A 288,358-nucleotide genomic window follows, 5' to 3' on the forward strand; every position below is an offset into this window, starting at 1 on the left:
GGCCTCTGTAGTTGCCCTGTAAAACTTACTACATTAGTTTCAAGATTGATTATAATCAAGACTCATTTGCAACTTTAAACAGTTGAAGTCTGCAAGTGAACTGTTCCTAAGTGGGTGGGGTAGCTTAGTTGTGGTATGCAATATGGAAAAGTGTAAGCTGTGAGACAGTGATTAACCAGCTTTAAGAACCTAGGATGTACTTCTTAGCAAAGTATGGATCAAAGGACTCAGACAGGACTTCAGCAGCCTATTGAGTATGGACAAGTCAGCATAATTAAAGAATGACAAGGCAGCGGCAGCAACAGCAGCTTCAACTTCCAGAGAAGTGAAGGCATAAGATACTGTGCTGATAGTGAGCAGCTTTCCAAAGGCTAGTTAAATCTGCTGAAATATCGAAGAAAGTCTAGCAAGAGTTCTTCACCTTTTGGAGCCTCCTTGAGTGATAGCCACTTGAGTTGACACAAAATCAATAGGTCTAGCATTTAGACCTGAAAGGAAGGGCAATGAGATAGGTAAGGTTTGCCTTTAAAAATTTTTCATGAATTAGAATAGTAGTGGTTTTTTTAAACAAGGTAAGAGTAATTTCTTTACATTGCAGGTTGAATGAGAAGCTGCTGCTTGACAAAATGAGGAATGTCTTGCATATCCTCTTCAGTTCAAAGGTTTCTGACTAGGTAAGACTTGTCATGTACAACAAGCATCTGATCATGACCCTTTAACTCGCTCCCTTCTAGATTTTTTTTTTCCCCCTCCCCTCTCTCCTTTTTATTAACTTGAGTGAGCTTTTTTCCTAGATCGGAGAAAGAAGTATATTAGCAAATCACAGCATTTGCTGCCTTTTTAAGTTTTTTGTTTGTGGACATGAGCCTCCAAATTTCAGAATACTGTTTTGTTATAATCTACCATCTGCCTTAAGCAAGAAAGTAGAAACAGATGGTATGAGCTGGATCAGAAGGAACAAACCACTTCTCAGAATTAAAGATATTTTTGGGGGGGCGGGTTGAAAGCAGTTCTGTATAATTCATTTCTCAACTCTGTCTTGCAATAATATGTGGATCAGTAATTGAGCAGCGGATAAAAGTCTTCCCGCTGTTAAGGGAGCTTCTAAACAACCTTTTGACCACCATTCAAAATAATCTTTAACATGGTGACTGTAGAGTAATGCAGATGAAAGCGTTCCTCCTATTAACGAGAACAATGATCTAACCCTTTGCAAAAGTCTAGGCTCATTAACGACATTAGTAATTAGCAAAGGAAATGACACATCAGGATATGTAGGTTCAGTCTCATTTTTCTAGCTCTTGCAGTTTTTTCCTTAGAATGTCCTATAACAAGTAGGGATCACTTAAAGTGGATTTTAGCTCAAAACAATGCTTTTATTTATTTGGGGACAGAACAATAAAATAACTTGTTCTCTCTAAGTTGCACACCAGTCCTTGACTCTTGGACGCTTGCTGGGTTGGTGTTTTGTTTTTTTTTCTTTTCCCTGTGTTCATCTCTCTAGATCTGAAGCTGTCATGGTGGGGAATGTTTCTGTTGTAGCCCTTTTTTACACTGGAGTCTAGGACCTGTTTTTATTTAAACTTTTCAGTCAGATAAAGTAAAAGTAAAAACTAGTTGATATTTTAAGACTTTGAGTGAACAGTCGAGTTCAAGTACAACGCAGCCGGTATTGTCTGCTTAAATTGCACTAAAATGAAAAATTCAAATGAACACATTTCACATAAACAGTTTTAGTTGTGAAGTGTTCATATGTGGATTTTCATTAGTGCTAGAATCCCACCAGTTGAGTCCTGTCAGCACCTGCCTCTGAGCACCTAAAAATCCAACCTTTGAAAACACAGTGAATCATTGTTAAATTTTTTAGTTTTCATTGACTCATTTGATCTCTAGTAAAGATTTTTTTCTACAGTCAAACTTATTTTAGATGGCATGTTTGTAAACACCATGAAAATTTCACTTAATTATCATTCATTTAATTTGTAATCATGCACTATTTTCCCTCACCCTAGGTTGAGCCAAGGTTGAAAAGGTAGCTTTGTGTACTGAGGCAGAAGGCTGCATCCTTGGTGCATGCTTTCTTAGCCGGAGGTTGAAAACTGCTAGTGCCTGCCTGCTGTAACCTTCCCTACCCTGGCTAAGAGGAATCTCTTCTGAATGCACATGATAAACAAAGGGTCACTTTCTAGATTAGTTTCAGAATAGCAGCCGTGTTAGTCTGTATCCGCAAAAAGAAAAGGAGTACTTGTGGCACTTAGAGACTAACAAATTTATTCGAGCATAAGCTTTCAGTGCATGCATCCGATGAAGTGAGCTGTAGCTCACGAAAGCTTATGCTCAAATAAATTTTAGTCTCTAAGGTGCCACAAGTACTCCTTTTCTTTTTTCTAGATTAGATCATCCATTGATTTGCTGCAGCCTGCCTATAACATCTTCAGGTGCTAAGAACGTATGGGGTATCTAGGTATACAGTTCCAGGAAAGTATTTAGTTCAGTTGTAAGATTGATATATTGGTGGTTCTTCCGATGACTCCAGAAAATAGCTACAAAACATCAGTCTTTTCTGTAGATTTACGTGCTTTGGAGGTCTTCTTAATATTTTAAGTGTAAAGCTTGGATATCAGAGTTTCTGAAATTAGTGTCTCAATATGGATATATAAAATATTGAACGAATTTACTTCTGCTTACTGTCTTCCAATTCTTTGTTTTTAGTTTCATCAGACAAGGAGATGAACAAATTACCTTAAAGAAAAGTTGGACAGATGATATACCTGAATATCTGAACTTCCAGGTAATATTTACATAGGCACTTTAAAGAGTGAGGATTGTCCTGTTTTCATGACCAGCACTTTCCTTTCTCCAAACTGGGATCCGCTTCAGATATTGGAACCAATTTACTTGGTGCAGTTGCTGAATTAGCAATAGCTGCCATGCTTGTGAACAAAGTAACTGCCATACCAGTTTCTAATTGGTTGCTTTGTAAAGTACTTTAGGATACCAAGAGTGTGAAATTTGCTAGATAAAATCAGCTTATAATAGAGAGAATAAATCTTAATTTTCTGTCCTTCCTATCCAGGATAAAGAGTTACAAGGCATTTTTTCCTTCATTGCAACTGTAATGGGAAATTTCATTAAATACTTAAAAGTATGAAAACTTTTCAATAAGTGTATATATTTTTAAATGTCCCCTCCATTCTGTGTGTGTGGACTGTCCTGTTTCCCAACAGGGACCCAGTTTGATGTAGAGTGAGACTGAAATTTGGTTTGCTGCTAGAAACTTTGGAAATCAGTCTGAACGTTTTTAATTAAACTGGTTATCTTATAGTGCAACTTTGAAACAGTCTGGTTTCCAGTACTTTAATGGTTGGAGGGAAAGATTGTAGTCCTGCATCAGAATGTCACAATGCCTTGGCTTACTGTCTCTTGGCTATATGTTTAAGACACTTTAAATGTTGTTTTATTCATTGTACAGTCTGGAGTATTCCTTTAAATATCAATCTGATCCCATTTATCACCACTTGTATTTTTAAAATATGCTTAAAAATATGGTAGTGATACCAAGACAGTCTGGGGTGTGCTAACTTTCTAATGTATCTGATTCTTTTTCTACTGTGGATGCTGCAGGTTGACTCCTGTACCTCTAAGATAACTTTTTCCTGAACTCAGTGGTGCAAGTCTATCCATCGTAGAAGAACAATGACCCTTCCATAGAGGATAATGTCACAAGATTTGAAAACAGAAATTAAATCTATAATTAAAATGTCAGATAAAGGCTTAAAGGGTGGTAATGTAGTGAAACTTTACAGCTTGCATTCAAACAAGGTTTAGAAAAGAACATCCATAAATGTTAACTGTGTATATCAAAGTATTGTCAATGCATATATATGAATTACAATATTTCTCATTTTCTGTACAAGAATGAGCTGTAAATTGTCATGACTTTTAATTTTTTTAATAAAGTTCTTTTTCGAGCATCTAGTGTGTCAGTAAGATCTTTTGTTGAGTCTTCCTATAGTACTGTAGAAGACTGAGTAATTGGATTTAGAGCCATTAAAAGGATGCCTGTGGCCAGAAGCAACCCTTCTAATGCTAGTTGACTTGAATGAAATGTGTGGTCTTAAGTCAATAAAGTTCCTAGTCCAGCGTTCGCAGCACTTGGAACTGGAGGAGTTGACCAGGAAATGAATTGAATCTGCATGGAGATTTGAGACTATAGTAGGTCAGTGTTGTGTAACACTGGCAGGGTTGCGTAGGAAAACTTGCACTGCCACTGCCCTTGTAACTTGTATTCCCCAGACTCGCACCTTGGGAAGAAAGGGCTTTGTGTTCTTAGGCTATCTAGTATTTTCATGTGTGCTGAAATCACCCTTTAAACTGGAAAGCTGTGCATGTGGCGGTTTTGTGGCTCTCTGAGCTCAGCTCTTAATGTTTTTTAGGAGAGATGAGGTAGGACTTGTTAAGGTCCTGTGTTAAACCTAACTTGCTAGAAACCCTCCCCCCAGATTTCTTCCGGGGATTGAGCATGTGATTCTCCCCACTCCTCTACCACGTCTTGGCATAACCATCTGTTAGCCCTGGGGTTCTCAAACTGGGTCGAGACCCCTTAGAGGGTCATGAGGTTATGTGGGAGGTTGCGAGCTGTCAGCCTCTCCCCGAAACCCCACTTTGCCTCCAGTATTTGTAATAGTGTTAAATATATATTTAAAAAAATTATAAGGAGGGGGGTCACACTTGCTATGTGAAAAGGGTCACCAGTACACAAGTTTGAGAACCACTGTGCTAGCCAATTGATAATAGGACAAATGATGACCATACTTGGGGAGGGGAGAATAATTACCACCATTTAAATGCTGGTCCAGTGCCAAGCAGCTGTGGATACAATTGTAACTTTGTGGGAAGTAAGGAAGGACCATCTTTTCTGCACAAGTTCAGAGAGCTTTGATAGATGTGAGGGCTTAAGTGCTGAGAGAATGAACATATATGTTATGGTCCCTCAAAGCAGCCTACACAGGAATAGTACGCTCTCTTGGTGTAGTTACAGTTGTAACTAGCACAATTTATGTAGTAGTAAATATTACGTCAAATATCCTTAAACTCTTAAAGTACAGATTCCATATCTGAAGCTGTTTTGTTTCTTCACAAAAATGCTAATTTAGTAGTGTTTATAATGAATTTTGGGTGAATGTAGCACTGGAAGCAAACTAGAGTTACAAGATAATCAACTTTACCATTTATAAAATGGTCCTTAATTGTTTTAGTTGCCTAACACTTTCTATTCTAAGTCTTTTGTGACTTCTCATATCTCTGTTTGCATTGGGCTTCTAAAATGCACCCAGGAGAATGTCTTCCAGGTAAGGTGCCTTTTCCTTTTGTATGCAGAGGTGTTGTAGCCATGTTAGTCCCAGGATATTAGAAAGAGAGGTGGGTGAGTAATATCTTACTGGACAAAACTGTTGGTGAGAACAAGCTTTTGAGCTACCCAGAGCTCTTCAGGTCTGTGAAAAGGTACTGTCACAGCTAAAAGACTAGATTGAATAGACTGTTTAGCATAAGTAGGTGGTGCACATTCTAACAGGGACTACTATGGGTGAAATGAGACAAGCACTATGTTCTTGAATAAACTCTCAGAAACATGACAACCACAACATATCACCTGTGAGTGAATGCTTTTGCACAAACCAGTCATTCTATATTTGATTTGTCAGTCCTCATCCTCAAAGGAAACCTGCACAACACCTTCCACCTATGAGCCTGAGAGCTTAAATTCATTACTCTGCTAGACACTAAACAGCATGGACAGAACAGACACTTGATTTATCTTACTACCATCTGTAACCCTTAACTCCCACCACCAATAACTGGAGAGGGGCTAACTGGCTGCTTCACCTTGAGTGGTCCCTTGAATTGTTACCTACTTACGCTTAATCTGCTTCACCTTGCATTTAGCTGACACAGTGCAAGTATATTTCCCAGACCTGAACAAGAGCTCTGTGTAAGCTCAGAAGCTCTCTCCAGTAGCAATTGGTCCAATACAAGATAGGTGAGGTAATATGTTTTTGCCTCTAACATGCTGGGAACAACAGTGCTAGAACAATATTTCATAAAGACACTACTAGTCAACTATTTCAGAAGGCAGTGCTGTTCTGCTTCTACCATGCTAAATCATCTGATAATAGCTTACTGCATTCACCATAGTATGATCACTATTCCAACCTCTGTCATAGTATATGCATTCCCTGTTTAGGCTGAAGAAATGTAGGCAGTGGCAGTACAAAGGGACAAACTTGGTGTGTTACTTGTGTGCCCCCACCCCATACTGTTAGGGGTAAGAGAAGGATCAAATAAAATTCAAGGTAAAAGTTAAAACAAGTTATTTGTTATGGAGGTGTCAATCATATGCAAAAGAACTCTAGCACTAAAGCATTAGTTTAACATCTTATGTCTGGGAAGTCACAGCATATTTCCCCTATCCTTATAGAACTTTCTGATAGTTTAAATAATTCAAGATGAGTTCTGACAACACTAAATTTCTTTAAGAACCTATTTTTAATTCAGTTATCTATGCTGTAAACTCTTAAACTTTCTTCCTATAGTTTAATTAACTACACTCAGAAATACCAACCCTCAATTTTCCACAATTTTTTTTAAACATAAAATTACTAATTCAGGCTTACATCTACTAACTTTACAAGGCCTATAAAATTGGGACTGGTATGGAGAAAGTGAATGAGGAAATGTTCTTTACTCCTTCACATAACAAAAACCAGGGGTCACCCAATGAACTTGGACAGTAGGTATAAAACAAAGGGAAGTACTTCACACCATGCACAGTCAACCTGTAGAATTCGTTGCCAGCAATGTTGTGAAGGCCAAAACTATGAGGTTCAAAAAAAAAAAAAAAAGGTGATCTTGGTGTCCCTAACTGCTGATTGCCAGAAGCTGGGAGTGGATGATAGAGTGGATCACTCAATAATTGCATGTTCTTTTCTTTGCCTCTGAAGCACCTGTCATAGGCCACACTCAGAAGACCGGATACAGGGCTAGATGGACCATTGATCTGACCGCTCTGTCTGGTTTTGTGTACATACATTTATATGTCTCACTATCACTCAGGTCTAGTTAATATAGTAATCAGCACTGCAGCTGCAGGGGATGACAGTTTTAGACTGTAGTGAGGGCCTGAGGAGGCAAGCTGCAGCAACTTTGAGTGGGTTGAGGTGCTGCTGGATTCACCACCCAAGCCACAGACTGTATGTTGTGCTCTACCACCCTCTCTCCCCCGGACCCTGCTGTGCTATGTTAATGCACTCTTTAGTATCTAGAGTAGGAGTGGCCAACCTGAGCTGGAGAAGGAGCTAGAATTTACCAATGTATTGTTGCCAAAGAGCCAGAAGTAATACTGTCAGCTTCCTTTCTCTGCCCCCCCCCCCCCCCGCCCTGCTCCCAAGGCCTCCCACCCACCAGCAGCCCTGCCCATCAGCACCTTCCCCTCCCTCCCCACACCTCTTGGGGGGAAGGGAGAGGAGCGAGGGCACAGCACACTACGGGGAGGGGGCGGGAAGGGGTGGAGTGGGGGCAGAGCCAGGGGTTGAGCAGTGAGCACATTGGAAAGTTGGCATCTGTAGCTCCAGCCCTGGGGTTGGTGCCTATACATGGAGCCGCATGTGGCTTTGGAGCCACAGGTTGGCCACCCCGATCTAGACCGTGCTAGGAAGATCCACAGGAGGCAGAACACAATGTGCAGCCTGTGTCTTGAGCGATGAATCCAGCATTTCAAACCCCCTGACAATCTGGCTTTCCACTTATCAGACCCTCACTGCTCTCTGCAGTGGAGGAGGATCTGGAGAGGGAATATGACAGCAGAAAGGAGATCCAGGTTTGAGCCTAGCTAGGGTAATTAAGGGCCCTAGGCAGCATAGGAGGGTAGCTTTCCTAGGGTCAATTCATCCCTTCTCCCTGTTTGGGGGGAGGGGGAACTCTGGGGGGAAGGGAAGGGCAGGCCCCCTTCTCCACAGACAGAGGAGAGATGTCCTATTTTCTGAGGGTGGGGGTCTAGCAACCTCTTTTGTTTTTCTCCTAAGCAACCCTAGAAGTGTCAGAACAAGGCTGGCATCTTTGCTAAATCTTGGGACCAAGCTACCGCTGAAGAAATTTTAGGATTAAGTTTACGCCTCAGCAAGGCTAGCACATAACTTCTTCAAAGAGTTGTCCTTTCAAAGTAGCCCTCCCTCCTCCCCCCACCGTTCTGAAGGGGAGTGAGGCCACAAGCAAGGACTATAAATGTTGCACCCATGCTTGGCCTGGCATTTGATATAGCATGAGAAACGGCACTAAACTATGGGCTTCTATGGTAATGACAATTTTGACCTGGGTTTTGACCTGTAGGTGGGAGTATTCACATAGTTTTGATTGATCAGAAAAACAAAATGCCTTTTCTAGGATCTGAAACTTTATTTTCATAATTACTTTTTGCGGACTCCCTTAGACATGGTCTGTGGATCCCCAGAGGTTCACAGACCAGAGGTTGAAAACTACTGTGCTATGTCCTCAGTTGCTGCACCACTACCCCACTTGGAAGTGCAGCAGAAATGTTTCCTGCAGATCAATGAGGCCATAGTCCCGACAGATAACTTTGTGGGAATAACATTTAAGCCACCCTTTAGCAGCAGAAACACCTCATTCGCAAGCTGGAAAGAGGCTGTCCCAAACTGTGAGTGGAACTGATGACACCCCTAAAAACACATAGACCAGAAATAAGCTTCCTTGTGCTATCCCCACCATGCTTCCAAAAATGACTCATTACTTGCTAGGATATAAAAAAGACTCCACACAGCACAGGCAGGGTTTGTATTATTCTCTCTGCACCAGACATACTGGAGACATGATGGAAATGCAGGCAAATTGATCGGCTGCAGCAGGTAATCAAATCAAGGAAATCTGCATACCTCCACCTATAATCAACACATTTCTCTGGTCACTGACTTCTCAACCCAGGACTTCCTGAATTCTTTGATTCCCCTCATGCTGCTTTGTATCTGAGGATAACCCTTGGAAGTGGTGTAGGGAGCAATCCAGGGCATGTGGCCCAGTAAAACTCCTTCCCTGCTCCCCTCTTACTTCAGGACAGGGAGTACTTTAGTATAGCCCTTTTCAGGGCACACTCTACCCCCCAGCCAGCTCTGTGGTGTACCCACTCTGCTCCATTTGCTCACAGTGGACAACGGGGGGGGGGGGGGATATGATGCATACAGACCTTGTTCTTCCACACCTGGAGCCACAATAGGTTTGTCTTAAGGTAAAAAAAATCATGTGAACATACCCACTGGCCTTACTCCCCCAAACAGCTGTGTAGTTTGAGGGGAAAATATATCCCTTTATTTTACTTTCTCCACAACACATGTCCAAAGGCACCTGGGCCCCTTATCACAAGTAAAACCCATACATTAAACAAGGCAGCATCATGCCACAGAGAGACTGGGCAAGACTGCAAAACTATGTAATACAAATACAAGAGCTATTGGGCTTGACAGTATTCACTTACATGGGAGAGAAGAATAATTCCCTCCACTGCTGGAGTTATGGAGTGATGTTCTTTGGCCTGTGTTATGCAGGAGGTCAGACTTCATGATTATAGTGGTCCCTTCTGGCCTTTAAATCAGAAATTTAATAGTGAATCATCCAGTGGTGCTTTAAAGAATGTACCATATCCTGCAGCAGAGAGGGGTTATTCTGGGGGTGAAAACCCCAGTTCTTGCCCTAAGGGTTCTCTTAGGGCCACAGTTCTGATTGCATCAATCTCAGTTGTCATAAGGGAATCAGCATTCCCATAAGAAAACTGCTCCTAATATGGTTTACATACCAAAAGCTGAAGCTTGAGGTGCACTTATTGTTTTCTCAACAACCATAACAATGTATGGTTCTCACAGTCCTGACCCATGGACCAAGTTATGCTAAGCTTATGAACAGTGTTGTCAAGTCTCACGATATTTGGTGGTTCTTTTCAGCACAGTTCTGATGAAGTGAGCTGTAGCTCACAAAAGCTTATGCTCAAATAAATTGGTTAGTCTCTAATGTGCCACAAGTACTCCTCTTCTTTTTGCGAATACAGACTAACAGGGCTGTTACTCTGAAACATGAATAAAGTAAGTTTCTAGCCCTCATGGTTGCAGAGAAAAGTTTGAAAATGTAACTTGAATGTATTCCAACAGCTTAGAAACCAGAAGGCAAGTAAAATTAACCCAAAATGTATTATTAAAAGTCCTGTAATTTGGGGGTGGAGGGGGAAGGGAAGAGCTGATTTATGATTTTTGCATGCTTGACTTTGGTCCTGTTCAATGAATAACTTGTCTGAAAGACGTGAACACTGAGATCCTCACTCCTGCTCTGGCTCTTTTAAGCTAAGTAAAAGCTGACGTAGCTAGGGTGACCAGACAGCAAATATGAAAAATCGGGACAGTGGGTGGGGGATAATAGGAGGCTATATAAGAAAAAGACCCAAAAATCAGGACTGTCCCTATAAAATCAGAACATCTGATCACCCTAGACATAGCACAAAGGGCCATAAAATCTCCAGTTCCAGACAGGGGAAGATTCTCCCAGAACGGGCACTGAAGAGCGAGCCATAAGGCTGCCTTTCATGGACACCTTGCAAGCTGTTGTGTAGAACAGTGGTTCACAACCAGTGGTCTGGGGACCCCTAAGGGGCCATGAGCATATTTCAGGGGGTCCACCAAGATAAACCAGAGAGCAAGGCCGGCATTAGACTCGGGGCCCAGGGCAAAAAGCTGAAGCCCAAACCCCACCACCCAGGACTGAAAGGCGAAGCGCAAGAAACTTAACTTCACGGGGCCCCCTGTGGTATAGGGCCTTGGGCAATTCATAGAATCATAGAATATCAGGGTTGGAAGGGACCCCAGAAGGTCATCTAGTCCACCCCCTGCTCAAAGCAGGACCAATTCCCAGTTAAATCATCCCAGCCAGGGCTTTGTCAAGCCTGACCTTAAAAACCTCTAAGGAAGGAGATTCTACCACCTCCCTAGGTAACGCATTCCAGTGTTTCACCACCCCCTTAGTGAAAAAGTTTTTCCTAATATCCAATCTAAACCTCCCCCACTGCAACTTGAGACCATTACTCCTCGTTCTGTCATCTGCTACCATTGAGAACAGTCTAGAGCCATCCTCTTTGGAACCCCCTTTCAGGTAGTTGAAAGCAGCTATCAAATCCCCCCTCATTCTTCTCTTCTGCAGGCTAAACAATCCCAGCTCCCTCAGCCTCTCCTCATAACTCATGTGTTCCACCCCCCTAATCATTTTTGTTGCCCTTCGCTGGACTCTCTCCAATTTATCCACATCCTTCTTGAAGTGTGGGGCCCAAAACTGGACACAGTACTCCAGATGAGGCCTCACCAATGTCGAATAAAGGGGAACAATCACGTCCCTCGATCTGCTAGCTATGCCCCTACTTATACATCCCAAAATGCCATTGGCCTTCTTGGCAACAAGGGCACACTGCTGACTCATATCCAGCTTCTCGTCCACTGTCACCCCTAGGTCCTTTTCCGCAGAAGTGCTGCCTAGCCATTTGGTCCCTAGTCTGTAGCTGTGCATTGGGTTCTTCCGTCCTAAGTGCAGGACCCTGCACTTATCCTTATTGAACCTCATCAGATTTCTTTTGGCCCAATCCTCCAATTTGTCTAGGTCTTTCTGTATCCTACCCCTCCCCTCCAGCGTATCTACCACTCCTCCCAGTTTAGTATCATCCGCAAATTTGCTGAGAGTGCAATCCACACCATCCTCCAGATCATTTATGAAGATATTGAACAAAACTGGCCCCAGGACCGACCCTTGGGGTACTCCACTTGATACCGGCTGCCAACTAGATATGGAGCCATTGATCACTACCCGTTGAGCCCGACAATCTAGCCAGCTTTCTACCCACCTTGTAGTGCATTCATCCAGCCCATACTTCCTTAACTTGCTGACAAGAATACTGTGGGAGACCGTGTCAAAAGCTTTGCTAAAGTCAAGAAACAATACATCCACTGCTTTCCCTTCATCCACAGAACCAGTAATCTCATCATAAAAGGCTATGAATTGCCTAAATTGCCCATCTTGTTACCCTCAGCACTGACCCTGGCTTTGAATCTACTTGATATGCAGAAAAACAGTTGTTATGGCACTGGTGGGTTATGGAATTTTTATAGCATGTTGGGGGGCCTCAGAAAGAAAGAGGTTGAGAACCCCTAGTGTAGAAGGCGTGCTGGGATAGAGGCATGGCCAACAGCACCATGGAGATTACAGACAGCTCTCTGGCCTATTGGGGCAGCCTGGGATGGCTACCATTACTTAGGACCCTGTGGCTGTTTAAGTTACACCTGCGCCTCTCCAGCCCTGGGAGCAGCCTAGAATCAAGAGGGCACAAAGGTGTCCTAAAATCACCGTCACAACCTAGGATTCTTTGTTTTTGTTTTTTTGTGGGGAGGGAAATTACACTATTTCTGTGCTGTATCTCCTAAAAAGTGAGAGTCTTTGTTATTTATGATACGTAAAAAGTGTGCTCAATGCTTTACAAACATACAGAAAATGCCTAGGTCCAAGGAGCGTATACTTTAAATAGATACAGGCTGCCTGAGTGCTTGATATTATATCCTGAACGTGTCAGTCCTTTGCATTCTATCTTGAGATTTTCTATAGTGCCCAATCATAGTATTCACCAAGAATAAAGTTTTGCAATGTTGCCAACTATCCCAAGTTTACGTTGTCTGAGGCCGTATTGCCAACTTCAAGCAATCAAAAATCATCAGATTATTAAAAAAAAAATCAAACCATGTTATTTACTCTTTTCTGTTGACTTTTTAATTCCCGTCTATTAGGGTTACCATATGTCCGTATTTTCCCGAACATGTCTGGCTTTTTGGTTCTTAAATCGCCATCTGGGAGGAGTTTTTAAATATCTAAAAACATCCAGGATTTTGCCATTATTATTCTTCCCCAAAGAAGAGTTGATCATTCACGAAAGAGAGTGAATGCTGATCATTTGAGAAAGAAAGTGAATGCTGATCACTCAAGAGAGTGCCCGCTTTTCCCCCCTAGCTCCCAGCGCTTGCACCACGAAACAGCTGTTTTGCATGGCTGGAAGGGGGGGAAGGAGGGGAAACAAGGCGCGCTCAGGGGAGGAGGCGGGGCTGGGGCGGGGATTTGGGGAAGGGGTCCAATGGGGCAGGGAGGGGGCAGAATTGGGGCGGGGACTTTGGGGAAGGGGTTGGAATGGGGGTGGAGAAGGGGAGGAGTTGGGGCAAGGCCAGGGGCACATGAGCAAATACTCCCCCTGTGGAGTGTCCTCTTTTTTGAATGTTCAAATATGGTGACTCTACCGTCTATTCTTCTGCCAATGTGTGCGATATTTTTAGATTGGAAAGTCAACCTTTAATGCACACAGAAATCCACACCTCTGCCTGGTTTAGGGTGACCAGATGTCCTGATTTTTTAGGGACAGTCCCGATATTTGGGGCTTTGTCTTATATAGGCGCCTATTACCCCCCCTCCCTGTCTCGATTTTTCATACTTGCTGTCTCGTCACTGTAGCCTGGTTGCTCAGTTATAAACTCCATTTATCTTCTCCTGAACCCTAAGATAGGGGAATTCCATTTCCTATTACTGTCTTAACTCTCCCCCCTCTGAGTTTTTTTCCTTTAATAAAAGAAGAACTGGATGGGAGATAGTTTGAGAACCACTGACCTAATTAATGCATCATGATTCACACTCTCACACAGAACTTTCATTACTTTTTAGGGTTGATGAGTTACAGATACACATATAAAATAACTTTAAACATATCAATCATTCATATAAACAATGATGTCACCGTAAAAACAACATGGGATTGGTTTAGTATTTTGCAAGAAGCAACACTTCCCTGCCCTTTCCCCAAACTGCACACACACTTCTCCTAAACCCCTGCAACCCCTAAAACTACCTCCTGCTCCCCCTTCACCTTTCACAGTGCCTCTGCTGCTCCTCACAGCCCCTATTGTCCTCTCTAGCCCCCCCTGCCTGTGGGACGGGTTCAATCTTTCTGAAAATGGGTGGGAGGTGGAAGCCAACTTTATGAAAGGCAGCCATTTACCTTTTTAAAGAAGAGAACTGGATTTCTGTCTCTTAAGAGCTTTGTGCACAGGTTGTTTAATTAGCTGGTGGCAACAGCTGATTTCCTTTTATTAATGAAGGGCAGCCATTTTGGTGGCTTCACCCCATTGACAATAATAGGAGATGGTGGCCATTTTGAATAAGGGAAAATTAATGAGTTGTCACCTGTCATCATGTGTTCGTGGGACGGAAAAGAAAAACCCAGAACAGCGAAAATTGCGAGAGCTGGTAACACAGCCGGAGCCCAGTCTGCCAGGGAGCTGAGCCCTGCTGGGGGTTGGCGGAAGCCCCACCGCCCCCAATTGACTGGCTGCCCCGCTTGCCCTACTCCTGGCACCAAGCAGCCAATCAGAACTGCTGCAAGAAGAGTGCACGGGCTTACTCTCCCCCTCCCCCCTGAGCAACCTGAAGCCTTCTCTGGCGGGGCTAAGGCGTCCTCCGCTCCCGCTCCTTTCCTGTGAGCAACAGGAGAGTTCCTCTGCTCCTCTCCCCACAGAACCTGGCCTGCACAGGGGCAGCCCTAGAGGCTGGCCCCCTTGCCTGGTTGTGGGAGAGGAGGCCCCACTGCCGACCCCCAGGCCTGGGGTGTGTGTAAAAAACTTAGAAGCAGAGGTGAGGCTGGGGGGCTGAACGGATGGCAGAGTGGTCAAGGTAGTTGTAGGAGGTGGGCTGATGGGTTGACTAGGAGACAGATGTGGTTTGGAGATGGGGCTACAGGATTAATTGCTGGTCAAGAGATGGGCAGATGTGGAGGTGGGAGCTCCTGCATTGGGGGCCAAAATCACCTTACCCAATGAATCTGGGAGAGCGAACGCACACACACACACACAAACCCACAGTAGTCTTTGCTTAAAGAGCACTCAGGATTTTTTGGCCAGTCTCATTATTTTTGATTGCTTGAGTTTAGCAAGAATGGTTTGCGTTCTGGGTTACCATGCTAGCTCAGTCTGTGTGTGTGTATGGGGGGATGGGGGGTTTACACCCCTAGACAACCTCTGAGGGGACATAGGATTGGAAGTAACACTGCAAGGTGGAGTGAGCAACACCAGCAGCAAGAGGAGAGCTGCCTCTACACACTCTTCCAGTAATATACATGTGTTATGTTATTATTGAGCTTGTGCCACTATCATTATTCCAAGGACTCTGCCAACTTGTGCTAAACCACAAGAAAGAGACCATGAGGTCATGCAACAGCATCCCCCTGGCCTTTCACTTTTTTGGTATCTATATATAAAAGGAGTCTGGAACATTAAAAACAATCACAAAATCCATAAAGAAGTTGACTTTATGAGGATTTAGATTATGGTGCCAACAACAAGTTGGTATTTTGCATTTTATGAAAAGTGCTGAATGACAAATGTTTAGTATGACACGTGACTCAAGTATAGTTAAAAACCTGAATCTGTGCAAAGATTACCTTCAAAAGGTTAATGCACCAGCACCACTTTACAATCAGACTAAATAAAAAATGGATTTTCCCTCCCAAAGATGCAGAATAACTGATAACAGATAAGTATAGGTCTGAACAGTTGTCACTGTAAAGGAATAGTATAGATGTGTTTCAAAATTCAGATGATGTATTTTGTATATTTACCACTGTGATCTGAGTCCCATCCGTAAGCGTTGGTGTATAATTGAACAATATTCCTTATTTGCCCCAATTCTTTATAAGTCATACTTTCAAATTCTACAGTGCTCTCTATTTAATAGAGCAATAAGTCCCAAGTAGTGAATGCATTTGGCAGCTGTAATGTAAGTGATCAGCGTGCTACAGTTTTCTATGAAGTATGAATTAACAGCAGTGACAAATGATGTTTATTGACTGAAGAGTCAGGAAATGTACAACATAGTAATTGAACAAGCATTGTAAATCTTACAGAATTTCTGGACTGAAAACTTTGTAATGTAGACAAAGTTTTAATTAAATGGATTAAAAATACCTATAATTACAATAATTTGTTTAATAAGTAATTCTCAAAGACAAAATAATGGTGTAAACATGGAATGTTGATTTTTAAAGAAAAAGTTTAAGCTAAATTTTAAAGGACAGTTGCCATCAGTGTTCCCTCTAATTTTTGACAGGCCGTGTGCGCAAAAAAATTCTTCTGTGCACATTGTTGTGCTTCTGTGCAAATTTTTGTGTGCATGGTGTTTCGCCGTGTGCGCAGGGTTTAGGATCTGTGTGTACACGCACACATGCACAGCTTAGAGGGAACAGTGCTTGTGATAAACAAAGGGGGGAGAGGGATAGATCCCTTTAATGGACACCCAGCCATCCAGAAGCTATAAAATCCGTCTTAGTAGCTGATCTCTAATTGCTCTACCTGTAAAGGGTTGAGAAGTCTCACTGCTGTACATAGGTAAAAGGAAATGAGTGGGCACCTGGCCAAAAAAGCTAGAACTTTTAAAATTTGAAACAAGACTCCCTTTTTGTCTATCTGTGTTGTTCTCCCAGGGAGAGGCTAGGGTGACCAGACAGCAAATGTGAAAAATCGGGACGGGGGTGGGGGTAATAGGAGCCTATATAAGAAAAAGTCCCAAAAATCAGGACTGTCCCTATAAAACTGGGACATCTGGTCACCCTAGGAGAGGCAATTATGCTATAAGAAGCTTGGGCCAGCTATGAAAAATCATCAGCATCATACCTAGAAACTACTCATTTAAAATCCCAGACGTGTAAGTAGATCAGGAAATATATAGGAAGGCGCAATTAGGTTTATCCCTTTTATTAGTTATGGCTTGTAGATTCCTCTAGGCTAACCCTAGAGGTTTTTCTTTTGCTTGCAACCTTTAAAGCTGGACCTCAAGAAAGCTATTCTTAGTGCTTAATTCTTATGGTTGCTCTTTTAAAATCTAGCAGTAGCCTGAGTTCCCAGATGTATTTTCTTTATTTTTTTTAAAATTAATAAAATTTACCTTTTTTAAGAAGAGAATTGGATTTGTGTGTCTTAAGAGGTTTGTGCACGTTGTTTAATTAGCTGGTGGCAACAGCTGATTCTCCCCCCCCCTCCCCCCCGCAGCTCTTCCTGGGAATGGGGATGTTGGTGAAAGGGCTTGAGGATACCCCACGGAAAGAATTCCCAAGTGCACCGTCCTGGGCTCTCAAAGGGGTTCTGCACTTGGGTGCTAACAGTATCTACCAATCCCAGGTCAGAGAAAAGCTGTAACCTTGGGAGTTTAATACAAGCCTGGAGTGGCCAGTATTAATTTTTAGAATCCTTGCAGGCCCTCACCTTCTGTATGTGAAGTGCCAGAGTGGGGAATTAGCCTTGACAGCACTTCTGCAGTTTAAATGCACTAAGCTTAGTTTTTAAAAATGATATCCGTGTGATACAGGGAGAGAATAAGGGGAGTCCATAATGGTGGGGAGGATGGGCAGGAAAGAATAAACAATATCTAATATGAATGAGTGTTTGTAGGGGGTGGAATTTAACAAGCACATTGGCCTCTTGACATTTCTCTACAGTAGTGAAACAAAACACTGCAGCTTTGTGCTACAGCATCAGAACTAGAAAGTGAAACTAACCAGACTAGTTTCATTAAGCCTAGCATAGTGCAAAAAAATAAACAAAAAGCATTAGTGTTAGACTTGAGATTTTTACATTAAAGGTGACAGTACCTCTTTAAAAAGGTAGTTAAAATTTATATGAAGTGTAAGTCAAGTTAACACATAAAACGTTACACTGGTACAGACTGCACTGCCGACTTCTCTTGTCAGTGTAGTTAATCCACTACCCCAAGAGGTGGTAGGTATGTCGGCAGGAGCACCTCTTCTGCCAACATAGCGCTCTCTACATGGGGGTGTGTGTGTGTGTTTGTGTGATGGTGGGGGGGGGAGGATGTGCGTTTTGATCGGTATAATTACGTTGCTCGGGGAGGGGGGTGGATTTTTCATGCCCCTGAGCAACGCAGTTATACAAATATAGGTCTGTAGTGTAGACCTGGCCTTAGTAATGCTGACAATGTTGTATACTGCATTTCAAGTTAATAATTATATAGCTTGTTTATATGATGGCTCATCTTTGTAAAAAAAAGTGAAAGTTTGTAAGTTAGTGAATAACCTATTTAGGGGAAGTAAACATGAATGGTGTGCAGTTAAAAAAAAGATTTCACAAATTATTAAGACAAATCAAAATAATATACTTTATCAACTTGTATACTAAAGTAAAGCTTTTATTTTAAATGTAAAGCAAATAAAAATATATAAGAAAAGTGGCAAACATTATTCAATTTATATTTATAAAAATGTCTGAAGTCATAATCTGTTGCAAGACCAATTGTATTTAGCCAGCTAAAATCATATATATATATATATTTATTTCATATAAATCTATGAATATAACAGATGAGATAGAACAGTATATAAATAAGATGTCTTTAAATATTTACACTCATACAGAAACTAGCCAAAGTGGTGCTATAAAGAAGGAAATATTGACTGTTAGAAAAAGGAGATTACACATTTTGCATACATATGCATTAGAGTTTTTTAACTTGTGTATTTAATCTACTAGTTATTAACTTTAGATATATATTTGCATAGAATCACTTTAAAATATAACAATTCTGCATTTCACATCACAGTAAAAGCTATTAGAATAAAAATACCAGCTCTGTCAAAGCCAGTTAGCTTCCTTGCCTGTCAAAATTTAGTCTCTGGCTTCTTGCTTTTAGGAACAAGGAAGATGCTGCCATCTTTTGTTTGCTGCAGTGAGTATTCACTGGGAGAGTAAGGCTTTCCATTTTCATCATGTAGCATGCTGAAGACCTCAAGATACAAGTTGGTAAGCTGCTTTTTCATTAGACGGATGCTTTTGTCATTCTCTCCTTTTTCTTTAAGCAATTTCTCTTTTTCATCCTTTAAACGACCCAAGTCTTGCTCCAGTTCCACTATGTTTTCCAGTTTCCTTTTACGGCAGTTTTGAGCAGCCACTTTATTCTTGCCTCTCCTGCGTATATCTCGAATAAGTGCAAGCTGGGCCTCATTGAACTGCTCCTTAGACATCATTTCATTGAAGTCATCCACAGGAAGGTTGATGATTTTTTCTACAGAGAAAGGGATATGCAGAGCTTTTGCTCTTTGCTCATCTCTTGTGAAATGAGCTTCAAGGTAGCGTGAAGGTTTATCTCTTGTAAATGGAGCTTTGGGGTGGCCTGGACTAGCAGGTAGTTCTCTCTTTGGTGTATTTACACATTGCAGATCGGACTTTTGAGTGCTTGGCCCCAGGGAAGGAGAGACTGGATCATGGAACTGCAATGAATACATTTGAGCATTGCTCTGTTGCAGACTTCCAGGAGCACTCTCCATTTCTTCCATTTCAGAATCACTGTATCCAAAAGCTGTATCTCCAAAGACAGATGATTCAACAGAATGTTCAGGTGATGCAGTACTGGAATGTGCGTTCAATGAAATACCAGAGTCAGAATCATTACATTCTGGTGCATTTCCTTGATGGTCACCATTAAAAGCTTTACACAGTGAGAAATCAGAAATATCAATAGGTTCATATGGAATTTCAGCAAATGACTCACTGACAACATGTGGTGCTGCTGTGTCACCATTCACCTTTGGATCAACGAAGGTGGAGTAGAAATCTTCAGAAAAGTTGGAGCTTAAACATGAAGTGGTATCTAAAGAGTCCAGTCCCAGCTGACTGAGGTCTTCTGGTGGTAGGATGCTAGAAAAGGAATCCTCAAAAGTGTTGAGGAAATCTGAATTGCAATTAACAGTAATGGATGATGAGCTGTAGAAGTTGCTGTGAATCTCTGATGGCTTGGTTTCTGGGTTTGCAATAGTGGTTACTTCAGCCAGGTTATCATTTTCAATGTTAAGACACTATATGAAGAAATGTTACAAAGAGAAGTTTATCAATAATAAATTCACAACATATTTTGATATCTATATCCACAAATTTAATATTGCCCTTCTGAGATCAATACACAGTACACATAAAATGGCCATTAAAGCATTGCTATATAACTTGGGTGGTCATAGCACTGCCCACTGCTGTGCTTATTTTATTACAAAGGGTCAGTCTCTGGGGACTGCAAGTCCTAGCAGAGGATGAATCTTTTTGTTCTCAGCAGAGTCACCAGGTAGATAATATAGCATTCTGGCACCTGTAGTGTCCCAAAATCATACCAATAAACCAAAATAAAGACTTGCTGCAATATGCTCCCATTATATGGAAGCTAGATGCATCCCTCCTGCTCTGGTAAATTGCCAATATGGATCCTGGTGCTGCCGAATCTGAATACGCCTTAAGCAACACTATAATACAAATAGATTTAACATTAATACAGCAACTTAAAGTCACAGCATACGATTTACTGAATGATATTAGCAAACAACTATCCCTTAAATGTCAAACTATGGAAAAGATTTTTACGAGATCTTTGGTCTTTTAGGTGGTACTCAATGAAGCAGCTGTTTGGTGCAGAGAAATTTAATTTACTATGTAATAAACAGTACTAACATGGGGCTTTACAAACATTAATTCAACCCACATACTTTTAGTTAAGCTGGTTAACATTAGTGTAAGTGTTGAAGACTATTATTTTGATGGGCTTTATTGGCTACAAAAACAACATTCTTTCCAACAGGGTAGCAATCTTAACATTTATGGAAGGAAGCTGGTATCAAAGTATGCCTTCTGTCCTTTCAGAATTAGGCAATTACAAAAATAATTCTGGTCCTCTTAAAGAGGGCCACACACGGATTGTTTAAACACAAATAAAAATCATACCTAAACTAGGATTTACCAGATACGAGATCTTTTGGGTTTTTCTTTACTCATTAAACTAATCCTTTAAAGGGGATACCCTCAATTTAAATCTCTGTCTTCTCCCAGAAAATTTGTTCAACTTCAGAATTATAATAGTGACATTTAAGGGTTTTTTCTTTTTTGGTTTACTTTTTGTATTGTCAGTTTCATTGTTGCCCCTGTATAGTCACTCAATTCCCTGTTTTGGTTGTGTGGGTCTTTCACACAAACAAAAGGGAAGATTGGGGGAAAAAAAAAAAACCCACACCAAAAAAAAACAAACAACCAACCACCACAGAAAAATTAATTGTGAAAAACACAAAAATTAGCGATAGGGTCAGAGCAGATGTAGTACCTGATGTTACTTTCTAACTAAGTTTTGTTAAATGGACTTGCTTTCACATTGACAGTGTCCTTTTAAGCATTCCTTTGATCAGTTTGCAATCCAAAAAAACAGCAGCTTTGTGCTTGTGAAAAACATTAAAATAAATAATGAAAAATAAACTAGTCTAATTTTACAGTCCAATTTGGGTGAAGTTCAAGTAAAAACACAGCAGAGGTGATTAAATAAATAAGCTAGTCTCTGAAATGCTCAGATTAGTAAAAGAGCAAATTGATTTTTAGCTTGACATATTCACCGCATGTACAGCACCTAACAGAGTTTGACTGCAACTGAAATACAAATAATGTTTTCATAGAACAAGCAGCCATAATTAGTCTCGAATATACCAATACTATTCTTTTAAAAGCTTTTTTCTCCCACGGTGGAAGGTAAATGCAAAATCTAAATAAAAACAACTTCAAAGTTTCTAATTGCAAAGACAATCAAGAAATGCCAAGTTATAACCCCCACCGCATATGCAATATTCTGTTTTGTATTTTATATATACTGTAATATAATAATGTAAATAATATAAAGTTAAACATTATACCACAAATACTTTTAGAGTAGTATCTGGGGATAGACTAATGGTTGCTGTAGGAACCATAATTTAGAGGTTCCTCACATTTCTGCAGGTAAAATTTCAAACATGACAGTGCAGTAACAGGTTTCTGTATTTAACACAGAGCCAGCTCAAGTATCAGTAAAAATAGAAACATTATGGCCAGGAAGACAGAATATAATTTTCACACAGTATTAGGTAAATAACCCTCTTCTCTTGAAGTCTCCCCTCTTACACTGCTTTTGATTAATTATAGTTTAGATGCTCAATGTATTTCTTATTAAAGCAAACACTAATTTACAAAAACTCTGCAGCTACTAGCCTGATGGGCTTGTTACCATTCCTTAAGAATGACTGCACTGTTATTGTTCTGAATTCTTTGGAGACGTTGTCCCAGAATACTCTGCCATTCTTTCAGCTGCTGCTTACATTAACCCTTACCTGTAGTTCTGGAATGGACAGTAATTCTTCCCAGACTTGCTCTATGTTTTGCATATTATCTACTTCAGCAACAGAAGATTGAAGGACTGATGATTCAGGTGGCTGAGTCTGATTAGTAGTAATGAAGATTGCATCGCTATCTACATGAGCAGGTACCAACACTTGAAATGCAGCCGAAGAAACCTGGAATTTTATAAATATACATAACTTGGTAAGGCATCAAGCAAAAGTAATTCTTGGTGCTCTCTGTATTATTCCCATATAACAGATCCACACGTGTCCCCTTGAAAGAGTATTAGATACATATAAATCACTGTATTTTGCCTAATATAGTACAATAATGTGAAAATATTCCATTAAAAGACTCATCATAATAACAGAAGTAAAAAAAAAAACTTGAGAATAAAGTTGTGCAAGAGCAGATGTGTTATCATTGCCTCCCCCCCGCAAAACCCCTCCAACTATACTAAGCATTAGGTTGATATTTTACCTCATCATCATCTACATACGAGAATGTTTCTGCCAAAAGCTGCATGCAGTCATCAAAGGACAAGGCATCTGCTTCTGGTTTTGAAATATGCGTAGTCTACATAGGAAAGATATGGAAAAAATGTATTAAGTTTATTTTTGGATGACTGTGAAGATTCCTCCCTCTACAAATACAAACTAAGTTTAGGTAACCAGCAGTTTTATCATCTTATTCACAAGGAGGAATAATGAAGACACATATACATGATATATATCAGCATAAGAGAAAAAAATACTGTTTTTTACCTTTGAAAAATTGGTTGGCATGCCTGTGTTGTCTGACTCAATGTGCTGGGCAGGCTGAATGGGAATAAATTCACCTGTTTCTTCATCCAGCTGCAGCTGAGCCAGTAAAGCTTTTTCTTGCTCTTTTTGGAGCTGTTCTTGTCTCTCCTTTTCAAGTTTCTTCTGCTTTTCGAGTTCATATTCCTTCTGTCTTTGACTAAAATCAAAAACTTCACGTCTTGCCCCAAGGTCTATATCTTGCCTCCAAAGAATGTCAATCAAGTTCATGTCCTGTGGATAGGAAAGATGATAATTTTTTAAAAGGACAGACGCCTCTACAGCAAAATTTGTTTAAAAAGTTAAAGCATAGTAATTCTGTACTAAACAGTTAAACTTGTGTAACTATCTGAGGTTTTCAGGCCTACCAAATCACCTAAGCAAAATGTATGTTTATTTCTAATTCCAAGCATGGATTTTGTTCTCTTTCTAAAACAGCTCCCAGTTTTATATAAAAAACGTGAATAGGCTGTTTTCTCATTGTGCTTGTATGCACACACACACAAAAAATGTTTCCTCATAAAGCGCATCAATAATCAACACATTACAGTTGGTTACTGTAATGCATACAATTTGTGAGATGTGGTCATTTGTCAGCCAGCCAGAAGGGCATAAAGAAATCCTTCCTACTTAATTAGCTATTAGAAAGCATGAAGATAGAGGAAGAATTAAGAGACATGTGACTTAATATCAGCTGGGTGAATTGTTTCTGTATGTATTGCATAAAATTTCAAAGTTGACTAAAAATATATTGTAAGATGTTGAGTAATGACAATTAATCACTATCTATATATTGTAAAATATAAGTTAAAAAAAAGTTCTGTTCCTTCATACTATTAAAAATGAATATTCATTAGAGGCTACAGAATTTCAAAGTCACCAATCTTACTACCATTGTACCTGGAGGAATTTTCACTAAACACACAATTATTAATAATAATAATTACAGATTTGTAGTTTAAAGGTTAAACCAGGTCAACCATACCAAAAGTGTTCCAGAGATGGATTAGCACAGTTTGTATAAATCAGTAGGTGCCAAATCTGACAATTGTGGTTCGGGCTCATCACTTAATAAAGAGGCAACAACCTTTGAAGTCAGAATCCCCATATATATTTAATTTGGAAAGTGCAACTCTGTGATGTCTCAGGATATAACTAAAGTAAGTTCCACCATTTAGAAAATGCCATTTGATCAATGAATTTTGTTTGGTTATATACTTTCCCTTTTTAGTTAATGAAAATTATATCAATATGCATTTTCTAGTGTTCAAATATTCAGAATTTTTAGAGGCTGAAATTTTGGGTATATTTTAGTGTGAACAAAATCAAACATCCCAAGAGATCATCAACCAAGAAATTAATTAAGATGATGGAACATAGTTTATGGACATATAGTGCTAATGTCTGTGATATAATAAAAAAAAAGACTAATTTATGAATGGAAAAGATAATGCAACTGTATGCTTCAGGAAAAAAAAAAAGGAGTAAACTACACTTCAATCGTAGACACATGCAAACTCACTGCTTAGTCCTGAGCATTTGCATCACGTTAATACAACAGTAATATTACACCAACATTCACTTAATTAAATCAAAATTGTTCCAGTTCAGATAGCAATCCCAGAACTTGGGATAATTTACCTTGCCAAAATAGTAAACCAATAACTTTTCTTAACTTTATAAACTAGCTTCAACTAGGGCACAAGTTTAAGGCCAACATTTTAATGAAAGTCCATTTTGAACCACAGATAAGTTCAATAATCTTTGATTTCTTCACTGAAATCTTCTCTGTACCATTAGTAGCAATACTTAGGGTTAGAAGGAATTATGATTTCTAACGATTATTAAGGAACTGATTGTTTTTAATTAATTGGTATATTTAGGATACCTGCTTGTAATACAGAATATATGCATTACTACATATTTACATACGTATTTGATATACCTAACTGTGAGAGACTAAATTCTGCTTTATGGCCAGCAGTGAAGAAGCTGAAATTAGAGTGGCTGTCCAAGGCAGTGGTTTGGTCTCTCCAGATTGGCAGGGTAAACCTAACTAAATTGTGCAGTAAATGAAGATATTGTAATATGGTATGGCTTCATTAAGGGCCAGTAGTTTACCAGCTGCTCATCCTCTTTTCTTGTAGCAGATTTGAAACTCCTTTTTAGTGTCAGAGCATTTGCAATATGTTCTGGACAAACCTGCAGGATCTGGATTTTAGGGCACGTTTCTGAATTATTGATTTACAAGGCACCATGACAATTTGTGACTCAAAACATTTTTCATGATGTGTGGGCATGAGATAAATCAACAGAGCTCTATTTCTCCCTGGTCTCCAACAGACTAGGCCATTGGAACTACAGAACTGTTAATCAGTTTCAGTTTAAATTTCAACAAAACTGATCAGAAAGAGAGAATGTGGGAGGTACACTTTGTTCTCTTTAGAGGAGAAACCCATAGCTTAAATATGAAAATGCATCTCCTAAAGTAGTGGTTTTCAACTTTTCTTCATTTGAGGACCCCCAAAACATTTCAAATAGAGGTGTGGACCCCTTTGGAAATTCAACCTGTGGTCCGCGGTCCCCTACCATAGAAGTCTTAGACTGAAAAGCAACTGAACAGAATTCAGCTATAAATGTTGCACATGCTTGGCAGCAGGAGAAAGGGTGCTAAACTGTGGGCTTCTATGGTAACATCACTTCCAGGTTCTGACCTGTAGGAGGGGGTATTCACATAGTTTTGATTGATCAGAAAAACAGAATGCCTTTTCTGGGATCTGAAACTTTATTTTCATATTTATTTTCACCTTTCATGGACTTCTTAGACATAGTCTGCAGACCCCCAGGGGTCCATGGACCACAAGTTGAAAACCACTGTCCTAAAGCCATCAGCCAAGCCACTTCAGGCTGTGGGCTTCTAATCTCAAAATGAGCAGTGCTGATCTGGATCAGTACTTGGGTGGGAGACCTCCAAATAAACTCCAGCTGCTCAAAGAAGCAGTTTAGGCATCTCAGTAAGCAATCTTCTGAATCATTTAGAAGGAATGCAGGATCATAATAATAGAGGTTCAGTTGTGCTGTCTTTTGGACAAGTAAGTTAGAGTACTGACCATCTGAGGTCACTAAGCATCTCCCACTTTTCATAAGAGGATGGTTAGTCCCAGTGTCCTGACTGCATTCCAAAACTGTTAGTTACACTCTGCACATCTGAATTCTCTCTATCTAAAACTGTTGTGCAGCATTGCTATATTTTGTTACACAGTTGCTGTGTTCCCCTCAGGAGGTGACTGCTTTTTTTCAGAAAATACTTTACTTACACAAGCTGCACCTATCCTAAAAAGTGCTTGAGGTGTTTCAATAGACAAAATTAATTCTATGTAGTCTATAAAAGAAAAGGGCTTTGGAGTTCACTGGAACGATGAAGTGAGCTGTTAGCTCACGAAAGCTTATGCTCAAATAAATTGGTTAGTCTCTAAGGTGCCACAAGTACTCCTTTTCTTTTTGCGAATACAGACTAACACGGCTGTTACTCTGAAACCTGTCATAAAACTTTAACACTAGTAAAAATTCAAGCAAATTTGGTTCCTGGGGGAGGGTCATGTTCTACTCAAGATATTATTTTAGATGTCAAATTTCCACTAGCAAGATATTTAAATACGCTATATGTATTTTAACATTGTAAGCCAATAATTTGATAATGGCAATAATACTCAACAAAATGTACAGAATTTTGTGCATTATTCCAAAGCATCAGGTCAAAATATAGGAAACCCTTAACAGTCTATTCTGAAGTGGTTTGATTAAAACTATTTTAATATACGTATCTGACTCTTAACAGTTATTTTCTAATGAACATATATTTTCTACAAATGTGTGTGTGTGATATGTTAAGCCAGAAAGGTTCAAGTGGAAGTGCTGATGGGAACAGCAGGTGCACATTCATGTCCAAACTAAATTAAATGCATTAAGATTTCCATATCAGATTTATAAATGATACGTGTACACACACGTCACTGCTCCTTTTTAGAGCCCTGCTTACCACATCCTTAATACAGAAGGCATTTACTGTAAGGGCTCTAATGGTTCACCATGTGACTTACTTCACAAGTGGCCGTTTGTTCTCTCCTCAGTTGTGTAAGCTCTTGCATCATATCAGAGGAAATAATTGTTTGGGCAAAAGCTAAAAAGAGGAATGCCGAAGGAAGAAGCTGGGCCATCTCAGTATTCGGAAAATAATCTGTTATCTGAACTAGTTTTTCCATCAGGGATATTTTTCCCTAGTTTAGGCTAATAGTTCAATCCTGCTCTCATTGAAGTCAAGGGCAAAACTCCCACTGATTTTAAGGGTGCAGGATTAGGTCTTTTAAAAAAAAATATAAAAAGTAAATTCCCACACCTCAAAAAATATGTTTTAATGGAAAATACAAAGCATTAGGTTATTGAATGTGTATGTCACATCCCTCAGTATCATAGTCCAAGTATTTCATGCTTCAAATGGAGCGGTGTGTGCACAGTACCTTTGAAAATAAGGCTAACAATGATTTTGGGGGATTTTTCTTTACCTATGTATAAATGGAGGAAGAACCACCTCTCCAATCAGACATGGATCTGCTTTTCTCTCCCGTGGTCCATGCAGCAAATGTTGCCTTCTGCTCAGTGTTTGCTTTTTTGTTCATTTAGTGATAGGCTGTTCCAGAGTCTTTTCCAAACCACGCTGCTAACTACTACAGCTTTAGTCTTGTAAAGGCAGTTTTAATAAGATAAGCATAAAATGTTAAACAGTTCACATTAAGCCACCATCTGGCCCCCAGTGGAAATTTTCATGTTTTAGATTTACATATCAGCATTTGCCATCTGGGTACTCTGTTATACATTTTATGTGAAACTCTGGATTGCAAAGTTTGACTATAAACTCTTATTGCTTTTAAGCAAACATATTTGCAATAGGGTAAACAAAGGAGAGGGATTCTAAATATATATCCATGTTGTATTTGTTATTTTCATGGACTAGCAAGTTTTTGTGGTCAAAACAGTAATTTTAAAAACTGCTCATTGTGTTGGATTTGAGGTTTTTAATTCAATTTTTGGAGCACAAGACATTTACAGGTAGAGATGATAAAATTCAAACATCTGATGGCATAAGTGTCACCCTGGAAAACAATCCACCATCCCAAATGGAATTTTCACAAACCATTATTATCTAATCCCTTCTGAAAGGGCACATTAATGCTGTTATTTTAAGTAGAGTCACATCCTTTGACAAAGAACCCTACACAAATTGGAACAGCTTTAGCAACAGAGATCCCAAATGGAATGTTAATAGAAGCGATATAGCAAAGAATGATGGGATGTCACATGTGGGGAAAAAAAAAGAAAAAGAAGTCAAGATAAAATTTCACATACACACAAATAAGTAAAGGTTGGAGCAACGGATGAAGGGATGGTTTACAGAGGTTATGAATTCAGCAGAGGGAAGGCAGCCCCAGCTTTGGCAGCATTCAAATAAGGGGAGAGAAGTGATGCTCCCTTCAACAGGAGAGGAGTGGGAAAAGCAGCTTAGGCATTGCTAGTTGTTTTTCAGGAAGTGAGAGGAGTGGACAGGGAGCATCTAGAGCTGCAGCTGTGTTCACAAGAGAGGAAGGGAAGTGAGAACAGAGTAGGTTCTGAGCTACTACTCCACATACTAGGCGGGAGGAAGAGCACAGGGCCAAGTGCAAGAGAAGGAGCTGGAAGCCTTTTGCTTATTCAGAAAAGGGGAACAGGAGGGGTAACAACAGCAGTGGCTGAGCCCCAGCCCACCACACTTTGCAGGGCAGGACTGATTTGTTTGGGCACTGTGGGAACCACACTGTCAAGTCTCATGATTTTATCACAAGACTCAATATTTGGTTGTTTGGTTTTATTTTTAAAATACTTAGACCCTGGAATCTTATGATTAGGATAAATTCTCATCTTTTGTTAAAAACACATTTCTAGCCCTCATGGTTACAGAGAAAAGCTTGAAAAAATGACCCCAGACAACCCCAAAGGCCCAGAAAGCAGATAAAGAAAATGTTAAGTTCATTTAAAAAAAAATCTTGATTTTTAAGACCATCTCATAATTTTTGGGAGCCTGACTCATGATTTTTAAACATTTGAGGTTGGCAATAGTGGAGGTGGAGGGAAAGAGGATTGTTTGATGGTGGTGAAAAATGACAAAAATGTAATTGGGCACAAGAATTGACTGGGAGAGCAGAAGTAATTTATTTTTGGAAGAATGAAGAGGTGGCAGAGTCAATGAAACAGGCATGGATTTGGGGGCATAGCAGTTCAAGTAATCTGATTCCAGACCACATGAAGAATAAGTAGAGCAAGCTGTGCCTCATGAACAGTAGGGAGGCCAAACCCCGACCCAGCCCAGCCATTATGGACCTGGCTGCTGGCCCACATTGTGAGCCAAGACATAACACCGGGTAAGTGGGGATATTGGTGTCGGTTGGGAGGTCAGAGGCCTCTCCTCTCTGTCAGTCATACTTGTCTTAATGACCCAATTATTGAAGATGATTTGACTGAGGATGAATCAACACCCTTTGACCATTGCCTGCATAGACTTCTGGATCACCTTTTATTCCTTCTGGACTCCACTGTATCTGTCACTGCCAGTACATCCTCTCAAAAAATAATTTTAAGCATGGGGGGTGGGGAGGGTGAAATATTACATGAGAGGGGTCCCCCAGTGTGCCTGAACCACCCCTGGTTTTACAGAAAGGATGTTCCTCTTTATCTCTATTAGGTAAATTCCATTCTCTGTCCAGGTGGCTATTCCTGCTGCAATATTGGCCACAGGTCCCAACACATACTTCATCCCCAGTCCAGAGGGTGGAGATAGGCTCATCCCTTCACATTTCAATGTTTGTTTAGAAACAAACTTAAGTTTGACATTGGGAGAGAAAAATCTTTTATTCCACAGTTTGTCAAGTTACCACTGTTATCTAGACACTTATTTAAGCTTGTGCCAGCTAAAACAGTTATAATCTGATGCACTGAATCTAGAACCTCCCAGATACCATCATGCACCTGTGAATGTAGGCTCATACTATTTGTATAAGTATAATCACTATATTCAACACACTGTAGCTCTTGTTGTACACCAGTATGTTCTAATATAAACACAAAGTTACCAGTATGCTCTGTTATAAACACAAAGTTATCTTGTCTGGATTGCCCAGTGTTAAATAAAATTTGCTAGGAATGTTATCTTGGGCTATTCTAAATATGCATGGGAGGAGAAAGACATATTGATTAGTTGATTTTATCCTTTGGGTGAAATACTCCACTAAAATCCTCCCTATCAACATCACTACTCCAGGAATTTCAATTTTAAAAAGTGAATGATTAATATATTTTGTCTGAAATTAATCTTCCTGGAACAGTTTCAACTCATTCAAGGTGTGTGTGGGAGAACTGTACTCACTTGCTCCTCACAATTTTATACTCTTCCCCAACAACAACATACAATAGTCTCTATCATGCCCAACAATAGAGAGGGATCCTCATAGGTTTCCATATTTACAAAACAAAAGCACTAGAAACAAGCAACATTTCACACAGACCCCAAAAGGCGGTAGGGCAGTGTGATGGACAGGGTTAAGGAGAGCTGGAGAACTGAGTTAGTGCTTCTGGATGATGAGCTAAAATCAATTTAGGATGAGACACAGCTGGGGAGAAGCTGGAGAGCTACTATAAAGGAGGGGCTTCAGGAAGCCTGGGGGAGAACAGACCATGGGATCCTCTCTTCAAAAGAAGCTCTGGCAAAAGATCAGGAAAGACATGGAGCATGCTCCAGTCGGATTAAAAGATCTGGACTTCCTGAGAGACCCCAGGAGGTGTTCAAGAGAGGAATGGAAGGTCAAGCACAGGAATGCAGAATTTGGTGTAACTTTATAACTTCACCTGGGATTTTTTTAAGAGGACTCCAGAGGGATCCCTCCAACCTCCTGAACTGAAACGGGTGACCCTAGAGAAGCTGTGGATTCCGGTACACAGTGGCTTGAGGAAGATGTGGAGAAAGGCCTGCTGACAGGCTGAGGTGGAAGGAAGCCCAGGGAAAAAGCAAGAGGTGGGTCTAAATAGACAGACCTTGCCTGCTCACTATTAGGTTCTTGGGTTGGAACCCAGAGAAGAGGGAGAGCCTGGGTTTCCCTAGCTGCCACCGGGGAAGGTGGCATGAAAACCCCTGATATAAGGGGATAAAGTCTTTTGAAAGTCCTGACATTAAGTACCATAGGGTCCACAGTTCAAAGCCTAAAACATGTAAGGTCGTGGGGCTGGTTTTGGTGGGACTTCATTGCTCCAGAGGCGGAAGAGACTTTAAAGTGATCTGGCTGGAGGGCCGAGGTCTCGTCTACACCTAAAACTTAGTTGACCTAGCTACATCGCTCAGGGTTGTGAAAAACTTCATACCTTGTGCAACATAGGTCACTAACCAGCACTGTAGATTATTCCTGAGGGCATCCTGTGCCAAAAATTTAAACATTCTGCACCAAAAAATTAAAAATTAAGAATATTTTAATTCTGCAAAATTCTACAAATTTTATTTGTCAAATAAATGTGGAGGCTCCAGCATGGCACTGGGGAGCACAGACCGCTAGCTGCCCACAGGTGGGAGATCACTGTGCAGCTCCTCCTCCGCCCCACAGAACACGGACTCAGCAGTGAGGCTGCACACAACCCTGACACAGCACAAGGACTGGGCCTGCCCCAGAAACACCCCAGTGCCTCTCCCCTCCGTGGCAGGTGCACCAGGTGTGGGCAGGCAGTATCCTAGTGTGGGGATCCAGGTGTCAGTTGAGAGGGTTCTGGGTGCAGGTGGATCAGTGGGGGGATCCAGGTGCGGATCTGGATGCATAGGGGCTTGGTGGGGGATTCTGAGTGCAACGGTAATGGGACTCTGCTGGGGGGTGAAGGTGGTTGAGGCTAAGCAGGGGATCTGGGTGTGGGGAGGATAGAGCTTGGAAGGAGGGTCTGGGTGTGGGGTCCAGATGCTGGGAGAGTGGGGCTCAAGTGCGGTGGGGATCCAGGTGCAGCTGGTTGGGGTCGGAATCTGGGCGTGGGGGGTGGCTTGTTGGGGTGGTGCAGGTGGAGTGGGGCTCATTGGGGGGGATTCAGAGTGCAGTGGATGAGGCTTGATGGGAGGATCTGGGAATGAGGGGGTCTGGACACATGGGGAATGGGCAGGCAGATGGGGGAGCAGCTCTCTGTACAGGGATCCCTTCCCCTGCAGCTGAAGAGAGATGGGTGCAGGAAGTGTGGGGGTGGGTGGGGGGAGGGAGGAAGGGAGGAGTGTGCAGAGCTTCCTGCAGCTCGGGGAGAAATCTGGGGGTGGGTCTGACATGGCCCTGGATGCCATGCAGGGAAAGAGGAAGTCCCGCCCTCCCCAGCCCAGCCAGGACTAGCAGCTGAGCCCAGTGCAGGGTAGGAGCCACCAACAGGGTCTTCCCCAGTCCTGTTCCCTACCCCGCAGTGATTTACCTCCCTGCCAGCTGCCCTGGGCACCTAAAACATATTGCTGGGGAAGGTCGCATGACTGCTCTCGTGGCTTTTCTTTGCTTCCCCGTCAGAAAGTCATTTTTCTCTGGGGAAGCAAAGAAATCTGTGGGGGATATACATTCTGCACATGTGCAGTAGCGCAGAACTCCCCCAGGAGTAGTAGATGCAGCTAAGTCAATGGAGGCATTCTTCCATCAGCCTAGCTACTGCCTCTTGAGGAGATGGATTTACCACAGTGATGGAAAAACCCCTTCTGTCACTGTGAGGAAGTTGTGGCTGGAGCAGCATTTGGCAAGAGGAGAGCCTGCTGTGCCATGCCCAGCCACTAGCTGGCTGTCATTTTACTGACATGTCTCCCAAAACTTAAAGAATGTAAAATGCGTAAGACTGACCACAAAGAATAGCCATTCTAGGATGATAAAGCAATCTGATGTGCAGGTCCAGTTTCATTCTTGTACTAATAGCTGCAGACACCTAATGCCAACCACAAGACAGGACCACAGTCAGTAAGCAAGAAAGGGACAAAACGGGTGCTTCCTTTCTCCTCTTTCTCACAGATATATTTTAAACACAGTACTACATTGTAGTCGCCATCTTTCTTGTGTGCAAAATAGATACAAATTCCCATTTCATTGTTGCTCCTTAAAAATTGCTTGCATGCCTGGAGCGGAGTATATTGCCTCATTAGCACTCTTTGCTAGAAAGTAGTGTAATTATCTGATTGCCATTATTGTCTGCTAAGGCTGTTCAGAACACCAAGAGTTAGATCCATAGAGGATTTAGGCACCTAACTGCCATTTTAAGTGCCCATGTCCAAAATTCAGATCCCCAACACACCCCACCAGCTGCTGCCTATGCTGTAGACATTTGCATTTCCACTCAGCATTACATACTAGTTTAAAAGGTTTATTTCTCATACCAGTTGTTGCACTTCCTGAGAACCATACAAGAATTAAATACAGTTGGTGAAGCTAATGCATACATGTAGGAAAATTTGAGTTTCTCCAGATTTTTCGAGCAGATTCCTTGGCATTTTGCTATAATGATTCTTATCAAGCACATTCTGAATATTTGTCTTCATAAGTTTAGTGAATTTGTATCTAGTAATAGTTTTTAAATGGACTTCTGTTCTACCAAGTCCTACCATATAGCATGGAATTTCAAAGAGCCAAGCAAAATGACAATTCCTAGAATTATCTTCCCACAACACCTTCTAATCAATCCAGAGGGGAAAAAATATCAGCCCCTCTCATTTCTGTGCCTTGAAGGATGCGGACATGCCCCTACTTTACTAGTAGAATAAACAGTGATTGCAATTATCTGATTTTTCAAAGGTCAGTCCTAGCATTCATTGCCATAATTGTCTCATGCTGTCAACTTCCCCCTTTCTACCCCTTAACTTCTAGGCCAAAGGAAGCCATTGGGAGTCTTGATTTAATCTGTGAGTAAAAGCGGACTTCCCCCTTGAACAAATCCAGGTTAAGTGTCCTACTCCTGGCTGGTCACCACTGCCTCCCAAATTCTTGAAACTACTGTCCTAAATCACAAAGTCCCAAGTTGATTTCCAGGCGATCAGTAACCAAATTATATACAGTCCTACACATTTTCACTTCCTTAGAGTTTCAATGTAAGGCAGGAGATGGTGATCATACTTAATCTTTAAATCTTAATTATATTGCTTATTCAGGTTAATCTGAGATCCACCCACTATGCACAAAAATTATTCATATCCCCGTAACTAGTCCAAAAAAACCTTCTCTGGTCTCTATTTTCATAAAAGAATTGGGCCTTGTCCACAATCCTCCTAATGTAGCTGTATCTTATATTGGCATACAAGTGCTTCTGCCTTAAGCTATACCAGCAAAAGTGCTTTTATGCCAGTATAAGTATATATGCACAAGGGCTTATACCAGCATAGCTATGTTGGTATAATTTTTAAATCTAGAGCAGGCCTTAGTGAATTAACATTATTTCCAAACAATATCAACACTGAGTCCAGCCTCCTTTTGGTCAAATATAGATCTTTGGTCAAATTATACATATATACACGCACATTTATATGTGTACACATATACACAAACAAATCTAACGTTCAAATACATTTTTAAAAACTTAAGCCAAATTCAGAATCCCTCTTTCAGCTAAACAAAACAGTGTCTTGTTTTTTCTATACTGTGTTTTATTGGCAGTATTACAACATGATTCTGTCAACTAGCTGACAGAACTAGTGTATATAGAGTTACACTAGATTACACAAGCTGCCTAAGGAAATTGGGTGGGTCAGGCAAAAGGATCTGTTAAGGAGTGGGTTGGGCTTCATTAGTTTTTACATGTTTGGTACAGCAACAAAAATCTGCACTGCTGCAACAGCAAGTGGACTGAGCGGTTCTGTTGTAGCTCCCTTTTGTAACTGCTGTCTAATCACTATATACAGTACACAGCTCCATTTTGAAAGGTGTTTGACTAGCAGCCATCTCAGTGGGAGACCTACTGTACTTCAGGAAAGCAAGTATTAATACAGTTTTCTTTCCAAGTTAAACTCAGTACAAGCCTACATTATACTAAATTCAATAAATGCCAACTTTATTTAGGTACATAAAAACTTAGGTACATAAAAAGCAGACAACCACCATTAAAACACACATTTTAATTCACCAGCATCTAAAGAATTGCTGCTATCTCAACCATAGCTACACAGAAGCACTTGTTTGTATGTCAATCCATTTTAGACACTGAATCTACATTACTTGGAAAATAATTACCTGTTAAATGATGTCTTCTATCTATCCTGCTATACCTAGCCATGCACGTACTACGTGTGGACAGTGCCACAAACTACAGACTGATTTATGTAGGAGGTTTTTATGATAATGGTGCAGTCATCTGGGAAGCATGGTTCAGCCAGTTTACATAACAATTTTTGTCCTTCTAGATTTGTTTTACTGGATGTAAAATGGATGAACATATAACCAGATAAAGAATCTAATGAACTGCAAAGAACTGGCTATTTGTCACTATTGTGGTTTCACCAGGATTATCCAAATTTTCCTGTTTTGACCCAAACATAAGAACACATCTGTCCTTACAGAGATTCTAAATAAATGTATGAAAAAATTATGTCTAAACAAACACCCATCTAGTATAAAATTACTACTTATATTATTTGAGCCTCAATTTAATCCCTCTCCAGTGATAGTTGTCCATGTCAGAGACAGACAGTAGATGGTTGCTACAGTTATATCTTGCTGTAGGGGATGAAAGTGGGGCGTTCTAGTAGTAAAAGCAGCATCTATCACTAGACTCTCTCTCATCCCTTGTTTTTTGTACCATAGGGGAATTTTAACTAGAAAAGCGCTGAAATGACGGTCCTCTGAACAAGTTAAATGTCTTCTACGCAAGTCAGATAAGCCGTGCGGTTTCCTAGATGTTGCACTAGCACACAGAAGTTTACCCCATCAGCCCCCGTTCTTAGGCATGGGAATCCATTCCGCAAAGTTGAATCCAGTTCCAATGTGAACCAGTTCTACTGTGTTTCCTAACTGGGTGGACCATTACTGCAGGTTCATGGTCACTAGAGCCCATCACATATACACACAGCCAATCTAGGAGCAAAAGAGAGCTTAAGATAAAGTTATGTTTATGGCAGCCTTAACTCTATCCACTCATGCATTACAATATTCAGTTTACATCCAGGGAAGGATTAAAACAGTTCTCAACATCCTAGCAAGTTGACACTTTTTCCTAGTGGCTGTCAACCTGTACGCCAGAAACTTAGGTTCCATTTAAAAAAATGGACACATTAAAAAAATCCCTATCCCTAATTGTTAAAAAGACAACCTTCAAAATGTTAAATGTAACATGATGCACTGTTATCCTGAGGCTTCAAACAGCCTGAAGTAATAGAATTAATAGAAGAGAATTGTTGCCAATCGCTTAAATGGGAAGTTACCTCTGGAGGGCGAACCACCACTTATTTTCACCCCAATCTGAAACCCAGAGGTGCTGGAAGTAGGGGTGCTGCCACATACCCTGGCTTGAAGTGGTTTCCATTGTCTACAGGGTTTATAGTTTGGGTCAATGTCTCTCAGCATCCCCATAATAAAAATAATTCCAGCACCCCTGCTTTAAAAAGACATGATCGTGCATTATTTCTCAGTTAGTACATCATAACATTTATCATCTTAAATTCACATGGAACATCTCCCCAGGATACTTAATTTTGTTGACACTCATGTTGACGCTGCACATTTTCTTCTCAACAGCACAGCTTTCCTTAGGTGCAATCCACATGAGTCAATGAGCTACAAAGTGAATTTTCTAGGATAAGCACCTATATAGAAGCCTTCCTTAGGTGCAGATGACACAGTTACCTACAGAGATAGCTGTAACAGATGGGAAAACTTTCATTATTAGTCAGTTATACTTATCCTGTACCATACTTAGAGTTTACTGTGTACTTTTCATAATCCATGAGTCTTCGTTATGAATGCCCAGAATACACAGTAGTACGCAATACTTGAAAGTATGCATTTGTAGTACCCAAGGTTATAGAAAAAATGTATGATATTGTATTTGAGAAATAGTGTGCATTTGTGTATTTGAGCCAGCCCATAATGCAGACGCACAAGAGCAGAGTTCAGGATTGTGTACCAACCTTTACTGTCATTCATAGCAGTCCTTAACAATGCAGCCTTAATATGCTCTTATCACAGTTTTGTTTTCTATGAAAAAAGAAAAATCCACAGCATGGAGCTATTTGGATAGGCACCTCTGGAATGCCTTAGTCAAGAGACCTTAGCAGGCCTGCAGCAGGGAGCCCCAATCCTGAACGTATTTGGCATTGTACCAGTTTTACCTCACAAAACACACCCCTCCATGGAGCAACTTAGCCATTCAATCACACATAGCCCAACCTTCTTTAGCGTCACTTCACCAGCCCCATGTTGGCATTATCAATCATGGTTCAATCCTGCACCCAGTGAAGTCATTGATTTAAATGGGAGCAGGATCAAATCCTTACTACACTTGCTTGACGTGCAGTTTTTTCCTCCAGTCAGTCATGTTTTGATCTGGCAAAGTTGTTTTAATTGAAATGGCACTTCTCACTGATGGCTCTTTTCCATTCCAAAATTCAACCTCATACCTACAGACATTGATATAACCATACTAAAGGGAGGGGCAGGAGGAGTGGAAATCACAAGAGCGTTTTTCACTGTAACAGGGAAAGAGTATATTTTGTTTATTCTTTTCATGGTCAGAAACTGATCATTAAACTTTCCAAAGTTAATCAGGTCTTTCATGACACCAATTGTTTTACATCTTCTGCCTCTAAATTGAAAGTTTCAGAAAGCTATGAGTGATGAAAAGAAGGATTTGGAAAGGAAACAGTTATGTAACCATAACCTTTGCCATCTTTGCTGTTCCCACTCCCACTTAGAGGTATTATACGGTTAAAACCACTAAGACAAAAGAACCAAATATTAATGATACATAGTTGACAACAAGTCGAAAGTCATAGTGCAAATGCAGATACTTCACCAGTGCACACAATCATGGCAGCTGTGCAGGAAAATATAGGCCCATTATTGCACATAACTGCACTTTATAAAATGATAGGTCTTTATGTCCTCACTTCTTAAAGGTTCTTAAAGGCATAGTACTCAGTTTATTACTTTGGAATGAGGAAGGAATGAGTCCATCCTACTAAGATTTTACCCTATTGTTCCAGTACAACTTATTCTTACACCATTCACCAAATGAAATCAAACAATTCTTTACCCTTACCAAAAAAAAGGCTGCCCCTCAACAGATTTTGTCCCCTACCTCTTTGCAAGGCTCCTCTCCTGCGGCCACCCTTACTACTCCCTAGTGTGCCTGGGAGATTTTCTGCCTCCTAGCTCCTCCTATAGCTAAGCTATCTGCTCACACTGCTACCCCTTCCTACAAAACAACTCGTAACTCTGGGACTGCTCTGCTCCCTGCCTCCCCCGAAAAAGGGGCTGAAGTATTGAATGAGTCAGGCCCCATAGAGCTATGCTGGCCAAAACAAAATGGTTGGCAAATATGAATATCATTACATCTTTCTTACCCCCCAAGATGTAGATCTGTTCTATTTACAAGAAGATGTTTTACAAATACTCATTGCTGAAATAAACTGTTGAAACAGGTAAGGAAATCATGAGACTAAACCCAAGGCCACTCAATGCAGGGTCTGTTAAACATTTATTAGTTTTATGTAATAACTGTATCTATTATCTTAGCAGAAACTGATTGCGCATACATTTATAATCCACATATTTATTGTATAAATATGTTAAAGGTGACCTGCAGCTTTGTTTTAAGGTACAACCTTAAAATCAAATGCTGGCTGAATGCCCCAAACAAACAATGTAAGAGGGCATTTCTGCACACTTTAAACATTTGCTAGGGCTGCAACAAGTTATCTCCCACAACTGCTGGCTACAGTTCGATAAGATGCTCCAATGTGCATTCTATAAGGGAGGTCATACTCAATGTTGAACTATGATAGAGAATACAGGCTGCCTGTAGGATTAAGAAAGTCTAGTTCTTCCCCAAACCAGTATTGCGTAGCTTTGTAAGTTTTCAATGTTATTCTATATGCTATAGGACAGAGATGACAAGTCTTTTTTTGCTCTAAGAGTGAAAGAATGGCATTTGAAGATAAAACCGGTTTTCGTTATAGCTCAGAACCACAGTCTATTTTATACAGCCTTTCCCCTCTACCTCTTATCACAACAACTGTCTTTGGTTGAAGAAAGTTAGATGGAATTCCTTTGGGAATTCATCAATACCACCCTTAGCTCAGCTAAGAAGTCTTTATTTCCCTACAAAGGGTCAAGCTCTCTGTCATCAGAGTTCGGTGAAGAAATAGGCTAGGTTGGTAAATCCAGGAAATAAAAGAAGGTTAACCCCAGATACAGCACCCTTGGCTTGTTCTCCTTGCTCTGTCCATCTCTTTCCTACTCTGTGGTTCACCTGAATTATCTGATCTCTGCTGCCTCACCCTCTGTGTGCTATGTTATATAGGTGGGGGTGTGAGATAACCCGCGCTGGCTGCCACCTCCGGACGACTCTCGTGGTGGTGTTAAGGTTGATACCACTGTTAGAACAGAGCGAAAGAACTTTACAAAAAAGCACTTTGGGGGCAGAAGAAGGAGAAAAACATACTTCTCTTGCTTCCTTGGTAGAAAGCTTGCATTCCTTGAAAGGTGTGGCAACCTTACCAACAGCAACAGCACAGTGAATGCTGGGGCATATTATTCAAGAGCTGAAGGATGGCAATTTACTGATGTACAAAACAGAAGCAGCACAGTTATCCTGAATATCTGCTGACAAATTACGGTTTGTGTGCTGAATGTCTCAAGTCAACAAGATAACCTTTTATTTATTAGATCACTTCTATAAGTTCGTGTGTTAATTTTCCAAAGGAAGATACTATGGAAGAAGGCAGAGATTTAACTTCTTGTCTAAAATTAGAAGCAACTTGTTAGGCAAAGGAACAGAATACTAACATATAGGTCATGGCTTCAGGAAAATACAGTAGAAGGAGGATCCCATATTCTAATTCTGGCTGAATCATTTTGTCCCCTTGGGCAAGTTACTTGACCTCCTTGTCCCAAAGTGAATAGTAGGAAAATTAGATTAAAAATAGGTTGTAATTAAAAATATGAGCTAAAATATTCTGGGCAACACAGTGAATTCACATTATAAAAGATTAGTAATCTTTTAAACATATTTTAAAATAGATCTCTGCTAGAGTCTAATATTAAAGTATGGTCACATGTCATAAGGATTTTTTACTATTCTGCCACAACACACACAATTTATTAAAAGCTTATTTTTCAGAGTACCACATCTATTTGCACTTACAATAATTCTATGTTTCTGATGTAAACAATACAAAGATCTTACAGAATGATCTGGACTATATTTAGAGATTCCTACCAACAACTTAATTACTTAAATGGCTGCCATTTTTCCTTTTACCAGCAAACTAAATATAGAGGGTTATCTGTAGACATCCAGAATTGCTAAAAGGGGAGCAACGATTCCCCAGTGTGGACTGGAAAGGCCAAGTTCCTAATGCAACAGATGGAAAGGGGCCAGAACTTCATCTGGCGTACATCTGTGTAGTTCCAATGAATTCAGTTGAGCTATACCAATTTACACCAGCTGAGGAACTGACCCAAGGTTCCTACATTTAAATTATATTCCCAAATAGAATTTGAGAGGGTTATAGAAAGCAAGAGAGAAACTGCTGTGTGTTCCTTTCTGTAAAGATGTCTGTCGTTACGTGTCTTATGCTGGCATAACATAAGAACACACTATTTCTACATGCAAGGTTTGTAGCCCAAATGGTCAAATTAGAAATTCAGAATCCAACAGTCAGAAGTTTGATTCTGAACTTCCTAACTTGTAAACAACTTTTTTCAAGTTACAACACTGTAATGAGATTATTTTTAAAAGTACTTCTGCTTTCAGTCTTAACGATAATGATGATATGGGAATCTACTTCGGAATCTAAAAAAAATCACCATCGGCATCAAGATCATTTATACTTTTCAATAAAAACAAGTGCATTTGTTTCCGCTGCATACTGCATTTGACTAGTGATACAACACTTGAGGCTGTAAATTTAAACCTCTTACTAACTTCTGAGTGCATAACCATTCCTCTGCAGAATTCCTGTTGAAAATCTGCATAGCCTGATGTATAAACAGCTATTTTGCTCAAAGATGTTAAAAGTACCAGTGGAAATTCCTTGAACTGAAGATGTTTGACTAACAGAAACTCAGAAGCTGAGCAGAGCTTCTAAATTCCTGGATTCAGAGTTACTTTCCTTATGGCCTTATCTACCCTAGTCAATTTTAACATGCAATGCATGGACCCCATAATGGATTTTAAGATATGTGACAATACAGAATTTCAAACAGTGCACACACAGATGATCACACCACTGACTAAACTACATTTGCTCTAAAGAAGTCTAACCACCGTATCATCCACCACTATGTCAATCTCTACCAGTGCAACATCAGTGTAGATGACAAGCACTAGCTGCAAAGGAACAATTAGTCCACTTACCACTGTTTCAGAATATACCAGTCACTCCTTGGGTGGCCTCTCTAGTTAAGTTTGCCTGAGACCAAGCTCTCCCAGAATCCTGCCACTTGTAGAAAGTGAGCTGCACCAACCTTTAGATCATGATGCACATAACTCTCTAACCCACAACTCCTTCTTCGAGATTACTATGTTACAAAGCAGCTTTTGGAGTACAGCTCTGAAGAAGCCAGCCTGTGAAAATGTTGCAAGCTGGCCCAAAGCAGAAATTGGGGCACTTGTTAATGTGAAGTCATGAGATGATTTAGGTGCAACTGAACCTAATTTGGAATATCCTGTTTTATAACAGTGTCCCCAAGCATCTTGCCCAGCAGGGTATCTATCACTCTGGGAAACTGCCAGAAGATAAAGGGACTGAAGATCCAACATATAGAGGTGTGAAATGCCAAAAGCAGCTAGGGGCAGGTAGAAAATCCTGACCATTTGATGCCATGCTGCTTGTAAGTTTTGAGCAGGATACTTCAAACATCATCCATTCCAGTGGCACAATCACTGTTCCATTCTAATTGCAGTGGCAAGCAGGCAAGTACCACTCTTAGTCACAAGCATTTAAAAAAAAATAAAAGGAATTTCCTCTTAGCTTGTTATGACCAAGCAGCCATGAAAATATTGAATAGCTCCATTTAGTCATAACAACTTTTCTTTAGATGAGTTATGTGAAGATTTTTTCAAAGTATCATAATGGGATATTAACCTCAAATGCAGCAAATAGGCAAGCCCTCAAGAGTAAAACAAAACTGATTTTTTTTTAAAAACGTGTCTTGACAGATTAACACACAAGCACAGTCAACTTGTCAAGTATGTAAACCATGTTTTGCAAGAGGCTCTGCCTGGATTATATCATACTTACAAAATATAGCATGCAATACCAATACAATAAACAGTACTAATTTTTAAACTGCAGGTGGGTGACTTTTTTCAATGTCATACAGCAACAAAGAAGGCCCTTCCTTAAAAGGTTTGAAATAATTTAAATTTAATTTTCAGTTCCAATTTTAAATCCTGGAAATTTGACATTTTCAGTCTGACTGTATACCACCTGGGGCTGAAATACTGGGATGCCATTAAATTCAACTGATATTTCTTTACCCCGCCTCTTTAGTTTTATTGCTAATAAAAAAAAAGTTTGTCTTGGAGAGTGATGTCCTCTGTCTATAACATAGGTACAGAAATGGTTGGACAGTGCAGGCTTCCCTGAAGGGACCACGTCAAGACAAAAGAGCTTATTTCAGTACTGACCCTTTTAAGACTGCTGACAATATTCCCAAATAGCACCAGGTGTGGTTGTTTGATGCGGATGAATGTCAAGTTAAAAACTGGGCTTAGCAGAAATTAAAAAGGTATATAATCAGTGTAGAAAGACCTCATGATCTTCACAAGATTGTATATGTGGTGAGTCTCCTAAGCAAAAGTTGCAACACTGCTAAAATCCCAGAATTGTAGGTGTATGAGCACAGGACACGAATTTACCGTATCTGACAGTGTGCACCTGGCCATCGTTTCATCGCACTGTTCCACCTGCTTCCCCATGCCTGCGAGGTATCGGGGACGGACATTCAGAAAAGGCCTGCTCCCAGAGGGCCTCAGAAAGTAGATTTCATATCAGTTTTTATACCCTGCCCACTCAAAAGAATGAAGTCGGTCAATACTCTCATGGCTGTTGTATTTCTTGTTGGAGGGCCATTCAGCTACTGATCTAGGATTCACTTGTTTTGGAGGACTAGCATTTTGCCTCCTATTATCACAGGGGCATTTTTTCAAATAAAGCAACAAATACTGTACGTTTGGTCAAGGGGGGAGGGCTTTTTAAAGGGACACTACTAAGGGATATAGCCATTATTGTATTTGCACAGTAACATTTCTAAAAAAACCTTTAATATACATTCCAACTGCACAGCTAACTTTACACTGAACCAATTAGTCTAATTTGCATCTTCATCTGGCTCTGCAGCATATAAATTACCCCAACCTACGTATAACCTCTGAATTTTACTCAGGGTCACATTAATATCTGTGCTAGGTATTAAAAAAAAATAATTGATTGAGAGGGAGCAGTTATACTGTTACCAAAAATAAGCTTATTTTAAACCTTTATTATGAGGCCCACTTATTAACATTTCCATACTATGGCTCTGATGCATCAAATTGTCATTTTTGTGTTAATTGTTATAAAGTGAACGTAAGACAATATGCAGACATAAAAACATGTATTTAATCACTGTTTTGGTTTATCGGTGCTAGGGCTACAATAAAATGTCTGTTACAAAATCTGAGCAAATATTTTAGAAAGAATTCAAAATGGCTGGAGACTATAAACAGAAGAGCTTCATAAAAAAAACAAAACTGTTCATCTCCAAAAGCTGTTCATAACTACACCACCATTTTTCTCCACATTTGCCGACAGATTTCTCAGTTATCCAAATAACTTTATAAACCAAATTCACAGCCCTAGTTAGGGCTTCAGACAGTTGCGTGCTTGGAAAGGGCTTTGTTTAAAACATGTACTCTTGGGTCACAAGGATACAAGCTGAAAGTAAAACAGTGCACTCCTTTGCAGAATGCATACTTTCCTCTTGTTCTAATATTTTTTCGTTTGACTTTTCTCTTTATAAAAATTCTAAAGCTTAATTTTAAAAAAATCCAGAGTTAAGGTGTTCACTGCACATGCTTTACTAGTAGATTGTGTACAGCAGGAATCGGCAACCTTTGGCACACGGCCAGTCAGGGAAATCCGCTGGCAGGCCGGGACTGTTTGTTTACCCGCAGCATCCGCAGGTTTGGCCGATCGCAGCTCCCACTGGCTGTGGTTCACCGTCCCAGGCCGATGGGGCTGTGGGAAGTGGCGGCCAGCACATCCTTCGGCCCGTACCACTTCCCGCAGCCCCATTGGCCTGGGACGGCGAACCGCAGCCAGTGGGAGCTGCGATCGGCCGAACCTGCGGATGCTGCAGGTAAACAAACCATCCTGGCTCACCAGCGGATTTCCCTGACGGACCGTGTGCCAAAGATTGCCGATCCCTGGTGTACAGTAACCTACTATTCTCAGGACTTCAGCAATACCTAAGTTTATGGTTAGTAAACATATTACCAACAATTAAGGAGTGACTGTTGCTACCATTTCTTTTTCCTGTCCAAACTCCAACTCTAAGTATAAAAAGATTAAAACACATTGAGTACTTTAACTCCAAATTCCTTTGCTCATTTTATCTTCAGATGAGGCTTTCATGTTTTAATGTAGTTATATGTTTATATATCACCGATAGTTCTATTGGCTACATTTCTTATTGGTTGATTTAATTGCTTAGCCTTATTACACATTTGTTTCACTAAGCTAGTAGGTAGATTACTGCTGATCAGTATTAAATTTCTACTGTAAATCAGTCCGCTTTTGAAAATGCCAAGTTTACAATTTCATGTTTTCAACTACTCTTACCTGACGTTTTGCTTTCAGTAAAAAGGTTGCATAAGCAGTAGATGGACTTTTTCCAAAACCTGTTAAACTAGATTACTACAAAGAAAAAGAATCTGTACAATTCGTTGTGACTTTCCATTTACCTAAATTTGCTCTTTGTCAAACTTTAAAGATTGTGTATACAGGATGTGGCAGAGAAAGTTATCAAAAAAAAGAAATAGATTTTTAAAACAAAATGTTTCTGTTTTTTTAAGAACCTGTTGAAGTAAAGAAATACATTATTTAGGGTTGGAAAGTGAAGCTTTTTGAGTCCAAAACAAACTTTAAGTAGGTGATTAACCTGGTGACTTTGGAGGACTTTTTGCTGGTTGCAATTCAAACACAGCAGCAAGGGATTAATATTTAATTCATGCCAACAGGGTTACTGTTGAGACTTGTGCTCCACTAAGCCTCAGTCAATACAATTATTGTAAATACACCACACCTTCACAAGCTGGCACATTTATACTCAGTGGTTTAACAATACTAAACTTATCTTTGCATCATTTCAAAGAGAAAGGGAAAAAAAGCAAATGTGGCAGATACAAAAGCAAATTAAAACCCTACCTTCACCCAGCCCAAAGTCATTTTTACATAACTAAACCTTTCCTGACACCCCTAGTTTCTTTGGTTTAATATACAGATGCAGAAAGATGTGTGAATGTTTGTTAATAAATAACACTGATTAGAAACTGCATTGTATGGTACCATTCTATAGTCAAGACAGGCAACAATCTTGCTACAGAGTAGTTAAAATGAAATATCTTTATTTCCTTCCTTTCCATTAAAAAAAATTGCACAGCTCTGACGTTATAATAAGAAAATGCATATTTCCTTCTTATGTATGTCAGTTTACCATGTTTCTGTATCCACAGACTAGCGTTGTTTTATTAAGAGAGTCTCGTATCAATACTTTTTTGATGCTTTTGAGAAGCTTCTACAGCTTCTTGTTGAAGGACCAAAGTTAATATTAAGTTTGGTAATTATCAATAGAACAATGGTATAATTCAGAAGTAGATAAATGAAATGTCATGTGTTCATTAGCTGCTGCAAAATCCTACCTCAACGTGGCGCAGCAGTTACCCTGGCTTGTCTGACAGCGAGGATAGAGGAGTGTATTCTTCAGTAGGTTCAACCATGCTATTAAGGCAGAGGTGGACAAACTACGGCCCACAGGCCACATCTGGCCTGCGGGACCGTCCTGCCCGGCCCCTGAGCTCCTGGCCCAGGAGGCTGTCCCTTGTCCCCCACAGCCACGCGGCGCAATACTCTGAACGGCGGGGCTGCAGAGCCCAGCCTGACCCAGTGCTCAGCACGGCATGGCTGCCTGTCCTGGTGCAGCCGCACTGCCAGCCACCAGTGCTCCAGGCAGCGTGGTAAGGGGGCAGGGAGCAGTGCGGGGGGGTTGTGGGTGGGGTGGGATAGAGGACAGGGGAGTTTGGGGGGTGGAGGGTGTGGAGGGTCCGGGGGCGGTCAGGGGACCAAGAGCAGGAGGGGTGGATGGGGCAGGAGTCCTGGGGGGGGGGCGCGTCAGGGGGCAAGAAGCAGAGGCTTGTCCATGCCTGGCTGTTTGGGGAGGCACAGCCACCCCTACCGACTCTCTATACAATTTCAGAAACCCGATGCAGCCATCAGGCCAAAAAGTTTGCCCGCCCCTGTATTAAGGTGTCAGACTTCCAACCCAGGGAGAGGACAGCTGTCCTCTGTCTTGAGGCTGGGTGCTATGTAAGTTGAGGAGGTAAATGCACCACTAACAGCATAGCCAGCGGGTGGATGAAAAAATGGCTAAAACAGCATGAATAAATGGGCCCCAACTCCCCGTGCACGCCTCAATCTGTTCTATGACGTTGGTGGGGAGTTCAGTCGATGAGAGGCTGTTAAGAATCTCAGGGGCCAGAAAAAGGACTGCCCTCTATAACTGCAGGATACTGACGAGAGACGATTCTATCAACCATCAAATGGAGGAGAAGGCAAGGACAGCTTGGGACGGACATCTTTGGTCTCTGTGAAACACGGCGAAGAAAGGAGATGGAAGTTAAGTAGAGACACAAAACCACCATCATGTTGGGAAAAGGAGAAGCCATGAGAACCGTTGGAGGAATCTGCCTCATCATCAACAAGGAATGGTTTTCATAAGTCATCTCCTGCAAGTTCAAGTCATCGTGCATCGAGTGCTACACCTCCAACTGAACAAGAACAGCGTCTTCAAGATTATTCAGCTCTATGCTCCCACAAGCAAAGATGCCAATATGGAGGAAATCTATCAAGAGTTCGAGGAAACCCTCGCTCAAAAATCCACATATACGACCATGATGGGAAGATTTCAATGCCGGAGTTGGAAGCAGGAAAGAAAGTGAAAAGTTCATTGGAAGGTATGGCATTGGCAAACGAAATCCATGAGGAGAGTGACTGGCAACTCTGGTGGAGACAAAAGAAATGTTCACTGGTAACACTTGGTTTAAGAAGAAGGTTGAGAGGAGGTGGACATGGATTGTGCCCAATGCGAAGAACAAGAATGAGATTGACTATATTTTGATTGGTAAGTGGTGCATTGTACAAGACATCTTAGTAGTACCATCATTTAACACCGGTAGTGACCATCGCTTGCTCAGAGCACGGCTCAACTTCAACAAAAAGGTGAAGAAGCAAGTGCTACAGATGGCAAATCAGAGACAGCAGCCAAAAATATTTGACGAGGCAATCTTGAAAGCAAACATTTCCAAGGAAGACTGGAGTCTTATAGATAACTGTGATGAGGATTATAAAGTCACTAATAAATTGAGGCAATGTGTGAAATTAACCAAGGAAGAAAGACTGAAAAGAGTGACGGGAAGGATCTCGGAGGAAACTAGGAACTTGCTAGAGAAGCGGAGAAATATGAAGCAAAATGATGGTGACAAACTTGAGTACCCCATCCTCTGCAAGTTGATAAGAAGAAGACTAAAGGAGGACTTTGAGAAGTACAGAAATGAAAGGCTCTAAAAGATGGCTGAAGATCATAGAAGCCTCAAAAAATGCAAAAGGGAACTGACACTGTACAGGTCAACAATAATGACACTGAAGAACAAGGATGGAAAACCAGTAATTGACAGAACAGGGATGGAAGCGGTCTTCAAACATTTCTACATTTATCTGAGACACAAACAGTTCAATGTCCCAGTACCAACACTTCAACAGACCAATGAGCATGTAGGCCCAGTCCTTGTCAGCGAAGTTTGACATGCAGTTCACCAAATGAAGGAAGGAAAAGCCCCAGGTAAAGATGGACTGACAATCAAAATTATAAGAGCTGGAGGCTAAGACCTCTGGGAAACCTTTGCTCAGAGGTTTAGCCATTACTTGGAAATGCAGAAGATACCATCTAGCTGGAAGGAATCCAATACCATTCTGCTGTACAAGGGCGACTGTGAAGATCTAAAGAACTATCGTCCAATATGTCTACTCTCACATGTCTACAAGCTGTTCACCAAAATAATAATAAAATGACTCTCACAGAGTCTGGATGAGCAGCAGCCGAGAGAGCAGGCAGGCTTTCGAAGGAATTTCAGCACAATGGACCATATTTTCCACTATAAACCAGCTATTGGTATGCTAAAGGGAATACAAATTCCCTTTACATATTGCCTTAGTCAATTATGGAAAAGCATTCGACAGCATAGAGATCAATGCAGTGTTGAAAGCTCAAGCAGGGTATCAACCCAAACTATTTCAAATTATTAAATGAAGCACATTTTGACTGCACTACAGATATAACTTCATTTGATACTCCCCTTCACATCCCAGTTAAGAAAGGTGTGAAACAAGGAGACACAGTTTCACCAAAACTCTTCCTCGAAATGGTAATGAGGTGGATGAATTGGAAGGGTGAAATCAACATCAACGGAGAGCAGTTAAACCATCTCAAATTCACAGATGATAGTGTGTTGATCGCTGAAAATACTATCAAACTACAGAAAATGCTGCGAGAACTAAACACAAAAAGCAGCCAAGTCAGACTGAAAATTAACCACTTCAAAACGAAATTTAGGCAGTCTGATTCCTTGCCAAAAGTCAGAACAACAATCAAGGGAGAACAAATAGAAGAAGTTGAGCAATATGTCCATTTGGGCCAAGAAATTAACCTGCCACACGATCAGGAAGGTGAACTCTCGCGAAGAAAGAAAGCAGGTTGGTGCGCATTCATTTCTATCAAGGATGTCCTCCAAGGGGGAAAAAAAGAAAAAAAAGAAAAAAAAAAACAAAGCAACATGCGCAAGCCTCTTCAACTCAACAGTACTGCCAGCAATGTTGTACAGCAGCGAAACATGGGCGCTGACAAAGACAAAGGAGCAGTAACGGTCTGTCACAGAGAGGGCGATGGAAAAAAGAATTCTGGGAATTTCAGTCTGTGACTGAGTCCCCAGTGAAGTGATCAGACAGAGTGGAGTGCAGGATGTCATCATTGAGAGCAGGCATAGTAAACTACAATGGGCCGGGCATATAGCGAGGCTCATTGACAATTGATGGACTGCAGCTGTCACCGAGTGGTACCCACGGGAACTGAACGACCGCTCAGCCGATCTCCAAAGAGATGGGAAGAATTTATTGTGAAAAGACATGGCCGCATATGGAGACTGAAGGCCAGGATATGAGAAGAATGGAAGATGTGTTGTGATCGGTGCAATCTATATGAAGGCTGAAGGACCGATAGATCAAGGTGTCGATTAGAATTTTCTTCTTCCACTTCTAGTGTTTCTCAAACCAGGTAGTCCTATCTATTCCACAGAGGTTCCATGGAATTTAAGAAAATTAATACCCTTCCCCGCCCTGGCTTACTAAATTGATTTTGATCAGGACCACAATGGCAGCACTATCTTCCGAACAGTAAATACTCTGTTTTTGGTGAGTTCTAAAGGGAAATGACCCAACAGAAAAGAACAGAACAGATTTTGGGTATGGGAAATGGTACAGTTTGTAAGTATTTTATTTTGATCAGTCATTCATTTTCGGTTACATATTTTGGCATTTATGGTTGAGCAAGGAATATTCCATTGTTGATTGAGAGCCAATGTAAACTTTCCCCCTTTTTCAGAAAAGGTGGGGATAAGGAGCCAGAGTTATTTTTCCCCCTGAAACATTGGTGGGAAATGTACACAAACCTCCCACACAGTACCATAAAAATGGCTGTAGTTCTTCCATGCCTGTGAGATAATCCAGCTGCTCCCTGCCTACACTGAATGTTTTCTTTTCCTCCCGGTTTGGTCTCTTGAAAACATTTTTCAAATTTTAGGCCAAACATCTCTAACTTTAGGTGCTAAACTTGAGTTCTTTAGGACTAGATTTTAAGAGGTGCTGGCACTCACACTTCTACTTATTTCAATTGTAATTGTAGATTCTCAGCAGGACACAGGATTAAGTGCACATTTTAGATATTTACAAAAAAAAATCCTCCCTATTTGAAATGGTGGCAGTTAGAGCTTTATCAACACTACAGCAAATTCTGGTATTTTACCACCATTATACCTAGACCCATACAAACAGTTAAATACATCAGAGACTCCTGGAGCCTTGTCTACACTACAGCTTCTACTGGTTTCACTGAAGGAGTGAGTTTTTGTTTGCTTTGTAAATTTTCTTAGTGTAGACAAGAGCTACGTCTCAAGTTGAGCACACTAAAATGGGGACACCCACAACTAATGGATGCTTTCTAAAGTTTGGGTACCAATTTTTTTTTTTTTAAAGAGATTGTGTTTTCTTTCCTCCTCTACTCCTCTGTTAAATTTTGTCCTTATTCTTAGAGAGCTGGCTTTATTCAGATTTTAACACTTATCCTCACATGACATAGAGCTGCAAAATTCCACTGTCAAGGGATAACAGTGAGGCCCTTTTTCACTGACTCAAAAGTTCTCCGTTAGTGTGACAAATGGGGGTTCTGTCTGTACCACTTCTGAAACTGTATCATGAAATTACTGTCATGTATGATGAATCCCCTATGAGTTACCAGGGTTGTTTCATGTCTCTGCCAGGCCAGAGACTATGGTGAATGATCAGCACTCAATGATCATCTATTCAAAGTAAAACACTTTGAGACAATAGATTTGCTCTACCTGGGAGAAGAAGCTTCCTCCTCCTGTCTGAAAGGAGTGTGTTTTGGGCAGAATAAAAGAAGGAGAGGAGAAGTCTATAAAGGAGCTCACAGGGCAGAACACACAATCCTATAGACTCTCCCCCTCCCCACACACAAAGACAACCCCAACCAATCATACACCCCATATGGAACCCCCCCTTCAGCAATACAACCCATGCATGAGCTTACCCTCCCTCTCACACACACACACACACACACATATATAACACTTGCACACAGAGAACAGGTGTCTCCTCTAGGCCTTTCTGCACCAGGCTGAGCTGAGTTGCAACAAGACCAGTGTCTGCCCATTTGGAACCAGCATGGGACTCCCTCCCCAACCCCACCTCCCTCGAACAGACAGTCGGGAGAATCTGTGGAAAGCTGCAGTAAAAAGGGCCCACACCCCAGCACCCGGCACATTGTTTTGGAGAGTAGTCACAAATACTGAACAATGACAATAGGACCCTGGGCTGATGAGAAGCCACTCCTCAGTCTCCCAGTGGGGGGAAGGGAAGGATCAGCACATAACACCCCAAATGTCTATGTGCAGTCTCTGAAGCCCAGAGCTGCAGACACAAACATTCTGGAACAAAAAAACCCAGCACAAGAGAATGAGAGGAAATAGAACTGTCCCATTACTGTGAAGTTGGGGGAGGAGGGGAAGGCACAAAGAATGGGACAAATGGCTTCCCACACTAGGGAGCATCAGATCCAATACAGCCCCAAGATGGGGAATGGGACATGAAGCCTTTTCCCTCTAAGGGGCACCAGCTTAGGGGCACAGCATCCAGCAAGCCAGTTCTTGGAGACAACAGCACCTGCTCAAGGATTTGCGGTGTTCTGCACATGATCTGCTCTGTGCCTCCTGGGCAGGGCCTGGATCCACCTCTGTACATAGCACCAGCATGGAGCCTCTCCATCTTTTCCTCCAAAACAACTGCCCCTGGGAATCTGGGTCAGTTTTTCCCCAAATCAAAGGCTTTAATCCTTTTCTTTTCTCTATTTAAAGAAAAATAAAATTGCCAGGAACTCAACACTCCTGTGCAACCCTACAATAATAAACCATTGAGTACAAGTAACCCTACAATAACAAACCAGTGTGGATAGCCTGCACAGCCCCAGCACTGCTGAGCAACCCCATAATCACAATGCAGCCCAGGCACGCCAAGGGAGGGGAAAGCATTGGATGGGAAAACACATTTATGTGATAAGTTCCTGCTCCCCTTTTGTTCCAAACAAATATGAAGGACAGAGTACACAGTGAGATGACAGGGGAATCAGAGCTGCCTGCCAGGAGCACCCACCCCATGGTAACAGGCTGGGCATGGCACTCATCTGCCTCTTCAGATGACAGGGAAGAGGCAGTTGGGAGGATGATGGTCAAGGAGTGGGTGACTGAAAGGGAAGCAAGGGGATGGCAAGGGCAGAAAAGGGTCAGAGGGGTAGAAGTGGTCTTTCTGGGATAAGAGAAGAAAGAAGTTGAGTGGCTCAGTTTGAGACAGCAAGTCCCCAGCTCCCTAGGGCCTTGCTCTGAGGGCCAGCACAGATGCAGGCTGTGGAGCTGGGGTAGAGCCACTTTGCACCAGATTATGACGACAGAGGCTGCTGCAGGGGCAAGGAAAGCAGAGGGGTGAAGGATCCTGCCTAACGAACACAGATAATCTCCCCAGGACTTTCAAGGGAAGGGTGAGCTAGTGAGGGACATTGCATTTAGAATGTTTTATTGTTTTGGGTATGATCTATATTTTCCTGTGCTTTTCATAATTAAATATAAAGAGCATAAATACAAGACTGAACAAAATGAGTGTACAGACTGCTTCACAACTGCTGCATGCTGCTGAGTGTTAAATTATAAACCAGAAGCTTCACACCTTATGGGTGAAATTCTGGCAGAAGGGTGTGTTTAAATACTGGTGAGTCTGAAGGGCCAGTACTGTGTCCAGAGGAACACAGTAGCTGGATAGCAGGTTCTGACACTCGGAGGGGGGTGCCAGAGAAGGTCTGCACCTTGAGTATGCACCCAGGTACCCAGACATTGGGGCAGTGGCTGGACTCCATTTGGATTTCAGGAGCCTGAAACACTGTGGGGATCCAGAGCACAGAAGCTTGGACTCCCCTCATAGCGATCCTACTGGATGGCTAGGAAGGAATGCTCACTAGCATCTGTTGATGAATGTCATAAATGGCTGCAGGATATATATTTTTGTCTTCTCCTGAAGTCCCTCTCTTATATGTAAGGCCCTACCAAATTCATGGCCATGAAAAGCATGTCATGGGCCATGAAATCTGGTCTTTTGTGTGCTTTTACCCAATACTATACAGATTTCATGGGGGAGACCAGCGTTTCTCAAATTGGGGATCCTGATCCAAAAGGGAGTTGCAAGGGGGTTACAAGGTTACTTTAGGGGGTCATGGTATTGCCACCCTTACATCGACGCTGCTTTCAGAACTGGGCGGCCAGAGAGCATCAGCAGTTGGCTGGGCACCCAGCTCTGAAAGCAGCACACCATACCATACCATACCATTCCACCCTTACTTCTGCACTGCTGCCTTAAGAGCTGGGTAGCCAGAGAGTGGCAGCTGCTGACTAAAGGCCCAGCTCTGCAGACAGCAGCGCAGAAGTAAGGGTGGCAATACCATACCACGCCATCCTTACTTCTACACTGTGCTGACGGTGGCGCTGTCTTCAGAGCTGGGCTCCCAGCCAGCAACTGCCTCTCTCCAGCTGCCCAGCTCTGAAGGCAGCGCTGCTGCCAGCAGCAGTGCAGAAGTAAAGGTAGCAGTACCACAACCCCCACATAATAACCTTGCAAAACCCTCCCCCCACTCCAACTCTTTTTCAGGTCAGGACCCCTACAATTATAACACTGTGAAATTTCAAATTTAAATAGCTGAAATAATTAAATTTACTATTTTTAAAATCCTATGACTGTGAAATTGACCAAAATGGACCACAAATTTGGTAGGGCCCTACTTATAGGAAGGTGATCTAGCATGAAGATATGAGACAGAAATACATTCATTTAGTTGGCAATTTAGTTAAAATCCAACAGTTTAACAAGTAATTTGCTTAGTAAAAACTTGGTAAACACTTTCTGTACTACAGATAGCATGACAGCAGATTCATATTCTTCAGGATACTTTGCCAGGGAAAAAAACCTAACAGATTCCCCTATGCAGATACTCTAATATTTTAGGAGACGATTTACCAGTTTTTACTATTGGTCTCACTCCAGTCTAAACTCTTAACTACATAGCTCTCCCTTCTTCACAACTTTAATCATATTGGGAAGATACTCATTTTCCACTCTTCCCATCAAGATGCTCAAAACTTACAAGTCAGTAACATTTCTTAAGTTCACTTGGATACCTTACAAAGCTACAAGAGGTATACACCACTATCTCTCCATTTAATTCAATGTTATCCGTCATCCAACAAGACCTTTAAATGGAGGCCCATCACAAATCTTACAATCTTCCTTTATCTTACCTTTCAGAAGTGAAGCACTTAACACTTATTTCATTGTACTCTTAGATTCATAGATACTAAGGTCAGAAGGGACCATTATGATAATCTAGTCTAACCTCCTGCACAACGCAGGCCACAGAATCTCACCCACCCACTCCTGTGAAAAACCTCACCTGTGTCTGAGCTATTGAAGTCCTCAAATCGTGGTTTAAAGACTTCAAGGAGCAGAGAATCCTCAAGCAAGTGACCCGTGCCCCATGCTACAGAGGAAGGCGAAAAACCTCCAGGGCCTCTTCCAATCTGCCCTGGAGGAAAATTCCTTCCCGACCCCAAATATGGTGATCAGCTAAACCCTGAGCATATGGGCAAGATTCACCAGCCAGATACCCAGGAAAGAATTTTCTATAGTAACTCAGATCCCACCCCATCTAACATCCTATCACAGGCCATTGGGCCCATTTACCATGAATATTTAAAGATCAATTAATTACCAGAATCATGTTATCCCATCATACCATCCCCTCCATAAACTTATCGAGTTTAATCTTAAAGCCAGATAGGTCTTTTGCCCCCACTGCTTTCCTTGGAAGGCTATTCCAAAACTTCACTCCTCTGATGGTTAGAAACCTTCGTCTAATTTCAAGTCTAAACTTCCTGGTGGCCAGTTTATATCCATTTGTTCTTGTGTCCACATTGGTACTGAGCTTAAATAATTCCTCTCCGGTATTTATCCCTCTGACATATTTATAGAGAGCAATCATATCTCCCCTCAACCTTCTTTTAGTTAGGCTAAACAAGCCAAGCTCCTTGAGTCTCCTTTCATAAAAGACAGGTTTTCCATTCCTCAGATCATCCTAGTAGCGCATATCTACAGTAAGCATATTCAATCACCTGTTAGTGTTTAATAGAAAAAAAAAAGCCATTTTCACCTTCCTACACACAAGTAAAATTTACCCCAAGAACCATGCAGAGAGGGCTACTGTCATTCCCTCTCTTGGGGTTTGTATCAAAAGAAAGCAACTTAAAATTTTATTTGGGGCTCCATCCTGGTCCCATTCCCTCCTGGGTCTCTCACATTCACTTTTTAGACCTATGTCAGGCCCTTTATGGAGCAGGGGGATTGCTGGCTGCTTGGACATCTGCCCTGTCCCTCCCCAAACAAGTGGGCATATTGCTTTGAGGGCCCACACCTCAGGTTCTGCTGACTCACAGAAATCAAGAGGTTAAACTAACTGTGTTTTAATATACCTTCCCCATCCCTTGTTATAAATTTAAATATTTTATAGAAGATTAGAATTTTCCATGTAATAAATTTAAGCATTAGTTTTATTACACCATAAAATATGACAATGTATTAGAATAGCTAAACAAAGAGTGGGTGTTCAGGAAGAGAGGATTTGTGGCTCTGCAGACCAGCTCGGGAAAGGTATTACATGTTTAAGGGGCTGCATGGAACAAAGGATGAAGACACTTATATAAGTGGGCAAGAAGGCAATGAAAGCTAGCATTACTGACAGAGCAAAGAAGATAAAAGAGTAGATAAGTAGGGGGAGGCATAGCCCTGGTCTACACTACAAACTTACGTCGATATAACTGTTGCTCAGGGTTATGGAAAATCCACTCCTGGAGCAACATAGTTACACCAATTTAATCCTGATGTAGACAGCGTTGTGTTGACCAGAGAGCTTCTCCTGTCAACACAGCTACCTCCTCTTGGGGAGGTAGAGTCCTACGCCAATGGGACAAGCTCTCCCATTGGCATAGGTAGGTGTGCCACTGCAGTGCTGTAAGTGTAGACAAGCCCTATAGTTGCTAAAGGCCTTAAAGATGAGAACAAAAAAAAAACTTGAATTTGATGCAGTACAGAAGGTGGTACCAGGAGGCATTCAGAGGGGGCCTGACAGTCAAAATAAGCCAAGAAATTGACCTTAGTAGCAACATTTTGCAAGGAATTGATAGGTATCAACCAAGAACGAGGCCAGACACAAGGCAGTTGTAGTAGCGAAGTTAAGAGATGATGAAGGCCCAGGTGGAACTTTTAATGATATGAACAGAGAGAAAAGAAGCAGTGTTGGATAGAAGGAGACAGGTCAAGAGTGGGGAGGTAGATTTGTGTGATACTGGCATAAAGGTTTCAGAGTAGCAGCCGTGTTAGTCCATATCCGCAAAAAGAACAGGAGTACTTGTGGCACCTTAGAGGCTAACAAATTTATTAGAGCATAAGCTTTCGTGGGCTACAGCCCACTGCATCGGATGCATAGAATGGAACATATAGTAAGAAGATTATGTATATATATATATATATATATATATATATATATATATATATATATATATATATATATATATACACACACACACACACACATACATACACACACATACACACACAGAAGGCGGAAGTTGCCATACAAACTGTAAGAGTCTCTATTCTGTGGCAATTTTGCAACAGAAAAGCTTCAAAAACAGACTCCAATGAGAAACTGCTGAGCTTGAATTAATATGCAAACTAGATACTATTATCTTGGGTTTGAATAGGGACTGGGCGTGGCTGGGTCATTACACATATTGAATCTATTTCCCTATGTTAAGTATCCTCACACCTTCTTGTCAACTGTCTAAATGGGCCATCTTGATTATCACTACAAAAGTTTTTTTCTCCTGCTGATAATAGCTCATCTTCATTAATTAGCCTCTTACAGTTTGTATGGCAACTTCCACCTTCTCTGTGTATGTGTGTGTGCGTGTATATATCTCTTACTATATGTTCCATTCTATGAATCCGATGAAGTGGGCGGTAGCCCATGAAAGCTTATGCTCTAATAAATTTGTTAGTCTCTAAGGTGGCATAAAGGTGTAGCTGAAACTTTGTGAATGGATGCTATCCCCTAAAACAGTGGCTCTCAACCTTTCCAGACTACCGTACCCCTTTTAGGAGTCTTATTTGTCTTGCATACCCACAAGTTTCACCTCACTTAAAAAAGACTTGATTACAAAATCAGATATAAAAATACAGATGTGTCACAGCATACTATTACTGAAAAATTGCTTACTTTCTCATTTTTACATTATAAATCAATTGGAATATAAATCTTGTACTTACATTTCAGTGTTTTGTATATAGAGCAATATGAACAAGTAATTGTACAAAATTTTAGTTTGTACTGACTTCGTGCTTTTCATGTAGCCGGTTGTAAAACTAGGCAAATACTGTATCTAGATGAGTTGATGTACCAGCTGTAAGACCTCTGTGTACCCCCAGGAGGTACACATATCCCTGGTTGAGAACCACTGCCCTAAAGAAAGCGTGTAGGATACCTAGCCCCTGAGAAACATATATATGCTCACCACTGTGATATCTATATGTTTGTACAAGCACAGTTCACGTGACCAAGATTAGAATGAACCTAAACACAGGACATAAAATTTAGAATACACACTTTTTACTCCTGAATTTATTCCACATATTTCCCTATAAACAAGAGGGGAAAAAATGAACACAAGACATCTGTAAACTGAAACTGGAGAATAAATTGGTTTACTTTTCAACTATTCTCTCCACCCTTTAAAAACTAGTTTTCCATAAAGGAGTGAAATAACTTCGATTAATTTTTTCTGCATTTAGACAATTGATACATTTGGTAGCACAAGATCATGAAACAGAATGTCATTTTATGCCCCTGAAGAAACTTGTTATGGAGTGAAACTACTCAACTCTACATTTATTTTATGCACAAACATCAGATAAAGAAGCTAGCATAAAATAGTTGAAAGACAATTTTTAATATTTAAAACTCATATTCAGATAACACAACAGAGATTATACCCACCACCCTTTAAATTAGCTAAGGCAACACAGAACTATATATGCTGGTTTACACATTTTGAAGCTGCACTTGAAAGGCTAGTTCCAAAAACATAACAGCCCTGGGGAACTAAATGATTGTGCAACAGCTCCAACTTGTTCCTGGCTCAGCGCACTAAAGATCGCACGCTAAGGGCCCATTTAGGGAAATTGTGACAGACGACAATCAACTTTCAACTAAAGCCAAAAGCCACCCACACTAAGATAATTCACCTAAATAAGGAATAAGAGATGCAGGGCCTTCAAAATTCAAGTGCAGTGACATATGTTTTATATTTTATGCAGACTAAATATCACACAGATCCATGGAGTCTTGAGGGCCACCAGGGTGCCAGAACAATTTGTGTAATGGAGATGTTGAGAGCTATTGAACCAAACTGTAAACCCTGTATATGATGGAAACGACTTCAAGCCAGTTCCAGCATCTCAGAAGGCCACTGCCCAGAATCAGCATTGCAATCTCTCTTACCCATACTAGCTATCCTGAATGTTACCAGGTACTAAAGTGATGTAGTTAAGATTTTCAAGGCTGTAGTAAAATTTGGAAAGGAGTCAGCTGTTACAGTGCATGCTGGGGGAAGTGGGGACATAGTAAAAGAAATAATCTTTTAGATTTAGTTAAATCTGTTGCGGGTAAAGAGACTTTCTTTGAAAATAATGCTTGCTATGGCTTCTATCCCTTACAGCTAAAACTGAAAGCTTTGCAACCTATTTTCACTCACAGGGCATTTTGATCTCACCCTAGCTTCCTCAGTGAATAGATTTTTCAGATGCTCTTGATTTCCTGATCTACATCTCTGGGAGGTGAGGCTGACTAGAAGTGGGAGGGTGCGGAGGGTCCACTCTTGACCCTCCCACAGCTCCTTGCACTGAGGGACGGCCCCTGTATAAGATTTGTTGGCACCACAGGTGGCTGTTACTGGCGTTGCCTGACCCACATTTCAGGCCTCTTCCAAGGGGAAACATGGTGCAGATGGGGAAACTGAGTCACAAAAGGGTAAGTCCTAAGCTCTCACAAGATAAGAAGCAGCTGCTAGTTTTGGGCACCCACCGCTCTGACGCGCCAGTTTCCCAGGAGCACAGGGGACTCCGTGCCAGGCTGCTCCCTTGGCCCAGAAGGTACCGTGCTCTGCCCGCCCGCCTTGCCCAGGACCCAGCGGGCACCAGCCTGCCCCCTAGCCGGCCCCAGTGACTCATCACGTTCCCGGAGCCGGGGGAAACCGGACAGGCCCTGTGTGCAGGGGCGGGGACGCCGCTCTTACACCACCCCCCTTCGCCTGACATCCAGCAGCCCCCCGTGACCCGGCGTGTCACCACCCGGCCGGGACCGCCCCCCAGTTCAGGGCAGCGGGGGCTGCGTTGGGGGCGGCACGCGCCAGCGGCACCCCGGGCTCCGGCCCGGGAGCATTTCCTTCCCGGCAGAGGGGCCCGGGGTCCAGACCCCGGCTCTCACCTGCGGGGCGGGCGGCACCTCGAGCTCCATCATGCTGGCGGCAGCGGGCACAGCCACCCCCGGCGCGGCGACCCTCGCTCACCGTCCCGCTGCTCGCTCCGACGCTGCTGGGGGGAGTGAAGCGAGCGGCCCCGGACGCGGGCGGCTGGGACAGCGAGCCGCCTCCCGTTCCGCCCCGCCTTCACCCCAGCCACTCACGGGCGCGGGAGCCGGAGAGGCGGCCCTTATCCTGGCAACAGCGGCCACACGGAGCAGCGCGGGGGTGGCAGGCCATGCTGACTCGGCCCGGCCGCGCCCCGCCCCGCCCATCCTCACATCCCTGTCCTGTCACAAACCACCCTGACCCCATCCGAGTCCCTCCCTGCCCTAAACCTGCCTGTCCCCCCAGAGCCCTGCTACAAAGCAGCGCGTCCGGGCCCCTCCTCTCTCCTCCCATCACTGCCACACACACACACACACCTGGCCCCCATCCTCTCACATCTCTCCCCAGAACCACCCACCCCCATCAGATCCCATCCCTGACACAAACATCAAGTGATTCCCAGATCCCTCCCCATTCCTACATATCTCTCCTCAACCTATTCCAACTCACCAGGTCCCTCTCCATGTCTACCACATTGCTTCCCCATCCAGGTCCTTTATAAACCTATCCCCACCAGATCCTGCCACAATTTATCAAACCTTTCCCAGTTTACCTTAACTCATCCCATTTCCACCAGATCGGACAGATCCTTGCCTGCCTAATCTCAGCAGATTCCAATGTACCAAATCCATTTCCCCAATCCCAATATATCACAACCCAGCAGATTCACTGGATACCTTCCCAACTGATCCTGCCACACCCCAACTGATCAGCTCCTTAACAGATCATACTAGGTCCTTCCCCACCATTCCCACCAGATCTCTTCACCATCACACCCCACTAGATCCTTCCATGTCCCATCAGATCCGTCCCCACATCTCTGAGCTAATTTAGCAACCCTCACAGGAGTATCTAATAGAATTGGAGAGGAAAAGGAATCTGTCACTCCCACCAGATCTCACCCCACAGTTGTTAACTAATATGGCAGCTGCCATGGAAGCACCAGGCATGATAATAGGAGAACAGGGATCTATAGAAATTCCAACACATTTCTCAAAACTCTTAATATAAACTTATAACCATCGTGGGAACTCCTGAGACACTCATAGGAGAGGAGTGCTCCGAATTACTCTCCTAGATCCTTCCCCACAGCTCTAAGTAACTTTGCTTAGTTCCTTGCAACCCACCAAAGGATTATTACTTTACAACGTTATTTTATTCCTACTCCTAGAAATCCTGTGCTGTTTAGCTGTGGAACAGTGCTGTAGCTTGCAATATGAAGCTGTACATCAAGGCATATATGGATCTACATCCATGAAGAAGTGTGCATGGTGCAATTTTGCTGCCTGTTTTCACAGAAGGTATTGGAAGGTAAAGGTAAACTCAGTCTGAGTTAAATCCATAGCTTTGGGTTTGAGGACATTACCCTGGGAGATGTTCTGTTATGCTGGCCCTGCAGTTGTACGACCAGGTCTCACAATTTATGCACGTTCAGTTCTTGGAAGAGAGGCCTCTAGGAGAAACCCCAGAGTTCTGAAAGTATTTGTAGATTTAGTAGGTAGCACTGTTACTAGTCCTAAAGCAGTGCCCCAGCACCGGAAGCTGTTTTGGCACAGGTGCCATCTTTCAAATGGGGTCCTGACCACTTTTGATAATTAAAGATCCCACAGCACTTTTCAGAAGAATAGAAGCATTAATCCTGGTGCACTGGCTAATTTCCAACTAAGGTAATTACATTCTTCCTGCTTTAATTCCCCCTGAAATTTAAATCTGAGACAGTATTCTTCACTTCTTGACCTCAAATGTTGCTGTATTTTGTTAAACAGCTGATATGTATCACTAGAAGTTTGTGCATTTCAGTAGTGGGTGAAAGTAAATCTTGTTAAATTTGTGATCTTTTGGGGGTGAAAGTCACTATAAGAAAGCAAGATGTTGTTATTTGTTATAAAGTTATAACAGGTCAAGATCAGTATCCATAATGCGTACACGGTGGTGGAGCTAATGGCAGCCTTTAGGTGTATGTGTGGTTCCTTTTAAAGCCAGTAAATATAATTGAAGGTGGCACCACTAATGACCCATCACCCATCCTTGCTCTGCCACTGCTGAAAATGTGGCTTCACTACTGTGCATATACCTGTTCTAAGTGATATAGGTCACTGTGTTATTTAATACTCTCATGTCTAATAAAGGATGTTGCTCTTTTGGGACAAAATATACAAACAAATGTACATAGTGTCAGGTTTATAGATTTGAAACCATGGACAGAGAAAAGAGATTGAATTTCCTGTTTGTCATTTAAATCTGGAACAGCTGAAAATATCCTATTTTATATTTTAAAATAAGATTCTACGTGAATTATATATAGCATTTATATAGTTAATTTCGTCTGCAAAGTACTTTACAAGCATTAACTAAGGTCTTCTTCTAACTGGAGGATTTGCAGCTGTGCAAATGTCTAACACAGATGTGCTGTCCCAGTATGCTGATGCAGCTTCCCTGGTTTGAAAAACCAGGGTGAGCCACACCAGTGGAAAGTTTAAAGTTTCTCACCACAAACCTGAATATTCCCATTGTTTAATATGAGGCTTATATAAACTGCAGGAATTTGATCTTATGTCTCTTTAATATTATAGTACTTGGTATATTTACACCACTCCTGTCATTATCATCAATCATCATCACACATTTGTCACTGTAATCACTCCAGAAAATAGAATTTCATATTTCCCTTGTTTCTTTCACTAGCATGTCTCTGATATATGTTTATTACAAAAATAGAAAGCCTTCAGTGTAGTTATATACATCTTATACATCCAATTGAAGAATGCAAACTATAATCAGAATGCCTTAATTACATGACTCTCCTTTGTTAAATATACCAGGTACCTTTATCTAGAATACACCTGCTCTGCTCTTGTAATTCAGGTAGAACATGCTGCAGTGTCACTGGACATATTCGGTATGTATAAGGAGAATACATACGTTCTATCACTGAATGTACTGGGTATGTCTATGCAGTGTTATGGTAGCCGTGTCAGTGCCAGGGTATTAGAGAGACAGTGTATGTGAGGTAATACCTTTTATTGGACCAACTGTATGTGGTGAGAAAGACAAGCTTTCGAGCAGAATACACAAAGCATTCTGGTTATGCTATGTCCTTGATTTCAAGGAGAAATATTGCATGACAGCACCACAGCAATTGTGATGGAGGACCAGGAGCAAAAAAGTTATGTCACTTTTTTTTCTTTCACTGGTCAATTCCAGTTTGCTCTGATCCAAGAATGACCCCACTGGCTGCTAAAACCAGATTGAATGTTGGAAACCCTGGAGAAACAGAGCTTTAAAAAGGGAAAAGGCCTGTCAGTAGTTAAAAAACCTTTTGATTCCAAGTGCTCCCAGTTCCAGACTGTCTCCTTGAACATGATAGTTTTATTGAATACCATTTATTGAGTTTTTCAGTATCATAAAAGAACAGCACTAGGAAGACACGGAACATTAGCACAAAACAAATAATACAAAGTGTCTGTGCATGAAAAATTGCATAGATGTCCTTTCCATATGATCCATCGAATGGAAAGTTGTACAAATAGTGAAAAGAAGCAAATATGAGCCATTAGAGTGAGTATATATATTGTATCACAGTATAGAAATACCATGGCAAACAGTTTGCTTGGCGAGTGTGGGGAGGATAAAAGGGGAAGCATACTTTCTGGCCAGGCCAGATAAAGGAGCATTGAATATATATTTTAGTTTGTGTTCCTTGTTAATTTATTTTTTCTTCCTCTCCTTGTCTTCACACCCTCAGCGCAGGAACCCTTTGGCCTTCACCACTTACAAGTAATGCAACCATCCCAATCTCATTTTAATTTAACTGTCATATCACACTACACTATTCTCCCTATACCATGGGAAAGTATATTAGGATCTTTCTCAGTGAAAGAAGCTGTATGAAATGTGAGCTGTAACTTTATTAAAATTATTGCTGTTATTTTCATTTGATTAGACTAAATAGTCTGAGGCATTTTGACATGAAGTTCTACTGATTTGCTTGTTACTTAACCCTTAGCATTTTTCTGTTCTTCAAATTAAAACTTTTTAAAGAAAGTGTTTCTACCCAATACTTCTTCAATCCCAGAAAGAATCCTTGAGGAGCATTCAGCCTTTTTTGTGATAAAATAACATATCTCTATAGAAGCAGATACATACAGGGCCTGAATATAAGACTTTTGGCCTCCACTTCTAGATATTAAATTTTGTTGATGCACATGAATGTACATGCACTTTTCCACCCCTCACATTTCGATGCATAGCTATGCATGTAGCTAATACAATCTGCATGTATAAATTCCAATACCTACACATGCTGATATTCATTTTTGAGCTGTACACCTAGTTCTTATACCTCAGTGATGAGCTTCTAAAAACGCAGATCAGTAAATAGATGTTACTGCTAGAAAATTTGCAGCAGATGTGTTTGTGTACTAACAAGCATGTGCACAAGGGCCATGTAAGTTGATGCCCTACGGAAGACTCAGGCTCACTAAATGTATGATAGCTTATGCAGGGTTTTTTTTTATCAAGTATTTATAAAAAATACATAATATATTAAAAAATTACATTTTCTCCATTGTCTCCTTTTAGTCATTCTCTATATTTTTGTTCTGGCATTAAATCTTTCCCAACCATGTAGAGTTTCAATTAAAAAAAATGATATTTTTTTTTCAATTTGAGCAGCATTGTTTTAAATAAAATACTTTATTCTGTTGATTGGAATGTGTTTGCAGATAATGTCTCTGATTTTTTAAAGACAAGATTAGCAATTATAAAACATTTGTTTTGGGATATTTCTGGGTTAAAGTTTTAGCATAAGAGGGCTTTGGAGAAACTCTGTTTTCTAAAGAGCCTGTGTAACCATTCACAATTATTACAATATAGAAACAATATTATTGTGAAGGTAGAAACCACCAGTGCCACCTACTGCTTAAAACATACAACTAAAAAAGACTTGCAAGTTTGTATATTTTCAAATAAAAAAAATAGAAGAAATTAACTTTGCTTAAAATTATTTCAAGCTACTGAAAGATGCTTGAGATAGATTCTGAAATCCTTACTGGGGTAAAACTCTAATTGAAGTTAATGAGAGTCTTGCTTGAGAACTGACTGAGCACTTTTGCCCTTGGTTAATTTGAGATCTGTGATTTTGTGTTGGAAATGCTTACTGATGTTGTATTTTTAACAACTCTTAACTTTCAAATTGATCACCATAACACCACTGGGAAAATATTGGTGGGGAGAAAGGGGTTCAATGTAAAAAGATTTATATAAACTCCACTATGAGGCAAAGTTCTATCTTTAATTGAGGGATCTGGACAAGACAGGAGGTTGGGAGAGTGAGGCCAACCACATATATGATACAAAAGCCACCTTGCTGTGTCAAGGCAGGATCACACAGATGTGGCAAATGAGCTGCTGACCACAGTGTAGCTTGATGTGCTCCATAGCTGACAGACCATGCCCTCATGAGGCCAAGATGCAATAGGTACTTCCTTTTCTTAACCTCTTGAGAAAGACTGTATTCTGCTATTAATGGGAGAGCAAGCATATCCATGTGATCTCTCTTTCTCCTAGTTTGTTAGCACAGGACAGGATTTCTTACAAAGTGTGGCACCATGATGGCACTAATTTTATAACAGAAAAGAGGTAGGACTTTATTCACATCTATCAGTATGATGGTGGGCCATTCCTACTCTCCCACAGGAGCATGTAGCTGCTGCCATTCTCCATCAGGGAGAGCAGCTTTAAATTCTGCCCAGCAGAGTCAGAAACAATGCATTTTTTACAGGCCCTGGGCCCAGGCCCTTCCTAGCTGGTCCCACCCACTTTGTAGCCCTGGGACCAGAACTGGGATTTTTTGGATTTGTGACCCTAAGGATTTCTTTCTTATTTAAATGTTGTGTACTTTAAACCTTAGATTTTAAAACCCCTTCAAGACAAGAATTGTCTTTCCTGAGGCTAGCATATTTGAAATCACTAAAAGGATTTGTGAGGACAATTCAGCTGCTTTGTGATAGAATTTTAGAAGCCACAAGAGGAACACTGCACTGTCCCTTTCTTTATTCACACTGAAAAATGACTGGTGCTATGGCTATATCCATCGGCTGTGATTGTCCCTGGCACAAACAAACTCTTCTGCTCAATGGACTAGTTTTCGTTTTGAAAAGAATTTGCTTGTAATTCTTTTAAACTGCCTTTTCCATGCAGTTTTTGCCAGCAGTGGACATTATACAAGAAAAATTCTGCTCCTGCTGCCAAGGAGTTAACTTGATAACATTGTAATAAGTAAAAGGGCGTTTGTTTCTCTGTTATTGAACTGTCCCTGACTTCCACAAAGCACAAAATCATGCTGAGTTTAAAAAACAAGTCATGTCAAATTTGCTGTATTCACTTTCAACATTTTTGTATTTCTACCCAGGCACAACATTGAAACTGCTGTTTTCAGGAGAAGGTGAAGGAGGCCACTGGCAGCCTCCCCATCTCTGGAAGGAGGAGCAAGGCTCCCCTGATAAGATTGCAGTCTAGAGATGGGGAGAAAGTTCTTGTTTGCCTCTTAGCTGCCAAGGAGCTCTGCTGTCCACACAGTTATGCAGCAAGTATCTTTCGTTTTAATATAATTCAGATTAAGTAATTACAGCAATGCACAATGTACTCTAGAAAATTAGAAAGGTTGAAAATTTGTGTTTTTTTTTAATATGCACACACAAATCAAAATCAACAGGAAAATGAATAACCTATTTGGTGGTAGAATGTACCAACAAAATAGTGTAATAAAAATGAAATTATTTAAAGTAATATTCCAATCATACAGTCATCATTGATTTAGTTTCCAATTATACAGAGGTAATTGTATTAAGGAACTGCCTCATTCACTGCTTTCTGAGGAAATGCTTGAGTGTTTTAATGTCCTGGCATCTGCAGGTAATAAATGATCTAATCTGCACTCTTTACCTGACTGGAATCCTAATTCTTGTTTTACTTAAGGTGACCTAGGGCATATATTAGACAGCATCAGTATGTTTGAGGATTTATGACCTGATTGTCTAAACATGGAATAGTTCTAATCCTGAATAACTCTGTGCGTTTAGACACTTATTCCAGAATAAGCATGCCTTGTTCCTGTTTAGTTTAACCCACTCTGAAAGTGGATTAAGCTAAACAGGAACAAGGCACTCTTATTTTCAAATAAGAGTATCTAGATAGAGAGTTATTCAGAAATAGCGATTGTGCTTTATTTAAACTTACACTATACCTTAATCCACATTAATGTTAGTCTCTCTGCACTTTCTCTCTCCACTGTGCTTATTGGCTGTTTGCACCAACCCTCTCCTTCCCCCTCCCCAGTGGTGCTCAATCTGCAATTTACTGACTATATAGGAAACATCTTTAAAATATTTAGCCATGTCTCCTAGACTAGTGCACCTTATGACTCAAGGAGTTATATATCTGTAAGGAAAAATATTATACAATAGTTTGGGGGCTAGCACATGCCTAGTAGTCACAACTCCATGCTCAATATGGCATTGAGTTGCACTGCTGTCCTTTAGGAATTTAAATCCAATTATAGTATAGGTGTCCTGACCCAAACTCTGTCTGCCCTTCCCACTCCATTTGGGGGTGATGAGTGCTCCCAGGGACTCAGACAGAGACTAGTTTCTGCATTAGCCCAGAGACTGCAATTATTCCTGGACTTTGCACAGAGCATACAAATGGTGTGTGGGGAGGGCGGGGGGAGCAGCAACAGTATGGTCCTGTTGTCAAGGTAATTGTGGCCTTTCATTCGCTGATATCAGACACAAGACAAAGCATGTGCTGGAACACTTCTCCTATTCAAGTATCCGAGGGTGTCACAGGTGCTTAAATAAATGTGTGCATGTGTGTCAGATTATCTACTATATATTCATCACCCCTCCTTAGCTTCTTCCTAAACTTCCCTACCCCATATTCACCCCAAATCATGAAAAGATTGCACAACAAGCAGGAAAACCCATGCTGTTTCTTATTTGACCTATTGGGAGAAAGAAGAGGATATGGCTGCCATAGGCTCCAACTTCCTCTCTACCTGGGGGGGGGTGCTTGACAAGCTCCGCCCACAGTCCACCCCTTCCTCCAAGCCCCCTGCCCCACCTATTCCCACCACATCTCTTCTCCGCCCTCTCCCCGTCCCCGCTTCTCCTCCTCCCTTCCAGCGCGTCCTGCATGCTGCGGAACAGCTGATCTGCAGCGGGCAGGAGGGGGAGAAGTTGATCAGCAGGGCTGCTGGTGAGGGTGGAGGCGCTGGGGGGATGGCTGCTAACATGACCAGCAGCTCTTCATTTATGAGAATTTCCTTCTGGTGTCTTCATGGTGTGGGAATACAACATATGTCTATCCCTCCTCCTGTGAGGGCTCACAGGCCTTGAACCCAGATCCACAGGTCCTCAGGTAGCACTTGGGCCATGACTGCCACCCAACAGCTCACCTGAGTAACATTTAGCTTTCAGAGGGCCCCGCCTCCAAAGCTCCCGACTGGGGGAACCATTCAGACTCCCAATTGGCTAAGGAGTACTACAGGAAGTAAACCAGGAAGTAACAACAGGAAGTTGTCTGAGCAGCTAGAGGAATCTTTGGCTGACTGCTAGCATGGACCCTTCTTGCTTCCCAGACTCCTGAGACTTCCTTCCCTGCCTGCTCCTGGTTCCTGTCCTCTCATTCCATACTCCTGTCTACTCCCAGTCGTTGCTGTCCTTCCCTCCTCCAGGCCCCTGCTTCTTCACCTTACCCCTGACTTTGTCTCTGGCTCTGACCCCGGCTTAGTACTTGATGTTGTCCCTGGCTTGGCACCTGATTCTTCTCCCCCTCCTTCTGGCTCTGACCTTCGGCTTGGAACCTGATGCTGGCTTTGGTTTTGACCCTCTGTTCTGAGTGCCCAGGCCCCGGTCATTACACCTCCCTCCAATGTATTTTAACTGTTCTGCTACCCAAGCATTGATCAGCATGTTTAAAGTGTATTGCAACCCCTGATTATTGATACCTCTGTATCCTGTACAGGGGTATCAATAATCAGTCAGAGATTAAAAAAAATCCCTGTTAAGTCATCCAGGCCCAGCCATCTCCATGTCTGTGCTTTTCCCCTAATGTTTTGTCTAGTCTAGTTTTCTGTGTCTAAAGTGATGGGGTTTTATCTGCTTCCCTTGTTCCACAGCCTATAAAGGATCTCACTGTCAGGAAATTTCTCTTGATATTCAATCTGAATTTTCCTTTTAATTTAACTGTTTACTTCTAATTTACATCCCCTAGTCCCATCCTAAATAATTCCACTTGATGCCTGGTTTACACACCCATGAAATATCTGTAGACAGTTATTGGCTTGGACCCTGCAAATTCCTGTGTAGTGCTGCTCAGCAAGGAGTGCAAGGATATTTTGCTCAAACATAAGCATGAGTAAAGACTGTGTTTTGGCACAAGGAATAAGCAAAGGTGTCTTCCTTTTCAGTGAGCAGAATGTAAGTCCCTTGGGTGCCCACTCTCTTATTCTCAGAGCCTGGGCTAAGAAAGGGGAAAGGTCTATATGAAAATGGGTAGTTATATGAATTTAACTTTTTAACATTTTCCTTATAAATCAATCCATCCAGCCTGCTGATTATTTTTTTTTGGCTCTTTGAATTTCCTTCCATTTGTCAATGTCCTTCTGAAAATATGGTGACCACAGTTGAATGCTTAAATCCAGGGTCACAAAGAGAAGGAGTTTGACCTTCCTACTCCATGCTGTGATACCTTTCCATATACAGAGCTAAACTGCACTGGCCTTTTTTCCCAGCCATATCATATTGCAAACTCATGTCTGGCCTGCTGTCTCTTTCACACCTAGGTCTCTTTTGGCATTACTGCTTTCCAGGTTACTCCCTTGCATTAACTAACTGCTTTGGATTATTAGTCTTTAGATTTATCAATTTGCATAATTCCATATTAACTCTCATTTTGTTATTTTCTGTATATTTTAGTAAACTCTTTAAATCTCATTTAAAATTTCTCTGTCCTCACTATCATTTGCAGCTCTTTGCAATTTACTGTTATCTATAAAGGTCAGTGACCTGATGCAATTTACTCCCCCTTCCAGATTATTGATGAAGATGTTAACAAACAAACAAACAGACCTGCCACCAAATCCTGCAGTACCCTATTAAATACCTCTCCTAACTCAGTGCATTTGTTTACAGTCTTTCAGCCAGTTTTCAATGTATATTAGGGCGTTGTAATGAACCTGCAGTGCTAGCTCATTACTGGGTATCTCTCCCCCATGCTGGCAGAACTAGGGATCTAGCCATTAGATGGCACTATGTTACTCCATTCAATATACTGCCTGTAGAGAGTATAGGAAAAGGAAGTAACAGCCTCCTGAGCTCAGAGGGGCCAGTCAGAGAGAGAGAGGGCATGTCTACACTTATGGGGATCGATGCACTGGCGGTCGATTTAGTGGATCTAGTGAAGAGTCTAGTTGATGGAAGAGTGTCTCCCGTTGACCCAGTGCCGCGTAGATACTGCAATAAGTCGACCTAAGTTACATTGACTCCAGCTATGTTATTCACATAGCTGGAGTTTCATAATTTAGGTCGACTTACCCCCCATAGTGTAGACAAGGCCAGAGAGAGAGCGAGGCCATGTGTAAACAGAAGCAGCAGTCTGGGAGTTGACAGTGTAAGGAAGGCTGGCTTGCAGGCAGCGAAATAGTTTGCTGGCAGAGCACTATTAGTAGCAGAAGGAGGATACTTGGAAGTAGGATACATGACACAATTCCATGTGTTGTTTGCAGGACCCACTGGTTACTTCTATACCCCACTACTGGGCTGCGCCAAGGACTGGGTTAGCTACCACTGGGTTGATTAACGTGTCTACAGTAATTGGCCCATTTATTTCTGTCAACTCCAGTAAAATAATCCTGTTACTTCCCCAGACTCTGACCAATGTTAATGTTGACCCACGGCGGGCTAGAGCCTAGTGCTTAATGCACGTACAGCGTTTGCCTCTGGGACACGGAGCACACTGCCAGACATTTAGGGGACTGGTGTACCACTGCAACACCCTGCAGTGGGGGCAGTCATAGTATTCCTATAAAGCCAGTTTTCATAAGAAATAGTATGAATCCTTTCCAAAACCCTAGTATATTACATCTACAGCCTTCCCTTCATCCATCATGTTTATAAATCTGTCAAAAAAGAGCAATCAAGTTTGTGTGACAAGATTTATTCGTCATAAATTCATAGTGCTTATTGCTCATGCTTCCACTACCATCAAAGTGTTGAGTGATTATCTCTCAATGATAGCTGTATTATTTTACCAGGTGTAGAAGTTAGACTTCTTATGACCCTAATGGTCAGCATTGTTCTTTTTGCTTTCTTTTGAAAACTGATATTACATTTACTAAGTAAATATGCCCTGGTTTACTAAAGTGACTACTTATGATGTATTTTCTTGGGTTACAAACTGCCTGTCAATGATGGAAGTTGAAGATATATTGCCTGACAAAAGCAGGCTCATGGGAACGTGAAGTGGTAATTGTTTTCCTGATGTTGTACTGTACTGAATTGGACATTAGTGAACATATTGTGAATTGAACAAGCAATCCTGTAGCAGGCTGGTTGCTGAAAGCAGACACATTTGGGGGCCCTGCAACTAAACAAATAAGTATCTCAAAGTAGTTTAATGTGCACACTTAAAATCACTAATCTCTGTTGAAAATCTGAGCTGTTTCCTTCAGTTAACATAGCAGTTTTTACTCTGCAAACTTAGCCTGATCTACACTACGAGTTTAGGTTGAATTTAGCAGTGTTAGGTCGATTTAACCCTTCACCCATCCACACAACCAAGCCTGTTTTGTCGACTTAAAGGGCTCTTAAAATCGATTTCTGTACTCCTCCCCGGAGAGGGGAGTAGTGCTAAAATTGACCTCGCTGGGTCGAATTTGGGGTAGTGTGGACGCAATTCCTCCCCCGATATTGGCCTCCGGGAGCTATCCCAGAGTGCTCCATTGTGACTGCTCTGGACAGCACTGTCAACTCAGATGCACTGGCCAAGTAGACAGGAAAAGCCCCGGGAACTTTTGAATTTCATTTCCTGTTTGGCCAGTGTGGCGAGCTGATCAGCACAGGTGACCATGCAGAGCTCATCAGCACAGGTGACCATGCAGTCCCAGAATCGCAAACAAGCTCCAGCATGGAGCGAACGGGAGACATTGGATCTGATTGCTGTATGGGGAGAAGAATCCGTGCAGGCAGAACTCCGTTCCAAAAGATGAAATGCCAATATATTTACCAAAATCTCCAAGGGCATGATGGACAGAGGCTACAACAGGGACACACAGCAGTGCCACATGAAAGTTAAGGAGCTGAGGCAAGCCTACCAAAAAACAAAGGATGCAAATGGTTGCTCCAGGTCAGAGCCCCATACATGCTGCTTCTATGATGAGCTGAATGCAATTCTAGGGATCCCCCCTACCATTACTGCACCACTGTCAGTGGACACCTGCAAAGGGGGAGTCTCACGCAACAGGGAGGAGGATTTTGTGGATGAGGAAGAGGAGGAGGAGGAGGCTGAGGATAGTGCACAGCAGGCAAGCGGAGAATCCCTTATCCCTGGCAGCCAGGAACTCTTCATCACCCTGGAGCCATCATCATCATCCCAACTCTCCCAAGGCGGGCTCCTGGACCGTGAAGCCGGAGAAGGCACCTCTGGTGAGTGTACCTTTGTAAATATAATACAGGGTTTAAAAGCAAGCATGTTTAATGATTAATTTGCCCTGAAGACTTGGGATGCGTTTATGGCCAGTATAGCTACTGGAAAAGTCTATTAACGTATTTCGGATGGAGCAGAAATCCTCCAGGGACATCTCCATGAAGCTCTCCTGGAGGTACTCTAAAAGCCTTTTCAGAAGGTTTCTGGGGAGATCAGCCTTATTCCGTCCTCCATGGTAGGACACTTTTACCATGCCAAGCCAGTAGCAAGTAGTCTGGAATCATTGCAGAACAAAGTATTGCAGCGAATGGGCCTGGACTTTGGTGGCATTCAAGCAACATCCATTCTTTATCTCTTTGTGTTAGCCTCAGGAATTCATTGATATCCTTCATGGTCACCTGGTTCAAACATGGTAAATTTGTTTAAGGGGACATTCAGAGGTGCCCGTTCCTGCTGGGCTTTGCCTTTGGCTGAAAAGAAATCATCCCCGCTGTTAGCCACGCTGTGCGGGGAGGCCTGTTCATGCTGAGCTGTTTGCATTTGGCTGACAGGGATCCGTGATACTAGCCACGTGGTGTGTGTGTGAAGCAATCATCCCAGAGAATGGGGGCGGTGCGGTTGAGTTGTGCTGCACATTCACCCTAAAACCACAGCCGCTCCTTTTAAATGGCCAACCCAACGGGCTTTGCTTGGTATGGGAAAGGAGGGCACTGCTGTTTGAAACCGTTCCCACATGTTATGAAGGTTGAAGAAGCCAAAACCCTTTGCCTTACCATGGCTACCTGCAAGCTGAATTCTGTTGCCCAGCCGAGCGTGTGTGATGTCTCACACCAAACTGGCAGGCACTCAATATAAAGAGGTAAAATATGACCTTGTACCAAAAGCACATGTGCTATGTAATGTGAATCACTTGATTCAGTGTGAAATAGTCTTCCCTTTGTTCTCTAAAATGTATCTTTTTAAATACTACTCTCCCTTTTTTTCCTCCCACAGCTGCAAATGTTTCTATGCTCCCCCTATCGTCTCCGTCCCAGAGGCTAGCACAGAGTAGAAGGCGAAAAAAATGCACTCGTGATTAAATGTTCTCAGAGCTCATGCAGTCCTTCCGCACTGAAAGAGCTCCGCAGAATGCGTGGAGGCAAACAATGGCAGATACCAGGAAAGCCTTAAATGAATGTGATGAGAGGAGGGAGGAGCACGATGAAAAGAGGCAGGATGCAATGCTGAGTCTAATGGGGGAGCAAACTGACATGCTCAGGCATCTGGTGGAGCTTCAGGAAAGGCAGCAGGAGCACACACGGTTGCTGCAGCTCCTGTATAACCCGCCTGTCCTCCTCCCCAGGTTCCATAACCTCCTCATCCAGATGCCCAAGAACACCGGGGGTGGGGGTGGGGCGGAGGCTACGGGCACCCAGCCACTCCACCCCAGAGGACTGCCCAAGCAACAGAAGGCTGGCATTCAATAAGTTTTGAACTGTAGTGTCGCCTTGACCTTCCCTCCTCCCCTCATCCACCACCTCACCCGGTGCTTCCCTCCTCACCCACCCCTCCTGGGCTACCTTGTGAGTTTTCCCCCTATTTGTGTGATGAATTAATAAAGAATGCATGATTTTGAAACAATAATGACTTTATTGCCTCTGAAAGTGTTGATCGAAGGGGGGAGGTCGGTTGGCTCACAGGGAAGTAGAGTCAACCAAGGAGGCAGGTTTTCATCAAGGAGAAACAAACAGAACTGTCACACCATAGCCTGGCCAGTCATGAAACTGGTTTTCAAAGCTTCTCTGATGCGCAGGGCACCCAGCTGTGCTCTTCTAATCACCCTGGTGTCTGGCTGTGCATAATCGGGCACCAGGCTATTTGCCTCAACCTCCCACCCCGGCATAAATGTCTCCCCCTTACTCTCACAGATATTGTGGAGCACACAGCAACCAGGAATAACAATGGGAATATTGGTTTCGCTGAGGTCTAACCTAGTCAGTAAACTGTGCCAGCGAGCTTTTAAATGTCCAAATGCACTTGCTCAGCCTATAGTTGAACTGTTTCTTACTACTGTCTAGGGTGCCTGTGTATGGCTTCATGAGCCATGGCATTAAGGGATAGGCTGGGTCCCCAAGGATAACTAAAGGCATTTCAACATCCCCAACGGTAATTTTCTGGTCTGGGAAGTAAGTTCCTTCCTGCAGCTGTTCAAACAGACCAGAGTTCCTGAAGATACGAGTGTCATGCACCTTTCCTGGCCATCCCACGTTGATGTTGGTGGAACATCCCTTGTGACCCACCATTGCTTTCAGCACCACTGAAAAGTACGCCTTGTGGTTTACGTACTGGCTGCCAAGGTGGTCCGGTCCCAAGATAGGGATATGCGTTCCATCTATCGCCCCACCACAGTTAGGGAACCCCGTTGCAGCAAAGCCATCCACTATGACCTGCACATTTCCAAGAGTCGCTGCCCTTGATAGCAGCAGCTCAGTGATTGCCTTGGGTACTTGGATCACAGCAGCCCCCACAGTAGATTTACCCACTCCAAATTGATTCCCAACTGACCGGTAGCTGTCTGGTGTTGCAAACTTCCAGAGGGCTATCGCCACTCGCTTCTCAACTATGAGGGCTGCTCTCATCTTGGTATTCTTGTGCTTCAGGGCAGGGGAAAGCAAGTCACAAAGCTGCATGAAAGTGCCCTTACGCATGTGAAAGTTTTGCAGCCACTGGGAATCATCCCAGACCTGCAACACTATGCGATCCCACCAGTCTATGCTTGTTTTCTGGGCCCAGAATTGGCGTTCCATGGCATGAACCTGCCCCATTACCACCATGATGGCCCGGGCTTTGAGAGAAATCTGTGTCCATGTCCTCATCGCTATTGTGATCACGCTATTGTCACCTCCTCACCTACTTTTGCAGGTTCTGCACATACTGCAAGATAATGCGTGAGGTGTTTGCAATGCTCACAACAGTAGTAGTGAGCTGAGCGGGCTCCATACTTGCTGTGGTATGGCGTCTGCAGGAGAGCAGAGTTGCAGCGGAAGCGGAGGATGACGACAGATGCCACAAGAATAGATGTTTCTACAGAACGATGAGAGGACCTGAGAGGTGGATTCATGGCACCAGGAGAGCAGGAGAGAAGAGTCGCAGCGGAAGCGGTGGATGACGACGATGGTTAGCAGTCCTACTGCGCCGTCTGCTGACAGCAGTATGGTGTCTGCATGGAAAAAAGGTGCGAAACAATTGTCTGCCGTTGCTTTCATAGAGGGAGGGACGACTGACAACATGTACCCAAAACCACCCGTGACAATGTTTTTGCCCCATCAGGCATTGGAAGCTCAACCCAGAATTCCAATGGGCAGCGGAGACTGCGGGAACTGTGGGATAGCTACCCACAGTGCAACGCTCCGAAAGTCGACGCGAGCCACGGTACTGTGAACGAACTCCACCGACTTAATGCGCTTAGTGTGGACATACACAATCAACTGTATAAAATCGATTTCTAAAAATTGACTTCTATAAGATCGACCTAATTTCGTAGTGTAGGCATACCCTTAGTTTCCTGGAAAATGAAAAGTTGTTTAAAGTTCAGGAGGGTTTATGATAAGATAGAAAAGAGTAAACTTCACTAAGGTCATCATGATGAAAGGGGAAAGAGTTGCAATAATAGAGAATAGGGTCCAATAAATAAATATGAGTAAACTTAAATCACAAAAAAACAATTAATAAATCATATTACTAATATGAACTGCGATACCAGATCGACCAGTGATCTGACAATAGCCGTTACCAGATACTTCAGAGGAAATTGTCAAAAAACCCATAATGAACAATTATGTAATAACATGCCTGTAGAGGAAGTTACTTCCTAATTTCAGATTGGTGGTTGATTTATGCCCTGAATTGTGAAGGTTTGTATCCGTTATGAAATTTTATGTGGACTAAACTAATTGGGGATCTTCTCATTCATTATTCGTATAAATGCACAACTTTTTAAAAATCTTATTAAGCACTTGAGCTCAATGATACCTTGTGGCAGTGAGTTTCACAGATTGTGTATTGCTTTTTATTAGTTTTAAATTTGTTGCCTTTTAATTTCTCAGATGTCCCCTTTTTATTAAAAAGATCAACTTTTAGGAGTCTCGCAACATCCCACTTCACATTTTTTTGTGGGGACTATCAGCTGTAACAGCTGCCCCCAGCATCTTCTGTTCCCACCAGTCACTCTCTGACCTGAGCAACCCAGGCTGACCTTATATAGGTCTCCCTGCTCCAGAAGGTGGTAGAAGGTTGCAGATCCTTTCCAGCTGCTATAGACCAATCTCTGTCAGACTGGTAGTCCCCACAAACGAACAGAACGGATCCAGTCCTTACACTATAAGGCCTCATCCAGGAAAAAATAAAGGAAAGATTAAAAAAAAAAAACTTTAGGATGAAAAAGCTAACATCCATAAAGTTCAGTTTTTGTTCTAGTACCAGTTACTTCCTGAATTTGCCAAGTGTAGGTGGAATTTAATATATGGTGGGAGAAGAGTTTAGCTGAATGGGCGGGCAATTGCTTTTGATTGTGGAGACTGATGAAATCCATTTGTGAAGCTGATTTGTGAAAAAATTTGATTGGGGACAGGAATTGATTTTGATTGTGGAGATATCAGTTATAAATGTGCTGAGGTGGATGGGTGGGTTTGAACTGATTTTGAATTGGGCAGTAAGAAGGACTGATTTTGCCTAAGGAGGGAGCTTGATTGTACATTTGGGCTGACCATTGACTTTGAGAGGTCATCTGATTTTGAGTGGAAGGGGAAGAGGAAAGGAATGAAAGCATGGACAGACAGGAGGAGAAAAACACATAGGAGTAGTAAGAAGGGATAATTTTTTTTCCAAATGGTGAAAGTCACTCCACTCTAATATTTATTCACATTAACAGAATTCATACAAATTTCAGCGGTTAATGTACAATTCCAAATCTAAGTTTGATTGAAAGGCCATAAGAGAAGGTGGCTCATGAGAATAGCCTCACTACTAACAGACAGTCCACTTTATGAAAATGTTTAGGAAGCCTTGAATTAATGAACCTCACAACACATCTGTGATTAAAGTATGTATTTTCTAGGTGGGGAAACTGAGGCAAAGAGGTATTATTCAATATGTAAGGTCCCCAGTTTGAGATTCAAATCCTGATCTAAATTTCCCCAGAGCTTGAGAATGCTCAGATCTGGAACTTTGGTTCAACTCATTAGTGACCAGCTGTGAAGTTCTAATTCAGATCCAGATTTCAAGATGGTTTAGATCTAGGGTTTTGGCTTGGGTACATCTCTGGTTTGTATTGAATATAAATTATTGCATAGAACCACAACATGTCCAATCTATCCTCCATATTAGACAGCTGAGTAGCACATGCATAATTCTGTACATATAGCACTTTCTGTAATCTACTATGACAAATATAACAAATGACAAACTGATAAATAAGGCATTTTGTTTTAGCCCTGAATCCAGACCCACACACCCAGCTCAGCTTAAATATCAGGCACTAGCAAAAAATATTTGAGTTAATTGGTTTGAATCAATTCCAAATACAATCACTGTGCAAATTCAAAAAGAGAAAACCTGGAGCAGAACCAGTGATTTATGCACTGGAACATAAGGCTAGTAACAAGCAGCAATCAAAGTAACGGTAGAAAAGTGATGTCACAGAAAAACCCACAATTTTTCATCTGAGTGACAATGTTTCAGGGATTGGGAACAAGGACTGTATTTTGACACAAGGCTAACGACTGCAAGAAAGGAAGGTTCAGGGACCAACATGTATGCTTTCACCTACCATCTAAAAGCCCTCTCCAGGGCTCTGTGAAATGCTTACATATGATCTTAGAAATTCTAAGTTTTCCAGTGCAGTAGAAAAGGAAGCATATCATTAATCCTTCTGGAGAAAAGAACAAATAATTTTATTTCACCTCGCTGATGGGACTGTTATAAAATATAATAATATGATTTAAAACACCTATGTACAGTATGAGCTATATTCAGAAATGGTGAACCCCTTGCATTGAATTTGGAGCTTTTGAGACAGTGTTAGAATAAGCATTGTTGGCATAACACCAAATCAGTATTGATTGGTCTGCTACTAGCATGGGTTTAGATGGAAGGTACTGAGTGGATTGCCTAAGCACTACCTAGGGAAAAAGCAGAGCTGATTGGAATTGTTTCAGCATTAAAAATCCTCAATGGCTAGTCATTAGCCAGGGTGCTTCTGTACTCTGTCGTACTCTTACTTTTCTGAGGGCTTACTATAATATATAATAATATCATTCAAATAAGGCTGTGTTTGTACAACCATATTGTAAGATTTAGTTCAGTAAGACATCCAGGATAAAATTCAACCCACTGTGAGCAAGCACAATTCCCACTGCAGTCAATGACAGTTGTCTAGTTCTGCCTGCACTGAACTTGGCTCAGAAAAGGGGCATTGGGAGTAGTTTTAAAAAGGGGTTGCTCTCACAATTAAAGCCATAGGATACACGTACCTAAAAAGACTTCAACTATGTGTTCTCTGAAGAAATACATAGAAAGGTCTGATTCCCTAATCTCAGTTCAAGTGATTTGCTCCTGAGTCAGGGATCCATCCTCAGGTTTGATGGTTCTTGAAGGATTTTTTTCCCCCCTCTAAGTTGCTATGCCAAATAGTTGTCCACTTTATTTTTTCATAAAAAGGCTGTTGCGGTGGCTTCTGAGACCTTATCCACTCAGTAACCTCTGAGACTTTTTCCATTTGGTTCCCAAAAACTCAGCTCAACTCCAAACTTGTCACTGAGGTTTCTTTATTGGCATAGAGTCAAACTATACTTGAGTTGATGAGGCTCAAGTGTAGGGAGTGGGTCCAGGACATACCACACATCCAAAGTTACACAGCAAACCTCTTCATTTATATACATTTACACATTACATTGCATTTCCTATACATTGCATCACAAGTACTGGGATTGGCTTGGTCACTTTATAAGAACCCATCTGTGTAGAACATGCTCTGTCCATGCACTATCCATGCATGACTTACTCATTACCTTGTCTTACATTCCAGGCTTATTTTATCCATTGTTATCTTGTCCATTGTAAAGGACAACTCTTATCTTTGTAAAGGGAACCCTTATCTTAGCTAGTACAGGCATTCTGTTTCCAGCATGCTGCTCCATTTACCTCCCTAATTGTGGCTCCCAAGAAATGAGGCCTCATCCATGTCCAATTTCTCATATCAAGGCCGACAGGCACCTGTTCAATTTTAGATACTGCTCAGTCAGTTCCATTCCAGCAGCCTGCATTGGTCCTCTGAGGGTCCTGAGCTCTTTAAATATTTTAGGTTGCCAACTTCCTTTATGTTCTTTTCTTCAGCAGCCAATTTATTCTGAAATTCTTGTGAGTGGGCCAAGTTAAGCTGTTTTATAAAGGGATGGATGCCCTCTTATTACTGCTGTTGATGAGTCCCATAAGGGGCTGCTTGTCTCTCTAGAGTGCTGTTATGTGTCGTAAAGGTTTGAGTTAAAGCTTTACCTAATACTTGTTCATGCAGTATTAATATATTGGCAAACTACACTGATTTCCGCTGATGACAAGAATTTCTTGGTTTATTTCCAATATAATTGTTGCTTGTTCAGATAAAAATATGACTGAATAAATACTTTCTGCTGTGTATGAATAAGAGGAGTAGGTAGATATCTGACTTCACCATAATACATGTATAAAACCAAAGCAATCTCTGAACCATTAGTGATTATCTGCAAGAACTGATAGAGAATGGATAAAGTCCCATAGGACTGGAGAAGAAATAGTACCTATTTTCAACAAGGGGAAAAAAGGAGGACCTTGGGAATTATAGACCAATCAGCTGAACATCATCAGAAAGTTACTGGAACAAATTATTAAATAATCAGTTTGTTCAAATGTAGAGGATAATAAGGTGATAAGTAACAGCCAACATAGATTTGTCAAGAACTAGGGTTGTCAAGTGATTAAAAAAATTAATCACGATTAATCGTGTGATTAAAAATATTAATTGTGCGATTAATTGTGCTGTTAATAATAGAATACCTTTTATTTAAATATTTTTGGATGTTTTCTACATTTTCAAATATATTGATTTCAGTTACAACACAGAATACAAAGTGTACAGTGCTCACTTTATATTTATTTTTATTACAAATATTTGCACTGTAAAAAACAAACGAAATTGTATTTTTCAATTGCCCCATTAGAAGTACTGTAGTGCAATCTCTTAATCATGAAAGTTGAACTTACAAATGCAGAATTATGTACAAAAATACCTTCATTCGAAAACAAAACAATGTAAAACTGTAGCGCATACAAGTTCACTCAGTCCTATTTCTTGTTCAGCCAATCACTCAGAGAAACAAGTGTGTTCACATTTGTAGGAGATAATGCCTGCTTCTTGTTTACAGTATCACCTGAAAGTCAGAACAGGCATTCGCATGGCACTGTTGTATCCAGCTTCGCAAGATATTTACATGCCAGATGCAATAAAGATTCATATGTCCCTTCATGCTTCAACCCCCAGTCCAGAGGACATGTGTCCATGCTGATGACAGGTTTTGCTCAATAATGATCCAAAGCAGTACGAACTGATGCATGTTCATTTTCATCATTTGAGTCAGATGCCACCAGCAGACAGCTGATTTTCTTTTTTGGTGGTTCAGGTTCTGTAGTTTCCACATCAGAGTGTTGCTCTTTTAAGACTTCTGAAAGCATGCTCCACACCTCATCCCTCTCAAATTTTGGAAGGCGCTTCAGATTCCTAAACCTTGGGTTGAGTGCTGTATCTTTAGAAATTTCACATTGGTAACTTCTTTGCATGTTGTCAAATCTGCAGTGAAAGTGTTCTTAAAATGAACAACATGTGCTGTTTCATCATCCAAGACTGCTATAACATGAAATATATGTCAGAATGCAGGTAAAACAGAGCAGGAGACATACAACTCTCCCCCAAGGAGTTCAGTCACAAATTTAATTAATGCATTATTTTTTTAATGAGCATCATCAGCATGGAAGCATGTCCTCTGGAATGGTGGCCGAAGCATGAAGGGCATACAAATGTTTAGCATATCTGGCACATAAATACCTTGCAATGCCAGCTACAAAAGTGCCATGCGAACGCCTGTTCTCACTTTCAGGTGACATTGCAAATAATAAGTGGGCAGCATTATCTCCCATAAATGTAAACAAACTTGTTTGTATTAGCAATTGGCTGAACAAGAAGTGTAGGACTGAGTGGACTTTAAGTGGACTAAGTGGACTTTAATAAAGATTTTCATTATTTCGTTTTTGAGTGCAATTATTTAACACTTTAATGATAAAGAGAATACACTTTCATATACATTGGACACAATAATCCAGCTGATGCCTCACCAGTGCCAAGTACAGCAGAACATTTATCTCCTGTGACTTACATACAATACTCCAGTTAATACATCCCTGAATGACATTTGTCATGTATGCAACAGCATCACAATGTTGACTCATTCAGTTTGTGCTACTCTATAACCCCCAGATCCTTTTCTGTAGTAACTGGCTGGGCAGTAGTATTCTCCATTTTGTATTTTTTTTCCTTCCTAAATGCAGTACTTTGCACTTGTCTTTGCTGAGTTTCATCTTACTGATTTCAGACTAATTCTTCAATTTGTCAAGATCATTTTGAATTCTAATCCTGTCCTTCAAAGGGCTTGCAGTCCCTCCCAGTGTGATGTCATCTTGCTGGTAAGTCTTGCCCACATGCTCAGGGTTTAGCTGATTGCCATATTTGGAGTCGGGAAGGAATTTTCTTCCAGGGGAGATTGGCAGAGGCCCTGGGAGTTTTTTGCCTTCCTCTGCAGCGTGGGGCATGGGTCACTTGCTGCAGGATTCTCTGCACCTTGAAGACTTTAAACCTTGAGTTGAGGACTTCAGTAGCTCAGACATAGGTCAGGAGTGGGTAGGTGAGATTCTATGGCCTGCGTTGTGCAGGAGGTCAGACTACATGATCATAATAGTCCCTTCTGACCTTAAAGTCTATGAGACCTAATTGTAGTGCACTGCAGTCTGGTTATTCTTGGCTAGCAGATGGCTCCCTTGGGGGCAACTGTAGCTAGAACATAGTTCTAGCACAGGAATGAAAGAAGAGAGACTCTGCGCTAAAGAAAGAAGAGGGCTTCTGTGGTTTTTACAATCTAAACTGGATTGAAAACACAACAAAAACAATAGCACATCTGCGTGGCGAGAGCAGTAAGGACTGGGATGGATTGCTCTTCCTGTGGGAATGTATGAATGTATTGATCTGCATGGTGAACAGATCAATAGAAGCTGTTTTGTTTTGCATACTTCTTGTAAGTCCCACTTTATAAATACTTAACTTTTTATTAATTTCAGTTTCTTTCTTTGGGGGTGTGATGGAGTCTGCTTACATCGCACTAGCCCAGACAGGGTTAAGCCCATATTATTGACAGTGGAAGTCCCACCTTCCCGGCGGGACTGGGCATGCTCCAAATGCTCTAGCAGTATAAAGGGAAGCCAGTATAAAGGGCCAGCCACAGCACCTGACTACACCAGGAATCAGAGCCTCCCCGGGTCTGTTTGAACTCTGGCGACTGGAGGAGCCACAGGAGGTGACGGGCCCAGCTGACCACAGAGAATCCGAAATCTCATGGGAGACCCCAACACAGACACTGGTAGGAAGTGACTCAGGGAAGGTGATGGAGTGGTACCTCCCACCCAGGAAACCTCAGCGTGTTTTGGTAGGACCCCCCGCTGAGTCAGTGGCAAGTTGCTATGCCACCATTAGGGCCCAGGGTCGGGGCCTGGTGGAGTTGGGTGGGCCTGGACCCCCTTACCGGGGCTGCCACACCCCTTGGTGGGTGCCCCACCCCCATAGACTCTGGCCTCTAGGCCCCACTGCCCCGCACCTAAGGGCTACTTGATAGACTCTGGCGGTTAGGCCACGCTGCCCTGACCCTAAGGGCATAAACCGTCACAGAGGGGAATTATGGAAAAGCTGTGATATAAGTGTTGTGGGAGGGATTTGAATAGATATGATCAAGTGGTCTAAAAATAGCAGACTTCTTCCATGCTCCCCTTTGATGCCTGGAACAGGCCCAAATGTGAGAGGGAGAAGGGATCCAAAGGAGCAGGGGGTTGGACTAGATGACCTCCTGGGGTCCCTTCCAACCCTGATATTCTATGAATCTATGAAAGGAAACAGGTAGAGGAGGAAGCTTTGTAGAAGATAAGGGAGCCATAGGGAAAGGGCAGGAGGCAGTGTAAGCATGTGTTCATGTAATAAATGCTGAGGTAGGAGGAGAGGGTTGTAGAAAGCAACTAACGGAAGGCTGAGGACAGAAGCAGGCCCTCTCTCGCTTCCTCGTACATACAAATCTGGCTAGTTGCTTTATCTGTCACAACCTCAACATTCTATCCCCTTGGTATTTCCTAGCTCACATCAATTTCTGAGTGTGTAAGTTAGACCATTGTTTGTCACCCCTGAATTTCACCCTTTATGACCAAAATGCATAATATATATAGTGTATGTTATGTTCATACAGTTTATATAACTTTTTCTGAATGGTCTAACCAATAAATAGTGATATTCTAAAGTATTCTTTGTCCAGGTAATAAGAACTATTGTATAGAACTGTAATTCCAGATTCATGTGCGAATTGGATTGAAGTTGGTTTTATTTTAAGTTTGTTCCCCCAAGTGCACTAGGAGGTCTTGTATACAGAACAGCAAAATATTTGTCTTCAGAAGGTAAGGCACATATGGCATTATCTTTTGGTTTAGTAGAGAGCAAAAGTGTTGCAAGCACCCTTTGCACAACACATTGCAAATAGTGTTTATATAATGCAAAAAGCTTGTTTAAAGGGGCACTGTCAGCTTGAAATCTGGGCAGTTTCAAAGAAATGTTTAAATGCTCCTTCAGTAACTATACCTGGCTTTAAGCTCTCCTGTCAGTTTTTGTAGTTTTGCAATCACATTTCATTTTTTTAACATTCTTTCCTATGTTGTCATATGAAAGGCCCGCCCACACAGGAAAAGCTGACTGATTGTATTGTGGAAACAGTAAAATTATTACACAAAAAGTGCTGTCCGGTGCACCAAATAAAGACATTGAAAGAGCAGGAAACTTTTTCTCTGAGCTCCTTAACTATAGTAATCTCAGGGTGATACTTGTAACTAAGGTAGGAAAGAAATTTAGACAAATGCGATTTCTACTTTGACTGTATCCCTTTGTAGCTGTTTGATTGACGTGCCCTATCTCAGCATTCCCCTTAAATAAAGGGCGGTCCAGCTGATCCAGAGGGATTGGTTGTAGGGGTAAATTCCTAGTTGCAGACCAGATATTCAGACTTCCATCTGGAAGTCCCTTCCTGAGTTGAGGGAAGCAAATGCAGGAGAACCTAGCTAGGTAGGATGACTAGATGTCTCGATTTTAAAGGGACATTCCCGATATTCTGTGCTTTTTCTTATATGTAAACTATTACCCCCCCACCCCATCCTGCTTTTTCACACTTGCTATTTGGTCACCCTATAGCTAGGCCTTTTAGAGCCCTTAGAAGCCAAAAGCAGATTTCTGAGAAGAAGCTAAAACAGGGAGTGGTGGACAGTGAAATCTCTAGTTTTGTGCTTTGAGATTGTTGAGTTTCATGGAGGCAAAATGGCCAGAAACCCTACTAGTTTGTTCTAACTGCTGCAGAAAACCTAGAAATAAACCCAAAATTCCCAAGGAGGCTCTCTCTACTAGAGACTCCTGCTAAATTCCCACCCAGCTGCATGGACCTTGACCCTGACACAATGAGATGGGGACTCAGAGCTGTAACTTCAAGAAAGTTGATGATTCTTGCCCCTTTTTCATAGAATGTAATATTCTGAGACGTTTTAATGTTACGGAGTTCAAGATTTTAAGTTTGTTTGTTACAGTCCAGTATCCTCTCTCATTTCTTCGGAGGGAGGCAAGACTCATCTGTAGGACACACACTACCGTTACCAGTGGCCTTGTTTGTATTTACTACTTAAAGAGAGTTGTCCCTAAGTTGTCCCTTCCCTGAGTACAAAAAAACCCTAGGCTTTGAATTTTAAATTAGTAGAGGTTTTTGAAACAAAGCTGTCTTTCCTCTCAGCATGCCCAGGTGCAGAACTATAAGCTGTTAGCCAAGAAGTCTCTGCTTCGGTTTTATTTTCTGTTACCAGGAACAGTCAGCCATCTGCTTGGTAAAGGAAGAGCTGTGCTTTGCTGCTTTTGGAAGCCAGGCTCACAAATACAGCACTACAGTTCTTAGCAGGTGATGTGTTCATATGGTTTCATATCACAAAACTGGTCTGTGACTTCTCAGATTTTTTCCAAGTTGCTATCCAGCCTTGTTTAGCTTGTAAGATCTCACAGGATCACAGCTTGTTGAGTGGGACTTAAACTATATATCTTTAAAGATACTGTCTATGGAGGTTCTCACCATTTCCTCACTAACGTTGAGACAGATGAACAGATTAGTCCCAAACTGTGGGGTGCAGCCTCAACTCATGCTACCACATGAGACATTTGCACCAGTAGAGAGCACCAGAGCCTGCTGCCCACTCCCCTTGAGTGCTATGCTAAATGAGGGTGCTTGGCATCTCCTCAGCATTGTGGAGCTTCTGGTCTTCCTTGGTATTAGAGCATATCGGGGGTGGGGGTGGGGGCTCCTCAATGCATAGGCATCTGCAGGAAAATGTCCTATGTACTCCACTGTCTCCTGAAGAGTGCGGTGCTGGAGCTGAACTTGGTGCTAGAAAAGGCATTGATCCTTGAGAAAAATACCTGGATCATTTGCAGAGGAAGGGGTGATGTCTCATGAGCCTTACCTGGGTAGATGCCTCATTTGGAGGGGACTCTTCAAAAGTCAGCATTCCATGTACCTAGAAGACCACTGGGCTTCGCTACTGCTGACCCATATGAAAAGTGTTGCACTATCCCACAGGGCTTGGAGTCTCTTTGCACTCAGTATACAAAATAGGACTGAGTGGAAGTTGGGACTCAACAGAAAAAGCAAGTCTAGCCCCTCATGGGTCACTACAGTTGGAGCTAAAGTTGTGGTGATTAGAACGGTTGGAGAGCTTCTTCACTGCCTGCAGTCAAAAAGTAACTTCCTGCAGTGGAAGAACTCGAGTTTAGAGCATATACTACCTACAGGTTCTTAAGAGCTAATGGTATTTTCCAATGACTAATGTGAGAGGCACTAAACCAAGGAGTGTGGATATCATCAGGGAAACAGAATTGTGAGGCAAATAACTTTATTGATTTCATTCCCTAATAATGAACATGTTTAGAAGCAACCTTGTAAACAAACACCTTTGAGTTGACTATGTAAAGATGGATAAAAGGAGCTTCCTATTGAAGGAAAGTGCTGGGTCGCTGAATTCCTGCTCTTGGATCATAGAAATTTCTGCTGAAGCAGTCAAATCCAGAGTGGGACTGCAGCACTTTCAATAAGGCTTCTCTTACAGGGAAGTCTGAGTACCACATGGAGGGCTGGATGATGGATGCAGTACCTCTCTTCTAGGATTGTTCAGCATATGGGTTGTTCAGCATATGAAAAGGGCTAGAGTATGTTCACTTAAATTTTACTTTACTTTTGTGGCAAGGAGTGGGGGTTGGCCAAATCTTTGGATTTTAGCAAGCAATTGCCCCTCCTTAGTCTGATCTAGTAATCTGCATATTTGCTTATATAACCAGGAATATTGTGTACATCAGTTTTCATGCTCTCCCAAATCCATGCATTTTAGTATGTTTGTGGCCTAATACAATCTTCTGTGATAGGCAGAGGTATATCTGGCTGTAGTACTTGTTACACAGCACTGTAAATGTGCACGACCTTTTATCATACAGATGAAAATAGAGATGAAGATTTTTTTTAAATGACCAGTGTCTCCTTGAATAAAGCACACGGTGACTAGCTGGTGTGGAAATTTTTAATCAACAATTTTCTTACACCATCTAACAATGGAAGGCAAGTGCAAACAGAAAAGAAAATACACAGATGAAAATTGAGGCTTCCAACAGGAGTGGAAGAATAAGTACTTTTTCGTTGAATGTAAATAGGGCCATGTGTTTTCTTTGCCAGACGTGTATCTCTCAGTTCAAATCTTCAGACTTGCAGTGTCATTTCACTTCTAGCCATGCACCAATGGATCAAGAATTCCCACAAGGTTCTGAACTTTGCACTTTGAAACTGAAAACTTTGAAAAAAAGAACAGCTGTAGAAGCCCAGTTCTTCACCACATTTGCCAACCGATCGCAGACTGTAACGTTAGCCTCCTATTATGTGGCCTGGCACATAGCCTATGTGAAAAAGCTCTACTCTGAAGGAGAGCCTATAAAAATGTGCCTCACTGATGTGGTTTCAATCCTGTCACCATAGAACGAGAATCTAGAGAAGAAAATTTCTGGCCTGCAGCTTTCACGCCACACAATAGAATGCAGAATCTCCGACCTGAACAGTGACATCGAATTGCAACTGCACTCACAACTTCAGCTGTGTGAGTATTTGAGCATCACTTTGGATGAGTCATGCCATGCATAGAATAAACCTTATTATCGGTATTTGTCCACACTGTGTCTGACGACTGTGTTGTAAGGGAAGAACTCGATATCATGTCACTAAAGGACAGAACTCATGGATGAGATCTAAAGGAAGCGTTGATGTTGGTAGTTGTGAAAAGCCATTTGCCTTTACGAAGCTCACTGCCATTGCAATGGATGGGCTTCGTCCATGTGGGGATTTGTGAATGGATTAGTAGGGCTTTGTAAGTCTGATGAGAGCTTTCCCGAATTTTGGACATTTCACTGTATTATTCATCGGGAGCAACTGGTATCTAAAAATCTCAAATTTGATCACGTCATGAAACCTGTCTTGTACATTATGAAACTCATTCTCTCAAATGCACTCAATCAGAGACAATTTCAAAATCTAATTGAAGAACTGGATGAAGATGACTCCCCTGACGATTTGCCATTTCACTGTGAAGTTCAATGACTCTCGAGAGGTAAAGTTATTTCCCATTTTTTGAGCTACTGGAACCGGTAAAGTTGTTTATGGAGGAGAAGCACAGAATACACCCCGAGCTTACAGATCCTGGATGGGTTCTTGACTTGGCATTTCTTGCAGACATGCTGCTGCATTTGGATAAACTAAACATGGACTTACAAGGAAAATTCTGGTTGCTGTCTGATCTAGTGCAAGCTGTATTTGTGTTCATGAACAAACTGCAGTTGTTTCACAGACAAATGCTTGAGGGAGAGCTGACACACTTTCCCTCAATATCACAACTTCAAGCCAGATCAAAAGAAGAAGTGACAGAACCCCTAAAATGGAGCACAATTAGGTATGTGAGCATGATTAAAGATCTTAAGGATAGTTTTGAGGAAAGATTCCAAGATTTACAGCAGAAAAGACCTCAGATCAGATTTCTGATTGACCCTTTTAGTGCTGAAGCCAATTGTCTAAAGCCCCCTTTAGTCACTGATGAAGCAACATCCTAAATGGAAATAATAAAACTTTTGGAAGATGACAGACTTAAATCTGTTCAGAAGACAGAGGGGACCCTTACTTTCTAGAAATCTGTACCAAAGGATAAATACCCCAAAATCAGAAGTGCAGCCCTAAATTAATCTCGATGTTTGCCTCGACCTATCTTTGTTAGAGTCTGTTTTCTCAACACTCAAACATTAAATCCAAGCACTGATCCGTTTTGACAGACAGCCATTTAAAAGAACTGCTGCATGTGAGCACAACTGAACACAAACCAAACTTCAAGGGAATGGTTGAAAGCAAAGATTGCCAGAAGTCTAAGTAAAAGATTAAGTTATTATCGTTAACTATACATTATAAATGTATAATAAATATACATTATCAACTTATATAATTGTGTGTGCATGCATATATATATATATATAAAATCATTACATATTATTGTGGCTCTTTGGCAATGTACATTGGTAAATTCTGGCTCTCTCTCAGGCTCAGGTTGGCCACCCCTATATGAGAGGAACCTTGTGGCAATCATTCCCAAGGTCACTGGAGACCAACTGCATCATGGGGCAAGCATACTAAAGTCTCCAGGGAAAGAATGCTGGCTCCACTGGTATCTGAGGACACTCTGCTGGCCAAATCTATAGATTAGCATTAAAGATGGCTACTAAAGAGAACAGTACTACCTCTTGGCAGGAAGTAAAGTGAAGCAGAGATAATTTGCTAATGGACAAGGAATTAGAGAATAAAGAAATGAAGCAGAAAGACTGTTCAGGTTGACCGAATGGTAGTACCTCTACTGGACATTTTAGTACAAACAAACTGATAGCACTTTTAGAGGCAGATCTTATGTTGTACCATCTTTAACAGTGCAGGTATTCAGGGCTTTGTACAATGATCTGCCCTCATTTCAAATATGTTTTGTTTTTCAAGCAGGATAAGACCAATTAACCATTTTATTACAACGATGATTTTAAAGAGAAATCATTTATGATACTGTACTAATGAGGCAAGAGAGAGCACTGAAAAGATGAGGGATGTGTTGATCTTATTTTAGTGATTTTAAAGATCCACACAGCTACATATATAGACTAAACTCTTCTGGGCAGGGAACCAAGAGAAGATTTTGTTCAAATGACTAAGTGATATTGGGTGCCCCAATTTTTGGGTGCTTAATTTGATTTTCAGAAAGTGCTGAACACTCACTCCCTGAAAATCAGGCCCCTTTATGGTGTCTTGTGCTGGACCCCTGGCTATGTCCCAGGCCCCAACCCCCACTCAACCCCTTCCCCCAAGTCCACACCCCCACCTCCGCCCTGCCTCTTTCCTCCCCTGATTGAGCTGTGTCCTCGCTCCGCCCCTCCCCCACGGCGAGCCTCCTGCACATTGCAAAACAGCTGATCGCAGCGGGTGGGAAGCACAGGGAGGGAGGAGGCGGCACTGGGGGAGGGAGGGGTGAGGCTGTGCACCATGTCCTCTCTCCTCCCCTCTCCCCCCAGAGCCTCCTCAACACTGCAAAACAGCTAATCGCGGTGGGTGGGAGGCACTAGGGGAGGGAGGGGGGCTGCATGCCAGATACTTACTCCTCTGCCCTTCCCCCCCAGAGCCTCCTGAATGCTGCAAAACAGCTGATCACAGCAGGCAGGAGACACATGGAAGGGAGGGCAGGGTTGCCAGTGGTTCCTGAGCACCCACCATTGGCTCCTAGCGGGAGCTGCATATTGTCTTCTGAAGAGCCACATGTGGCTCCAGAGCCACAGGTTGGCCACCCCTGCTCTCAAAGCATATGAACCTAAAGAATACCAGTGCAATTCTTTTTACTCCCAGTCATTCAGGATGTCTGCAGTAGCTCTTCTTCCCTCAACCCTCTTTGGAGTCTGACACTTCCTTTCCTCATCCTCACAGTCTGTTTTCATGCCTGTACTTGCAGTGCTGAGGAACATTGCACACAAAGAGGGACAATCATTTTGGCAACATACAAAGAATGTGTTCAAGACAAATTAAATTACTTTTTTTTGGTCTCACTCATTTGAAAATGTCTGTCTTCTATAGGGATATCAGTGCATGTAATGGAGCAGTAAGCTAGCCTGCTATCAAACAAGGAAAAGTGGTATAGATTAATTATCTTGCAAATATTTTGGAAAGTCAAGTAGTTCACTCATTTGTGCCGCTACATTTCCTATGTTTTCAGCTGAAAGAGCAAGCTGCTGTCTAAACTGTTGGCAGCTTTTTCAGATGAGACCAGCATTCTTCAAAAGGGAGCTGCCATTGTTATCTCTTGTATGTTATCTCTACATTGCCCTATTGTAAACAATATGTTTCTTTTCTAATAATAGTAGTATAGTGTTGGTGAAAGCTGTCGGCTTGACAGTGCTAGAGAAAGAAATCCTCTGTTTTATTCATGACAGATATGTCATTAGTGGCTGAACAAGCATATGGTTGCTATGCCAGAGCAGACTGGTTGTCCATCTAGCCCAGTATCTTATTTCCAACAGTGCGCTAAACCAGTTGCTTTACTGGAAACTTGTAAATCTCACCCCTTATGGACAAATTTAACAGTTGCATGGGGGTAAATTCACTCACAAATGTGTCCCTGCTCACATCTAAAGAGATTTCCTGTAAAGGAGGAGAGAATAGTTCCATACTTGGCCTCTCAGCTGAGGCTGCCAATGAAGCAGCCACTTGGAATGATGATGCTTGTGATGCAGACACTTAGGCCTACAACTTCAAAGCTATTTAGGTCCCATTGGGAATTAGGCATGTATCTGTGCCACCTATTATTAATATTATACAATGTTAATATTCTCTAGGTAGTTCATATCTTTTGTGTTTTCCATTTCTATGTTTGTACATTAGGGTTTTTTTTCCTTTCACTGCTTGTATTTTAAGTTACGTTGTCTATTTGTCCAAGCTACTAATTTTGAAAAACTTTTACATTCCAAATATACACTCTCTTCATTTAGAGGTGGACTCTGCCTTCTCTACAGCACGATGCAGGAGATCAATGGCTGTTGCTATACAAGAAGATGTCTTCCCCGAAAACATACTCATTGCTATTACACTGGGTTTCCACATCTAAAGTATCAGAGAAAGACTGGATAGTTCTGTTACTCCAAGTTCTCTATTGTGGGTCTGCTGAACACTTGGTAAATTAAAACTAAAGATTTGATCCAGCATATATTTCTGCAGTTTTCTGAGAATCACAGCCCTAGAAAGACCATAGATGCTTGCTTGCCTTTGAGACCCAATTTGTCCTATTCCTCTAGAAAGCAAAGAGTTCTTGGGGTTCCTCTGTTTATTCCTTCCCATCATCATATTGTTGCTCCCTTGCTGACCTCTGAAACAGTGAGGTGAGCTAGGGAGTCTGGTAACCTTGGACTGATTTCCTTCAAAAATTCTTTCCTGATGTTCACTCAGCCAGGAAACAGCCCAGGCCTGCATTATAATGTGAGCAAGTCCCTGCTGTTGTCGACTGGACACAGCCATAAACTGCACCAAGTATTGGCCAAATTCCAGTGGAGGCTTTTCTAAATCCTTCCTGCAGTTTCATTTGAATAAAACATTCTTCACATCCAGCTCTAAATGTTTGTATCATTGCTGTGCACTCATTCCACCCCAGGGCCAGCTGCATTTCAACAGTGGGTGATGTGATTCTGCATATTTCATACTTACATCTCAAGGATCATGATGCTAAATTAGTTAATGTTCATAAATCCCTTCAAGAATTTCATATGTAAATCATTTAGAGTCACATTGTACCTGGCATTTATGAAGGTGTGAAAATTAGGGGAGGATGTAAGTAGCCTTTTCTTTGCAAACCCTGGGCATGGGGTAGGTATAGCTGTATTACTTGCACACAGTGGAATGGAGGAACTATTCCTTCTACTCTCCTGGGTGTGTACGAAGTAATAGAGCCCTCAGAGATTTTATTGTGGATGCTTCCCTAAGAAAAGTAAAGCTTTATTTGTTTTTGTTTAGAGTATGAACTCTTTTATTTTGATTGATTATGTGCTTTGAAATTTTTAACTTGCAAAACGCTAAAAATGCACATCTCTGTTGACTTTATACAAGTCAAACCAATGAGCTGGCATCACACTCTAAAAACAACATCCCACTTTTATAAATAGACCTTGAGGTGTGTTGGAGAAAGGGATCATGTGCACTGAAAGAATATTTTAGTCTTGACCTGACAACAGCTTGTGATACGTCAAACTACCAGTTTGTAGATCTGCTAGATTCTTCATTGGAAATTGTATGAGCTCTCCCTTTTGTTACAATTATTGTACATTACAAGTTCATTTGTTTGCCAGTGTTTATTTTCAGTACAGATATTAATCAGGTAGGGTCCTATTCTGCATATATGCATATAATTAACATTAACAATGTGAATGGAACCACCCTCCTGCTTAAAGTTAACCAAATGTGTGTCTGTAGGATTGGAACCTTAGGTGATAAACTTTGCTTATCAGCTGTTAATCATTGTCCCAGGGCGGCAGTAGCCCTTTAAGAGTGATGACGCCAGTGCCCCCATGACAGGGCAGGGGACCTCCAGTTTGGCTATGAGAGAAGGTACCAGAGGAAGGGAGGATGGTCTGGTCTGAGAGTCATTTAGTCAGTTAAGAAGCAGGCAGGCAGTGATGGCTGGGGTTCTCAGCGCCTGCTCCTTGGGAACAGGAACAGGCTGAAAGCCTGGAGACCTGGGTAGTGGGAGAAGAAGCAACAAAAAGTTTCCTGGGACTGGCTGATAGTCCCTTAAGATGGCAGGTATTGGGAAGCTGCAAGGAGAAAAGGGTTTCTAGGGAGAGCTGTGCTCAGTTGAGAGAGCATAGGAGAATGCTGCAGTAGGCCCCAAAGCAAGAGGAATTGAGAAAGACAAAAGAGCTATAGCCCAGATGGGCTGAGGAACTGTTTGTTGGGTTTTGCCTATTTTTGTGAAATAAAACTGTCTGGAAAAGAGTTGCTGAGTGTGGCAGTGGGTCCCTCATGGGCTGGGGATAAGCCAGCACTCTACAGTCATCTTCTACCTTATTTTAATCTAGGGACTACCATGACTAGGAATCAACTAAATTCAGTTCTGGAATTATTACTGCTTATACATGGATTGTGATACAAAGACTCCAGCAAAGAATAAAGCTTCAGAGGATCAATCGGATGAAAGACTTTTTAGAGTATGCTTTGGCATAACTTAAAAATCTTTCCTGAGAAATCACAGTAAGTCCCAGCAGTACTTCAGAAAACACAACCCGTCAGGGCTTACATCATACACACAGAGATGTGGAGAAACTGGCAACAGTTTCTTAGCTACACTTCTTAGTACTTGAAATCTTCAGCTTTTGAGAATGAAGAATCTGAGTCTCTTTTCTATTTAACTCCAAGTCCATGTTCAAAAAACATTTTGACATTTTAATCGGATTTTAGTCCAACTGTGTATGTTTATTTTTAATTCCATTTTCTCTTTTGAGACCAATCTTAACAATTGTGGAATACAGGCAGCACTTCAGGAGTAGAAGTTGTTTATGAAGTAAGGGATTAATGCTGTTTTCAGTCCTGACAGTTATCATTCGTGTGGTGAGTGTGTGATTCTCTTTAAACTGCCCAATCCTATTGGTCTAGAGCTCTAAGCATTAACTGATTAAGCAATCTGATCACATGTTAATTCAACCTCTTTTCCTCCTAATTTTATTTATTTAAGTAGTTTGGTTTATAAAATATAAAAACTGTATATCCCATGCTCAGGACACAAAAAAGTAATTAATTCTCACAATTATGGAAAGTTGACCCCATCTCCCTACTTGAGATTGCAATCAGCTTCCTTTATAAAGCCTGATAGGTTTGGATGAAAAATTGGTTTGGCCTGAAAATTGCTAATTTACTCTAACACAATGAAGAATGTTTTCAGAACCTGTAACTCCAAAACAGAAGTTTTTTTAAACATAACAAACAAACAACCCTGATTCAAAATGGTGTTTTCGTCTAACATTTCTTTGTCTCCTTCTATTTCAAAAATGGGTTGTTACAAATCATTCTAACTCTCCTTGAAAACTCATGTGCCAGCTATATTTAAAAAATATAAGTTCTATTGCTGCAAAAAATAGAAGTTTTATTGTGGATAACTGTGGTCCCAATCCTGCTCATATTTATTTCTGTAGATGTTCTGGGCCCCATCCTGCCCCCATTTTATATTAATGGGAATGTATTCAAACTCACTTCAGTTGGCTTGTGACTGGGCCTATCAATGGTTCACTGTCAAACTGGGAAGACATATCTAGTGAGGTCCCAGATCTGTCCTGGGTCTGGTACTAGTGAATATTTTAATTAATGACTTGGATATTAGAGTGGAGAATATGCTCATAAAATTGGAACCCCTCCCAGCTTGGTGTCAAGCATTCTGGAGGATAGGATTAGAATTCAAAATGACCGTGATAATTGAAGAATTGGTCTGAAATCAACAAAATGAAATTCAGTGACACAGTACAAACTACTACACTTAGGAAGGAAACATCAAACGCACAAACACAAAACGGGGGATAACTGGCTAGGTAGTAGTACTGCAGAAAAGGATCGGGGGATTATCATGGATCAGAAATTGAATATGAGTCAACAATTGGACATGGTGAAAAAAGCAAATATAATTCTGTAGTGTATTAATAGAAGTGTTGCATGTAAGAGAAGGGAGGTAATTGTTTTGCTGTACTCAGCACTAGTGAGGCCTCAGCTGGTGTGTTGTGTCAAGTTTTGGACACCATACTTTAAGAAAGATGTGGAAAAACTGGATAGTGTCCAGAGAAGAGCAACAAAAATGATAAAAGGTTTAGGTAATCTGATCTAGGAGGAAAGGTTAAAAAAACTGAGCATGTGTACTCCTGAGAAAAGAAGGCTAAGGGGAGAACTGATAACAGCCTTCAAATATGTTAAGGGCTGTTATAAAGAGGACTGTGATCATTTGTTCTTCATGTCCACTGAAAGTAGGACAAGAAGTAATGGGCTTAACCTGCAGCAAGGGAGATTTAGGTTGGATATTAGGCAAAGCTTTCTAACTATAAGGATAGTTAAGTTCTGGAGCATATTGCCCAATTTGTGGAATTCCCTTCATCGGTGGTTTTTAAGAACAGGTTGGACAAACGCCTTTCAGGGTGGTCTAGGTATACTTGGTCCTGCCTCAGTGTAGGAGGATAGACTTGAGGTTCCTTCCACCCCTACATTTTTACGATTTGACACCTCCTCACCCCCACATTAATGAATAGGGGGGCCTGTATCATTCCTGCCACTTCAGTTTGGCAGCTGCTCAGAGATGGAGTCTTAAAGCAGCTCCAACAAAAAGGAGATAGGCTGTATTGGGCCATTGTTCTGATTTGGTCTGAGGGCTGGGAGTTTGATACAGGCAATGCAGAGTACATTTTTATATGCTGCGTGTAAATAATCCAAACCAGCATACCCACTAACTCTGAGTTTAGTCATTTATTCCTTTTAATGTAAACAAACTCTTATCTACTTATCAAGAATTTGTATTAGTTTTCTTGAGAGGTGCAGTGGTGTCTTGTGGCAAATTTGGCAGTCTTGGATTCATTCTAATTAATTCTCTCTAATTTGGCATTCCGTCAAGCCGTGTAGGCAATGCCACCTGATTGCAGAGTGTTGGATGGTTTGAAGCTGGAATCCCCAATCGTCTCTGCAGGGGAGCACCCCCTAATCCCATGAGAATATTCATAAACACTCTTGCAAGTGGAAACTCATTTCTGGACTTTAATCTGGGTTCTTCCTAAGTAGGGAAGAGAGAGTTCCAAAGACAGCAAGGGCATGACCATTTCTAAGAAGAGCAGATTTGAGAAATTCTTCTTGAAAGCATATGTTTGCTAAGATGCCTGACAAGCTTGTATCTTTTCCTTTCCCCCTCAACCTTGATGCTCTGCCTTCCTCAATTCTAAGGGGAAATAATGGTACTTTTTTTGTTGTTGTTCTCAGTAAGCAGATTTAATATCCTGGGAATATTTGTGTTCCTGTCCAGGACTTTGGAACAAGACACTGTCCCCACTGGGAACTTGACCCTGAGAAAAAGCCTAGGGAGAGATTTGGGGCTGAGTGCTACTTGACGTAGGCTAGGAACTGTGAGCAAAGAAAATATCCTGTTTGTCTCCTCCTGTGCATGAGGAAACAGGACTTTGTACAGTGTTTGTAAATAAACAGGATTGCAACAAAGAAATACCTGTCTCCATCATCTATTTCTCCTCCTAACTGAAACAACCCACCAGATTGTGAATTTTTGCTAGCCACTCAGGTCGAAAAGAGTCAATACTGGTGCTAGAGGTGGGATCTAGTTTTCAAGGAGAGAAATTATGAGCTAGTACTTTTCTTCTCAATTTGTAACCTACAGAGGCCCAAAGGGGAGAGTTGGATTGTCTCAATTCATGTGATATAAAACCCCACTATCTTTCAGGGGAAAACTCCCAGGGAGGCTTTTCTGGCTCAGTTCAACATCAAAACCCACATGAAAGTCTGGGAAGAGGAAGGGGGGATGGATTAGAAGCCAACATGAATGGTCCATCTCTGATATCTACCCCCAGAAAAGAGACAAGAGTTATCCACACCTGGTAGAAGCTCTTGACATGTCTGGGGCCAGCAATCAATTTTGAGCTGGCCAAGGCTCCAGCTAAGGGCTAGAAGGACAGGGAAAGAAGAGACTTCATCTGAATTGGCAGAGGGCTTGCAGACACCTGTGTAACTGGCATATCCAGATACCAATGAGGACTGGATATATTGGCAATGGACCAATTTGTAAACACTCAGCTAGACTTGTGCTTGCAAATCAAGATCAGTGAGGGAGACCAAAGACACTAGAGGAAGCTACGGAATCAACCATAGAACTTGAATCTTTCCATGCAGCTGTATACCAGAAGAGGAAGTCACTAGTGAGGAAGATGGAAGCTGATTGGCATGAATTCTGCAAGTACAGATGTGTATCGAATATGTATGATAGAAAAGGGGATTCCAATCTGGTTTATGAAATTTTTGAACAATTAGAAAAAGTGATAAATTCAGTTTGTAAAACAAGGGAAATCAGCAATAATTCAAAAATTAAGGGAAGCAATTCAGTTAAATGGTACTGCTGGAACTGTGAAAAAATTGAGAACAGAAAGGAGGATTATTATAAATATAAGGCTGGCCAGGACAAAGTATCACAATTCCCTAGTGAAAACCCCTCTCCCAGTTTGGGAAGTGAGGGGAACCTAAACTGAAGGGACAAAGCGTGGAGGTCCAAGAATCAGCCCTACAGTTGTTTTAGATCTGGGCCATAAAACAACAGTAATGAGAATTTGGTAATTGAATATGTAATAGGATCTGTGAAATGTGTGGGAATAGTGGACACTGGCTCAAACACAAGTTGTTAAACCAAACGTGCTAAAAAGGCTAAGGAATCAATAGGTGATCCAAAATTGAACCATCTAAGGAGAAGCTAAGTGAACTTCTACTGGGTGAAATGCAAGCAGGATATAGAAAATTAGTGCAGGAAATATGATGCTTGTGTAGCAAAAAAGGGTCTCTCTAAGACTGGGAGAGCCCATATGTGGCAGCATCTCATTGAGGCACCAAAGGAGTGCATTACTGTTGATTTGCTCTGCCTGAGACAGAGACTGGCAATCAATATTTGCTGATATGGACTGTTTCACATAATGGCCTGCAGCTTACCCAATAGCAAAGATTTTAGTGAATGAATTTTTCACCAGAGTTGGGATTCCAGGTGTTATTGGCTTTATCTCAGGAGAATTTAGAAGGGATTTGAAGGAAGTTGGGTTAAGGGCTAACTTTTTTCCATTGGCTTTTCCACATTATTCAAATTGCACGTGGGTATCAACAGGAGTTGCTGAAATGGCATTGAATATGGTTTATCTTTATCTATACTTACAGCTAAACTGTATCCAGCATCAGTTCAGTGGCACTCATTACTGACGTCCATTGTCAGCAATAGGTATTTTTTTCTGCTGTAGCTAAGCTCTGAGCAATCTCTAATGCTGCAGATATTTATTGCTATTGACTATAAACCAGTAATTGTGCATTCCTAATATTTTCTGTTCCCTTTTTAATAGTTAAAGGCAAATTTCAACTATAGGATTTTCCTGTTTGAGCAATATTTTCTCGGCTTTAAATCCTTAGCATTATAACTCCTTTAAGGAGGTATCTTCACTCCCACTCCTTGATTACATTTCCTAAAAGAAGATGAAGAGTCAGGAGAGGATTCACTATAGAAAATTTAATATCAGCTGACCATGCCATTTGTATCAAAAGGGATTAATACTGTAATGTGAAGAGCAGGTTCTCTCTTGCCTTCCCACAAGAGCACAAAACCAGTCAAAATAACTCAGCCACACAAATATGCCAATGTATATTACCAATTAATAATTGTAATTTAAACTACATATTTCTGAATTATTATGTGTCCTTTAAACTTTGGTTCTTATACAGGCTGGGTGAGTTTAGAAGGATGCTCTCATCTCTTAAGAGTGGGTGCAGTGGCTGTGCTGTAAGGATGAATGAGATATAGCATAGTCACTCCATGCACTAGGAGGGATTAAGTTAGCAGAGATATCTAGTCTCCTAAACTGGGCAGGGTTCCACATTAATTTATGAGTGCGGGCAGTAAAAGTTTAAAATGTTCTGGTAACATGACTAAGAAGATTTAGGCCCTCTTTGTATATTAGATTATTTTTGATGGTGCTATTTTGTTTCTATGTACACATGTGTACATGTTTTACACATGTAACCCAGTTATGATTCCCTGTTTTATATACCTGCCCCTCTACTTGACACCACCAACCCAAAGCTGCTGTGACCTATTCTTCTGCTGTAACTGGCCCCAAAGCCCTGAAGCTAGGCTAGGTTCAGAAGCTAGCTGTTTTATATATATTGGTACTCGGTAACTTCTTATTCTCCTCTACAAGGAACTATTATTGTGTAAAAATAAGTAGCACTAATTGATGTTAAAATACTAGTAATAGTCATATTATTATGTATTCAGACTATCAGATTAGAATTAATTAGGAATAGGCAAGGCCAGGGCCAAACAAGAAAATGGAGTTATATACATGTATTGCTATGTTTAGGAACAGCTAAGAGCAATAATTTATACTGAATTTCTCTGAATCCTCTAATGTCCACTAAATTGTGGATTATGTTGCAGGTACCTGAATATATTCATCAGGAGGAACCCAGGTGTCTGCACTGAATGTAAGGAAGAATGAGACAAGGGATAAAAACACCAGGTGGTGCTCAGATGGTTTAGGAGGCTCTAATCCAGTGGTGGGCAAACTACGGCCCGCAGGCCACATCCGGCCCACCAGCTGATTTAATCTGGCCCTTGAGCTCCTGCTGGGGAGCAGGGTCTGGGGCATGTCCCACTCCTGTGCTCCAGCCAGTGAGCGGGGTCGGGGGCCGCTCTGCACGCGCATGCCGCAACTCCGCACAGCTCCTGGAAGCAGCGGCATGTCTGCCCTCCGGCTCCTATGTTTAGGGCCAGCCAGGGGGCTTCGTGCACTGCCCCCGCCCCAACCGCTGCCCTTGTAGCTCCCGTCCCATTGGCCGGGAACTGCTTCCAATGGGAGCTGCAGGGGCGGCGCCTGCGGACGGGGCAGACGCCTGGCCGTGCCTCCATGTAAGAGCCGGAGGGGGGCATGTTGCTGCTTCCGGGAGCTGCTTGAGGTAGCACCACCAGGAGCCTGCACCCCTGAGCCCCTCCCGCACCCCAACCCCTTGTCCCAGCCCTGATCCCCCTCCCACCCTCTGATCCCAGCCCAGAGCCCCCTCCTGCATCCCAACCCCCTCATCCCCAGCCCCACCCCAGAGCCCTCACCCCCCAATACCCCAACCTCCTGCCCCAGCCTGGAGCCCCCTCCTGCACCCTGAACTCTTCATTTCTGGCCCCACCCCAGAGCCCCCACCCCCAGCCAGAGCCCTCACCCCCTCTTGACCCCCAACCCCAATTTCATGAGCATTCATGGCCCGCCATACAATTTCCATACCTAGATCATACCTAGACTTTTTTGGGTGAAAAAGTTTGCCAACCCCTGCTCTAATCCCTGTTCAGAATGGTAGGATGGCAGTGTTCAAACTCTTGAGTCAGGCTCCCTAAATTCTTCCAATTGGTTTGTAAAATGTGAGGTTTGAAAACCATAATCCATTTCAGGGCCTTTGATTTACCATTTGGTTTTTGAGCCTGTAGGCAGGGATACTGCAACCATTTGTATAGTAGGGGGTGCTGAGAGCCATTGAACCAAACCATACATCCTGTATATGATGGTAACCCCTTCAAGCTGGCCCCCGCCCCCCCGTTCCAGCCTCTGTGCCTGTAGGGTAGAGTCAGCTCACGTTTTCAGGCCCGTCTTCCTAACCACAGGGCAGACCTGTACCAGGGCTTTTCCAAGGTGACAGCTCAAGTGCAGGAGTGCAGACGCTGGGGCTGCTGGACAAACACCACCCATCCCACAGTTTGTGAACAGGGTGACAGCGGGCTGGGCCGAGGGGGGTGCAGCCTCTGTTGACGGGGCGGAGGGTTCAGAACCGGGAGGCTCCACTCCCGCCGCTGAGTGCCTTGGCGCAGGGATGGAGGGAATGGATGAGCGGGTTTCCTTTGCCATGGAGCGAAGGGGGGAGGGGGCGGAGGCTCAGCTCTCCTGCTGGGCCCGGGCTCCACACGGCAAGGGGCGGGCTGGGCAGCGAGAGAACGCCGCCCTGGCTGGGGTGCCCTGGCTGGGGAGGGGGCGAGGCGCTGCCCGCCGCACAGGTGCGAGGGGCGGGGCCCTGCCTCCGCGGGCGGGAGGGCTGGGAAAGAGGTGCATGCCGGGAGTACCGACAAGCGCTCGCAGCGCTTTCCTCCCCTCTCGCGTGTGACCTCTTACCCGGCGGCGCAACGCGGAAGTGCGATGGCGGCGGCAGCCGAGGCAGGCGGCCCGGGGTCCCAGCCCGCTGCCCAGCGGAGGCTGCGCATCCTCTCTGGCCACCTGCAGGGCTCGCCGGCGAGCCGGGCGCCCGAGGCTGAGCGGCTCCTCTCCCCGAGCCAGTGCGGGGCGGGGGGCGCAGCTGAGCGGCCGGTCGCATCCACCATCCCTAAGAAACGGTGAGTGGGGCGGGGCCCCGGGGAAGGCGCCTCTTGGCAGGCCGGCGGGGGCGGGAGGTGTTGGCGGAGAACAGTGGCCCCGGGGAGCGGCGCCCGTGTCGGGGGTGTACTGGGTATCTCGGTTTGTCGCCCGTGTGGAGATAAAGGCTGCCTGGGAGGGGCAGTGGGTAGACGCGGGGTATTTGGAGGATTCATGTGTCCAGGTGGATTGATGAAGGAGTTAATTAGGGTGGTCCCCTCGGGGAGGGGGCGTAGGGTTAACCTGAGGCGGGGAAAATGCTGGGTTAGGGGCGAGAGGAGCCCTGTCGTTCTGGAGGAAGCTTGGAATGAATGAAGGAACCGTAAGGATTTTCTCTGCTTGCTGGGGCCATGGGCTGTAGGAAATCAAAGGGCCTAATTTTCTCTCTTTCTCATCTCTATTCCGCTAGTAAGTGGAATACTTATGTAGTTATTCAATGTAGAATCTGAGTGTGTTTATCAGATTGGCCAAGGGAGCAGATCCTTGATGTTGGTAAAACAGTTAAATCTGGTGGAAAGTGCAGTGTGTGTGTGTGTGTGTGTGAAAACTTAGGACTAGTCTATGTTAGAAATGTTACAGCTGCACTGATGCAGCATGTAATAACATAAGAATGGCCCTACTGGGTCAGACCAAAGGTCTATCTGGTCCAGTATCCTGTCTACCGACAGTGGCCAATGCCAGGTGCCCCAGAGGGAATGAACTGAACAGGTAATCATTAAGTGATCCATTCCCTGTCTCCTATTCCTAGCTTCAGCAAATGGAAGCTAGGGACACTATCACTATTATAGTTTTGGCCTTCACAACATCCACTGGCAAAGAGTTCCACAGGTTGTCTGCTGAAGACGCTCTGTGCTGACTGGAGAGAGCTCACCTGTCAGTGTAATAAAACCACCTCTTCTGCTGTCATAGTGCTGTCCACACCAACACTTAGGTCAGTGCAACTTGTGTAGTTCAGGGAGGTGGCTTAGTCACATCCTGTGTGATGTAAGTTATACGGACATAAGTGGTAGTACAAGCCTCAGTTTTGTTTCTTCCTATGAGTTTTTCACTGTCCAGTTCTGAGTTATTTGCAGTTTATACCTGATGTAGATACTATAGAAGAAACTTGTTTTCATATACTGGCACTAAACTATGGGCTTCTGGAGTTAATAGCTTTGCCATGAGGCTGAAGTTGGTTCTTTATATGTGGTTTTGAGTTCTTTATTTCAAGAACAACTTAAAAAATAGTGTAAGGTTACCGTTTTCCAAAAACATCACCATAATGTGACTAAATTGTTATAAAAGTCATACCAGTAGTATTGGGTGGAGGCATTTCAGTTTCCAAATGGTCAGTGAATGATATTTGAAAAGGTGCAATTCAGTACTTGGTGTAACAGTCAAAATGCATCAGGTTTTCTTTCAACTTTCTACCATGCACAGAAATTGCTGGAAATACAGAAGTTGAGAATCAAACTTTTGTGTTTTTTTGTGATCAAACCTAACTGGATATGTAATAAGTAAGAGGAGGCGTGGGTCACCATTAAAGGTATGGTTTCAGAGTAACAGCCGTGTTAGTCTGTATTTGCAAAAAGAAAAGGAGTACTTGTGGCACCTTAGAGACTAACCAATTTATTTGAGCATGAGCTTTCGTGAGCTACAGCTCACTTCATCGGATGCATACCGTGGAAACTGCAGCAGACTTTATATACACACAGAGAATATGAAACAATACCTCCTCCCACCCCACTGTCCTGCTGGTAATAGCTTATCTAAAGTGATCATCAGGTTGGGCCATTTCCAGCACAAATCCAGGTTTTCTCACCCTCCACCCCCCCACACAAATTCACTCTCCTGCTGGTGATAGCCCATCCAAAGTGACAACTCTTTACACAATCACCAGCAGGAGAGTGAATTTGTGTGTGGGGGGGTGGAGGGTGAGAAAACCTGGATTTGTGCTGGAAATGGCCCAACCTGATGATCACTTTAGGTAAGCTATTACCAGCAGGACAGTGGGGTGGGAGGAGGTATTGTTTCATATTCTCTGTGTGTATATAAAGTCTGCTGCAGTTTCCACGGTATGCATCCGATGAAGTGAGCTGTAGCTCACGAAAGCTCATGCTCAAATAAATTGGTTAGTCTCTAAGGTGCCACAAATACTCCTTTTCATTAAAGGTATGACTTTTTTCATAGAAAATTCCAGTAAATGTCATGGAAGAGATGTGGGAAAATAAGGATGTGCCATGGAAAGGGGGGGAGGGGGCTGTGTGCATGTGGAGGAGGAAGTTGTGTAGCATGGGCTCTTGTCTTTTGGGGGTGGGGGTGGCTCTGATTGTTCTGACTTGGTTCCTGTGGCTGTAACACCAGTCAGGTGTGGTGTGTCTGCTCTTCTGTAGGTGGAGGGAAAGGAGTAGACTTGATTGGTGTTATGACCTAGTCCACTGGGTCACAGTGCCAGTCAAACTTGGCCCTCTGCCCCTGTATCTACACAGAGCTGGATGCGCAAAACCTGAGTGGTGCTGCAACACCCGCAGGGGAAAGGAGCTGCCAATGTGGTGGTCACAGACGTTATTCAAATTCATGATTATTGTGAACACATTGACCTCTGCACCAAATGGTAGCCTTAGTCACCACATTTGTACAGTTGACATAATCCATTGCACTTGTTTACTTTGACTCTGAAACCGTAAGTTAAAAGAAAAGGAGTACTTGTGGCACTTTAGCGACTAACAAATTTATTTGAGCATAAGCTTTCGTGAGTTACAGCTCATTTCATCAGATGCATTCACGAAAGCTTGTGCTCAAATAAATTTGTTAGTCTCTAAGGTGCCACAAGTACTCCTTTTCTTTTTGCGAATACAGACTAACACGGCTGCTACTCTGAAACCTGTAAGTTAAGTTGCTGTTTGATATTTTAATTGAGCAATTGTTGCTGATCATTGGTGTTGCCTACATTTAAGCATTCCTAAGGACTTGTATATAAGACCCTCGTAGACTCTAAGGCCAGAAGGGACCATTGTGATCACCCTGTCTGACTTCCTGCAGGTTTCCGGCCATAAGCTTCACCCACCCCTTCCTGTAATAGACCTGTAACTTCTGGCTGAGTTATTGAAGTCCTCAAACCATGATCTAAAGTCTTCAAGTTACAGAGAATTCACCATTTACTCTAGTTTAAATGAGCAAGTGACCCATGTCCTATGCTGCAGAGGAAGGCAAACCCCCCCAGGGTCTCTGCCAATCTGACCTGGGGGAAAATTCCTTCCTGACTCCAAATATGGTGATCAGTTGAACCCTGAGTGTGTCTTGGAAATCCACCAGCCAGGCCTCTGCAAAAGAATTCTCTGTAGTAACTCAAAGCCCGCCCCATCTCTGACTATTGGCGATTTTTGCTATTAGCAGATTGTCTACAATGGTAAAAGGCCCATCTCATCATACTGTCTCCTCCATAAACATTCCAAGACTGAGCTTGATACAAGTTAGGTTTTTTGCTCCCACTGCTCCCGTAGGAAGGTTATTCCAGAAATTCACTTCTCTGATGGTTAGAAACCATCTAATTTCAAGCCTACACTTGTTGATGGCTAGTTGATATCTATTTGTGCTTGTGTCAAATTAACATTGGTAGGCCAGAAATCTTGCTGCAAATTTTATCTGGGCCTGCTAATGGGTTCTGAAATACTTTGTCGTCCTAATGTGATATGAATACTGTGATCCTGGCAGACCAGATGCCAGTCCATGCCAAGGCCCGTGGCCCTCACTGAACTTTGACAATGCTTAACTAGAAACCAGTCTGGCTCACCTCTGTTAGTATTGTTAACAAAGATATTCGTTATAAGTAAGGCTGCGAGTCTGTCAAGGAAGTCATGGATTCCGTGACCACCATGACTTCTACAGTGGCTGATGCTGGCTCAGAGGCTGCCCTTTCTGAGCAGCAGAAGTTTGGGCATGTGGGAGGGGGCTTAAGGGCAGGAGGTTGGGAAGTGGGGGTGCTTACCTTGGGATGGGGGTCTCCCACTGGCATGGCCCCCCTGCAGCTTCTAGGCGGCGGAGAGGCTGGGGTCTCTGCGCTGCTTGTTCTAGCAGGTCTCACCCCTGCAGCTCCCGTTGGCTGCGGTTCCCGGCCAATAGAAGCTGTGGCTTGTAGTGGGAGCAGTGGAGCCTCTGCCCTGGCCCCTGCATCTGTTGCCTAGGAGCTGCAGGGACATGGAGCTGGTAGAAAGCCCCTGCCAGCCCCACCAATCCTCCCTCCCCCAGCACCAGCAGGGGTCCTGTGTGCTTCGTGGGGCCACAGGCAGTTGCCCTGCTTGCTACCCACTAATGCTGACTCTGACTTTTATATGAAGAAAAACAGTTGTTGTGGCACAGGTTTTTATAGCCTATTGTGGGGGAGAGTCGGCTTGGAGAGAAAAAGACTGAGAATTCCAGTGTAAGGGACCGTCTCTCTCAAAGGCAGGCTTGCCTGGGTGGCAAGAGAGACTAGAGTGCCAAATAGTACAGTTCTTGACTCCAGTTTAAGGCTGCTTATAGTGCTTTATGAGTTCACACTTGTTACTTGGTGAAATTTTAATTATAAAACACAAGTTTGGGGTTCATGTCCTGTTTCCTAACAGTCTGCCCTGAGGTTGGCTGACACTCCAGGCAGCTTGACAAATACACCATCTTTCTTTCCAGATACAGAACAGAAATATTTAACACTCTTGCTTTCATGCATCATAAATGCTATTACCATATTAATTTACCAATGTGTTTATATTCTTGCTAGGGTTTCTTTTGTTCTTAATAGACATTAAATCTACATCTGATTGTCCTTAGCCCTGCTAGTCATGGATTTTTCCATATCTTTAGATTCCCTTACGAATTTTCTACACTTCATAACTTCTAATTTGTTGACTATCTATTTCCCATATGTTGCTTTTTTATTTTTAATTGCTGCCTTTACTTTTAGCCAAAGTTGTCTTAATTCTTGATTGTGGACTCGTGGCTTGTAGGCCACCTAATAAATTCTTCTTTTTATTAACTCTCCCAATTTTTTTCCTGTATGTTTTCTCCCCCAATCAGTTTAGCTCATAATTTTCTTTAACTTTGGGAAAATGCTTCTTTTGAAGCACCAAGTGTACATATTACTGTTGGAACTGTCTTCTCTTTCCCCATATTCAGTGTAATCACTTCATGGTCACTGTTCCCTGAACAACCATAGTTGTCCAGTCCAATGCTTTCTTCATCTTTATCCATCATAAAGAGGTACAAAGTAGTTACCTCATGGTGGGTGCAATAATACTTGTTAGAAAACTATAATCTACAACTTTCTGTGTGTGTGTATGTGCGTGCGCCTTTCTCTCTGATCCTTGTGTATGCAGTGAAAGAAATGAAGTGCACATTTACGTTGGGAGATCCAGTGTACCTAACTTCATAGCCTATACAATGTCGTAATGTTAATAGCAGGGTGGAATGTATTTAAAATGTAAAAATTAAAAATCTGATTTAGATGTATGTTAACCTATATAATTGCTTAAATAAACATGTATAGATACACTGTATCCTCTTGGTTGGAAGAAAGAAGCACCAAATATATTGTAAAAGCTATATTTAATAGAAAATCAACACATTTTAATGGTAACCAACCAATGAGAATGAACCTTTCTTTAGGAAAGTAACTAAAGTACAAATGCAAAATAAGATGTAAGTTGATTTTAAATCAAGGTTTTCTGCTTGCTCATTTAAATTATTAAAATCTGTTTTAAATTGCCTTGATTTAAATCAGTCCACTCTGGTCTCCTCTCCCCTCTGTGTGTTTCTAGGTATGTCTACACTGGACTTTAAAACCCACAGCCCCCAGGCTCAGACTCGCTACCACGTGTTTTTAAAATGCAGTACAGATATATCCTCTGTCTCCCCCAAGAGTCATCTTAAAACCTTCCAGTTTCTCTGCCTGGTGACTCCTAGATCAATTTTTTCAAGTGATCCCAGACCCCTACTACATGACTTCATTGCTAGGCAACCTCTCCCCTGATAAGCCAGTTCTCCTGAGTAGGAGACAGCCTTTTGTTTAGAGCTGACTCAGGGCTTGTCTACACTACTGACTAGATTGATGGGCAGCGATCAATCCAGCGGGGTCGATTATCATGTCTAATATAGACACGATAAATCGACTGCTGATCGCTCCAGCATTGACTCCGATATTTCACCTCAACGAGAAGCGCAAGGGGAATCTATGGGAGAATGTATCCCATCAACACCCTGCAGTTAAGACGCTGCAGTAAGTAGATCTAAGTGTGTTGACTTCAGCTATGTTGTTCATGTAGCTGAAGTTGTGTAACTTAGATCAATATCCACCCCCTCCACGCCCCATAGTGTAGACCAGCCCTCAGTGGGAGAGCACTTAAGTCAATGACCCTCCTATTGTTGGCCCTTTGCCACCAGATTTTAAAATTTCAGTCCAACATGGAGCAACTGGACAACAGAGAAGATAAAAAAAAAGTCCACATCCAAAATGGAGTTTGCAGTCTGAAAGTGTAGAACTTATGAATTCTGTAGACTGTTTTTTTTTTTTCTTCCCTCCCTGCCCCCAGGATATAGTCAGTTGCCTTTAGTTAAGAGAAATGCTGGAATTCTCAGGCAGAACAGGGCAGGGATTGAATTGGGCCAGCTTGTGATAGGCCAGTATTCAGCAAGCCAGAACTTCCCATCTTGTGTTTCAGAATCTAACATTTCATTAAAAACTATTCATTATCCCTTGTAGTTGCCAACTTAAACTGGATTCACATTTTGAAGGTTAACTGGTGCAGTGACAGATCTGCAGACTCAGTATGAGTGGAGACACTGGACGGCCAGTGTCGACCATAACAGTCCTCCAGCAGCTATTGCACAGTACCCTATTCCTGGTGACCGTGCCTGCTCTGGTCACAATTTTAAACTCCATGGCCCAGGGGTCACAGAGACCAGAAGCCACCCTCGCCTTTAAAACCCTCCCACATGTTTTTGAAATGCCTTTTCCTAATTGCCCACTTAGCAAGAACACCCACCAGTTCACCCTTGTTGTGTACAACTGCCCAGGCTCTACATACAGAGGTACTACATACTTCCTGCCTACTTCAGGCAGAGCTGCATTTGATCTCCTGAGCCTATAGGGAGAAGAGGCTGCAAGCACAGCTATGAACAAGTCATAGAAGCATGGACATCTAAGAGCAGATTGCAAGGGGGATGCAGGCAAAGTGGTATGATAGGCATCAGCAATAGTGCCGCATGAAAGCGAAGGAACTTCACCAGGGATACCACAAGGCCGGGGGTGCAACAATAGATCTGGTACTGAATCTGATTCCTGCTGCTTCTGCAAGGAACTGAATGCCATACTTGGCAGAGACTGCACCAAGACCCTGCAGACCACTTTCCATACCTCGGAGGAGCCTGAGACCAAGACCCCTGCCATGAACAGCGAGGAGGGGGGAAGGGAAGAGGCATCAAGGGACTCAGCAAGCCAAGGCCTGTTTGAGACTTCTCTACTGTCTAGCCCATCCTGCTAGGCAAACGCAGATGAGCCTGAAGAAAGGGAAGGGACCTTGGGTAAGTGTGTGCATGCATTTTTTGCTTACAGTTTTTAAATTTAAAGATGGAACCCAGCCCATCCCAAGTTAACAAGATACAAGTATCTTCATTTTTTTAGTCATATGGGGAGAGGTAGAGGTACTCCAAACAGAGGCAGAGTTGGCATCTGCTTTTGGTTCGCTGTTGAGTTAGAAGTGTTGGGGGATGGAGGGGATGCTGAGTGCTTCATGTGCATAGGTATGGCCCTATTCTCCTCCTGAGATCTTGATGAAACTTTCTTTGAGATATTCTACAATCCTCTCCCAAAGGCTTTTAGGGATGGCTGCCTTATTACTTCCTCCAAGTGGGTCACTTTCCCATGCCACTTTCCAATGAGTTTGGTTGGCACCATGCAATAAACAGGCTATCAACATATGGGGGAAAGCTTCAGGATGCCAGTAGCAGCAAATAGGGATTGAAATTTTAAAGCCTTGTGCAACAGAAAATTGTTTCCCTGCTTGCTCATGGTGGGCTGTACTCACCATGACAGCACAACACCACTCTCCAGCCTGAAGTGCTATGAAGCTGAAATGTCAATAAGCCTTTAAGTGTCTATGGGAGTAAGGGGAGGGAATTTTGAAATTTTTCCCTTTCCCCTGTGACACTAAGTCCAATGATACATCTGTCTGTTTTTAACAGCAGCTTCTGGCATTCCAACCTTGAGGACGTTGTCTCCATGCCCTCAGAATGCCTGACCCTGATGAGGAAGACGAAGACTAGGGTGGACTACTTCTGTGAGATCCTACAAGTGAGTGCTGCATTGGACCATGAACAAAGGGCTTGAAGGGCCTATATGACAGTATGGAGAAAGACAGAGGACAGGAAAAAGGCCCAAGAATCTCAGGACAAGAGAAGGAAATACACCAGGATATAATGGGTCTTCTCAAGCAGCAAACCCAAATGCTGCAGACTCCGGTTGACCTACAGGTCCAAAAATCCCAGACTCTTTAACCTTCGCAGTTCTTGGAGAATTACATGGTTGCTTCTTCCTACACCCCCAACATACCATGTGTAGCATCACAGGATGCTTCATTACCTCTACCAATCTGTGCCAGGGGATAACAAGAAAAACCACAGCTTTTCACACACTGAGCTGTGAGAACCATGGCTGGCGTATGTGTAGCCACAATGAACTACATTTGTGTTCTCAAATGGGCATAAATATTTTTTCCTTTCTAATTTTAAAGCTTTACCCCTGTTAAGTTATGTTAAAAAATTTGTATGAAATTGATTTTTCTGCACTGTTTCCTTCCTTCCAGTCAATAAAGTTCTATTTCTGGAGGAACAAATCATCCTCTTTATTAGTTCACAACAACTACTGGAGAATGCATAGCGCTAGTCAAAGCAAACAATACTTGTTAATGCAAGTGCAACATAATTTATAAGTTCAGGAAAACACCCAGTCCTATATTAAAACATTCAACACGCAGTGCTCAGTTCAACTGTGGTTGATTGTTAAAATGGTTTTTCAAAGCCTCCCTCAACCCCACAGATCAATGTTGGGCTCTTGTAATACCTCTTGTGTCTGGCTGGTCAAAATCAGCAGACAGCCGCTCCCCCTCTGCCTCACAGATATTATGTAGGACACATCAAGCAGCTATAACCACTGGGATATTTTTCTCACCGATTCAGTCTAGTGAGTGAACATCCCAGTCTGCCAAAAACACATTCAACAGTCGTCATGCACTTTCAGAGCCAATAAATGAAACTTTCCCTAGTGCTGTTGAGGTGGTCAGTGTACTGCTTAATAAGCGGGGGTAGGCTGAGTCCCCCAGGATCACTATTTACGTTTCAGTATTGCCTATTATTTGGAAGTTGGAGGGTGGTAAGTAGGGTGTGGGAGGGGAGAAGAATTGCAGAAGTGTGAAGTACGGTGACTGTTACTGGGAGTTTGCTGAAATTGAGGTCTCCAAGTCATTGTAGGGATGTGGCAAAGTCCTGCAAGATTGGTGGTGGACCAGAACTGGGTTATTGGTGTTTTGTATGGGGTGAAGGAAGGCATTTGTTGCCAGGGGAAGTTAGGTGTAAACTAGAAGAGAACGTTTTTATTAAAGACTTGAATACTTAGATTGTTAGCATTTTTTTTTCTCAATACTATAGAGCTATGAACTATAATAAATACATTCGTTGCGAGGAGAAAGTAAGGTTCAGGTATATCTCCAAAACGTGAGAACATGTTCCTGTATGGGTGCCTATACACAAGTATTTGCCAATAGGAGCCATGCAACTTGGTAACAGTTTATTCAGTTTTAAGTTTATAAAAAGTTGATAAAATGTTTGTTACGGTTGATTATTATGCTTAACTCCCTATTTGTGAAATTTTAGATTAAAAACACTTTATTTTCCACACTAACCTATTAAAATGATATTAAACAAGTGGTAATGTGGGCAGGACTAAATCATTTAACACTGCCATTTTCTCAGAGCAAGCCTTCATAGGAGGATGTTTAAAACGGTTTAATCTGGCCACACTAGCACTTAACTGTTTTCAGTACTAGTTTATGCACAGCCATTGCGGTAACCTGTGCTGAATTTACTGATGTAGATGGGCACCACACTAGTGCAGTGAGAAATGTGAGCTGCCCATTCATTTCATTATTACTCCAAAAAACCCATTAGGACAACTTTAAATGTTAGTGTAGAATTTCACTGCTGATCATATCAGAAGTATTCAGCTGAATTGTTGATCTAGAATAACTAGATGTTCTTAAATGGAAAGACTGTTCTAAAAGGAGAAGACTATGGGTTTTAAATGTGCAGATATGTTTCTATTGCATATTAAACATTTTTTCTAACACAGATTCTGTTTTTCCCTTCTCACAGGGAACTTTCAGAAAATGAATGAGTCTGATGGAAAAAACACAATATAATATGCCTCTGCCTGTTGATTATTTCTTGAGATGGAGACAGAGATGCCCATTTTTGCCTCTCAGAATATCTTGATATCATTTGGCTTACACGGCCAGTAGATGAGATGCTCCAAATCTTGGTGATGCATGCTTTGGGAATATGTTGCGAACAGTACAATTGAAAAACTGGAAGGTGCTACTTTGAAGCAGCTGAATCATAAATTCATCACAGAGTGCTAAAGTCTCTGCCAGGAAAGAGAAGTTGTAGTGGAGGAAATAGTCATCCTATTTTCCATACATTTCCCCCATAAAATAAGATTCCACATTGGCTCCAGGGTGGTGATAAGGTCCTGGCTTCCAGGGAGAATGAATTTTCTGCTTGCCTGCTGCACATTCTCCTCCTCCTCATCCACAAAATCCTCCTCCGTGTTGCCTGAGACTCCCTCCTTGCAGGTGTCCATGGACAGCAGTGGGGTTCTGGTAGGGTCCCCCCCAAAATTGCATGCAGCTGATCATAGAAGTGGCATGTCTGAGGCTCTGACCTGGAGCGACCGTTTGCCTCCTTTGTCTGTAGTAGGCTTGCCTGAGCTACTTAACTTTCACGTGGCACTGCTGCGTGTCCCTGGTGTAGCCTCTCTCCACCAAGCCCTGTGCGATTTTTGGCATATATATTAGCATTTCTTCTTTTTGATAGTTCTGCCTGCACAGATTCTTCTCCCCATACAGCAGTCAGATCCAGAGTCTCCCGTTCGCTCCATGCTGGAGCTTGTTTGCAATTCTGGGACTGCATGGTCATCTGTGCTGCTGAGCTCACCACGCTGACCAAACAGGAAATGAAATTCAAAAGTTCCCGGGGCTTTTCCTCTGTACCTGGCTAGAGTATCAGAGTTGAAAGCGCTGTCCAGAGCGGTCACGTTGGAGCACTCTGGATTAGCACCTGGAGGCCAATACCGTCGAATTGCACAACGCTGTGCCTGCACTACCCCAAATTCGACCCCAGAAGGTCGATTTTGGGGCTACTCCCCTCGTTGGGGAGGAGTACAGCAGTCAATTTTTAAGAGCCCTTTAGGTCGACGGAATGGGGTTGGTTATGTAGGCGCATTGCTTATAAAATCGACCTAACGCTGCTAAATTCGACCTAATCTCAGTGTAGACGAGGGCTTAGAGTGCAAACCTTGTGTTGCAGGTCAGCGTCCCAAGTGATAGTTCCTGTCCCTCTACTGCTGGGTGAGTGCAGGCCACACTTGCTCTGCAACCCGACTACCGTGGGGGAAGAATCTTCCCCACCCCTCTGGGGCCAGATAAAATGCAATACCCCCAAATTATTGAAAAATAAAATGAAAACTTGTGGGTTTAAAAAAAAAAATCTCATGGGTCTCTCTTTAATTGTATTTTAAAGATGTGTTTAATCAGTGTTCATTCTGGGGTTTGCTAGTTTTTGGGTATAAATGCTAATGTTTTGAGGACTAGTTAGGTGTTAGAAAATCAGTCTTAAATTCTTTAAATATGGGAAATTAAGTAAATTTTGCTGATGTGCAAAGAATCCCTTTGAAAGTATACTTGTTAATGTGTGTTTAATAACCAATACATTACACATTTATGCTTTGGAGAGAACTGTTTTTGCTTTAGTCTTGTGTGCAGTGTCTCTTCAGGATACAAGATGCTTTGAAAACCTTATTGATGTTGTAATACACTTGCTTAGATTAAGCCGTGGATAAATTTATAATGAAGAAAGTTAGCTGATTTAACACTGACATTCTTCTCCTCTTGATATGCAGCTTGGTGATAGTGGAATAAGCAGTGAAGGAATTCCAGTCATGTTTCAGCTTCTTCACTGAGCATTTTTGGAAGTTACTTACCCCATTTTACAGGTGGAAAAAGTTAGTACTTCAGGTGTTGAGGTTTAATCAATTTGTACAGTGTGGAAAATGTAAAGTGCTGTATAACCATTTATATCGGAAGTCTGTAACACCAATTACTATAAGAAAGTTGTTGTGCATGCTGGTGGGGTGGAGTAGTATTGTTTCTTTGGGAAAATAAGAACTTAATTTTTCTTGCTTAGGAATATTTTGTATCTGGTTTCATGAGCTGTACCTTTAAATCTTTAACCTAAGAGAATTGAAAATCATAATTCAGAAAGCTATAGTTCTTGCGATGAAAGCTGGTAAATCTGTTCTCCATGAAACTGTGGAAGTCAATTTCTTAAGGTTTTATACTGTTGCCCATTACCCTAATACCGGAGTGTGAGATTTTAAGACTGATGCACTGTAACTACACCTAGAAATAATCTTGTTACTCTAGCAGTAAAAGTGTACTTTGCTTTGATAACTGCTATTTAAGAATACATTTTGAGGTCCGTTTTATTTGTGGATTATTATAAGATTTTTTTTTGAAATTTACTGTACCAAGCAAATGAACCAGAAGCGTAAGTCACTTCTGTTTTACTCTAATATACATGGCACCCTCCTAAGAAAAGCTCACATTTCTTAATAAAGGGCTATGAAGTTGTTTTACTGTGGTGGTGGACTACTGCCACCTTGTGGGCATGTCTTGCAATTTTGAGACACCATTTTCTCTTGTAACATTTCTAGGGCACTCTACTGCATTTTGTGCTATAATCTGAATGGCTGCCATCATTCGATAGCAAGTAGCTCCATGGGGAGAGGAGAGAACCTATTTCTTTGGGGGGTTTTGTTTGTTTTTTCAGCAAGATATAAAAATACAGTCTTTGACTTTGAAAGAAATGGTAGTTCCAACAGAGATGCCAACCCTCCCTAATTTTCCATAATTCTGGTTTTTACACATAATTACAAAATTACTAATTCAGGCTTAAATCTACTAATTTTGCAAGTGTGTGCATGCACACACATACGGTTTGTCTCTCCACCACTCGGGTCCGATGAATACAGCAAATAATGGCACAGCCATGGGGGCGTTCTTCTCCATCACTTCTATGGGACATGCCCAGACTGCACAGAGGGGGCCTGATAGGAGGTAAGCCACAGCAATTTTGAATTGGTTGTGCAACACTGCTGGAATCAGTGCCCAAGCCACAGGCTGCATGTTGTATTTAGAGCACAACGCACAGCCTGTAACTTGGGCATTGAATCCAGCAGCACTCCAAACCCCACTAACAATTGCCATGGCTTGACTCCACTAGACTTTCACTGGGCAATCGGTGGAGGAGGAGACTGTGGTGATGGAGGAAGTGGGGGGGAAATGCAACACAGGTGGGAGAAGAGGAGGATCATCCTGGGAATGATGTCCAGGCCTCGGACTGGCCAAGGTAATTAAATGCCACCTTGGGCCTAGGAGGGCAGCTTTCCTAGGGCAAGTCTTTTCCATCTCCTAGTTTGGGAGTGGGGTTCAGGGGCATAATGGGCAGGGGAGAGCCCAAGCCCTCTCCTCTTCGCCATAGACAACAGAAGGGAGGGAAGAAAAGACTCTGGTTTCTAGGGGAAGAGACAGGAGGTCCAAGCACACTCTTTAATTCCTCAGGATTTTTTTTCATAAACATTCCTAAAAGTCTCAGAATAAGTTTGGCATCTCTGACTGCAGTATAGCTTTTAAAAACTTGAATTTTATATCATGTCAATGAAAGTAAAATATTTAAAATTACTTAAGACCCTATTTACTATGCTATTTTCAGAACTCTAGTCCCTGTTGTCAGTGTTGTCATAGTAACTTGGTTTCTTTCCAGATGTTTTCTCTTCAGGCAATATTCTTATACATATCCAAGAGCATGCTATCTCTTGAATTCAGAATTTCATCTGCACTGAAGAGCAGAATGCTTTTTAAAAAATACACAAGAGTCACACCAGAACATGGCCAGCATTACCCTTTTGTGGGAGGGAAGGGATGGGAACTGCTTCCAGCCGTGGGGGAGGAGAAATGGGGGAAGGGATGACCTGGCCTATGTCTTTGCAGAGTTCATCCCTTCCTGCCCACACCGTGCGGAAAAGCAGCTGGCCACTGACATAACCTGTCTGCCTCCTGTCTCCCGGCTACTGCGCGGGCAGGAAGGGGTTAAGCTCTAGGGACACATTGTGCACCATGGTCCAGGGAACCTGACTTCAGGGGCTTCAGCGGCCACAGAGCCTGGCCAGTGAGGTGGCTCAGCGGGAGAGGGCGCCTAGGGGCGGAGCAGCTCTGCACTCCCTGGGAGCAGGACCCAGAGCTGTGGAGGATGGGGTGGGTGAAGAGGGTGCTTAAGCCCCTGCCCGGGGCGGCTGCTGTGGAGCCTGCTTCCCCCCCCCCCACACCCGAGCCGGCACTCAGAGGGGGCTGCGCTGATAGACTGGCAAGAGGAGCAGCTGGCCCCGCATGCTGCAACTTCACCCTGCCACCAGTCTTGCACCCCCACCCTCATTGTCTGCCACTGGATCCCCCACTCACTACTGGTGGGTGGGCAGTTGGTGAGCAGGAATCCAGCCAGCAGCAGGACCTGCTGGTACTGACTGGGGGGAGGGAAAGCAGAAAATATGGGACAATTTGCCCATTTTTAAGAAAAAGTCAGGACACCTGTTGGAGGCCTTAAATACGGGACTGTCCAATTAAAAACAGGATATCTGGTCACCCTACCTGTATATAACTTGTACTACAGTACCTGGGTATTATGAAGATCGTAGTTGCAGCTCAAATTAAGGCTGCATGAGATCTATTTTTCCTCTTAAAGAGGCTTTACATATTTGTGTCCAAAAAACTTTAACCTGAAGTTAAAATGATTGGTGATAGGCATGACCTTGTGCTATTCGTACCCTTTCAGAAAATGAGTTTAATTCTCAAAAGTTAAACTTTGGTAAATCAGGAAATGCACAGAATTTTAAGGAGAAGCTTTCCACATAATCTTAATTCTGTCCCCTTTGATTCCTGCCCTAAGAATTCCTTTGGGGAGATTACAGTACCATATGTCCCTCTGTGTCTGCCAACCAGTAGTAAATAGATCAGTGGTGCTGTATAGAGGCCAGTGAGGATCTGAAGATCTGTATTAATAGAAGTCCTGAACTGGAGTTTAGGTTGGCATAGAGAAAATGAGAGATTTGGTTAGGGGAAAGATAAAATATTGTCATATTCCCAATTTCTATTGCCATCCACATATGGGAGGGGAAGGAAGGGCAGAGTTAGGTAGTGTAGATTGGATGACTGGGAAATGTCAACACTCTATTTCCCGGTTTTCCAATTTTCAGTTCCAGAAATTAAATTCTCATGTTCTGGAAGAAGCAAAGGGCAGTTCTGAAAGCCTACAATCTTAACTTCACCTTAAAGATTTTGCTTGTGAGCTTCTCTTGTTTGATTTCAGAGTAACAGCCGTGTTAGTCTGTATTCGCAAAAAGAAAAGGAGTACTTGTGGCACCTTAGAGACTAACCAATTTATTTGAGCATGAGCTTTCGTGAGCTACAGCTCATGCTCAAATAAATTGGTTAGTCTCTAAGGTGCCACAAGTACTCCTTTTCTCTTGTTTGAGAAGGTTGGGGTAGCAGAGGGACCAGGTTGAGGGCCAACTCAGGAATTCATGCTTGTGGTATGCAGAATTTTCATGTGCTCTGTTCTCAGCTCTGTCTGTGGCATGCAGAGCTCTCTGATTCTCCCATCAAGCACTAAGTACAAGCTTGGGGAGTTTCCTATTTGAGGGGGGAGGGCAGGAGGGTGGGATTGCAGGCTCCCCCTTTCCTACTGCTGAGGAGGATCACAACTGCATTATAAAAACTGGCCCCTGGGCTTTTGTAGCCTTCCAAAACATCAGTTCTGTCTCCTGATGTCCCCCGTAAGCAAGATACGGTAATACAGAATGAGGAATCCCCGGAAACTGAAGAGTAATCGATGAGATTCTTCCTGATCAATTCCTCCACTCTCTCTGTGCTTGTGACATGCAGTAAGTTTTCCTGTGCTTAGCTCACCTTGGTCTGAGTAATGTGTGTGCCATAGGAAGTCCTCAATTAGGGTGGGTGGCATGGGATTGTGAGGTTCCTTAGTGCCTGCTCCTGCCATAAGAAGTTCAGGTACAATCTATAAATATTTCACAGCAAGCATAACACTGGCTCCAGGCCTGCTACTTCCCCAAACATCCCTCTTACATCTCCTCCTTTTGGCTCCCTTTTCCCCTTCCAGGAAGGTGTGATTGGATGTTGATTTTTCCACCTGCCCCCTTTCCCTAAGTCTCAAAGCTTCTCAGCACCAAATCAGCCAGAATTTGCCCAAGTTCTTTGCAAACCAAAATAGATTCGTTAGGCCCTTGTAGAGGCCAAATACCCGACATCTGGGGAGACAGAGGCTTTTTTTAAAAACAATTAAGCAATTTGGGAGGTCGCACAGTCAGCAATAGAACCAGTGTCTGAGACACAGGCCATTCCATTAACCATAAGACCATCCATCTGCAGTCTGAACCTTGAACGGAACCCAGATCTTCTGCATCCCTAGTCCATCTCATTAGCATAGTGGTTATCTTTTGCCCTACACAGTCAGTGGGTTCCTTTCTGGCTTTGGCCAAAAAGTCCATCCTGAATCTGAGAAACCTTCTTGATGAAAGTTGTGAAACTGAGATGTTCTCATGAAAACTTTTGGTTTGGGGTAATTGGATTTTCTGCCAAAAATAATTTAACAGGAAAATTCCTGTCCTGCTCTAATCACTACACTGATGTTGTGCCTGATTTCATTTGGCACATGCCTTTCGAAAGAAGGGCTTGTTGCTCAAAAGGCAGCATGGCTCAGTGAATGCGAGAGCCTGCCTTACCAGAAACCTGGATTCTAATTCCAGATCTGCCTGATTTGACTGTGTGCAACCGCAGTTACTTAGCTACAAACTTTTAGGCCCTGTCAGGTGTACATGAATATTAACAAGAGATAGCAAAGGGAGGAGACTTGCACTCTTGGTCTTTGGGTTTGCGGATCTTTGTTCACTAGGCTACAACATATTGTACAGGGACACCATCTTAGTGAGCTGCACTGTGGCGATTTGGTCTGGTGGATGGCTGTTTAGTGCATGGTGCACACGTGAGCTAGTACCAGCTGAATGGTGCAGAGCAGCCAGAGTATATCAGTAAATTTGCCCTTTAAAATTGAAAAATAGTTAAGGTTGGTTACTTGTAATTAGTTGAAGATATGTAGTATCACTAGGTAGATTTCTGAGACATTCTTGTGTATTGTGTTTCATTTTAAATACATTAAATGTATTATTAAGGCATCAAAAGAAATTTTGCCCTGTGGGGATACCCTTCAGTTACAATTGAGGTATTATAGTTTTGTGGTTCCATTTTAGAGGAAACATGACAGGTTTTTTCTCTTCCCCCCCTGCTACCCCTCAGCTACATAGTGTCAATACTACAAGGCAGAGTTCAAGTTCTTTGGGCACCTTAACTGATTTCCATGCCTGAGCCTGTTTGATTTTCTTTACATTTAACCTTTATTCTGAATTTTCTTTGTTTGGACTGATTTGGGCTACAGCATTAGAAGAAGGTTGTCATCCTGTTTTACTCTTAAATTACTGTATGTGCTGTTAACTATATTATACTGGAGTTAAGTTTATTTTTATCTGGGACTAATGATTAAACAATCATTGGTTTTTCACTTTCTTTGGTGAAAATCTTTACTTTGGAAAATTAAGTTCACAGATTTAAATACTGATGCTAAATTGTTAAATAACAAACTATCTTAAATTTAACACAGAAAATCTTACAAATTTTACATTTTTCTTGATTGCTGGCACCATATACTGTATGCATAAAAGATCTGTCTGCTGTAGGCTGGTTTTTGTTCACATAATTATCTTTCATATACTAGCTTTGTTGTACTATTTTCTTTTATATGGAAGGTATAACATTTGTGAAGCTAAATAGAATTCTACACAACTAGAAATATATCTTTATGCTATGCATTTGACTCTTCAAATTCTGAACTAGTGGAGGGAGAGAGTAGAGTTAATCTTAAAATTGTTGCAAAAGCCAAAACAATGGAAGTCAACAATCTACTAACTTGTATTAAAAACTTTTTTCCCTTTTAGGCAAGAAATTCTGAAGTGGAATGGATGGGGATACAATGACTCCAAATTTATATTTAATAAGAAGGGACAAGCAGAATTCACAGGGAAAAGGTAAATGAAATTTCTGGCATCACTGTGTAGCTAATATTATGAAGTTTCTTGTTTTTAAGTATTTTATTTTTGAGAATCTGTATTTGATTTAAAACACTACACAGTCTATATGAAAGATGATTGCTTTTTTGGCACATCCTCTAGAATAAGCTTAAAATGTTCTGTCTGCATTTTTAACAACTTTACTGAGTTATAAAATAGTACTTTACTAGTGTGGATAGTAAAATAAACCTTCACTGAGGGTTAATTCATTGCATGCCTTATTAAAAGCTTAAAATGATATAGGACAACTTAAGCAAAATTAGTCTTCCCCATAATTCCAAGTAGTCACCCTGCTCACGATTTAACTTGATCTTGAGTCTCCATTATAACACTCATTTATCTAAGGTTTGGTCAGTATGCAGCATTCTTGAGTATTCTTCGGTTCTAAGAATCTCATGCGAGAACAAGCATGTAATTTTACTGATTAGTTAAATGCCAGTTTGTCTTTTATGAGGAAACCTGTATTCATGTATAGAACTTCCATTGGTGATCATAAAACGTTTCTTGGATCAGGGTTGTGGTGAGGATAAATACATTAGATTGTGAGATGCCCAGATACTGCTGTAATGAGAGGGAGGGGGCAATATAAGTACCCAATTAGGGTTGTCAGGCGTCTGTTTTTCGACTGGAATGCCTGCTTGAAAAAGGACTGTGGTGACTCCAGTCAGCACCACTAACCGGGCCATTAAAAGTCTGGTTAGTAGCACAGCGGGGCTAAGGCAGGCTCCCTGCTCTGGCTCTGCCCGGCTCCCAGAAGTGACTGGTATGTCCCTGCAGCCTCTAGGCACAAGGGCGTCCAAGGAGGCTCTGTGCGCTGCCCCTGTCCCGAGTGCTGGCTCTGCAGCTCCCATTGGCTGGGAACCATGGCCAGTGGGAGTTGCAAGGGCGGCGCCTGCGTCCGGCATGGCAGTGCTCAGAGTCACCTGGCTGCATCTCTGCCTAGGGGGCACAGGGACATGCTGGCCGTTTTTGGGAGCTGCCTGAGGTAAGTGCTATCTGGAGCTCTCACCCCCTCCCATGCTCCAACTCCCTGCCCCAGCCCAGTGAAAATGAGTGCTATTTCCCATAATACAAAAGATAACATTCAAGAGAAATGAAAGATAAATTTTAAATTGGTCAAAGGAAATACATTTTTGCACATTACATAGTTACCACATGGAACTCATTGGCACAAAATATCATTAAGGTCAAAAACTAGTAGGATTCAAAAATTACATGTGTGTAGGTGGAAATATTGACATTTCCATTACATACAATTGAATCCATTTTTAAGATGCACAGTCTTAACATTTCTGTATAATTGTTTTATATTTAACACTAAATATGCATAATTTTGCAGACCTGGATATGAATTTAAATCTAATAAATTTTTCCCTTGTTCTGCATAAGTACAAATAACTAAGACATTTATCTGATTTACATAATATTTCATATTAAGAAGAACCCATGTAATATAGACTTTGTTTCAGGTACAGGTTGAGTGGTATGGTGTTACCTGTTTTGAAGGAATGGATGGAAAAAACCTTAGGAGCAAGTCTGGAGCACAAAATTACCTCTAGAGTAAGTAAATAGCTGAAAAGGCAGTTCCTTCAAACATATTACGCTCATGATGACATAACCATTCATCTATTAGACATGACTCATGCTGTTACCCTCAGTATGCCCTTGCATATGGTTGAGTGCCTTAGTATTAATACAATATATTTATTTTGAAATGTCATGCCTCCTTATAGACTATATTGTATATCAAAAGCTGGGTGACTTAAAATTACTGAAAGTCCAAATTGCTGTAATGTCACACTACTTTAATCAAAAGATTAGCTACTTGTACAGGGAATATTGGGGTTACTTTTGCATGGTGATATATTGTCTCAAACAGACTGCTGAATGGAGGAGCCTACCCAGAAAGGAGAGAACTTTCACATCGGAGTAAATATTTTAATTACTATTTGCAATGAGAAGCAAAATACAGAAAATATAATAGTTAAACTGTTACATACAGTTTTAAATAATTTCTGCAGAATGACAGTGTCTATTGAACCTACTTGATAAATTGCCAATGTATATAATCTGTTTGAGATTGTATAATATTTGCATGTGTCTCTATGCACTGAAGATTTTGGCTTTCCAGGGTAACTAGGATATTAAACTGATGTTTTCTTGAAAGTTGCAGCAAAAGCTTTAATAGATCTTTAGGGTTCTAAAACATACCTAATAATTGCGTTCAGTTTATGGAACATTAATGTTTAAAATCATTTGGTGTTATAACACTTAACAAAAATTCAACTTTGAAAATTTTAAATCCATTTTTAAAATCAAATTCACCTTTCACCATTTACACTTTTTTTATTTACTTTTGAACGTGACTTGGACAATGAGCATAGACTAGTCAAAGAAGCTATTAAGTGTTTCTCTTTAGTTCACATGCACAATTATTTATTATTTGTATGATAGGAGTGCCTGGGGAGCCAGATAAAGGCCCGAATATGCTAAGCACCATACAGATAGGTAACAAAAAGATGGTCCCTTCCCTGAAGAGCTTAAAATAAAAGTGTAAGAATGTACCTGCATTTGGGTTGCAGACCTAGCAGGGAAAACTAACACCCAAACTAACTTAATTTGGAATAATCATGTGGAAACTGTTCTGTTAAGTTTTGTGAAAGTTCTTAAAGCAAAACATATATGTGGGTCTTAAACTGACAGTTTTCCCTTATTTTTTTTAAATTCAAGCAATCCTTAATTTTTTTAATATTTCTAAAAATCCTTCCAATTGGAAATCTTTTTTCCTCCTGTTTTCCTCCTTTCTCATTTGATTTTTTTTTAATGGAAGTCAATTGTGGAGTATCAGGATTAGAAATTTCAGCCAATCATAGCTCAGAAAAGTTTAAAGACTGAAATTTTGAGTATTCAATCAAATTGATCCTCTTTAGGATACACCTGTAAGTGAAGTTATAGTTTTGCTTGGAGAATTATTAAAACTTGTGTAAAATGGGAAAAGCCCAGTTTATTGGAAAGTAACTTTTTACTTGTAACATAACAAAATTGCTCAGCAATCATTGAAAAACGGAAGATGGAACCCCCACTGCCATTTTTAGTTTCTTTTCAGAGTTGAACTGCACTTAGTCTGTAAAGATCTTTCTTTGTGTCTTGTCTTTGGTGAAGGGCTAAATCCTGTAGTTCGCCCTGTTTCAGCTATCTGCTTTGTGATCTTTCCTTATTCTCACAGTGCCTGGGAGTAAGACTATGTTTAGGTGGGTGCATAACTGGTTGGAAAACTGTTCCCAGAGAGTAGTTATCAGTGGTTCACGGTCAAGCTAGAAGGGCATATCAAGTGGGGTCCCACAGGGATTGGTCCTGGTTCTGGTTTTCTTCAATATCTTCATCAGTGATTTAACTAATGCCATAGAGAGTACACAAATAAAGTTTGCGGACGATACCAAACTGGGAGGGGTTGCAGGTACTTTGAATGATAGGATTAAAATTCAAAATGATCTGGAAAAGATCTCTGGAGAGATGGTCTGAAGTAAATAGGATGAAATTCAATAAAGAGGAAAGCAAAGTACTCCACTTAGGAAGGAACAATCAGTTGCACAAATACAAAATGGGAAAGGACTTGGCATGGTTTTTGTGAAGCTCTGGACTATTGTACTGAACAGATCATTGGCTTTGACCGTGACATACTGAACAATTTATCTGAAAAATAAGGGTTAGAGGGATCAATGAGGGGTCCAGTCTACAGAAGAGAATGCAACTGAGTGGAGGAATGAAAAGAGACTCGTAGGTAGTGTAGTTAGAATTGAGGCCAGGGATGATAATGAAGACAACTTTAATTGGGTTAAATTCAAATACCCATATTTTGTTGAGTTTATCAACTGCTAACTCTAATCTGGGTAGTTGGGGTTGTCATGAGAGACCAGCACGATTTAGGGGACTCCCTAGTAGTAGTGATTTTTTTTTCTTTTATTGTAGGCTTTCTTAAATACTAGTGATGTACCCCCATCAATTGTAAATGAAGAATTTCTTCAGGATCTTAGAGCCACTACAATTTCATATTCACGGGAAGCAGAAGATAGGGTGTTCAGAGCTCATGGTAAGATCAAGTCCAATGTGTAATTACACTTTTAGAAGTATATATGATTTTAAAAAATCCTTGTAACTTGATTTTTTTTGTACTTCAGGTCACTGCCTACACGAGATATTTGTGCTAAGGGAAGGAATGTTTAAACGAATTCCTGATATAGTTGTATGGCCAGGTAAAAACTTTTAAATTTATTTTTTTCTTTGCTCTGGAGGCTGTAGCTTCCCGTGACAACTGATGAAAGGTAGTAGTTTGGGAAGCAGTCCTGTCACACTAGTTGGATATCTCTCACTTTGTCATTTGTTTGCAATAAATAAACTGAAATTGTTAGTACCAAGGAATCAAAAATGACTTCAGTCTCGCCTTTTAAGAGTAGTCATTTTTACTTTTTTACTTTGCAATCTAGATGTTCTCATCTCTATATGTTACCATGGGGTATTCAATGCAGTGTTAGATTTATCCTAAGGACTTTAATTTCAGTTAATAGTTCTAAGTAATGGTCTTTCATTGTAAGGTTAATGCTCATAGTTATAATCAACTGATTATATACAACTTCTCAATTTTTAATAAAGGATTAAACATTGTCTTGGTGCTGTGTGCCTTTTTGTACTGATGACCAGCCCATATCACGCATACTGTTTCTCCTGAATTTCCTGGGGTTTCAGCACTTGCTTGGGGATAATTACAACATTCCTGTAATTCATAAGAACGGCCATACTGGGTCAGACCAAAGGTCCATCTAGCCCAGTATCCTGTCTTCTGACACTGACCAGTGCCAGGTGGTTCAGAGGGAATGAACAGGTAATCATCAAATGATCTATCCCCCATCACCCATTCCCAAACAGAGGCTAGGGATACCATCGCTGCCTATCCTGGCTATTAGCCATTGATGGAGCTATCCTCCATGAATTTATCTAGTTCTTTTTTGAACCCTGTTATAGTCTTGGCTTGGTCAAACTTGGATAGTTTTGCAGATCTCACAGATCCAGAATTCCAGTCCAGTTTGAAGGAAACCAATTCAGTCATTTTAAAAGCTAGGAATGTTTTATGTCACACACCACTAAGTATTACTATTTAGCTATGCATGCATGTGCACATATACAGGCTTAATGGAAAAAATCTAACACACCTCTTCAGCACATCGTTTTCAAATGCTCAGAACTTCTGGTTAATCAAAGCCAATTGTTTCCCTTGGAAACCAAGCAAAGGTGCTAGTCCTTAAAGACTATATCCAGACGAAAGTTCAAGCTTCAGTCATTTTTATTTTACTGTGTCTAAAACAGTATGGTCAAAATGCTTGTAACAACTGTACTTTTCACTCACTGTACTCAAAAACAGCTGAAGGAGCTTTTGCTCAAAAATAAAATTAATCTTCATGGGGAACAAGCATGGAAAATTTCAGCCCATACACTAAATTTTCTAGAAGATGAGCATGTGAAAATTGAGGACAGGGCTTGGAAACTAATTGTAGTGAGAATTAGTAGGTTCCAATTATAATGTCATAGAGGTAATAAGAGTCCTAAGCATGCTTATGAAAGTGACAAACAGAAAAAGCTAAAAGGAAGAATTAAAGAAAATAGAAAAGAAAATAGAGCTTGTATATTTTTAATTTTTGGCAAAACTTAGAATCTAAAGATGGAAAGAAATAACTCCTGGAAAACAAATCCTGGCTAGCTTGTCTTTGCTAACATTTTTACAGGTTTTGAAGATGCACGTGCACAGTGTGTGCGTGTGCATCTTAATTCATTTAAGTACATCCCTGAATTACTGATCTGTACTCTCAACCTTAATACCATTTTAACACCATTTATCTGGGAATTTCCTAGGTGTTTTTTTAATTAAAAGTTTCATGCGTGAACCATATACACGAAACCAAAAGAGGATGATGCCATGTAATATTTCTAAATTGATGATGCCAAGTATCAATTTAAATCTTTTATTTTAACTTTTTATGGTCCTATTCACAAGTATGCTGTGGCTGCTTTATTGTTCTGGAGCAGCATGAAAGCAGCCAGAGCTTACTGACCAGTTAACTAGGTTTACAGCTGCTTTGCAATCCAGAAATCATACCCCCCGTTTCTCTGTCTTCTGCTCTCCAAATTCCTCCTGCCTTTTTGCACCTCCCTACGTTCCCCTCCATATGCATGCTCAAATCCCTCCTTGTCCTCCACACTGTGTGTACCCACCCTAGTTTCACCCTTTTTCTGGCATTCCTTCTATTCTCTTGCGCATTCACACATGGCCCCTAATTTCACCCTCCTGTCTTTTCTGTTGCAGAGGCATGGTACAAAGGGTAGCTTCTGAAAAGAAGTAGTTGGGCTTATAATAATTGAAAACTTTTTTCCAGAGTGTGAGGCATAAAAAAAGCCTTTTCTTCAGAGAAATCCACTAAGAACTGCCCTCTTTCAAAACTGCAGCTATTTTTCATCTCAGTTAAATTGGATCTAGTTTTCAGCTCGATGTAGTTGAGATACCTATTTAAAAATTAAATTGAAAAATATACCTGTAAAGTTTACACAATGAATAATTTGAATTGTCTGTCCGTCTCTTTTGCTCTGGAAGTTCCCGCTGTTGATGATCCCTGGGTAGGCCAGGAGTCTTGTGCTTTCTGTATAATTTAAACCTGACATTGTTTTCAGCCTGGAATAACTCCACAGCCTCAGTATATTTGTGGTATTGTTTCTCTTCAATTTTGTCTATTTGAGCCCATTTATTCTTCTTGGATGTCTCTGCTCTCACTTTGAAAATGGGCTACTGCACTACTAGAATGCTTGAAAGTACCAATCAAGCCCTAAAGAATTAGCAGGCGACTAGTAAGTGTGCTTAAATTGAAGCTAACTGTTCAAAAGCCTGTTCTAACTGGAATCTATTTATTCTTAATTAGGTTGCCATGATGACGTAGTTAAAATTGTGGAACTAGCCTGCAAACATAATCTTTGCATAATACCATTTGGTGGTGAGTATTGTACCTTTAAAAATTTTGGCAGGGTAAATTTAAACTATAAAGTTACATATTTCTTTAAGTTCAATTCAAGGGACTAGTGCTAGTGGCATGAGGTCATGCCAATAAATCTGCCAACTCTACACAGGTGTGTCTTGAGCGTTTAGAGATGTTGAGTATATATTTATAAAGTACTGTTTAAAGAAGTAGTCATATGTCAAGACTTTGGCAAGGTTAATAACTAATTTAATTTTGAAGACAAATAGATCCCATAGAATTTATAATCTTATTTGCTGTGCTTGGTTCACTGAAATCTAGTGGAAGCCTTTTTACATCTGTCAGCACTTGAATGTTTCACTATACAAGAGGAGCAATTTATTCTTTGAGGTGGCATCTGCATATTCCCACTAGCACTGCTGCACTTTGGGTACCTTCTAGAAGAGCAGTTTCCATTTGGGCCTGAATGAGCATGCAGCACCAAACATTGGGAGCAGAAGTTACAAGAAGACATGCAGGCAGTTCCTCCTTTTTTTGGCAGTTAGCTCAGGGCATATATTTTTCTCTTGGTAATTTCATCAATCTTGTTGAGGCTTTTTAGACAGTGAACTTTAGATAGTTCATTGCTCAGTTATATTCTTGGCTCATTTCTGAAGCATCAAGTCAGTTCAGATTCCTGACATCTGAGCCCAAGCATTTGATGTGCCTCAGAGAAAAACATTCCTTGGTATAGCGTTTTACACGTTGGGCCTTTTACACAATAGGCTCAAAAGGACAGGCACATTCAGATCCTGACATTTCTCATGAGGGAAGGTCTTGTGGCCCAACCCCCTCAGATTTGTCCTCAGTACAGAGATGGAGAGGCCTTTCAGGTCCTGTGTGGGGAAACAGAAGACTTTCCAGTTCTGGAACTGACACCTTTTGTAAGCTCCAAGTCAGAGCAGTGGCAGTATCCGGAGGGCAGTTCTGGCATTGAGGAAACCACTTCCATCATCATCTGTCTGGTGCCTAGGTTTTTCAGTGCTGGAGACTTCAAAAGTGCCTCTGTCCTCAAGGGAGTCAGTGTGTTTGTACGGACTCCCAATTTCTGAAGTCTTTCAGCTCTGTGGAAGCCTCTAGCTGAGCTTGCTTCTATTCATGCCAAACAGAACCGAGAAACAGGGTCTTGGTTGGGCTTGACGTTTTTGGAGATCTCAGTTGTGCTCTTCTTTGCCCTTAAGCATATCAGGGTAAGAAAATGGGGCTAGGAGAGAATCTCTGCCTTGGAGCATTCTGTGCCATTACAAAAGAGAAAAGTTATCCCATATCCAGGGAGTGCAGTAGGCAGATTGGAAGCCCCTTTTCTGTCTCTCTTAATTCCAATGGTGACTCTCTTTAATTATTGCAGAACTCGAGGATTCAATCAGACTTCACCCTTCTTTGGTGACCATGTAGGTGACAACTGTCAGTGAGCCTGTGTCTTTCAACATAGGACTCATTCTGTGCCAGAATGATCTAGTGGAGATCCATATATAGATCTAGAGCAGGAGTGGCCAGCCTGAGAAGGAGCCAGAATTTACCAGTGTACATTTCCAAAGGGCCAGCAGTACCTCTTCCCCCCCCCCCCCCCCGCCAGCTCCCAGAGCCTCCCACCCATTGGCAGCCCTGTGGATCAGTACCTCCCCTTCCCTCCCCGCACCTCCTGATCAGCTGTTTCGTGGTGTGCAAGAGGCTCTGGGGGTGGGGAGGAGCGAGGGCACAGCAGGCTTGGGAGGGGTGGAGTGGGGGCAGGGCCTGTGGCAGAGCCAGGGGTTGAGCAGTGAGCACCCCCTGGCATGTTGGAAAGTTGGCACCTGTAGCTCCAGCCCTGGAGCCAGTGTCTAGACAAGGAGCCGCCTATTAACTTCTGAAGAGCCGCATGTGGCTCCGGAGCCACAGGTTAGCCACCCCTGATCTAGAGCAGTGGTTCTCAAACTAGGGCCACCGCTTGTTCAGGGAAAGCCCATGGCAGGCCGGGCCGGTTTGTTTACCTGCCGCATCCGCAGGTTCGGCCGATCGCCGCTCCTACTGGCCGCGGTTCGCTGCTCCAGGCCAATGGGGGCTGCAGGAAGGGCGGCCAGCACATCCCTCGGCCTACGCCGCTTCCCACAGCCCCCATTGGCCTGGAGCGGTGAACCGTGGCCAGTGGGAGCCGTGATAGGCCGAACCTGCAGACTCAGCAGGTAAACAAACTGGCCCGGCCCACCGGGGGGGTTTCCTGAACAAATGGCGGCCCTACTTTGAGAACCCCTGATCAGAGGATATTCCAGAGTCTCTTGATTTGAAAATTTTTTTTTTGGTGCTATTTGGGTTGGCCTATGTGCTGACTGGCTTGGTCTTCCAGGTTTACCTGGACAGCTCAAGGAACAAGGCAACTTCACCTACCAAGAGTGAACATTACATGAAGAGCTTGCTCTCAATTCCCTGGAGTAACTTGATTCAGACTCGTTTTTCTTATCCTCACTTAATCTGTGAATAATGTAGCCATATTAATAGAGACCTTCCTCAACTTCGTGAGGATCAGAGAACCATTAAAAGGGTAGCTGAGATATCTGCCTCTTCCAAAAGGGTTTAATTTCAGATTCAACTTCCTTTGCTACATCCATTTGTAGAACCTGTCTTTTACCCCACCTCTGGTCGGATTCCGCAACAGGTATTTCATATACTCATCTCTAGGTTCTTATGTGCTCTCTCTAGCCTTTGAGAAGTCTGAGGTCTTGAGCTGGCTGCTATGCAGTATATGACAAAAGTGCTTTAGATTGATATCTTGGTCAAAAGAGGTGTGACCTTTGGTTTTATTCACACACTCATGCAGTTCTGCTCTCTCAACTAGGCATCTAGATTTGATGCTTGCTTTAGGATGACAGCTTTGCTATTCTTGTTTAACTAAACTCCTCAGCCCACTTTCCTGGGGCATTGTACTACTAGTAAGACTCTCATGAGGGGGAACATGTAGAGGCCACTTGAAGGAAGAAAGCTTACTTACCAGTAACTGTGGTTCTTTGAGGGTGGTGCTTCTCTATATTTGCACCACACCCACCTTTTCCCTCTTTAAACTTCTATTCTGGGGTTTAAAAGAAGGGAATGAAATGGTTGGGGAAATTGATGGCCTCCTTTAGCCTGTGCTCTGAATGTTTGGCATGACAAAGTGAAATTTATGCAATTGAACAGGTACTCCTTTTGTGAACTTTCAAGAAATTCTGAAACGCCAGGGGAACATCCCGCAAATGTGAATGTGCAAATGTAATGCACTCTCACAGAAACAGTTAGTGTTACGCAACTTTTTAAAGTGACACATACCTCATACCTAAAATGTATGTCTTAGTTAAATGTGGATAACAAAGATCAAGGGAAACTATTTCAATCTAAGTTGATATCTCCAACATTTGCAGGAGGAACAAGTGTTTCTAGTGCTCTTGAATGTCCTGCAGATGAGAGAAGAACTATTGTTTCATTGGATACGTCACAAATGGTATGTAATACAAATTTTAGGGGAAACCTCAGAGGATGCAACGTTTAAGTGTACTGAATGTTTTAAAAGTTAACAAATTGCTGTAGTATTTGGTCGTTACCTGATGCTGCAAGAGTGAAAAAGGGGGAAAAGAAGTTTGCCCACAATTTTTTTTAAATAGCTTCAATATTTTATTATATATCCAAAAGCAAGTGGAATGCAACTTTAAAAAGCTGTATCATAGACGTAGACTACTGGTCATTGGAAGCACACCCTGTTCAGAGAGAGAGGTCCAGTATTGTTCTGTTGCTGGTGTTTGTTAGTGTATACTTCATGATGACCATTGTGAAGGAACCTAACAAAATAGCAGTACATTTTCTTTTCTATTGAATGCCTCTTGTATTCTTGCTAATGACATGTGAATGTGCAGGTTACTGTTTAAAATAGCAGTATACATAAATTTGTTACAAATAGACAAATGCCAAAAAAAATAGTGTTAAGACTCTTAGCATAGTTACAGGGGTCTTAAAGGGACAACAGTTTTTGCTTGCTGCAGTAACAACACCCAAGATTATTGGGAAATGGCCCACCTTGATTATCATACACATTGTAAGGAGAGTGATCACTTTAGATAAGCTATTACCAGCAGGAGAGTGGGGTGAGGGGAGAGAAAACCTTTTGAAGTGATAAACACCCATTTTTTCATGGTCTGTGTGTATAAAAATATCCTCACTGCATTTTCCACTTTTATGCATCCAATGAAGTGAGCTGTAGCTCACGAAAGCTTATGCTCAAATAAATTGGTTAGTCTCTAAGGTGCCACAAGTACTCCTTTTCTTTTTGCGAATACAGACTAACACAGCTGTTACTCTGAAACCAAGATTATTGTAAGTGAAATATTAGAGGGAGATATTCATTGTTTACTACTTGCATTTGAGTGCACTTTGCGTAGAGTCAGTTTCACTGCAGTGTTTTTTGCACAGTAACATTTACAAAACACAGGTTGGCAGGGGAGGACTCAGGCATGGTCCGTGGTAGTACTTTGAACTAAACTATCTTTAAATTGACTAGATTTCAAGTTGACAGTGTCCCTTTAAATCAGTGAGTGTATGTATTATATGCTATGTTGCAGAATTACAAGGAGACTTCAAGTTTGTCACATGCTTAGTGCTATTGAAACTTTGTTTTCTGTATTTACTACTTTTCCATTGGTAGGAGGGATTGTACACTTGTAAAAACAGTTTTGTGGATGTTCAATAATCAAATGCTACCTTTCAGAAAAGACATCCTATTTTTAATCTAGTATTGTATTCTGTAACATTTTGCAAAGCTGTGTTGGCTTGCTTCTCCATTCTCCATCACTCCTCAGAGCACTTCATTGGCCTGGGAGCAAAGACTGGGTTTTGACTCCTTTTCTATGACACTTCGGATGGCAGGGAAGCTTGCAGCTTTCTCTTTCAACCTGGCTGAGAGAATTTCTCTTTTAAAAGAGCTGCTCCTAGTGGCAGCTGCTCCTTGCTTTCACAGGCATCCTGAATGGAGTGGAATTGAGGAGCAGAGACAGCAGTGCTCACGTACGCGGACCAGAAGTGATCTGTGGCCCACAGTTTGGGAACCTCTGGTCAAGGAAAAAAAGCAACTTTAAGTCAATAATTGTGCTATGATGCTCTTCTCAGTCATCCAGTTGCATTAACAGTAAATGAGAACTACAGGTTGTAAATGAATTTACTGTGACTTGATTAGTTAACATATCTGTTTAAAATATAGAAAATCTGATATGGACCTCGGATATCATTAGTGAAACAGGAGAGTAAGGTGAAAAATATTGTTGTCTGAACTACAAACTGGACATCCCTCTGAACTAGGGCTGTCGATTAATCGCAGTTAACTCGCGATTAACTCAAAAATTAATCACGGTTAAAAACATTAATCACTATTAATTGCACTGTTAAACAGTAGAATACCAATTGAAATTTAACTATTTGGATGGTTTTCTACATTTTTAAATATATTGATTTAAATTACAACACAGAATACAAAGTGTACAGTGCTCACTTTATTTTTATTACAAATATTTGCACTATAAAACGATAAACAAAAGGAATAATATTTTTCAATTCACCTCGTACATGTACCATAATGAAATCTCTTTATTGTGTAAGTGCAACTGACAAATGTAGATTTTTTTTTGTTACATAACTGCACTCAAAAACAAAACAATGTAAACCTTTAGAACCTACAAGTCCACTCAGTCCTACTTCTTATTCAGCCAATTGGTAAGACAAACAAGTTTATTTACATTTACAGGAGATAATGCTGCCGGCTTCTTATTTACAATGTCACCTGAAAGTGAGAACAGGTGTTTGCATGGCATTTTTGTAGCTGGCATTGCAAGGTATTTACATGCCAGATATGCTAAACATTCATATGCCCCTTTATGCTTTGGCGACCATTCTGGAGGACATGATTCCATGTTGATGACGCTTGTTAAAAAAAAATGTGTTAATTACATTTTGACTGAACTCCCTAGGGGCAAATAGTATGTTTTCTGCTCTGTTTTACCTGCATTCTGCCATATATTCATTTTATAGCAGTCTCGGATGATGATCCAGCACATGTTGTTCATTTTAAGACCACTTTCACTGCAGATTTGACAAAACACAAAGAAGGTACCAATGTGAGATTTCTAAAGATAGCAACAGCATTCAACCCAAGGTTTAAGAATCTGAAGTGCCTTTCAAAATCTGAGAGGGATGAGGTGTGGAGCATGCTTTCAGAAGTCTTAAAAGAGCAACACTCCGATGTGGAAACTACAGAACCCGAACCATCAAAAAAGAAAATCAACCTTCTGCTGGTGGCATGTGACTCAGATGATGAAAGTGAACATGCGTCAGTCTGCACTGCTTTGGATAGTTATCGAGCAGAACCAGTCATCAGCATGGATGCATGTCCTCTGGAATGGTGGCTGAAGACGAAGGGACATATGAATCTTTAATGCATCTGGCACGTAAATACCTTGTAATGCCAGCTACAACAGTGCCATGTGACCGTCCGTTCTCACTTTCAGGTGACCTTGTAAATAACAAGCGGGCAGCATTATCTCCTGTAATGTAATGTAAACAAACTTGTTTGTCTGAATGAGTGTCTGAACAAGAAGTAGAACTGAGTGGACTTGTAGGCTCTAAAGTTTTACATTGTTTTATTTTTGAATGCAGTTATTTTTTGTACATAATTCTACGTTTGTGAGATTATCTTTCATAATAAAGAGATTGCACTACAGTACTGGCATGAGGTGAATTGAAAAATACTGTTTTTTTACAGTGCAAATACTTGTAATCAAAAATATAAAGTGAGCACTGTATACTTAGTATTCTGTGTTGTAATTGAAATCCATATATTTGAAAATGTAGAAAACATCCAAAAATATTTAAATGGTATTCTATTGTTTAACAGTGCAATTAATTGTGATTAATTTTTTTAATGGCTTGACAGCCCTACTCTGAACATGTAATAGGTGCCTGTTATCCTGGTAAGGACACATTGCAATAAACACCATTTAAAGAGAACTTAAACACTGTTTGTTTCAAAGAGTACCACTGTAGAGGAACAATGATATAACATGCATAAAGATCTGTTTTCTGAGGCACTGAATGATTCAATTAACTTAAGCTCCTCGGATCAGTTAACTAAGCTGCATATGTAAAGAACCTCACCTTATCCAATCACCTATTTCAAGCAACCCTACCAAATGCAAACTAGTGCTAAACAAGATCTCACAACTTGCAAACACAGGAGCAACAGAATAGATATCCTCAGAAGAAAGGTTTTTAGGGCTGTACTCCATATTCATCATCTAGAAACATACACGGGGATGGAGGAGTCAGAGCCCTCCTAAATGTCTAATGACTGAACAAATGGATGAAAATGATCAGATTCAGCATGGAGATCCTAGCCTCAACAAGTAGCACCCCATCCAAGGTGATTCCTTGCCTCAGTGGACATAGCAGATCTACATATCCTCATACATCCATGTCACCAATGTCCGTGAAGATTTGCGTATTGGATGGCCCACTACCTGTATAAAATACTGCCATTCGGCCTTTCGTCTGGTCAGGACCAGACTCGCATCTCTGAGCACTCTCCTCAGTCTTTTCCTGGATGACATTTTGAACAGAGCTCCCACCAAAGAAGCAGCATACAGTGCCACAACATGGATAGTGGAGCTGCTTCAACTGCATTGCTTTGTGATAAACACCAAGAAAAGCTCATTGATCCCTTCCACAGAGATAGCTCAGCTGGGATGGATATAGGCATATGTGGCCAAAGTTTACCCATCACTGGACAGATGAGAGAAAATCCAGAACCTGATATCTGTTAAGGAATACACAGCTATCCACAGCTTAGTATCTCCAGCCACTGGGCTTCCTAGTTTAATATATAGAAATGACCCCCTGGCAAAATCCCATATCAAGCGTCTCCAGAAGGCTCTCCTCATGGTGAGGAACCACAACAGGAATGTATGCAAGATAGATGCTGATCCCAAACCAGGTCCTGGACTCCCTTGGATGGTGGATGATCCCAGAGAATGTCCACAAGGGTCTTCCTATAGCTCTTCCAGACCGACATACTCAGGCAGCCTGATGAGGTGGGGAGCATATCTGAAATAGCGAATAGTGCAGGTCACATAGAACTGCATAGAAAGGAATCAGCATCAACCTCTTGCAGATAAGAGTGGTGAAGCCCTTCGAAGGTTCCAAAGCCACATACAGGGCAACTACATTCTGGTGCAGTACTGTGTCCTTATCCTGTCATGCTTAATGTCTTTCTCAAAGTGGTGAGAGACCCATGTGAATCGAACCCTGTGTTCACAATCACAGATTTTGGAAGAAAACTTACTGGCCTGGGGTGCCACGTTCCTTATTGAAGACGTCAAAAAGGCTTTGAGTTATCTGGATAAAACCAAAGCACTTAGGAAATCAAGAAGTCAGCAAGATATTTGTAGCCTTTGGGTATCTGTCTAAAAAATGGCAATTTCTTGTAGTGCCAAAGTACCTCATGGTCTTAAAGCTAAAGCAATGTTGAAGACCTGCCTCAGTAATGTTTCTACCATAGAAAGCTGCAAATCAACACAGTTGGGTGGATCTGATGCTTTTTTTGAGAGAGCAGTTCCCCAGTCCTTGTTTAATGAGAACTCCTCAGCCCACCTTTCTTAAGGCCTGTCATTCTCTCTAGACTTCCACAAGTGTGAATACATAGAGCCAGCTTGGGGAGAGAAAAGTTACTATGGTAAGCAACTGGTTCTTCAAGAGTGTTCTCTGCATATTCACACTGTCTGATCACCTTTCCCTTTTCCTTAGAGTTTGACTTCAGTAGAAAGTGGGGTTTCGTGGAAGGAGCTTGAGGTGGCTGGGGCAGTTCAGCCCCCTTTACCTCTGTTACAAAGGTTTGCTGGCTCAAAAAGGGACTGGTTTTCAGAGGATTCCTGGGGCTCAGCAGTGCTGAGATCCCCACACCTCCAAGAAAGCCTATAGATTTAACCTCTGGGCCACATCTGATTTTTTGGTCATCAGAACTAATTTTTACATAAAACTAAAAAAATTAAAAAAAAATAATAAAGCTTCGGGCCATGACACATTGACACTGTGTGGTACAGAGTCTGGTAGATATTCCCTGTGTGTATGGCAAAGATGCAATGTTACTATCCTTAAAATATTCAGTTACAGAAACAATCTAATTTCATTCAGGTGATCAACAGACACACACTTAGTACAATTACTACTTAGATTTTTATTTTCATTTTTATTGAACTATTAAGTCATCTACATGTATTGTAATGTACTAGAGACCGGTATATTTGACATCTTGAAGCAAATGATTAAAAAAAATTACCGTTTTCTGTGTCTTCAAATCATCTTCATGATGTTACTCCTCATATGTTTTTCTCTGCCATCCTGGACAATGGGCTTACATTTCGTATTGTTAGGTGAAGGGTCGGGGGGGGAGGAGGGGCAAAGCTCTTGTGATACCATTCCTCCTGTAAGGGGGGCTGTCTGACTGAATTTGCTGATCCAGTTTTTTCTCCACCAACTCTTCTGGCTTGGCCTAGACTTCTGATTCTTACCTCTGGTTATTTTTTCCCAATCCTTTCTTTTGTCAGACTAGCTAGTTTAGAGTTTAATGAATTTGTACTGAGGCATTCTCTCTTCTTCTCACGTTCATTTGTGCATTCTGGAGTGAATGTAGAGCATGGTCCACCAGTTGAAGTAGTAACTATAGTGCTCAGTGATTTAAATATTTAAATTTAAGTTAAACTGAGCTAGGCTTGAACTTACCTTGTTAAATACCTCACAAATAGTTTTGTCGTCTTGATGTAAAATACAAGAGGGCAGGGGCATGAAGGAATGAAATTTGAGCTTCCAAATTGAATTAGCTTTTTAATCCTGGGCTGCACCAGAATTTTTTTTATTCTTAGGTGCTGAAATTTAGATCGTTCAAGATAATTAAATCCTTGTATGCCAGATATGAAACTCCTGGACACTCCTCTTCCTCCAGAATTTTGTGACACCTCATTCTCTCTGGTTTTTCTGCTTCACATTGCTGTGCCTACACAAGCAAACTTTTCAGCCATAATTTACCGCTGATGCATCTTCATTTACAGTAGCAACCATGAAAACAGTATTGTAGACAAGACTACATGACATGAAGGTAAAAATGCCTGAGTCTTGTCTGCTCAGCTTCTGCTGCTGCCACCATAGGTGGAGCTACACTGTTGGGAAATTACAACTTACAAGTTTGCTAATGTATAAACATCCTTTGTGAAGCACGGTCACTTATAAGTAAATTCCAGAACTGTAGTGGTCTAACATCTGATTTTTTTTATTTATTTATTTTTTTTTACCAACAGAATCGAATTCTCTGGATAGATGAGAAGAACTTAACTGCTCATATAGAGGCTGGCATTATTGGACAAGATTTGGAAAGACAGGTATTCTCAATTTCTTATTAAATTTGCAATATTTCTTGTTTCAGGTTGATTATTCCTACCTAATTAAAGTTGTTTTAGGTGTCTGATCTAAGTCATTGAATTGTATTCTAATCCTTACACAAATTTTCATGCCCACTTTTGCTTACCATTTATGCTTACCAAATTTGTAAGAATTATATCTGAAGTTATGGACTGTGTCTAACCCTGGATATTTGTTAAATTTTAATTGGAAAAATCCTTGCTAACCTTAGATGCAAATCCCATGTGAAATATCCCAAAAGTGAGCTGTCAATTTTTAGCATGCAATATGTGCTTCCATTTGAGCGAAAGTGTGGTTGCAAAGCATCACACTTAGTATCAAATACATATAAGTATGAAACTAAATATATAAATCTGCATTACACATTTCTGATATCCAGCCAGGTAGATGGGAGATTTGGTGATTCTGAGGGAGAAAATTAAGGTAGTTTGGAAATACATAGTTAAGATAAACACATTTTCAGATATTTGAGTTTCTTGTAAAGTTAACCTAAACTCTACCCTTCTTGGCTTTTTAATGGTGATCTTACTAATTAAGTGTTCTTGTAAGAATGTTTAACTTTAAGCTACTGATATGTGCTGTCAAATTTAAGGTGAGATTAAATCTAAACTAATCCTGGGTCTGGGAATTAGTTAACTAATCCCAGTAAACTAATCCTGGGTCTGGGAATTAGTTAACTAATCCCAGTAAACTAATCCTGGGTCTGGGAATTAGTTGTCTTTGCACTCTCTTGTAATGGAGAGAAGTTTTCCTCATTCTAATGTCTGGAAATGATTCTGAAGTAGTCATAGGGCAAGTGGAGAACTCTTTCCAGGGGTAGATTGTAATATTGTTCCTGGGTGGAGTTTTGGCCTCGCTTTATAAGTTAACTCATTTCTCTCAGTTCAGATGCTCCTTTGGACAAGTAGCGATAATACCTAGTTCTTACATACAGCTTTTCTTCACTATATCTCAAGTAGATCAGTAGACCCTAATAGATGGGCTGGGGCCATCTGGATCCTGGTACACACAGGAAGTGGGGTTCTGATCTCCCTAGATAAGGCCCACAGATCTCTGCTCACATGAGACGGGTATGGGGAGGGATTCAGGCACCCCCACGGGCAGGGATCCACAGCTCCCAGATCACAGTGGAAGGGTAGGAAGAGAATCTTGGACCCGCTGAAAGGCAGTCCCTGCCCTAGCCCACACCTGGTCAGGCTCCAATAGATGGGCAGGGGTCACTGAGATTCTGGTGTGTGCACACAGGGAGAAGGGCTCAGAAGGCTCCCATATTGTGGCACACACCAGAGGGGAGAATGTGGGGTTTACAGTGGCCCCTGTCCTTCCCTGTACCCCTATCACACAGACCCCCATGTCCCCCTTCCTGGTGTCCTGCCCATCACCGGATGCGCCCCCCGACCATATCACCCACCCCTCTCCCTGAGGATTTGCGGGTGTAATTTATTTTCTTTTCAAAAAATAATGTTCCAATATTGCCCTGGTGCAATAATCTCAGTCCTGGCTTCATCTCTATCTATACATGAAAAAAGTTGCCAAAATGTATCAACTTAAAACTAGGGCGGTGTGTGGTTTTTTTTGTTTTTTTTTGGGGGGGGGGGCAGCTGTATCTTGGGAACCTGGAGGTTAAATGGCTCCAAAATTTGCTCAGTCGTCAAGCCCCATTCTCCCACGAGGCACACCATATTTCAAGGCAATCCAAGTAATCATGTGGATTTTAGAGCATTTAAGAGTCTGTTTAAACAGAAGGTTGGTCTTAATCTTAATAAAGATGTAACTGTAGCAATGTTTTCTGAGAAGCCGCAGCACCCTTCAAGCTCTGTGTTCAACTATGTACAGCTGGTGGTAGATGTTTGCTTAACACCTTCTGGGGGTACTCTGACTTCCAATGATAAAGCAAGTGGGAGTCCAAAGCTAGCTGCCGAACCTTCCTAACATGGAAGAGAGCAATGAACTACAGGTATGCCATGGAATGGACTAATTGCTGACTTAAGAAACCCACCCTTTTAAGGCATAAATGCATTCTTCAGTACACCTGTAAGAAAAGATTCTGAAGCAATAAGACTTCTGATAAAGGAATTTAATAATTTAATTGAAGAGCATCTTTTTATTAAGGGGTAAAGGGTACTATAGCTTTTACCAAAGAGATGTGTGTCAGACTTTACCAACAGAACTGTTGCTGGTGAGAGAGTTGGCCTTTCATGCCTCTTATTTTATATCCTCTTTTATCACTTGATGTAATATTTTAACCTTTTCAAATCTCTGGGTTTTTTTTAAAGGGTAGAATTAAAATGCACAGAGCATATTCCCTTAATTTAAATGACATTTTTCTAGGCTAGTAACTTCTGATATTTCACCAACTATTCCATCCTTTAAATGCCATACAATTTTTCCTCCTTCTAGAATATGGCATCATAATCCCTCTCCTGCTGCAGCTGCCAAATTGAAATAGTACATTAAACTTAAAATTCTTGCAGTTTTTCCTTCAGAGCTGCTTCTTGACTAGGAAATGGAATTTTGAATTGACCTTTCAATGGAAGTTTTCCTCACAGTAATATAAGGCTCTGGCTGACAATCTGGTCAGTGCTGAATATAAATTTGTATTCGTGGTAAGGTTTTAGCACATTAAATATATTTGGGCACATTAAATATATGTTAGGGACTTCACTATGATTTCAAGGGTATGAAGGAATACAGAATTAGGCAATGTGTTAAACTTGCAATCAAGTTGTTTAATAAAAATGCTTATTAAAATATCAGTGATTAAGTTAATAACAGAAAATACTAAAGGGGGAGACCGCTAAAACCAAGATGTTCTGGTTGTGATTATTTTTAATTTAAGCACAATGTGCTCAGCATTGTACCCGATATATAAATAGTCCATGCCCACAAGAGCTTACACTCTGAAGGGCAGATGTGGGGTGGGGGAAGAAGCACTGAGCAACACAGAGGAGGGAATAACAGAGTTTTTATTCACTACTACTCAGCATTGCAGAAAGTAAGTCTTTGGCAGAAGTTTTAGGAAATGGTAGGATGGCAACCACATGAAAAGGGCAGCATGAAAAAACGATGGGAGATGGAAATGAACGTTAAAAGGCGTTAAAGCTGGTATCTCTACTGTAGCAGATCTGAGAGTTGGTGAAAAGTTCTGAAAATGTAGGCTGCAGTGAAGTCCTGGAAAGTAAAGACAAGATCAAATGTAATGCAGCGTGCAAGGTGGAACCAGTGGGTGAAATCAAGTTTAGCATGGGGTGGTGAGTGTTAGAACAGTGGGTGAAGACTATATAATTTTAGGTTTCAGAGTAGCAGTCGTGTTAGTCTGTATCCACAAAAAGAAAAGGAGTACTTGTGGCACCGTAGAGACTAACAAATTTATTTGAGCATAAGCTTTCGTGAGCTACAGTTCACTTCATCGGATGCATGCAGTGGAAAATAGAGTTGGCTGTAGTTTGGATGAATTGGAGGGTGACTGATCGGGGTTTAGGAGGATGGAGAGGAAAAAAGATGCAGTAATCAATATAGGAGATGGCCAGAGAATCAATCAACATCTTACCTATCAAGCCAGAGAGAAAGGGTTGGATTCTTGAGGAGGCAAAACAGCATATGTGGTCATGGCTGAGATATGTGGGGAGAAAGGGAGAGAGGAGTTTGACTCTCAGTTTATAGGGCTTGGTTGAGTAAACAGCAATAGAGGAATGGGGGAAAGTGGAGATAATTTCTTGTTATGCTTTAGATGCCAGTGAGCCATCCCAGGAAAAAAATTCAATTAACAGTGTGAATGATTACAAAAGTGATTTTTTTCCCCCCTCCCATGATATTCTACTGTTCATTGTATTCTGATTAGCACTGACCCCCTCCCCATTTGGTAAGGCAACTCCAATCTTTTCGTGTGTGTGTGTGTGTGTGTGTGTGTGTGAGAGAGAGACACCTTCTACTGTATTTTCCACTCCATGCATCTGATGAAGTGGGTTCTAGCCCACGAAAGCTTATGCCCAAATAAATTTGTTAGTCTCTAAGGTGCCACAAGGACTTGTTTTTGCTGATAGACTAACACAGCTACCACTCTGAAACTTGAATCCTTGTGAGCAGATGAGATAGCCTTGAGGGACTCCTAAAGAGGAACTGCAGAAGGAGATGGATGGTGAAAGAGAAAGTGGTGAGAGGAGGGTAAAAGAAATAGTGCCAAAGAACAACAGAATTAGGAGGGAGGGAGTGTTCAGTTATCAAAAACAGCAAAAAGATCAAATGTGGGGTAAAGCCTTAAGATTTAGCTCGGTAGAAATCATTGAAGACCTTGGAGAGAATTTTCAGTAGAGTGGAGAGAACAGAAGCTTGATTAGAGTGTATCCAAAACTGAGTTAGAGGAGGGGAAACTTGGAAGTTGTAAATGGCCTGTTTGATTATTTTAAAGTGAATGAAAGAAGATATGTGGGACAATACTTGAAGATGGAATCAAGGGCCTTTCTCAGGATGTATCTACTAGATCTTGCTTGTAGTTTGAAAGGAAGAAGCGAGAGCAGAGACTGAAGAAGAGTGAAAGAGGATCTTGAGAGGGAATGGGGTAAGGGGACAGATGGAGGGATTGGAGGTGCAGAGCAGGTGAGATATTGGCAAATGATGGGACTCTTGGGTCATTAGGAAACTGTTCTGTCACCTGTGTCTGTAGACTGTTCCTTGAAACAATAACTTCAGTTAGGAGAGCCAGCAAGCTCCATCCTTTCTTTGCTGACCTTTCTTATACAGTCCTCTTTAAGTGTACGTTAGTTCTGTACAACCTGACACCAAATTAATCCCTAGTGCGGTCACTGACTTTTGTCTGAATCAGATTATCTATAATAGTCTTCCTTAAAGATGCATTGGCAGCTAGGGAAGTCAGGTTATGCAAGCTAGATGCTGAAAGGGGCCGTAATAGGACAAAACATTCTATAAATCCCCTGGATTATTTATGGTTATGGTGGGCAGAGGGCCATGCTGTTTCCTCCCAATGCTTGTCCAAGTGCTTAGAATCCTGGGTAGAAACATGGCATACTTGGCTAGATCCAAGGCATGCCTTCAGAATGTCCCAGTTTATGGAAATGCTCTGCCTGCAGCTCAGTCCACACCTACATGGGAATCTCCCAAGAATGCAGATCTGTATTTGAAGGAGCAAAGTTACTCACCTGGGAACTGTAGCTCTTCAAATAGAGTTTTAGTACAGATCCACACTTTCCATCTACACTTCGTGGCTGTTGGACTTGGAGGGGGTGGAAGGGACAATGTAGTGCGGCACCATCTCTCCTTTTTTTCAACCTTGTCTGGAGTCTTCCATGGCTTGACATGAGGTACATTTTTCTAACATGCTTAAGTAACTTAAACACATTTGAAAAATTTCCACAGGGTCTGCATATTCAAAAATGATCAGGGTAGAGGAGTCTGATACACAGATGTGCACCCAAAGGGTGGCAATGGGTACACCAAACCCACAGTGTCAGAATTTTGAGTTTAATTTCCCTTTTTGATTGTATGCGTAATTGCCTGAAAGTTCTATGCAAAAGTATTAGAAATAGTGCTACCTTTTGGCTCTATAAAAAGAGAAAGTTAGGTACCTTTTTGGAGTCTAATAATGCAATTTTCATGGTTGTGATTTTAATTAATGAGGAGTTGGAATATGTCATACTTCAAAAAAAAAAAGAAAAAAGTCGCTAACTTGCATTCATAATGTTGTGTGGCTTAAATAGCTGCCATTTCAGAATAACAATTTTTGAATATTAGAATGGCTTCATTCTTAAAGGAAACTACTTTTCAAACTTAATTCCTAAATTAATTATTTTTAGCTTAGAGCTAAAATCTTTAGAACCAGAATGAACAGGCTGACAGATGTGGCAATGCTTATCTAGATAAGGGCAGAAGAAACCTGAATGGAGCTGAAAACCTGTGTGCCAAGTCAAACCTGTATTGAAACTGAAAATATTGAAACTCAAATGCTGGAATAGAAAGATGTGACTTTATAGGGTTTTTTAAAATTATTTTTATATAATCCATTAAAATGACTTTGGCTTTGTAGCAGATCTGTTAATGAGCAAGGCAGATTTCTTAAAATATTAAGTTGTCTAACACTTTCTATTACAAGACCCTGTTCTCAGTTGCTTATTACTCTGCCAAACTTTTAACTGTTTGGGCTGAAATTTAATTATTCTGGAAAATGTCAGCAAAAAGGATTCATCTGTTTCTCGGAACAAGTTAGGGAAAAAATCATTGTTGTGCCCATTTAAAAAAAAATCTTAACCATTTTGTTGAGAAGCTGTGGAGCTTCCTTGCTTTGGAGCAGGGACTTGAAATTTGGTGAGGGGTTTTTCCTTGCATCAGAGTTGGTCAAATTTGACCAAGTTACGAGTTGCTGAATGACAGTTTGCACATACTCAGTAGAGACCTGTTTGTTTTGCCACTTTTGCTGAGCACGCGCTGAGCACGGTCAATCCCAGGACTGCATAGGCGCAGCAGGACTGTGCCTTCCATTGCACCTCCAGGTACCCAGGAGCCATGTGGCACTGGAGCGGAGCGCAGGGAGACTTTCCCGTGTGCTTAAAGTACCCCCTGCTGGCACCCAGTGAGGAGGAGGAGGATTGGAACAACTTGAATGAAATAAAGAGGGGGGTGAGGAGCCAGGCATGGAGAGGTGTTACCATCCTTCCCTCCTCCTAATATCGGGAGGAAGACATGCTGAAGGGGGTCAGAGAGAAGGTTTAGCAATTAGCCTATGATCCCTTTAGAACCTGGAATAGAACCCAAGATTCTGGAGTCTCAGTGCTTCTCTGCCAATAGCTAGAGCCCTGGGTTTTATAGCAAATACAAAACAACACTCAATAAAAAGAAAAGAAGAATATAAAACAAAATTAATTAAAAAAATTCACCCCTCAGCAGTGGCTCCTGTGGCTTGGTGCTGGGCCTGGCTTCCCGTACCGGATGTTGTGACCTGGCACATGAAGTTGCAGCACTGCTCAAGTTTGGCCTGGCCACCTTCCCATCATCATGATGGGGGTGTGGGCAGGTTAAACCTGTGTGGTGCTGCAACCCTGCTATCTGGTCCTATTATCCCTGTCCTCAGGGGATAATAGGACCAGATAGCAGGGTTGCAGCACCACTCAGATTTGACCTGCCCATACCCCCATCATGTGAGGTGGATTTGGTTTGCAATCCCCTCACCCCCCCAGGGCCTGCCACGCCACTCTCCCCTGGGTGTAGGAACCATCTTCTCTCCCCTCCCACCCTCATCCCTCACTCTTTGCTGGATCAAATAAAATTCCAGAAAAATAACATGAAATTCCAGAAAAATAAAATTGTTATATTTATTAAAAAAAATTCCACAGGGATATACAAATAGCTGTGAAGCATAGTGCAAAACATGCCTTACCTTCCTCTAGTGGGTGACAACCTACTACTGCTATTACTTGCTCTGTTGGCTCAAGTGGCAGAGCTCATGGATTTAAAGGTTCCAACTTTGTTGAACAAACATAGATTGTTTTTTCACTATGGTTTTGAAAAACAACTTGGACTACATGCAATAAACTACATTAAAAAACGTTGAGATTGCAAACTCAAGTAAACAAAAATTAGGAAATACCAGAATTAAAGTTGCTTTTTGACCTTAACTTGCCCCTTCCCCCACCCACTCCACGTATATGTAATTAAAGGCCATCGTAATGAATAATCACACTTTTTCCCAAGACTTCTGCCTTATTTAGTTGTACAGTTGATGGAAGCTATTTGTCTGAAGGACCCTCATCTTATTAGTTGGAAAGTATGCAGTGAAATGAGGCAGGGGATATGAGGAAGAGAGAGGATGGTCCTGTGGTTAAGGTAGTTGAATGCCACCTTGGAAAACTGCCTTCTGCTTCCACCACAGAGTTCCTGTGTGACGGTACTCAAGTCACTTAAACCAAAATTTTCACTAATGACCACTAATAGTGTGTTCCTCATCTTCTGGGAGTTCCCAACTTGACACAGGTTCTGGCTTGCAGTGCCGAGTGCTCAGCACCACATCTAAAGTCATTGAAAGCTGTGCTCTGAACAAATGATGTGCTATAAAATGCTAATTTCTCTGAAAAATAAGGCCATTGGCGTCTCAAATAGGGCACCCAAAATTAGTGTTAAGAGTTGACCCTAATCTCTCTCTGCCTCAGTTCCTATATCATCCATTGAATAGCTGCTCATTCACTGAGCACTGTCCAAACAGCTGTGCATTGAGACAGCAGTCCTGTGGGGAAAAAATAGTTTGTTCATGCAATTAAAGACTAAAATAAAGCATACACACAAGGGGGAGGTCAAATTAAGGTTGTGCAGGCAAAATAAATTCTGGCATTGAGTGCCACTTTTGAGTGGTTAACTTTGCAACCTTAATGTTTTTAAAGTGTTTTCAAACAGAATAGTGTGTGTGCACAAGCATGTGCATGTGCACATGCACACATATGTGTGTACAAATATAGCTGCTGTCCGTTGCCTAGATAGCATACTTGAAAATGGCAAACATTTAACTGGATCATTATCAAATTGGTCAACACAAATAGATGGTCTCAAGTCTAGTAAATGCAGTTGGTGGGGTCTGTACCATTCAACACAAGATTGCTTGGCTTTTTACATTATTTCAGGGGGACAGCTTTGGTGTTGCATTTTTAAGGGGATTCAATCACACTCACGTGTTGTACAAATGGCAGAGCCAAGCTAATATAGAAAAATGAGAAACAAGTAACTGTTTAATGTACAGGAATGCATGATCTGCATTACAGATTTGTCATTGGTGTTGCATACAGGAAGCCCAACCAGATGGCTGTGCATTAACACATTCCTTCGTGAGAGAATTAAATACAAGCAATTTGCTCAGAACTTCTGCAGACCTCTACTGCACATCACATTAGGATAGAAAGAACAAAAGATTAAGTGCTTTATTTATTGGAAATGTTTAAGTGAAGTTGGAAGTTACTTAGTTATCTTTCTACACATGTATTTGAATCACATCTTTGCAAACAATAGCGGTCTTTGTTTTAAAATGTGTGGGGGTGAGGGGGGCTGATGAGAAAACCGGCCTCATAGTATGATATGCTGCTTAGCATATGCACAGTAGAAACAGAACCACTTCATTGTATCAAATTTATACTTAAATCTCAAAAGAGTTGGCTCTCTGTACCTGAATAATATTGGTTCAAGGTACTTATTTTTTTTCTTCCTATCGTTAGTAGGTTTTTAATCTAAAATGTTTTAAAAAATTAGTCTGTTTTTGTTTAGTAATCAACATATTATCTTACACCAGTGGAGTATTGCTTTCTATCTTTAGCTTGGTGAGAGTGGTTACTGTACAGGCCATGAACCAGATTCTATGGAATTTAGCTCCCTTGGAGGATGGGTGGCCACACGCGCATCAGGCATGAAAAAGAACATCTACGGAAACATTGAAGATCTGGTAATTTTTTATAAATATTTCCTTTTATCTAGTATTTCCCCTCCAATTTGGAACGTTCGGTTCTGGCTTCTGTAAATTAGTCCTAATTGGGACAGAGAAAGTGGGGTGTGTGTATAGCAGTTCTTTTAAATTACCTTTATATTAAGGCTGCTTAACATTTGTAATAAAGCACTCCCTTTTAGCAAACAGTGGAACTATAATATCATTCTGTCATCATTACTGTAAATTTTCTCATAAATAAAATGTTAGTAAACATTTACAGTAGTGACACCAGAATCGTATTATGGCTTCATTGCTTACTAAAGGGAAGTGCCTTATTTCAAATTTGAAGCAGCCTTAATATAAGGGTAATTTAAAAACTACTATGCATCTCCCACTCTCTCTCTGCTATATATACGGGTGTATGTGTGTGTGAGGGAGAGAAAAATTAGGCAGACTAAACTCTTTATAAAAAGTATTGTCACCTTCCGTTTTGAAGCTTCATTGAATTTCTTTGTCATTGCTGCTGTGTTACGTGTTGTAAAAGAAAAACAGCTTTCTTGGGGAGAGGGGGTTGTCTTTTTTTTTTTTTAAAGAAGGATATGTTCCTGTCAATCTCAGCTGGCCAGAGTCCTTGCCCTATTTTTTAAAAAAGTCACTTTTAGAACAGAATATCTTTCATACCAATGGACCAATATGTAACTAACTGGGATTTTGGTAGGCATGGGGGCAGGGAGAGTGGAGGTGGAAAAACGTTTTGTACAAGATGAGGTTAAATATTTTGATGGCTTACATAGTCTGTAGCTGCCAAAATTTTTTGTCTAGTAGTGCCTTACAGGACTGAAACATCTAGGGTATCCGAACAAAGACGATTTTTTATCAAGATATGACATCTGATTGTGCCCTGGTAACTGAGGCGTCCTTCTATTTAACTTACATGTGCAGGGAAGGGTTATGCCAAATGGTTGGGTATCTCTAGACCTTAATTTGCATCAAGCTAAACTTTGGCATGTGAAACCATCTTTCATAGGAGGAAGAATAACTTTCAAATCCATTTTAATCCATTAAAATGTAAATATAGTTCAGCAGCAGATGTATATTGACTTGATATTTGAATTATGTACTTATCTTTAAAAATGGTAAACAATTAGTTCTTAACTTTTTTTGATGATGGTCCTGCAACCTACCTGCTGGGTTGGTAGTCCATTAAAACATTGGTGAATGTGGTATGTTTAATAATAGCCAGTTGGCTGATGTGGCTTAATCACTTTTTTGGTACTTTGCATAACAAATATTTAATAATGACGTATTATTTGCATGTAGTGAAATCTTCAGATAAATTTCATTTTGAGTCTATTTTCTGTTTCTGAGCTATCTAAATATCTAAATGTTTTTGCTGTGTTATACAAACTGCTTAAATAAAAGTGCAGTTTACTATGTAAATATGCATGTTATGAAACAGTCTTCATGGTCTTATGAAGAGCTCAGGAGAAGCCATCGGGTTATATTGTTGAGCCGCACGTACATTTCAAGAGTCTTAAATTTGCATTGAGGCTTCAATGCAGTTTGTTGAATTTAAGATGCTTTCAAATTTCCTATTTTATTGGCTTTGAAAACTCTTACAGTAAAAATTTATCTCCATTATTTAATTCTGATATAGCAAGAAATAAAAAATTTATATAAAAAATACAGGTGTACAGTAAGCAATCTGGACACATTAGAGTAGAAACAAATATAGTGAGGTTAAAGAGGATTTTTAGCACTGTATCTGGATTGTCAATTTCCTGCTGTCATGGTAGACTTAAAATAAGTGTTCAAATGTTTACAGGGAGTGGAGTTCTTCTGCTTTGTAGTCAAGCTGCTATGTAAAAATGCATTTGCAATAAATGTGGATTTTTTTTTCATTTCCACTGGAAATAATTTTTTATGGTGATACTCTCCTCTGTAAGCCAAAGTTAACTATGTTAAAATTGCTATATCTGATGGAGAATGATTTTGGGATTCTAAATTTAAAAATTCATTCTCTCTACTATTTTCCTGTGATATAGTAAGTATTTATATGTGAGAGTTAACCAATGCAATCATGAGACATAAACAAAAGGAAGATATAGGCTAGGATATCATGAGAAATCCAACAAAATGTTTAATTGTAGATTTACTGTGGCATACACAAGGGACAAAAGAGAAAAGTTTGATTTGGCAAAAAATGAGAAGAATCTGTGCTTTCACTGGCTAACTGAATTGTATTAGATTTATTAGTTGCTAGCAGGTTACGTCACAAAATTTCTAGGGGGTGATTTATAGGATTTCCAAATTTTGTAGTATAATTACATCAAGTTTAAATTGTATTTTGTGGTAAATGGAAATTTTAATATGAATATATTAATCAATATATGTTAATTACTTGAGTGTTAAATACTGAATGAATGTATAGTCATCACTATATAATGTGTTAAACAGGTGGTTCATATAAAAATGGTAACCCCAAGAGGAATAATAGAAAAAAGCTGTCAAGTACCTCGCATGTCAACAGGACCTGACATCCATCATTTCATTATGGGATCTGAAGGTATAAACAAAAGTAATATTAAGATGCAGTTTGTGAGATTACATCAGTTTCTGTAATGGTTTGAAAGCCTTTGGGATTTATTTATTAAAACATTGTTTTTCAAAACAATCTTATTTATTCAAAACATTGTTTTTCACTTAATGGGTAGTAAGTACTACTGTGCAAGAACCTTCCTTTATTTTGGTACCACTTTGTGGCTCTCGTCACAGCCTTATTGTTGTGTTGCACAAACACACAAAAAAGCATGCTCAAAACAAGCCTCGTGTCTCTAACTATAATAAATTTATTTTTGAACTCAAGCTTTTAGGAAATTCTAATAGGTTTACAAATCATTGTCAGATACACATCTGAAAAAATGTTAATCATTACAATACTGAGCTTATCTTCTTGTTTGTGTTTGTCATGCAGTAATGAAATCTCTATTTTAACCTGCTGTTACCATGTTACTTAATGCAGGACGTATTGTTTTTTTTAAAGAAATTTGATGTAACTGACTCTATTCATATTTAAAATTGCTTGGGAGTAATCAAATGTTCATTGTTAAATTTTGGCTTACACATTTAAGTGAAACATGGTGCCAAATTCATGCAATACATTTCCAAAAGTTCTTAATATGTTGTGTCCTTTGGGTTTGTATCTCTTTATAATTATTTAAATCATTCTAGTTGGCTTTGTTCAAGCAGGTTGCTGTGTTGAATAATTTCCATTTTCATGCATAAGTGGAAGTAAGTAATATATTACACATGTGCATAGAGAAAAATTTGTACTCAAAAATTTAACTTAAAATGAAGTGTTCACATCGGCAGATGAATAAAATTGTCCAGTAGTGCATTCTTTTCCTGTTCGGTATCCTTTTATTTATTCTCCTTGTTTTTGTTTTTCAAAAAGTAATCTTTTAAACAGCCTAATATAAGGTAAAGTTGGTACATATTAATTACTCCTGCAGGATTTCCTCCATGAGGTGGTGTCCATACTAGTCCCGTAGGTAACCAAAAACTCTGAAAAGCTTTTTAAATTAAAAGTTCCTGAGGAACACCTATTGCAAATGCTGTTAAATTTTTGCACAGAAAAAAATTGCCATAAGTTACAGTGAAAGAGAATCTTTTTCAGATGTTATACAGAGGAGGTGACTGTTTCAAATAATAGTCTTTAGAACTCCTTGTAGCTGCTTGGATTTCTGAGAACTGAAGGGTTTAAGTTCTTAGAACAAAACACACTTTCTTCAAATTCCATACATGATCTAAAAGTTCCCCAACTCTATCACTTCTGTTTCCATCTTTATGTAAGTTCATACTGACTACTTTTTAAGTCGTAAGAAGTGCACTATCATCCCCTTTGTCTGTTATAACTCTTAATCAGGGTGAATGTAAGCTACTCATATCGGGTGGAGAGAAGTTCCAAAAACATTCAAACTTAGTCTAGTTATTAACCTTTTTGTGGGATTTTGATAAACTTGCCATCTGCTTACACCATAGACTTGTCACTGCATGCTCCACATTTTCCAGTTTGTTCATTATTTGTCATGCAGTTGCTCCAAAAGGCCCCCTCAGAATTATATCCCTACTGTGCTAGGCACTGCACAAATATATAGAGACACATAGTTGCTGTCCTGAAGAGTTTGCAATCTAATTAATTACTAAATTTGTTGAAACTGCAGGTTAAAAGCCACTTCTCCTTCAAGTAACTGTGCACATATATATTTCACACTATACAGGTGTGTGCGGCTACTGTACTCAAGTCAGAGACTTTTGACATCAGTACCATTCGGTAGGGCATGGCCTCTGCCATCCTCGTGTGTGGAGCAGAAGGCATAAAATGGGAGTGGCTGTGGCCTCCCTCTGTTTGTTCTTACCACCTGTAGCAAGAGTTGGATCTCCCTGTTGCCTTTGAGCTTCAGTTAGCCAGCTCAGAAAAGAGATTTTCTCCTTTGTATAGTTATAGTTCACTTTACTGCAATTCTAGTTAAGAACTGTTTTAGTAGGTTTTTTGCCATGGCAGAATCCCCTGGATTTAAACGATATGTGCAGGGCTGTTATCCCTGTCACCGATAAGCATAAAAGTTGCTTAATTTGTTTAGGTGAGGGACATATGTCCTAGCTGTAGATTGTTCCCCACTAGGACAAAGAAATATAAGAAGTTTTGTCTTAAATTTTATCTTCTCGAAATGGCAACATCTGCCTCCTCAGAGGCTGACCATGACTGAAAGTTTTCATGAGTAGTTCATGTTCAGCTGCCAAGGCGCCAAAGACAATTTTGGGTGAGAAATCTTGCTGTCGTGTGGCCTCCTTGCAGTGTTCAGAACTGTTTGAGATTGATAGAGCGTGCTCCTCGTCCCACAAAAAAGCACTTAAAAAGTCATCTAATTCTGTGAGGTCTGGTCAGAAGCACCAACACTCAGACTCCACATCCGCCAGGGTTGTTGAGACTCGTGCCTTCTGCTTTACTGGAGAGATCTTCAACCCTAGCAGCATTATTGGATCTGGTTCCATCTGCAGTGGCTGTACACTTACCTCCATTGTTAGTGCCATCAATGCCACAAGCCTTTCATGCAGCAAAGGATTTGTCTGCCTTGGCTGCACTCTGCGTTGTCTGATTCTAATTGTAGCCGCCTCAGCTTCATCGGCATTGTCTGCATCACCTGCCACCAAAACGTGATCAGTTCTTCCTGTATCTTCACTGCAGTCTGCATTGGCACCATCAACTTACTGTTTGGCATTGCCAGTTTTCAGGCAACCCAAGATTCAGCTCTAGAAAGCACTTTGAATGCGGTTTGCTGATTACCTTGGAGTAACCCTTGATAGATTTCTCACCTATCTTATCTACCCGAGGAAAACTGTGACTAAGGTGAAGAGGTGTAACAACCTTTTAGGCAAATTGGCCAGCACTTTATAGGGAGCAAATGCTCAAAATCGCCAATCATCTGGTTTAGCCCTCTCTTACTCTGCAGCAGAATACTGTGCTCTGGTCTGACTCCATCTGTCTTATGTAAAGGTGGTTGGCACACAACTGCACTCAACCATGCACATCATAACTGGGGCGATTACACACGTTGCTCCCTGTGTTAAGCCACATCACTCTTCCACACAGCCCTCTGGTTGCTACAGCCAGAATTGTTGGAAAGATCAGGGCAAACCCAAGTCTACCACTATCACTATACACAGACCTCTTCAACGACCCAAAAGCATGCTGTTGTAGGCCCACTTGCCCTACCCAGATTTCTCTGAGGTATTGATGTGGTGTGAAGAATGATCTGCGGCTGACATCAGAAACCAGTCGCTTATAATTGACCCAACCATGTGTGTACCCAGCTTTGATTTCCCCCATTTATGGGCTGTTCTGAAGGGATTTTGAACAGACCAGTCCAGAACAGGGTCAATGTGCAGGCAGCCTTCCAACCGTTGGGGCCAATGAGAGGATCCCACATGCAGCTGTGGCCAAAGACCCATGTCTCACATCACTAATGACTGCCCTCTGACCAGATTTGGTGGTTGTCTGAGGGCTCTGCACTTCACTGATGAGGCTGCAGCAAATTGGCATGGCAAGGTCCATATCTGACGAGAAGAATGAAAACTGCATTTCTGCTAGCAATTAGTTATGCAAGAAGGGTACTGGAGCTCCAGGCACTGTAAGCCAACCCCCCCCCCAACCCTTCCCCCCCTCTCCCCCCCCCAATGTTTCACAAAGACAAGGTTTCTCTTAGGCCACACTTGAAGTTTATGTATCTGTTTCCACCTCAGACAACTCACCTTCTGGTGTATTTTTCCAAAACCTCTTTTTAGCGGAGCTTCATACTTTGGATGTTGAGAGGACTCTGTCCGTTTACCTGGACTTCACAAAGTCTTTCAGATCATTTCCTAGAATTTTTATGGCCTTTGCTGAAAGGATTAAAGAGCAACCCATTAAACCCAATATATATCTCACTGTATTTGAGTGCATTAAGCTCTGCTATAATCTAGCTAAATTTTCTCCTCCTGTGAGAATAACAGCCCACTAGGACCTATTTTGTTTCATCAGTAACATACCAATAGTTGACATTTGCAAACCAACAGTGCAGTTGCCAGTACCTACCTTTTCCAGACACTCTGCATTTACTCAAGCTTCCTGGGACAGTGCCAACTTCAGCAAGTCAGTATAGCAGTGCTTCTGACTGCAGTCTCTTCAAATAATCAAAAGTCCCATCACCTGTAAGGAAACTGTTGGTGAGTCACAGTGGAATATATATGTGCACAATCACTCAAAGGGGAAAAACTGTTACTTACCTGTACAGTAACTTTTTTGTTCTTTGTGATGTATTGTATGCAGATACATTCCATGACTATTCCACCTTCCCCCACTATTTGAGGTATTAGATGGTGTAAAAAAATGGAGAGAGAGGGGCGGTGGTTACACCCCTTTTATGGCCTTGCCTCCAGGAACAAAGATAGCTGAGGCACATGTGCTGACAAGTTTCTGACTCAAGTGCATTGGATGCAGATACACTTACATGGTTTTTAAACTTTTTCAATTTGTTTGAAGACACTAAAACCATACTTACAACACTAGTCTGAGTAGATTTTAGCATCACATATTGCCATTTTATCATGGCATTCTAACATTGACTAACCCCCCATTAACAGTTAGTCACACTCTGTGATGGCTTCCCCATAACCAGTTTAAAGACTTGAAAAGTTATGTCATTACTAGTCTACCAGACCTCCAGTATCTCTTGTATGATCTTCAGGTTAACTTCAGTAATTTGAACTAGTTAACTTGTTACCTGAAGAAATCTTTTCTGTCCTAAATTGTTTAGAGTCCTAATGTTAAAGGATTTTCAAACTGTCTTTAATCTAATCTAATCTAATTTTCCTAATCCAAATCTTTTAATAATAAAAAACCCACCCTGATCTCCCCCACTACAAATCACTGCGTAGAATGGGGAAAATATTCATTTTTAAACCTCATTATCTTGCACAGCTGGATATGGCAACCTGTTTTCCTTACTTGACAGTTCTATTTAGAGCCTGTCTAAACCAGCTGAGCTTTTGCAGAATACTGCATTAAAACTATTAGTTTTTAGACATCTTGAGCTTTGATCATTTTCTGAAAAAAATCTGATCCACGGTTTGAGAAATGTTGCCTTAACTGTCAACTTCTAGTTGGAGGTTTATGTAGAAAGAAAAAATAAATTTCTAGTGAAATGATACCCAATAAAAATGCTACTCCAGGCTTTAAAATACATTTAACAAATGTGACTTAATTTTCTTAAGATATCTCACTTATGGAATAGTATGAAAATACTCAAAATCATATATGTTAAGTCAGAAAGCAAGAGATTTTTGTGACATTGAAATGATGATCATTTTCCTTTTTAAAGGGACCCTTGGCGTGGTTACAGAAGTTACAATAAAAATCCGACCAATCCCTGAATACCAGAAGTATGGCTCTGTAGTATTTCCTAACTTTGAACGAGGAGTGGCCTGTTTAAGAGAAATAGCAAAGCAGGTAAGGAGAAAATTTGGTTTTGAATTCTATTACACTTGTTTGTTTCATGCATGTAGTATCTGTATTCCAACATTAGGTGTCACAGTAATGCTCTGGTTTGCCTCTGGATATTTTTGTAGTTGGTAAGTGGGCTTAAAGGGACAGTATCAATTTTAACATCTTAGAAACCTCAGTGTAATTTACAAATCAGATTTTAGCAAAGTTTATAAAACTTATTTTTGTGTTGTTCCTATGTAGACTAAGGGAGTTGTACACATTTGTGGCACTTGCTATTCATATGCGCCAGCATGGTGATACGCTCATGTGCTGTTTTGGAAGATACGTGAACTCTCCATAGTTCACTTTTTAGTAACTGAATCAATTGTTTTCTTCTATCTGCTAGAGATGTGTCTACCAGAAAGTGCGGGGCAGTAGCTAGCAGTATTTGGGGTGCTACAGGTTGAAGTGGTCTTTATCCTCCATAGCTACCCTGGGACTGTTTCAGTTTTCCTTGGAAAGTTCTGTAGCTGGTAGTATCGGCCTGGAGAGTTCTCAAGGTAGTGTTCAGCATGCACATTCCCAGGCTAGTTTTCACAAAGGTCTTCACAATCCTAGGATGTTTATCGGAGCAGCGCAAAAAAAAAAAAAAAAAATTATTCCTCCAAAAAACCCCTTAATAATGGATAATTCTCATGGGGTGGATTCTAAATATACATTACGAAGAAAAAGCACTATATAAGAAAAAAGTATTATAGTACTGTTTAAAAATAGTAAATGAGTTGATATCACCTTCACTGTAACCTGCACTAAAGCTAGCTTACTGCTGCACAGTAAATATAGCATAAGATACATATGACAGACTATTTTTGGTGAAGCTCTGAAATAGCCATTTTAACTTTTTCTTGTGATATACTTTCTCTTCTCTTGTGTTGAACTGTCAATTACATCTTGTTTTATGCACAATTTAATGTCAGAATAAATCTGCAGTGAGAAAAGTAGCATGGATGGATAATAGTGGATCAGAAGTATTATAGTGTGGATCTATGGTTTCCTGGCACACTCTCAAAAATGGCATTACCTGTTTTCAAGTCACTGATAACTTGGAAGAAAATGATCTTGAATGCTTATGGATCAATGTCCTAATAGATAAATCACAAGATATGGTATAAGTTGTCTGCTACTGACCATCCAGTCACAATAGGGAACAGGATGGCCACCTTCTTATGCATCTATCTATAATGTGTTGGGAAAAAAGCCCAGCAAGATCATGGGGTACTTAAATTTGGAGGTCTCATGCTTCCCGTACTGAAACATGTTTGAAATTTCTAAATGTTAGAGATGAGTTTCCTAACTCAAAGTGTTGGTGCCATCACAGTTAGATTTGTCCTAACAGCTAAAGAGAAACTGATCAGAGAACTAAAAATTAATGGTAGCTTAGGTACAAGTAATGATCATGAGTTGATCACATTTATAATGTACAAGCAGGATAAAGTCAGACCAGGTAGATGTAGATATAATTGCTTCCTCCCAGCTGACTTGGCTCAGTTGTTTTCAGCTGTGTGAAATTGGCCCTACTGAAGCACCACACACATACAAATGGAAGAAAGGGGAAGTTAATAGCAATGAATCCGAAGCTAGGAATTGTAGAAAATGGATAAGGGAAGCAAAGGGAAATAAGGAGAAATCTATAAGGGAAGCAAAGGGAAATAAGGAGAAATCTATCACCAGCACAGATAAAGACAATACATTTTTAATATATTAGGAATAAAAAAAGATTAGTGACAATGGTATTGGGCCATTACTAGATGGAAATTGTAGAATTATCAATCAACATGCAGAAAAGGCAATGAAGTTCAGTTAATATTTTTGTGCCGCATTTGGAGGAAAAAACAGATGAGTCTCATCATATGGTGGTGATAACTCTTTGCATTCCACTAGTATCTCTGGAGGATGTTAAACAGAAGGTAGTAATGTTAGGAATTTTTAAATCAGCAGATCCAGATAACTTGTATCCGGGAGTTTTAAAATAGCTGCTGAGCAGCTTGCTGGACGTAAATGTTGATTTTTTTTTAATAAGTCTTGGAGAACTGGAGAAGTTCCAGAAAACTGGAAGAAAGCTAATGTGCCAGGATTATTATTATTAGCTTGTCAGCCTGACAATGATCCCAGGAAAGATAATGGAATGGCTGATAGGAGACCTGATTTTTTTAAAGAATTCAAGAAGTGTAATGGCCAATCAACATGGGTTTATGGAAAATAAATCTTGTCATACTAACGTGATATTTTCTGATGAGATGACAAGTTTGGTTGATAAAAGGAATAATGTTGCCCTACTATACTTAGACCTCTGTAAGGCATTTGGCTTGGTACCACATGGCATTTGGATTGAAAAACTAAAATGATATAAAATTAACATGGCACACACTAAATGGATTAAAAACTGGCTAAGTGATAGGTCTCAAAATATAATAGTAAACAGGGAATCATCATCAAGCAAGTGTGTTTCCAATGGGGTTCCACAGAGATCAGTTCTGGATCCTATGCTATTTAACATTTTACTCAATGACCCAGAAGAAAACAAAATAATCACTGATAAGGTTTGCAGACGACCCAAAATTGGGGGGTGGTGGTGGTAAATAACATAGAGGACAAGTCACTGATTCAGAATAGTCTGGATTGCTTGATAAACAGTGCAGATTATTTTAATAAGGTTAAATGTATACATTTGGCAACAAAGAATGTAGGCCATACTTACAGGATGGAGGACTCTATCTTGGGAAGCGGTGAGTCTAAAAAAGATTTGGGAGTCATGGTGGATAATCAGCTGAATGTAAGCTCCCACTGTGATGCTATGGCCAAAAAAGCTATTGTGATCCTGGGATGTATAAACGGGGAATTTCCCATAGAAGTGGAGAAGTTATTTTACTTCTATATTTGGCACTGGTGGAACTGCTGCTGGAATACAGTGTCCAGTTCTGGTGTCCTCCATTCGGGAAGGATGTTGAGAGCCATCCGAGAGTGCTATGACCAAAATGGATGCAGGTTGCTTGAGCTCTGAAGCAGCCCACAGGGAAGCCCCAAACATAGTCTCCTAAACCTCACCATCCAATGTCGAGGAATATAGCACCCGACTACTGAAACCCCCTAGATGCCCTCTAGCACTGCTTCTTCCTTTCCAAATCTGAAAGCACTGAAAACACAGAGGAGATCTGCCTTCAACAGAATGGTTCCTGCACATTATGGAGCGCAGCAGATGGCTTTACTGCAGCAGGTGGCCACAGATACTGTTGAAATTAAATCTACAGTTTCCACCCTACAGACCACCATGACTGAAATTCAGAGTGCACTACAAGCAAAATCCAGATGAATGAGTGAAGCAGAACACAGAATTTCTGAAGTGGGATTTCAACGAGAACAAATTAGTTTATGAAGAACGAGAACAAATTAGTTACATATCAAGACTCTAAGGCCATGTTAATTTATCTAAAAGGCCACTCATAACAATGTAACGTCAGGATTGTAGATGTTCCTGAGGGAATAGAGAAAGGTAAATCCTCTGAATTTGTCCCTAAACTACAGAATTGATGAATCTGCTGGTAGATTTTTTGTTTGTTTTTTTTGTTTTGATACAGAACAGGCAGATTGGGCCCTTGTCCCTAAACCAGCTCCAGAAGGTCAGCTTAGAGCATTAGTGTGAAGTTCCTGAAGTTTACCACTAAGGAGCTTATATTGCAGAAATCCAGAGGGGGAGGAAAAGGAGCTGTTACGGCAAGAACCAGCAATTAAAATACTGCTCTTTCAAGATTATGCATGTGTTGCGGTTGCAGTGAGGGCAGCTTTTAGTCAGGCAGATGCTTACCTCAAGCAGCTCCCGGAACAAGCAGCATGCCCCCTTCCGGCTCCTACATGAAGGTGCTGCCAGGCGTCTGCCCCATCCGCAGGCACCTCCCCTGCAACTCCTCCTCCCCCACCCCCCGGAGCTCATTCAACATATTCAAGATTGGATTATTTCTTTTAGTGTCTCTAGATTTGATCAATTCTACCACTTGTTGTGGCATTGGTACTATTGTTATATCTGACCATGTTTCTCTACATATCTCTTAGGCCCTCAGAAAATGTGGGGATACATCATTTGTTAACTTTGTGCAGCAGGAGTTAGGACTTTTTTTTTTTATTTTTAAAAACAAATACCCCCACCGCTTCATCTGCTTCTATGCTTTGGGAAGTCTTTTAAGCCTTCAACAGAAGCTGTATCATCTCATATGCCACCTTTAAAAAGAAATTGAGAGAACATAGAATTGACCTCCTTTTGAAGGAAAGTAAAGCCTTGGATGTAGACTCTGCTTCTGCCCCCTACCCAGAGAAACTGAGAACACTTATCAATCTAAGACATGAAATCAACAAACTTCTGTCCCAAATGGTTGAGATTGCTTTATTCACTTTGAAACGAAACTACCAGGCATCCGGCAAGAGAGCTCGCAGGCTGTTGGCATATAGATTTAACCAAAAGGCTAACAAACAAGATTGCTGTAATTTGCAATAGAAGCAATAAATTATACACAACACAGATATTAATAAACAACTTCATCAGTTTTATTCAAAACTATATTTTGCTGAAAAGGAAATCTGTAAAGATGCCTAGATAACTTTTTTTAGTGAATTGTCTCTAAACTGCCTCAGATCCCTGACTCTCCAAAGGAACTTTTAGGTGCCTCTCTAAAATCATGGACCTGACTCAGGCTATAAAAGAAATGAAGGTCCGAAAGACTTCTGTCTCAGATGATTTCTCAATTGAATTTTACAAAAAGTTCTCAAACTTTAACACCTAGATTATTGAACATGTTCAGTGAGGCCAAGAATGAGCAAACTCTCCCACCTACTCCAAGAAGCTGTAATTTCAGTTATTTCTAAATCTGGGAAAAAACTTGAACTGTGGTAATTACAGGACAATTTCTTTAATCAGGTGTAATGCTAAGATTGTAGCTAGGGTTGGCAACTTTCTAACTGTACAAAACTGAACGCCCTAGCCCTGTCCCTTTCCTGAGGCCCTACTCACTACATTCCCCCTCCCTTGGTGGCTCACTCTCCTCCAACCCTCAGTCACTTTCACTGTGCTGGGGCAGGGAGTTGGGGTGCGGGAGGGGACTCTGGGTAGGGGGTTGGGGCACAGGCTTACCTCTCCGTCTGCGGCACAGCAAGGAGGCTAAAGCAGGGTTCCTGCCTGTCCTGACTCTGTGCTGCGCCCCGAAAGCGGTCAACAGCAGGCTCCTAGGCGGAGGTGCAGACAGGCGGCTTTGCGTGCTGCTTTCACCCATGGGCACTGCCTCCTCCCCCCCCCCCCAAGAAAAACAGACACCTGGTCACTCTAATTGTAGCTAAAGCTCTTGCAGTGATACTAGACAAAGTTCTATGACATTGTACTCACAGCAGGTAAGCGTCCCTCTTAATGGACATGACTCAGATAATGTGTCAACTGATATTATTGCCAGATCAAGAGCTTCTAAAAATTCCTTAGCTGACATTTCTTTAGATGCCAAAAAGGCCTTTGCCTGCATAGCCTGGGACTATCTTTTTCATATCATAGCAAAATTTGGGTTTGATAAAAATTTATTGCTTGGATTAATCCTTTATACTCTAACCCAATTCACTGAATAATTACCAAGGGTATTACCTCTCTCTAATGAAAATGCGGTAGAAATATGTGGGAGGGCTGCCCCCTTTCTCCTTTTCTTTTAGATTCAGTCATTGTCAGATGAGCAAATCAACATATTCATGGTATCAGGATGGGCCAAACAGAGCACAAAATTATGCTGTTTGTGGTGATGCTCTTGTATTTGTATCTAAGCACGGGGATACTATTCTTGACCTTTTAGCCACTATTAATAAGTTTGGACTCATCTCAGGATATATAATTCATTGGGGGTAAATCAGAAATCTTAGGCATTAAAAAAAATATGCACAGGAAAGCTTCTTCTCAAATTGGAACCTTCAGTGGCAATCCTCTTGTATGAAATATTTAGGAACACTGATTCCCAAAAATTTTCAGAACATGCCTAAGATAAATACAGAACCACTTATTTCTCAAGTGGGTAACAATTTGGGGAGACAGAGTTTAACCCTCAGTTTGTGGGGTAAAATTAATATACTAAAATTAATGTCCTTCTCAGAATTTTGTATGTCCTGGCAGGTCTGCCTATTTCTGTTCCTCAAATATGTTTTTAGAAATTCAGTCATTTTAAAATATTCCTTTGGGGTGCTGGCAAGAAACCTAGACTGGCTCTGAGCAAATTACAGATCCCCTGTATCTCTGGGGTGGATTTGGAAAATTATCATATCTCCTTTTTGTTAAACCAGGCATCTTTCTGGCTATTCCACATGACCACAGAGACCCCCACCTTAGGTTCAGATTGAACAAGAATTGGTATACCCACTCCCACTTTCAGGCATTGTAGGATCAAATTATTGTAGATTTGGTGGCTCCAAAGCTCCTACATAACAGCTGTGAGGCAAGCTTGGTCAAACTTGGTTAACTTCGTCATCCATTCTTCCATGTAGAGGCAGTCCTATGGAGCAATTGTATCCTTAAATTTGGTGGCAAAACCTGGATGTGGAGGGATTGGATGGACAGAGGAATTATGACTGTCGAAGCGAATTGACAATGATAAATTTAAACCATTTGTACATCTTCAGCAACAATTTGGTTTGCCCTGCATGGAAATATCTCATATTAAAGTGTTTCCTTATGAACGTATTTGGATCGGATTCTTTGGGAGCTCCAGAGCTTTTATTATTTTGGAGGCAATTTCCTGGATTTACTTGGCCAGCAGTATCCTTTTACAATTTTCTGGCTCAAAAAACTCTGCCAAAGATTGATAATTTCAGAGTTGCTTGAAATAGAGATTTGGATACATAACTATCTCTGACCCGATGGAATATAATGTATGTAATGTTAAACAACTATAGTCCTGAGACTACGGCTTATTCACCAAAATACACTTCAAGTATACTGGTCCCCACATAGGCTAATGGTAATGGTCTTCATAAATGCTGACTGCTATTGGAAATGTATCACCAAGGGAGTTACATTAGCTCATGTTTGGGTAGTGCTTATGTATCAAGAATTTCTGGTATGAGGGGAGTCAAAGGACCAATTTGATATTGAATGCTAAGTTGGAGCCCACCCCCCAGCCCCTGCTTAAGTTTCATTTTTGGATATATTCCTGATACCTGGAGACTACCTCGTAACAAGGCAGTGTGGCTCGTATGAGCAGCTTTGGTCGCTAAAAAATTAAACCTGCAAAAATGGAAAAGTCAGTCCTCACCAAATATTGATGTCTGGGTCAGTGATATAAGGCTGACCTCACAGCTAACGAATGACTGGCATGTCGCAGAAAGGGAATGCCCAAAAAATGCAAAGCAGTTTGTGCTGACTTCTTAGATGTCTATGATTAATGGAGACCCGAAGATATATATGTCACTTCCACTCCACTCCTTTTATCTTCACTGTTTGTTTACGTAGTGTATTATGATGTATCTGGTATTTTGGTATATTTGTTGTATTTAGGAAAAATTAAATAATAAATACAAAAAAAATTGGAGAAGGTTCAGAGATGTCATGAGAATGATTAAAGAATTGAAAACATGCCTTAGAAATTGACTGAAAGAGCTCAATGTATTTAGCTTGATAAACAGAAGGTTAAGGGGTGATTTGATTAGTCTGTACTTACATGGGGAACAAATATTTTATATTTGGCTCTTCAGTCTAGCGTAGAAAAGTAAAACACGATCCAATGCCTGTTGGTTGAAACTACAAAAATTCAGACTGGAAATAAAGACACAAATTTTTAAGAGGGAGGGTAATTAACTATAGGAACAATTTACCAAGGGCAATGATGAATTCTCCATCACTGACTTGTTTAATCAAGGGTAGATGTTTATCAAAAAGAATCACTTTAGGAAGTATTTTGGGGGAACGTCTATGACCTACATTATACAGAAAGTCCAACTAGATTACCACAATGGTTCTTTCTGGCCTTGGAATCTACTAAGTGCTTTACACAGGTTGTACTGTATTGTGAGTGAAATACAATTATATATCTATTTGGATCTGACTGTGAGTAAACTGATTTACTTTCCATGTACAAAGTAAAATCTCTAATATAGAGTGAAACTGCAAGTCCCTGTGTGTCACTTTTAAAATGTTTTTTTAGGTACCTAGCACACTTCTGTGCACTTGAAAAATAATAAACTGTTTCTTCTTCGTGTGATTGCTCATATCGATTCTGATTAGGTGTGTGCGCGCCATGTGCACAGTCATCAATGTTCTGTAGCAGCTCCCGTCAGGTTGGCTGTGGAGCCCCCTGGAGTGGCACCTTCACGGCACTGGATGTATGCCCCTGCTGACACTTCACCTCCTCAGTTCCTTCTTACCGCCAGTGACTGTCCTTGGAACTGTGGTCGTTGCCTAGCAAATGCTTCCTTTAGCATTCTTTCTAGTTGTATTTGTAGTTTAAGTCTTAGTTAGTTAGTTTAGTGTATATTGTGTATATAGCTGATAAGGTTTAGGGAGCGGGGTTTTTCCCCAATCTCCTTACCTTCCCCTTGGGTTCCAGGGCATGCCTCTGAGCAACAGGTTTAAACCCTGCGGAACCTACAGCTGGCCTATGCCAACTGGCGACCCCCCACAACATGTGTCTGAAGTGTCTGGGGGAAGTGCACCAAGCAGAGAGGTGCAAGATCTGCAGAGCTTTCCAACTTAGGACCAGAAAGGAGACAGATTGTCTGAAACCACTCCTGATTGGAATCCTGTCTTTGTCCTCTGCCTGCCACGGACAGTCAGGATCCAGCACTGAGCGCATCCGTATGGAGTGTCCCGGCCTCGGTATGTGACACGATGCCAAGGAAGGACTCTGACCTAAGAGACCCTCTGCATCAGTGCTCCCTAGCACCGCAAATTGCAGAGGCAGCCTGCACCGCTCTCATTCACCAGTGCCACACAAGCGGCACAGGAAGACTGAAAGGGATTATTCCCCGGTCTTGAAGACAGCTGAGCCAAAAGGTGCAACAGCAGTGCGTCCTATGAAGGAGCACTCAGTGCCCAGAAAGCAAGAGTCGGTGCCATTGACTTCAGTTCCCATGAAGGGACTGTCGAGTCTGCCGCTCAGTGACTCCCCTGGGCAGGTGTGCCAGGTGGAGGAGTTAGCTACACTCCACCCTGAATACTTCTGATGCTGCCAGAGATCTAATTGTGATGACGGCTCCTCAGCTCCCAGTGGTCAGAGGCTACAGGCTCAGCAGGTGCTTATAGCTGTGGTGGTTTGGGAATGAGAGCCAATTACAGGACTGATAATCTCGCTCTGGAGCAGGTTGAAAAGCAGGAACTCAAAAATTGAGGAGCACCCCAAGGAGGCCACTGGGCAAAAGGATATGGCATTGGTGGGAATCCCTACTGTGGGAATGATGCTGATGTCCATAGCAATGATGATCTAAGGAAAATCTCTGGATCCTGTGGTTCAAGAACAGACTCCATTGTTGGCACTACAAACTGCCTCTTCATCCTCTCCAGATGACTCTGCCATGCCAGGCTCCTTCTCTCCCTCAGTGCCTGAGGACTTTAAGGCATATCAGGACCTCCTGAGGCATGTGGCTGTTACTTAGACATCCAGACTGAATTTCTGCAGGAGAATATGGATAAACTGCTTGATATTCTCTGACCACCAGATCCAGGGAGAGTAGCCTTCCCAATAAATGAGTTTCTCTTGGAGCCTGGAAAGGCCTGACCCCCTGGAATACTCACACTTCATTACCTCCCATGGCTAAGTGTGTGGGGAAGTGGTACTTTGTCTCCATCCAGGGTTTTGAGAGTTTCTACTCCCACCTGGACACTAACTGTCTTGGGGTAACTGCAGCAAGTGACAATGCATGACAGAGAATTTAAAAACCTATGCCTAACGACAGAGAGCCCAAAAAGAGGACTTGATGGTGAGGAATATTTATACCTTCTCTTCCCTGCAGATTTACATTGCAAACCAACAGGCATTGCTCTATAAATACAACTTTAATTGGGCAGCCATGGCTAAGTTTGCAGACAAATTTCCAGAAGCCTTCAGGGAAGAATTTAAGGTGTTCATTGCAGAAGGCTGTTTGGTAACCAAAACTACATTACAGTCGGCTCTGGCTGTGGTGGTTGCTTTGGCCAGAATTATGGCATCAGCGGTGACTCTGAGGGCCTTACTGCTGCAGAATTCAGGCATTACACCCTGAATGTGTGCAGCAGACTATTGAGGACTTACCTTATGGTTGGGTATTGTTTTTGGAAAAGACAAAGGAAACCTTGGATATTTTTTTTTTTTTTTTAATAATTCCCAAGCTATTTTGTGTTCCTTGGGAGTTTATACTCTGGCTTTAGAGACACTGCTATAGCAGTCAGCTGTAACAATGGCAATGCCACTCGCAGCATTTCTTCAGGCAGCCTCTTGTAAGGCAGCGGCACTACCCCAGAAAGGGGCATAGATCCCCGAGACGAAGGACCTCTGGTTCCAGATTTTAGCCAGCCAGCTCCTCCTCCATCAGCATCCAGCAAGTATCCATCTTGACTTGTGTGTCCAGGGTAGTGAACTGGTGGTGACCTCTCCATCCCTGTTTGGCTACAGGTTGGCTCATTTTTACAGTGTTTAGGACTCAATTACTATGGACAGCTGGATCCTAAGCACCGTCAGATTGAGTTATGTCATACAGTTCTCTCCATCCCTCCTCCCCACTCCTGTACCCTGTCCCTCTTCAGGGACACCTCTAACTAGACGCTGCTCCTCTAGCAAGTTCAGTCTCTAATGGCTCTGGGGGCTGTAGAGGAAGTTTTCCTGCAGCATTGGGGACAGGGATTCTATTCCCAGTATTTCTTGGTTCCCAAATCGAAGGGCGGGCACAACCTCAACAAATACACCAGATTCAGGGGATTCCAGATGGTCACCCTATGAACTGACCTCCCCTCATGAAATCACATAAGAATGGCCATACTGGGTCAGACCAATGGTCCATCTAGTCCAGTATTCAGGCTTCCAACAATGGCCAGCGCCAGATGTCAGAGGTTTGCAGACCGGTTTGCTGCCCTGGATCTTCAGGGCACTTATTTCTACATCGCAATTCTCCCAAGCCACAGACGTTTTCTCCAGTTTGTTGTGACGGACTGGCACTATCAATACACCATGCTTCCTCTTAGTCTGTCTTCTGCTCCCTGAGTTTTTAACATATGCATGATTGTAGTGACAGCATACCTCAGGAAGAGGGGAATTCATATCTTCTCATGAGTGGTTACTGAGGGGAAGTCCAGAGAAGCAGACTTCTTTCATGTTCAGTTCACACTATGCTTTTGACTTGTCTACGTCTTATCCTAAACAGTGGTCCCAGCTCAAAGAACTGAGTTCATTGGGGCCCTAATAGACTGTACAAGTTTGAGAATGTTTCTGCTGACTGACCAATTGCACGCAATTTGCCACCTATGTTTGGAACTACAGTCTCAGCCCTCAACCACAGCCTGAGTATGCCTGAGGTTGATAGGCCATATGGCTGCATGCACAAAGGTACTCTAGTTTGCCAGGTTGTGCCTTTGTCCTCTTCCCAAGTGGCTGAAGTTGGTCTCAGATCGTTATCCCTTGGACAGACTGGTCCTCTTTCCTCTGCCAGTCCAGGACTACTTACGGTGGTGGATGGTTTCAGGGCAATGTGTGCCAGGGTGTTCGCTTTGCTTAGTCCCCACCAACCAGGACTATTGTCACCAATGCCTCCTTAATAGGTTACAGAGCACACCTGGGCTCACTAAAAGTTCAAGACCTGTGGTTGGAACTGGAAGTTTTTTTGCATATCAGTATCCTGGAGTTCCATGCCATCTACAATGCCAGTAAGGCCTTTCCATATCTTATCAGGGACTCAGCAGTGCACATCCTTAATGAAAATACCACTGATGTATTATGGGAACAGATAGGGCGCATACTCCAATATTCAGTGTCGTGAGGTAATCCGACTTTGGAAGGTTTGCATTGGGGAAAGTGTTACCCCTCTGGCCAATCTCCTACAAGGGATCCAGAATCATCTGGTGGATCACCTCAGCAGAAATTTCTCCCCAAATCATGAATGGTCTCTAAAGCCCGGTATCATTTGGTCCGTCTTTGTGGTGTGGAGCATTTTAATGATAGACCTGTTTGCCACAGGAGACAGAAGAAGTGCTGTCTGTTTTGCTCTCGAAGGTGTCTCAATCTGGGCTCCCTGACAATGCTTCTCACCGGAGCTGCGAATCAGCACTCTTGCATGCCTTTGTTCCAATTGCAATCATCTGACATGTCATTCTCAAGCTGAAATGGGATTGTGCCACACTCATTCTCTTTGCTCCAATGTGGCCAAGACCGCGTTGGTCCTTTGACGTTCTTGCATTGTTGATTTGTCTTCCCATATCTCTCCTTCTTCATCCCAAGCTCATGACTCTGCATCATGGTCAGATTTTGCATCCAGTGCTCAGCTCCCCTGCATCTCATAGAGTGGATGCTGCATGGTTGGAGGACGAGGAGGAAGAACAATGTTTGGAGGTGGTCCGGCAAATCTTTCTTAATAGTAGAAAGCCCTCCTCTAGAGCAGCCTATTTGACCAAATGGAAGTGTTTCTTAATGTGGTCTTTAGGCCAAAGAATTCAACCAGCGATCACTTGTATCCAGGATGTCATGGGTTGTCTGTTACACCTACAGTCTTCTGGTCCTGCACTCAGTTGAGAGTGCACCTGGTGGTAATTTTGGCATTCCATCCGTCCGTCCATCCGTGTTTCCGAGCTCTGTGGTAGTGAGGCTCTGGAAAGGAGTCACTCTTCTCTACCACTGGTGGAAGAACTGGTTCCCTTGTGGGTTCTTAATATGGTCTGAGCAGTTCTTATCAGACATCCATTTTAGCTTCTGGCAACTTTTCTCCCTTCTGTGTCAGAAAATTGCTCTCCTTGTGGCAATAACATGCAAGGAGTGTGTGTGTAAGTTGCAGGCTTTGATGGCAAAGCCTCCTTACACACACTCTTCCAAAGACAAAGTAACCGTGCAGTCTCACCCTAAGTTTTTATCTAAAGTGGCATCTCAGTTTCATTTGAACCAAGTTATGTATCTGTTGGTGTTTGTTCTTAAGCCACATTCAACCCCAGATGAGTAGCATCCTCACATGTTGGATGTCAAGCAATGTTTGGCTTTTTACCTAGGTGGGGCTCAATCTTCCTGTTCTTCATCTCATCTGTTTCAGATGCAGAAAAAATGAAAGGGCAAGCAGCCTCTTCAGACAATCTCGAGGTGGATAACTTCCAATATCATGACCGCATACAAAGTAGCATCCAGACTGCACCTAATCAGTGGGTGCAAGCTCATTCTGCGAGGGCCCTGGCAGTGTTGATCACATTTCTAAAAGATGTTCCTATATTGGACATTTGCAGGGCTGCCACTTGGTCCTAGGTACATTTGTTTTCAACCACTATGCCATTACTACTGCATCCAGATCAGATGCAAACTTTGGGAAGGCAATCCTGCAGTCCTTGTTTAAATACACTCTCTGAATTCCACCTCCTGAGAGTACAGCTTGAGTCACCTACATGGAATACAGGGCTGAATCTACTCAAATTAAAAACAGTTACTTACCCTTATTCCATCTATTGGTCTTCAAGATGCAATGCAGATATGTATTCCACAACCCACCCTCCATCCCCTTTGCCTCAGAGTCTGTAGCTCTTGACGTTTAATGCAAAGAAAGTGAGGGGGATCAGGGCGGTGTTGCCCTTATATAGCCAGGGAGGGGTTAGGGCCACAGGGCATGAATGCTGCCCCTATGAGTACTGCTAGACAAAGTTCTCTGGCTTTGGTGCGCTGGGTGCACACACACCTATGTGGAATATATGTCTGCATCACCTCTTGAACAACAGTTACTATACAGGTAAATACGTTTTCCCCTTAAAACGTGTAATAAATATGTTGAGCCAGATACTAGCTTGAGTTGATCCTCTAAGAATTCACAAAACACTCTTCAGGAGAAGAAGGATAGGGCAGAAACTATTCACCCTGAATTTCCCTTTTAAACTAGTATACAGTGTGTCTTCACGTGCCCTCTATAGCCACAGCTATTGAAAAACATTCCAGAGCAAAGCTCAAGCATAAGGAGTATAACCATATTTTTAAGACTAGAAAAGCTCAGCCCTGTATATGTCCCTGCCAGTGCAGATTAGTTCCATTTGGAATTCTCTGCAGAGGGTTCTTTGTTTATAGCACAGGACATTACCTTAAAATAATGCTGGATTTCTTTGGGCTATGTTAATGTATGCGTGTTTGTTTATAAACACAATTAAGCCTAAAGCCAGATTTTGGCCTGATGCTGAAGAGTTAATGTACATTAAATCTGAGATTTATGAATTTGTCAAATGTACACATTAATATCTATCCTTGCAGTGAATATATGCTGAAGATAAAGGAAATAGAAATAGGGTACTAATGCCTTTTATATATGCTGGGTTTTTTATATGAAAACATGACTCTCATAGTTTAAACCACTTCAGCACAATTTTATTTACAAATTGATTTTTTTTTTTCTTTTTTAGAGGTGTGCTCCTGCATCAATTCGCCTTGTGGACAATGCACAATTTCAGTTTGGTAAGTTCACAAATATTGTGTCCAAAATTAGTATTTATATTCTATTTTTAGAGTGCCTTGTCTGAAGTGACATATCCAGGCTTAAAATCCAGACTGCTTGTCTGTGTCTTATTTCTAGTTTGAATCGTTTTGCCTTTTAGGAAATGTGACTATTATAGTAGGCTACTCTTCCTACTCCTTGCTATCAAATAATGGAGTTTATCCTTTGTCTTAAGCAGTAGAAGTTTATGCTTTGGTGCTAAAAGTCTAGGTTCAAATCTTTTTGATGGACTTCTTCTGGGAGTCCTTATAGAAATGCATCGGTGTGTGTTCTGAAAATAATTCCTACAAAATTTCACATAGCTACTGTAGCTAGTGGACAACTTTAGAGTACAGTGCTTGTAACAGTAACAGTTCATAAAGCTTATTGACTAATGAAATGAACAAGTTGCATATTCTATGCAGTATATCAACATGTGCTTTTATTTTATGGTGACTGATACCCTTTGGAAGTAAAGGGGCAATGTGTATGAAAATGAGATTGATGATAATGTCTAGAGCTGACTATAGTGCAGGGAAGCCGCATGGTCCATGAACTTCTGCCAGTGCATCTCAGTCCTGATTGTGTAATGCACTCAGGGCAGGTCTACACTACAGGGTTAAGTTGACCTAAGTTATGCAACTCCTGCTACGTGAATAACGTAGCTGGAGTCGACTTAGCTTAGGTCGACTTTTTGCGGTGTCTACGAGTTTCTCCCACCGACTTACCTTAAGCTTTTTGTTCCGGTGGAGTACTAGAGTTGACAGGAGAACGATCTGCGGTTTCTTTAGCGGGTCTTCAATAGACGCGCTAAATCGACCCCAATGGTGGATCGATCGCCTCAGCGTTGATTCACAGTAAGTGTAGACGTTCCCTCAGTATTAAAGCGATACTTAATGGTATTTTGTGGGTGTCTGATAGGTAAAACATGCTATTGGGATTATATATTCAAATGATTTGGGGTCCAGTTCTTCCCTCTGGTATGCATTGTGTAATGGGAGTTGCGTGTGTGAATCTTAGGGTAAAACTTTTGGCTTTATTTTAACACATTTTGATTTTAAAAAAATCTTCAAAACTGATGTGGAATCCCCTTTTGAATGTATCATAGAATCATAAGACTCGCAGGGACCTCGAGAGGTCATCTAGTCCAGTCCCCTGCATTCATGGCAGGACTAAGTATTATCTAGAGTAGACCATCCCTGTCAGGTATTTATCTAACCTGCTCTGAAAAATCTCCAGTGATGGAGATTCCACAGCCTCCCTAGGCAATTCATTCTGGTGCTTAACCACCCTGATAGTTTTTCCTAATGTCCAACCTAAACCTCCCTTGCTGCAATTTAAGCCCATTGCTTCTTGTCCTATCCTCGGAGGTTGAGGTTAACAACAATTCTCCCTCCTTCTTGTAACAACTGTGGCAAAATACCTTGTTCGCCTCAGTAGGCTCAGTCCTTTTTAGCCTTGGAGACTCAGGTTTGGGGCAAGACGAATCCTTATAGGTGGCACAGGGTCCTGCTACTCCTCTCCTCAGTCAGTCCCTTGTGCTTGTTTTCCTTCCCTTCTGGGGAGCGAGTGCAGCTTCGCTACTGGGAAGGCTTGGTGTCTTGCTGCAAACCGCCTACTGGCAGCTTCCCTGCTCCTCTCGCTCCCTCACTCTCTCCCTCCTTCCACTCAGGGGAGGATTTAAAAAGTTCCCACGCAGTTGGAGTCAGCTGAACCTAATTGGTTCCCTAGCAACCCCTTTTCCAGCTGAACCTTATTGCCCAGTGGTTATCACTCCTCAATGGATAGGGAGGGGCCTTTTAATCCCCTGGGACTAATTACTACCCCCCCTCCCCCGTAGCTGTTAGTCCTGGGTTTACCACACAACCTTTTATATACTTGAAAACTTATCACGTCCCCTCTGTCTTCTCTTTTCCAGACTAAACAAACCCAATTTTTTCAATCTTCCATCATAGGTCATGTTTTCTACACCTCTAATCATTTTTGTTGCTCTTCTCTGGACTTTCTCCAGTTTGTCTACATCTTTCCTGAAGTGTGGTGCTCAGAAGCTACATAAGCTAACAATGTTATTCTCCACAGGCAAGAAACATTAAAGTGTTAGTATAGGATTGGTCCTGCTGCCCCGTACTATTAATGTAAATTTAAATTTGGGGTGTAATTAAATGATAGCCAGCATTAGTTTAAGAATAAGGAAAAGATCATCATTACTGTTGCTTGGTCCACAAAGCTGTCAACAGCACTTTCCTAGTAAGTTATGCGCTAAGGAATATAGTCGTAATTCAGTGTATAGGGACATGTGCACATAACTACAGTCAGTTTTAATCGTATATAAATCTATGGGTGTCATAAATATAAAGGGAAGGGTAAACACCTTTAAAATCCCTCCTGGCCAGAGGAAAAAGCCTTTCACCTGTAAAGGGTTAAGAAGCTAGGATAAACTTGATGGTACCTGACCAAAATGACCAATGAGGAGACTAGATACTTTCAAAGCTGGAGGGGGGAAAAACAAAGGTTCTCTCGATCTGTGTGATGCTTTTGCCGGGAACAGAAAAGGAATGGAGTCTTAGAACTTAGTAAGTAATCTAGCTAGATATGCGTTTGATTCTGTTTTGTTTAAAAGGTTGATAAAATAAGTTGTGCTGAATGGAATGTATATTCCTGTTTTTGTGTCTTTTTGTAACTTAAGGTTTTGCCTAAAGGGATTCTCTGTTTTGAATCTGATTACCCTGTAAGGTATTTACCATCCTGATTTTACAGAGGTGATTTTTTTACTTTTTCTTCAATTAAAATTCTTCTTTTAAGAACCTGATTGCTTTTTCATTGTTCTTAAGATCCAAGGGTTTGGGTCTGTGTTCACCTATGCAAATTGGTGAGGATTTTTATCAAGCCTTCCCCAGGAAAGGGGGTGTAGGGTTTGGGAGGATTTTGGGGGGAAAGACATTTCCAAGCAGGCTCTTTCCCTGTTCTATATTTGTTAGACGCTTGGTGGTGGCAGCAATAAAGTCCCAGGGCAAAAGGTAAAATAGTTTGTACCTTGGGGAAGTTTTAACTTAAGCTGGTAAAAATAAGCTTAGGGGGTTTTTCATGCAGGTCCCCACATCTGTACCCTAGAGTTCAGAGTGAGGAAGGAACCTTGACATGGTGTCAGAGCGGTGGGATTAACTTGAAATCATTTTGAGATTTTTTTTTTGAACCAGAAGCACAGATGTTTTTAAAAGGAAATATTTTTTTTCCTTTGGGCTCTGGAAAGCAGGTTTTAAGCTGAAAGCAGTTAGAGGTTTTTTTGTCTCTGCTTGGGGGCCAGAGCAGAGACAAAAGGTAATTGTCTTTTGTGAGCTGGAGCTTTCTCTATCTAAAGGCAGGGTGGTTAACCTCCTGCAGGGAAATTCACAAGTCTTCACAGACCTGAAGTTGTTTTTTACCTAAGAGCAACTAGAGGGGTTTTCTGTCTATTTGCCTGGAGACAAAGGTGTTAGGTTTTTTTTTTTTTTTTTTTTAAAGGATTTTTCTGTAGGCTGACAATCACTATCAGAGAACATATATATCCGGTACAGCACAACCTATTTTTGTTTTGAGAAGCCAAGTTTTTTTGTTTGTTTGTTTTTAGTTCTAACTCTCGGGTGTAAAGTTAGTTAAAAACAGAGAGGCAAACATGACAGAGCCCAAGGCAGAAACAGCCAAAGAGGCTGCCCACAGGAGAGAACTGGAGGCAGTGAGAGAGACAGAAAAACAACAAGAGGCTGCTCACAGGAGAGCTATGGAGGAAAAAGAAAAAGAGAGGAAGAGAAGGCAGTGGAGATGGAGAAGGCAAAGGCTGAGCGGAATCTACTGGATAACCCTAACCATCCTTCCCCAACAGTCCACAAATGGGAGCAACTGTGTCCACAGTATGATAAATCCAGTGATATTGCTGAATATTTTCTCACCTTTGAGAGACTGTGCACTCTCCATAAAATTCCTGAAGCTCACAAGATGACCACATTGGTTGCAAAATTGACTGGAAGAGCTCTGGACATATTCAATAAGATGCCTATTGATGAGTCTTCTGACTATAATCAGTTCAAGGATTTGGTTTTAAAGCAATTTCAAATTACATCTGAAACGTACAGAGTAAAATTTCAAACCCTTAAGAGAGGCCCTGGACTAAGTAATGTGGCTTATCTAAACCAGATGAAGGATCTTTTAGATAAATGGGTCCAAGGAAGGGGTGTCACTAGTTTTGACGGAAAGTGTGATTTGATAGCTCAGGAGCAATTCCTGAATATGTCCATGGAGAAAATAAAACAGTGTTTATGGGATAAGGAAATGGACTCAGCAGAAAGTCTTGCTGCTTATGCTGATCGATACGAGCAGTCCCAGACGGCCAGAGAAGCGGGGCAAGCCGGAACAAAATGGGTGGAGGGAGGAGAGAGGAACAACCCTGGTCGCAGTTGGAGCGGATACCAGAAGGGACACCCTCAGACCACCCCCTACTACCGGGGGCAGCCCAAGGCCCCAACTACACACCAAGGAATGCTCCAGACACCTTATCGTCCTGCCACACTGTTCTCCAGCAACCCACCTCGCCCCAGTGACCCATCAGCTGGACGATGTTTTAAATGTAATGAGCCGGGGCATGTGAAGGCCAACTGCCCCAAGAACCCCAACAGATTACAGTTCATTGCACCAGAATCATACCAGAGGTCTTCAGGCCCAGATACCTCCCAGACACCCTCAGAGTGGAGGGAAACTGTGAGTGTGGGCGGGCAGAAGGTCACCGCGTGGAGGGACACCGGAGCACAGGTGTCGGCTATCCATGCTTCCTTAGTGGACCCCAATTTAATCGACCCAGAGATGCAAGTGACAATTCAGCCCTTCAAGTCCAACTCTTTCAATTTGCCTACAGCCAAGTTGCCTGTCCAGTACAAGGGTTGGTCAGGAACGTGGACTTTTGCAGTCTATGATGATTATCCCATCCCCATGCTGTTGGAGGAAGACTTGGCCAATCATGTGAAGCTAGCCAAGAGGGTGGGAATGGTCACCCTCAGCCTGGTTAAACAAGCCGTCCCACCTAGCTCTGTTCTGGAAACTTCTGCCAGGAACTGGTCAGAGGTGATGGACCCGGACCCCATGCCAACATCTACAACAGCAGTAGTGGATCCAGTCCCAGAGACCCAGACAGAGCCAGTCCCAGAACCAGAACCGGCAGCAGCCGATAACCCTACACGAGAGGCTCAGCCAGAGCCTGAACCCCAACATAGTGCACCAGCGGAGAGTGGTTCACAGTAAATGGAAACAGCCCCATCCCCTACATCACTTCCAGAGGGACCAAGCCTAGGTCCACAATCCAATGAGGAACTGATGTCTCCAACATCAAGGGAACAGTTCCAGACCAAACAGGAAGCAGATGAAAGCCTCCAGAGAGCTTGGACGGCGGCACGGAACAACCCACCGCCTCTCAGCTCTTCTAATCGATCCAGGTTTGTTGTAGAAAGAGGACTTTTATACAAGGAAACTCTTTCTGGTGGAGACCAGGAAGACTGGCATCCTCAGAGACAGTTGGTAGTTTCAACTAAGTACCCAGGTAAAGCTCTTGAGCTTGGCCCATGATCATCCTAGTAGCCATGCTGGGGTGCACAGGACCAAAGACCGTTTGGGGAGGTCATTCCACTGGGAGGGAATGGGCAAGGATGTTTCTACTTATGTCCGGTCTTGTGAGGTATGCCAAAGAGTGGGAAAACCCCAAGACCAGGTCAAAGCCTCCCTCCAGCCACTCCCCATCATTGAAGTTCCATTTCAGCGAGTAGCTGTGGATATTCTGGGTCCTTTTCCGAAAAAGACACCCAGAGGAAAGCAGTACATACTGACTTTTATGTATTTTGCCACCCGATGGCCAGAAGCAGTAGCTCTAAGCAACACCCTGGCTAAAAGTGTGTGCCAGGCACTAGCAGACATTTTTGCCAGGGTAGGTTGGCCCTCCGATATCCTCACAGATGCAGGAACTAATTTCCTGGCAGGAACTATGGAAAGCCTTTGGGAAGCTCATGGGGTGAATCACTTGGTTGCCACCCCTTACCATCATCAAACAAATGGCCTGGGGGAGAAATTTAATGGGACTTTGGGGGCCATGGTACCTAAATTTGTAAATGAGCACTCCAATGATTGGGACCTAGTGTTGCAGCAGTTGCTCTTTGCCTACAGAGCTGTACCACATCCCAGTTTAGGGTTTTCACCATTTGAATTTGTATATGGCCGTGAGGTTAAGGGGCCATTACAATTGGTGAAGCAGCAATGGGAGGGGTTTACATCTTCTCCAGGAACTAACATTCTGGACTTTGTTAGTCCAGAACACCCAACCTACAGAACACCCTCCGAACCTCTTTAGCCCTTGCTAAAGAAAACCTAAAGGATGCTCAAAAAGAGCAAAAAACTTGGTATGATAAACATGCCAGAGAGCATTCCTTCAAACTAGGGGACCAGATCATGGTCTTAAAGGCGCTCCAGGCCCAAAAAATGGAAGCATCGTGGGAAGGGCCATTCACAGTCCAGGAGCTCCTGGGAGCTGTTAATTATCTCACGGCATTCCCCACCTCCAACCAAAAGCCTAAGGTGTACCATATTAATTCTCTAAAGCCCTTTTATTCCAGAGAATTAAAGGTTTGTCAGTTTACAGCCCAGGGAGGAGATGACGCTGAGTGGCCCGAAGGTGTCTACTACAAAGGGAAACGTGCTGGTGGCGTGGAAGAGGTGAACCTCTCCATGACCCTTGGGCGTATGCAGCGACAGCAGATCAAGGAGCTGTGCATTAGCTACGCGCCGACGTTCTCAGCCACCCCAGGACTGACTGAAGGGGCATACCACTCCATTGACACAGGTAATGCTCACCCAATTAAAGTCCAACCTTATCGGGTGTCTCCTCAAGCTAAAACTGCTATAGAACGGGAGATCCAGGATATGCTACAGATGGGGGTAATCCACCCCTCTGGCAGTGCATGGGCATCTCCAGTGGTTCTAGTTCCCAAACCAGATGGGGAGATACGTTTTTGCGTGGACTACCGTAAGCTAAATGCTGTAACTCATCCAGACAACTATCTAATGCCATGCACAGATGAACTATTAGAGAAACTGGGACAGGCCCAGTTCATCTCTACCGTGGATTTAACCAAGGGTTACTGGCAGGTACCGCTAGATTAATCCCCAAGGAAAGGTCAGCCTTCACCACACATGTCGGGCTGTATGAATTTAATGTACTCCCTTTTGGGCTGCGGAATGAACCCGCCACCTTCCAAAGCCTTGTAGATGGTCTCCGAGCAGGATTTGGAGAATATGCAGTTGCCTACCTTGACGACGTGGCCATATTTTCGGATTCCTGGGCAGAACACCTGGAACATCTACAAAAAGTCTTCGAGCGCATAAGGGAAGCAGGACTAACTGTTAAGGCTAAGAAGTGTCAAATAGGCCTAAACAGAGTGACTGACCTTGGACACCAGGTGGGTCAAGGAACTATCAACCCCTTACAGGCCAAAGTGGATGCTATCCGAAAGTGGCATGTCCCAAAGTCAAAGAAACAGGTCCAATCCTCCTTAGGCTTGGCTGGTTATTACAGGCGATTTGTACCACAATACAGCCAAATCGCTGCCCCACTGACAGACCTAACCAAAAAGAAACAGCCAAATGCCGTTCAGTGGACTGAAGAGTGTCAGAAGGCCTTTAACCAGCTGAAAGCGACACTCATGTCTGACCCTGTGCTAAGGGCCCCAGACTTTGACAAACCATTCCTAGTAACCACAGATGCGTCCGAGCGTGATGTGGGAGCAGTTTTAATACAGGAAGGACCTGATCAAGAATTCCATCCTGTAGTGTTTCTCAGCAAGAAGCTGTCTGAGAGAGAAAGCAACTGGTCAGTCACTGAAAAAGAATGTTACGCCATTGTCTATGCTCTGGAAAAGCTACGCCCATATGTTTGGGGACGGCGTTTCCACCTGCAAACCAACCATGCTGCGCTACAGTGGCTTCATACCGCCACGGGAAATAACAAAAAACTTCTTCGGTGGAGTTTAGCTCTCCAAGATTTTGATTTCGACATCCAACACATCTTGGGAAGTTCTAACAAAGTGGCTGATGCACTCTCCCGTGAAAGTTTCCCAGAATCAACTGGTTAAAATCGTCCTTGAGATGTGGAAAATATTGTTAGTCTTTATATACTTGGTAGTATATTAAGAGGTGCATTTACTCTGTTTTCTCCTAGAGCTCCAGGAAGAAATCACAGCCAGCGTTTCACCCTATCTGTGATTTGGGGGGCGTGTCATAAATATAAAGGGAAGGGTAAACACCTTTAAAATCCCTCCTGGCCAGAAGAAAAACCCTTTCACCTGTAAGGGGTTAAGAAGCTAGGATAAACTTGCTGGCACCTGACCAAAATGACCAATGAGGAGACAAGATACTTTTCAAAGCTGGAGGTGGGAAAAGCAAAGGTTCTCTCGATCTGTGTGATGCTTTTGCCGGGAACAGAAAAGGAATGGAGTCTTAGAACTTAGTAAGTAATCTAGCTAGATATGCGTTTGATTCTGTTTTGTTTAAACGGCTGATAAAATAAGTTGTGCTGAATGGAATGTATATTCCTGTTTTTGTGTCTTTTTGTAACTTAAGGTTTTGCCTAAAGGGATTCTCTGTTTTGAATCTGATTACCCTGTAAGGTATTTACCATCCTGATTTTACAGAGGTGATTTTTTTACTTTTTCTTCAATTAAAATTCTTCTTTTAAGAACCTGATTGCTTTTTCATTGTTCTTAAGATCCAAGGGTTTGGGTCTGTGTTCACCTATGCAAATTGGTGAGGATTTTTATCAAGCCTTCCCCAGGAAAGGGGGTGTAGGGCTTGGGGGGATTTTTGGGGGGAAAGACGTTTCCAAGTGGGCGCTTTCCTTGTTGTTTTTGTTAGACACTTGGTGGTGGCAGCAATAAAGTCCCAGGGCAAAAGGTAAAATAGTTTGTACCTTGGGGAAGTTTTAACTTAAGCTGGTAAAAATAAGCTTAGGGGGTTTTTCATGCAGGTCCCCACATCTGTACCCTAGAGTTCAGAGTGGGGAAGGAACCTTGACAATGGGCATTGGTATGCAAATCTACTCTAGAAAGCTATTTCCAGTTAAAGTAAAAGCATATGCATACCTTATGGAGTTGTGTATGCATTGTGTAGTGAGGAAATGAAAATGAGTGAATGCATTGTGATTTGCGTGCTAGACTTCAGTGTTTAATAGTCTTCAGTTACTGTCTTTTTTTGTAGCTAACCCATATTTTTCCTTTTCAAAATGGAAGTTCTGTAATGTATTATGACAGTTTCTGAACACAATACAGAAAATTAAACGGTTATAGAATAAACCAGCCCCTTTGCGTACTAGGGTATCTTGCAGAGAGCACATTACATTTGGTACTGTTTGTTTATGGATGTGAATCAATGCAATGTGATTGACATATGAAGACTTAGTTTAGATGCTGACTACCTGAGATTTTTCATTGAAGTGATAGCATGACAGTTAGCTTGAGACCTATCATGAAGGTATCAATCTCCCGATTTAAATAGGAGGATGCTGATGGCAACATGCTTTCAGTGAGGGACTTAAGTCCTGGAAGTCACTTATCCTTGAGTCCAACAAACTCAGGGTGTGTGGAACTTTAGGGTATGTAGCAAGGTCTGCCGGTCCCTCCCAGGTTTTTGAGGAAGAGTGCTTTGAGGGGTAAATGAAGTGGGGGAGTAGTAATGACTAGTCCAGGGGTGGGCAAACTTTTTGGCCCGAGGGCCACATCAGGGTTGCGAAGAATCACCTCCCCAAACAGCCTGGCTTCCGCCCCCCTCCCATTTCCCTCCCCCTCCCAGGACCCCACCCCATCTAACTGCTCCCTGTCCACCCCCGGGACCCTCTGCCTCTTATTCAACCTTTCCACCCTGTTACCATGCTGCTCAGAGCAGCAGGAGCTCACAGCCCCACCAGAGCCAGTCACGCCACCCACGCTGCCCGGCAGGAGTGGCTGGCCAGAGTGCTGGCAGCGCAGCAGCGTTGCTGCGGGGGATGGGGGACAGTGGGGAAGGGGCCGGGGGGTAGTCTCCCCGACCAGGAGCTCAGGGGCCAGGAAGGTCCCGCGGGCAGAATGTGGCCCACGGTCCATAGTTTGCCCACCTATGGACTAGTCCCAATAACAGGAATGGGGGGGAGGGGAAATACATAGTTCTTAAGGACTTAGATCTTTGATATCTTCTGTATTCTATTATAGTGAATGTGTACCTATAGCAAAGGACAGATGCATTTTTAAAATTTGAAATTGCAAGTTTAGATTTAAAATTTACTAACATAGTTGAAATGATTTGAAAACTGGTCTTCCACTCAGGCTTAGACCTGAGTTTAGGGTTGTTTCACTTATTCTTATCAACTTCAAGTACTTTTAAACAGCTCTCTCCATTGTTTTAAGTGTTTGTGAGATAGTTAATGGCTGCTGGAAAAACATAAACCCTGAACCTATTTCTTAAGCATGCAAAACATCTTCCAGTTTCTTTTAAAGGTTGTGGTTGAGTAAATTATTGTCCTTTATTGCCTTAACTGATGCAGCCTTTTTGTGTTTGTCAATTTTCCATGCACATTTGTCATTTATCAAATGTATATAGAGGTGTACTTTTTGCAACTTGTTCTTATCTTACTATGCGAAGGAGAGTTGTTCTTTTTAGTGAAGAGGAAAGAAGGCTAATGAATTACTGAAGTTCATGCTTTATTCAGGAGAAAATACTTTGAAGTATTTTACAAGGAAGTATTTGGAAATACCATGTAATAGTGCATAACTTTTTTATGAATTGGGCTCACAGCATGTAAGCCAGATGTAAGGCTATTAAAATGAAGCAGTTGTGGGAGTTCAGACATTGCTAGTAACTGAAAACAATGGAAAGCACAGTAAAAGGCTTTCATCTCAATTCAACCCAGTCCTGAGGCATAGATGTTAATTTAACAGACTCCAAGATGCCATTTATGTATTCTGGTAATTTTAATTCTGTGTATGTGATTAAGGAAGCAATTACTAGTTTTATGTAGAGAAATCTGCACAAGTGATATAACCAAGAAGGGGAAAAACTCTATACACTTTACTTCATTTTTGGATATCTGTTTCAATGGTTTGGCATAACTTAAAAAAGAAATAAAACCAGCAACGACTAATTTCTGTTCCATTAAAAAATGGAGTGTGGTTTAAACTTTCTGTGTGCCATATACTTGTGATGACCTGAACGAAGATTAATCAGAATTACATGTCTGAATGAAGATATGGTATTGGGATAAATTTAACACGCTATTCGCCACATATTCCTTTTGAATAACAATTAATGAAAAACATTTCTCTAAAATCTCATAAAGGAGATTTCTTCATTTTTAAATTTTAGGTTACAAAAACTAAAATGTTCAAAGTCCTTTCTCAGAGCTTTACCTATAAATTCCCTTATCAGAGTTCATTACATGATGAAATAAGATCAGAATTCTGAAAATCTTGCTGCTATTATTGACTTGTTAACTTATTGTTTCCTCTTTTTCCCATCCCCCAAAGGGCATGCTCTTAAACCACAGGTTGCTTCAATTTTTACATCATTTTTGGATGGGCTGAAAAAATTCTACATCACAAAGGTATTTAATATTTAATGTAATGCTATTTAGCAGTTTAAGGATTCAGAAAGTTTCTAGTACATTGTCTCATGATTTGAGGTGCTCTCGAAATGTAACAAGTGTAACAGTGCAGAAATTTCACATAATGGTTCAAGGATCTCAAGGAAATGGTGTGGGGATAGCTTGTTTTGCTATCAGGATTCCCATTCTGAATGCTACACTGCAGCAAATTAAATTGACTTTTTCTGTGCAATAATATTCATTTTAAAGTATAAAAACTAAATACTTGCACTACTTTATGTTCAGTTTTGCACAAACATTAACTAGTCCTCATAACTCCCATATGAAATAGGTGTTGTCTTTCTACTACTCACAGTGTAATATGGGATAAGATGCATAGATTCGTGGTTTCCAAGGCCAGAAGGGACCATTGTGATCATCTAGTCTTACCTACTTTATTACATAGTCCATAGAACTTCCCCCAAAATAATTCCCAGAGCATATCTTTTAGAAAAACATCCAGGCTTGATTTAGAAATGGTCAGTGATGGGGAATCCACCATGACCCTTTTATTAGTTGTCATAATGGTTAATCATAGAAATGTAGGACTAGAAGGAACCTCAATAGGCCATCTAGTCCAGTCCCCTGCACTGAGGCAGAACTAAGTATGACAGGTCTTTTGTCTACCGTATTCTTTAAAACTTCCAGTGATGAAGATTCCACAGCCTCCCTAGGCAATTTTCCAGTGCTTAACTACTCTTACAGTTAGGGAGTTTTTCCTAATGCCTAACCTAAATATCCCTTGCTGCAATTTAAGCCCTTTAATTCTTATCCTGTCCTCAGTAGTTTAGATCAATTTATCATGCCCCCCTTTTTATACCAACCTTTCAGGAACTTGAAGATTATCACCATGTCCCCACTCAGTCTTCTCTTCTCTTTGGAATAAACAGCCCAATTTTTTTCAATCTTTCCTTGTAGGCCGTGTTTTCTCTAGACCATAATAATTTTTGTTGCTCTCCTCTGGACTTTCTCCAGTTTGTCCACATTGTTCGTGAAGTGTGATGTCCAGAACTAGACACAATACTCCATCCAGTTGGTGTCAAGTATCGGGGGTAGCCGTGTTAGTCTGTATCCACAAAAACATCAAGGAGTCTGATGGCACCTTAAAGACTAACAGATTTATTTGGGCATAAGCTTTCATGGGTAAAACACCAATTCTTCAAATGAAGTTTAGATGCAGACTCCAGTTGAGGCCTTATCAATGCTGAGTAGTGCTTCTCATGTCTTGCTCACAACACTCCTGCTAATTCATCCCAGAATGATGTTTGCTTTATTTGCAACAGTATTACATTGTTGACTCAAATTTAGTTTGTGATCTACGATAAAACTCCTATCCTTTTCTGTGCTACTCCTTCGTTGGCAGTCATTTCTCATTTTCTATTTGTGCAATTGATTATTCCTTCTTAAGTGTAGTACTTTACATTTTGTCCTTATTGAATTTCATCCTATTTATTTCAGACCGTGTCTCCAATTTGTCAAGATCATTTTGAATTCTAATCCTGGTCTCCAAAGCATTTGCAACCCCTCCCAGCTTTGTATTGTCCACAAACTTTAAGTGTATTTTCTATACCATTATCCAAATCATTTATGAAGATAGTGAATAGAACCGGACCTAGGACACAACCCTGTGGCACCCTACATGGTTTGCCCTTCTAGCTTGATTTTGAACCATTGATAACTACTGAGTATACTTTTCCAACCAGTTGTGCACGCACCTTATAATAGGTTCATGTAGGCTATATTTCTTCTTCGAGTGCTATTATGTGTCCATTTTACGTTAAGTGTGCACGAGCTGCTTGCAGTCACCAGAAATTTTTCTCCCAGTAACATCCATTGGGTTGGCCCCAGCACCACCACCCCGGTGCCACACACTGGCACAAGGGGTCCAGCAAAACCCCCACCCTCTGTTCCTTCTTACTACCTGTGACGGTCGCTGGAACTGCTCCTCTTGCTGTGGCGAACTCTTCTTAGTGGTCTTGGTTTACTTTCTTTCACCCCGGTTCTTTATTTCTCATTTGAACTGTTGTCAATTTGATGTACATTTGTTAGTTGGCATGTTTCACTTTATCAGTCTTCATCCACTCCTGGTGTCGGGGAATGCCTCGGTCTCTGGGTTTCAAGCGTAACCTGCACTCCAGTTGTCTGATGTGCTGGGAGAGACTCATATCTGGGATCTCTGCCAGATCTGCTGGGACTTGAAGTCCCATACTAAGAAAGACCAGGAGGCCAGGTTGAAATCTTTTCTGATGGAGGCAGTGCTTGACCCGTGTCAGAGCCAGGCTGGTCAGACTCAGCACTGAGTACCTTGTCGTTGGTGCGGGGTGCTCCTCCTGCTCTGAGAGTCTCTCAGACCTGTTCCCCTTCACTGGTGTCAAGGAAAAAACCATAAGAAGCTGCTGGATGAGAGGGGGCGTTCCCCAACTCTAAAGAAAACCAAGCACTGGGAGCACAGCAGAGTGCGACCTAAGTCTGGCCACTCTTCTGCCCTCGTTCCGACGGCAATACCATCGGACTCCATCCAGTGTGCAGGCTCTGAGTCCGGTCCCAGACCAACCTACAGCACCGGAAGGACAGTGTGGCACCAGCAGGATCATGGTAGCGTCTACCCCAGAGGCATTTGTTGCGACCATTAACTTGCTGGCGCTTTCGGTACCGCAGCTGCCGGGAATACAAGAGTTGGTGGTGTCTGTGCTGGTGAGCAGAAAGGGAACATGTTCCAAATTCCCATGCGGTATCGAGGCCCCTTGAAGGGATTTAGACAGCTGACAACTGCCCCCATCTGCCTCAGTTCCTGGTTGGCCCAGACAGATATTTGGAGGTAGCCAAACAGAACTTTTTGATGGGATGCCCAAAAGCATTATAGCAATTCCCATGCCACTGGTTTCTGTCCCTCCTTTGTCTTTGGACCGCCTATCTCACTTCAGCTCAGCCTGGTCTCTTATCACCACCAGACCACTGGTTGCTGAAGGCTGTGAAAAGGGGTTATACGCTCCAGTTAATTTCCACACCTCCCTTCCCCATCCTTCTTCAGAAAGCCTTCTCACAAGCAACTTCTCGGCCAGCAGGTGCAAGCTCTTCTCCTAGCCGTGGAGGAGGTTCCTTGGGATTTAAGAGAGAAGGGGGTTTACTACTGATATTTCCTAATTCCAAAGGCCAATAGGGGTCTCTGACTCATTTTAGACCCGTGCCTTCTCAACGGCTATCTCAAAAACCTGAAGTTACTCCCATTGGCCGGGAATGGCGAACTGTGGCCACTGGGAGCTGCGGGGGGCTGTGCCTGAAGATGGTCAATGTAAACAAAATGTCTCGCAGCCCACCAGTGGATAACCCTGATGGGCCATGTGCCAAAGGTTGCCAATCTCTGCTCTAGGTGCTTCCAAATTGATTGTTTGCTTCATGATCTTTCCAGGTACCAATATTAAGCTGACTAGACTATAATTCCTTGGTTGTCCTTATTCCCATTTTATAGATAGGTACTGTATTTGCCCTTTTCCAGTCCATGGGGACCGTTCTTGTTCTCCACAAGTTTGCAAAGATAATGGCTCTGAGATCTCTTCTGCCAGTTCTTTAAGTGTTTTACGATTTATTTCATTAGGCCCTGCTGACTTGAAGACATCTAGATTGTCTAAGTAATTCTTAACTTATTCTTTTCGTATATTAGCCTCAGCTTCTATCCCATTACATTGATGTTCACTATGTTAGTTGTCCAGTCACTGCTAACTTTTTTGGTGAAAACTGAAACAAAAAAGGCATTTAGCACTTCAGCCATTGCTGCGTGTTTTGTTATTGTTTTCCCCTCAGTGAGTAATTACTCTCACTGTTAAAAATGTATGCTTTATTTCCTGTCTGAATTAGTCTAGCTTCAACTTTCAGGCCTTTGATCATGCTGTACCTTTTCCTGATAGATTGAAGAGCTTGTTATTAAATATTTGTTCTCTATGGGTAATTGTAGGTTGTAATCAAGTCACCCTTTAATCTTCCCTTTGTTAACCTCAATAGATAGACTCCAGGAGCTCAATCATTATAGGGCATATTTTCTAATCCTTTAGCCATTCTCATGGCTTTGGTCTGAACCCCCTCCAATTAATCAACATCCTTCTTGAACTGTGGACACCAGTACTGGACACAGTGTTCCAGCAACAGTCACGCCAGTGCCAAATACAGAGGTAAAATAACCTCTGTATTTCTACTCAAGATTCCCCTGTTCATGCATCCAAGAGTCACATGAGTCCTTTTGACCACATTGTCACCTTGGGAGCTCATGTTCAGCAGATTATTCAGGGAAGCAGTGACTGCAACAGATGTGGGAGCTGTGATGGATAGAGTCCCTCATTCTGTAAGTGTGACATAACGTTCTTCGTTCCTAGTGGTATATGTTTATATTTAGCCATATTAAAACACACATTGTTTGCTTGCACCCAGCTTACGAAGTGATCGAGATTGCTCTGTATCAATGACCTGTCCTCTTCATTTACCAATTTCTCAATTTTTTGTGTCATTTGCAAACTTATCAGTGATTTTGTTTTCTTCCAAGTCATGAATAAAAATGTTAATGTAGGACCAAAAACCGAATTATGTGGGACCTCACTAGAAACGCACTTGTTCGATGATGATTCACTGTTTACAATTATCTTTTGAGACCTATCAGTCATCTTTTAATCCATTTTATATGTGCCATGTTAATTTTATATCTTTCTAGTTTTTTCATCAAAATGACAGGTTTCAGAGTACCAAGTCATATGTTTTACGGAAGTCTATTACATCAACATTGTTACCTTTTATCAGCCAAACTTGTAATCTCAAAAAAAAAAAAAAAAAGATACCAAGCTAGACAGGATCTGTTTTCCATAAACCCGTGTGATTGGCATTAATTCTATTACCCCCTTTTATTCTTGATTAATTGAGTCATGTATCAGCTGCTCCATTATCTTATCTGGAATCTATGTCCGAGTGAGAGGCCTATAATTAGCCAGGTCGTCCCGTTTACCATTTTTAATACTGGCACAATATAAGCTTTTTTTCAGTCTTCTGGGACTTACCCAGTGTTGCAAGACTTAATGAAAATCAACATTAACAGTCCAGCAAGATCCTTTGCCAGCTCTTTTAAAACTCTTGGATGCAAGTTATCCAGACATACTGATTTTAAAATGCCTAACTTTTGGTAATTCCAGAGATACCAGTGGAATGGAAAGAATGTTATCATATAAGACTACATCTGTTTTTTCCCAAAAACAGAACAGAAATGTTTATTGAACTCTTATGCTTCTGCATTATTGAGAAATCTACCATTTCCATCCACTAATGGACCAATACCGTTAAGACTATATTTGCTTTTAATATACTTAAGACAAATTGGTTGAAACTGTAGTAAAGAACAGAATTATCAGACACCTAGATGAACACAATATGTTGGGGAAGAGTCAGCATGGTTTTGTAAAGGGAAATCATGCCTCACCAATCTGTTATTATGTGAGAGTCTGAACAAGCATGTGGACAAGGATGACTTAGTCAATGTAATTGATTTTCTGAAAGCCTTTGACATGGTCTCTCACCAAAGGCCCTTAAGAAAAGTCAGGAGTCTGAAGTAGGGCTCTACCATATTCACGACCATGAAAAATGCATCATGGACCTTGAAATCTGATCTCCCACCGTGAAATCTGGTCTTTTGTGTGCTTTTACCCTATACTATACAGATTTTACAGGGGAGACTAGTGTTTCTCAAATTGGGGATCTTGACCCAAAGGGAGTTGCGGGGGGGGGGCAAGGTTATTTTAGGGGGGTTATGGTATTGACACCTTTACTTCTGCTTTGATTTCAGAGCCAGGTAGCTGGAGAGTGGCGGCTGTTGGCTGGACGCCCAGCTCTGAAGGCAGCACCCCTCCAGCAGCAGCGCAGAAGTAAGGGTAGCAATCCCATACCATGCCCTCCTTACTTTTGCACTGTGCTGGTGGCAGCTCTGCCTTCAGAGCTGGGCTCTTGGCCAGCAGCTGCTGCTCTCCAGCTGCGCTGCTCTCCAGTTGCCCAGCTCTGAAGGCAGGGCCACCGCGAGCAGCAGCGCACAAGGGTAGCAGTACCGCAACACCGCGCCCCCCCCCCACACACACACAACAACCTTGCAAATCCTTCACAACTTCTTTTTGAGTCAGGACCCCTACAATTACCACACCGTGAAATTTCAGATTTAAATAGCTGAAATAATGTAATTTTATTATTTTTAAATCCTATGACTGTGAAATTGACCAAAATGGACCGTGAATTTGGTAGGGCCCTAGTCATAAGTAGGAATGTCCTCTCGTGGATCAGGAACTGGTTAAAAGATGGGAAACAAAGGGTAGGAATAAATAGTCAGTTTTCAGAATGGAGAGAGGTAAATAGCAGGATCCTGCTAGGGTCTGTACTGGGACCTGTTCTCCAACATATTCATAAATGATCTGGAAAAAAGAGTGAACACTGAAATGGCAAAATTGGCAGACAATATAAAATTACTCAGGATGATTAAGACCAAAGCTGACTGCAAAGAGTTAAAAAGGGAACTTACAAAACAGAGGGATTTGGCAACAAAATGGCAGATGAAATTCTATAGCAATAAATGCAACATCATGCGCGTTGGAAAACATAATCCCAACTATATATACAAACTGATGGGATCTAAACTGGCTGTTACCACTTGAGAAAGATCTTGGGTAGTTCTCTGAAAACAGCTGTTCAATGTGCAGCAGTGAAAAAAAGCTAACAATGTTAGGAACCATTAGGAAAGGGATAGATACTGACAGAAAATATAACGCCACTATATAAATCCGTGATATGCCACACCTTGAATACTTCATGCAGTTCAATTGCCCCAACTCAAAAAAATATATATTCAAATTGGAAAAGGTACAGAGAAGGGCAACAAAAATGATTTAAGGGTGCAGAACAGTTCCATAAAAGGAGAGATTAAAGAGACTGGGACTGTTCAGTTTATAAAAGAGACAGATATGATAGACATCTATAAAATCATGAATGGTGTGGAGAGAGTCAATAATGAAATGCCGTTTACCCATTCCCATAATACAAGAACAAAGGTCACAAAATGAAGTTAATAGGCAGCAGATTTAAAACAAAAGTACTACTTCATTCTCCCAGTCAACTTTTGGAACTCTTTGCCAGGGAATGTTGAGAAGGCCAAAAATATAACTGGGTTCAAAAAAGGATTAGATAAATTCGTGGAGGATAGTTCCATCAATGGCTATTAGCTAGAATGGTCAGGGATGCAACCCCATGCTTTGGGTGTCTCTAAACCTCTGACTGCCAGAAGCTGGGGTTGGATGATGGGGGATGGATCACTCAATAATTGCCCTGTTTTGTTCATTCCCTCTGAAGCATCTGGCATTGGCCACTGTCAGAAGACAGGATACTGGGCTAGATGGACCATTAGTCTGTCCCAGTATGGCTGTTTATGTTCTGAAAATGCCTTCTTATTGTGTCTCTCTCCCCTCCCACCCCTGGCACTTTTTAACAATGATCATTTAGAATTATAATCCTATCCTCCAAAACACTTGCAACCCCTCCCAGATTGCTATCGTCTGCAAACTTTACAAGTGTACTCTGTATGCCATTATCTAAATCATTGATGAAGATATTGAAAAGAACCGGACCCAGAACTGATCCTTGCGGGACTCCATTCGTTTTGCCCTTCCAGCATGACTGTGAACCACTAATAACTACTCTCTGGGAATGGTTTTCCAACCAGTTATGCACCCACCTTATAGAAGCTCCATCTAGGTTGCCTTTCCCTAGTTTATGAGAAGGTCGTGCGCGACAGTATCAAAAGCTTTAGTAAAGTCAAGATATACCACGTCTACCACTTCCCCCTCTATCCACAAGGCCTGTTACTCTGTCAAAGAAAGCTATCAGGTTGGTTTGACATGATTTGTTCTTGACAAATCCATGCTGACTTACTTACAAATTGATTGCATAATTATTTTCTCCATTATCTTTCCAGGTATAAAAGTTAAGATGGCTAGTCTATAATTCCCTGGATTGTCCTTATTTCCCTTTTTGTAGATTGGCACTATATTTGCCCTTTTCCAGTCTTCTGGAATCTCTCCCATCTTCTATGACTTTTCAAACATAATTGTTAATGGCTCAGATATCTCCTCAATCAGCTCCTTGAGTATTCTAGGGTACATTTAATCAGGCCCTGGTGATTTGAATACATCTAACTTTTCTAAGTAATTTTTAATTTGTTTCCCTATTTTAGCCTCTGATCCTACCTCATTTTCACTGGCGTTCACTATGTTAGACATCCAATCACCGCTAACCTTCTTGGTGAAAACCGAAACAAAGAAGTAATTAAGCACCTCTGCCATTTCCACATTTTTTGTTATTGTTTACCTCCCCCACCCCCAAGCCGCCATGAGTAACGGGCCTACCCTTTCTTTAGTCTTCCTCTTCCTTCTAATGTATTTGTAGAATGTTTTCTTGTTACTCTTTTATGTCTCTTGATCTCATTTTGTGCCTTGGCTTTTCTAATTTTGTCCCTACATACTTGTGTTGTTTATATTCATCCTTTGTAATTTGACCTAGTTTCCACTTTTTGTGGGACTTTTGTTTGTTTGTTTCCGATCATTGACGATCTCCTGGGTAAGCCAGGGTGGTCTCTTGCCCTACTTCCTATCTTTCCTACGCAGTGGGATATGCCGGTAATAATGTCTCTTTGAAAAATTGCCAACAGTCTTCAATTCCTTTCCCCCTTAGACTTGCTTCCCATGGGATCTTACCTACCAGCTCCCTGAGTTTGCTAAAGTCTGCCTTCTTGAAATCCATTGTCTTTATTTCGCTATTCTCCCTCCTACTGTTCCTTAAAATCATGAACTCTACCATTTCATGATCACTTTCACCCAAAAAGTTGGTGTCTTCCACTTTCAAAATCTCAGCTAGTTCCTCCCTATTTGTTAAAATCAAATCTAGAACAGCCTGTCCCCAGTAGCTTTCTCCACCTTTTGAAATAAAAAATTGTCTCCAATATATTCTAAGAACTTGTTGGATTTGTTGTGCTTTGCTATGTTATTTTCTCAACAGATGTCTAGGTAGTTGAAGTCCCCCATTACTACCAAGTCTTGTGCTTTGGATGATTTTGTTAGTTGCTTTAAAAAAGCCTCATCCACCTCTTCCTCCTGGTTAGGTGGTCTGTAGTAGACCCCCTTCCATGACATCACCTTTGTTTTTTGCCCTTTTAGCCTTACCCAGAGACCTTGAACAAGGCTGTCTCCTATTTCCATCTGAACTTCAGTCCAAGTGTATACATTTTTTTATATATATGACACCACCGCCTCCTTTTTTCCCTCTTGTCCTTTGTGAGAAAGCTATACCCTTCTATAGCAATATTCCAGTCATGCATATTATCCCACCGAGTCTCTGTGATGCCAAGTATGTCATAGTTGTGTTTTGTTTACTACCATTTCGAGTTCTTCTTGCTTATTCTCCATACTTCTTGCATTAGTATACATCTATCACAAATGTCTATCTTAGTTTCCCATCTATGTAACTGGAATAATAACTTGCATCATAGCTATGTTGTGAAAATAAATTCATGTTTGTGACACATTCAGATGCTACAGTGAGCACCATAGAAATTTCCATAAGGAAATTAGTAATCTTGTATCCAAATAAGGGTTTGATCAGTGTGAAGTATATAAGGCCTAGGAGCTTGAACGATCAGCATAAAGCAAAATATTGAATAGCTGCTTATTCAGTGAACTTGTTTATTCCATGCAGTAAACGAGGCAGTGTGCTGTGGAAAAAATAGTAATGATCACGTAGTTAGTGTATCCTAATGCATGCACTTGAGAGCTTAATTAAGACTTCACAGGTAACTTTAGTTCTGGCATTTGCAAACTTTTGGATGCCTTTCTTTACCGCCTAGGTAACATGTTGGTTTGTATGTAATAATGTATATTTTTATGTATCTCTTATATGCATACCTAAGCTAAAGTCCATTATTAATTTGATTGTTTTTATCAGTTCTGCCCTGACAGTAAAGTTATTCTCTTTTCATGTACCTCTTTTTGTTCCCGTTTTGTTTCTGTTTGTGTGCTTAGCTCTCTCTTTTCCTTATACAACACACTTCTTAGTCGATACCCATTTCTTTGACCCTTTCCACTTGGACAACCTCCTCCTACTTTATATTCTTCCCCACTCCTTTCCTAAAATTCTCTACTTGGTGAAAGCTTTCTGGAGTCAGTGAATACGCTTTCAGTGACTATTAAAGAGCAATATGCAAGCCTGTCCCTCTCTTGGAATATCTTCATTGATCTTTGACCCTGCATCTACCAAAGCTCCAAACTCCCATTCTTGGAACAAGAGACTAAATGCACTTCCAGTCCAAGATAATATCAAACCCCTTGATGAAGTTTCTTCCCCTTCTGCTTTTGCACTTGTGGTATACTCCTCCCCTACTTTTTAAATTCTTCTTCCTTGTTTATTTTCCTCCTTTCCTTATAGTGCACTCCCCGGTCCAGGATTGCATGAATGATAATGCTTCTGGCAACAGTGCTTGACCAGCATAGTGACTCATGCTTCTGGTTGCTTTTCTTTATCATTTTTGTAGAGTAATATTAAGTAGGAACAGAAGGGTTCACATGTTTCCTTCTAACAGCTTGGAGAATCAAGACTCCAAACAGATAGGTTCATCTTTCCTCTCTGCCCTTCTATTCAAAGTGCCTTTAACAGTGCAGAAGCTTTCCCTCTGCAAGTCCAGTAGAATGAAACTGTCTGGGATCACGTCACTGCCACCTCCCAGTGGTGTTGAGGTGAAAGCAGTAACATTAAGGGCATAATTTTCATATGGAAGAATTTCTAAGAGGAACATTAAATTCCCTTGTTCCTGTGCTGTGTAAAACACCTCCACTTAGTAATTTGTCATATAACATTTCAAATGTCTGTATTCTTCTTCAGTTGTTCAGTATAGTGCACAAAAATTTCTATGAATGATGTCAAGAGTGCTTGAAAATAGACTAGGAAATATCTGAAACATTCTGTGCAACTTGTTTTCTTTAGTTACTGTTCTATTCCTATCCCACAAGAATACTTGCTAACCCAAAGTGACTTTGAGTACATTGTACCTATGTGTAGTTGAAGGAAAAGGAAAAAGTAGATTTACTTAAGCCTGGATTCTGCCATGTGGACTATAACATGATACAGATATTTTCTTTTCACAGTTTAAAGGATTTGATCCCAACGAACTGTGTGTAGCTACATTACTCTTTGAGGGTGACAGAGAGAAGGTTCTTCAGCATGAAAAGCAAGTTTATGATATTGCTGCCAAATTTAGGTATGATTTTCAAGGCATTTTATTTCTGATATGGAGTGTCTGTTAAATTTCCCAATTAAAATTAGGCTACTGCATTTTTAAGACAAAAACAAAATGGAAATTTTATGTGTTTTATGTCCTTAAACCATTTTATAAAGTTAAAATGAAAATCTGTAGAATTAAATATATAATGTTCCCTTTACAGTTAAAAGCCATTTAATTTTCTGATTAACATTTTAATTTGAGAAACTGCAGGTTAGATATACAGTTTACTACAGTATCTGACTAAATATAGAATCTGAAATGTTGTTAAAGCTTTCTTTCATGCTAGTCATAGTGTTCAGACTTGTAGACCTGGAAACTGGCTGCTATTTTGTGACACTAGAGTAGTGTCCTTCCTAAAGCACAGAGGAGGGAGACAAAATTATAAGGTTAATATTTGGAAATAATGACTAGAGCATATAAAAAAAGGAAGCTTGTTTTAAGGGGAAATTGTGTTTAATCAAAGGAATTTGATGAATTAGCTGCATCCCACCCCTTGTCACTGATTGTGTTGTGCTGTTACAAAGGGACAGAAAACATTTCACTTCAGTAACAGGCTGAGTAATGATAGGGTGGTTTCTGTCCATCTGGCTTGATTGATTACAAGACTGATTGATGAAAATCATGGTGAAGATCTCATTTGTCAGAACTGCATTTTTATTTCCTTTTTAAACAAACTCTTTGCTATTATTTACTCTCCTTACTAACACTTTTAATTCTAATTCTCAGTTTCACTTTTCATATGTTTTGAATTAAGCAGTCAGTGCTGTACTTTATAAATTCATATTAAGTTTTTCTGTGCTTCTAGACCATCTTTTTGAACTCGCACTGTAAACCAAATTTTCCATAGGTGGTTCGGAAAAGCATGTTTAACAAACAATATGGTATCCTTTGGTCACTCTTGAATATATAAAATTCCCGTGATTTTTTTTTTAAGTGCACTTTATTAGCTTTTTTTCTATTACATATAAAAATACACAAGAACATAAGGTGGCAAAGACAAGCACTCAGACGTTAACAAACGCCAGAATTAAAGCTGCTAGTGCAACCATAAATCATCCCCCTGTGTGTATATATAATAACTCTTTAATTACATGATCACATACGACTTTTTCCACAGGATCCCTGTTTCATTCACTGCATTGAAAACAGGGTGTTATAAATGGAAAGTATTAGGCAATCTTACCTATAGGTGGAGCTACCTGTTCTGCATATAGTAATAAAAGTGAGGCTTAATTTTGATCAGTTTAAGCTTCTAGCTCCATTTTTATTTGTAAATTACTTTCATTTTTATCCCTCTTCATTGGGGGGTTTCTTTTCTAGACCAGAGTCCTCAGGTCTCATGCCACTAAAACAATTATGATGCCCTTTGTTGCAGCCATAAGATTCAAGCCAACGAAAAATAAGACACCTCTTTCAGCACTGTTCCTCTATTGGTGGGTTTGTGTTGCTGCTGAGCAATACAAGTCTCCCCATCTCTTGCCTTCTCTGTGGCCCCAATGTCTTTGCTCACTCATGCCCAAAGCACCTTTGCGACTTAATAGTCTACTATTAGAGCCATTCCAGTTTTGCTCACCTGGTGAATACAAGAGTATGTAAATCCAACCTATATCTCTTAGTTATGAATTCAAGGAGCCACTATTAAGATATCTGTGGAATGGTGTAATTTCATATATTTGAACACATCTGTATTCTGCTGAGATGTCCTGCACATACTACTTATTTTCTCAGAACTTTGTGGAAGAGCTAAGATGGAATTCTCATAATTTTGGATCATATCACATTGCATAAAAACATATATGTGCTGAAATATTTGTTTAAATAATACTCCTTAGAAGTTTACTTTCATTTTTAAAATGGAAATAGAACTGTGGAGAGAGAGTGAGTTAATTAGTTTAGAATTAGGAAATATTTAGATAATTAAAAAAAAAAAAAAAAACATTAAGACCAGTGGTTAATCAGTCCAGGTCTTTTCAGTTATTTTTCCATAGTAGTAATTTGATGGTAGAAATTATTTGTAAAAAGACTTAAAAAAAAACCAAACAAACAAAAAAAAAACACTAAGGCTCTCAATTAATCACAGTTAACTCATGCGATTAACTTAAAAAAATTAATTGCGATTAATAGCACTGTTAAACAATAGAATACCAATTGAAATTTATTAAATATTTTTGGTTTTTCTAAATATTCAAATATAGATTTCTGTTACAACACAGAATACAAAGTGTACAGTGCTCACTTTATATTTTATGACAAATATTTGCACTGTAAAAATGACAAAAGAAATAGTATTTTTCAGTTCATCCCATACAAGTAATGTTGTGCAATCTCTTTATCATGAAAGTGTAACTTACAAATGTAGATCTTTTTTGTTACATAACTGCACTCAAAAACAAAACAGTGTAAAACTTTAGAGCCTACAAGTCCACTAAGTGCTGCTACTTGTGCAGCCAATAACTAAGACAAACAAGTTTGTTTACATTTATGGGAAATACTGCTGCCTGCTTCTTATTTACAGTGTCACCTGAAAATGAGAAAAGGCGTTCGCATGATATTTTTGTGGCTGGCATTGCAAGGTATTTACAAGCTAGATATGCTAAACATTCATATGCCCCTTCATGCTTTGGTCAGCATTCCAGATGACATGCTGCACATCTACCAATGTGATATATGCCATCGTGCCAGCAATGCCCCTGTACAATGCCATGTATATTGGCCAAACCGGACAGTCTCTACGCAAAAGAATAAATGGACACAAATCTGATCTCAGGAATCATAACATTCAAAAACCGGTAGGACAACACTTCAACCTCTCTGGTCACTGAGTAACAGACTTAAAGGTGGCAATTTTGCAACAGAAAAGCTTCAGAAACAGACTCCAGTTTAATAAGATAATCCCACCTTGATTATCATACACACTGTAAGGAGAGTGATCACTTTAGATAAGCTATTACCAACAGGAGAGTAGGTTTGTGTGGGGGGTGGGAGAAAACCTGGATTTGTGCTGGAAATGGCCCAACTTGATTATCATACACATTGTAAGGAGAGTGATCACTTTAGATAAGCTATTACCAGCAGGAGAGTGGGGTGGGGGGAGGTATTTTTTCATGCTTTGTGTGTATAAAAAGATCTTCTACACTTTCCACAGTATGCATCCGATGAAGTGAGCTGTAGCTCACAAAAGCTTATGCTCAAATAAATTGGTTAGTCTCTAAGGTGCCACAAGTACTCCTTTTCTTTTCACATTTGTACAGTTGACATAATCCATTGCACTTGTTTACTTTGACTCTGAAACCGTAAGTTAAAAGAAAAGGAGTACTTGTGGCACTTTAGAGACTAACAAATTTATTTGAGCATAAGCTTTCGTGAGCTACAGCTCATTTCATCAGATGCATTCACGAAAGCTTGTGCTCAAATAAATTTGTTAGTCTCTAAGGTGCCACAAGTACTCCTGTTCTTTTTGCGGATACTGACTAACACGGCTGCTACTCTGAAACCTGTTAACAAAATGTGTTAGTTTAAATTTGTGACTGAACTCCTTGGGGAGAATTGTATGTCTCCTTTTCTGTTTTACCCGCATTCTGCCATATATTTCATGTTATAGCAGTCTTGGATGATGACCCTGCACATGTTTGTTTTAAGAATACTTTCACAGAAAATTTGAAGGTAAAACGCAAAGAAGATACCATACAAGATTTCTAAAAGTAGCTACAGCACTCACACAAGCTTTAAGAAACTGAAGCACCATCCAAAATCTAAGAGGGATGAGGTGTGGAGCATGCTTTCAGAAGTGTTAAAAGAGCAACACTCAGATGCAGAAACTACAGAACCTGAACCATCAAAAAAGAAAATCAACCTTCTGCTGATGGCATCTGACTCAAATGATGAAAATGAACATGCGTCGGTCTGTTCTGCTTTGGATCATTATCAAGCAGAACCCATCGTCAGCATGGATGAATGTCCTTTGGAATGGTGGTTGAAGCATGAAGGGACATATGAATTTTTAGCACATCTGGCACATAAATATCTTGCAACACCAGCTACAATAGTGCCATGTGAATGCCTCTTCTCACTTTCAGGTGACATTGTAAACAAGAAGCAGGCAGCATTATCTCCTGCAAATTGTAAACAAACTTGTTTGTCCGAGTGATTGGCTGAAGTAGGACTGAGTGGACTTGTAAGCTCTAAAGTTTTACATTGTTTTATTTTTGAATGCAGTTTTTTTGGTACATAATTCTATTTTTAAAAGCTCAACTTTCATGAGACAAGTACTGTAGTGCAACCTTTTTATTAGGTGAATTGAAAAATACTATTTCTTTATATTTTTTATTACAAATATTTGCACTGTAAAAAGCAAAAGTGAGCATTGTACACTTTGTATTGTTGTAATTTAAATCAATATATTTGAAAATGTAGAAAATACCCAAAAATATTTAAATAAATGATATTCTATTTAACAGTGCGATTAATCGTGATTAATTTTTTTAATCACTTGACAGCCCTTGAACAAACATGATCTGATTCAAGAATGTTATAATAATTTGTTAAACACAAACAGTATTCGGTGTTATCCAAAACACACACAGATATGGTCTTTCTCCGAGAGGAAATCTTCAGTCTAAAACTAGAACCTGAGAAACCTCAAATGTTGCCAGGTTTTATTCTGACTCTCAGGTTTAATATGTCAAAAGGTTCCCATAAACCTGTTGCTGAATCTTTGTTTTCTCGGTATCAGGGAGAAGTTTTCCTGAAACTAGCAATCAGTGTTGTTTTGTTACGCTAGCAACCTTAAGCTATTTAGCTACAAAAGCACCAAGATTCAGCAGTTTTGTAATGGTCAAACCCAGTAATTTTTAGCCAATCAGAATTTGAGGTTTTTTGGTTCATACAAAACTGAAACTAGGGAGTTATGCAATCTGAACTAAATCTAATAGAAAGATTGATCATGAAAAACTGATTGATCTAGCAGAGCTGAATGAAGTATTATGTAAAAAAAACCCGTAGAACTATGACCACTTAAAATTTCAATTTTAACATAGATGAGATCAGTTAAATCTTGTCCATTTTTGTCTAGGAAAAAACAACCAGGAATTAAGTCCCATTCACATCTAAGGAAGCAAAAGTACGTAGCATCAAGGACATTGCAGTGATGGTAATGAGTCAGGTTTTGTTGTAAATGCAGTTTGATTCAAGCACCTGATTCAAGCATCTTTTTACATTCAGGGCTTAAAATTTAAATCTCATTTTCGCTTCATAGTCTGTTCAGCTATGGGCTAATCAAGTCATTAATCACTTGAAGAAATATTGATGTTAAGCTACTAACATTTGTTTTGATCATATTTGATCACTGAGACTCACATTCCTAGCTTTTTACTAAATCTCCAAGTGAACAACAACAAATAGGCAGAGATCTTTATTTTAACTGATGCTGTTTAGAGAGATTGTTTGCTTTTCACATTACTTCACACTAATGAGCTTTTTACTACATGACTGCAGAAAGTATATAATGAAGTATAAATCTTGCTTATGGAAAATAACTTAAAATTAACAGAAAAGCAAAGTTCACCTGTCCAAAACTCTTACCTTATATTCCTGATTGTATGGAATGCTTTTTGTGTATTGAGAGAAGAGCAAGGCGAGTGTTCAGGAGGACACTATCCCATTGACTGTAGGGGAGAGGCAAAGCCAAATTTAGTAGTTTAATCAAACATATGGAGAGTAGGCTAAAGTTTTACAAGCTGTTCTGAGATTTTCCGGCTGCATTCCTTTAGTTTTGAGGAAAATGTTCTTTGAACTCTCCATTTTCAATGTGAATTATTTTAGAAACACCAGTGATTGATTTAGAGGATTTTTTTTATCTAGGAACTGTGTGGAATCTACTAAGAAAAGCTTAACTTCATTTAATTTTTACCTCTTCTTATGGCAATCCTCTTAACTTTGGAACTATGGTCAACCTTTTATATTCTCTTGACACATGTGGAGTCTATTAAAGAACAATATAGATAAGTAGAAGTTTTTTTTTTTAAATGGAGTCATGAAGATTTAAGCGGTTTCATCTCCAGCTCAGTGTTATGACTTGTTTCATTCTACGTTTTCTTGTTCAGTTCTTAAAGCTGGTGGTTGTAGCACTGATACAGAAAAAAAGTTGGGGTTAATAAACCTCTGGTGAGAAAATATTGAAAAGGAATCAGGAACATCTTACACTCAAGCCTATCTTTTCAAAACTAACAAATGGGGCAGGGACAGTGGTTTTTTTTGTTCTGTTTGTGCAGAGTCTTAACACAATGAGGTTCTAGACCTAGGCACTATGGTAATACAAATAATATGGGGTGCTTCCATTTTTGTGTGCTCACTTTGAGACACAATAAAGGAGCTTGATTTTCAGAGGGCAGATGCTCAATACTTTCTGAAAATTGGGTCCATTTAAGTTGATGATAAAAGGAGAGGGCAGCCATTTTTCAAGAAAACAGTTCTTACTGGAATTCTTTGTAGAAGATTGTTGTCCATAATCCCCTGTTGGAGAAGAAACTTTTAGTTACGAAGAATGGCAAAACCATTAATCCTAAATGTTTATTTTCCAAATCTGTCCATTGCACCAGACCTATTCAAGAGGGAGAACAGGAAGGAAGGGAAGGACAGGCACAAACTGAGGAAACTGGGAGAGTTTGGATGGAATTTTATCGAGGGGTAAACTGTGTGTGTATGGGGGGAGGGGGAGAACAGGAGCTGGTAGAAACTGACTTTTATGCTGCTCCAGACTGGAGTAAAGCAGGCAGAACACACTGGTGAATCTGGCCCAAAAAGATTTCAAACTGATATTACATGTGTTCAGATAATTATAAATATCACATAGTAACGCTCTCTCTTCATTTTTTGTTAACTGCTCATGTATGTAGTTTTTAATCTTAAAAAAAAAAAAAAGGAAGAAAGAAATTCCTCGATATAAAATTATATTAAATTGAAGGTAAGGTAATGGTGTAATTATTCAAAAAAACCCAACAAGCATTATAACTATGGACAAGGTAGTCATACAGTGTGATCTGGATTGCTTAGTTAAGCTAGGTCTAGTCAAACAAAATGTATTTTAAAATAACCAAATTTTGAAGTCTTACATCTAGGAACAAAGAAGGAAGGTCATGCTTACATAATTGGGTAATGCATCCTGGATAGCACGGATTCTGAAAAGGATTTAGGGGACATAATGGACAAGAGCTCCCAGAGCAATGCTATGGTTAAAAGGGCTAATGAAATAGTTGGATGTATAATCAGGGGAGTAGGAAAGTGGTTTTTACCTTTGTATATTACACTGATGATACATACACTAGAATGCTGTGTCCCGTTCTGGTTCCCACATTTTTAAAAGGATGTCAAAATATTGGAATGAGTGCAGAAAAGAACCACAAAAACTATTTGAAGGTTGGAGAAAATGCCTTACAGTGAGAAACATAGAGGTCTGTCTGTTAATCTTGTCAAATAGAAGATTGAGAGATTACTTGATTACAATGTATCATTAATTTTGTGGGGAGAACATACTAGATGCCCAAGGGCTCTTTAGTCTAGCAGAGAAAGGCATAACCAGAATCAATGGCTGGAAGCTAAAGCCAGATAAATTCCAATTAGAAATAAGGCACAGATTTTTAATGGTGAGGTTGAATGACACTTGGAACAAACAACTAAATGCAATGGTGGATTCTCCATCTCATGATATCTTCAAATCAAGATTAGAAGGCTTTCTGGATGATGCACTTCAGTCAAACACAATTTGGGGGCCAGACTATATGATGTAATGGTTCCTTCTGCCCTGAAAAATCTATGAAAATGCAGGAAATCCAGAGTTTAAGCTTAATTTGAAAGACAAACATGTTAAGATGTGGAAATGCACAATGAAGGCATCCAACAACTTTAGTGCTGCCTTCGTGACATGAAGAGTGGAAAACATGAGGAAAAAAAAAAACCTATTGTCTTTTAAAATCTGCTTAATATAGTCTATTGTACACGCTAATCATAATTATGTTTTATTACATGGTATTGTTATGAGACAGAGTTCTGGTGTGCTAACTGTGCACTTCCCTATATGTTTGCATTTCTTTTGTTTAATCTTAACTCTGAATTTCCTGGGATTATAGTGCTAGACTTCGGGATAATTGCACAATCTCTGTAATACGTTACCCTGAATTAATCATCGGGTCTTTCAACCTTAATTCCTGGTTGAAACCTCCTTATCTGGAAGTCATGACAATTGCATGATTAGTAGTAATAACTTGTATTATAGTGGCAGTTAGAGGCCCCAGTGATGGTGTGGGCCCCATTGTTCTAGACCCTGTACAAACATCTAGTAAGAATACATACCTTTTGATAGTTTTAGGTTTACATATATAATTTTTAATATTAAACTTTTTAGACTATCATCTTGATTACCCAAATTCTGTATCCAACTTAAAATAAGATGAAATTTCGGGTTTTACAAACAGAATAGATTTAAAAGTGTGTAGTGGACACATTTTTAACACTAGCAGTTTACTGTCTTCTAAAAGATTCAGTCACATTAAAAAAAAATCACACTTCTGATGGAATTTTTTACCTACGATTTTTACAAGTAATGTCTATGCTTAGCATCACTGAGAAATACTCCCCCCACCCCCGCCCCAGATTGTTAATTTTGTACATAACTATTCCATGTATAGCGAGTTTCACTGTTTACCCGGTCTGTATGATCAGTTCCCCTTCTTCGTGTGGGCCTTTCAACAACCAGGGATAAAACATTGTTTTTAAAAAATAGGAGGATTTCTGCTAGGTGACCTGAAACAAATTTCAACTCTGGTTTAAACTGGAAACCATTTCAGGTTGAAGTTGTTGCTGATCTATTTGCATATAAATTTCTTGACCCAAAGTATTTTATTATTTTTATTGGAAAGCTGTGAAAAACAGTTCACTTGAAATCCATGTTAATAATTAACTGTCATCAATTGCAGTGGTCTGGCAGCTGGAGAAGATAATGGACAGAGAGGTTACATGCTGACATTTGTCATCGCTTACCTTCGGGTAGGTCACTCTTTTATTCTCTGCTGCTCTGGTATGACTATTTCCGTACCCAACGAAACATATAGAAACCATAAAGATTTTTTTTCAAATTCTTTATGCAAACTTTCTTTAGACTTGAAAAGATTAATCAAAACTCTCTGTTGGGGCTGTGCCTTTTTTTACATGTACATAAATTTAGAGAGAAGTTGAGTGAGGTAATCTTTTATTGGACAAGCTTCTGTTAATGAGAGAGACAAGCTTTCGAGCTTATACAGAGCTCTTCTTCAGCTTCTGGGAAACTAACTCAGTATGTCACTGCTAACTAAATAAGGTAAAAATCCATGATTTTTACTGTCTGGCAAAGTTTTGCTAGACACATGCCTATCACAACATGCAGTGGACCTCATCCAGTGCACTAAATGTCCCAAGAGCAACTATGTGGATGAAACCAGACAATCACTGCGCTCTCAAATGAATTCACACAGGAGCATGATAAAAGATAAAAACATCTGATCATGTGTAAGTGAACACTCTTTTTTTCACAAAGCAATCACTCCATATCTGACCTCTCAGTCCCCTTCCTCAAAGGAAACCTGCACAACACTTTTTTAATGGCTGCCAAAGTTTAATGAATTTAAGCTCACAGGCCTATCTTTTTAAATCATGGAACGAATAGAGACACTGGATTTAGGGCTTATTACAACAATCTGTAACCCACGAACAACCCCCCGCCCTCAGGTTGGTTCCCCACCCCCTTCCTGTCCTCCTTATGACTTTGTGTGTTCATGGGAAACTTCACCCTAAATGGTCCCTTGAAATGTGCTAACTACTTGAAATGTGTTCCACCTTGTATTTAGCAATGACCAGGGTCCTACCAAATTCACGGTCCATTTTGGTCAATTTAACAGTCATAGGATTTTTAAAATTGTAAATTTCATTATTTCAGCTATTTAAATCTAAAATTTCACGGTGTTGTAATTGTAGGGGTCCTGACCCAAAAAAAGGTGTTGAGGTGTTGCATGGTTATTGTAGGGGGTTGTGGTACTGCTACCCTTACTTCTGCACTGCTGCTGGCGGCAGCTCTGCCTTCAGAGCTTGGCAGCTGGAGAGCAGCAGCAGCTGCTGGCTGGGAGTCCAGCTCTGAAGGCAGTCTCGCCACCAGCAGCAGCACAGAAGTAAGGATGACATGGTATGGTATTGACACCCTTACTTCTGTGCTGCTGCCTGCAGAGCTGGGCCCTCAGTCAGCAGCTGCCACTCTCCGGCCACCCAGCTCTGAATGCAGCAGCGCAAAAGTAAGGGTGGCAATACTGCAACCTCCCCTGCAACTCCCTTTTGGGTCAGGACCCCCAATTTGAGAAATGCTGTTTTCCCCTGTGAAATCTGTGTAGTATAGGTAAAAACACACACAAGACCAGATTTCACAGGGGGAGACCAGATTTCATGGTCCATGACGTGTTTTTCATGGCCATGAATTTGGTAGGGCCCTTGCAGTGACGCTTTCAGTTAGTTTCCAAGACCTGAAGAAGAGTCCTGTGTAAGCTCAAAAGCTTCTCTCACCAACAGAAGTTGGTCCCATAAAAGATATTACCTCACCCACCTTCTCTCTCTTCCTAATATTTTAGGACCAGCACAGCTACAACAATACTGCATGTACATAAATTTGGCATTTATTTGTGATTTTCACCTTTAAAAAACTGTACAAACATTAATTTGCACCCCCTTTTATGGCAAGTTTTTTTCCAGACAGATAAAGAAATTGAATTGTAAATCCTAATGGACTGATCTTTAGAGGTGCTAAACATCCAGGTGTCCCACTGACCTTTTGGGAGATGCAGATGCTCTTTACCTCTGAAAATCAGGCCATAAGTGACTTTCCCCAGGCCACAAACTGAGTAAGTGACAGAACCAGGATTAGCACCCAGGAGTTCCTGGCTCCAATCTACAAACTCAGTACTCAATGCTGTTTTTAATTGTAGGACTTAAGCGTGTTTTAAAAGGCAATCATTCAGCAAGGAAGGAAGACTTGGTGTGGTTAAGTCTCTGGATTGGGACTAGAGAGTTCTATGTTCAGTTTCAAGCTTCTGACTTTCTGTATGACTTTGGGCAAGTCACTTAATTTCTCTGTGCTTCAGTTCTCCATCTATAAAATGGGGATAAATGCATCCTTTCTACTACCCTTTGTCTTGTTTGTTTAAATGGTAAGCTCTTAGAGGCAGGGACTGTTTGTACGGTGCCTAGCACAATGGGGCCCAAATCTTGGTTGGAGCCTCTGGGTGCTGCTGTAATACTAACCAGTCAGCAATAATTATTTGATGTATATGCACACCAGTAATTTGGCAGGCCTTTCCACCATAGAAATGCACTTTTTTGTTTGCGTTTCTCAATGAGGTCATCTGCATCCTGGAAGATCTATCTCATTACCTCCACTATAAACTACTTGACTTCAAGATCCCATGTTATAGCCAGCATTCTTTCAGCTGGGATGACAGGATGGACTTTCTCCATGGCTTATTGCTGCCACTTCTTGTTTCTCCAAAGGAGTCATTTAAGCAGTGCATGGTGCTCTTCTGAGCAGTTAAGTTCCTATCTTCGATAGAACTCTGGGCTGGGGAATAAGACCAGGAATCAGTGTGTTCATGTGACACAGTGCAGGGAACTTCTTTGTAAGCCACAAGAGAACTCCTTAGACAAGATATACTCCATGTTTAAAGATTAGGATACTTTATAATCCTCTTTTTCTGTTCACATTGCCAATAATTCAATATGATGAGCCAGTATCTGGCCTTGGATACACATGTATAGCTGCTATTGTTACTTAGAGCTGTGCATATGTTTGGAGGTATACAGCTGGACAAAATACTAAATATTGTGGGTGTTCAAATACTCAGCCATGGTTCTAGTAGAAATGCCTAAAATACAATGATTCAGAGATTTAAAAAAATAAGTTTCAAATACGTGTGTCTCAAGTTTCCCATTCAGAATTATGAGCAGTCTCTGAGCCTTCTTCACAAAATGGCTAGTAAATTGCACCAGCATTTTGGGAATAGTTTTCCTTTACATTATGATTCCATGGTTTCAAAATTGCAAACACACTTGTACCGTGTAACATTGTTTCCCATTTGTGATATTGTATCCCATAATCTTTATGGTAGACTTAAACCTTCTGCAAGCAGAAGCGCATTTTATAATGTTGGTTTCGGTGTGCATAATATAAAATGTGCAATCTTTATATCAATATATACTATAATATATACTTGAATCAACATGAATTTAGTCCACTTTTACTTTATCAGCATTTTAGTTCATCCTTTCATTTGTCCTTTCTTCTGTTTATAATGTGGTGAATAATGACACTTAATGAGCCCCATTGTCACATTGTTGTCCAGTCAATAACAACTCTTAAACTTCATAGGACAGGTGTTGTGACTATCTTTGTGGTGGTAAATGTTCTGAAGCTTTTAGAATAGTCACAGTTGGGCTGCTTCTGTCTTCCCCACTTCTTTATCTAGTTCTTGCTTCTATTCTGTCTTCCTTTTTCAAAGACCTAATTGGAGAATATTTCTCTTGGCTTTCTTTATATCTCTCCAGTAATACTTTCAATCACTTTCAGTCCTGATCCCACTTTTCACATTTAATTTTTGAAGGTAATCATTTCTTTTTACTAACTGGCAGGTTGGGGGTTGTCTTATTTGTTTGGTGGGTTTTTGTTTTGTTTTTTGCTTTTTTGGACTTCATTAAACCACATGTTAAATTATGACCTCTAAGTCGTCTTGACTGTTTATCTCCTAGGCATTGCTATCCCTTTTTCTCCACTCCTGTAGTATTTTCTCATTTTTATGGCAATTTCCCTTCTAGGCCCTTCTCTCATGGACTTGGCCCACTTGATTTCTCTCTCTAAACTTTTGTATTGATTTGAGTCTACTAAAGGAATACTGTTTCCTTGCCAATTGTTGTCCAACTGTTCGTCTGATTCTATGGTAGCATCACTTAGTTTTATCATTATGTTCACTTCGTTGCTAACTTTCTTGTCTTGGGCAAAAAGGGAAGGTGGTATCTAATAAAATCATATTTCTTCCGTTGAATCTTGATTCAGATTTATTTTTGTATTCCGTGAGTGAGTGCTATGTATTTGTGATTTTTTTATTATGTTTTTATACTCTAGTCACATTTTTTCTTTACATCCTGTGGTCTCTTAAAGTCTCAGATGCAGGCTGTTCAAAATTATATAGTACATCTGATTTGAAGAACCAGTGAACTTATTTTCAGATATCCTAATGGCTTTCAACACACTTAAAGATTCAAATTCTTTTAAAATTACTCAAATATTTTACTTGTTTCTCAGTTATTTTGCCATTAGATTTATTACTGTGAAAAGTTTCTTGTTTGTTTCCAATGGTGTTTTATCTCAGAATTCATTATTTTATTCTCCGAAGAGTACATAAAAGCCTATCTTTTTACTTAGCATATAATTTTGGTGGCTTTTTTGGTATTTCAGGTTCATTGCAAAATTGTAGTTTGTAACCTGTTTTTCTGTATGGTGTCATTTTTAGGGAACTGATACATATATTTGTGTGATAGTTTCACTATCAAAACCAATGTTAGGCCTCAATCCTCCAAAGATTTATGCTGGTGCTTAACTTTAAACATGTTAATAGTCTCCTTGAGTTATTGAGTAATCACTTAAGTTTGCTAACATATCTGAATAGTGTTGCTGAAATGTAATGTTTACAAAAACAATGTTACCTGATAACACTGCAAGTAACCCATTTGAAAGTTATGATTGTAGACAGATATACATATGACTATTTTAAAAATCTGTTTTACTTAATATGATGCTATAAAAGCTGCTGGATTGATAGTCTGGGAAAACTGAAGTCTTCTAACCACTAAACAGATACAGCACAGGTACTGGCAACTTTGTGAAGTTATAAACTGAAGGAACCATTTCTAAGCATGGGGAAGGTGGCTGATTGTTTCCATGCCCATTCAGTCAGCCACTGTTGAGACAGACAAGAAGTGTGCTTTTGTGAATAGCGGCAGTTTTTGTGATATAAATACTTCTTCACTAAGAGACAGGAACAATGCCCCAGGTGTTTAACATAGATTATTAAACATGCGTCCGTGGTAACAATGTTTGGTAGCTATCCGTTAGGGTCAGATTTGTACTATTTGCCGAAAAATGAAAAGCGTTGCATCCCACTACCAGTCCCTTTCAGCATTTTTCCTAATATTTAAAACTTAGGTTTGGTCCCAGTATATATATTCTTTGATTTTTGAGATATGTAAATCTTATAAGTGTAGATTGCCAAATCTGTCTTCGAGGTAAAAATCACACAAAACAGTGATTCTCAGTCTAGCAGCTGCCTAAAGTAAATTGGAATCCTGAAGCTAAAGATGTACATTAATTAGGACACTAATTCACTGGTCCTTTCCTTTCTTTTCGTTCTTTAATAGGACCTGGGCCTGGATTACTATGTAATAGGAGAATCATTTGAGACTTCTGTTCCCTGGGATAGGTAAAATAATTGTAGTAGTCTTTTGTTCAAAACTTCTATTAAAACTTGGTTATCTTGTAATGGATATCTATTCAGTTTGTCTTTGAGTATTTTTTTCTTTAATTTGAGACATTGATAGGAATTTGAAAGTGTGTATACATAAAACATAAAGAATAAACCGTTATATTTACTTAAGCACGAAAACACGCCAAGCTATGTTAATGTGTACTTCTGAGCCATTGTGAAGCATGAATTATATGAATTCTGTGGTCAGAAGTGTAGTCCCTTTTGGTACTGTTGAATTAGAAGTGGCACTGGGCTTGAAAAATTAATGAAATGTTAAAAGTAAAATGTAGAATCAGAGCCATATTCTGTTTCAAACTTCATATACATAACCATTCCATGCAGAATAAATACTTTACAATATGCTTATGTTGCTTGCTTAGGATTGTAACTTTTTTTTATTGTGGGTTTGCAATGTGACAATTCTGGTCTTTAAACTGCTCTTTGAAAAATCATTCTTAAGAGGTTGAGTGAATGAGCTGATGACACTTGATGATTTTACAGTTTAAATTATTAAAACTATGTAGTGTTGTGAAGAATTCCTGAAGGAGCTAAATGTTTCCCAACTTGTTGGGTGAGCTCCCTTCCTGTGGATGTAAGATCTCTTCTGGGGTTGTGGTATGGTACAGTACAACAGTACCAGGTGTGCATCTGCCTTTACTGCAGAAGCAATTCTTAGCAGGGGTTGAAGTTGATGAGCACAGTAGTAGCTTACTCTTTTTAGCTGCCTGACTTCTCTACTTGTTCTCTTTGAATAGCCATCCAGGTATATGCCTCTTCTCTGCTCCCCACAGGAGCACACGAGATATCTTGATCTAAGGCATCATGAAACCTTGCTCTCTGAATGGATCCCTTTGTTGGGAGTGGTGGAAAAGTGCCAACATATCTGGTGGTAGTCCAGATTTGGAGAGGACATGTCCCGTATTTTAAAACCAGCATGAAAAACTGCTATCTCAGCCACTCGGTGGCAGGCAGATGCTCAGCATCTCCCCTTCTTGCTTGCTGCTTTTCTAAAGTTGTACTTGGCTAAGCAGGGACAGAATTGTGAGTAAGATGCTTGCAGAGAAGTGAGCTAGCCAGCAGGGGAAGGAAGTAGGCTTCATTTTGTATTACCTAATCTTAAACAATCATGTGGTTTAAGGTTTGTATACCAGCTCTTCCCCTGCAATGGGGCAGCGCAAAATGGCCTTGAAGCCAGTTTGGCTAGCTGGAGTTCCCCTGCACAGGGGAGAGCACCCCTTCCTACAGCCCAACCAGGGAGCATGGATAGGATGTCCTTAGACCCTGCTGATCCTTGGCTGCCAGATATCCCCTTGGGCAGCTGATTCAAATTACATTTACATCAGGGGTTTAGCTCAGTGCAGATGCCCCCAGTATTATTATCTCTCTATTCTAAGCTTTACCTCAGCTCTCCACCACAACTGAGAATCAAGTCCTAAACATATTTAAATCGGTCAAATTCTGGAGATCTCAAGTGCTATGTAACCTATTTGCTCTGTTCATTTTCTTTTTTTAAAATTCCTGTTTACCCCACACGTTAAACAGATTCTTATCAGTTTTGGTCCCCTGGTAGCTTATGATTATAGAGTTGATAGGAAATTAAGTTTGAAATGACTTGCGTGTGTTCAGAATCCCAACAAACCCAGCGTCCTGGCCCTTGGATTTAGCAGCTGCTAGAACACTGTTTCAGTCCTTGTTTTAGAGGCTGCTGCTTCCTTCTCCAAAATGTGTCGGTGGAAGGATTTTAAAACAACTGAAATTTAGTTAATTATTATCTCCCTTATAGAAATTTAATTTTCAGCTAGTGTCAAAGTATCCAGTCACTTGAGTTAGATTTTTCTCACTTTCCCCTTTACAGTTTGGTGAGCAGAGTGAACAGGTTTTTACACCTGTTGATTCAAACCTATTTTTCACTCATTCTGCTCACTTACTAACTCATTTCCGGATTTGGCTTTGGGGCCTTTACCTTCCTTCAGAGTCTCTACCAGCATGTCACTGTAGATTAGCTGATAAGACATTTTGAGGAAAATTATTTTAATTTCAAATGTTCCTCCCTCCAAATCCAAATGTTTTTTTCCAAATACAGATCTGTATAAAACTTCTAAACTTAAACAATTGTTAAATAGCATTTCTCTAGTTCTGTGTGAGAGCCTACCTGGAGTGGTTTAAATTAAATGAAAAAACCCACCTTTCAAACTGTGTTTCAAAGTTTTGAATGCCCCTGGATTAGTCCCAGAGAAATGCAATAATAAAATTAAATAAATATCACTGGTTTTATGACTTATTTTAATAGTTTAGTGCCAAATTATAATTTTAATAAGATTCTAGCTGGTAAATTAATATACATCTTCAACATCTGGAGGAATTTCTTCTAGCTCAAATCAAAAGGATGTTGTATTGCATAGTGTACATGTACATGCTTCTATTTTGAATTGTTTTCTAAGCTACTGTGCCAAACACCTTTGCCCCACTTCAGCTCAGAAGAAAATATCCAACACATTCCTCTTCACTGATAGTACAGTGCTCTCTTATATCCTCTGAAAAAACAATAGTCTCAGGAGCTAACATGTACAATCAAAATTATAAACTTGTCACCCAATAGATGCCCAGAAGAGGAATAGTACTATTTTTATAGAGGTCTGATGGGCATTATTTTTTCTTATGCTTTTTTTTTTTAATAATCACAGTTTAGGTTTGGTTTCATTTAAAGTGTATTGTTTTGGACTAGTGAGGAAGATTGTTGTAGTTGTATGTGAGTTTTAAACTAGAGGCATAAATGTAATAAAAAGGGAATATTGCTAGTTGAAGGCAAATTAGTGCATAGAGTGCTGCATAGGAAATGTTTTAAATTTGTTTTATTTTTTTTAACTATATATTCTGTTACAGGGTTATAGACCTCTGCAGGAATGTAAAGGAAAGAATAGTGAGAGAATGCAAAGAAAAAGGTGTCCAGTTTGCTCCGTTTTCCACCTGCAGGTGAGAGACACATCAACTTTGTTTTCATAGTTCTGGGATGTTTTTTTAGCAGCTGAAGTAAATTTTACTAGTACTATATTTTTACCAATACTTCCATACACAATAGATAACTTAACCTACTACTAGTTTATCCAAGTGGCACAGTTTAAAGTGCGTCCACTAATGATCTTGCTCTTGCTCTCTAACCTGTTCACTAGAGTTATCACTTCAAGAGTTTATAGTGGCACTTGGTTAGTCTTCTGACATTTATTTTCTGTATATCCACCAGGCAGCTAGGTATAACCAGATAGACTTGAGCCCTTAAACTCTCTAATAGTCATAAGATTGATTGACATGAAGAATAAGTAGAAGACAGGTCAAAATGTTTAAGACTAGTTGTTAGAAATGAATGTAAATCGTGTGAGAAAACAAATTTCAATGAACAAGAAGTTAAACTACTTTAAAATTAAAAATGATAACAAGCTATGAAAATAGGTATTTAAAACTGATAAACATTTTTTCTAAGGGGAAATGTTAACTTGAACTGTTCTGTTAAATCATTTGTCTCAACTGCTTTTAATGAAGTGATGTAAAGCAGATTATATATTTAAAGTGAATACCTGCAAGTGATACAGCCCACGCTTAGTGTTTGCATATTATATGCAGATTGTTAGTGTTCTATCCTTTCTAAAATGCTAGCAACCTGAGAATATCAAGGGGCTGAAATAAAGGGCTATGTTGTGTAGCACTCTGATAGCCGTATCAACCATCTCTCTATAGTTATCATGGACAATTCATAACTGTTAGTTCCCATGGAATATGACAAAGGAATGCAACGCTCACGTCGTTAGACTTGTTTTTTTCAACCGTTTTTATTAAACTTTCAACTGAGCTAATTAAAATGGGTTTGTCTGTGGGAGTATTGTCTTCAGTAGGGTTCCCAGAGGTACTAATGTTGATTCCACTGACCTTCTGTTAGCACAGGTGATTTTTTTGTAAATGTTCTCAGTTCAGACAGCCTCCAGTATTTACCTGTAAGTGGATGTTTAAAAAGCAAGATTGTTTCTCAGTTTTTTATATAGCCACTCTTTTGCACCTTGTGACTTACATATACAGGAATCTGTGTTTTTACCGTATTCTTACAGCCCTGATTTCAGTAACTAGATAATAAGTTAATTACATTCCATCAATCATGGGCTGGGCCCAATGTTCATGAGATATGATGGCTTTTGGGAAAATAAGTTGAGAAACTAGTTAATTGTCTTTGCATCTTTTCCTAGGTATGCCAAGTGTGAATCTACAATCATGAATTGAAAAGCTGAAATGAAAATTGACTTAAGCACAGATTGTGCTTACTGCCCCAGTAGCCAGGTTAAGAGGGATAGTTAGTGCAGAAGCAAGTACAATTGAAGGGGGGGAATCATTGCAGTCCTCTTGTCACTTCCCAATTTTGCTGAAAATATTGCAGAGTTGATTGTTCTGTGATACCAGAAGTGTAATTGTAACCCATTGTCTTGATGTCGCGCATTGCATCCTGCAAAATGTTCAGCAAACTAGAAAGAGCCAAGAGGATTTGTGAGGGTTCCTCACCACTCCCTGAATTTAATTTAGCTTCTGTGCTGAAAGTCTCAAAACTTACACATTTCTTGTGGTCATGTAAAGTAAAGATGTAATTAACCACATTGCACTCAGTTTTATAGTAAACACACTAGGTCTTAAATTTTGAAAAAAGGATGGAAGAGGTTGACCAAGTTAGCTTGAATCTGGACAACTGGTAGCAAAACATCAAATGTATTAGTTAGTTAATTTAGTAGAAAATGGCATTATCCCATTTCTGACTTGCATTCTAGACTTTTCCTAAGATAATGAGACCTAGTATTGTCTTCATGTAGAGCAGACAACAAACTTTGCTTTAACCCTATACCCTTCACGTTTTCTTGTCACCAGTGCATCCTTGTTAACTTGGTATATCCTTTGTAAACAGTAGTAATAATTATTGCCTGTATTGGGTATTCTAGCTACATCTTAAAAACCAGCTTAGCCTGTCCCCTTGCCTTTACTTTCATTTTAACCACACAAAGCTGCTCCACATCTGGTGGTTCAATATTAACAAAGATCCTCAGTTCTGATTCTGTTAATCATAACTTGTCCTATATGATTTTTAAGTTTTAGAATGTATTTTTTTATTATCCTAGAGTCCATCCAGAGTTGTGATACTGCAGTCATCTTTATCTACTGCTGTTGAGCTCCTGTCAGTCTCTTATTCAAATCCTTTTACTGACTTCCTTTTGCCTTACATTCAAGGCATTCAGATTAAGCCAAGGTGATAAACTGGGCATAATAACCTAGATAGAGAGAAGCTTTATTGATGTGCTCAGTTCCCCCCAAATCTTTCTCACTTCTTCCTGACATGGCCAAACGTTCCTCCAAGCATCATTACCCTACTTTTCTACTGCTGCCCTTATGCTTAGAATATGCTTGCTTATGCCTATTCTAGGATACCATTCAGTATCTCTTCATGCCAGTCCCTCCATAATACAATCCTTTTACAAGGCATCTACAACGGTAACCCATCAGAGAAACTTAGTTATACATCTGCATCACCTGGAGAGTGGGCCTTCCAATTCCTGTCATTAATGACTCTTAATTGTATTGTCCAGTTTAAACTATGACCTCCTTGGGGCTGAGACCATGACCACCTTTGTCCAACATTAAACACTTAGTCTATGTCAACACTTGCGAGTGAACACAGTTACTTGTCCATGAACAGTTCGAGTGTGTACCCCGTACCTGCAGTGAGTGTTCACGTATGCTGAGCTGAGCATGGATATATGCTGTGCACTGGCGTAGTCCTTCATCCACACTACACCTTTTCATTACATGATGTTGGTGGTACACAACATTTTGGGGCAGTATCCCAGAATCTTGTGCATCACAAGAAACACTCTCTAGAAAGTGCCTTTCTGCATGTTGCTGGAACTGTATGCTGCCATCACACGTTTGATGATGTCAGCTCCCTGTCATCTCTCCCTTCTGCCAAACTGCATTGGAGACATGGAGCACGTCCATAATGAGGATGATCTGCTCATGCTATCACTTGCTGGACAAATATTCATGCAGCGCAGTACCAGATACCGGATGGAATTGGTGTGGAGAGATTTCAGATGGTGCAAATCGCTGGCCCGAAGGGGGAATGAAAATCCACTTGGATCCCTTGGAACAGGTGTTTTGGATGCCAGGACCACAACAGTATGCCCAGGGTGGACTGCTGCTTCTTGTCCTGGAAAATCATCTTGGAAACCTGGCATGACAACCATAGTTGCAGAATTTTGGAATGAGGAAGCAGACGTTAATCAAGTTCTGCAAAGAGCTTGCACCAACGCTCCAGTGCTAGACCACTCATTTTCAGAAACCCATACCGGTACAGAAGTGGGTGGTTATTACCCTTTGGAAGCTGCCAACACCCAACAGCTGCCAGTCAGTTGCAATCCAGCTCAGGGTTGGAAAGCCAACTGTCAGGGTGGTGGTTGTACAGATTTGTGAGGTTATCAATACTGAGATCTACCAACAGGTGGTTACCATAACCGAAGACCCTGAAATGATAGCAGAATTTCAGAGGATGCCGGAGCCATCAACGGAACACACATCCCTATGCTTAAGCCACTGAAAGGGGCCAATGAATACATGAACTGCAATGGTTACCATTCACTTGTTCTTCAGGGCTTAGTGGACCACAGGGTTTGGTTCATGATGCCAGGGTGCTCAAGAGGTTGGAGGTTGGCGGGTGGAAGAAAGGACTTTATTCCCCCAAGATGACATAACTGTGGCGGGGACCCTGCATGTTCTCTCCTGCCAGAGTTTGTGAAGCCTTACCCCAACATTGCCAAACCACATAAAAGGGAATTCAACTACACAATGGTGGTTGACTGCATTTGGTGTCTGAAATCCCATTGACAATGCCACCTTCCCATCTGGATGCCAGTGTGGCTAATGCAAATCAGATTAAAATGGTGTGCAGTGCTTTGTATAGTTCATGTGAGGTTAAAGGGGAATACTTCCACAGCAAGTGTGCACAGGACAGAACTACTTCCCCAAGCTTGTACATGCAACTTGATCCCGTTTAGGCATTGTTAAAGTAATTTTTTAAAAATCTAAAGTTTTGGGAGGGAATTTACATATTCCTTCCTCACAATGTTTTCTGGCAGTGTTGCTCACAGCACTTATCAAGTGCTATGCATTAGCACTCCAATGGTAATGGTCGGGTGGAGTGGGGGTCGTAAAAGCACCGTCAGTGTCAGATATCTTCAGTATTGTTTTACTTTTGTTTCCTTCCTCTGTATTGTCACTTATTAACAAAGTCATAAAGATATTTCAGTTAAATTAGCCTCTGTTTTTCTTTGGACGGCAACAGTTATTTCATGGCTTACTTCATTGTCAAGAACCCCCTTTTTTTTTTAAAATCAGCAAATTCATAAGTAGTGGGAGGAATGGGTTTATGGGACAGATAAAATTGTTTGCATTTCCATGGCATCAGACTTTTCCTACTCCATCCCAAACCTCTAGGGAGTATCACATTGATCATACTCAGGAAACAAGGTGCACACAAGTGAAATGCACAGTAACTTTTATTTACATATATTGAACCTAGAATCTAAAATTTTAACAGGAAAAACTGAACAAAAAAAATTCCCACCAGGGAAATGGGCAAACATTAAAGTCTGTGGAAATGTCTCCTCTCCATTCCCTTGCCCTGAGAGAGGGAATGGCTGTGGATTATTGTGCAGGGGGACAAACGGAATGTCTTCTGCATGGGGTTTGGGAGTTGAGCTCAAGCTGAACTACAGGGACAGGATGAGGCTCTTCCCCAGAGCATGGAGAAGGGAGGGGTTCCCCTGCAAGTGGTGGTGGCAGAGCATATTGTGCCTGGTGTTGAGCATGCTCCTCCCTGGCAGTGGGGAGGAGTGAAGGGGATCCAGGGCCTCAGCAGCAACTTGGCCAGCTGCTGAAGGAAGAGAAGTGGGAGGTGGTGGTGGTGCCTGCTCTGAAAGAGGAATAGCAGAGAGCATTCTGCCACCAGTTGGACTAAGTGAGTGCATGATCCCCTTCCCTTTTTGCATGCTTCCATTGCCTGTGTTGTCTGTCCGTTTGCAGGAATGGCTCATCCTTCCTCAGAGCCCAGTCCTCCCTTGTCCTAAGGAAGTCCAACTGCTCTATGTCCCAGGAGTGCATGAAGGATCTCAGGCTCCTGTATCAGAGTGGGACATAGAAATAGTGGTTAAAACTGTACAGTGTAAGCTTTTCCCTTATGCCTTCTCATCCATCTGTTTGGCAGAGGTGGCAAAGGTAGTTTTAATAGATCCAGATTCTTCCCAATAAAAATATAAAAATGAGACAAAGCATTGTTCAATAATTAGCATAGGAATTAGTGAGATCTAGAGTAATATTGTGAATCAGCTAATATTAAACGCTGGGTTGCTTATACGACAGTGCTGTACTACTTACAACGCATTTTTTCTTCAACAGGGTGACACAGACTTACGACGCAGGTGCATGTGTCTATTTCTATTTTGCCTTTAACTACAGGGGAATTAGTGACCCTATACGTGTCTATGAACAAATTGAGGTAATGTACATATGTACAACTTCATTTTTTATCTTAAGTGTTAAATCCAATTTGAATAAGAGGATTAGCAGAGTGTATTATGGCTCTGATAATTGGCTCCTTGGCTTCTCATGCAGGGAGGCACTATGATCTTACTTCGCACTGTTTGCAAGGCACCTTCCTAGCCTTGGAGTTTTCTTCCCATCTATTAGTATTCCTGTTCCCTACTACCAGATAATATGTCTGCCTGCTCTATCAGTAAAATTGCATTCCAGTTGCTGAGCTGTAGAGAATAATACAAAGACTCTAAAATCTTGTCTAGACTTGGAAATTTATCATAATATAGCTCAGTTTTTCTCCAGAATAGCTATTCCAGAATATGTAAAATAAATTCCAGAATAACTATATTGTATAAACCCCATTTGGATATTCTTAGTCTGGAATACGAGTGCCTTTTTCCAGTTAGGGGAAAAGTGGATTAAGTTTAATCAGGAAAAGACACTCTTATGTGTACCGTATATTAATAATTAGTATACAATACTTGTCAGAATCATATAATGTACCAAACTTTGCATTTAACTAACGTTTTTAATGTTTCCTTCAATTTAGACAGCTGCTAGAGAGGAAATCCTTGCCAATGGAGGAAGTCTGTCACATCACCATGGAGGTATTGTTTCTAGTTCTCAATGTTTATCTATTTTATTATAAACCATACAAAATATTTTCTGGATAGTTCTTATTTTTTAACTTGGAAGAATTTTTCAGGGACATTACTTGAAATTATCCCACAAAATCCTCCTTGTAGGCCATACCCTGCTCCTTTATAAGAGTTCCACGGGAAACCTGGCTGGTCTTGGCTGCCTTGCTGCTGGACCATGGTGCTACACATTTTACATGCAGTACATTCTTGGGAACCCAGAACATTTGATAAGAGATTTCCCATATGATTGAGAATAACATTCATATTTGACTGGCCCGTATTTTTGTAAGTGGCTTATGCTGATCAAGCACACGTAAAGATTTTTAGGTTCATGTACATAGAATCTCAAAATAAAGTAGTAAGATTATAATTTGTTTTTCTTGAAAGCTATTACAAAACCTCTTGCTTTTATTATCTACATTAATGCTGTTGAGTCCTAAATCCCCCTAGAATATTTGTCGATGGTGGCAAATTTACTGGCAGACCTTTTTATGGCTAGAACAGTTATGATTATAGTGTAGAAAATATTTTCTGCTTTGGGTATATAGTATATTGTAACAGTGAAAGAAAATGAGGCTTAGGTTATAGGTTCAAGTGATTGCACATGTCCATTCCAATGTAGGTGTGTGCAGACCTAGAGCACAATCGCCGGAAGTTTTTCCCTCGGTGGTATCCATCAGGTCTGGTGCTCTCTAGTGCTCAGCGACACTATAAAGGGGCCAGCTGACCCCACATTGCTTCAGTTCCTTCTTACTGCCTGTGATGGTTGATGGAACTGTTCCCCTTGCTCTGTGCAGGCATCCTGTTTTCTTGGCCCCAACTATAACTTTCTGTGGTCTCTAATGTGTCAGTGCTAGGCTGGGGAGCTCACCTGTGGCCTTTTGGTCTCAGGATCAATGGCTCCATGTCTAGTTGGCAGCCGGTATCAAGTGGAGTGCCCAAAGGGTCGGTCCTGGGGCCAGTTTTGTTCAATATCTTCATAAATGATCTGGAGGATGGTGTGGATTGCACTCTCAGCAAATTTGCGGATGATACTAAACTGGGAGGACTGGTAGATACGCTGGAGGGGAGCGATAGGATACAGAAGGACCTAGACAAATTGGAGGATTGGGCCAAAAGAAATCTGATGAGGTTCAATAAGGATAAGTGCAGGGTCCTGCACTTAGGACGGAAGAACCCAATGCACAGCTACAGACTAGGGACCGAATGGCTAGGCAGCAGTTCTGCGGAAAAGGACCTAGGGGTGACAGTGGACGAGAAGCTGGATATGAGTCAGCAGTGTGCCCTTGTTGCCAAGAAGGCCAATGGCATTTTGGGATGTATAAGTAGGGGCATAGCGAGCAGATCGAGGGACGTGATCGTTCCCCTCTATTCGACATTGGTGAGGCCTCATCTGGAGTACTGTGTCCAGTTTTGGGCCCCACACTTCAAGAAGGATGTGGATAAATTGGAGAGAGTCCAGCGAAGGGCAACAAAAATGATTAGGGGACTGGAACACATGAGTTATGAGGAGAGGCTGAGGGAGCTGGGATTGTTTAGCCTGCAGAAGAGAAGAATGAGGGGGGATTTGATAGCTGCTTTCAACTACCTGAAAGGGGGTTCCAAAGAGGATGGCTCTAGACTGTTCTCAATGGTAGCAGATGACAGAACGAGGAGTAATGGTCTCAAGTTGCAGTGGGGGAGGTTTAGATTGGATATTAGGAAAAACTTTTTCACTAAGAGGGTGGTGAAACACTGGAATGCATTACCTAGGGAGGTGGTAGAATCTCCTTCCTTAGAGGTTTTTAAGGTCAGGCTTGACAAAGTCCTGGCTGGGATGATTTAACTGGGAATTGGTCCTGCTTCGAGCAGGGGGTTGGACTAGATGACCTTCTGGGGTCCCTTCCAACCCTGATATTCTATGATTCTATGATCAGGTAAGGTGAGCTATTACCAGCAGGAGAGCGGGGGGGAACCTTTTGTAGTGATAATCAAGGTGGGCCATTTCCAGCAGTTGTCAAGAACGTATGAGGAACGGTGGGGTGGGAATAAACATGGGAATAAACATGGGGAAATAATTTTACTTTGTGTAATGACCCATCCACTCCCAGTCTTTATTCAAGCCTAGGTTAATTGTATCCAGTTTGCAAATTAATTCCAATTCAGCAGTCTCTCATTGGAGTCTGTTTTTGAAGTTTTTTGGTTGAAGAATTGCCACTTTTAGGTCTGTAATCAAGTGACCAAAGAGATTGAAGTGTTCTCCAACTGATTTTTGAATGTTATAATTCTTGACGTCTGATTTGTGTCCATCTCACAGACAACAGGACAGCCATGTTCTATATCAACAAACAGGGAGGGGCTTGTTTCCCCGCACACCAAGTCAAGAGGTAGTTTGGCTGTGGGAATTTTGCATAGCCTATTTCATTTTGAGGCTTCCTTCCTACCAGGAGCACAGAACAAGCTGGTGGAGCGCCTCAGCAGGTCTTCGATCATCACAAGTGGTCACTTCTGCTGGATATCATGAAGGACACTTTCTAGTAGTGGGGACTTGCCTAGTAGACTGTTTGACCTGGTACAACAGGAAGTATCATCAGTTATGCTTGCTGCAAGGTAACAGCCTGGGGTTGCTTACAGCTGCCTTCCTTCTTTTGTGGAAGGGTCACCTGTACTATGTGTTCTGTCCTATTCCGGTCATATATAAGGTCCTGCTAAAGATCAAATGAGACTGAGTATGGGTCAGCCTGATAGCCCAGCATGGCCCCACCAGCATTGGTTTGCCACCCTGCTAGATCTCTCTATGGCAACCCACTTCCTCTGCACCTGATCTCTCAGGACCATGGTGATCTCCACCTAAACCTTGTCTCCCTTGACCTGGTGGCCTGAAAGCTTCATGGCTGAAACCAGGAGCATGGGCCTGGTCAGAGCAGATTTGACAGATCCTCTTAGGTAGTAGGAAACCCTATACCAGGGCTGCTTACCCCACTAAATGGAAGTGATTCTCCCTCTGGTCTTCCCAGCCAGGCGGTCTTGCCAACAGTTTCGTCACTGCAGCTTATTCTGGACTACCTACTATACCTGAAACAGCTTGGTTTGAATATCTCCTCAATCAAGGTTTCAGAGTAGCAGCCGTGTTAGTCTGTATCCGCAAAAAGAAAAGGAGTACTTGTGGCACCTTAGAGACTAACAGGTTCACCTGACAGCAAAATTGGCTTTTCACCCTCATGTTTCGCCCTTTGTGTTCTCACATGAGATGTCTGTGTTTCTTTAAGGGCCTAGAGAGGATGTACCCCCAAGTAAGAGAGCCCATCCATCCTTGGACCTCAATCTGGTCTTATTAAAGCTTATGGGCCCACCATTTGAGCTGATAGCATCATGTTTCTTGCTATCTCTCTGCTGGAAAGTGGCTGCCTTACTGGCCATCACTTCCACTAGGAGAGATTCCAGAGATCTGGGCTCCCACTTCAGAACCGCCATACACTCTTTTCCTTAGAGATAAGGTACAGTTGCGTCCTCACCGCACATTCCTCCTGAAAGTGGTTTCTCAGTTCCATAACGATCAAGCTATCGTCTTGTCCGTTTTCTATCAGAAGCCACATGCAAACAGGAAAGAGTAAGAGCCTCACTCATTGGATGTTAAATATATGCTAGCATTCTACATAGAAAGGACCAAACTGTTCTGGAAGTCCATCCAGCTATTTGTAGCAGTAGCAGACAGGATGAAAGGTTTTCCCCTGTCTGTTCAAAGAATTTCCTCATAGATCACATCAAGTATTTTCACATGTTGTGAACTAGCGGGTGTTCCACCCTCACCTAGCCCAGCTGCTCACTCCACGAGGGTACAGGCATCCTCAATGACATTTCTGGCACAGATTCCTATTCAGGACACTTACAAAGCTGCAACTTGATCATAGGTGCACGCAATCTCTTCTCATTATGCTATTGCCCAGCAGGCCAGGGATGATGCCAGATTTAGTCGAGCTGTGTTGCGGTCAAGCATGTCTGTGAACTCTGAGCCCATTTATTTAACTGGTTGGGAGCCACCTACATTGGAATGGACATGTCCAATCACTTGAAGAAAAAATGGTTACTAACCTTCCATAACTGTTCTTCGAGATGTTGCACATGTCCATTCCAAGACCTGCCCTTGTTACCCCTCTTATCGGAGTTGGCCAAAAAGAAGGAACTGAATGGGCCTGGGGTTGGCCAGCCCCTTTATAACGGCATTACCAGTGTGTGGCACCAGAGGGCACCAGAGCTGACGCAACAGATACCACCGAGGGAAAATTCTCTGACTATGCTCAGGGCACAAACACAGCTATATTGGAATGGGCATGTGCAACATATCTCAAAGAACAGCAGTTATGGAAGGCTAGTAACCATTTTTTCTAGGTATAATAAGATCTTAAAACCTGCTCAACTTGTATCTTTATATAATAATTCTTCTGCTTAACAGGACTCTTATTTATTAAGAGCACTTAAACTGTTTCAAACATTTAATGTTGTTTGGCGTTCTACTTATTGGTGGAACTAATAGTGCCCCCTATTATTAAGATTGCCCAATATTTCCCAACCTAATAGACCCTGTATTCAGTTGGTTATAATTTTGCCAAATTTTAATCATTTGGGTTGAAATTTTCTGGGCTGGCATCTTCTTCAAGCTAAAGGCTTTTGAGGTTTTTTCTTTTTTTAACAATTCAGCCAAATGGTTAAGACACTTAAGAACAAGGGTAGAAAAAAATATTTTGCCAGTGTTAAATTCTGGAGACTTTTACTTTGAAATTCTCTAATGCCCACATACTTTGATACAGGGATTTGAAACTTGGCAGGGGGTTGTCCTTTGTGTCATAGATGTGCCTTTTGGTATCTTCATAAAACACCTCCCAAATTTGCTGAAGTTACAAGCCTTAGAAATCTCAGTTTGTGGATGCTTAGTAGAGATTTCTTTGATTTTATTTGCTAAAGTCTCCAAAGATTCTATCCTTGGTGAGCATTTTTGAGCCTCTCACAGCTCTTAATGCTGACCAGACTGCATATGCACTATCCCCATGGAGCGACTGAGCATGTTTTATTCCCTCCCACCTGCTGCCTGTGACTGGACTGTGCACGTGCCATTCCCATAGTGCAACCTGGCACGCTCCAGCCCAGGGCTACAAGAGCAAAGCTGGATTTTTGTCTGTAATGACTACTCTCAACTGCTCCAGGCTGGGATGAGGCTGGTCACCAGATCTTAGAGCAGGGAGTCTCTCCTGTGTTCTCAGTGACCTTCCCCTGCTGGTGCCCAGGCAGTGTGGAGGAGGAAGCAATCTGATTTTGAATGCAGGGGGACAAGAGCCTGGCCGGTAGGAGGGAAAAGAGTAGCCTGGAACTGGACATGGGGGGAAAGGACTGAGACTGGAACTGAGAGCTGGGGTGGGGAGGAGGAAAACTCAGACTGGGAGCCTGTGAAGGAAACAATAGAAGCATGGGATTGGGGTCGACAGTGAGATTGAATGAGGAGCTAAGGGGAGAGAGCAAGACTGGGTCTGGCTGGACCAGGAGGCTGGGCTGAGAAGCAGCATGGGGAGAGAGGGGAGACACCTGAGAAGGTGCAGGGAGAGAATCAGAGATTGGCTGGGCAAAATTACTAGAACAAAGAACCATGGGGAAGGGAAGATTGAGATTGGATGAAGAGCCCAGTGAAGGAGACAAGTACTGGAAGAAGAGACTGATCAGATGAGGAGCTGAAAGAGGGGAAGTGGGACTGCCTGGGCAAGGAGAGTGGATGTGGGAAGAATGATACTGAGAATTGGAGAGGATTGGGACTTTGACAGTGAGGCGCTGGAGGGAGACAGACTGATTGGGTAAGCAAGCTGGGGTAGCAAGGAGAATGGGAGTGGGGCAAGGAGCCAAGCTTGGGGAAGAGGGACAGGGCAGAAGGGGTCAAGCCTGTGGGGAAACACAAGTCTGCACACAAGTGCACAATCTCCCAGTGTCCCAAGAGCTTGGAATGAAACCCAAAATTGAGTCTTGCCATTCCTCTGCTGTCAGCAAAAATCACTGAAACCACTGACAAAGTATGTCTCATCTCCCTCTAGTGCTGGTCCAACAGAGGATGACAACTCACTACTGATATCAGTTACTCCGTTAGTTCAAGTGTCAGAGGTCTGTTCTGTGGTTCTAAAGGTTCCACCCCGCTGATGAACCATATGCGTGTCAATTTGATGCCACATGATGGAATTTTGTTTTTACAATTTACTTTTTTAAACTTCTAGGAGATTATACACAAACAATGTTGAAAGAACATTATTAAGGTTGCAAAGTCAAGCACTGAAAAGTTTGGAAATGCCAGAATTAAGGTCACCTGTACAACTTTAATTTGGACCCCATATGCTTATGCATTATGATGTGCATAGACTATGCAGACTGTCGGTCCTTCATCAGTTGAAACTGAGCCTATAACAACAAGTCTTCCAGTCTTCTCTCACTCTGGCCATCTTTTGCCATGCTTGTCCATATCTCCTTGTTAGGAAATCATCCCACCTCTTTGGAGGCCGACTGCGTGGCCATTTTTGTTCTCGCAGATACCACTCGGATATAGCTGCGGTCCATCTGTTGTTGCTGAGTTGGGCCACATGTCCCGCGCACCGCATTTTGCTGAGCCTACTTTCAACAACAACGTCTCGCACTCCAGACTGCTGCCTAATTATTTCATTGGGGATGTGATCATGGAGCGAAATGCCCAAAAATGTTCGTTCCATCGCTCTCTGTGTAACAGACAGTTGATGTTCAATCTTTGTCAGCGACCATGTTTCGCTGCCATATAACATCCCTGGAAGCACGGTAGAGTTAAAAAGATTCACACAAGTTGTTTCTCTGATCTTTCCTTGGAGGATGTCCTTGATGTCATTGAGTGCGCACCATCCCACTTTTTTTTCTGTGTGACAGTTCGCCTTTCTGATTGTGGCACATGTTGATTTCCTGGCCCAAATAAATGTATTTATCAACCTCTTGGATCTGCTCTCCTCCAAGAGTTATTTGGGTTCTTGGCAGAACATCTGATCTCATGTATTTCGTTTTTGACTTGTTCATTTTTAATCCGACTTGACTGCTTTTCGCGTTCAGTTCTTTAAGCATTCTCTCAAGCTGGGCTGTATTTTCGGCTATCAGCACTATATCATTTGGAAACCTGAGATGGTTTAGCCGCTCGCCATTGATATTAATCCCTCCTTTCAAGTCTGCTCGTCGAAAAACCAATTCACGACAGGCTGCGAATAATTTTGGTGAAACTGTATCTCCTTGTTTCACACCTTTCTTGAGCTTCAATCACGGCGTTAGTCTCTAAACTGTTGAACGCCTTCTCGTAGTCCACGAAGGCAATGCACAAAGGGAACTTGTATTCCCTTGAATGCTCTAATAGTTGGTTTAGAATGAAGATGTGGTCTATCGCGCTGTAATTCCTTCGGAAGCCAGCCTGCTCTCTAGGTTGCTGTTCATCCAGGTTTTGCGACAGTCGATTTGTTGTTGTTTTACTGAACAACTTACAGATATGCAAAAGCATGCAGATCAGGTGATAGTTCTTTAGATTTTCTGTAGTTCTGTAGATTTTGATGTCCTTAAAATTACACGATCCCATTATTTTTTCCACAAGATCCCTGCCTCATTCACTGCACAGGATGGACCTGCTCTGGGGATGAATTAGGGTTGTGAATTAGGAGGCTGTTGTCTAAAGGACCCCCTACCTCATCTCTTCAGAAGCTAGAAGATGTGTAGAAAATGAGGCACGGGATAGCAGGAAGAGGACCGTTTCATGGTTAAGGTAGTTGAATGCTGCCCTAGAGAAATGGATTCTCTCTCTGCCTTTGCCACTGAGTTCTTAAGTGATCTTAGGTAAGTCACTTCACAGGAAACCTTAATTCTGGCATCTCCTAAACTTTTGAGTGCTTGACTTTGCAATCTTAATGTTCTTTTAACAGTCTTTTTTTGTGGAATTTTATATATTTCTGGTAAAGATGAAAAACTGAATTCAATAGACATTGGGAATGGACAAATCCTTTATTTGCTACATGAGAAACATCCATATAAAATCTTTGTGTATACTTTATGTATACATGTCTCTCTCACTCAGTATGCTGATTTTGACACTTCACATCCTGAATAAGGAAATGGGGAATAATTTGTTATGGATTCTCAGTCTTTTAATGAGTTTTTAGTCTCCTTGTGAATGAAGATGCATGTCGAAGCAAAGATCCATCATGTATATGTGTAACCTGCTGACAAACCTTCCACGTGTGTAGAGTAAAGTTAATTTAGCTATGTAAACTTGATAGAAATGTGTTTCTCCCCTATGTCCGCTCTTTTTAAATTCCAAGACCACCTAGAATAGAAATGCAGTTGTTTTAAAGTTTCTAGCTCTTGATTTGAGTTCAGATTTTGAAATGAATTGTTTAATTGCATTATCTTTCCCTTCCCCTAGCTCCACTCTCTTGGGGGATTGTCAAGAAACTGAGTCAGAATGAAGAAAAGGGGAAATATAACCTAAAAGAAAACTCTTAATTTTGAAGTTGAAATTGAGCTCTTTGTGAAAATTGAAAGACATAAGGTGTGGGGGAGTGCAAAGTTGGGTTTACACCACCTTGATAGCTCCCTGATCTTTGGGAGTCACTCCAAATTCCCGTGCTAACTCCAGGGCTGCTCTAAGTTGTAGTTGATTGCCCACTGCTCCAAAGGGCGCTTTCCACAGCCTGGACACAGGAGCCCTTGGATGTGGGAAGCATGGCTGCTATAGAATGAGGGGAAACAAAGTATGGAAAAAAAAACACCTTTTTAAAAAAAAAAAAGTGTCATTAATCTGGGACAACAAATACTGAAATGCCTTAATCATAATTGTGTGAATATTGCATGGCATCACTATTGAGCAGACTAAGGTTGTGTGAGTGGGTGCCTCAATTGTATTTCCATACCCTTGTCTGTTTGTATTTCTTTTAACTTTAACACTGACTCTGAATTTCTTGGGTTTCTAATGCTTAGTTTTGGGTTCATTACAACATCTCTGAAATGTTTTATTAATTCCTGAATTACTGATATATATTTCTCTACCTCAACTCAATTTTAAGTATTTTTGTCTTGTCAGAGGGGGGTGTATTATGTAATATATGTAATATTGTGTTTTATATAATATGCAAGATGGGATTTTTGTCTCTTGTGCTACACAGACTTACTGTTGAGAATTAGCCTAACAGTATCCATTTTATTTACTGACCTTCAGGCCTTGTCTTGACATTCTCAGCACTGCTTTTGAGTTCTTGTGTGGGGAAAGGGAGAATATTGATGCAATTTCTCTTAGTGTTTGTCCTGTAATTGTGATTAATAACGGTTGCTTTCCCTATCTGGAAACAGACAGGCTGGTTTGTCTGCCTACAATCATGTTGTGATAAATGGAGCTATTTTAACTCTGGTTTTGTGTATCAAAGAAAACAGATGTAGTCTGGGACTTGAGGCTATAGGAAATATAAAGCCTGCTTAACTCAATCCTCATAGTGCTTGTTGTAATGGAAGAACTGGTCAGGTTATAAAACAAGTTTATACTAAAAATCTTTATAGCTATAACTTGTGTATGGACCCAAATCACACAGTCAACCACTTGCAGTGAAAATTCAAATCTTGATAAACTCAAGTTATAAAAAGTAATGTTACAAATATTTTAATTTAAGTTTAAAACAAAGCCCAAGACAATGTTTCCTTCCGCAACCAGTGTGAGCAAAACAAAACAAAAAAAAATCATTTTTATTTTACTTAAAATATGCCTATCTCTAGAATAAGAAATATCTCCAAGTGGAGAGAAATTCTTAATGGACTAAGTGTGAGACACCACACTGCTGAACTGAAGTAGGAATTTGAGGTAGGGAGGCTGTTCCAAAGAGTGCCTCCTTTTCTCTGTTGTAGAATATCATGCTTTGGACTCTGATTATCTTATTGTTGGGTACTGTAAGGCATTCCAGTAAAGGTACAGAAAAAGTCACATAAGTAACCTACAAATATTGGACTGTTCCTAGCAGATGTATGGTATACTTCACTCTGTCCTTTTTACTTTATCCAGTGGCCTACTTTTTATCTTAGTGTTCAGTGTCTTGTTTCTCTAGGATATATGTTTCATGGGAAAAATTACTCCCAGTAAGGCTAGATATTTAGGTCCCTGTAGAAACAGCATCCAGCTGCTAGGAGGAGTATGTGACAGTTGGATAAAGCTCCTTTCTCCATGGGTCCCATATTGCTGTCCTTGCTTTCTGAGTGAGTAGGAGATCCAACACCACGCAAATGAAGAGGTGTGGCTACAGTAGGGCTACAGTGCAGTGGCATTGGGGTCCCTAGATTAACTTAAAGCAGTCCAGTGGGATGGATTTATGCCTGGCACCCACTGCTCAACCACCTGGCCTCTCTACCATAGCCTTTTCTCTGCAGTCCCACTCAGTCCCCGTCCTCACCCCTCCAGTCACACATTTTGCATCCCCAATGAGACAAAGCTCTGCCTATTCACTATACGCCAGCTGCCACATTTCACCAACACCTGCTCCTCCCCCAGTCACATATCTTCAAAGGTATTAAGGATGGTCCTGATGGGCCAGGAGAGCTGTTGTCCCTCTGTCTGGTTCCACTGGGCAACAGGGCTTGTGCTGCCTATGTAATGCACCCCTCCTTCTGCTGAAAGCAGCACAAAGGAGAAGCTACAGCCGAGTGCTGGTAGCGCAAGGAGCACAATGTTAGGTGCCTGGTTACAACAAAATGGCATATTTCACAGTCGAAATACGGCATTTTTTGGCAGTTTGGCAAAATTCCACACATGCAGAAATGCAGAACACGTGGGGTACTGTATACAATACAGGGATCATTTCACACAGCTTTGAAAATCAGTCTCTTCTGGGTTTGGATAGAGCAGCTATTCTACATCACGAGTGTCACACTAGTGTTTTCAGGACAGGAACAGACCCATCTATTCATCCAGTTGATGCAACAGGGGGGTTTATTCTTAAGTAGGTAGAGTGAAATTGCTGAAGATCAAACGTCATGATGGCCACAGGAACAAGGATCCCTACTCCTGTTAAGTGTCAGGCCACCTCTGAAAGCCACCAGTGGTCAGGCCTCTGTTCTGTATCTCAGTTGAAATATTGTCTTATAACAGCATGCTACAGAGTTAATACAGTGCTGCATCACCAGCCCCAATTCATGCAGTACCCTGGGTTTTAACTTGGGTCTCCATTCCTTAGAGGGAACTATCTGCAAACCACCCGAATGGAGCTTGGTCCACAGTTTGAGAATCTCTGGTCTAAGAAACTTACTGTTCAGGACTCACTTCTTTAAACTACTCATTATTTTTTACTTTCATTGTTCTGCAACACCAGCTTTATCATTTACATTGTATTAAAAATGCTAAATTGTGAGCATTTCCCATTATCTTTACAGTCAGAAATTTGTCATTCCATCTGCTGCATAACACCTGGCATCTTACATCATCAAAAATGGCTATTAACAAAAGTTCTTCAGAATACATTTAATAACAGAATTGTAGGTATTAGTAAGTCAGTCAAAGGTCCTGAATAAACAGGTCTTTGACCTGAAGTTTGCCTAACCTTAGCTTTGGTGGATCACCAGAGAGCAGGTTCCCTAGGCATGGACACTCCATTGAGAGTGTCCTGCCCATCTGTCCTGGAGTGCTTCACCCCAAGCACAAAGTAAAATGATCCATAAAATCACAACTCTCATGATAAAACATGAGATAATGTCACACAAAAGTGGGTTCCAAACTATTTAGGATACCCATAGAAGAGGGGTAGGCAACCTATGGGACGCGCGCCAAAGGCGGCATGCAAGCTGATTTTCAGTGGCACTCACACTGCCTGGGTCCTGGCCACCAGTCCAGAGGGCTCTGCATTTTAATTTAATTTTAAATGAAGCTGCTTAAACATTTTAAAAATCTTATTTATTTTACATACAACAATAGTTTAGTTATATATTATAGACTTACAAAAAGAGACCTTCTGAAAACATTAAAATGTATTACTGGCATGCGAAACCTTAAATTAGAGTGAATAAATGAAGACTCGGCACACCACTTCTGAAAGGTTGCTGACCCCTGCCATAGACCATAACCAACACTTTCAGCTACTCTCTTGACCAAAAGAGTTGTCAGTGCATACCATGTGGAACATCAGCATTATGTGGTAACCACTTGCCTCATTGGAGATTGGACTACTGCATTAGCTGAAGCTTCTAGGTATTTTTGAGGCAGAGTTCCAAATAGAGCACATGATGGTGATCTAGCCTTCAGGTTTCAAGAACCTGGATTACTATGTCAAGATGCATGAACAATCACAGCTGAACAAGTACTGTTGCTTGAGGCATTCTAGCAATGGATCTGATAGTGATGAGAATGTGAATCATATTGGCAAAAGTTGGATATGCACTTCCAATTGATGTATGCACATCTCCCTTCCCATATTTAAAAAAAAATCCAATTCATGAAAAAATTTAATCATTTTCTTCATGCATCACTGAACAGGAAAAGACACACCTTGCCCCCTCCCAGTCACTAGTTCATTTATTAAGAAATCCTTCTGTTTTCATCCTATTTCAGTTGAAATCAGTGAAATGTCCAAATGTATCAGTACACTGTCCATTTAGGAAGAGAATAAGTGCATATTTGCTTGGAAGTTCATTGTACTTTGGTTATTTATAACCTAGTTAAAGGGTTAGAATCCTAGGATACACTTTTAAAATTTTATACACATAGTTTATAGATCTTAACCATATTTATGAGGAAAATGCAGTATAAAGATTGCACATAGATGTATAGACCTAAATGAGCTGCATGGCAGCTTTCATCTCTTCTATAACATATAGGGATCTTAAAAATAACATTTGTTTTCTCGCTGAATTTGTCCTGTTCCAGTTTGCAAACAGTGGATCTCTTTTTCCTGTTTCTAATGGTGCTTGAAATTACATGACTGGTTTTGATTACTTATTTATGCACCAGTATAATCAATTGTTAGCACGTTTGTTGGGATTGGGCATTTGCCATTAGTTTTAAAATCTTAGTCAGTCCCATATTTTTCACCTTGGATAATTAGTCTCAAATGTCTTATGAAGGATATTATGATGTTGCATTGTGGTGAGGCAACATGATCCCACGAATAGAGTTTATTCTGATAGGACTAATAGGGAAAAGAGTAGCAGCCCCAAAGTACGACTATTGTGGTGAGATATAAAAGCATATATAAACAGCTGCTATGTAGCTAAAGATGCACATGTCAGTTCAATTTTAGTGGCTTTTAAATATAACTTTTAAAATACAGAAACCTGATATCTGGAGATTTTCCTCTATTCAGAAGTAAGCTATTGTAATTCTTAATCGTTTAGGCTCAAAAATGGATCTGTTTTTTGTTTTGGAAGGTAGTCTTTCTTTCAGATCCATGTTGTCTTGTAGTTAGTTTTTTCACAACTCTGTGTGTCTCTCTAAGCTGCTCCAGTAATTTTAAGAAGCTTAATTACTTTTTTCTCTAAAACATCTCAAGGAATCTTGTTCCTTTTTCCTGCCCTTGAAAGAATGAATATATATCTACACAGACTCTAAAAACTTCTGAGATCCAAGCCCTTGAATATTTAATATATATGAAGATGGTTAATTTCTTTAATATGTAATGGGGTATCCTGTGGAGATAAAACAAATGGAATATTCACAAGGTGGAAGCAAACTTAGTGAGATACTAAAATTAGTACTGCCTTTCTGTATGAATGACACCAGAATCTTCTACACAAGTCTTATTATTTTGTGTAGCGTTTTTCTTGAATTATATGCCCTTGTAGTTACATGTAAGATGGTAAATAGAACAATTTAAATTTGCTAAGTAAACAATTGCTTTAACTTTCTGTTTTTAACCTCTAGATAAAAAAATTAATTGCAATAGCTGACAAGACTATGTAAAACTCATTAGCCCTGGACAGCAGGAGCTCACAGCCCAATGCTACCAAGGGGTTAAAATTCTTTTATCAGATATGTTCATGGAGGACCACTGATATATCTTCTGTACAGCTTTTTTACTTTCCAGTTCACTAATCAAATGTATGTTAGATTTATTATTGTAAAAGTATAAACCATAGAAAATTTGACAAGATAGATGTGTAAATTATCACTCTGACAGAACTAATGATGCACTCCAAGCACCTTCTGTTTTCTAGCACTTGGTGAGTGACTTCATTAAATATGCAATGGCTGTTTGGTGTCTGCTCAGACGGTAGTTCAGTTCCTCATGGAATTGCATTATTACTAGAGGTGTAAAAAGAGGCAGGCATGCTAGCTGTTGGGCATCCTGCTGTGGTTCTAATGTGCTCCATCTTGTTGGAGCAGTTGTTTGCAGTCTTTTCAGGACAATTACATCCGTAACCACAGGACACATTCACTGAAACTATATTACAGATAACGGTTGAAAATGGCAATGAGCGTTCAACTCCTTGTCTCTAACTGCCAAAGTGTAGATTGCTTGAAGTGATGGTCAAGCCATATCCACCGTCTTTATAGTTTTTTATTAATTTAACTAGGCAAAAATATCACTTTGCTTAGGAGACAATAGAATTATAATGACAAGATATTATAGAGGGGGATTTCTTATGGGAAGACTATGAAATAAGACTGGCAGTTACTCTTATTGCATATGAATTTTAATATCTCTACTACACACTTAATACACATGTACAAATAGTCATTTTTACTACATTTCAGGATTGGGTTTTCAGCATGTTTTGCAATATTTTACACTGCTTTCTTTCAGTCAGCACTGTAGCTAGTTTATATTCCTTAAGGTATAAGCAAAAATATTCTGTTCTCCAGTGATGTCCCCATCATTCATTTTTCTGATGACAGTTTGATGGCTACCCTGAGAATGGGACACAAAAGATGGTTGGAATTTAGCTTCAGATACTCTTAAAGATTTCCAAGAGGCAGATACTATAGTATATCACCTCCTCCTGACAAATGGATTGTATCTTAGGCTGGCAAGCTAAATGCTATCCTGTAATGAAAGAATGTCCCCTATTTTGATTGACCTATTAAATCAGGGTTGATTACTTGGTTAATTAATAAATAACATTCCCATAAAGTGTCCATTTAAGTTAACCATTAAAATAACTTGTTTATGTGAGAGAAGTTGAGATAAATTGCTGTTTTATCCAACAAATGTAAATTTCTGTCATATATAATTTAGAAAAAACTCTACGTTAAAAAACCTCTGAAAATTAGGCTTCCACATTGTGAATTTATATTCACAACTACCGAGAATGTATTTTATGTAGAGATTTTTCTAAACTGAAACATGCCACTTTTAGGTGAGTGAATATTACATTTTATACTTTACGAGTTTTAATTTCTCCATTAGAGATTTCCATGGGTTTTTAGGCTGATCCTATTTTAAACCTGAAGGTCACTTTTAACATATTTACTTAGTGGTTAAAACTTACTGTTTCCTGCACAGGCTAAGCAGAACAATTCTTGATATGTTTTATTTTTATTTATTTTCTCCTAACATTTTTAAATTTCTTAATAAGATGAGGATCTGGGGCTCTTTTAAAAATGTATGCAATTACCATTTCACTATTTGTAATCTGACACATGATTTCAACCTAAACTTCATCTAAATTTCATAGTTTGCAAAGAAAGTAGACAGCGTAGAACACAAGCTTCCTCTGGGAGTACACTGAGCTTAATGAGCTTGATAGTCTGGTAGGCTCAATAAATCAAATAAAGCAAAACATTTCTCATTTTTGAATAAAAGCATTTATCACACAGTGTTTATTCATTCATGGTCGTAAGATTGATTGGCTCCTAGTATCATGCCACATATTGAAGCATTTTTGTTTTTGTTTTTCCAGTGGGCAAGTTGCGAAAGCAGTGGATGAAGGAGAGTATCTCTGACGTTGGCTTGGGGATGCTTAAGTCTGTCAAAGAATATGTGGACCCCAATAACATCTTTGGAAACAGGAACCTTTTATAAAACCCTTACTATCTGAAAATTTCAAAATTACGATTTCTAGCCTCATTGTACTGTTATCCCAGTAATCAAATATAACATGGACTGAACTTCAAAAGCTAATATCTTTCTTATATTGGTTTTCCTCCAATAAAATGTAAACATTCACTATTAACATTCACAGATTTACTGACTCTACTCCTAAACCTCTCTTAAAACACAACCTGGCAGAGGCACATCAAGGTATATACCAGCTTGCAAATGCAGATATAGCATTCCAAGTTTGGTTAAGCAGTACTGCCAATGATTGTTGTTTCCATGCTGGATGAAGCCAGCTGTTCTTTATTAAAGCATCCCCTGCAAGAAGAACAAAGACTGACGTTGGTGTTGTCTACATAAACAGCTGCTCACTCAGCCTCTTGCTAGAGGAAAATTGCTGGGAAGCACATGAGAGGTGGATTACACTAAGGGAATACTTCTGTGTGCTGAAGGGTTAAGCAAGTAGCAGTATAAATGTAGGCTTTCTGTTTAAAAGATGCAACATAGTTCTGTAGGAAGTTTGGCTTGTCGGTCTCCCTTTCAGCATTGAAAAATTTAAAATCTTTGAGAAGAATACTTAACTAAAGTGTAGCCTGAGTTGTATTTGCATTGCTGGGATAATCTTCTTTAATATGCTAGTCAGTCAGTCATAAGTTTTGTACAGAACAGCAGACATTTCTCATTGTATATTAACAGGTTTGTTACATAAAATTATTGCCTTCATGAACACTGCATTCCTAATGTGTCTAGTTTCACTTTATTTTTGTGTAGATGCAAAATAATCCTTTTTTCCCCAATAGCAAATGTTTTGGCTATTTTAAAATAAAACTTTGTCCAGCACTGTATCTTGAAACAGGTCTCAACAGTTTCAAGGTTGAAACAGTTTTATTAATCTAAAATGGAGAATATACTGTCTGAAAATGAAGTTTCCAATTTTAATTTCTTTATTGGCCTTTCTGAATTACTGGTTTACGTAACTAGGAGCTGCAAATGTAGTCCTCCATATAATCAAAAATATGGAATTTATTTTCTTAAACAATCTGTAAAACAGTATCAGTCCTGAAACAATTTTACATTAAAACCAGGATCTTAAAACAAGTGAAATTAAAATTTAAAACTGTTTGTCAATATTCATGATTCATATTTTGACATGGATTCTTTTCTTAAAGCTAATAATCCAACTTTTGATATTTAAAGTATTTAATCATATAGGGTAGTAACTCAAAATGTAAACTATCTTTACGAGGACATACTGTCTAATTAGCTAACTGCTATACAACTCTATGTGGGCAGTTTGGACACCTTTATAGAAGTAACCTTCACATGAAAAACCTAAATTTAAAATCGAGGCATTTGTGTTTTTAAACTATTTTAAAATAATTAGCTGTCAATTTTAGTAATAAAACATTAAAGATTATAATTTTATAATCTATAAATTAACAGATTATAACACCATAGTCTGACAACATAATTTAATACTCATTTTATTTTAAATTGACCACACTCTATCATCCTATTGCTTGAAAAATACTGCATATCTAACCAAAACTTGGAAGCTATTTTATAACTAATTTAGAATATCTGAAGAATTGTCACAGATTGAAGTGTCACTAGCGGAGGTTTTGGAATTAAGAAACTTAACAGTAACAAGTAACTGGGACCAGATGGCATTCACCCAAGAATTCTGAAAGAACTCAAATGTGAAATTGCGGAACTGTTAACTATGGTTTGTAACCTCTCCTTTAAATCAGCTACTGTACCCAGTGACTGGAAGATATCTAATGTAACGCCATTGTTTAAGAAGGGCTCTAGAGGTGATTCTGGCAATTACAGACCGGTAAGTCTAACGTCAGTACCGGGCAAACTAGTTGAGATAATAGTAAAGAATAAAATTGTCAGACACATAGAACATAAATTGTTGTGCAAAAGTCAACATGGTTTCTGTAAAGGGAGATCATGTCTTACTAATCTAAGAGTTCTTTGCGGGGGGTCAACAAACATGTGGACAAGGGGGATCCAGTGGACATAGTGTACTTAGATTTCCGGAAAGCCTTTTGACGAGGTTCTTCACCAAAGGCTCTTAGTAAATTAAGCTCTCATGGGATAAGAGGGAAGATCCTTTCATGGATTGAGACCTAGTTAAAAGATGGGGAACAAAGGGTCGGAATAAATGGTAAATTTTCAGAATGGAAAGGGGTAACTAGTGGTGTTCCCCAAGGGTCCGTCCTAGGACCAATCCTATTCAACTTTTTCATAAATGATCTGGAGAAAGGGGTAAACAGTGAGGTGGCAAAGTTTGCAGATATTAAACTGCTCAAGATAGTTAAGACCAAAGCAGACTGTGAAGAACTTCAAAAAGATCTCACAAAACTAAGTGACTGGGCAACAAAATGGCAAATGAAATTTAATGTGGATAAATGTAAAGTAATGCACATTGGGAAAAAATAACCCCAACTATACATACAATATGATGGAGGCTAATTTAACTACAACTAATCAGGAGAAAGATCTTGGAGTCATCGTGGATAGTTCTCTGAAGATGTCCATGCAGCGTGCAGCAGCAGTCAAAAAGGAAAATGGGATGTTAGGAATCCTTAAAAAAGGGATAGAGAATAAGACTGAGAATATCTTGTTGCCCTTATGTAAATCCATGGTACGCCCACATCTTGAATACTGCTTACAGATGTCATCTCAAAAAAGATTTACTGGCATTAGAAAAGGTTCAGAAAAGGGCAACTAAAATGATTAGGGGTTTGGAACGGTTCCCAAATGAGGAGAGATTAAAGAGGTTAGGACTTTTCAGCTTGGAAAAGAGGAGACTAAAGGGGGATATGATAGAGGTATACAAAATCATGAGTGGTGTGGAGAAAGTGAATAAGGAAAAGTTATTTACTTGTTCCCATAATATAAGAAGTAGGGGCCACCAAATGAAATTAATGGGTAGCAGGTTTAAAACAAAGAAAAGGAAGTTCTTCACTCAGCGCACAGTCAGCCTGTGGAACTCCTTGCCTGAGGAGGTTGTGAAGGCTAGGACAACAATAGGGTTTAAAAGAGAACTTGATAAATTCATGGAGGTTAAGTCCATTAATGGCTATTAGCCAGGATGGTAAGGAATGGTGTCCCTAGCCTCTGTTTGTCAGAGGCTGGAGATGGATGGCAGGAGAGAGATCACTTGATCCTTACCTGTTAGGTTCACTCCCTTTGGGCCACCTGGCATTGGCCACTGTCGGCAGACAGGATACTGGGCTGGATGGACCTTTGATCTGACCCAGTGTGGCCATTCTTATGTTCTTAATAGCTGATTAAAAATCACCTAAAAGACCATGACTACCCAAATAGCACTTTCAAATATATGAATTCAAAAGATAACAAATTAAAACAATTCATTATGGTCTGAGTCATAAAATAGGAAGTTACTGTGGTATTTTTAATGCAGCTAGAATTTTTTTAATGTGTTTCATGACATTTTAGTTTAAAAAGTGAATCCAGCCTTCCTGTATTTTACTTTTAAAGTTTTGGCCCATGGAGTTCATGTTTCAGCAGCACCGAAAAATTTGCAATCATAGTTAGTGTTAGAAAGCTCTGACTTCCAGCACTATATGGGTAAGTGTTCCTTATTCAACATGTACAGCATGTACTTTTCAACAAGGTGAATCTGTAATCTTTCTTTTTTATGCTGAGGATTTCTCAATTTTGCATACTGTGCAAATGGTGGTTACATGTCTACTGCTGGAATCCTGCTGACTACTAGTATCACTCTGCTAGAAGTCAGTAAATATGTGCCTCAATATACACAGCATGTCTAACTATGAAGAATCAGATTTATGAATGAATGGATACATGAAAACCATTTTCTTTTTGGAATATGACAACACAAGTAGAATTACAGTAAGAAGGACTGGGTTTCCTTATGGCAGTTTTACTCAATATGAGCAAGTTGTGCTGTCTCCAAAGTCTTGTTGGCTCATTTGATTTAAAGTACTATCTGGCACTACAAATGCTACGGTTTCCCCTCCCAGTGTTACCTTCCTAACCATGTTTCCCCATCCTTTATATGTTAATGGAAGTTGTACAGGTAAATCTCTTCTCATGCAGTCGTCTATGCAGCCATAAATCTGTGATTATAACCGGATGTGAAGTTGATATCACAAAGTAAAAATTTACATCAGTTAGTCTTGTCTTGTGTAATAAAGTGAAATAACTTGGAGCTCCTACATGCAGTAATAGCAGTGGACAAGCCTGAGAAAATGGTAAATCGCAAATTAATATGAACAAATTCTAATTCGTACACTTCTTACAGCCATTTTGCTTAGTTTCTTCTTCTTTCTTTTCTTAAACAGTGTCTTATGGATTGTTCAAAGCCTAATTTAAAACCCTGCATCTGTAAAATATACATAACTCTAGTAGTTCAAAAAGTGAGAGATTCAGCGTTTCAGTACTTTTTGAAAATCAGCATACCAAATAAAAAGTGTTGGTTATATTCTTGTAACACGTCTACTGGAGACAAAAGTACAAAAAGGAAGCACAACCAATTGTAAAAAAGACTATTTTTAATGTTAAATTAAGTCTTCCAACATTTTTCCTCCCCTATTCTCTCTTCTTTCACACAGGCTTCACTTAGTGTAGCTGCAGTCTGTTCAAAGATGGAGCTTGGTCTATGCAGATCGTCTGTGTAGTCTTGGCAATGCGCATTACTTTTCGTTGTTTGATGTACCTTGGCCATGTTTCTAGTACAGAACAAGCAGTTTTAGCTAACTTTGTCACCACTTGTATTTAAAAGAAACTGTTAGTTTTCTCTGGTTTTCAGTAAAATTCAAAGCTCTAGAATGAGGGTGTTGACTGTTATATCTCTTTACAACTAGGATATACCATTCAGTCACTCTTACAGAAGTTTGGGTGTAATGTCATTACAGGGAACTTCTTTTAAGAAGTAACATGTACAGGTTTACGGCTTGGAAGGCCAGAAAGAACATCGGGTCTCTTCATGGCTTTGTCAGTACTGTGCACGTTGCTTATTTTGATAGGATACATATAAAGATGTCCCCTTTTCCTTACAGCTGTGAACAGAGACCAAGTTAAATAGTTCTTCCATAATAATGCTAATTAACTGAAACCAACCTAATCAAAAGAGCAAGGATGCATAAATACTGAAATCCAGAAAACGTAAACTGTTTCTCAGTCTTTGAAATTAGTATCTTTCAAGGTTCAACTTTCTGCTAATTAAGCCAAACAGTGTGTGTCATTTAGTGTGAAATTAACTGTAAAACTCCAGTTGTAATGTTAAGAGATTATAGAACTTATATTATTAATAAAAAGAAAATGGGCCTAAACTATCCTGCTTTTTCTTTCTCATGAGGCTGTTCAAATTAACACTTTTTTAAACTTTTGTCCTTTTTCTAGAGACACAAATTTGCTGAGATGCTTTAGACATTTATCGAGAATGACCTCCGTCTGATGCAAATTTCTAAGGCTGAATCAGAAAAATAAGAAAATATACTAATGAAGGCTTTGCACTTGTACCTTGCATTTCAAATAAGGTAGGATTCCAGGAACCAGAAGAGCACTTCTGTAATCACTGTTTTGAGAAGATAGGCAAAGCAACAGCCAGCTCCTGTGAACAGCTTAAGCTCTTCAGGAAACTATCTGGTGTTTTCATCACCTCTTGTAGATGATGAACCATTTTCACTGACTGTAGTATTAGTCCCTTGAAAGTCATTGCTGGAAAATAAGGTACAAGGATTCTTCTGTTTCTCTAGTCTTTTCTCTCCTAGCTGTCCCTTGTCACTCCAAAATGCCAACTGTATTCCCTTTGTTTACAGGTTCTGAGTACTGTTCAGTCCCTTGCTACTTTGTGCGGATGAGATACATTCTCAAAACTGTTTGTGCCCCTATATTTGAAGGCATGCACATGCAGTTATGAACCATATGTGCACCTGAGCAAATTCATTTTCTAAAGGATCTTTGTATCACTCATGTAAAGTTTTGGTGTGGGCCCTTTAATAGGTTAAAATCTGATTTACACATCATACAAAAAATTCTTTGCTGGGAAGATGCTTAGGAAAGATCTATTTTTAATGTAATTCTATGAGTGCATGTTAAAAATTACTTTAAAACTATAAAATTTTAGTGGGAAAGATGGAAAAGGCTTCTAAATTACATGGTTTAATTTGTTTAAACTGTTATGTAAACACTGTACACTTTTAATTAGTAACTTTAGTTGCATCCAGGATTGCTCCTGGGGAGGGGAAACTGAATCTGCAAATTAAGCATACCATTCTTCTAAGTTACTTGGAAAAAATTAATGTTTTCATTAAATTGAAATCTAAATACATACCACATTAAGCAAATACTAGAAGACACTTCATAGCTCTCCTAAGACCTGATCCAACTCCCATCAAAGCCAACATCATTCATTTTACTTTAAATGAAAGCATACATTCTATAGTAGTTGAATCCATCTTTGCAGCTGGATAAACACATTAAATAGGCTAGTCCATGGGCAGAGGGCCTGATAAATGCCTTACAGGTTCCCAGTTGATAGAATATGACCCATGTTTTACTTCCCATGTTGGCTCCCATCAAATTCTATGTGGACTTGAAATTGTTACTTGATTTTAAGAGAATTAATGGTTACAGTCTTTTATATCTAATCCATCTTTTCTAATAGAGTCCCACTATTTAAAATTTTAATGAATAATTACATGTATTAATGTGTAATATCCTAGACCTTCTGTTGAGCTCAGAATTGGCAAATCATTGGTTTGTTCAAGTTACACCTTAACACCATAGGGACCTTTGAGATGGGCCTTTAAGAGATATGTTCCATAACTGTAGACTTCATTCTGTTTTGGAGTACCCAGTCTACTACTTCAACACGAAGGGTGTGTGGATATGCCACTGCTTTTTAATAACTTTTTTTCATAATGCCATAAAGCATCCCATGGCATCCCTTTTAAGGATACTATATAAAAGTATTTGTTAATTCAAGTAACGAGACTTATATCTACAAAAATCAGACCAACTCAAACAAGCTGTCTCCTGAGACTGTGATTGTAAAGTATAATCTGACTCTTCCAGCACTTCAGATGAAACCACAGATTTTCAAACTGCCCTTGTTTTAACACTTTTTAAATGTGTATTTGAAGCTTACATCTTCAATGATCAAGGATGTTAAACAATTTTTTAAAGTTTTGCAGTTCAGTTTTATACTGCTTACCACAATGAGGCTGGGCTCTACGTGCTACTGCAATACCAATGATAAAACGAAGAGACCTGAAGAGCCTGGACTTCTCTGCCATACATCTGACACTAGAGTTTTGTTGGGAGAAGGGTTATGCAGCATTAGCTGCATGGACAATTTATACATAATAATTAATGCCAATCAACATGTGTTCATGGAAAATAAATCCTGCCATAGTGTATTTTTTGATGTGATTACAAGTTTGGTTGATAAAGGTAAGTGTTAATGTAATAGATTCCTGTAAGGCATTTTACATGACACTGCATGACATTTTTATTAGAAACTAGAATGATACAAAATCAAGATGGAACACAGTAAATGGATTAAAAACTGGCTAACTGGTAGGTCTTAAAGTAATTGTAAATGGGGAATCATTGACTGTCTTTCTAGTGGAGTCCTATTATTTAAAATTTGAATAAATAATACAAAAGAAAATTTATACTAAAAGCTTGCTGATAAAACACAGATTGGAGGAGTGGTAAATAATGACAGGTAACTGATACAGATTGATCTTGATTACTAATAACTTAGCCTCAAGCAAACTGTGTTTTAATACTGCTAATGTAAAGTGATCTAGGAACAAAGAATGTAGGACATACTTACAGGATGGGAACCTCTGTACTGAGAAACAGACACTCTGGAAAGGAATTGAGGGTCATGGTGGATAATCAGCTGACCATGAGCTGTGATGCTGTGGCCAAAAAGGCAAATGTGATCCTGAGATGTGTAAACAGGAGATTCATGAGTAGAAGTAGTGAGGTTATATTACCTCTCTATTTGGCACTTGTGTGACTGCTGCTGGAATACTGTGTCCAGTTCTGGTGTCAAAAATCCAGTTTATCAACATCATTCTTGAAGAGGTATGGGAGAGGAGCCACAGGAATAAATCAAGGATTGGAAAACCTATCTTTAGTGATAGACTTAAGGAGCTTAATCTGGTTTTAGTTTAACAAAGAGAAGGTTAAGGAGTGACTTGCCAATAAGTACTCGCATGAGGAACAAAAATGTGATGAGGGCTCTTCAGTCTAGCAGACAACAAACAGTATTGCAAGAGCCAAGGGCTGGAAGATGAACCTGGACGAATTCAGACTAGAAATAAGGTGATTTTTTGGTTTTGTTTTTTTAACAGGGACAGTAATTAACTTTGGAACATCATAAAGGTTGTGGTGGATTCTCAGTCACTAACTTTTAAATCAAGACTGGATATTTTTCTAAAAGATATGCTGTAGTTCAACAGGAGTTAATTCAGGGAAGTCTTATGGTCTGTTATGTAAGAGGTCAGTTTAGATTATCACAGTACTCCCTTCTGGCCTGATAATGTATGAAACTGTTGAATGATATGGGTAATGTCAGCTGTTTTTAAAACTACTGCTGAATGTTGGATAAAGGCAGTGGCAATAGACAAATAGGAAACCTAAAACAATAGTAATGGTAATACTGATGTAATGGATTCGATTGACTATCCTAGTAAATGCTGAAGAAAATGCAAAAGCTTAGTGTGTGTACATAGGACAATGCCCTTGCTCTCCAGTAAGTCATCAGTCTGAATAGATGCAACCCTAGGGACATAGGAATAACGAGAAGGGACGAATACAGTGATTGACCTTTATTCCTTTATCAAATGGTAGAAGCCATCACCATTTCCTGACATAAAGTCTATTAGAGTTGCTGGCCAGGAAATCCACTGACTGCCTGCAGGCAAAGGTTTTAAAGGCTGTTCTGAAAGTCAAAATACACAGCAGCTGGGTAAATAAATATTAGGATCAGGGAATAAATGCCATTCATTTAAGAAAGCAAATCTGGCTAATGTTAGGAAATAGAGTTAACATTCGCTTCACTCCAGCCTTTCTTATTTAAAAGAAAAAACATTAAAATCATGGCTTCAGAATGCCACTTGCTGTCAGGCCTTGGGCAATAATACAGAATACGTCACTGTTACAGTGTGAGGTGTGCTTTATTTCCCTTTCTGTCTTTTGTAAGTCCATTCCTCAGGTGATAGGCCTGGATTTCATCTCTCTCAAAGGTTGAAATGCCTGGTTCCATCACTCTAGAACTGAATCTCTTGGTGGCAGCTCCCCTGTTGCCCAGCTGTTAGGCATCTGTAAACCTTTTCCCCTAGGGACCTATGACCAGTAGCCAATTAAAACTGCAAAAACAGTTTCTTCAAAACAAAGCAGTGTTCTTTCACTTGAAGGTACATCGCATTACTTATCCCTGAGTAAAGGGATAAAACAATTATGACCTGTATGCACATTTCCCCTTACCTAAACTTTCATCTTTCCTTGCAACTGTCACCCTGCTTGCTTCCTTCTCTGAGCTGGTATGACCATTTGCTTGCTGCAGCTTGTCTCAGACTCCTTTCTAGCTGCTGCAGATAACCCACTCAACCCCTTCTTTTCCCTAGGCCAGGTCCCTTGAGGTTTAGTATCCCCTTTGATCCTAAGCTCAGACCTGGGAATAGTAAACCTTGCTAGCCTGAATGGAATCAGGCAGAAGCACTCCCCAACTCATAGCTCCCCCTGTTGTTCATTTAAGGAGCCTTATCTCTGATTATTTCATATATTTGCTTCTTTTGATTAACTCTAAGCAGTCAGGCAGAGTAACATCAAACAGGCAAACCGAGGTGAATGTTTAGTTTTTTGTTTTTTTTTTTAAAATCAAACTACTTTATTCTCCACATAATACTATGGGGACAGTTTAGGTCCTGTCAACACTACTGCTTTTAAGCTTATGACCAACTCCCTGACTTGGTTGTAATGACAGTGGGGCTTCCCTTGCTTCAGGTGCTGTTCTGGAGTTTCATCAAGCCCTTGCACGAGAACATGGAAGAACAGAGACTTAATGCTTTGAGTGTTATGCAGAGGCCCAACTAACATGTCCAGCTCTGTACTACTGCCCCAAGAATGTATGCCCAGCTAGCCTGATCGATAGAGATAGATGGATATATTTAAAAAAGCCAGGAGGTATCCTGAAAGTATGGGTAAGCCTAGCAGTATGAGTGACAGTAACTTACTATGTTGAAAGAAAAGGAGTACTTGTGGCACCTTAGAGACTAACCAATTTATTTGAGCATGAGCTTTCGTGAGCTACAGCTCACTTCATCGGATGCATGCCGTGGAAACTGTAGCAGACTTTATATATACACAGAGAATATGAAAAAATACCTCCTCCCACCCCACTGTCCAGCTGGTAATAGCTTATCTAAAGTGATCACCAGGTGGGCCATTTCCAGCACAAATCCAGGTTTTCTCACCCTCCACCCCCCCACACACAGATTCACTCTCCTGCTGGTGATAGCCTATCCAAAGTGACAACTCTTTACACAATGTGCATGATAATAAAGTTGGGCCATTTCCTGCACAAATCCAGGTTCTCTCACCCCCTCACCCCCCTCCCAAAAACCAGACACACAAACTCACTATCCTGCTGGTTAGTCTCTAAGGTGCCACAAGTACTCCTTTTCTTTTTGCGAATACAGACTAACACGGCTGTTACTCTGAAACCTGTTACTATGTTGAGTGGCATTAGAAAAAGGAGGCCAGGTTCCAACAGAGATTGAATTGGCACCAGGGGGCAGGAATGCAAACAGGGGCACAGGCTGCTGGCATTCAAACTCTAGAGCCTGAGCATTGCTTGAGATTTCTGTCCTACAACTATGCCTGGCTCTGTTTCATCAGTTACTGTTTGTGAACCAATGACTAGGAAGCAGAGCAAGGCCAGTTTAAGCCAGCAGGGTATAATGCCTGACACTACAGCTAAATTACACTGAAACTAACATCAGGCAGTAGGAATTTGATTGCTATGGAGAAATCTTTTTAAGATGGCAACAAGTCTGTGGCCTTACCTTAAATTTAGTACTTATTTTAAAGCCTCAGAATGTCTCCTCAGGGGTAGAACAATATGCTGCTACCTGGACATGGTAGTTAATGATTTGCTGTGATTTCTTGCCCTTTGCAGTATATTTTGGAAGGATGTGCTACACACCTGAGCTTTAAACCGCTAAGTGATGACAACTGCTGAACACATTTGTATCCTGGCCCTCTGAACCATCCTGCCAAGCTCAAGGATCTTCCATGCAACACCTATCACGCTGCCCTCCTTTCTCCAATGTTATTTACAATATTAAAGCAAGAATTGCATTCATTGGGGTTAAACAGAATGTTAGTAAATTTTTATAATGCTTTGAAGCTGTATAGTATTAAACAGTGTAAGGGCTACCCACACAGAATAATGCACAGCAAAGTTAACCCATTTTCACAATTTTTAGCTGAAGCTGGGGGCTGTGAACAAAGTGGTATGTGTGATTCTTGTGTAAGCAATCATGGCTACATTCATACCACGCACATTGCAATCATCAACAATGAAAAATACAGGGGCTAATTATTAATCAATCAATTTGTAAGCTTCTAGAGGATAATAGGGTTAAAAGAAATAGTCAGCATGGATTTGTCAAGAACAACTCGTGCTAAACCAACCTGATTTCTTTGACAGGGAGACTGGCCTAGTGGATGAGAGGAAGCAGTAGATGTAATATATCTTGATTTTAGGAAAGCTTTTGACAGAGTTCCACATGACATTCTCATGAGCACAGTAGGGAAATGTGGTCTAGATGAAATTACTATAAAGTTGGTCCACAACTGGTTGAAAAACCATACTCAAAGAATAGTTATCAATGGTTTGCTGTCAAACCAGTGGGGTGTATCTTGTGGACTCCTGCAGAAGTCAGTACTGGACAATATTCCAGTTCAATGTTTTCATTAATGACATGGATAATAGAATGGAGAGTGTGCTTATAAAATTTGCATAATGACACCAGCCTGGGAGGGGTTGGAAGTACTTTGGAGGACTGGATTAGAATTTAAAACAGTCTTGACAAATTGGAGAATTAGTCTGACTTCAACAAGAATACATCTAAAGATAAGTGCAAAGTGCTTCATTTAGGAAGGAAAAAATCAACTGCACAACTACAAAATGGGGAATAACTGACTAGAAGTTAGTACTTGTAAAAAGGATCTGGGGGTCATAGTGGATCACAAAATTGAATGAGTCAACAATGTAACACAGTTGCAAAAAAGGCTACTATTTTGGGATGTATTAATACCAGTGTTGTGTAAAACATGGGAGGTAATTGTCCCGCTTTAAACTGCATGGGTAAGGCCTCAGTTGGAGTACTGTGTACACACTACACAGGTCGACCTAATTTGTCAGTGTCTACACTACAGCCTTGTCCTGCCGATGTAAGTGCCCTGCTACACTGACATAACTGACGAGAGGCATAAGGTTTGTCAGGGTAGTTAGGGTGACGCAGGGTCTGTGTAGACACTGCCTGACTTAAATCGGTTGTTAGCTCTCTTTGTGAAATTGGTAAGAAAGCTGCACAGCTAGAGCCCAGCTGCCCCCCACTCCACTGGAGAGCTGGGTGGCTGGACCCCACCCCTGGGTGGGATCTGGGGTAAGAATGGACCTCTCTCCCAGCTGGGATGAGGAGCCTGGATGGCTGGGCCCTGTTCCCTGAGGGCAAGAAGCCCCAGGCAGCTTCCCCCCCCCACTCCCACCAGGGAATGGGGAGCCGAGGTGGGGGGCGGCAGCCCACTGGGAGCTCAGCTCCCCACATTGCTCCTTTTAGGTCAGTGGAAGTGCTCCTGGTGAGGATGCACCCCTGACCCACGCAGGGTGGTGTGGACATGCACCACTGCAGTAGTTAGACATACCCTTAGTCTCCAGGGCCTCATTTGTAAAATGGGAATGATAGCACTGCTCTACCTCACTGGAGGGTTTATGAGGGTAAATAAATTCCAGATTGTGAGGTGCTCAGATACTTTTGGAGCTGCAAGGAATGAGATCTGTACCGTGTTTTTATGAATATTGTCCCTTTGTCTGTCTATCTGATTACTATTGGGTACATGGGTGCAATGCATTAACTCAATCCTGGCTGCCTTCTTCAGGTCTGCAAAGTCAATGGCTGTTGATGCTTAAGAAACAATACAGGTGTCAATTCTTATCGCCACAATGCTCTGATCTATAGGCTGTCTGGTGACCCTGGACGTGGGGAATCCAAGCAGAGAAAATGAAACAAAGGTTTTGGGAGGGATTAAATGCTTCAACCCCGAAGCTGAGACAGAGGCAGAGTCTGCAGGAAATGGACTGTCTCTACAGACCTTACAGCAGCACAGCTGTATGGCTGCAGCTGCACCTCTGTAAGACCTCCTTTGTAGCCATTCTATGCAGATGGGAGAAAGCTCTCCCGCCGGCATATTAAAGCACCCCCAACAAGCGGCCATAGCTATGTTAGTCGGAGCATTTGCCACTGATGTAGTGCTGTCCGCACCGGTGCTTTTGTTGGTAAAACTTATGTCGGTCAAGGGTGTGTGTTTTTTTTCACAGCACTGACTGACAAAAGTTGTACTGAGAAAGTGCTAGTGTAGACAAAGCCTTAGTCCCCAGAACAGCAGGAGCACCAAGGATAAGTTGGACCTACCTAGGTCTTGAGGGGGTATAAAGCGTTAGCTAAGCCCGTATGTTGGTAGACCTTTTGTTATATTAACCCTTTTCTCTTTGAAGGGTTCTGTTACTATGTTCCTATGAATAAATATTGAAGAAGCTGTTCTGTCACTGAGTTTACCTACTGTTCTCAGCTCCGAAAGGGAAGTCTATAACAGGGGCCAAACCCAATTGTCATTGTTGCACGGTTCATATTTGCTTGCTTATTTTTCCATTTTATTGCTTTGGAATGGTAAAACTGTTCTCTTTTCTATTCCACCCCCTCTCCAAATTCAGTGCACTGAGGTTGCCATATGGTGCAAAGTAAATACTTGTAGTCCAACTTCTCAAAAACTTGGCAGGTTAGAAGAGGCCCTGAATAAGAGCTTTCAACAGAAATAGCCTGTTACATTGATAGTCAAATAGTATTCACAACTTCTGTTTATGGCATTAAGCATCATGTCCTGCTTTCTAAAGTGCAGTTCTACTCTGTAAAAATGGCATTGTGAAGCTCCATGATTGTGTCGCAATCTCCACAAAAAATGCTCTCATTACAAGAAAAGAGATCCTACCCCACACCCAGTATTTCCAGACCTGCTAACTTAATCTGAAATACACCAATGAAGGGATCTTCCCTTCTTTATGCCCTTCAGGATAAGGGAGTATCTTCCTCTGTCTTCATGAACTACCACAGTATAAAGGGTGCTGTGTCTTTGCTCTCTACCCACCATTAATAATGTGAGGCAAACACAGGGACCTGGTTGGGTTCCAGATAACTGTTAACTAACTATATGCAAACATACAAGGCCTCATTACATACATATACCTTGCTCTTAATGGGTTCTGGTGGCTTCTGCAATCGAGGACAGGAATGCCCATGGGCTCCCAAACTATTTAAAGGAATACTACCCTAAGCCCTGTGGCCTGAAGCCCTAAAGAGTAGGGAATTCACTACTGACACCTATTGGTGAAAAGAAAGAAGTGACCGATTGACAGAACTCCAAGTGGATAGGGACTCCACTGGGGATGAGGCTCTCTGTTGGCATGTGTTGGTGACGAGAGGAAATGACTGAATGAGCCAGGCCTTATTTGCATTTCACTTACAGTATGTGTGGGATAAAGCGGGAGAGGTAATGCCTTTTATTGGACCAACATCTGTTGTAGTGAGAGACAAGCTTTTGAGCTTTCACAGAGCTCTTCTTCAGGTGACAGTTGGGGACATTTGGACTAAACTACAGTTTTTGAGCTTGGGGGCAATAAAATCCTATTGATCCTAATGGATAGGAGATCTACACAAAATATGCATGGGGTCACCCTTGCCAAGACCATGGTCAGGCACAGTTGGTAGGGGAAGCTGCATGGTTTAAAAGAAGAGTGAGACTTCTACCTTCTGCTGGGTCTCTGTTAAGAGTCCTGTAGACCACTGACCCCTCTTGAAAATGCTGAGCTAAGGCAGCTACAAAATAGCAGATGGCGCAGAGCTCACGTGTCAGACAGCGGTGGAGCTGAGACAGTGGATGGTGCAGGTCAGAGACGCTTTTGAGGCGGCAGACAGCACAGACGTGGCACTGACACTGGTGTTGGCAGTGAGGTGGCTTGAGCTGAAGTCTCAGGTAATGACAGCTCACCTGAGGTACTCTGGTGCTCTCCTCCCTACCCAGCAATCAAAGCTGAATCCATCTCAGCTAGACCAGGTGGTAGAGGCCCCAGAGCCTTCCAGGCAGCACTGACCTGCCAGCATCCTTGGACTCCACTGACTCAGGATACCTAACTGTGAGTGGGGAGGTGGGAAGTGGCCAGAACCCATCAGTCACTCTCTTCTGCCAGAGGAGAACTGAAGGTGGGATTATTGTTAAGGCATGCTGGGGAGTAGGAGTGGGGTTAGGGGGTGAGGTCAGGGGGTGGAGTCTTATCTAATAGAGATTGCTAATATTTTAATTGGTGGCTTTATCAAGTTTATTCTGTTGTCCCCTTTTTTACCCCCATGATAAAATTCTTTGTTTCAAACCCCTGGAGTCACTGCTTGTGAGTGGAAAGCATTCCCTGTCAGGGGCACCCAGGGTCATACATATAGTTTCCTATGTTTCTGTTGAGTCCATGTAACTTAATTTTTCAGAGGGACTTCCTAGAAAATTGAACCTGGCCCTTTTTCCTGCTGACAACACCAGGCTGAAAGTTTACAGTACCCAATTCCTAGGCACTACAAACAATAATATTAACCAGAAATAAAAGGTTCTGCAAGACTCATTCTGCCCCCATTTCACTGCCTTCCATAACAGCTGTGCCAACCCTCTGGCTTCAGTGAGTTTGAAACATGTAACTGATGGGAACACATGAAGTTATTTATAGGAGTAGAAGTAAGCAGAATTCATAAACAAGGAGTAGATCTCCGCTTCCTTGTTTTTAGTTGTCTGGGCTGTGCAATATTAAACGAAAACCTTGGTTTGGGCACTAGTGAGCAGATGTGACTGAACACACAAGGAGAAGAGATTTATTGAGTAAGAAGCTGCTTTTTTTACTTACTTTTCTGATTAAAACCACACTTTAAACTCGGAGCCCTATAAAACACAGTTTCTGCAGCATTCTGACCTGGACAGGCTAAGGATATTGGCAGCATACTCAAGGGAATGGTTAGTGTTCTCCAGATCAACAGTCACCCCCATCAAAACTTTCTTTGTGCCCGACAGTGGCAGAGCAGTTAGGAGGAGAACCTCTGGGAAATATCCCGCCTGGTATGCTCTGCAACTCTGTTTTCTCTTGGTCTTTTCCCCATGTGTCTCCCCTTCTCTTGGTGACACTATATACTCTGTGGGAATTACTGGATACTTATCTATCTGCAGCTCTACTGGGATGGGAAGTGGGGGGTGATGGACTGGTTTGCTTGGTGGGAGGAGGTAAGTACGTGGGTTGAACTCCTGTCCCTACTGAAGTTAATGGGAAAAAAGTTCCCTTGACTTCCATAGGATCGGGATCTCACTCCTGGTGTGGGGACTGGAAAGAGCCTCTCACACCTCAGCTGCATAGATGAGTGGGAAAGACTCTTCCATCAGCCAGACAAGAATTCAAGCCTTCCACGTGCTGGCCCAGTAGGCAACACTGAACATTCCCAGCCTCCTTCCCATAATTACATGATAGCACAGCTGGGTTAAGTCTGTGACTCTGCCCCTGGAAAAGTGGCAGAATTAGGGGTTTGTGGCCATGTCTACACTAGTGAGTTTACAGTGGCACAGCTGTACCGATGCAGCAGCTGCACCGATGCAGCAGCTGCATGGCTGTAAGATGGCTCGTGTAGCTGCTCTATGCCCATGGGAAAGACTCTCCCACCAACATAGTGCTGTGCACACTACCACTTATGCTGCTGAAACTTTTATGTTGCTCAGGGGTGTGGTTTTTTCACACCCCTGAAAGACAAGTTTTGCTGATATAAGTGGTAGTGTAGACATGTCCATTGTAAGGCTGTTACGTAGTTACTGTACTTCTGAGTAGGAAATACCTTCTGTAAATATGGAGCAGCTTACACAACTGGATGGCCAAGGAAGCCCAAGGAGCTTTGATGACTGGCAGCCATGGGGGCTATTTTCTTCAGGCTAAGGCTTTAACAGTCCAATATGATCATACCTACCAATATGTTAATGACTCTGAAGTAATTAAGGACCTGGAGCAGTGTGGAGATTCCTATTAGGTGGTTGCTATAAAGTTCACGGGAGGCAGCACCATCTAGTGTTTAGCATATGGGGCTAATTTAGGAGACCTAAATTCTACTCCTAGTTCTGCTACCGGCTTGCTATATTACTTATCCACTCTAAGCCTCAGTTTCCTCATCTGAAAAGCCAGGGTAGTAATATTTATCCCCTTTTCTGCTCTAAGAGAAGTCTAGATCCATGGATAAAAGGAGCTGTAAGCGAAAGAATTGTGATTTCCAATTTTGCTCGACGTGTTACCATATCTCCCTGCATTTTGAGTAGCTAAAGCGAGATGTGGCGCCACTCAGGTTTGACCTGTCTGTCCCTCCCTAGATGGAGGCGGGAGGGGTGGTCAGGCCAGACTTCTGGGCAGCCCTGAATGCAGAAAATCTGCATTGAGTGGGATAGGAGGTTTGTGGGGGTCAAAGTAGGACAGTCCTGCGAAACCCAGGACTGGTGGAAATCTGTGTTAAGACCTGTTTAAAATATTATACCAATATTATGATCACTGGATTCTGCTATGGTTATGTTGTGCTTTTCATAGAACAGTAAATATATTTTAAAAATGAATAAAGCAGTTCCCTGAAAGTAGAGGCTACAACTGAATTTATTTTTTAGCCATAGCAATTTAGACATAGCCTTGCTGTAAAACTTTCCAGCTGTTCTAACTCTTTTCCTTTTGGAAGGCTGGCTGGCTGTAGAATAAATTAAGAGTAGAGAACAGAAATCAAGACATGAAATTAAACTTTAATAGTAAATTAGGCCCCTGGATTTATTTTAAAGAGTGAGATAATATAAATGAACTTATAAAAATTGCAATTTAATAATGTTATATGTTTTATGCTGTTTTAGTTGTGTGTGTTTAACTGTGTTCTATTTCCTGAAATAGCATTTCTGTGTTCTCCTAATAGTGTGGTTTGTGTATTTGTGATGCCACTGGCTTTTGGGTTGGCATGGGGGAGGTACATGAGCCATAGTGGAAAGAGGCAGTGCAGGGTGTTGGTTGCAGCACCCTAATTCAGAGCTGCCCAACAGCACCCCAAGTTAGGAATATGTCTCTGTGCAGTCCTAACTTATACTACAGCGGAAAGTCCCAAAACTCTATTCAGCCATGTCTCCTCCCTTCCCTCTCCTGTCTATGCCCCACTCCCACCTCCCAGCATGCCCCCTTCTTCCCTATAATATAGGGATAAGAGGCTGCTTGGATCAGAAGGCAGCATAGCCACTGCTATCAAATTTATGCCAGGGGAGAGTTCTTTGGCTCAGGGAAAATTATCCGCTCCCTTTCAGACTACTTTGTGTTTCTTATGCTTACGTAATACAAAGTGGTCTTAGGCAACCAGAGAGTCCAGCCCATTGCATTTTCCCTGCATAAGTGAGAGATGACCACGATAGCAAGTAACTGCCTTCCACCCCAGTTATAAATAGATTTTTACAGATCTTGTATACATCTATAAAAAAAATCTACCAGCTGTGAGCGCGCACACACCATCAATAGAATATATGTAGGAGGGTGATGATATTATTTGTGGACACTGGTGACAATCAGCATGCACTGCATATTCATAGATTAAAACCTGCCAAAGGTTCAGGGTTGTTCTGGTGAGGGCTCGGAGGAGTTGTTTGATCTACTGTATGATGTCATTATACAATAATAATACCTTACTCTTTTATGTAGGGCTTTTCATCAGTGTATCTCAAAGTGGGGTCAGTATCATTATCTTCCCCGTTTTACAGATGGGGGATCTGAGGAATGAAGTGGCTTGCCCAAGGTCATCCAGCCAGCCAGTAGCAGAGTCGGGGCTAGAACCTGGGTCTACTGAGTCCTAGTTTAATGCTCTCTCCACTAGGCAATAGTGCCTCTTTATAAATCAATGGATCTAATCCAGTTTACACCAGCTGAGGATCCGGCATGTTACTGTTTTTAGTTGCAATTCTAAGTTGCTTGTCTGGTTATTAATTTTATTTCTTTTGTGGAGGGAGGGGAGAGACCTTTTCTGCCTAGACCCTTCTATATTGTATGTTCTTTGTATGATGAAGTAATGGATAAGTCCTGTAAAATAACATTTCTCTGGACTACTGAATGAGCAGTGAAAGAAGAAGGCCGTAGGAGGTAGAGGGGGAGGAGGTTTGTTTAAGTGAGCACTGAATGTGTCTAAGCCCGGGGTGAAAGTAAGATAAGACTTACTGGTATGGGGGCCTGGCTCTGGGCTCCTGGAAGGGGTGGGGCCTCGGGCAGAAGGGGTGGGGTTGGGGGGGGGGTCAGCCTCCCCAGCTAGCCTTTCCACGCTGCCTGGCCTGCGCCGCCCAGGGCTCTGGTGGCAATTTAAAGGGCTCGGGCCTCCAGCCGCTGCTGGATCCTTTTAAATTGCTGGGTCCTGGGGCAGGAGCCCCTCCCCCCACGGGGGCAGTGACGTTAATGTCGGCTGTGTACGGGCCAGTACCAGCCCATACCGGCCCACTTTCACCTCTGCCTATGCCCAAAAGGAACTCGTTTTAGTCATGAATATGAATAGAAGGAGCTGCTCAGATACCACTGTGATGAGCAGTATAAGAACCTACACAGACCAGAAATCTGAATTTAGCAAACCCATGTAGTCCCATTCACACACTTTACTTTAACAAAAAGGAGATTGGTTTTCTGCTTTCCATCTTTTGTTTTTGAAGCAGAGGGCCCAATCCTGCAACCTGCTGAGCACCTTCCCATTGCCTTCAAAGATGACTTAATCTTACAGGATCAGGCCCACATGTTGCAAGCAATAGAACAGAATCTCCCTCTGCCCTTCTTATGGCAGTATCCCTGGAGAACAATTCAGTCCGAGATACTGTTCGAAAACCATGTGTGTTTTTTAAACTGCTAGCAGCTGGTAATGTTAGTCACCTGCATGGGTACTAGAGTTGCTTTTGTGCACATTAATTTATTTTCCACTTCTTGGTAAATGAATATCCAGACTGGCCCTATTCCTATAATGCAGTCACTAGCAGGGAATGTGGGGCCTCACAGAAGATGTTAGGCCATCAGAAGTGGCACCCCCCAATCTGAGTAAAGTCGTAATATAGAGCTCTCCTGCCTGGGGTTCCAATGCATACTATACACTGACAGAGCCAGGTCCTTTGGTTCTAGACATGGTGTAGGATGTCTGGGTAGCATTACTGCAGTTTGAAGTTAGTGCCACTAAAGTTGGACTTGAACTGGCACAGCTCCACAAAACATTGATTTTTCAGGTGGGACAAAAATTCTCAGGCTGATTGTCACACCTAATTTCATTCAAAGAGGGATTTCAGTGATTTGGCAAAATTTGAAAAATTAATGAGGGGAATGGTTTCGCTTATTTCAATTGGACTAATTAAAGGGCGGGGGCAGGAAAAACAAGTCCTGAATCTTTATTATGTGTGTAACTAACATGAACATTACTCAGAAATTGTACTGTCTAGCATAGCCTTGCAAGGTTCATTTTCCCCTCTGGCTGTATGGAAAGAGGGAGAGTCCATCTTCTAGATTTACTTTGACACACAGGATGAAATTCTGGCCTGTTTCACATCCCTTGCAATCCTAGGCCCTGTATATGCAAGCCCATTTCACCACCCCCGGTCAGATCTTAGAATGGAGGAGGGCTGTAAGATGTGTGGGATACTATCTGGGAAGGAGGGTAAACTTCGTTTACATTTTTGCTGTTGCCAGCAAAATGCCATCTGGGTGTCAGTGAGGGAGTCGTTAAATTAACTTTATTACTGTATACTTAACGATTGTCAAGGGAGCCCAGAACTTTGGGCTCGGCATTATTTTTCGTTTAGTCTACATCAAAATACATAGTAAAATCATCATCATGAAGATATACAGGCACCACAATTGTCCAAACTGCCATGATGAGAAAACGGTTTCATTTGCCCATGAAAAATAAATTACTTGTCCAGATTAAATGGGCTACTGAAGTTTTGCTAAGGTTGCATTGATGGAGTGATGGCTGCTAATATTCAATATATGCTTTGCATATTTCAGGGAAATAAAGTGTTACCCAAAAATAATGACCTTATGTAACCTACGCTAGCTTTATAGACATAATCCACTGTAGGTGTAGCTCCAAGGGTTTGGAAACACAGTGGTAAAAATGCCTGAGTTTTATCTGCACTGTTGCTAGTATCATTCGAGCTGCATTGATAGTAAATTACAGCTACAAAGTTAATGTAGTACTGAAGCCAATGGGGTTGCAAGGTGGGCAAGGCTGGGCAGAATTTGGTTCTATGTGCCAAAGTAATTCCAAAATATGTAATAAATCTAAGACTGGAAATGGTAATTTCTAACGTATGGTGCAGGATGCAGAAAGAAGGGTGGGTGCGCAGGGTTGTTTCAATAATCAATTATGATTGAGACAATGGAGATATCTGAACTACATAATCTAAAGGGGTCTACTTAATAAACCAACCCCATAGCAGAGTTCATTATTTGGTTACATTTGTAGCATTGGCCCTACCAAACAGGCATGTATATCTCACTGCAATTTCTCAATAGAATTATCCCATTTTGAATGGATTCAGCAGAGTAATTCACAAATTCCCTACAGTGGCAATTCTCAAGAGGGGTGGACCACTGGCACTCCAAAGAGTACATGCTGGTGGCTTGTAGAGTTGCTGGCCATGTGATGCTGGGTCTCTTACTTGTTTCCCATTGGTAAATTAATTGTCCATTAAAAGAAGTTAAAAATACATGAAATGCTCTCCTCCATGCAAGTTGTGATACTGTTGCAGAGATGTTACTCAGTCACACATAGGGAAGGACATGGTTCAGGCAAATGTGAATGGGAGGAGAACTGGCCCAGGTGATTGACTGAGAAGATGTGGCTCAGGCAATCATGAATACGATAGGTGAATCAAAAGAGAATCTCTATTAAGACATGGTCCATACTGTGAAATAATTTGAGAACCCCTTGACCTTATGACCTTTGGGAGGAAAACTGATCTAAATATCTACAGCTGAACTTGGATCTCAAATGAGCTCAGGTCAGCTCTACTACTCACTAAGGAGACTCTCTTAGTGCTACAGTTAGCACTACGGTTTTGTATTTAGAAGAGTCCCCATTCAAGTACCATCTGGGATGGGTTCTTAACAAGTGAATAAGTATCTAATGGGAACAATCTTTTCACTTAATTCTGACCTGCAAACCCCAACTCATAACTTAAGTAAATTCACCTAATTTATTCTTGCCAGTAATCACATCTGCTATTTGTGTTAATTTTGTTGTTGTTGTTTGTTTAAATCATGCTGATAAATGTCTACACAGCTGTGCTGTTGATAAACATTTACTGTTAAATTGAGCAGGTGTTTTCAGACAAGGGAGGTGATCAGAGCTCAGCAAGAGTAAAAGGTGTGAGCTCTGCTAGCTAGGTAATGTATACATCTATTGTAGAGTGGTTAAGAAACCTTATGGTCTCATCTTTCTTTTTGATCTCTCTCCATTTCACTGCCCTTTTTTTAGGAGGAAAAGGAACATGTATAATGTAACTATGGGACAATCTAATCAGCATGATCAGAAGTGATCAACGCACACCATCTGTCTAAGGAACTGGGGATCAGATCCATAAGCCAATGCAGTCAGTGTTAAATTTCCCATGTCATCCTAAACTCTGCTCCCTCCTCATTGTGCATATGTATAGTTATTTTCTGATTGGCACAATGGACTAAGCTGATGTTTCTGGTCACTTTTCTAAAAGTGACCATTGTTGTAAGCACTTCACAAGCCTGTAATTTGGTCTGTCTCCATCCTGAGTCGCCATGTAAAGCTCCAAGTTTTGTAGAATATAAACTTAAAGTGCTTATTGACAGAGTAAGAAATCCAATTTACTTGCATTCAAGCAAAATGCTTAGTGATAAATAAAGCTGCTGCTTTTTCCTTACCTCCAATGTTTAAAATGACACATCGGACAAGTGGATCTGTCACCTCTGTTTTTTTTAACAAGTCAAGAATTGTCTGGAAATACAGTAAATCTCAATTATAACTCTAGATAAAAGATTATCGTATGACTGTGAAGAAAGTTAACTTGCACTTCGGAGCCAGATGGTGTAGACTTGAATGCTAAGAAGATAAGTATTTAGAAACTAATTAGAGTAGCCAGCATGATAGTGTATTTACTTACACTTGCTTGGGTTCTCCTTGAAGTATTTGTTCCCACATTTTGCCGCCACCATGGAGCCATGTGAGCATTAGGAGTGTTAAAAGCTTTCGCCGTTCACAAATAAGTTAAGGTTGATAAATTTCTGATCTTTATTTGCAACAATTTAAAGACTACTCTTTTTAAAAAGGTAAAGTTTTAAAAAGTCCTTTTGCCTGTTTTCTTACTGTATGCATATAATACAATCCTTATGATACATCCTCTGGTATTGAGGAGCACAGCAGTAGTTATAACATGTGAAACTAAACAAGTTGATTGCATCATATGTTCGTGTTAAATACAGAGTGCATCTTAGAAAGGTCTGTCTGTGTTGGTAAAATGTTTTGATCAATTGTGCACGATGCCTTGATTTTGACCTGGAGAAACCACTTCTACGGGTAAGAAGAGAGAATAACTATTTTGTTCATACAACCTTTGCTCTCTCTGTGGACACTGACAGCAAGATGCTCATTAGTGGTGTTAGTGTCTGAGAGGTCAGGTGGACACTTGTCCACTACCAACCGCAGGCCACTGCCTAGCCATCATATGGGCAAAGAGTTTGGTCTCTCACTGAGATAGGCAGGGAGATTCAGTCTGATCCTCAACCTTGCAGATCTTTATCTCCGATGGTGGATTAAATCAAAACCTCAGCTCCAAATACCAGGCATTCAAAATCCAGATCCAAATTTTGCAGCTAAAGTATAGCTCTAATCACTAATGACCTAGACCAGATTCAGACAGCATGGAGGTGCAAAACTTCACATACCATTAGCAATTCCCTGCAGTAAGCACAAACCTTGTGTTGGGTTCTTGTGTGGATCTCTTTAAATTTTACAAGGTGGGGAGGGTGAGAAAATCGTTCTTAGATATTTTAATAAGAACTGTCGTAAACGCTCTTTCCATAAGACATGTTGAAAATAAGCTTGGCGTGGCTTTCTAGCAAAAGACAGGAAGCACTGAATGCCTTGCAAGGTTCCAGATTGAGGACCCTGGAGACTGCAGGGACCCTCTCACAAATAGAGAAGTTTGTTCAGCCAAAGAATGTACACATGCAAGCTTGGGCTCAAGGCTGCTGGAAGAAGGAATCAGGCCATGTCATGAGTTGCTTCTCTCTTTCTGGTAACTCTGCCAGAGGGAAGTGATATCTTATGTTGAGTTCTTCATTTGCCTCTGGTCAGGTTTTGATTTGTTTTCTGTTCTCTCCCACACACTTTGGTTCCACTGCCAGAAATGGATATGCCAGTCAGTGAACTGCAGAGTCCACACAACTTGCCCCCACCACATTCCCCTGAGAGTGGGAACCCCAGGGAAGCAGCTGTGCTCACGGTTGGCCCTGTGCTACAGAAGATCTAGAACACCTTTGAGAAGCCATACATTGACATTATAGTGGCCATTCAGATGCTTGGGGCTTGCTTTCCCACTTCAGATCACATCCTTTTGGAGAAGAATGGAGTTTGATTTCCACTGATTATTTTGATTACGTTTTGGTGTTTTTTATAGAATACTAATTCCTTCTCTGCATGCAGATTTACTGCTATGAAGTGTTAATGGGTGTCTAGCAGAGCACTCATGGGCTGGAAGGTGTGAGGGTTTGATCAGTGGCTTTGTTTCCTGACCACTTGAATGTGTGCTTGTTTGCTATTTGGCTTTATTTCTGTTCCATCACTTTTGCTGGCTTCCTTCTCTATCCTGCCAGGCTGATAAGTATTACAGACTTTGCCTTGTGGAATTTTGGAATGGAGTTTCTGGTAGTTTGATTTCTGATTATAAATGTTGTTTTTCCCCCATGTTAAAGGCTGAACCATTTTGATTGTAACTTTGTTGCTTATTTAGGTTTATTAATATCAGCAGATTTCTTGCCATTAATTCCTTTTAAGAAATGTTAGAGACTAATCAATTTATTTGAGCATAAGCTTTCGTGAGCTACAGCTCACTTCATCGGATGCATAAAGTGGAAAATACAGTGAGGAGATTTATATCACATTGGTAGATGTGCAGGTGAACGAGCCTCTGATAGTGTGGCTGATGTGATTAGGCCCTATGATGGTGTCCCCTGAATAGATATGTGGGCACAGTTGGCAGCGGGCTTTGTGGCAAGGATAAGTTCCTGGGTTAGCTCCAACCCCTCAGACAGAGACAAACACTTACAAGATCTCTATCAAGCATTCTTACAACTACAATACCCACCTGCTGAAGTGAAGAAACAGATTGACAGAGCCAGAAGAGTACCCAGAAGTCACCTACTACAGGACAGGCCCAACAAAGAAAATAACAGAACGACACTAGCCATCACCTTCAGCCCCCAACTAAAACCTCTCCAACGCATTATCAAGGATCTACAACCTATCCTGAAGGATGACCCATCACTCTCACAAATCTTGGGAGACAAGCCAGTCCTTGCCTACAGACAGCCCCCCAACCTGAAGCACATACTCACCAGCAACCACACACCACACAACAGAACCACTAACCCAGGAACCTATCCTTGCAACAAAGCCTGTTGCCAACTGTGCCCACATATCTATTCAGGGGACACCATCATAGGGCCTAATCACATCAGCCACGCTATCAGAGGCTCGTTCACCTGCACATCTACCAATGTGATATATGCCATCATGTGCCAGCAGTGCCCCTCTGCCATGTACATTGGTCAAACTGGACAGTCTCTATGTAAAAGAATAAATGGACACAAATCAGATGTCAAGAATTATAACATTCAAAAACCAGTTGGAGAACACTTCAATCTCTCTGATCACTCGACTTTTGATCTAAAAGTGACTATTCTTCAACAAAAAAACTTTGAAAACAGACTCCAACGAGAGACTGCTGAATTGGAATTAATTTGCAAATTGGAAATTACAATTAACTTAGGCTTGAATAGAGACTGGGAGTGGTTGAGTCATTATACAAAGTAAAACTATTTCCCCTTGTTTATTTCCCCCCCCCCCCGCACCCCACTGTTCCTCAGACATTCTTGTTAACTCCTGGAAATGTGCTGGAAATGGCCCACCTTGATTATCACTTCAAAAGGTTTTCTCTCCACTCACCCCACTCTCCTGCTGGTAATAGCTCATCTTAAGTGATCACTGTCCTTACAATATGTATGATAAACACCCATTTTTTCATGGTCTGTGTGTATATAAATCTCCTCACTGTATTTTCCACTTTATGCATCCGATGAAGTGAGCTGTAGCTCATGAAAGCTTATGCTCAAATAAATTGGTTAGTCTCTAAGGTGCCACAAGTACTCCTTTTCTTTTTGCGAATACAGACTAACACGGCTGCTACTCTGAAACCTTTTAAGGAATGTTGGCTTCTGCTCTTTCCATTCTCCATAAGGGTTTGCTTTGATATTTAGAAAGTTTAGGCTGGTCACACATTTAGCTTTCCTTTTTTCTACTACTGTCTGTGGCCCCAGGCACTAGGAACTGACTAGAAAGTGCTTGAAGTTCTGTTTTGGCTTTCACCACATATTCTGTGTAGTATTATGTCCCCCTGTCTGTCTCTATTGCAGACAATGGGCCAGGTTGTCATCTTCTAGTGTAAATTGGTGTCGCTCCATTGGCTGAATGGGAGCTACAGTATTCTAATTTATACCAGCTGAGGTTCTGGCTCAATGTGTTGTATATAAATGAATGGGAAAATGTCTTTCAGCTCTCTGAGAATGCCACACGAGTTTTGTCCCATACATTAGAGCAGTAACCACAAACCCACAGAAAAAATGAATTCCAGAGAGAATGCACATGAAAAAGATGCGACTATCAATAAGCCTTCTGCTCCTGTTCCTGCTGCCAGGTAATAGTTATAAAGAGAAATCCCGGACATTGGAAACATAGCTAGGGAGACTGGGAATAGCTGAAGAATAACGAACTCCTACTCCTAATGAATCAAGTGTGAGTGTATATATAAGCTCACTTGTTAGGTTAAATGTTGTGTCAAGCTTTTTCATGGCTAAAGTCTATATGTGAAGGGGGAAGTCAAGTAAGTGGAAATGTGAGGCTTCATTTTTAGTCATTAACCCATCATTCACTGATCTTCAATAACTTTTTAGCAAATGTAAGAAAGTTTTAGACTAGGCGCCAAACTAGTAAAGTTCCATCTGTTTTCCAGCTGGGCTGGCCAAGCCAGGACCTTCTTGAGCCCCACTCTCTTTGAAAAGCTCTGAACTTTCCCTCCTTCTCTTTAGCTGGCTTCTGAGGAAGGAAGCCTTCTACTCCCACGTCTGTTTGGTTTTTTTTCCCAGAGGAAGCTGGCTCTTCATATTTTCTAACCTACAACCCCTCAGGACCATTAGGAGGTGGCCACTGAACTTTTGTTTGGCTGTGGGGGAGTGATGTGGTTACTGGCAATCCTGTTTCACCCTCAGGTAAGTATTTTTATTGGTAGTTACCCTCTGGGAGTGTAGAGTGGTGCTCCTCATGCCCTTAAAAGCAATGAAGTGTACACGTGCCATATAGAAAAGGGGCTATCGCTTCAGTTAGGTGGTTGTATCCAGGCTGAGACCTGATATTTCATCCCGGCTCTCTGGCTGCCACGCTGAGGGCCACAGCCTGTAGTGCTACTTCCAGGTCTGCAATATTGCCAGGCCCAAGCATTCAAACATTGAGTCAGGCCCCCCAAAATCATGACACTTTTTAAAATAATACGTTTTGGAATCCTTTTATTTGCCTTTTGGTTTCTGAGCCTATAGGGTTGAATCCTGGCCTGAACTAAGTAGCAATGAGAGAGACTGTTGGGGTGACCAGATGTCCTGATTTTATAGGGACAGTCCTGATTTTTGGGTCTTTTTCTTATATAGGCTCCTATTACCCCCCACTCCCGTCCTGATTTTTCACATTTTCTGTCTGGTTGGTTGCCCTAGACACTGTTAACTGCATGAACACTAAAGGCTTCAGGCAGGAGAAAACCTGTTGAGGAGCAGTGGCATGTGTGGAAGAGACTATAGCCAGTTTTGTCTGTTTCACAACCAAACAAACAAAACTCACTTTGTCAACACCTTTGAGCACAAAAGTTCAATTTGAGTTTTCAGGTTTTGGTGAACTCGCAACTAGAATGAAACATTCTCTCTGTGCAGTGACAGCTATCCCTCCAACTAAGGTTGATCAGAATCTGTGTGAACAGAAACCACCCTTTTTGCTAACCCTCGCCAAGAAATGAAATTGTTCACTAAATTCCCTAAGAACAACAAGAGAAACAAGCGTCTCATCTGGCATTCTAATCCACTAAACTTCCTGTAGCCGTCCCAGTGGTGCCTGTGCCAGAGAGGGCTCTATTTTATTAAAGATTTACAGTGTTTGTTCTGTCAAGTGTGCACATACTCCAACTTTGTCTTAATATTTCCAGACATTCTAGCAATGTTTGCTATGGAGATTGTGCTTAATTCGCTCCCTGTGAATTGGCTGAGAGCATATTGGGGTGAAATGACAGGGAAAATTAAAAATGGAGGGTGTACCTCCAACAGAAGAAATAAACTTTTGCCTCCCATCCTGACCAGATACGTTGTAAATCTCACAGAATTATGGTTTTATATGTTGAACATGTTATATTTTTCACTCCTTTAACTATTAATCAAATGGTATTTTGTGTAATTACTGACTCTGACCAGTGTGGGTGGGCTGACAGGATAGTGTTGCAGTTTTAAAAGTGTAGATAGACTGTACTGCTGTGTAAGACTTACCTATTGTACCATAGCACATAACATGCAGTAATGCTGCTATGGTCTTGGGCTAAGCAATAGCTACAGAGTCAGGAGACCTGGGTTCTAATTCTAGTTCTCTCAGTCACTTGGGTGACTGAAATTATATACCTAAATCCATATGTATGCAGCTAAATAAGTGACTGGATTTTCATAGCACCTGCAGTTTCCGTGCAGGACAATGGGAGATGTAAGCACTCACCATCCCTGAAAACCTATTGAATTAGGTGTCTTACATGAGGTACCCCAATCTGAAAATGTTGGCCTTTGTCTAGCTTCTGTTTGTTCATATGCTTACGAGGTCTTTATCATTGTAGTGTGTCTGCCCCTTAACTTCACTGTGCCTCAGTTACCTCATCTGTAAAATGGGGAGAATGGTACTTACTGAATCTACCCTGTAAAAGTCTTTGAGACTATGGTTGAAAAGCACTATCTACTGTAAGTTGCTGAGAATTATTATTGACTAGCTTATTTTCAAATTGGGCTGGGAAATACTGAAGATTCTTGGTGTTCTAGTCAGAAGTGAGTGTTTTGGGAGAGAAGAAATTGATTAAATTATTTGCAGATGGATCAAGGAATATTTGCAAGTACTTATAGATTAAAATTAATAGAAAATCTTTTAAAACTCAGCATTTTCAGTGCCTTTATTCATTGTATTACAAAACTAGAATTAAAAGCTCAAAGACTCTTATCCCTTGACATTTAATACTTATCTGTCAGGCTAAACTTGCAATTTAAATGCCAGCTATAGTTTCAGTTTGCAGAATTTATTCTTTTGAGATGAAGCAATAAAAAAGTGAGGAGGAGAAAATGTTGGTTTTGGGGTGGCAGTGATGTCCTTTTTTGGCAGACCTCCGAAGACTCAATGTTCAGCTACCTGCTCTGCAGAAACACAGAGCTAACAAACAGCTTTTAATAAAAGACATTCTTAGATTAAGGACAAAAAGATTTGCTAAATCTGCAACTGATTAAACAGATCCTGCTGCAGGATAGAACCAGCCAGACCCCAGAAGCCCAGGAACTTTCTGACAAAACCAGATCCTCAAAGCCCAGAGCTTCTGCTCATCATATTTCTTTGTTTAAAATGCACCACAGATTGTAGCAATCATAACACCAATGGTTTACATAGTCCATAAACTAAAAACTACTGCCTCCAATCAGTTTTTTGGTTTGTGTCAGCAGTGTATCGCGTTGACTATTGGAATGTGTTGGCTAATGAATTATGTTGGCTTTGAACACTCTTGACATCAGACCCTGTCTGCTAATTGAACATGCACCATTGCATTGTGCTTCTTTGCCTTCCTGGGATCTCAGTTCCTTTTTGATATTTTCCTTTGTCCTTTTAAAGCTAAGTGTGTTCTAGTCCTCAAAGCTGATCCCGAATGCTAGTTTGTTATAGAACTTCTGTTATAGACCCAAAGAGCTAGATCCTTAGCTGGTGTAAATCAGCCATAGTTCCAGGTATTTCAGTGAAGTTACACAGATTCACACCAGCTGAGGAACTGGCCCAAAGTTAAAAATTTTTCCGCCATCCAGCAGTTGAAAGGGTCTTAATCAGGGCTGGAAGGAGAGCCAACAGAGCTGGTATGCCATTCTCCATTTTCTTTCCAGTAGAAGCAAGAAACATGCAAATAATTATGCCTGAATGTAGTTTTTTTTATTATAGTTTGATATATATTATACATGTGCCAGGAGGGACTCAGGTTTTGCATTACAATGAAGCACCAGCACAAAAAAAATAATCCAACCTTATCAGTTTGTGTCAGACTCATTTAAATCACAAATCAAAGTGTCCTTTGTTGTTGACTGTGTCTGGATAGGGGGCCTTTTCTTCAGTTCTCTTTTACTTTGTTCTCTAAGGAGTTGAACAATGGTCAGCTGAAGCTGCAGTAGTTTTTGGCCTTCCCACACCAGCAATTTCTTCGGGATGCCAGAAAAGTGAGTCAGCACTGGGCTGGAGTAATAGAAGCTGGAAGGTGTGTCCCTTTGGAAGTCAGCATGTTCTGGGCTCCAGTACCACTGGAACTTCCATACAGAACTCACATAGCATTTCACCGTGTCTGTGCTACACCTATATGGTCTGAAGCTGACTTAGTCCAGGCATCCTGGATCCACAGCAATGAGGGCTACTAGCAGGGCCTCATTAGAGGAGGAAAGATAAAGAAAGAAGGAGCGCTGCCATCATCTGCAGTCACAGGTGGTCTATAAAAAGAAGGATGCTGTTTTCAGGCATAATCCACCCCGTTGAGTCACAGGAAGAAACAAAGGTACGATTTTCAGTGCTTGAAAAATGAGGATGGTGAGGGGATGCTGGGAATCTGCGTCGGACTGGTTGGATTACTGGGACCGGTGGCGTGCTGGTAGCTGAATGAGGCTTTGGTGCTGGGTTGGAGGACTTGTAGTGCTAGGGTGCTCAGTACCTCTGAGAATCAGGGCATGGGCCTTGTCTGTCTTCCATGAGTCTCTGATTGGGTGTTCTTTACAAGACCTCTCTGAAGAGAGCTCATGACACTAGTCTGGGGATCCAGACCTTTTCAAATTGCTCTGTGCTGGCATATCAGACATCTGGGTTCATTTCCCAGTCTGAGATTCTTGCTTCAGGAGAGGAAGGAGGACTTCAAGTTGCTTGACAACTACCTCTCCAGTTGAGTATGGAGCGATGATGGATTCTGTGGAGTCTTGGCCAGCCTTCCTCAACATGGGACCTCAAAGTGGAAGGGAGAAATTAAGTGGTGAATAAAATTCTGAGTAGAGTCTGAAAGGCACTGAAGCGAGAAAGCGGGGACAAGGGAGGAAAGGGAGACACACTGAAACAGAGAGCATGAGGCTGAGTTGTTTCTTGAAAAGAAAACATTTTAGTGTCCAATTTTATGCCACTATTGGTGCTGGGGTCATTTATTTAAAAGTGCCATTTCCAGCCTATTGATGCCAGAGTGATTTGAAACACCAGCCAGGCCAGAGTTTGGGGGCCAAGGTGATTTGAAATACCAGCCAACTGAGGCAAGAAGAGCCAGGATAATTTAAAATGCCATCTCTGATAGCATTTTCAAGCATTAGCAATATATTTTAATTTTTATAATTATGACAGTGTCGTCGGGCAATTCCTCAGGCTCAGGCCTGGAGTGGCAGGTTTGCAAAAAATGCCAATCTATTGGGAGACCACACAGCATGCTCAAATTCTGTCAGACCAATAATAATCCTCAAGTCATTGAAAATGCCAGCCTCTCTCTAGCATTAATCCAGGAATGGAGTCAAAAACTAGCATCTACACTACGGAGACAGCAATAATGAAACGACACAATTTCTATCTCCATCAACTGGGAAAGAATCTTTGAATCCTCTTGTCTGTGTGTGTGTGTATGTATGTATATATATATATATATAAACCCATCATTACTAAACAAAGGTTATGTGAGGTGTACAATGTGTCTTTGGGTCAGCAATCTGCTGGCACCACAGCTCCAGATTATCATAGTGTTAGCCTATTTCCTGGGGTGGTCATTCTGCAGCATTAATTGCACTGGAAGTGATCGTAGCAGCAATGGACCATAGAAAATGAACTCAGTGATACAAATTCAAATTGCCCAAAGGCAGTTGGTTTCACAGCTTTTTTTTTTGACCAGTCATGGAGAGCATTAAAGGATTCTAGATTCAATATAACAGTGTTTCAGATGAGCCCAAATAGCAAAACTCACACTGAGATTTGGGAAACTCTCAAACCTGAGGAGTATTAGGGATGGGGGGCGTGGGAGGTTGATTCAGCCCATTCTAGCAGTAGATACAGATGCAGAAATTGGATCTGGACCCAGATTTAGATCCCCAATTCCTCCAAGGTTTGGAGCTGGGTATTACCCAGACAAGGGAGATTATATTTTGGTTACCCTGGGCTGAGTGATTTGCAGGTTAGGAGTATAGAATTTGCAATGAAGCAGACCGCTAATCTTTCAAACCAAATCTGCCTCTGTCAGGAACGAACATGTTTTGCAATGCTGCAGTGAGGGAAATAATTCCTTCCTTACACTTAATGATCATTTTACACCACGAAGCATGAGATTTGATTACCCCTACTTTAGCATAACTACAAATGTTGTTATTAATGGAGTGGAGAGCATGTCTCATGAGTGGTATAAATGCATCATGTGCATCTGAAATGTGAACGTAGTAGTGATTTGGCAGGTTCCAATCCAGAAGGTTTTGCATAACAGGATTGACTGATGGAAGTACAGCATTAGTTAACAAATCAGCAAGGGCTTATTAACACTGTGCATGGAATCTACCAAAGTACAGCTATCTAGCATAAGAGCAGCTTCTATTGAGAATGCCATGCTCAAAAATATTAGAATGGAGCTAGATGGATTGGAAATGTCATTTTTATATGTTTCAAGTGGGAGTGGCAGTCTGAGGCATATTAAGGTTTCATGGGGCCCTGGACCAGAAAAAGTGGGGGCGGGCACCCCACCCCTTCTGCCTACGGTTCTGCCCCTATTCCACCCCTTACACCTGCAGGCCCTGCCCCACTTCCCTCCCCCCCCCCCACTGCAGCCCCACAACCCGTTTGCTCCTTTCTGCCATCCAAAGACCAGAGAAGCTCTCTTTCCCACCCCCCACCGTGGCCACAGCGTGGAGTGAGAGCTCCCCCAGGCCTGAGGCCATGGCAGGGAACAAGAGCTCCTTCAGGCCTAGGGCTGCAGCTAGGGTTTGGGCGCTGGGCCATCTTTTGCCCGCCCAGCACTTCTGTCTGAGTGGAGTGGAGCAGGGTTGGGGCACGGGGGCTTCTCCTGTCCGGCGAATGGGTCTCCGGGCTTCTGCACCCGGCAGTAGATTTTTTTCAGGGCCCTCCAGTTGGCCAGGGTCCCTAGGCACAAGCCCCATCAGCCCAGTGGCTAATCTGCCACTAGTGGCAGTGATGGTGCATTATGGACGGGAGAGACCAGTCAGTTACATGAGTTTTCCACCAGTCTTTTGGTACCGTTTGAATCACTGTCTGCCACTAGCAGCTTGTAATGCTGGTTAACTGCTCTACAACAACCGAGTTCTTTCTTGAGCATCTTTGCACACACTTTATAACGGATCTCTCTCACTCAGCATGAGTTGACTGGATTCCTTGAGATGCACATGTGCCAGTGGCAATGTGTTAGCCTGAAGACATGCCTGACACTTTATCTCAGGAATTTTCTAGTTATATGCACATATTTTACAGATGCTGCTGTCTCAGATTTCTCTTTGAGTGCCTGGGCAATTCTTCGAGTTCATAGGCTTGACAAGATCTCCTTTATCTGATTCTTTTCCATTAAGTCTTGCAGTATATGTGTGATACTTTTAAAATAGCTGAAAGGTTTTTCTGAGCTACTTAAAAAGAAAATGTACTGTTAATCCAAGCTTAATTTGCTTTCCAGGTACACTTCATGCAATCAGAGCCTGAATGGTTTCTCAGGAGCCAGTGTCACCTCTGCAAACACTGCTGCTTAAGACAACAGATTGCATGGAGCTAACTGCTAAATTACATCCTGTGTACAGGAGTACAGTAAATATGGGAACAACTGTGATGTTTGACTTTCCCATATTGAACAGTTTGGGCTGTGCAGATCCAGAGTGTATGTGTGGGCCCATATTAGCATATACTCCAAATAAACCCTGTACACTTAATTCATTCTGGGTTTTGCAGATGTTTATATTTTAGAGGAGCAAATTATACCCTTCTGTAAAATGGGGTTGATAATGCTCCACTACTTTGATTAGTGTGTGTGTGCCATGTCAAGAGCCTTTGAGCCAGAACTACTTCAACAAGAGACCTAGCCCCTCAGAATCCTGTCATTGTTGGTCCCTCACCTAGTTAAGTGAGACCTTGAACTACTATTTGAAAAGGAGAAAGACCTCACAATAGTATAGTCAGGTGCATCACAAGAATCTGTATGCACCCTAATTACATATTTAATTAAATCACATCCGCTAACACCTCTTGCCACAGAGGATGGCAAATACTAGTTTGCTCATAGTCTGGTCAGTGCATGAAGATGATGGATTTCTCACTAATATCCTAGAGGTCCACTCTTGAACTCCTCACCCAAACAAAATTCCCACTGATGGCAATGTGAGTTTTGCCTGAATAAGTGTTTCAAGATCAAGCCCTTTGGATGGAAAACAGACAGAAAGGATTTAAGTGACCAAACCTACTCCTTTGTCTTGTGTATTTACTTGCATGCTTGGTGATCCCTTAAAACTATCTCCACTGCACTTGAGTCGTTCAGTACTTGTAGCTTCCAGATAACCTTAGAGGTAACTAGGCATTGGCCAGTCAGAATAAACCACAAAACCTTGAATTTGTAGCAACAAAAAAGTTTGAGCCTGTTTTTCCGCTGCAAAATACTGATAAACCCACTGATTTGGATTACTGATATTCTGCAGTGAGGGAAATAGGGCTCTATTTTATAACACACTTCACGTTCACAAAGAACTTCTAAAGTACATCAGAATGATGCTTTATTTATTTTCCTGAAGGAATGTGTCTTTGGAGAATCCTTTTCCATTAATGTAGTGTTACTGTTCTTCTGTTACCACATTAGCACAGAAAATTTAGCAATCTCAGAATAAGGGTGTCGTTCTTGTTTGCTTTGATATATACACACACATTAAATTCTGCCCTCACTTGACTTGAATGGAACTACATGGTTTTAACTGAGGGCAGAATTTGGCCCATTCTGTATACATTGGTGAATGCATATTATAATCAGAAAACAGTTTCCACAGGAGTAAGAAATGATTAAGTCCCAATAACACTTGCTTTAAAAATGGATGTTTCTTAGTAATGTACTTTCTGTTTAAAATTTATTTTTGAGTAGTTTAAGGTATGTTTTAAACTAATGAGCACATTAAAAGAATATGGGGAGACCACAGTCACAAGAGTTAAAATTCTCATACTAAAGATGAAAGCATGCACGTACTGGCATATAAGTATTTTGGATTTATATTCTGGTAGATTCAGGACCCTTTGCTAGCAGAGAATCTGGCCTTTGGTTTCTTTACTTCCCCCAGGATACAAATAAGGATTTTAATGGCAGGGTTTTTCAGTAGGATATTTACATTTGATTATCTGTTCCTGCAAATACTAGTGACCAGCCAGCTCCCATCGGCAAAAGATGCAAAGGATAATTTCATCTAATGAATGGAATAAATTTGCCTTTCTGAAATGGACTTCAGTTAAGTGATCTCTGGAATTTAACATCTGACACATGAGCTATGAACACTCTCTTTTTTGGCCTAACCTCTTTTTGACCCACCTCTTTTTTCTACACTACCATCTGAAACGTGGCAGGCATATGGGCCAGGAGCTCAGCTTAGCTGAGCATGTGGAAGAATCACAAAATACCTCAGCTAAGCATTTCAGTCCACAGCTGACATCACTTCAGTCCGTTTTCAAAGATGAACATTTGTGGATCAGGCTGTACAATTTTACCAGTAGAGAGGAGAGGTTCTGGACCTCTGTTTTCTGTGCTAGCCTTAAGGTTGATACAGTTAGGTCATAGGAGCTGTCTACTCTTAAATATTACATGCAGTTTCATGGGGTGTCTCTATTTAGATGGCTTTCTCCTGTAATGCTTTTTGGATCCAATCCCTGCGTTTATAGCTCCAAGGGGAATATTCTACCCCCTTGTCCACCTACTCACTCACTCTTGATTTTTATAGAGCCTGCATTTACAGTGTAGCAAAACTGAATTTAAAAACAAATTGAATCACACCTTGTGGCACCACAACTCATTCCAAACTCTGAAAGTCTGAGGAACTTAAGTTATTATGCAGAAAGGCTTATTTGCTCCGAATACACCAACCAAATGTTCTGTCTGTTTCACCTTTACTCTCATTTCATCTTGTTTTAAATCAGTGTGACAGTGGATATAAAGCATGTCTGTCTGCATGTGTCTGGCAATATTTAGTTCATCTATGAATTCATATTGCTTTGCTTAATATAATTGATAACTGGACCGTTTAAAGGAAACATGAGGCACATTAAAACTTATACAATGCAGTCAACTTGGTGGCTGAACTCACCATGGTAGGAATTCATAGATGAACTAAATGTTGCCAGACGTATGTAGACAATTAAATGAAACTATAATGTAAGATGTCTAGTACCCAGCTTTGTTGTCTATACTGGAAACTGAGATCTTGTGCTTATTTGTTTTTTGAGTTGGCACTAAGTGTAGTGATTGGTGGGATACAACATTTAAACTATTCTGGTCACATTTTAAGGGCTGCAAGGGGCTGCCTGCTGAAGCTCTAGTAGATGGGGCATGAGAAGAGAGATGTGTACTTTTGGGTATATATGATGGATCAGCATTTGATGGAAATTATTCTTCTTGCCTGGGCACTTAGTGCTGCCATGAGTGTGTTGTTGTGAATCATTTCACCTACAAACCATCACTGGGACCCTTCTAGTTCAAGCCACCAAACGTATATTCATTTTTGGTGCAGCAGAGGTGAATTTGGCTCTGCATGTGTTAGACAAGCTTTATCAATAATTTGCCTTCCCTTAGAGGGAATTGTCCCCTTCTGTTTAATTTTTCACTTTGTCCCATTACATATTCTTCTGACACCTCAATCACTGACTGCTTCTCAACATTAATACCTGAAAAGAATAGAGGTGCGATAGGTATCCCCTATCCCCTATAGGTATCCCCTAACCCCCTTCTGTAGGGTTACTAGATAGCAGCTGTGAAAAAATGGGATGTGGGTGAGGGGTAATAGGCACCTATATAAGAAAAAGCCCCCAAAAACGGGACATCTGATCACCCTACCCCTCTGATACAAAGAAATCATGTGCTCCTATTCAATGCCCCAATTCTTCTTCTTAATTGCTTGTTACCCTCTGGCAAATCAGGTGAGCTACCAATTCCCTCCAGGCCTGCTTCTGATATTCCTAAAGAATTTCTTATGTTTTTATATTTTCCATTAATGGCTTTTCAGAATCCCTCTGAGCCATCCTTACTTGCATCAGCTGACATTTTATTTGGTATAGCATATTTTCTTTTTCTATTGGCTTCAGTTGGTCTGGATTTTCATTTTTTTAAGAACACCTGTTTGGCTTGAATAGCATCTTCCCATTTAACCATATTGGCTTCCCTCTGGCCTTCCCGCCCCCTTTGTTGGTTAGGGTTATGTGTGTCGTCTTTGACTACATTAAAGTTGCTTAAATAGCTTCCATGCGGAGTCTAAAAATATTAATTTTCTTGCTTTTGAATTTAGGGTCTGTTTTTACTGGTTTCCACATTTTTTAAAAAAAATTTCCTTTCAGTAGTTTAATGTCACAGTGGTATTATTTCCTTCCCATGGATGTTGAACTTTATTATACTATGGTCACTATTACTTAGAGTATCAACTATAGTTTCTCCTTGGACCACCTTTTAACTGAGTTATTTTGGACTAACTAGAGTGTAGGCCCTCCTTTTGTGTGCTCTAAAAGTAGCTATTCCAAGTAGTGGCTATTAAGGAGGAAATGTAACTAACACGGATTCTCTGTACAGCAGTGCACTGCGGTACTGTTAAACTGCCATCCAACCATCAGCCCAGGAGCACTCAGTTTAAAGATCCCAGCCCTGTATGGTGTTTTCAGGTTGACTTTTGCAGGAGTTGAAGGAGCTCAACACACCTTCTGTTTTTTTTCTTATTAATCTTGTGGCCTAACGTTTGTTTTTCTATGAATCCCTGTAATCAGAGCACATGTGAATATTTTCTTGTTAAATCTTAGACCAGCGGTTCTCAAACTTTTGCACTGGTGACCCCTTTCATACAGGAAGCCTCTGAGTGTGACCTCATTTATACATTAAAACACATTTTTTATATTTAACACTATTATAAATGCTGGAAGTGAAGTGGGGTTTGGGGGTGGAAGCTGACAGCTTGCAACTCCCACATAATAACCTCATGACCCCCAGTTTGAGAATCCCTGTCTTAGACTGTTTAATTATCCTTTAACTGGCAATTCACTCATCCTCACTTTCTGCCTGTTGATATGACTTTGCAGGGCAGCCCACACAGGGTTTTGTTTTGTTTTCTAGGAATGAAGAACTCCTTTCCCTTCCAGGAGCCCAGGTTTTATTACTGGCTCAGTTTTGTCTCAAGTCTTATCTATTTGAAAAGTTGTATTGATTTAACTAAAGGTGTGAATTTGAAATGATTTAGTTAAACTGGTCAAGCCCTTCTGTGGACGCTCTCTTATTCTGGTTTAAACCTATTTTGATTTAGTTTAAGCCAATTAGGAATATGTTTAAATTGAAATATGCCACTCTTAAACCAAAATAAGACTGTCCTCTCAGGAGTTTGCACCAGTATAATTAATTTAAATCAGTTTAAAAACACATTTGTAAAGTGCAATTAAATCTGCAAATGAAAAATACCATTTAAGCAAAGGAACTCGATCCAGGGAGAAGGAACAAAATTTCCTTTGAAAGTTTGGGGGAAACTTTGGGTAAGGGTGGTTGTTGTCCAAGTTAACAGTAAAGGCAAACCCCAGGAGAGGGTGTATGTACATATATACGTACATGTGCACTTGCATGTGTTCTTTGTTGAGAGTGGGGTAGAGAGACTTTGGCTGTTCACATCTTCATTGGTGTCAGAAGCAACTAAGAGTCACTAACAGATGGTGAAAACCACTATGGAGCATGTGTGTGCACAAGGGGGAGTTGTTATGTCGACATAGAGCTCTGTTTTCAAATATCAATTTGTAGACCAGTTTGCCAAGACACTGTGTTCAAGCCCCTCTGAAACATTAACTCTGTGGTGATGCCCACAAGAAGAGATGGGGGGTGGGTGGGTGGGTGGGGGTGTGTTAAAACTCAAATATAAAGTTTCCTCTGGGCTTCCCAGGCAGGGGCAAATTCAGGAATAAAAATTAATGGCTTTCGAAGGCTCATGATCCATGCCCCACTGCAGCCCTGGGCCGGAGGAGCTGTCAGCTCCTACCGCGGTCCGGGAGCCAGAGGAGTTCTGTGTCCCCACCAACTTTGGGGGGGCCCATGCCCCTGCTTGTCCTCCCTTGTACACGCCCCAGTTCCCAGGGCTTCTCTTCCTTCTCTGGATTTTGTCTATTTGACTGTAAACTTGATGGTACAGAGACTGCCTTCATGTTACACATTGCTGGTGCTTAGCAAATAAATAATACTAATAATTTGAAATAAAAATCTAAAATATATATATCAGCAAGAGGGCACAGGCTGTCCCTGTGTTGGAATAACCAGAATGTTTTTGTTTAAAAGAATCATTTTTTAATTAGGGTAATTAACCACCCCACCTCACCACCATGAAAATACTGCTTGTAGAAACTTGCATGTCTGTAAGATCGGTCCAAACAATTACAACAGATATAAATTCCCCCGGTTTTGGAGGGAAGTCCAGCTCCACAGCTGGCTTTTACCCTTGCCATCGATTGAACCAAGAAAACAGATCCCTGAACCTTGCAAAATTGGATCTGCACTTTGCAGCTTGCTCTTGTCTCTGCTTTCTTCCTCTTCACTCTCCCACTCTAATCTCAAAATTGCCAAACTGATTTTTTTTTTTATGATGATAATGATTTGCCCGATTTGCTCCAGGCAGAACCCTGGAGTGCCAAGTTTCAGCCTGGAATGAATTTTTATAACCAAGTAATAAACCCCTGAAAATAGGTTATTTTATTGAAAATACTGCTAGATCTTTAACTGTAGCAGCACTAGCAGGCACCACAATAATACAGAACAGCTCCATGAATGCTGTTGTTGCTGCTGCATTTTATTACTGCCCAAAAGGAAAACCAGACTGAAGGGAAAGCAGAGAACTTTTGTAAGTGATGATTTCCCTATGGCCAATGGGATTGAACTTACTGAAATGGTCCCTGGACTGTTTTTATTGGGTAAGATATGAAAACTCAATTGCAGTCATTTGTAATGAATCTCTATCATTGCAGCGAACTAAGGCCTGTCAGGGTTGGTAATGAATTTAGGCGGCTCCCTAGTTTCATTAGATTTTTAAGACTGGAGAACTTATTTCATTGAACTGCTGTGTCTTTTATTACTGCCCTTTCCAGAGACCCAGGTTCCAGCATAACACAAGACAGCATATAGACAAAGCCATTCTGACTAGGAGGGCCCACAACAGTTTTAATTCCTTCAAATTCACATACACTGTCCCTCTTCACCTCCACTGCTGTCCTTCCAGAGTTATCTGTGGGCTAAGGTTGAATTGAAAAGTCACTTACATGTAAATCCTGTAAAATGTCTCAGTCCTACAGACAGTGAGCAAGGTACCGAACTTCCAACCCCTTTTAAGAACCATATGACTATGGAATACTGTAACACCACTGTCAGCCACAATCAAGGCATGTATGCTTTTCCTCACCAACACTGTTGTGCCTGCTACACATTAAACAAGAACAGAAAGCTGCCCTTTTAGTCTTGCACATATACAAACTGAGCCAAATTCTGTTCTTAGCTACATTGATGTAAATCAGGAGTGACTCAACTGACTTTAGTGAAGTTACTGTGGATTTACATCACTGTTACTCAAAGCAGAAGTTAGACTGGTGTGTGTCTAAAAACGATAACTGCTAGCCAAGTTGAAATATTCATTTATTATAGCACATGGATAGCATTATTGTTGCTTTGGATTTTTTTGGATAGAAAGCAGTGGTTAAACACCTGAACTCTCAGTAGACAAAAGAGCACAATATAAAATTTTACAGCTGTTGCGTAGGAGATTGTAACATGTAGGTTCCTTTAAAAAAAAAATTATGTGATATTACATAGTTTAGCGGTTTTGTCACTGAGTTGATTAGTATGACTTAGTTATTAGCTGTTACTGGAAGCTTTCCACTGAGAAATGGAATTAGAAATACCAATTGCTGTGTTTTTATTCACAGTCCTGTTGAATTAAGATCACTCTCATGCTCTGAGAGCCATTCCAAACATCTTTTTATACAGCGTTTGTCCATTCTTTCTTTGTGGAAAGTGAGACCCACAGAGATCAACCCAGGAATGTTCCCCACAGCCTTGCCTCAAATGCATATGGCACATTAAGACTTGGGGAGGGAGGGGGGAAATCTCTAACTATTTACTCAACAGGATCCCTATTTTCCAGGGCCAATATTAGGATTCAGGGGTCCCCAGTTCAACTGTTAATCTGTCTCCCCTGAATCTCATAAATCCCTTTAAACTCTGTTACCTTACCTTTTCTCTATCAGCTTTGGCCTTTTTATTATGCCCACCACCTCCTATCTAAGCACTCCGGTATCCAATCTCTCCCACTAAAGTAAGGCAAATAATTCAACATGACATTCGTTTTCAATGCATTTAGCCTGTTTTTCAGTTTCTGGAACACCCATGGGCAGATTCCTTCTTACTGCTATTGTTTCATTATTCAAATACATTTGATGAATATCATTTGGAATGCTTTACTCTGCAGTTTGATCTTAAACACTTTACATGTGAGTTGCATTGGTTAGTTATGAATGGTCAGATAAGTCAAAAGGGATTGTTTCAGTTCCCTGATTGGACGCATGCACAAGCATGTCCAGCATCAGCACTTGCATGTGTGAATTTAAAATCCAGAGTCTATGGGATTCCATGAATACAAATGCATGTGACTCTGAAATTTGTTTTCCATGAACATTTTTGGCAGCAAAATTCATCACCTAGAGGTTCATTGAAAGCAAACACAAAAGGGCCTTCAACCTGGCTGAAGTGAATTAATTAATTACATGCAAAAGAATGTCCATGGATAATTGTTTATTATTTGTCCAGTTCTATTCCCGCACAAATCTCCCTAGCCTCTTCCTTCTCCTCCCCAACAATTCCATTCCTGTCTCCCTGCCCCCTGTATCTCCAATCATTGCCACCAGAGAGAGAGCTCAGATGGCACACACAGGTTCTCTGGGAAAACAGCTGGCATTGTACATAAAGACATAAAAACTCTCATTTAAATACAGTGATGTGAAGGACAAGACAAGAATTCAGACAAGCTTTTGAATGTGTTATAGACCCACAAACAAGTCTACCCCAGAGAGTTAAATTACTGGGTTGATTACACTAAAGAAACAAGGTTGGTGAGGTAATATCTTTTATTGGATCAACTTCTGTTGGTGAAAGAGACAAGCTCTGTAATATCCTGGGACGGACACAGTCACAGAAGTTTTAATGTTCCTCTAAAAGAAAACAAAAATACATTTCAATTGTCCCATTAGCTTTATCTTCCTTAAACTACCACAGTAGTGTGCTCTAAATTTTTTTTTTAACTAATCATGAAAGACCTTGAGGAGAATTTAGAACATTGGTTAAAATATGTAATTAAATCAACTTGAATCTGTCAGCTGCCTTTAAATTTGCAGACTAGGATCAACTGAATGGCAGCAACTAAGAAGCTTGGTGTAGGAATGGAATGAGCATTCCACATTTTGTGGGCATTGGGCACTATTTAGGATTTGGTCTGTAATTAAATTGTATCCCTATTTATTGCCAGCCTAAAAAGAGGGGGATAATGCAATAGAAACTAAATTCCTTTTGAAATGAGAAATAACTGTTGTCGTATATTTTCTTTATTAAAGAGTGAATTTAACTGCACGCTAAACTGATTTTATAAATGTGGTCTCTGTAACTCACACTCTTAATTACGAGGGGAAAATCTGAATTAGTTCATTAATACTGTGAAAAGGAACAGTGACCTACCTGCCAAAGGGCAAGCTGGGAATAATTAATTGGGTCAATTAAAAATAAATGGATAGATTAAAATGCAAAGCTTTTTGTATGGTGCATTAAATTATGGAATCTTGCTTTGCAGACTCTGTGTTTATTGTCAGATGTGGCCTATGTGGTCTTTTTAAAAAAAAAAAAAAAACACCTTGACTCAAATCTGAGTTTAGCAAACTCAGCTAACAAATTATTTTGAGTTACAGACCACAACATGCTCTAAAGATGAATTTTTCTTGCACCCAGACATTCACTGCAAATCAGAGCAATATTAGTCCCTTTGTGAGATGCAACCTAAAGTATTACAAGGCTTCAAATTTCATATTCCAAAGCTACTCATTCCTATTTCTTTGTATTTTCTCCCAAAAGTCATTTGCTTTTTTCTGGGGTTTTAGTATTTTAAAAGGGCCAGAGACAATGCTGGATTGCCTGGGTCATCTTAATCTATTTAGGACCTTAAAAATCGTAACCACACAGAACCACTGAGCTACTAGAGCTGAACCCTAAAGTATACAGCATATTTGTTCTGCAGAACTGGAAATAGTAAAACAGTTACTTTTCTATAAATACCAGTAACTCCTCTTGACATTTACAAGCATGTAGTATTTTTTACACACTGCATCATCTCAAAAGTGCTTAACAGATCACTGAACTGTGTATCTGCAATGAAGAGGTTCAATGTAGGTAGCTAGAAAGCCATTATACACCCTGCACCATCCCTCACAAAACCTTAGGACATTACATTAGCGAATGTCCATCTACGAGGCCATAAATTGAAAGAAGAAATATGAGCCAGTTACTGAATGGTTGACCAGTGCTCTGGTGCAGCCTGAAGGAAAATATGAATGTTATTGTTTGTTTTAACTAGGGTGTATATCAAGCAGAGCCAAGGTTTTCTAGTTTGTTGAGACAAGAGGAGTTTTTCTCAGAGAAATACTTTTGGGTAAGTTCAGTTGCTAGGGGAGAAATCAAATTAAAAAGAGAAAGCTGAGTGCAGAGTGAGATGAAAGTCTTATTTCCTAGGTGTGAGAATTGGCAAGTATAAAAAAAATGTAAAAAGAGCAAAGCAGCATGAGGAGGGTCCGCGCTGTGATAAAAATAAGCAGCGCCTGTACAGCCTCTGCAGAAGGCTTGGGTTTGCATTGCTTGGGGAGCAGTGCCAGGATGGAATAAACAGCTGCTGCCAGAAATCAAATTCCTGGCAATGAGGCAGCTCAGGTCCTCCTGTTTCAAAAATACAAATCACCAGTGGGATTCCCCTTACTCCAAGCCCTGCCAGCAGCCCTGTAAAATCGTCAAATGCCCCACAACATTTTTAACTCCTGAACGCTTGTGTGTGTCAATAGGTTTCCTTGTTAAAATCTTAGGATGTCATGATTCCGAGGTGAAATATACACATCGTGCCAAATTCTCCCATCAAACATAGCAAATTAGTGTTTGTCTCCAAACAGGGAATTTTCACTCTGCAAGGATGGATGGACGGACACATGTGTGTCCATGCACACACATTGCTATTTGTGATGGGTTGCAGCAGTTGCAGTTTCACTATATAGAAAGTTAGAAAAAGCTGATTTATTTATTGTAAATGAGCAAGGAATGATTATACATAGCACCTCTGTGGGATGTTATATTTGCTGTTAAAAACATTAATATCCCCAATGCCCTTGGTTCAAATTCTGCCCAAACACCTCACATAACCTGATAGTAATCAACAAGCTTACATGGGGGTATAAATGAGGGCAGGAAGTGTACCTTGGTGATGAAAGCTATTCTCGTTAAGCAGATAAAGAAACAAGGCACAAGATGTTCCCAAGGCTACACAATTCAGTTAACTTCAGTGAGTCTTGATTGATATGACAAGCTATACGTGTGTTGCCAAAGTCTAAGAAAAGGACAACCCCTCAGGTATCTATCAGGAGCAGGTGTGACACATCCCAGATAGGGTCCGACTCTGTGTTGTGTGGTTTGATCTGTCCGTTTGAAATTACTGTCCAGTCCTGGTCCAATGGATACACCATCTCCTTCCTTTATCTCAGTCAAACACAACTTCCCTCAGAACAATTTGATGTGATGTCTCTTATGATTCCTGATCATTTAAGGAAATGTTCTTAGGTTTCCTCATATTTGGGACATTTGTGTAGCAAGTGCATCTCTGGCTAAGTTTCTCCTCTGGTGCACTGGGTGCATAGTCATTCCTCTCTGGGTTTAGATTGTACTTGCACTTTTTCTCCTCTAGTGTGTGATCATTGGTGGGTCTGTATTTATTAAGCGTCTGTCTTAGTTTTGCACATTTCCCTGTGATAAGTTAGTCTGCTAATTCTACGCACAGATCTGTAGTGATCTAGCTGCTTGCTGTTTCTGATTGGTTCTTCCTGCTGACCAGTATATTGACATTTTAGGTGCTGGTCTTGCATTTTGTGTATTTTTGGGAATTGAGTGGGGTGGTTTAGAGATTAGAATTGTTGGCCTGGGGAACAATGATATATAGGTGCAGTGAGCCAATAGCAGAGGTGGGATTAGAACTGGAGTTCCTGGTTATTTTATTTACAACACTATAGCTAAAACTACTAAAATGCAGCTATTTCTGGGGAAGAGGACAGCAATCTTCCAATACACAGAAGTAAGGGAGGGGAAATGTTGGGCAATAACTCTAAGGCAAACACCTATTGTATGTTCCGTCATGACTTCATGGGCTTCCCTTCTATATGAGCGAAACCAAAGTCTCTATTCTTGTCCTTGCATTTAAGTAGACACTCTGCCAATATTGCCTTGGTTGATACAGAGTTGTGTTTTTCATATGGTCCAGTTAGCCAAATAACCCTCCAGTGTAATAGAAGTGTCACAAAGAAGGAAGAAAATTTCTGGTCAAAGGACAAAAAAAATCCTAACAGCAGAGTAGAATCTTTCCCCTACATTTCAAAGCACTGCACAGGCTTTTAGACCTCCCATTAAAGCCAACAAAAATTTCTGTGTCCCCTTTCATATAATGGTAGTGCTTTGCACTTACTGTATCTAGTGCCTTCCATGCAGAGATTGCAAAGCCCTTTACAAAGGAGAGTAGGTATAATTATTCCCATTTTAAGAATGAGGAAACTGAGGCAACAAGAGATTGTACTCTGCCCCGTGTCACATAGTGAGTTTTTTGGAATGGCCGGGATTAGAACCTTGACTAAAACGCCTCATCCCGCAGCATGGTGCCCCACCACTCCCTAGACTTATACAGGGTATACTGAAAAATAATAATGAATTGCTGAAACCTTTTAGAAAGGAAAACTTGTCTTGTTCACACATCATTTCTGAAATCTACAACCCATGTAAACAGGAAGAGTCACTACACTAAAGGGAAGATAGCAGATTGAAGCTATTTAAAACAGTAATATCCAATCTTTGCCAAAGTGAGGTAGCTTGCCAGGTGTATGGGTGCTTCATTAAATGGAGTAGCCTGTAAACTCCTGCATTCTTAATAAGCAGAGAGGCTATAAATATATAGAGAGGCTATAAATTCCAGCATGCAGTGAGCTGTTCTATCTTAATCTGAGCATCTACACTGCATTCTAAAATACATACTCGTTGGAAACTAGGGGCTTAATTCTCAGTTATTCCATTCTTGTGTTTGGGTCAGGGACTGAAATGATTTGAAGGGCATTAAAATGGTTTTAAGCCATTTTTGTGCTCCCTGTACTCTGGGACCATGCAGGCACCTGCCTAACCTTCAGCATCCACTCTAACTCTCACTCTGCTTCCCATGGTTCCCTATGGCTCCTGGAACATAGAGGAGAGCTATAATGCAGTGCTCTCTGACCACAGAACAGACATACCTCAACAAACCTCCAGTGCATTCCCTAACCATTGCAGAGCCCTCCTCCAAGTTGTACACCAGCCAAGGAGACCCTCTGCTCAGGGGCATTCGTATAACTGAGCCTCCATATTAAAGGTGTGCAATAGAAATCTGGGTTACATTCTGCCTAGAGTCAAACTTTGGCCACCACTTCTTTAAAAGTACTTGGATTTCCCCAAAAAGGTCCTGCCCTAATCAGGTTCTTGGTCTGATCTCTCTCTCCCTCCCTCCGGACCTCACTCTGGTCCCAAACATAAACACATGCCTCTTAAAATTCTCAGGCTTTGGCAAGTTTTGTGGACTTTTATTAACTTCACTATAATGTCACAGTGAGATTACATGCTATCTGGGTTTTCTTGTGCTCAAACTTAATATCCTGAGAAATGGAAAGAATTACTGAAAACCAGCAGTATGTTTACAGGGGAAGTGCGGGGCAAGGGTGTTAGTGTGTGTGGATTTCCATTCCTGCCAGGCATTGTTACATTTGTTGTGCACAGTTGTATAGACCTGGATGTTACATTGCTTTTTATTGTTTTATCAGTAATGCAATGAACTCATGTCACCTCATTTTGACTCAGGTATCATGGGTTTGAAATTTTGACAATAACTCATCTTTATCACCGGGTTCAGATTTCATTTTGATAAAAATGTGAATAAAAGGGGAGAGTAAAAAAATCAGTAGCAAAAAATAGGGTGAAAGCTGGAGCAGAGTGAATGAAACAGGAAAAAAACAAATACCAAGAGAGAGTAAAAGAAGGAGTGGAGAGTGGGAAGCAGATAGTTTTGAATTAAGAAATCAAGGATTATTTTCTCAGACTTTTTGAAGAAATCCAATGAAGCCACAATTAATTCACCCCACTTCAGCCCCTTGTCATGGAATGAAATCAGCTTCTGTATGTAAACCGCAATGGAGGGAACATCGGTAATTTGGCTCTCTCACAGCTCCCAGTTCAGTGTTCAGCTGGATGCCTTACAGAACATCTTTTCCAGTCCAGCTAAACCCCACCATCCTTGGAGAGATTCCTCAGTCCTTTTCTAATCCTCCCATGCAGCTGCTGAGGCCATTGCTGGCACAGATACCCCCTGCTCCAAAGAGGGCCAACTTGATAGCAAAGAGATCCTCTGCTCCCATTGAGGCCATTCCTTCCAGAATGATACTCCACAGGCTGATCCTGCCTTATGTCCATTGAGGCGCCCACATTGATAGCTCCATCTATCCTGATGCACTCTCAGGTCACATTTCATTGTTTGTGGTTCAAGGGATAGACTATTTTTCACTGTGCAGGTCAGACACATATTGTCTGTTGGACTCAGTCTAAGTCTACCAGCAATGGTGTTTGATGTGATTACTAAGAAGACGTTTGTTCTGTTACCTTGGGGAGAGTGTGGGTAACATTAGAAAAGACAGTAGTTTTGTGTGAGTTTTTGCTATGGACAAATTGTCTTTTTAAAGAAGGTGGAAGAACGGTCATTAAGCAAGTCACAATGTGTATATATAATAGCTCACTGGACAGCATAGCATAAGCTTTCCTGTACTGTCCTGTATCAGTGCAGAGGGATGCACTAGATCAGTGGTTTTCAATCTTTTTAATTTGCAGACCCCTAACAAATTTTGAATGGAGATGCAGACCCCTTTAGAAATCTTAGATAATAGTCTGTGGAGTCCCAGGGGTCTGTGGACCACGGGTTGAAAATCACTGGACTAGATAACCCACATGCAAGGTCCCCAACCCTTCTCTATATCTACTGAAAGTAGTGACATTATAAGAGGAAATCAAAGCGCTAACTACTGTTTATATAAAGTTGTCAGAATTATTTGATGTGCATGGGCCAGATCCCCAGCTGGTGTAAATAAGCACTAATTTAGACCAAACAAGGATCTGTCCCTTTCTAGTTATTATTGGCTGTCTGGTAGTGCCCAGAGACACTCAGGACTGTATTTACTATCAGGGATTAAGAAACAGGAGTCAAACATTTCCCCCTAGAGCTGTGTTTTTTTAGTTCAGTATTTTTTCCTCAGTCTTAGTAAATTAATGACCACTTTTTAAGTAAAGGGAAATACTCTGGTGAACAAATCCAAAGTACTCTGAATTTCTTGGGAGTAATTGAGCCAATTAAATATTTTCTTGATATGGCCCTGGGCTCTAGACCCTCAGCTGACAGAAATCTGCTTAGCTCCCTTGATGTAAATGGAGCTATTGTGATTGTATAAACTGATCTTCCCATGTCTTTTTTAGAACCCTAAAGGCCTGGTTCTACTGTCATGTTACATGTAAATCGGGATTTGTGCCATGAGATAAGTGGAATTATACTTGTGTAAAAATGGTGTGAGGGGGCAATCAGACACTGTACAGTCCAAAGTTGATTCTCTGCTTTCTTTAGAAATGACATACTGTAGTGCAGGTCACACGATATGCCTGTTTTAAGGGCACCACTATGGTCATGTTCAATGAGATCAGAACTGAATATAAGTCTTCTAAAATCAGATTTGTCTTTCTAGGTATTACACTGTGCTCATCAGCATTCTAGCTGTGCACATTTGTTCCTGGATTTAACAGTTTAAGATCAAACAAAGAAACAGGATATCAGTAGTATTTATTATTTGTATTGCTTCAGCTTGTAGGAGTCCCAGTCACTGACCTTGACCCTGTCGTGCTTGGTGCTGTACAAACACAGAACAAAAAACAGTGATAGGAAACTAATTAGGAGAGAGTAAAAAAAAAAAAAAAAGTTTGTTTCAACTCAACAGGCCTCATTCTGATTTTATTTACACCAGTATCATTCAGGATTAATTACACCAGAGTAAAAAGTGTTTCACCAGTGTAAAACCAGCATAAGCAAAATTTAGAATCAGGCCCTAATATATATTTTATCAAGTAAGAGAGAACGCGGATGGATTTAAAAACTTTAAACAGGAAAATAAAAACACGGATAGCTCAGTTTTGGTTTCATTTTAATACTGTTTGCCTGCAGTACACAGAATAATTTTACAAGGCAAATGTTGGCTACATAAATTCCTATCCTCCTCATCCTTGACTCAGAGTTGGTTACTTAGGTTAAAACTCAAAATTAAGCCATTAGGTGTTTAGGCTTTCCATGTAAATTTATCTCTATTTGGAAAAAACAAAAAAGAATATTGGAGAAATAAATCCCCTAGAACTTGATGCAGTCTTAAATTATGGGAGGTTAATACAAATCCTTAGTGTTTCCAAATGCAAAAGATGGGAGGTATCCATCTAACATGCGTCCCTAGGGAGTCTTTCTCTGATTTCTAACAGGAGGGAACACCAAAGCTAAGACAGAGGCCTGCTGTGACTCTATCACAGAAGAACACATGCCTTTGAAATTTCATCAGCTAGAAAATCGATGACTAGTGTTTCAGATTTCATAGAAGAATTTTGCTGGGGAGGGGTTAGGACCAAAAGATAAAAATGCCATAAATTCTATACTAGAATCTGCAAGTAGAAGGTTTAAGAGATTATGTGAGTAAATCATTCATCCCTTCTGAGTATCCTGCTGATAAAAAGGATCCCCTGATGTGATATGTACCATCAGGTTTGAATTTGAAGCAGAGAATTTCTTTTGAGCTTTCTTTAGGAAATCTCTTACATTTTACACTGAATATTAGGATCACCTCTCTAGGCATGCAGAAGAGACCAGAATGAGAAACTGATGAATCCGATGAATGAGAATCCGATGAAGTAAGCTGTAGCTCATGCTCAAATAAATTGGTTAGTCTCTAAGGTGCCACAAGTACTCCTTTTCTTGAAGCCTCAGAGAGATTATCAAAAAGAAATAAACTGTTTTCCTTTTTTATTTAATCCTTCTATACCCAGCTTTATACCAGCAATTCACAAAACCATATAGTACAGTACTCATGCTAACTTGCATGCATTTTACAAGGTCAAACATGCACCTCCGTATTTCATGTCCAGGACTAAGCATGACTAAGAGTAAGCATAAAGGCCGAAAACTCTTCCTGCTTCATTTTCAGAGGCCCAATGCTTCTATAACAACTTAATTTTCCATTGTGTGTGTTGTAGTTATTAACTCTTGTTATTTGCATGTTAGATCCTCCAAAGTATTCATGTGATTCTCTCTCAGGAGCATGCTAATATTCTTGTAGGTAAAGCACAGGACTGAGATAGGAGCTCTGGATTCTCTTCTCAGTTTTATCACTAACTTCTTACCTTGTCTCCCTGCCTCAATTTCCCCATGTATAAATAAGAGGTACTTCCTTATTTTACAGGGGTGTTGTAAGACTTTAATTCATTAATGTTTGTGAGGTGCTCAGATACTGTGGTAGTGAGTGTCATACCAATGCCTCTAACTCAATGCAGATTACAGTTAAATCTCTGCAAATCCAGAGTAACACCAATGAAATCAGTGGTGTCACTCCAAATTTGCACTGATGTACCAGAAAAGTTCTGATCTAACCATGAATATAGCTCATGCCATAGAGGCATACGCTTTAGAGGCAGTGCAGAGCAGCATCACCCTGAGAAAGCACCAGGAGGTGGCCACTATGCTCCCTGGAATGCAGGGTCTGCAATTCTGTCAGGCCCTTATGTGGGCCTCACACTGCAAGAAGAAAAGGAGTACTTGTGGCACCTTAGAGACTAACCAATTTATTTGAGACTCCTTGTCCCCTTCCCCTGCTCTGTACCCTAGAAAGGCAAGCAGAACCTGGTCCTGAAGGAGCACAGCCCTCCTGTGCGGGACAGTGTCATTATTTTTTACATTTATGCAAACATTTTGGGCTTCATTGTTTTTTCTCCTCATATAAAATGACTGGCAAATGTTGAGAGAGGGAGTGACTCTTGCCTGGATCTGGAGGAAAGGCTCTGTGCTGGCAGCGTGAGAGCTGAGCTCCCTTTCACTCTGGCTGTCCGGTTTGAATATTAGCCATTCATTTGTTTCTCTCTTGTTCCTGTTGATCTCATTGTTAATACTGTATTTCACAGATCCACTGCTTGGGCCCAGTCCTGGGAGGCGCTGAGCTTCCCCTGAGCAATGTTGTGTACTTTCAACTACTGTGGTCCAGTGGCAGTTGATGGAATGCAGCATCTTGCAGAATCATGTACATTTTATATGCCCAGCCCATTCCTCCCTTATTCATGATTTTGTGGTTGGAATTTTCTGTTTCGGTGTTTCATTAGTGAATGCAGCTGCTGTTCCTTCCACTCTGCACCTCTCATCTTTCACACATGAAGTGGTTTCCTAGCAGACTGCAGCATTCGGATCCAATGTCAGAGTGCTGACCTCCTGTGGTAGAACAGGGTGGTGGTTTATATGGCAAACTGTGGCTTAACAGCACCCTCTGTAGCAACTCCTGAGAATGGCATGTATCTGTCTAAATGTAGCTATCTCTGAAGGTTACACAAAGGCATGTGCTGCCTGGATAAGGATAAAGTCACACACAGAAATCAGGTAATATTTTCTAATGAAGCTCTCTCTACAACTGTTTTGTCTGTGACTGAGTCAGTTGTAATTCTATGGAATACACTGAAGATACTGGTTACTTCTTTATTATCCTCATTAGATAATAGTCAACATGAAGATATGGCTTTTTGTTTCAACATAAAATGCAGTGGGTATAGTGAGGATTTATTTGCCCTCTGAAAAAACCTTATCCCAGGACTTTGATGGAAAAGCAGATCCCTTGAATCCAAGTAGGAGCTACAGTGATAAATACTATCACCATATCAGTAAAATCAGACACAGTATGTGTGAGCTTTTACATGTCTACTTGTCTAGCCCGTTTGAACTGCAATGAATCAGAGGACAATGAAATAAATAGCTTCATGGCGGATAAACAAAATTGATTTCTGAAAAATTAAAGATGTTATTTTTACATTAGGGAGGAAGGATGTTTTGTGAAAGGTGTTCCCCCCACAGAAGTGTTTGAATGTTAGCCAATTCTGTTCTCCTGGCCAGCAGATACAAAGTGCAGTAAAATAAAACTGATAAAACTAGGGTGACCAGACAGCAAATGTGAAAAATCGGGATGGGGGTGGTGGTGGTAATAGGAGCTTATATAAGAAAAAGACCCAAAAACTGGGACTGTCCCTATAAAATCAGGACATCTGGTCACCCTAGATAAAACTCAGTCAAAATGTCTTCTGTTTGTGCATGACATGCCTTGCCTCAGCTCAGGTGATGGACTAGATCAGTGCTTCTCAAGCTATCTGATATGAGGGACCAGCAATTTTTTTTCCCAATGTGTGCACAGACTGGCAGCCAATGGCTCGCAGACTGGCACCGGTCCGTGGACCACCACTTTGAGTAGCACTGGACTAGATGATCTCTCAAGGTGTCTTCCAGCCCTGTGTTTCTATGATTCGGTGGACCTAAGAGAGGGAGTAAAACTCCTGCAGAGATACTGCTGGGAAAGAAAGAGACATAAGCAGCAATAGAAATAGAGGAAGAGAGTCTGGGTGAGGGCCTGGGGAGAGGCAAGTGGAGTATGATTATGTTGAATAGAGAAGAAAAGTGTCAGGGAAGTGCAGGTTTGAGCTGGGCCAGTGTGTAGATTGACTGCAATGAGTTATTAAGGATAGATTATAGTATTATGTAGTAATTCCCACATCTCAAAAAATCTGAATTGCTAATACCCTTCTAATGTAAATGCGAGTTTGCTTTTCTCCTCTGAAAGGAACTGGGATGAGTGAAATGGTCTCAAGTGTCAAATTAGGATAGAACATATAAAAATATGTGAATGCTGTTTGTATTTTTTAAGCAATGCTGGCATTCGGTCTCCTTCATCAGTTCTAAAAGACCGAGGTTGACTAAGCAGGTGACAGAAAGATGCAGCTTTGTGCATATCTGACTAGAAAGGGATTATTTTGTTAGACTATTGAGAGGGAAACAGTCCTCTCATAAAATAAGAGAAAATCGTTTTATTTATTGCAAAATTCGGTGGAACAGAATCATAGAAATTTA

At 41.1% G+C, this 288,358-nt stretch overlaps 2 protein-coding genes and 1 long non-coding RNA gene across 4 annotated transcripts; 2 read left to right on the plus strand and 1 right to left on the minus strand.

Annotated features, from left to right (window-relative positions):
• Nucleotides 1–18,522: 18,522 nt before the first annotated feature.
• NFE2L2 (NFE2 like bZIP transcription factor 2) lies at nt 18,523–60,358 on the minus strand. Its single transcript, XM_084643863.1, has 5 exons — nt 60,121–60,358; nt 23,069–23,338; nt 22,785–22,880; nt 22,295–22,477; nt 18,523–19,981 (listed from the first exon to the last, which is right to left on the minus strand). The coding sequence occupies exons 1-5, from the start codon at nt 60,151–60,153 to the stop codon at nt 18,788–18,790; spliced, it is 1,776 nt and encodes a 591-aa protein (XP_084499989.1). The 5' UTR covers nt 60,154–60,358; the 3' UTR covers nt 18,523–18,787.
• Nucleotides 59,559–67,172, plus strand: LOC311528623. Of its 2 annotated transcripts, none has more exons than XR_014713648.1 (4): nt 59,559–59,664; nt 61,434–61,579; nt 63,085–63,161; nt 66,675–67,172. It is a non-coding gene; the product is annotated as an uncharacterized lncRNA (long non-coding RNA). The 2 variants fall into 2 exon arrangements; XR_014713649.1 differs by having other exon boundaries at nt 61,434–61,573.
• Nucleotides 67,173–102,335: 35,163 nt separating this feature from the next.
• AGPS (alkylglycerone phosphate synthase) lies at nt 102,336–234,691 on the plus strand. Its single transcript, XM_084643588.1, has 20 exons — nt 102,336–102,595; nt 121,015–121,104; nt 122,616–122,706; nt 125,116–125,236; nt 125,325–125,399; nt 128,109–128,180; nt 131,573–131,652; nt 138,536–138,616; nt 147,961–148,086; nt 150,526–150,634; nt 155,988–156,115; nt 170,700–170,751; nt 182,329–182,405; nt 193,646–193,758; nt 202,752–202,821; nt 208,258–208,319; nt 211,248–211,337; nt 216,840–216,939; nt 217,528–217,585; nt 233,492–234,691. The coding sequence occupies exons 1-20, from the start codon at nt 102,402–102,404 to the stop codon at nt 233,611–233,613; spliced, it is 1,911 nt and encodes a 636-aa protein (XP_084499714.1). The 5' UTR covers nt 102,336–102,401; the 3' UTR covers nt 233,614–234,691.
• The last annotated feature ends 53,667 nt before the right edge of the window (nt 234,692–288,358 follow it).

Source organism: Lepidochelys olivacea, assembly GCF_965140295.1.
Source record: "Lepidochelys olivacea isolate rLepOli2 genome assembly, chromosome: 11".
NCBI lineage: Eukaryota > Metazoa > Chordata > Testudines > Cheloniidae > Lepidochelys > Lepidochelys olivacea.

Excerpts from the sequence above, each read along its gene's own strand:
- NFE2L2 (XM_084643863.1), bottom strand. The coding sequence starts at position 60,153 with ATGATGGAGCTCGAGGTGCCGCCCGCCCCGCAG. Across the intron at positions 22,881-23,068 it reads TGCCAACCAATTTTTCAAAG|ACTACGCATATTTCAAAACC; the intron begins GTAAAAAACAGT and ends TTTCCTATGTAG. Across the intron at positions 22,478-22,784 it reads CGTATGTAGATGATGATGAG|GTTTCTTCGGCTGCATTTCA; the intron begins GTAAAATATCAA and ends ATAAAATTCCAG.
- AGPS (XM_084643588.1), top strand. The coding sequence starts at position 102,402 with ATGGCGGCGGCAGCCGAGGCAGGCGGCCCGGGGTCCCAGCCCGCTGCC. Across the intron at positions 102,596-121,014 it reads TCCACCATCCCTAAGAAACG|GCAAGAAATTCTGAAGTGGA; the intron begins GTGAGTGGGGCG and ends TTTCCCTTTTAG. Across the intron at positions 170,752-182,328 it reads CAATGCACAATTTCAGTTTG|GGCATGCTCTTAAACCACAG; the intron begins GTAAGTTCACAA and ends CATCCCCCAAAG.